General features: G+C 47.5%; 2 protein-coding genes and 1 long non-coding RNA gene across 6 annotated transcripts; 1 reads left to right on the top strand and 2 right to left on the bottom strand.

Moving 5' to 3' along the window:
- Positions 1-16,974: 16,974 nt before the first annotated feature.
- Positions 16,975-135,489, bottom strand: RFX2 (regulatory factor X2). 3 transcript variants are annotated; one of them, XM_039466012.2, is made up of 18 exons: positions 135,318-135,489; positions 68,949-69,046; positions 65,783-65,872; positions 63,120-63,199; positions 60,217-60,478; positions 47,199-47,273; positions 38,211-38,392; positions 35,211-35,330; positions 32,835-32,950; positions 30,829-30,947; positions 30,402-30,514; positions 29,771-29,925; positions 26,803-26,900; positions 25,174-25,323; positions 24,370-24,578; positions 19,839-19,992; positions 18,686-18,728; positions 16,975-18,176 (listed from the first exon to the last, which is right to left on the bottom strand). In XM_039466012.2, the coding sequence occupies exons 2-18, from the start codon at positions 69,036-69,038 to the stop codon at positions 18,061-18,063; spliced, it is 2,172 nt and encodes a 723-aa protein (XP_039321946.1). In that variant the 5' UTR covers positions 69,039-69,046; positions 135,318-135,489; the 3' UTR covers positions 16,975-18,060. The 3 variants fall into 3 exon arrangements, with proteins under 3 accessions (XP_039321946.1, XP_010347819.1, XP_039321948.1); XM_010349517.3 differs by lacking the exon at positions 135,318-135,489 and adding an exon at positions 119,474-119,556; XM_039466014.2 differs by lacking the exon at positions 47,199-47,273.
- Positions 135,490-166,142: 30,653 nt separating this feature from the next.
- On the top strand, positions 166,143-204,049 carry ACSBG2 (acyl-CoA synthetase bubblegum family member 2). 2 transcript variants are annotated; one of them, XM_039466011.2, is made up of 12 exons: positions 166,143-166,304; positions 171,267-171,355; positions 177,553-177,673; positions 178,648-178,728; positions 181,948-182,097; positions 188,658-188,825; positions 194,052-194,233; positions 194,343-194,576; positions 197,697-197,914; positions 200,961-201,099; positions 201,358-201,521; positions 203,976-204,049. In XM_039466011.2, the coding sequence occupies exons 1-12, from the start codon at positions 166,158-166,160 to the stop codon at positions 204,047-204,049; spliced, it is 1,767 nt and encodes a 588-aa protein (XP_039321945.2). In that variant the 5' UTR covers positions 166,143-166,157. The 2 variants fall into 2 exon arrangements, with proteins under 2 accessions (XP_039321945.2, XP_003938900.2); XM_003938851.4 differs by having other exon boundaries at positions 200,961-201,100; positions 201,275-201,521.
- A 263-nt stretch (positions 204,050-204,312) lies between these two features.
- Positions 204,313-210,622, bottom strand: LOC141581042 (uncharacterized). Its single transcript, XR_012513483.1, has 3 exons — positions 210,514-210,622; positions 205,213-205,406; positions 204,313-205,053 (listed from the first exon to the last, which is right to left on the bottom strand). It is a non-coding gene; the product is annotated as an uncharacterized LOC141581042 (long non-coding RNA).
- Between the last annotated feature and the right edge of the window lie 7,211 nt (positions 210,623-217,833).

Below are 217,833 nucleotides of genomic sequence, written 5' to 3'. Positions count from 1 at the left end.
TTCAGGGTGCCGCAGCCCAGGCCTTCCTCCAGATAAATCCCCGGGGCTGCGGGGGCTTCCCACACGCGCGGGCGGCAGGGCGAGTTACCTCCTGCCTCAGCTTCCTCCCCTCAGGAGCCCGTACCTTCAGCAAACGCTTTCCTGAGGCCACCGGTGAAGGGGCGGGAGGTCGCGGGGTGCTTGGGATGGGGGGGGAATCAGAGCTCATGGGTGGGAACGGGGGTTGTGGTCAGGTGCGAGGAGGGGGCGCAGCCCCGAGACCCAGGTGCTGGCGGGGGGACCCGACCCGAGGGACTCGACCCTCGAAGCCACGAGAATCAACTCCACAAGCTCATAGGAGGGTACTGGACCCCAGGGGCCTCCTGTTCCCCGTCCGTGAAATGGGACCGTCAGCCTCACTCACAAGGCTCACAGGAGGGTACTGGACCCCACGGGCCTCCTGTTCCCCATCTGTGAAATGGGACCGTCAGCCTCACTCACAAGGCTTATGTGAGGGTGCTGGACACCCTGGAGTTCTCTGCTCACCTGCTATGAATCTCTCAGCAAATCCTTCGGACTTGGCCTTGCCTCCAAAATACAGCCCATGTCCACCCATTCTCAGCAGTCACATCGTCCATATCTGTCTCCGGGAAGACAGGACAGCCGCCTCTCTGCCATCCTTTGCTGCATTCTTTTGAAGCTCCAGGCTCTGTTCTGCACATGGCCGCAGGCTGAGGAGCCTTTTAAAAATAAAATCAGCCAGACACTATGGCTCATGCCTGTAATCCCAACACCGTGGCAGGCCAAGGTGGGAGGATCACTTGAGCTCAGTTCAAAACCAGCCTGGGCGACATAGCAACACCATCTCTACAAAAGCATAAGAATTGGCTGGGAGTTGTGGTGCAAGCCTGCGGTCCCAGCTACTTGGGAGGCTGAGGCAGGAGGATCACTTGAGCCCAGGAGATTGAGGCTGCAGTGAGCTGTGACAGTGCCACTGCCACCAGCCTAGGGACACAGCAGGAACCCCCAGCCCCATATATATATACACACATGTGCAAATGTTTGAAGCATTTACTGTTTGGGTCTTTACAGAAAATGTATGTATGTGGGTATAAATAGATAGACTAAAAATACAAATATCATGGCCACTCAATGCATCCAGAGGGCTCTCAGCTGAATGTGGACTATTGGAAACCTTGTATTCAGGCTTATGAAGCCCCCCTGAACTTGGCTCCCACGCCTCACTTTGTTCCCCCTTGCTCATTGCTGTTCAGCCACATGGGTCTTTTCATCCTTGGAGCGCAAGCTCATTCCAACCTAACCGCCTGTGTACTTCCCGCTCTCTCTGCTTGGGATCTTGTATTTCAGGTCTTACCTAGGTTTGAGTCCCAGCTCTGCACCTTTTCGGGTATGATCTAAAAGAGAGTGAGGAATACTACAGCCTGTGGGCCAGATCTGGTCTACGAACTAAAAATGGTTTCTTCTGCCCGGCGCGATGGCTCACGCCTGTAATCCCGGGACTTTGGGAGGCTGAGGTGGGCGGATCACAGTCAGGAGATGCAGACCATCCTGGCCAACATGGTGAAACCACCCCCCACCCCCATCTCTACTAAGAAAAATACAAAAAATTAGCCAGGCATGGTGGCACGCGCCGGTAGTCCCAGCTGCTCCAGAGGCTGAGACAGGGGAGTTGCTTGAACCCAAGAGGCAGAGGTTGCAGTGAGCTGAGAGCATGTCACTGTACTGCACTCCAGCCTGCCTACAGAGCAAGACTCTGTCTCAAAAAAAAAAGTTCCTTTCCCCGCTTCCTCTCCCTCCCTCCCCTTGTCCCCTCCCTTCCCTTTCTTTTATTTATTTATTTCAGAGTCTTGTTCTGTTGCCCACACTGGAGTGCAGTGGCACAATATCAACTCACTGCAACCTCCGCCTCCCAGGTTCAAGTGAGTGTCCTGCCTCCAGAATAGCTGGGATTACAGCTGTGTGCCACTACAGCTAATTTCTGAGTTTTTCATAGAGACAGGGTTTCACCATGTTGGCCAGGCTGCTCTCTAACTCTTGACCTCAGGAACTCTGCCCACCTTGGCCTCTCAAAGTGCTGGGATTACAGGCATGAGCCACTGCGCCCACTGATTATTTTTTATTTTTTTACTTTTTTAGCTGGTTGGGGAGAAAACAGCAAAAGAATATCTCCTGATGTGAAAATGGTGTGTTTAAATTTCAGTGTCTGTAAATAAAGTTTTGTTTGAAAACAGCCATGCTTACTCATTTTATATATTGTCTCCAGCTACTTTTGAGCTATGCCATTAGAGCTGATTTATTTTATTTTATTTTATTTATTTATTTATTTTTTTTTTTGAGACAGAGTTTCACTCTTGTTACCCAGGCTGGAGTGTAATGATGCGATCTCGGCTCACCGCAACCTCTGCCTCCTGGGTTCAGGCAATTCTCCTGCCTCAGCCTCCTGAGTAGCTGGGATTACAGGCACGCACCACCATGCCCAGCTAATTTTTTGTATTTTTAGTAGAGAAGGGTTTTCACCATGTTAATCAGGATGGTCTCGATCTTTTGACCTCGTGATCCACCCGCCTCGGCCTCCCAAAGTGCTGGGATTACAGGGTTGAGCCACTGCCCTGGCCGGTTTTTTTTTTTTTTTTTTTTAACAGAAACTTTTTGGCCCACAAAACTTAAAGCATTTACTGTTTGTATCTTTACAGAAAAAGTTTGCCAGTCCCCAATTCAGGACACATGTGTTTACATGGTTGTTCTATACTTACCTGAACAGCCAGTGGGACGCAGTAAATATTTAACAGCTGCTTCTCTGGAGGAAAATAGAAGTCAGTATGTGTATATATGTGTGTATATAGTTTACTGTAAATTGTACTGATTTTTCTATCACTTCCTTAAGGCTGCAAGACCAACTGAACTCTGATTTGTAGTGTCTGTTGATTTTCTTGGTGTAAATACTTCAGCCATGGCCTATATGAAACTAGGAATGTGGTGTCAGTAACCCCAGAGGTGGGAGGAGATTCACAGTAGCAGCATACGAGATTTTTTTTTTTTTTTTTTTTTTTTTTTTTTTTGAGACAGGGTTGCACTCTGTTGCCCAGGCTGGAGTGCAGTGGAGCAATCTCACCTTACTGCAACCTCTACCTCCCAGGTTCAAGTGATTCTCCTGCCTCTGCCACCCCAGTAGCTGGGATTACGGGTGCATGCCACTGCACCAGCTAATATTTGTATTTTTAGTAGAGACGGGGTTTGGCCATGTTGGCCAGGCTGGTTTCGAACTCCTGACCTCAAGTGATCCACCCACCTCAGCTTCCCAAAGTGCTGGAATTATAGGCATGAGCTATTGTACCCAGGTATATACCAGATTTTTTTCAAGAACCTGCTACTTTCTCAGTGTGGTCCCCACACCAGCAGCATCAACATCACCTGGGGACTTATTAGAAATACACAGTCTGGGCCCGATGCGGTGGCTCATGCTTGTAATCCCAGCACTTTGGGCAGCCAAGGCAGATCACTTGAGGTTAGGAGTTCGAGATCAGTCTGACCAACATGGTGAAACCCTGTCTCTACTGAAAAAATACGAAATTAGCTAGGTGTGGTGGTGCACACTTGTAATCCCAGGTACTTGGGAAGCTGAGACAGAAGAATTGCCTGAACCTGGGAGGGCGAGGTTGCAGTAAGCCGAGATTGTGCCATCGTATTCCAGCCTGGGCAACAAGAGCGAAACTCTGTCTCGGAAAAAAAGAAAAAGGAAGTACACAATCTGGCCAGGAGTGGTGGCTCACACCTGTAATCCATCACTTTGGGAGCTGAGGTGGGCAGATCGCTTGAGCCCAGGAGCTGGAGGCTACAGTGGGGTAGGATTGGCACTACCACACTTCAGGCTGGGCTACTGAGTGAGACCTTGTCTCTAAAGAAAATAGTTAATTAAAAACCTCACACTTGTAATCCCAGCATTTTGGGAGGTCTAGGCAGGCAATCACTTGAGCCCAGGAGTTCAAGACCAGCCTGGGTGGGCAACATGGGAAAACTCTTACTCTGCCAAAAATGCAAAATATTAGCCAGGCATGGTGGCTCGCACTTGTAGTCCCAGCTACTCAGGAGGCAGAGGTGGGAGGACTGCTTGAGCCTGGGAGGTAGAGGTTGCAGTGAGCCATGACCGAGCCACTCACTGTACTGCAGCCTTGGTGACAGAGTGAGACCCTGTCTCAAAAAAAAAGACAAAATCTCCTAGGCCCCAGCCCACACTTGAATCAGATTCTGCATTTTAACAAGATACGCAGGGGCTTCCTGTGCTTCCTATGCACACTAAAATCTTGAGAAGCATGGTTTTTTTGTTTTTTGTTTTGTTTTATTTTGAGACATGGTCTCACTCTATTGCCCAGGCTGGAATGCAGTGGCAAGATCTAGGTTCACTGCCACCTCCGCCTCCTGGGTTCAAGCAGTTCTCATGCCTCAGCCTCCCAAGTAACTGGGACTACAGGTATGAGTTGGCACGCCCAGCTAATTTTTGTATTTTTTGGTAGTTTGAGACCAAAATGTTTTGCCATGTTGGCCAGGATGGTCTCAAACTCTTGACCTCAAGTGATCTGCCCACCTTGCCCTTCCAAAGTACTGAGATTACAGGCATGAGCCACTGCTCTCAGCCAGATGCATGTTTTTTATATGGGAGATATATATGTCTGTGTGTGTGTGTGTGTGTGTGTGTGTGTGTGTGTGTATTTTTTTGAGATGGAGTCGTACTCTGCTGTCTAGGCTACTGTCCAGTGGCATGATCTTGGCTCACTGCAACCTCTGCCTCCGGGTTCAAGTGATTCTCCCACCTCAGCCTTCCTAGTAGCTGGGATTACAGGCACCCGCCGTCATACCTGGGCTAATTTTTTTATTTTTAGTAGAGACAGGGGTTTCACCATGTTAGCCAGGCTGGTCTCGAACTCCTGACCTCGTGATCCACCTGCCTTGGCCTCCCAACGTGCTGGGATTACAGGGGTGAGCCACTGTGCCTGGCCAGAAATTTATTATTATTAATTTTTTTTTCTTTTTTCTTTTTCTTTTTTTTTTTTTTGAGACGGAGTTTCGCTCTTGTTACCCAGGCTGGAGTGCAATGGCGCGATCTCGGCTCACCGCAACCTCCGCCTCCTGGGTTCAGGCAATTCTCCTGCCTCAGCCTCCCGAGTAGCTGGGATTATAGGCACGCGCCACCATGCCCAGCTAATTTTTTGTATTTTTTAGTAGAGACGGGGTTTCACCATGTTGACCAGGTTGGTCTCGATCTCTCGACCTTGTGATCCACCCGCCTCGGCCTCCCAAAGTACTGGGATTACAGGCTTGAGCCACCGCGCCCGGCCTTATTATTAATTTTTATTTATTTTTTTTAGGGACAGAGTTTTACCATATTGCCCAGGCTGGTCTTGAACACCTGCTCTCAAGCGATCCACCTGCCTCAGCCTCCCAAAGTGCTGGGATTACAGGCATGAGCCACCATGCCTGGCCATTATTATTATCTTTTAAGAGACAGAGTCTCACTGTGTCACCCAGGCTGGAGTACAGTGGTGTGATCATAGCTATGGCAGCCTTGAATTCCTGTGCTCAAGGAACTCTCCTGCCTCAGTATCCCAAAGTAGTGGGGTTACAGGCGTGAGTCACTGTGCCCAGCCGAGGTTTATTTTTTCGGATTCCTTGATTCTGCTACCCTGTGTTTGGCCAGCAGCTTGCAGGGACAAGACCTTGAGTTAGAAATTCTCAGCTGGGCACAGTGGCTCAGTGCATATAAGCCTGGGCAACAGAGTCAGACTGTCTCCAAAAAAAAAAAAAAAAAAAAAAAAAAGGCCAGCCGCAGTGACTCACACCTGTACTCCCAGCACTCTGGGAGGCTGAGGCAGGTGGATCATGAGGTCAGGAGTTCTTGACCAGCCTGGCCAACATAGCGAAACCCTGTCTCTACTAAAAATGCAAAAAATTAGTTGGGTGTGGTGGTGTGTCCCTGTAATCCCAGCTACTCGGGAGGCTGAGGCATGAGAACTGCTTGAACCCAGGAGGCGGAGGTTGCAGTGAGCTGAGTTTGTACCACTGCACTCCAGCCTGGGTGACAGAGGGAGACAGTGTCTCAAAAAAAAAAAAAAAAAAAAAAAAAGGAATAGCTGGAACCCACAGTGTGTAGAACTCAGGTCATCTCATTCCTAGGGTGTTGGTTTCATTATTTTCAGGATTCCCCAAAGTTCTCCTGGGAGGTCTTCTCCAGCTTTGCCATATCTGAATGGTCTGACCTTTAATGAACTTAATACTTTTCTGTCGGTTTAAAACTTACATTAAATAGATACTTTGTATCACCGTTTAAAATTGAAAACCACTAAGACAGGAGTAGACCATTGTAAAAGGAAACATGAAAAGGAAACAATGTTTTCAAATTCAAAGTAGACACTGTTGCCTGCCTGGGTGTTGGCTGCTTTTTCTTTGATATAAAGGGAGATTAGCAAAGTATCGGAACTTTATTGACCGCTTAGCGCTTGGTGGAAATTTTCTTCTTGAGGTGATGAGGGAGTGAAAGGGAATTGAAAACGGGCTAAAGTAATCTGTGATTCATTGTTGTTTAGCACCTTGTCTACATGTCACCTGAAGTCATGTCACACACCACATTCGTCCCACACTTTGGGAAACTCCCAGCATCATGTCATCACTTGCTAAATATAATCCAGTCGTGGCTTTTCAAGGGACACTGAGACATGCAAAACCTGTCAGGGTGATGAGCCAAGGACGTTTCCAGTGGTTTCTGGAGCCTCATCCAAGTGTTGATGGGTGCCAGCTTTCTTTATCTGGTCTCTTGTAGCAAATTAGCTTAGTCAACATTCACTTACACAGATAGTTGTCCATTACCTCCTGTTGTGGCTTTAAAATATGGCCCCAAATTCTGTGAGCCTTTTCCCAGCAAGAGAGGAGGGTGCAGCTCCCTTCCCTTGAATGTAGGTGGGCTTGCTGATCAACAGAGCACAGAGGAAATGACACTGTGTAACTTACAAGGCCAGGACATAACAGGGACAGAGATGCAACTTCTGCAGCTTTGCTGGAACAGTGTCTCTGAAAGCTTTTGGTCACCACGTGAACAGTCCAACTGCCCTGTTTCTCCATACTGTAAGGGAGCTGAGACCCAGATCTCATGGCAAGGCCTGAGGCAAGAGATGCCCAGCCAGCCCTCACCTGCTCCTGCTGCAGCTGCTGACTGTGATTGTATGAGACCCTGAATCCTGACAGAACCACCCAGCCTAGCCCTTCCCATTCCTCACCCACAGAAACTTTGAAAGATAAGTAATTGCCGTTATCAGCCCTTAAACCCTGGGGATGTTTGTTACACAGCAATATGTATCCACCATACCTTCAATGCATCAGGCACATGTTGAGTTCCCAGGATGAACTAAACAGACCCTGCCTTCATGGAGCTTTGTATCCTTTTGTGGGGAGACTAACAGTAGACAGGTAAGCAAAATCACTTGAGATAGTGACAGGTGCCACAAAAAATAAATAAAAGCATGCTATGATGGTGACAGAAAGAGGGAATCCTTTTTTTTTTTTTTTTGAGTTGGAGTCTCACTCTCTCCCAGGCTGGAGTGCAGTGGCAGGATCTCAGCTCACTGCAACCTCTGCCTCTCACATTCAAGCGATTCTCCCACCTCAGCCTCCTGAGTAGCTGGAAATACAGGCACCTGCCACCATGCCCAGCTAATTTATGTATTTTAGTAGAGATGGGGTTTCACCATGTTGGCCAGGCTGGTCTCGAACTCCTGACCTCAAGTGATCCACCTGCCTCGGCTTCCCAAAGTGCTGGGATTACAGGTGTGAGCCACTGTGCCCAGCCAAGGGAAGACGGTGAGGAGCTTGGTGTGGCTAGAGCTGAGTGACCAGGGAGAAGCAGTGCAGATGGGGTCGGGGAGGGAGCGTGCAGGGCCTTGGAGGCTGCAGTGGGGCATTGGGGGTTTCACCTAACTCCAGGTGTTGGAGGCAGGAAACGGGAGGGCTTCAAATGACTTGCCCATAACTGCTGATTGGCCACCTGCTGTCTGCTTCCTCCTTGGCTCACCAGGATACAGGTCTCCGAGGATCCCTTGAGCCCAGACTGAGCTCTGAAGACTATGGCCCTCTGCAGCCAAGCAGGACGATGGCTTCTGCGGCTGGGCTTCAGGAAAAGGGGCCTTCACGGCTGTAATTCAGTTTTCATCTTCCTATCATGGGCAGGGAGCCAGCATGTTGGGTTTTGTTTCTGCCTGATGTGCTAGGAGCCAGTGCTAGGACACAGGGGTTTTAGAGAAAAACTTTTTTTTTTTTTTTTTTGAGACGGAGTTTCACTCTTGTTACCCAGGCTGTAGTGCAATGGCGCGATCTCGGCTCACCGCAACCTCTGCCTCCTGGGTTCAGGCAATTCTCCTGCCTCAGCCTCCTGAGTAGCTGGGATTACAGGCACGCACCACCATGCCCAGCTAATTTTTTTGGATTTTTAGATTTTTAGTAGAGATGGGGTTTCACCATGTTGACCAGGATGGTCTCGATCTCTTGACCTCATGATCCACCCGTCTTGGCCTCCCAAAGTGCTGGGATTACAGGCTTGAGCCACCGCACCTGGCCTAGAGAAAACCTTTTTATTGGAAGTTGACTTGAAAGCTGATGGGAGTCCAACTCAAAGCTCTCTCCCCATGCCAACTTTAACGCCGTACCTTTTCTGTGTGATGGCGTCTTGCTGTGTTGCCCAGGCTGGTCTCAAACTCTTGGCATTGAGCGATCCTCCTCCCTCTGCCTCCCAAAGGGCTGGAATTATAGGTGGGACACCACACCCACCCTAATGCGGTCAATACCTTTATTAGAAGAGGTTTAGGGAGTAGGTTGTAGGATTAGTAGGTAGGTGATTGGTAGAAGGAAAGAGGAGGTCTGGAAAGTTCTCTGGCATGTGCAGTTATCTCTTCATGCCTCCTCATGGATCGCATGTGCAAATTCAGGGAGTCTAAAACGTGCTGGATATTGAGGTGACATCAGCAAGCTCGTTCTGTGCAAACACCAGTCCACCATATTGGTTCCAACTGGTTTCAGCCAGTTATCTTACAAGCAGAGGGAGTTTCAGCAAGTTCTTTCTTATCCAGGAATTTCTGTTAGTCATAGGTTTCTTTAACTCCTGGGTCAGTGCTTCAGTGCCGGCTCTGTGCCCAGCCCACACTGAGATTGAGGACCCAGAGATCAACCAAGTAGACTTCCTGCCCTCAAGGAGCTGGGAGTCAGGTGGAGTTGGAGGGGCTTCATCATGGATGCCTTGTTAGTTTCCCCACAGCTCATGGCCTCAAGTTCCTGACAACAGAATGTTAGAGATGACCAATGGTGGCCCCTTGCCTATGATGGCAGGAAGCCCGACCCAAACTAGGCACATCAGCCAGGGATTTCGGACTGGAATTGCCTCTCTCTGGAAGAAAGCTGGGCTGGATCCTGTTAACTTGTGATTGGGCCACATTCTCCTTCATATGACCTGGTCTGCAACCAGGGGTCAGCAGTGCTGGGAGGTGGATAGCCCAGGGCGCCACAGCCAAATTCCCAAGCCTTTACTTTGTTCATTGACACGTTCTTGTTTCCTTCTGATCAGCTACTTCTCTCTCTCTCTCTCTCTCTCTCTCTCTCTCTCTCTCTCCTCTCTCTCTCTCTCTCGAGATGGAGTCTCCATCTGTCACCCCAGGCTGGAGTGCAGTGGTGCAATCTCAGCTCACTGCAACCTCCACCTCCTGGGTTCAAGCAGTTCTCCTGCTCAGCCTCCTGAGTAGCTGGGATTACAGGTGTGTGCCACCATGCCTGGCTCTTTTTTGTATTTTTAGAAAAGACAGGGTTTCAGTATGTTGGCTGGGCTGGTGTTGAACTCCTGACCTCAGGTGATCTGTCCACCTTGACCTCCCAAAGTGCTGGGATTATAGGTGTGAGCCACGGTGCCCAGCCTCTTTATTTTTATTTTAAATTAACTTTTAAAATAAATTAAAAATAAATTCAGACTTTAAAAAAGTTTTAAAAATAGTACAGAGAATTCCACATAGCCTCCATCAACTTCCCCAGACATTTACATCCTGATCAAAACCAGGAAATTTGCATTGATACAGAACTATTATTCACTAATGTGCAAACCTTATTCACATTTCATCTGTTCAGCTCCAGTGTCCTTTTTCTGTTCCAGGATTTAGTCCTAGTTTCTGTCTTGCATTTAGGTATCATTTCTCCTTAATTTCCTTTAGTCTGGATTATTTCCTCTGTTTTTTATATACTTTTTGTTGACAACGCTGTTTCCAATGAGTACTGCCCAATTATTTTGTAGAATGTCCCTTAATTTTGGGTTTGCTTAATGTTTCCTCACAGTGAAACTCAGGTTTTGCATTTTCGGCAGAGATTATTCTGACACAGAATTGATTCGTGTCTGTGTCAGTGCATCCTAGCAAGGGCACATGATGACGATTTATACTTTTTTTTTTTTTTGAGACACAGTCTCTCTCTGTCACCCAGGCTGGAATGCAGTGGTGCAATTTTGCCTCACAGCAACCTCTGCCTCCCAGGTTCAAGCAGTTCTCATGCATCAGCCTCCTGAGTAGCTGGGACTAAGGATGTGCACCACCAGGCCTGGCTAATTTTTGTATTATTAGAGGTGATGGGGTTTCACCATGTTAGCCAGGCTGGTCTCAAACTTGTGACCTCAAGTGATCCACCCGCTTCAGCCTCCCAAAGTGCTGGGATTACAGCAGTGAGCCACCGTGCCTGGTCAAGTTGCCCAGCTAAGTTCGCTTATTTTAAATGGTGTCTGCCTGGTGACTGTTTCCCGCTGTATGTTGAGTATCTCCTGGGGAGATATTTTGAGCCTTTGTAAACAGGAAATATTCGAGGAAGAGAAGGGGAGGAGGAGAAGAGAAGGAAGGAAATTAGCTCACTCACTCCCTTGTCTTTTTTTTTTATCTTACTTATTGTGCATCATTGCAAATAAGTAAATCAGCCAGGCTTCTGGGCAAAATCCCCCTTTCTGTGTCCCCTGCAAAAAGGAAGAGGCTGTGCCACAGAGTGACCACTGGGGGGCAACAGAGGATTGGGATGAATCAAAACTCAAGTCCAGGAAAAAGGGCAGTTGGCTGCCTTCTGGGTAACAACCTACCGGGACTCTAAGCTGTGCATCTGCTGGAGTTCTGGCATCTTCCATGAGCCAGGCCATGTAAGCGTAGGCAGGGAGCCATATTTGCATCTTGCTCCCAGCCTGCTGCTGTGGTGGCCAAGCGGTATGGACGCGCCACCTTGAAAACAGGCTGTCATCTCGGGAGGGCTTCACAAGGTCTGAGAATCCCCTTCTGAGACCAGCTAGAACATTCCTGGGTGCTGAGGTTGTATCTGTTTGGAGACTGACTGCAACGCCGTGAAACCAGTTCTGGAAAATGTAAGCCCAGGAGGAATTTGCTGGAAGGTTATGAGGATGTGCATGAGATCAAAAAGAAAGGAGAAGCAACCAACAGCTCCAGCGAAACTCAATGGGGAGAATACGCAGGTGTGCCCCGCTAGGATGCCTGAATTTTGACTGCTTCCAGGCTCACCCTTCAGCTCAGGGTTCAGAGTCTAAGGAGAACGTGTTGGTGGGGTCAGCAGGGTAGTGCACATTAATCCGGGCTCACCCCCAATCCAATTCATTCCTCCATCATTTTTTTTTTTTTTTTTTTTGAGATGGGGTCTCACTCTGTCGCCAGGCTGAAGTGTGAGTGCAGTGGTGCAATCTTGGCTCACTGCAATCTCCACCTCCTGGGTTTGAGCGATTCTCCTTCCTTAGCCTCCCAAGGAGCTGGGATTTACAGGTGCCCGCCACCACATCCTACTAATTTTTGTATTTGTAGTAGAGGCGGGGTTTCACCACGTTGGCCACTCTGGACTTGAACTCCCGACCTCAGGTGATCCGCATGCCTTGGCCTCCCAAAGTGCTGGGATGACAGGTGTGAACCACCATGCCTGGCCATTCCATCAAATATTTATTGAGCAATAAATACATATTGGGCTCTGTGTGCCCAGCCAGTGGTATGAGATGCCATTTGACACATTTCAAGTGGAGGCAGCCAGTGGAATCCCAACTCCTGCCTGGGATCTAGGAAGCCCCCGTCCTATTATTCAGCAGCCTTCCTCAACCTCCTGCCCCACCATTCACTCTGTGCAATGACACCAGCCCCCTCACTGCTCCCCCCACCCACAACACACTGAGCTCATTCCCTCCCTTCCCTCCTGGAACAGCCTCCCTCAGTATGAGAGCCACCCACACAGAGACAGCATTTAAAGCCACAAGAGGAAGGTCACTCCTTCAACAGAAGCAGGGTGTTATTCCAAAAGGAGGCAGGGTGATGCTAGACAGCAAAACCCCACAAAATGTTCATGACAGGGTTCCAGGAGGGGCCATAATTTCATAATAGGCTGAGAACAACTCTCAGCCCCCGTGAGAGCCCCTGTATGAGTGCACCTATACTCATGCATATATGGTACTGTGGTTTTTGAGACCTAGGTGTACTCAATGCATTTTACGTTGCAGCCCAATACCATAAATGCATGTGTATATGTGCACTCACACATACGCTGAAACAAATTTAAAAAAAAAAAATTTTTTTTTGAGACACAGTCTCTCTCTGTCACCCAGGCTGGAATGCAGTGGTGCAATTTTGCCTCACAGCAACCTCTGCCTCCCAGGTTCAAGCAGTTCTCATGCCAGGGACACTGTGCTTGGCTTTTTGAAATGAAAATTTTGCAAAGCTGTATCTATTGCATTATCACTCCTGATGTTTTAATTAGAGTTTTATCCTGGTTCATTAGAAAGAAAAAATGGCCAAGTGCGGTGACTCACGCCTATAATCACAGCACTTTGGGAGGCTGAGGTGAGTGGATCACCTGAGACCAGGAGTTTGAGACCAACCTGGCCAACATAGCAAAACCTCGTCTCTCTTAAAACTACAAAAATTAACCAGGCATGGTGACGCACGCCTGTAATCCCAGCTACTCAGGAGGCTGAGGGGGAGAATTGCTTAAACCCAGGATTGCAATTAGTTGAGATTAATTTAAGAGATTGCAGTGAGCCGAGATCATGCTACTGTACTCCAGCCTGGGCAACAGAGCAAGACTCTGTCTCAAACAAGCAAAGCAAACTAGACACACACACACACACACACACACAAAACAAACCAACCGAGTATAAGCCAGCAACTTGATCTCCACGTGGCTCCTGTGTGCCTCTTCTCCATCCCACAGCTGCAACTCTCCACTCCTCACTTGCGCGATTTTAACAAGCACCTAATTGACCTCCCTGCTCCTGTTTCTTCCTGTGTAATCCACCCTACCCGAACACATCTTCCTAAAGCCCAGCTTTGATTACATCAAAACCCCAGTTTCTTTGGAATTCCTCATCCCTCCTCTGGATATTTTTTCTCCTCCATGGCACAGCACCTACCTTCCCACGGTTACCGTGAAGAACGCCTTCTCCCGGAAGCCCTCTTCACTCCCTCACGCCCTCAGTGTTTGCTGAGCATGCGCTGTGATGGATTTGGGAAATCCATTTGAACAAGGCAAATGATAGCTACTCACTCGCAGAGCTTATGGGAAAGATAGATTTGCAAACAATTACTATAAAGTATGGTAGGAGAATCTCGGTCGAAGTGACGCTAATCTATCCAGGGAGCATCCATGAAGGCTTCCCGGAAGAAGCGCTAATTAAGTTGAATGCCAGAGAGGAAGGCGTCTCCCAGGCAATACTGGGAGATGTCTCTGGCGGAGTCCAGAGACATTTTTGCTTATTAGGATTGGGCTGGAGTGCTCTTGGCATAGGGTGGATGGAGGCCAGGGACACTGCTCAGCACCCTGCAGTGCCCAGGATGGACCCACCTCAGAGAATTATCTGACACCCCACCGTCTGCAGTAACTGCAGTGCCGAGGAGTAGAAACAGCTCTTGAAGGCTTAGTCCATTGCTTTCTGTATACTGACCTTCTTTCTCACAACACTGTGAGGTATTTTTATTATCTCTTCCAGATGGAGAGGAAGATAATTGACTTGAGGGCACAGTGAATGACTGTGGAGTTGACTCACACCTGTGCAGTCTAATCCCCACCACTCTGCCTCTCCTGGGCTAGGAGGAGCTGGGGAGTAGCAAAGAGGAAGCGGAGAAGCGGTCAGATTACAGGCACTTTGAGGAGCAGGGCCAAGGGGCAGGGCAATGTGGGTGGACAGACGGTGCTCCCCATGCTGTGATGGAGACACGGGGAGGAGGTCTGGATGGCCAGATGCTGGGCTGCTGCCTTGCTCTGCCAAGGGCCAGGCACCCATGAGCACGTGGAGGGTATTGCCATCACAGGAGTGGCTGAGGTGACTGCCGCGTAGTAGGCAGAGAGGAGTGGGCAGGACCCAGGTGCAGAGGGGCAGCGGTCAGAGGCGGGAGGAAAATAGGGTTGGCTGGGGGGCACTCCAGCTGGAGCATCTCCCCCTTCTTAGCACGCTGGGGCAGCTATGGTGTCTGCGGACACCTCCAATCTGAAACTGGAGTTCCTGACACCAGTTTGTGACGGCAGGGTCATCTCTGGGGCCCCCGAACCCCTCCTTGCTGACGTCTCTCTGGAGTTCGGGGCTGTAATGGCAGCTCCATCATCTCCAGGGACCCAGGCTCCTTCTGACTCATTGCTTTCCCTTCCTTATCATGAGGCGTCCACCTTGAGGTCTACCGTGGCTGCTGCGCTCCAGCCATCACATCTGCATTCCAGCCAGCAGCCTTGCTCTTCACATGTGTACAATGGGGATTACACCTACCTTAGGTCATCAAAAAGAGGAGACGAGACACAACTGTCTGTCGTGGAGCCTACTGTGATTACGGCCAGTACCTCCTAGGGGTGCTCGGTAAGACCAAGGTTCCACTTTTTTTCTGGGGTGCCTGCATCCTGGGCATCTACCCAGCAGGCCTCAGAGGCACGTGATGGCCTGAGGACCTCAAGCTGGCTCTTCTTTCCTGGGGCACCATCCTGTACGCTCTGAGCTCACACTCTCTCCCGCCTCTCAGGCCCCATGGGCAGGGCTTGGTTCTCCTACTCTGGGCCCTGAAGTCTGCACTGGGCCTGGCTCTTCAGGGGCTGGGGAGGTGGGGAGTTGGCACTTGCCTAATTTGGCTCAGGGGTCTCAGTTGGGGGAAGGTCTGAAATTGTGGCCCAGCAGGAGGTGAGGCGAGTGGGTTCCCTGGCTGAAGTTGGCACCATCAGGACACAATGCGGTCCTGGAGTCCCAGCCCAGGGAACTGAGGGGCAATTCTAGTGTCGTCTGGGACAGAGAGGCCTGGGCTGGGGCAAAGGCTGAGTGTCCCTGGGGGCATACGGGGCACTGGCCTGGCACTCGAGACAGATTTAGGGGCAGCCGACAGGGAGCGGTATTAGCCTCTGTGGGACAGCCAGGGCCCTGCCTGGTTCCCGAGCCCATTCCTCTGCAGGGTTTCCTCAAAGTCCTACAGCCCCCACCAGAGTTCTCCGAGAGGTAAGAGCAGCAACAACTCACTTCCTGGCCTCCACCCGAATCGCACCAAGTTGGGTTCCTGCGGACGGGGTCCAGGAATCGGCCATTTTTGAGCAAGCGCCTGTGCGGATTCTCAGTGATGCTGAAGTTTGGCCCCAACTGTACCAAGTTAACCCTGAGGACAACCAGCGGGTCACATCCGAGACTGGCGCACCTGCTTCCTCGGCTACATGCAAGCAGGTCCAGCCGGCGACAAATGTAAACAAGAGGCTGGGGCAGTGGCTCCCACCTGTCATGCCAGCACTTTGGGAGGCCAAGTGGGAGGATCACTTAGGCTGAAGAGTTCAAGTCTAGCCTGGGCAACATAGCAAGACCCCATCTTTTTTTTTTTTTTTTTAAAGAATCAGCTGGATGTGGTGGTGCATACCTATAGCCCCAGCTACTTGGGGTGGTAGAAGTGGGAAGATAACCTGAGCCCAAGAGGTTGAGCTATGACAGTGCCACTGCATTCCAGCCTGGGTGATCGAATGAGACCTTGTGTCTTAAAAAAAAAAAATGTCAACAGGAAACACTGAGCATCCTGGACAGAACAGTTTCTGTGCCATCACTGGCTCATGGTGGGTCTTGCTAGAAAGCATGGGGCCCAAGCTCCTTCTGGAAGGCACAAGGACGGTCCCAGGGAGCCCACAGGCAGGTGCAGGGGCACCTCTGGGGCTTCCCCTCTGGGTCTTGAGTGGCCCAAGCCTGGCCGGCTGGTGTCCCAGGGCAGGGGGTACGGGGGCTGGGGTGTGGACGGGGACTCTGAAAATGGGCATGCTAAGTGCGTTTACTGCTATGAAAAACCAAACCAGGGCCGGGAGGCACGTGGCTTCGCTGCCACCTCTGCTCCTCCTTGTGGATTGGAAAGACGGGACAGAGCCTAAGGCAGAAACCAGCTTGTATTGGTTACCAGGAGTGAGGAGAAGCCGGGCATTACAATCCATTAACCGTCGCTTCAGTGTCTCCCAGGAGGGGAGACGTCTATTTTAAAAACATTCTTTCTGTCCAACTTCACCTAAGGTTTGGACTATATGACACACAGTGTGATGATTCCGGACTTTTCATGTCTAAAGTGAGTGCGCATCTTTCTCTTCCTGCCCTCGGCTCTGGCGCAGGCCGGGCGATGCTCCGAGCTCCTGCCAGTGGGGAGGTAAGGTTTTGAAAGGCCACTTGAGCTGACATTAGTACCTTCTGGTGAATGAGAACAAAATATTTGGGACTGAATATACTGCAACGTACACATTCATGAGAAACATTCTAATAACAATTAGAGCACAAAACTATTGGTATAAACATTTTTCCAAAAAGAGAAAACGATTGCATTTTGTTAGACGGGGCGTCCTGGGCTGAGGCTCGTCTTCCTTCTCTGCAGCTGGTTTGGGGACAGAACTCCAGCACGCAGCTGTCCAGGTGCAGTGCTTACGTGTTTCCATGGAGACAAATTCGGTGTCTCAAGTTTGGGGCTTCGAAAACCCCGAATATTTATTTGTCCCCAGAGAAGAGTTTTGATTTTGAAGAGGTCAAGGTGGGACTCCCTGGGGGTTAGGGGACTCGGGTTGATTCAGAGGGAGGTGTTCTGGAAGACTCTGTGGGCCGGACGCAGGCACTGCTGTTGGGACAAGGACACGTGGGATGGCTGCTCTCTGAGGTCACAGCTGTGACACTGACCCTGTTGGACAAACTCCTTCCAGAGCCAGCAGCTTGATGGTGATGGTGAATTTGGACAGAACCCCAGATCCTTCCCGTTGCTGGTAAAACTGGTTTTGATTTTTTGAAAGACACTGCTGTGTCCTGGCACGAGGTGTCCCATTTCTGGGGCTTGTTCTTTTTTGAGCTGCGGGTCTGTCTGGGCACAGCAATTGTCAGCTGCCCCTCAAGTCCTCTGGCATCTGGAGATGGGTCCCTGTAGCCCACTGGCCTCCCGCCTCAGTGCATCAGGCAGGGTGGTCTGGCTCTGACAGGCCACAGAGCGCCGGGCCCAGGGGGTCTCTCCACACGGTGGTACCAGACAAGGGCACTCCACTTTCCATTCCTGAGGGACTCCAGGGACGCTCTGTGCCCGCCCAACAGTGGCAGGTAGGAGGAAGGGAGATGCCATCCCTTACTATTTGGGCTCTGCCAGATTTAAAAAAAATTTTAAATTATGGTGAAAATTGGTTCCAGTTGAGCACAAGGGCCGGTGCTCTCTGCACAGCCCCTTTAGCTCTTAAAGGGACTGGGGCCAAAGTCCAGAGTTCCAGCAGAGGACGGTTTGTCCAGAACAAGGAACCCACGGTCTGGTGTGGCCTTGGTGGCTGCACAGGGGCCTGGGGACCCAGAGCACAGCCACAGCCAGTGGGAGCCCCGGCCCGAGCTTCCGCAGCTTCAACAACTGCTTTTCTTCGTCAACTATCTCGGCCTTTAAGGGCACGCTGACCCCGGAGCCCCCACTTGAGTCAAGGTAAACATCGCATGGTCTAAGAGGCACTAATTCGGTGCAGCCGGTGAAGTCCAGGTTCCCAGAGCGACGGGGTGGCACCTTCCGGAGCCCCGCGGGGCTAGATGCCCTGTAGGGAGTGGCTGGGGTCGCTGCGCTCACGCTTCACCAGGGGCTCGCCCAGGCTGCGGGAGTCCGGGCCTGCCTCGCTGCCACGCTGCTCATCACCCATGTCATCTGCGGAGGGAGGGGCAGGGTCAGCGTCCATCATCAGGAGGGCACGGGAGGGAGAGGCAGAGTGCTCAGGACACACGGCAGCCCGTGGACCACGCCTTGGCCTCTGCTCCAGGCTGACCTGTCCTCCTCAACCTGCCTGGTCACCCAGAGGTGCCCCCAGGTTGGGCCAGGCGAAAGAGCCTCTGCCCTGTGCCTCTCTTCCCCAGTGCTGACCGGCCTGGGGCACAGGATCTCTCTGGCCTGCCTGTCCCACTCTTCTGCTGGGGGTGGGCGAAGGAGACCAGGGGCTGCCTGGTCCGGGCCTGGTGCAGAGGTCCCTGGGCAGCAGGTACCCAGAGGCAGGGCCGCCTGCTGCCCAGGCATCACTCACCATCCAGACGCCAGCTCCCAGCACCCTCACCATCACCCAGGGCTGCCCGGATTTCCACCCGCTCATCATGCAATGGGGCAGACAGGCCGCCCCCAACAACCCACCGAGGCCATGGCGGGAAAGCCACAGATGCACCCACCTTTGTCAAGCAGCGCCAGCGACAGAGAGGCAAGATCATTGAACTGAAAGAGAAACCTGGAGTCAGGGCGCCTGCGGAGGGGTGGCAGTTGCTCTTTGGGGGCTCTGGGGATGCCGGCCCAACCTTGCCTGAAGCCACATCCTCCATTCACAGTAAAGCAACTGGGGTCTGCCCTGAGAAGGGGCTCTGATGCTGCCAGGTGTCTAGGTGGGTCCCCTGTCCCCTGTCCAGGCTGCCGCTGGGAGCTGCTGGGGGTGGAGGGTGCTGATTGCTCAGGACAGCAAGGGGACAAGAGCTGGCGCCCAAGGTAGGTCCCCTGGGTGTGGCTGCTCCAGGTTTTAAGGTGGCATGGAAGGGCTGTGGGCTGAGCTATCTCGGCTCCCTAAGGTCTGTACACAGCATGAAAACCACTCCCTGGCTGCCCCAGAGCCTGGTGTCCGTGCCAACACGCAGAGAACAGACAGCTTCCAGTTCCTGCGCACGCTGTGGGGTCCTGACCGACTCTGAGTGTTGTGGTGAGTGCTGGCACCCTGCCATTCATCAAGCGTCACCGCATTTCTTCCTCAAGGCAACCCCATGCAGCCCAGCAGGGCCACTCCGAGGTGCGGACCCCACAGAACTGAACATAGGTGTGCACACAAAACCACTCCTGCAAACGGCAGCACCGTTCACGACAGCCAGAAAGAGGGAGCAGCCCAAGCAGGCACGGAGGGAGGGCGGTTGGCACAGCGCGGCCGGCCACGCACCGTAACAGCTCAGCCAGGAGGGGAACCAGGCTCTGACCCGGCCACCCCAGCGTGGGGACATACACTGTCACCCTTTGTGTATGTGACCACGATAAAAAGGAAACCTTGGGTGGTGTGTCCAGGGCCTCCCCTGCACAGCAGGCTGCCCGAGGACAAACTCCTTCCAGAGCCAGCAGCTTGATGGTGACGGTGAACTTGGACAGAGCCCCAGATCCTTCCCGTTGCTGATGAAACTTCTGGTTTTGATTTTTTGAAAGACACTGCTGTGTCCTGGCATGAGCGGGCCCGTTTCTACATTCTTTTTCGAGCTGCTAATTGGTCTGGGTGGCAGAGCAGTGGGACCTGCGAGTGTCCTCTCCCCACAGGCCCGGCCAAACCCCCGTCGTCCCGCAGATCAGGGTCCCCACCTCTCCCATCACGGCGATCGGCGTCTCCCCGGTGGCCTCGGCGACACGGTGCTCCACCAGGTAGAACATGTATTCGTCGTAGAGCAGGCGGATGAGGTGGAAGGAGCCAAAGCTGGCAGCACTGCGCAGGGTCAGGTCCCGGATCACCATGGAGCTGGGGACAGCGGACAGAGGCTGGGGACACTCAGGGGAGCATGGAACCCGGGCCCTGGGCCAGGCTTCATGGCAGCGACACGCACCCTGCTCTGTGTTCCCTGGGGAACCCAGACCCTGAGTGATCCTAAGACCTGCTGGCCTCTGGGGGGCTGACGGGCTGCTGAGACCCTGGGTCCAGTGTGATGGACAGGCAGGGCAGGGCTGCCCTCTCAGTTCCAGAGACCGCCGGGGGACCAGAGAGGGAGACGGGCAGTCAGCCCTAAAGTGACAGGCTGCTGGAAACACAGTTGTGGCTGGTGCTGGCACAGGTACTGGAGACGGGATCTTAGCTGGTGAGTCTTTCTAGTGACATTTCCAACTCCCAGTCTGAGCACAGGCTGGCGCTGGTGCCTGTTTCCCCAGCAGGAGCACCTTTCCCCACCTTCCCCGTATCCTTGCCACCTCCCGCCATTCCTCCGCCTGTGGTTTTAGGCACCTAAAAACAAGATGAAAGGCCAGAGTGTTTTAGTGTCTATCACCGAGAGCCCTCAGCCTGTGAGCTGAGAATGCTTTACATTTTGAAATGGTTGGAAAAAGTCAAAAGAATAATTATATCTGGTGGCATGTGGAAACCATAGGAAAGTCACATTTTGATGTCCACAGTTTCACTGGCACGTGCCATGCCCGTTTCTATACTGTCTTTCCTATGATGGCTGCAAATACTGTCTGATTCTTTCCAGGAGAGGCGGCCCCTACCTAAAGGATTAGCGTAAGACCTAAAGGGCTGGGCACAGTGGCTCACGCCTTTAATCCCAGCACTTTGGGAGGCCGAGACGGGCGGATCATTTGAAGTCAGGAGTTCTAGACCAGCCTGGCTGACGTGGTGAAAACCCATCTCTACTAAAAATACAAAAATTAGCTGGGCATGGTGGCGGGTGCCTGTAATTCCAGTTACTCGGGAGGCTGAGGCAGGAGAATCACTTGAACCTCAGAGGCAGAGGCTGCAGTGAGCTGAGATCACCTCACTGCACTCCAGCCTGGACGACAGAGCAAGACTCTGTCAAAAAAAAAAAAAAAAAAAAAAAAAAAAAAGGGATGAGGTGGGAAGTGGAACACTGTCTCAGTCCCCCATAAGACCTAAAGGACTTAGATAAAATGGCACCTGATCAAAAACTTTGACCTACAAGCCGGGCAGCCCCCAATGCCCAAATGCCCCAGCTCGAAGTAAACTTTTATAAACTCTCAGTTACATCCAGTTGGTATTGGAGCAATGAAAAGAACACACAGGCTTGAGAAAAGGCAAGACAGCCGCGCCACGAGGACCGCCAAAGCTGGCTGTACTTAGGTGTTGGGCACAGCTGTGAAGCCCCCAGCCCCTCCTGCTGCCCTGGACCCACCCAGCTTGGCTCCCAAGGCCCCTTTCCCCAAAGGCTTCGCCATGCAGATGAGAGGCTGGTACTCTGCACCTACCCTCCCACAGCCCCAGTGTCTGGAGCGATGCTTCAGTCCAAAGTATTTCCAGAACATCGCCTGCGGTCACCTCGGTATTTCTGGATTTCCCAACGGGCTTGCAGCTCCCAGAGGGCAGAAGCATGGGATGACCACCACTAAGGGAGGACCAGCCAGAGCTTGGGGGTCAACCAGCCAAGGCCCCAGCCTACCTGCTACCATTTTCTAGCAGGCGCTACAGAAATAAATCCCGTGAACCTCGTTTTTATTTGTTATGACGGCGCTGCACGTACAAGAGAATGCAGTCAGGCTGGGTGTGGTAGCTCCCGCCCGGAATCCTGGCACTTGGTAAGGCTAACGCAGGTGGATCACCCGAGGTTGAGAGTTGCAACACGGCAAAACCCCATCTCTACTAAAAATATACACACTAGCCGGGCCTGGTGGCATGCAGCTAATTTTTGTGGTCCCAGCTACTCAGGAGGCTAAGGCATGAGAATTGCTTGAACCCAGGAGGTGGACGTTGCAGTGAGCTGAGATTGCACCACTGCACTCCAGCCTGGGCGACAGGGTCAGATTCTGTCTAAAAAAACCAGTGAGGTGGAACAGTGTCTAAGTCTCCCTCGTGAAGAGCACCCCCACCTTGCAGAGGCGACCCTGGTCCCCTCCAGCTCTGAGGTGTGCTCTTCTTTGGCGGGCAGCCGCCTCTGTCCTGCACTTACTCGGCTCTTCCCGATTCTGCCACTTGCAGCCTTACCTCTGTCTGTGAAGATGCGCTTGAACATCCCTACGCTGTCTCTTCCCTTGCTCTTCCTCCCCCGGTACCCCAGTGTGGCTTTACTGTAATTTCTGGCTATGCTGGCGTTTCTGTTCCATGGCAAGGGTGTGTGCTAGGTCCACAGCAGAGCCCCAGTCTATCAGGCATGCGGTTCCTCTCATTCATTCACTCAGCCAGCATTTAAACAGAAGCGAGGTCCTGGCACTCGGGTAGCATGTTTGATTGTGCAGGAGACAGCCAACAGACAATTGAAAGGATGACGAGGGACAGGTGACGGTCGCTGCCAGGAGAAAGGCAGGGCCTGGGGCAGGTGCAAAGGCCCTGAGGCAGTGTGGCCAGGGGCGCGTGCGAGGAGAGAGCTGAGAACAGGGAGATGCTGGCCGGCCAGCTGAGGGGTCAGCAAAATTGTTTTTCTTTTTTTTTTTCAGATGGAGTTTGTCTCTTGTCACCCAGGCTTGAGTGCAGTGGCACAATCTTGGCTCACTACAACCTCCTCCTCCCAGATTCAAGTGATTCCCCTGACTTGAACTCCTGATCTCAAGTGATCCGCCAGCCTCAGCCTCCCAAAGTGTGGGGATTACAGGCGTAAGCCACTGTGCCCAGCCAGGCAAACTCATTTTCATGCTGGACAGTAAATATTTTCAGCTTTGTGCCCAACAGTCACACTGTTCTGTTTGCAATGACAGCTGTAGCTGATCTGTGAACGAATGCATGTGGCTGAGGTTCCAATAAAACTTTATTTGCACAATGAGCTGGGCAATGATATGGTTTGGCTTTGTGCCCCCACCCAAATCTCACCCTGATGTAAGGATCCCCACGTGTTGTGGGAGGGACCCAGTGGTATGTAATCGAATCATGGGGGCAGGTATTTCCTGTGCTGTACCCCTGATACGTGAGTAAGTGAATAAGTCTATGACATCAGATGGTCTTATAAAGGGGAGTTCCCTGCACACGCTCCCTCGCCTGCTGCCATATAAGATGTGCCTTTGCTCTTCCTTGGCCTTCCGCCATGATTTCAAGGCCTCCCCAGCTGTGTGAAACTGAGTCTATTCAACCTGCTTTTCTTTATAAATTACCCAGTCTTGAGTATGTCTGGATTAGCAGTGTGAGGTGGACTGCTACAGGAGGGGTAACAATCTGGCCTGTGGCCATAGCTCACCATGCACTGGGTCACGCGGGGCCCCCAGCCACAGAACAGCTTTGTATTTCCTGGTAATAACCGTTTTTGGTTGTTTTAATCCACACGTTTCCATGTACTCAGTGAGACTAAAGCTCCCTGACAGAGCTGCAGGAGGCATCGTGGTGCCTTTCCTGGGGATGACCCCTCCAGAAGCCCTTGTTCCCTGGCCCTGGTCACACAGGGTGGGTCTGTAGCCTGGAAAGAATTTCCCTTCAGAACGCCCAGGACATGGCTTTACTGCCGTCCAGGTTTCTGCCTCACTGTTCAGAAGTCTAACGCTGCTTCCATCCCCAGCCTGTCATTTTCTCTCTAGAAGCTTTTATGGTTGCTGCTCAAGCTTAGTGTTTTGAAATTTCACCAGGAGCCTCTTTGGGGAAGGTCGGCAGCTTTTTCAATTTGGAGACTTGTGCCCTTCAGATCTGAAATAGTTTTTTTTTTTTTTTTTTTTTTTTTTTCCTTAGAGATGTGATCTTGCTCCGTCACTCAGGCTGGAGTGCAGTGGTGCAATCTCGACTCACTGCAGCCTGGACCGCCTGGGCTCAAGGACCCTCCCACCTCAGCCTCCCAAGTAGCTGGGACCACCGGCACACACCACCAAGCCCAACTAAGTTTTTTCACTTTTTGTAGAGGTCCTGCTGTCTTCCTCAGGCTGGTCTCGAACTCTGGTCTCAAGCCATCCTCCTGCCTTGGCCTCCCAAAGCGGTGGGATTATAGGTTTGAGCCACCATGCCCAGACTCCAGTGATGATTTCTGTCTACAGAACTTGCAAGTTAGTTTTTGGGCCATGGTGGCCTTCTGGGCCAGACCCTGGAAGCTGCTGGTCGGGAGTGAGGCCCCAGCCAGGTACTTGTTTTTTGGGGGTTTAGGCACTGCTACAACTCTGCTGAGCCCTGTTTTTCTCTGAGCTCACCAGCTGAGCCCCTTACCCCCTAGAAGTTTCTCTCAGAGCCCCCCACCCGTCAAAATCCTCTCGGAGCTCTGGCCGGACTAACCTGTAAAAGGACCATTTCAGCAGGAACTGCCGGGCGGCCTTGGGGAAGCTGGGGCTGCCGGCATGCTGCTTCAGGACCTGGGTGACCACGCCATCCAGCCAGCTGGCCCACTGGTCCAGGGAGCTCTGCTGCTGCAGGGTCAGCTTGAAATCCTGCTCCAGCCGCTGTACCACGCTCTCCTCGCACTGGCACACCCACGAGGCCTGCTCCTGTACAGGGCGGAGGCCGGTGTCAGCACCACAGGCCCCCAGCCACGGCAGCCCTCCCCAGAGCCAGCAGTGCTCGGCTGGGACGTTGTGCTGTGTGCGAGCCGGAGGGGGGACCCACCCAGCTTCTGGGGACTCATACCTGGGTCTTTCTAGATCAAACTCATGCTATACAAGGTCTTTATTTAGTTTTGTTTTGAAGGGGTCACTTCTAAATATGCGTGTGCATTTATTCATTTAATAGACAAATCCAGGGCCTGACATAAGCATAGCTCGGGATCGGCTGTGGGCCGGCACTTTGGCAAGCTCAGGGGATAGAGCCAGGAAAACGGCCAGAGGGAGGTAGGGAGGTGAGTGTGCTGCCAGGATCCTCTGTGAGAAAAATGAGCAGAGGTGTTGGCTACAGTGCTGGGACGCCAGAGGGCCCTGAGAGGTGCTGGCGTGGAGGAGCTGGGGGCTGCGGGTGGCTTTGGCCTGGGACCCGTGTCATGCAACAGAGCCGTGGCCAGGGTTTTGCTGTGGGCTCCACTTTGTGGGTTTGCTGGTTCTGCGGCAGGGTGGGAAGCCCAGCCCCTGGGGAGGGCGTGGAGGGGGTCACCTGCACATTGGCAAAGTCCACGCGGTTGAGGTCGCTGAGCATCTGGTTGATCTGGGACGTGTTCTGCAGCACTGCCCGGGCCGCCTGCGCCAGGTGGTTGAGGGACGTGTAGCGCCGCAGCGTCTGGGCGAAGGCACTGACGACGCCCACCTGTACGTCAGGGCGCGTGGTGAGCAGGGGTTCGCAGGGAGAGCCTGTTCCGCTGCGCTCCTTGCAGGGGTGCATGGGCTCAGGGACAACACGGGATGGGGGAGCAGGAAACAGAAACCGGGAAGGGAAGAGGGAACCCCCTGCTATCCTTAAGGGCCCAGTGAGTGAGAATTGGAGAGTGGGGTGAAGAGACCTCGCCAGCACGTCACAGACATCACTAACTGAAACCCGTGGCGCTGCTGAGTTAGAATTCACAATCACGTCGCCATGCCCACTTCTAGAGTCCCTGTGGTTCTCTGGAGTGGCTGCTGAGACCACAGACTCCTGGGTGCTATGGGGTCAGACTTTAGTGGGTGTGGCGTGGGGATCTTATTTTTTGTTTAGGAGTTGGGGTCTCGCTTGTCGCCCAGGCTGGTCTCAAACTCTTGGCCCCACAAACGATCCTCCTGCCTCAGGCTCCCAAAGTGCTGGGATTACAGGTGGGAGCCACTCCATCAGCCCTGAATCTGACTTTTTAACAGTGACCTGATCAATGCTTGCACCACTGCCTAACACAGTCGTCCCCAAACTTTTTCCACAGGGGGCCAGTTCACTGTCCCTCAGACCGTTGGAGGGCCGCCACATACTGTGCTCCTCTCACTGACCACCAGTGAAAGAGGTGCCCCTTCCTGAAGTGCGGCGGGGGGCCGGATAAATGGCCTCAGGGGGCCGCATGTGGCCCGCGGGCCGTAGTTTGGGGACGCCTGGCCTAACAGATCAATTTTGAAGTGTGGATGGGTGGAGCAGATGCCCTGCTGCTGCCTCCTCTGCTCCCAAGAGCCCCTTAAGAAATGGTCATGGTGGCCGGGTGCAGTGGCTCATGACCGTCATTCCAGCACTCTGGGAGGCTGAGGCAGGTGGATCACCTGAGGTCTGGAGTTCAAGACCAGCCTGGCCAACATGGTAAAATGCTGTCTCTACTAAAAATACAAAAATTAGCCAGGTGTGGTGGTGGGAGCCTATAATCCCAGCTACTTGGGAGGCTGAGGAAGGAGAATCGCTTGAACCCAGGAGGCAGAGGTTGCAATGAGCTGAGATCGTGCCATTGCACTCCAGGCTAGGTGACGGAGTGAGACTGTCTCACCATTGTGAGAATGGTGGGTAATCACTCTCTTTCCCACAAGTCGGCCAAGGTTCTACATTTCACGTTCTGATTTGTGGCCAAGATTATAGTAACAAGGGTCACAGCAAGGAGATTAAATTTCCCGAATAAGGTGAGCACAGAAACACGCAGTCTGTTCTGAATTGATCCAAAGATATGGCATCTTCTGTTGTTCTCCTTCCTGCCAGCACTGATGCATCACCGACAGCGTGCGTGGGCTTCCTGAAGGGACCGGTTATTCTCATGACACAGGGAAGAAGCCAGCGCGCCCTGGGGCACGGTGGAGTGGAGCCCCTCCCAGCCACAGCTGGGGAGCCCGGGCCCCACCACGGATGTACCTTGGTCTGGATGACCTGTTGTGGGAAGTCGCTCATGGCGTTTGTCAACCAGCCTTCCAAGCTCTTGGCGAAGTTACGGATGGCCTGTGTCAAGGTACCTGGGGGATACAGACATGATATTAACAGGGAGAAAGGCAGTGTCTGGACCCTGGAAATCAGCATTCAGTGTAAGAGCTGGCCCAAGTGCAATGAAAATGAGCACTACGAAGAAGCCACACAGGAAAAGAGGACTAAACAGGCACAGGGCAATGGAGAACTGAGGACTCCGAGAAAGGGAAGAGCTGGCCATGGCCCCCAGCCGCCGGACACCACCCACTGCCTGTCGCCGTGGGTCTCACAGGGCCATTCTGCCCCAGGGGACACTGGGTGATGTCTGGGGATGTTAATGGTGGGCAGGACTGTGGGATGCCCCTGGCATGGAGTGGGTAGAGGCTAGGGATGCTGCTCAGCACCCCACAGTGCCCAGGACAGCCCCACCCCAGAGAACAGTCCAACCCCAGATATCAACAGTGACAAGGGAGAGAAGCCTTGACATACACACACACAGACACACACAGACACATACACAGACACACACACAGACACACAGGCACACACAGAGACACACACAGACACACACACACATGCACACACATACGCACACACAGAGATACACACGGATATGCACACAGACACACACACAGACACAGACACATACAGACACAGACAGACACACAGATACACACACAGAGATGTACACACAGACACATGCACACATAAATACATTCTACCAACTTCCTAATTTATTTTAAGATGGCTTACAATAAGAAACAAATAGTAAGACTGCTAGAAAAAGAAAAACAGAAAAAAACCAGTTATGGTGGCTCATACCTGTAATCCCAGCACTTTGGGAGGCCGAGGTGGGTGGATCACCTGAGGTCAGGAGTTTGAGAACAGCCTGGTCAACATGGTGAAACCCTGTCTCTACTACAAATACAAAAATTAGCTGGGCGTGGGGGTGGGTGCCTGTAATTCCAGCTACTTGGGAGGCTGAGGCAGGAGATTCACTTGAACCCAGGAGGTGAAAGTTGCAGTGAGCCAAGATTGTGCCACTGCACTCCAGGCTGGGTGACAAGAGCAAAACCCCATCTCACAAACAAAACACAGAAAAGTATTTAAAAATGCAAAAGGAAAGGTACCCCATGCCCCAAACTCCCACCATAATGTCAAAACTGGAACTGGGCGCTGCCCTGGACACAGGCAGACAGGCAGGGCCTCGCCAAGGAGGAATGCAATACTTCTGCTGTTTCCCATTTTCCAGCGAAGGGAGCACAGAATTTACTCAGCAGGATGGAGAGCTGCCTGGTACTAATGGACCTGGATGTTGGTGGATGGCTTGCGAGGCATGGCCCATGATCCCGATGCTGTAATTTATGAAAAAAGGCCTCTGTGCCCAGCTTCCTTGAATACCCCCAGGGTTTTGGGGAGCTTGGCACGGACGTGGCCCGAGGGCCCCCTCATGCTGGCTGCTGTCATTGCCTTGGGAGGGCAGAGGCCCTGGGAGGTCTCCAAGGGCACAGGTGAGACTAGCTTCTTTCCTCACTGTGCCCATCACTGTCTCCCCACCCTCCCAAGTCCTGTGGGAAATCACAGGGCGGAGCGCTGGGGTGTAAATGTATCCTGGAATCCCACAGTGCTGGGAAGTGGGATCTGGCTGGGGTTAAAGGTCAGCCTCTACCCTAGCAGGAGCCTTGGGCGACGTCCCAGCTTATTCGTCTAAATTTATGTCCCCGCCCCTCCTACAGGGCGTGGCACTCAGGAAGTGTCACGGTGGGGATTAAGGGAGGCGGGAGGAAGGCAGCTGGTGGTCATCTCTAAGACAAGAGTGGACCAAGACCCCACATGGCCTGGGCCGAGGCCTGCTGCACAGCCACGGCTCCAGAGCTGCGAACAGGCTACTCCCAGAGGCCGGCCTGCACTTCCCCAACGAACCTTCCAGAAAGCACCAAGCCCAGCCTGGCTGCTCTCGGCAGTATCCTGACAGCAGGTAGAGCTCACCAAAGCCACTAACTGTGACCTTTCCCTCGAGTCAGAGACAAGGACAAACACGCATGCCAGAGAACACACATTCCACGGCTCACAGCGCCTCTCGTGGCGGGATTCATTTTTGTTTTGAGACAGGGTCTCACTCTGTTATCCAGGCTGGAGTGCCGTGATCATAGCTCACTGCAGCCTCAGCCTCCTGGGCTCAGGTGATCCTGCTACCTCAGCCTCCTGGGCTGCTGGGACTACAGGCATGCAACACCACATCCAGCTAATTTTTGTATTTCTTTTAGAAATGGGGTCTCACTATGTTGCCCAGGCTGGTCCCAAACTTCTGGGCTCAAGTTATCCTTCTGCTCTGGCCTCCCCAATAGCTAGGGCTATGGGCACACACCACCATGCTCAGCTAATTTTTTTTTTTTTGAGACGTGGTCAGGCTGAAGTGCAGTTGTGTGATCTTGACTCACTGCAACCTCTGCCTCCTGGGTTAAAGTGATTCTCCTGCCTCAGCCTCCTGAGTAGCTGGGACTACAGGCGTGTGCTACCACGCCTGGCTAATTTTTTTGTGTTTTTAGTAGAGATGGGCTCATGTTGGTCAAGCTGGTCTCAAACTCCTGACCTCAAATGATCTGCTCACCTCGGACTCCCAAAGTGCTGGGATTACAGGCATCAGCAATCCTGCCTGGCCCCAGCTAATTTTTTTTTTTTTTTTTAGAGATGGGGTCTCACTACGTTGCCTAGGCTGGTCTCAAATTCCTGGGCTCAAGCGATCTGCCTTAGCCTCCCAAAGTGCAGGGAGCACTGGAATGAGCCATTGTGACCAGCCACTTTTGGGTTTTCTGTGAAAGCGATGGTGCGAGGTGACTGAAGATGTACAGGTGAGAAAGGACAGAGAAGGCAGGAAGAGAGCATGGAACAGCGCCAGGCGGGGCTGCGGTTCACTTACTGGGGACCGGCCTCAGCACGTCGGGGATGAGAATCTCCACGAGTGCCTGGTAGAGGATGTGGTCGCAGCTCCTCATCCACCGGAGGATGGGGTCGCACTGACACAGGGAGATGAGCTTGTCCTTGGGCAGGACAGCACCCTCGGGGTCTTCGTCACTGTGGAGGGTGCAGGGGCAGGTGAGCTGTGGCCTGGCCCGGGTGGGCTCACTCAACCACAGGGGTGACCAGAGAGCCAGGCTGTGGGCCTTGCGCCCCGTCCCCGAGCCCCTACAGGTCCCCGATCCGTGTTGCTCCCGGCGCCTCTGGGTCTCCCCGGGGCCACGCTGTCCCTCCCCTGCTAGTGGCCATGTTGCCCCTCACTACAGCTACGGGTTGGGGTAACTTCTACTTGGGAAGGCATCATGGTCACCTCTAAAATCCTTCCTGTTCAAACAGTCTGATCTTGAAAAGGGGCAAATGGCCACATGAATTTCAAGTCAACTCTGCCAAGTCTAAAAATTACAGGGACAGAAGCAGATGGGTCTGAGCCCTGATTCTCGGAGAGTTGACGCTATAGTTTGTGGGTTACCTGTGGACATCAGCAGGGGGTTAAGTCTGGGGGGCTGTGAACCCAGCCAGGGCGTGGCAGTCACCTGGCAGGCAGAGAGGTGGGGCCATCACTGGAGGAGGCCTTTGAGTTCCAGAAGGAGAGCCACAGCTTCTCGATGTAGTGGAACTGGAGATTCATCACCACATCTAGAGTTGCCTAGGAATAAAGGGACTGATGAGACAGACGGGGCGTGCACCCATCATCTGCACTCAGCACATGCCAAGTGCGCAGCTGTGATGCGGGCTGCAGTGGGGTGCCCTGCAATCCCAAGGGAGGCCACAGAGAGGAGAGGAGCAGGCGATGGACATGAATGCGAGGGGCTGCTGCTCCAGGACGCTCGTGGGTGGGCTCAGGGCTTGGGGCTCCGTCTCCTCAGCATCACCTGGGGACACAGGGGACGCCTGGCCTGAGCACTGGCGGTGCCTGGGAGGGACCCGTAGGAGCTGCCTGCCTGGGCCTGGGGCGGTCACCTCGCAGTGCCGTCTGTACACCAGCTGTAGGGCCTTGACATCGTGCAGGGTGACGCCCTCCTGCAGCAGGACGCTGCCCAGGTCGGGCGCTGGGAACTCGGGGAAGACATGGGAGACATCTGGGGGAGGAACATGGGAACATCAGAAACAGGGCTCTTAGGAAATGCGGACAACTAGAAGGCCACGTGGTAGATCGGGGAGGGGCCCAGAAATGGATGCTCTGCCCCCACCCCATGCAGTCACGGAATTTGTTTGTTTGTTTGTTTTTTTGAGATAGTCTCACTCTGTTGCCCAGACTGGAGTGCAGTGGCACAATCCTGGCTCAGCGCAACCTCCGCCTCCTGGGTTCAAGCAATTCTCCTGCCTCAGCCTCCTGAGTAGTTGGGATTACAGGCACGCGTCACCACGCCCAGCTAATTTTTGTGTGTGTGTGTATGAGACAGGGTTTCACCATGTTGGCCAAGTTGGTCCCAAACTTCTGACCTCAAGTGATCTGCCCACCGAGGCTTCCCAGAGTGCCGGGATTACAGGTTTGAGCCACTGGGCCTGGTACAGTCAGGGAATTTGTAAGCATCAGTTTTCTCAGGTAGAAAATGGAGAGGATATTGTCACCTCCCAGGAGCATTAAATATGCAGACACAGAGATGCCCTGAGCCCAGGCCCTGGTACACAGCAGGTACCCACAGAGCCAGCTCAGGGCAGCACATCTGGGAAAGAAGGCCAGCCACGGAGTCTCCGCAGTGACCTCCCGGAGACAGGCCTGACCCCACCTCAATCTCCACAGGAGATTCAACCCAGGAGGGTTCTGTTTGGGCTCAAAAAAGACCATAAACTACATGGCGGCCTCTGAGTGTGCACAGGGCCCACTTGAATCATGATACTGACACCAGCAAGCCTTCCTGTGTTCCGCCCCCGGCCGCCCCCTGGTGGCAGGCTCTGAGTTAGGGCCTTCCCGGGATAGAGATGGTGCCACCACTAGGCCAGCTGGGGAGGAACGCTGTCCCCTGAGCAGCCCCCAGGGAGAGGCTCAGGTTGGTGAACCAGGAGCACCCCAAAAGCTCCAGGCAAAAAGGAAGAAAGCCCAGATGGCAGGCAAATCCTCATGCACCCTGAGTGGATAATATCTAGTGTTCTTTTTTTTTTTTTCTTTGTCTCACTCTGTCGCCCAGGTTGAAGAGTAGTGGTGTGATCACGGCTCACTGCAGCCTTGAACTTCTGAGCTCAAGCAATCCTCTCGCCTCAGCCTCCTGAATAGGTGGGACCACTGGGGCTTGCCACTATGCCTGGCTCATTTTTAAATTTTTTTTTTTTTTTTTAAGTATGTTGCCAGGCTCGTCTTGAACTCCCCAGCTCAAGCCATCCTCCACCTTGGCCTCCCAAAGCACTGGGATCACGGTCACGAGCCACCGTGCCTGTCCTCTACTATTTCTTTCTGATGGCCATTTTACTTTATTTTTTCATTTTTCTTTTTTTTTTTTGGAGACAGAGTTTCGCTCTTGTTACCCAGGCTGGAGTGCAATGGCGCGATCTCGGCTCACCACAACCTCCGCCTCCTGGGTTCAGGCAATTCTCCTGCCTCAGCCTCCTGAGTAGCTGGGATTACAGGCACGCGCCGCCATGCCCAGCTAATTTTTTTGTATTTTTAGTAGAGACGGGGTTTCACCATGTTGACCAGGATGGTCTCGATCTCTTGACCTCGTGATCCACCCGCCTCGGCCTCCCAAAGTGCTGGGATTACAGGCTTGAGCCACCGCGCCCGGCCTATTTTTTCATTTTTCTGATGGTCACTTTATGTATTAATTTTTTTGGCATGTGCTGGTTATTCTAAAGTTTCAGGGATTTCAGAAAGAAGGTTTATCTAGAACTTTCTATTTGACCAGAACGGTGTCTCAAAAGGAAACTGTCAGAAGCATCTGTTTAGATGCCACCGGCTCTGCTGGTGCTGAATGCCAGGAGTATGGCGAGCAGATGGGAGCCCCGCCCCTGGGGCCTGTGCAGCCTCTCACCTATGTACTGTTGGTGATGCTGGCTCTGTGCGGCCATGGTCTGTTCTGGAGTGCTGTGCAGGCTGCTGTGGGAGCCGCTGTCCCCAAGGCTGTCCGTCTTCTGAGCTGGCCGGTACCTGGGACAGAGGACACACATGCCACCATGAGGGCCAGCAGCCCAGAGCGGGTGGCTGGGCAGGATTCAGTCGGGTGTGTGTGTGTATGATGTTTACAAGTTGCGGTCAAATACACACAACACAAAAGTAACCATCGGAGCTGTTTCTAGCGCACAGCTCGGCAGCGTTAAGCACATTCATGTGGCTGTGCCACCGTCACCATCATCACCTCCAGAACCTGCTCATCTTCCCACACTCACACTCTGTCTCCATGACACACTCACTCCCCATCCCTGTCCCCAGCCCCTGGCACCCCCATCCGACTTCCTGTCTCTGTGAATTGGAGGACTCTAGGGACCTCCCAGGAGTGGGATCACGCAGGAATTGTCCTGGTGTGCTTGGCTTCTCTCACTGAGCTTAATGTCCTCAAGGTCCACCAACATGTAGGCTGTGTTGCATAATATTCCATCACATGGATGAAGCACACTTTGTTAATGGACACTTGAGAAAACATAGATGTATTCACCCTGTAACATTTCTCTCTTAGAAAAAATGTGAAATTCTTTGCATGAATCACAAACATCTTATTGTTGGTTCAATCTCAGAAGTTCGGAGACTTTCACAGAGGAAAGCTTTGCAGATGACTGGCTCCTCAGAGCCCAGCGTGTGGTGTGGTGGAGGCAGGAGGGAGCTGGCCTGACCTGAAGCACCTCTGGAGATCATCCCTTATCAAACACAAAGAGGGGGCCAAGCCTGTGGGGAGGTGGGAGACCACGCCGGCAAGCTGTGTGTAAACCAGCCGGCTCAGGGCAGGCTGTGCACATCGCACAGACACAGGCTCAGGCTGCGGCTTCCAAATGCAAATGGCCTCAGTCTGTCCCCCTGAACCCTGCCTGCAGCACAGTTCACAGACGTTTGCAGGGGTCCAAAGTGAAGAACAGCGGCAATGTCTGCAGACGAGGTACAGAAGGAACGTTCCGAAAACTCTCTCCTGGGACCTCCAACTCCTGGGAGTGGCTGTGTGGTCAGGAGGCACTGGAATGGGTTTTTGAGCCACACACTTTCATGGGTGACTCTGTGCAGAGGGCCGGGTGCCAGGCGTGAAGGTGCCACATGAGGCTATTGGGATGCGGCCCCTGCTCTCAGGGTGGGCACTCGTGGGGGTGGGTGGCTGGAGGTGCTCTAGGAGGCAGTGATATTTGAATGGGTTCTAAACCAGGCGCCAGCAAACTATGGTCTGAGGGCCAATTCTGTTGCTTGTTTTTAGAAACAAAGTTTTATTGGCACACAGCCACACCCATCATTTTTGTGCTGTTTGTGGCTGCTTTCAGGATGCAGCTGAATTGAACAGTCACGACGGGGACTGTCTGGCCTGCAAGGCTAAGATATTTGCTCTCTGGCTCTTTACAGGAAAGGTTGGCTGATCCCTGCCTTAGAAGATGAGAAAGTTTGTGATGGAGAAGAGGATATTCCAGAAAATGACCAGGGCTTTCCAGCCGCTGGATCCAAAGGTCAAGAAGTTGTGGCTTGGGTACACCTGCCACTTTCTCCCGGCTTCGTGGGTTATTCCCAGGGTTCTTTCTCTTTGCTTCCTAAGCTTTAAAAATTAAAGGTCTGTGATTCCAACTGTACGGCCCTGGGTAAGGAGGAATGGTATGGGGATGGAACAGGGTTAGTGGTTGGGACAGAGTAACCAAAAAAAAAAAAAAAAAAAAAAAAAAAAGGGAAAGCTGCATAGGCAGAACATGGAGGATTTTTAAGGCTGTGAAAGGGCTCTGTGTGACACTGTGATGGGGGACACATGTCATTATACATTTGTCCAAACTGTACAATGTACAACACCAAGAGTGAGTCCTGGTGTTGACTGTGGACTCTGGGAGATGGTGATGGCTCCGTGGAGGGTCATCAGTCGTAACCCACGCACCGCTCTGTGGGGGAGGCTGATGGCAGGAGAGGCTGTGGGGAGTGGAGCCGGGGAAGAAGAGGAACTCTCTGTACTTTCTACTCAGTTTTGCTGTGAACCTGGAATGGCTCTAAAAAATAACATCTGTTACAAAGCACGAAAGCTCTGAAAACGGTGAGCTGGAGGAGGTTGCATCCCAGCCTCCCGTGTCTCCTGCTGGACTCATCTCATTCTCAGCAGAGGGGGATACCTTGGCTTTTCCAGGATGCTGGAGACTGGAGAGTTAGTATGAGTTCATTTCATGTTGGAGGAACACCTCTCCCGCCACGCTCCCTGGGAAAACCAGCCCCGCCCGCCGCCCCCCGCCCGGGCACCCACCTGGGCTTCTGGTGCATGGGCTGCTGCCGCATGGCCATGTACTGCGTGTCCTCCTGCAGCCGGTTCAGCGGGGAGTCTGGCTTCAGACGAATCCCGTAGTAATGGTACTTGGAGTTGCCCCTGGAAACCAAACGTCCCAGGGTCAGCTCCCTTTGCAGATGTCCTGAACAATGAAATGGGTGGGAACTCTTTTTCTTTCTTTCCTTTTTTTTTTTAGACAGAATCTGATTCTGTCACCCAGGCTGGAGTGCAGCAGTGCGATCTCAGCTCACGGCAATCTCTGTCTCCCGGCTTTAAGAGATTGTCCTGCCTCAGCCTCCCGAGCAGCTGGGATTACAGGCATGGACCATAACGCCTAGCTAATTTTTTTATTTTTAGTGGAGACGGGGTTTCGTCATGTTGGGCAGGCTGGTCTTATTTGAACTCCTGGGCTCAAGTAATCCTCCCGCCTTGGCCTCCCAAAGTGCTGGGATTACAGGTGTGAGCCACCGCACCCGGCCTCTTTTTTTTTTTTTTAGAAGCAGGGTCTCGCTCTGTCACCCAGGCATGGAGTGCAGTGGCGCAATCACCGCTCACTGTAGCCTGGACCTCCCGGGCTCAAATGATCCTCCCGCCTCAGCCTCCGAGTAGCTGGGACTGCTGGCGTGTGCCAACACACTCGGCTGGGAAGCACTCTTTCTTGGCCTGTCACGTCGGCCTCTCCGGTTCAGCATTTCCTGAACTGCGTGAGAAATGTGATGAAGGAATTCTGTACATGATGCCCAGTCATGCAGAGCCCCTGTCACAGGTTAGGACAATAAAGGCTTGGACAAGTCCTGTGCTGAGAACACCAGGTCAGCTTTGTGGAGCTCCAGTGGCTCAGTCTCTATTATTATTATTATTACCAACTCCTCCCCATCCCTTTCAATCATCTAGTAACACATTTTGGAGAAAGGCACAGTGTGGGAACATTACATTGGTTTACTGCGGGAGAATGATGGTCAGAGGACTTTAAAGAATTTAGTTCAGCAAACAGCTTGCAGAGACCTTTCATGAGAGAAGTAATACTCCACAGACATGGCTGTGCAGACAGCCAACTCACAGGACACCATTTCTCCAGAGCTGGCAACAGGAATGTGCAGGAGGCACCTGGCTCCTTTCTTTTTAGTTCTTCTTTTATTAAAAAAAAATTTTTTTGAGACGGAGTCTCACTCTGTGGCCCAGGCTGGAGTATGGTGGTGCGATCTTGGCTCACTGCAACCTCCTACTCCTGGGTTCAAGAGATTCCCCTGCCTCAGCCTCCCCAAGTAGCTGGAATGACAGGCCTGAGCCACTGCACCTGGCCTCTTTTTCCTTTTAAATTTCATTGCAATAGCCGACAGCCTGGGCCCTTTCTAGATGAGGTCCATGTTTAGCCAGGTGCTTAGAGGAGGGAAAACGGGGCGGGGTGGTGGGGGGGGGTTGGGGGAAGAATCAGCCTCAATCCTCAAGCCAGCATCTGGGATACTCTACAGGACCGGCCCCTCCGAGGGCTGGGGCTGTGTCCCTAGAGACCAGGCTTCCCTGTCGCTTCCACTTCTTTCCCTCCTCTATGTGTCTATGACCCCTAAGGACATTCTCTGTAAAGCAGGCATCCCCAAACTGCGGCCCCCTGAGGCCATTTATCCCGCCCCCCGCCGCACTTCAGGAAGGGGCACCTCTTTCATTGGTGGTCAGTGAGAGAGAGGAGCACAGTCTGTGGCGGCCCTCCAACGGTCTGAGGGACAGTGAACTGGCCTCCTGTGTAAAAGTTTGGGGACGCCTGCTGTAAAGGATCACAAAGTGTCAGAGAACAAGGGACTGTGGTCCTTGTGGACCCGCCACCGTGCTGTTTACAGACAGCCGGGACACTGGCTGTGAGAGGGCGTGAGTCAGCCCTAACCCTACAAAGGCAGATTTGGGTTGGAGATGCTGCTGTGTTTTTCTGTTACAGGAGAGTTTTTGTTTGTTTGTGTGACACAAGGTCTTGCTCTGTTGCCCAGGCTGGACTACAGTGGCACAATCATGGCTAACTGCAGCCTTAACCTCCTGGGCTCAAGTGATCCTCCCCTCTCAGCCTCCCAAATAGGTGAAATTACAGGTGTGCAAATAGGTGTGCACCACTGTCCCTGGCTAATTTTTAATTTTTAAAATTTCCTTGCTATGTTGCCTGTCTCAAGCGGTCCTCTTGCCTCAGCCTCCCAAACTGTTGGGATTTCAGTTGTGCATCACCACAGAGGCTGCTAAAAAAAAAAAAAAAAAAAAAAAAAAAAAAAAAAAAAAAAGTATGGCCAGGCCCGGAGGCTGAGGCAGGAGAATCACTTGAACCTGGGAGGCCGAGGTTGCAGTGAGCTGACATCGCACTACCGCACTCCAGCCTGGGCAACAAAGAGCAAAACTCCGTCTCAAAAACCTGTATTGTAGCCGGGCGCGGTGGCTCAAGCCTGTAATCCCAGCACTTTGGGAGGCTGAGGCGGGTGGATCACGAGGTCAAGAGATCGAGACCGTTCTGGTCAACATGGTGAAAACCCGTCTCTACTAAAAATACAAAAATTAGCTGGGCATGGTGGCGCGTGCCTGTAATCCCAGCTACTCAGGAGGCTGAGACAGGAGAATTGCCTGAACCCAGGAGGCAGAGGCTGCGGTGAGCCGAGATCGCGCCATTGCACTCCAGCCTGGGTAACAAGAGCGAAACTCTGTCTCAAAAACAACAACAACAACAACAACAACAACAACAACACCACCTGTATTGTTTGGGAAATTTCAAAAAGAGAGAGAAGACCAGAGGGGCCTCCATGTCCCTTTGCCAGCTTCTAACGCCAACACCTCGGGCTGCACCTGGCCACAGCCAAGGCTGCCACCGATTGACAGGGACGGCAGCACTCCGGAGGTGGCTGTGAGTCAGGCCACTGGACAAGAGGAGGAAGCCTCGCATTTTCCAGAAAGCTCCGTTTCTCGGGAAAGGAAAAGCACGGACAGGTGGGCTGGGGGTGGTCTACCCACCTGGTGCCCAGCCGCCGCGTTCTCAGCCCCATAAACACGGAACGGATCAGTTTCCCGAAGGAGGCAGCGTTCACTGGGTCTAGCTTGTGCTCCTGGCAGTGCCGAAGGTAGTGGTTGTAAAGGGAACTTCTCGGGAGACTCACACCTTCCGCAGTTTCATAGTTATCCAACAGCCACTGGAGCTGCGCAAAGAAAGACACGTCTGTGTTTGTCAGAATCCCGAGGAAGGCAAACATGCCAACATAGACTCGTTAAGAGAATTACTTGCTTTCCCTGTATTACCAAATGGAATGAGGAGCTCCATCTGAGGAAGTCACCTTTTCTTTTTCTTTTTGAGAAGGAGTCTTGCTTTGCCACCCAGGCTGGAGTGCAGTGGTGCCATCTCGGCTCACTGCAGCTTCTGCCTCCTGGGTTCAAGTGATTCTCCTGCCTCAGCCTCCCAAAGTACTGGGATTACAGGCGTGTGCCACCACGCCTGGCTAATTTTTGTATTTTTAGTAAAGACGGGGTTTCACCATGTTTCCCAGGCTGGTCTCAAACTCCTGACGTCAGGTGAACCGCCTGCCTCAGCCTCCCAGAGTGCTGGGATTACAGGCGTGTGCCAGTGCGCCCAGCAGGGAATCCATCTTTATGGTCACTGATGTGTTATCTAAGCACATTAAGGAATCGCTCATCTTCACTCATTTACTGATTCTTCCATGTTCAGCCTAGTTTTCAGGTTCCTGGACTCAGTTCATAAAAATCTGGGTGTTTATAAAATCTCAGTTTTTAAAAAACTATTAGGTGCCATCCTCAGCCACTTAAACGCCACACACCACCACACAGGGTTTCAATACCAAATAGCTCCTCAACATATGGGAATGCAGAGAAATTCTGATGCTAAACAGGAAGATTGAAGCCCCGTGTTCTGTAGTAAGCAGTGAGCTAACATGTACTGAGATCCCTTATTGAGCGAGGTACAAATGGGAATTTAATAAAATACACAAATGCTCATATGCAAGGTTTTGTGTCTAAGTCAAAAGGCAGGACATAGCTACTTGGGAGGCTGAGGTGGGAGGATTGCTTAAGCCCAAGAAGTTGAGGCTGCCGTGAGCTAGTACAGTGAGCCACTGTACTCCAGCCTGGGTGCCCGAGCAAGACTCTGTCTCTTTCAAAAAACAAAACAAAACAAAACAAAACAAAACAAAACAAAACAAAACAACAAAAAGACAGGTTAAATAAGTCTACAGCCAAGGACTATGCCTTGAGAGGTCAACGGCCAGTGAGAAGGGCAAGAACTGTCCACACGAAGAGCTCAGCCCCCACACGGGGTATGACACAAAGGTGGCCTGCCCACGGCGTGATGTCCTGAGCCAAGGGCCTTAAAGGCTGCAACTTCATTCTGGTTTCCACATCTCCCTCTCTGATCGTCTGTCCCTCTTATCCAGAGAGGTCTGCTATGTGAATACAAAAGTCTTTAACGGATGCCTGGAATTTGGAGAAAGACAGGAATTACACTCACAGAAGCAAGGCCCAAGTCCAGATCCCAAGACGAGAGCGTCGAGGGAAACCAGCTGTCCCTGCCTGGTCCACTCTGTATGAGGCTGTCGGCTGCTGTGTCTAGGCTGAGCTTCCAGAGTTCTGAAGGGCTCCTACTGCCGGGGTGCTCCAGAGCGTGCAGTGCGGGTCCTCAGCCCTCCCCCACCAACCATGCTGTGCCTCACACCACCCTCCGCCTGAGAAGCCCTTGTCCCTGTGCCCTGCGCATCCCACAAGACACAAAGGAGGCGTGTCCCCTGGGAAATATCTGTTCACCTTCCGCAGTGTACCCACGGCACCCCACACCATCACGTTTGCCTGTGTCTGCCCCACCCACACTCAGCATTGCAAGCTGGGGAGAAAGTAAGCCATCATCTCCTCTTTATGATCTATTTATTTATTTTTTGAGACAGAGTCTCACTCTGCCACCTAGGCTGGAGTGAAGTGGTGTGATCTCGGCTCACTGCAACCTCTGCACCCAGGTTCAAACAATTCTGTCTCAGCCTCCCGTGTAGCTGAGACTACCTACAGGTGTGCGCCACCACGCCCAGCTTATATTTTTCGTATTTTTAGTAGAGATGGGATTTCACCATGTTGGCCTCAAACTCCTGACCTCAGGTGATCTACCTGCCTTGGGCTCCCAAAGTGCTGGGATTATACGCGTGAGCCACCAAGCCCGGCCTTCATCCCCTCTTAATGAAATAGTGCTATGGGGTGGTTCTGACGGGCCCTGCACCAGCAACCAGTGCCTCAGAATCCCTCTTATCTCATCTAAGCCCCACCCACTCCAGCCTGTCCCGGCCCCTCCAGCCCTAACAGGGGCTGACCCAGGGCCACAGGGGAGTGAGGACCTGCCCTGGTTTCTGGAATGTTTCACAGGATGACAAACTGGTCAAAAGTTCAGGTGCAGAGTACACGGGGCCTGAGCGCAGAGGTTTCTTAAACTGAATTGCAGGGGAGCTGCAGTGCTGAGTTCCAATTTAGAACGGGGGAGGTTAAGTCTTGGGCTGGAGTTCAGGGTAGAGAGCGGGACCAGATGTGTCACTCTGGCACCAAAGAGCTGAGGACAAGACCTCCAGCGGGGTGGGAAGAGTCACCCAGCAGGGGCACTGCCCGCACAGGCGCTGGGATGAAGAAGAGCGCTGGGATTACAGGCACATCACCAAGGCCTAGGTCTTGGAGTTCGGGTCCAGCCTCGTGTGCTGCCTCTGGGGCAAACCAGGAGGGCTTCAGGCCTCCTGACACAAGCTCTCCTCCAGCTCGGCTCCTGCAGACAAGTCCTGTGGCCAAACATCCCCCCTACCAAGGGAACAGGAGTGGTTCCCGCTGTGATCCCTGCGCTTGGATTCCGGTTCCCTGGCAGCCCTGGAATTACTCGACCAGCCTATCACCTGCTCCGCAGCACCAGAGGCCCCTCACCCTCTTGCTACCACGAGGTCTGCCCCCTGCCGCCCGCAGGGGCCTGTGCGAAGTGCAGCGTCTGCCCCTGGCCATGAGTGCAGGTGATCGATGAGCAGTTGCCAATTTCATCCATCCAGCGTCAGGTGCCGTGCGCACGGCTGTGCCCATAACCACAGGGAGGGACCCTCTTGTCCTCTGAATAAGAGTTAAAACAAAGGACCATGAGAAGGGCCCCGGAGTGGAGACTTCACCTCTTCCTCATTTGCCTCTTTGGGAAAAGGACATCAGATTTTTTACTTTCCATCAAGCCATTTATACCTTTCATCTTCCAGCCTTCCGGACTGGACTTTTCTGATCCGATGGAGGCCGAGTTGCTCTTTTCTCCTCCAAGGTCTGGCTCTGGCAGAGTGGACCCTTAAGAGCTCCAGAGTGTTCCCTGTATTTAATGCTATGAACCACAACCTTGATGTTGAAGTTAGTATGTGTGTGTGTATATACACACATATGTATGTGCTTTGGAACAGATCATCCTTCTGCTGTTTACCCCTGATCCCCCTCACCCCACCGTGCTATTTAAACTAAGAGTAGAATCCTTTGGTTGGGTGATTAAGTTGACACTGACACTAAAAGGATGCTTGGTTTTCTTGACAAGTCCTTCCTGCTCAACATAAAGAAACGACAGAGAAGACAGACTTGGCTGGAACAGTCGGGTCCACTTCCTCCCCCTTCTGCATGGATGAACTTCTGGGAGGAGAGACGGGTTAGAGCTGAGGTGTGATGAGCTTGCAGACTCTGTTAAGGGTCCATGCCTCACCAGCAGGCCAGGGGCTTCCCAGCATTCAGCGCCGGAGCCCACACCCGGCGGTGCGTCAGACCGGGAGAGCATCACAGGTCAGTTCTGTGAAACTGACCACAAGGGTCCAGCCGCTCCAAGCACACCTCACCCACCTCCCCTGCTCGCGAGGGCTCAGGTAGCTTCATGCAAAGAAAGGCGGTGGGCTGGATGTAGTCACCTTTCCGGTTTGTGCATAGTCTGCAGTGTCTTTTGTCTGCTGATATTTGTGCTATTTCTGCGTCAATATCAAACATGAATAAGCAGAACGCTTTCCAAGGAAATGTACATGTGCATCCACATTTGTCGCCATCTGTCAGGACAGCACACTTCTTGATGAAATGGATCAAATCCTTCCTTTTAAGGAAAAAAAATCCCAAAAGGCCAACACCTCCCTCTCTCCCCACCCCCACCACCAATGGCTGGTGGTTCTGGGCTTTTTGCAGGCAGAGCCCCCATGGACAGATGTCCTCACCTGCAGGTGGGAAGGCCAGGATCATGCCCACCTATCCAGCCCCCTTCATCTTCTAAGATACTTGTTTCCAGGAATGGGGGCAAATTTGCCTGACACTGACTCCTCCTGGTGGTGAGTTGGAGTCTTGCCAAGCCATACACTAGCAGCTTGGGCAGCTATTCCAAGTGCCCTTGTGTGCTCTGTGTTGACATATTCTGGCTTGGAACACCTACCTTTTCATTCATCCCCCAAACATTTATGAGAGCTGGCACTGTGCCAGGCCCTGTTCCAGGAGCTTGGGATTCAACAGCGAATAAAAGACAAAAAACCCTGCCCCCTGTAAGCGTCCATTCTTGTCTGGCAGAGACCCACAACAAAGAGCTGGTTCTGAGTCCTATGAGAGAAATTAACCTGGGAAAGGGGACAGGGCTCCGCCACAGAGGGACTAGAGGGAGGACTGCAATCGTAATCGAGGTGGGGTGGGGGTGTCAGGCAGGGCTCACTGAGAAAGCGCCCAGTGTGTGAAGACTGGAAGGAGGTGAGGGGGAACCTGGGGGAAGAGAGCTTCAGACTGAGGGCTCCACAGTGCAAAGGCCCTGGGGCAGGTCTGAGCCTGGTGCACTGGAGGAACAGCAAGGAGGCCTGTGTGGCTGGAGCAGAGTAAGGAGTGAGAGAGAGCGGGTCGTGCAGAGCCTTGTGGGCCATTTTGACAACACTGGCTTCTACTTGGAGGGCCAAGGGGAGCCCTGGAGGCTTCTGAGCCGAGCAGTGTGGCCATCTGACCTGAGTTTTAGAAGGATCACTCTGGGCTGCTGTGAGAAGGAGGCTGGGTAAGGGTGCATGCCGAGGGCTGGCTAGGAGGTGGCCGAGAGAATCCACGGGGACAGTGGTGGCTGGGGAAGCAGTCGAGGCAGAGGAGGTGGGGGCGCCATCTGGTTCTGGATCTTTCTTAAAGTGAGGTTGAAGAGTGAGGGTGGGCCTGGGAGGGGTGAAGGTGGCGGGGAGGGGCATGGGAGGCGCAGGGGTTGTTGGGGGCGGAGGCCGAGCACTGAGCTAAGACACTAATCCAAGCGGGGCAGGAACGCAGAGGGAAAACGGCGCGCCAGGACTGCGGCTGCAGGAGCCGCTTCTGGACAGTCCCCTTCTGAGCAGCTGCCAGCTCCAGCAACCCCTCCGCGGCCTGCAGGACAGCATGGCCATAGCGCCAGGCTACACGGGTCACCAGCTGAAGGCTAGATGGCCTTTGACAATTTGTGCTTCTTGATTTCAAAACAAAAAGTCACGGAACCCACACACAACTCTTCTAAACGCGGCTCTCTCCCACAGGTGTGCAAGCGAGGAGTTTATGTTAGTAGACAGCGCCACCTCATGGTGACGGAGACGCGATGAACCTGCTGCGGGGTCTGGGTTGGCTGGTAGCCTGAGGGCAGCCTGATGCCCCCCAGGGGCTGAGGACACCTCTTCTGCTCAAGGCAGCGGCCTGCCACATCCTACCAGGCGAAGACATGTTTCACCCCTAGCCCCAGCTCCGTCCCCTTCCCTCTGGAAGGGCTAATTCCCATTTTCACGCGGCCATATCCTGCCCTTCCCCAGTCTGGACACTGCTAGGGGGCCTCCTCCTCCCTGGGGGTTTCCACGCCAAGCTGACCATCAGCTGGCTGGAATGTTCTTCCAACGTGCAGACCCCCGGGCCCTGCAGACCCTCTGGAGGAGAAGCCTGGGAAGCTTCTGTTGACCGGCTGGGTCTGGACAACGCTGTCTCGTTTCACCAGGCTCCCAGCACCTGAATACCCCTTCCCTCCTGAGACAGCGCGCAGAGGGAACCCGCCCTGTGGAACACGTGGCCAGCTCCACTCAGAGACCTCTGTGACCTCTGTGGGTGGGCTCCCAACATTTTTCACCTTCTGCCCTCAAATGCTAAGCGCCCTGGAGTGACCTTTTTCTCCTTTTGTACTCCCTATGTTTGGCACTGACCTGGCTAGAACCCTGCACACGGTAGGCGGTTGGCTGACGTCACCAGCTGGCAGCAGGAAAGAGGCACACAGGCCCTGCTGCTGGGGGACCCTGCCTGGGCCTCCCTGAGAAAAGAGGTCCGGGAGGACACCGGGAAAATGGGTCCCCAGGGTCCAGCTGCCCCCACACGCCTGGCTTATCTGCCACAGGATCGGGCTGGCAAGGGAGGTGGGACTGTGGCTGTGCCCCCGCCTGACCCGCAGAAGGCCGCTGCCCGCCACTAGCTCAACCTCAGCCACAGGCAGCACCGGGGAAAATGCCGTGAGTGTGCACCGCCAGGCAGAGGGCACGCTGCCCTGTCCGTCAGCAGATCTCTCCTTCTCTGGCTCTCGCATTTGCCAAAACACGATCTAGGTTTATTCTGCCTGTGTGTGGTGAACTTTTTAGAAAGATCTTATTTCCACTTCCTTTGCTTTGAGTCACCAAACCCCAAATCTTACTGATCACAGCTCATGACGGAAGGAAACAACTCAACAGCCTATCAACAGTGAGAACAAGAAACAGGAGACTTTACCTGCTGGAAAAGTCAGCTTGGGAATGGGACTCTGCGGGGAAGCAACCCAACGAAGTCTGCCTTTCGGGTGAAGTATTAGAAAGCAGGGAGGATCCCGGCAGCCAGAGACAAGCGGATCATGCATTTTCCCATAGACATTTTTTTTTTTTTTTTTTGAGATGAAGTCTCTCTCTGTCGCCCAGTCTGGAGTGCAGTGGCACAATCTCGGCTCACTGCAGCTTCCGCCTCCTGGGTTCAAGCAATTCTCCTGCCTCAGCCTCCCAAGTAGCTGGGACTACAGGTACCCACCACCACGCCTAGCTAATTTTTGTACTTTTGGTAGAGACTGGGTTTTGCCATGTTGGTCAGGTTGGTCTTGAACTCCTGACCTCAAGTGGTCTAGCCACCTTGGCCTCCCAAAGTGCTGGGATTACAGGCGTAAGCCACCACGCCTGGCCCATTTTCCTATAGACATTTTAACTCTCCTGTGGATACGCTGCCTACCCCAGCTCTGTGGCCCCATCCTGCCTGCGTCACATGGCCCTCTCGCCCGGGGCAGATACCCTGGGCCCACATGGGTTTGGTTTCAGGCTGAAGACAGCCCGATCCTTGCTGAATGGGGATTATCATTCAGCACACTTCCCTGTGTATGTGCTCTGAGTTTAAAACTCGGGGCTGGGGAGATCCTCTCTCCAGGCATGTGTGGAAGATTCCTTCTCCCTGAGATTGTCTACAGGGAGGACGTCATCCAGCAGTGACAGACGGCAGGATGACCACGTCCTGCCCAGCCTGGAGATGGGTGGGGCACCAAGCAGGGGCCTGGAGGGGCGTTTCATTTTGTTTTGCCTTTTTTGCTTCAAGACAATCAGCAGAAGCAGATATTTCTGCTGTTTCTTGTAGTGACCAGCTCCCGAGGAAGAGGGCAGAGGCCTCGTCAGGGGCTGCCTTGAGCAGGTGACGCTTGTGCCTAACCCATAAACCCAGTTTTCTGGACCTGTCCCACATCACCTTCCGCCCCCAGAATCACTCACTGCCTTTTGAGTAACGCCTCACGTTAAACCTCAGTCAGCACGGAGTCATGATGGAATCACTCAGGATTGGGTTTCACTCAAGGGGACTTCTTCCTCTTTGATGTCTGAATTCTCAAGGGAATGTCACATCCCAATTTAAGTGCCAGAGAGCAACTCCTAGGAGCACATTCTGACTTCAACGGCCTGTCTTAGTTTTAAAACGGCAAACAATTTCCATCTATGTATGTGCAAAGCCAAATCAAGAACATTTGGGGAGAAGTGAAAGTGACGAGTCTGAGGAGGCCAGAGTTTTCCTTCTCTACTGTCCCTGGAAATAAAGACAGAGCTGGCCACCTCCTCCAGTCCCCCTGCTATGGAGCTGTGCAGAGCTGAGATGCCCACAATCTCCTGTCGTGGGGCCTGTGATCACGGTCTTCTCCCAGGAGACAAGGGGAGGAGAAAAATCTTACACGTTAAAATCTGTACGAATTACCTGCTTGATGCTTTTCTCAAATTACCGTTTCTTTCCAAGAGAGGACTCCAGAAAACTGAGCTAAGAATCTATGGCATTCCTGACCCTGTGTCATTTTCTCTCTTTTTGTTGCCGTTGCTGATTTTTGTACTGTTTTATTTTTCATATATCACTGTACTGCTTATCACCTGCCAGGTATTGTTGAAAGTATTTTGCATTTTGCAGATATTAAATAATTTGCTCCCTATGAGCTCCCCAAGGAGGTAGGTGTTAGTAACTACCTTTTACAGATAAAGAATCTGTTGATTTCTCCTTCATCGTAGAAGGGTGTTTTTGCTGGATGTAGAATTCTAGATTGCCTTCCCCCCCAACCACCTTTCACAAATGACACTTTAAAGGTGTCATTTTATTGCCTTTGGTTTATTTTATTTTATTGAGATGGAGTCTCAACCTGTCACCCAGGTGGGAATGCAGTGGCATGATGTCAGCTCACTGCAACCTCTGTCTCCCGGGTTCAAGTGATTCTCCTGCCTCAGCCTCCCGAGTAGCTGGGATTATAGGCACCTGCCACCACGCCCAGCTAATTTTTGTATTTTTAGTAGAGACGGGGTTTCATCATGTTGACCAGGCTGGTCTCGAACTCCTGACCTCAGGTGATCCGCCCATCTCAGCCTCCCAAAGTGCTGGGATTACAGGCGTGAGCCACCGTGCCCGGCTGCCTTCGTTTGCTTTCAAAATGTCTATGGAGGTTACAAGCAGAGCAGGGACAGGTCACCAGGTCAGACACACACTTACATGGCTGTTGAGTAAACCGCTTTTGTGTGATGTGATTCCTTCGCTTTTTTGGAGGTTTTCAATCGCCATTTCAAGCTAAAGAAAATGTGTGCAGAAACAAAACAAAACAAAATGGAAAAAAAAAAAAAAGGAAATCAGATGGTTAGCATCAGCCAAGATTTGTTTTTATTAATATCCAAATAATGATTTGAGCTCCTACAAAATAAAAATGAGGCTCCACACAGGCAGGGCGGTGGGGGTGAGTTAAATTGTGCATTAAAGCTGCGGCAGGGAGTGTTGCTTTGCACACGCAGATAAGCCCAAGAGCCCGTCAGACACAAGCAGCAGAAGTCGTGTTGTAAAAACCTGCAACTGAATTTTCACCTGGCAAATGCGTGTGCACATCATAACATTAATATGCAGCTGCTGCATAAATTCCAGTGTCAACTAAGCCAGCATCATAAACACCTGCTCCTCTCCCCACGCCACACCGATGGGGAACCAGGAGAACGAAAGCAAGGACAGATGGCAGCCTTCACTGCCCAGCAAGCCTGTCCCGTCGCAAAGCCCAGGGTCTCCCTGCTGCCGGATGTTTTGGGAAAATACCAATGAGGCCAAAGACTCAGACCCTGCCAGCAGGAGGCTGTAGGATCCAGGGCCACCGGACGCTGTCTGGCGAGTGTTTATCTAGTGAGGGCTGTGTGAAGACAGCGTTTGGAAAAGAGAAAAGAGTTTTGGAAGAAAGAGTTGGGGAGCTAATGGCAGAACTTCCTGGAGAATGGGGGCTTTTAAGTTGGATCCTGTAGGGAGGTGGGTGGCAGCTCCATGCGAAAAAGGAGACACCCAGGTGTGTGTGGCCGCCAAGGCATTCACACGCACTTAGTTCGTCCTAGACTTGCACACGGAGAGCGGCGATGTAAAATCTGCTGCAGCCCACCCTGACGACCGGAGAACTGAGACGGAAGCAAAGGAACCTGAAAGGAACCTGAAGTATGCGCTTTGTTTCCTAAAACACCCAGGGAGGACAAAGACTTGAGGACCCTTCCTCAAAGAGCAGGTTGAGTGTGTATTTCAGAGAGCAGCGCGCGGAGCTGAGTTCAAGAATGAAAGGGTAACTGCTTCTCTCAGGGCCTCCAACCACGGTGCGTCTGCCTTCTCTCGTTAGCTACCCTTGCTTCAAGTCAAAGACGATGTCAGGGTCACCTTTAAGAAGTACAGAAGGGGCCGGGCGCGGTGGCTCAAGCCTGTAATCCCAGCACTTTGGGAGGCCAAGGCGGGTGGATCATGAGGTCAAGAGATCGAGACCATCCTGGTCAACATGGTGAAACCCCGTCTCTACTAAAAATACAAAAAACTAGCTGGGCATGGTGGCGCGTGCCTGTAATCCCAGCTACTCAGGAGGCTGAGGCAGGAGAATTGCCTGAGCCCAGGAGGCGGAGGTTGCGGTGAGCCGAGATCGCGCCATTGCACTCCAGCCTGGGTAACAAGAGCGAAACTCTGTCTCAAAAAAAAAAAAAAAAAAAAAAAAAAAAGAAGTACAGAAGGTTGGCCAGGTGCAGTGGCTCACACTTGTAATCCCATCACTTTGGGAGCCTGAGGCGGGTGGAACATGAGGTCAGGAGTTCAAGACCAGCCTGGCCAATATGGTGAAACCCCGTCTCTACTAAAAATACGAAAATTAGCTGGGTGCAGTGGCACATGCCTGTCGTCCCAGCTGCTCAGGAAGCAGGAGAATCGCTTGAACCTGGGAGGCGGAGGCTGCAGTGAGCCGACATTGTGCCACTGCACTCCAGCCTGGGTGACAGAGCAAGATTCCATCTTAAGAAAAAAAAAAAAAAAAAAAAAAAAAAAAGAAGTGCAGAGAGTGGAGGAGCAGGGGAAAGGGGGAAAGGAAGACGGTGAGACCTGCTCCACCCATCAGCCTCAGGGCACCGGCTGAGAAGGCCACCACCACCTCTATGATAGAAAAAGCAAACTTACCACCCCCAAGTCTTGGGGCCATTCTGATCTGCAGCTTGGGCAGGCAGGTGAGTACTGCCCTGTGGCACCTTCCCTGGGGGGCACCGTTTACCTCTGGGTGCCCAGAGAGCAGAGTGCACGACCTCTGGAAGTCTGCCCTGATCTCAGGGGCCTTGTCTACTGCCCCGCAGACTGGGAAGGAGAAGAAAACACTGTCTCTCCAGCAGAGTGGGTCTCAAACATTTGGTCTGTTAAAAAAGACACTATTAAAAAATTTTGAGATTTCACCGCCCCCACCCCTGAAAAAGAGCTTTTTTTTTTTTCTTTTCTTGAGACAGAGTTTTGTTGTCGACCAGGCTGAAGTGCACTGACGTGACCCTGGCTCACTGCCACCTCTGCCTCCCAGGCTCAAGTGATTCTTGTGCCTCAGCTTCCCGAGTAGCTGGGATTACAGGCGTTTGCCACCACGCCCAGCTAATTTTTGTATTTTTTAGCAGAGACAGGGTTTCTCTATGTTGGCCAAGCTGGTCTTGGACTTCTGGCCTCAAGTGATCCACCCGCCTCGGCCTCCCAAAGTTCTGGGATTACAGGCATGAGCTACCACAGCATGCTTGCTTTTGTTTTTAAAAGTTAAATCTATTATTTCCCTTATTAACATAAAAATGAATAATTTTAAAAACAACGCATTAATTCATAAAAAAACATAAACCCCTTATAGGTTAACACTTAAAGAACAGGTACACTTTCCCAATTTAAAATGAAACAACCGAAAATGAGAAGAGTGGAATGGTTCCACATCTTTAAAACAGACAGAAGATAGCTCTGTACACCTGCTTCTGTATCTCCATGTATTATTGTATACTGTTTTAGTTGTACATAGAAAAAGCATGGCCGCATACAGCTATACAGCTGGAAAATGAGCACTGTTTTAATAGCCTTTTCAGATAACTGTGGACATTTTTACTTGATACTATAGCAACATTTGACAACTGGGAATTTCTTAAAGGTTAGCTGCAATGTGGAATCTGAGACCATATCAATGAGCTTTTCATACTCATTTACATTAAAATCCATTACTCTTGAGCTGACGTCCATGAAAATCGCAGAGTGAGGAACTCCAAAATCCATCCCTTCACAAAAGCAGTAAAAAAATGGGCAAAAACTGTCAGAACTGACTTTCTCAGAAATCTGGAAATGAAGTAAAAGATTATGGCAAACAGGTGAACCCGTAATAAAAAAAAAAAAAAAAGATGAAATTTGGCATTTAAGGAAATCTCCATCGAATCACTAGTTGACCACTAAGCTAACCAAATAGAGATTTTGGCCTGGCATGGTGGCTCACACCTGTAATCCCAGCACTTCAGGAGGCTGAGGAGGGTGGATTACTTGAGGCCAGGAGTTCAAGACCTGCTTGGCTAATATGGTGAAACCCTGTCTCTACTAAAAATACACACACACACACACACACACACACACACACACACACACAAAAGAAAAATAAAAGAAAAAAAATTAGGTGGGTGTGGTGGCACATGCTTGTAATCCCAGCTGTTGGGGAGGCTCAGGCAGGAGGATTGCTTGAATCCAGGAAGTGGAGGTTGCAGTGAGCCAAGATCACACCACTGCACTTGAGCCTGGGCAACAGAGTGAGACTGTCGCCAAAAAAAAAAAAAAAAAAAAATAATGTAGATTTTACAAAATTAGTCCAGAAAGTTCCTGAAAAACAATCAACAACACCTGTAAGCAGCAACAGCAAACCCTGGGAGAACAGAAGAATCCAGTCTTCAGAGTCACCATGTTATACTATTCAAAATATCCGGTTCTCCACAAAAATTATGAGGCGTGCTAGAAAACAAGAAAGTATGGTCCATACATAAAAATAAACAAACAGGACCATCCCTGAGAAAATCCCGCCATTGGACTCAGGAAACCAGGCGTTTAAATCAACTATATAAAGTATACTTAAACAGCTAAAGGAAATCATGCACAAAGCACTATAAAAAAATGACAGGCTGGGCACGATGGCCAAGACGGGCAGATCACTTGAGATCAGGAGCTCAAGACCAGCCTGGCCAACATGGTGAAACCCTGACTCCACTAAAAATATGAAAATTAGCTGGGCATGGTGGTGGGCACCTGTAATTCCAGCTACTTGAAAGGCTAAGGCCTGACACTTGAGACTGGGAGGCAGAGTTTGCAGTGGGCTGAGATCATGCCACTGCACTCCTGCCTGGGCGACAGAGTGAGATTTCGTCAAAACAAAAACAAAAACAAAAGCAAAACAAAACAAAAAAACACGAGAGTGATGTTTCACCGGTGGAGGACATCAACAAGGAGACAGAAACTGCAAAAAGGAACCAAATAAAAATTCTGGAGTTGAAAGTATAATAGCTGGAATGAAAAATTTACTAGGGAAGGTTCAACTGCAGGTTTGAGCAGCCAGAAGAAAGATTCAGGGAATTTGAAGATAGGTCAACTGAGATTACCCAGTCTGAGGAGTAGAAAGAAAAAAGAATGGAGAAAAATGAGCTGAGCCTGGGAAACTTGTGGGACACCACCAAGCTTACAAACAAACACATAACAGGAATCCCAGAAGGAGAGAGAGGAAGAAGGTGGTAAAGTATATTTAAATAAGTAATGGCTGAAAAATTCCCAAATTTGATGAAAGACATAAATCTACACCTTTGAAAACCTCAACAAACTTTATGTGGTATAAACTCAAAGAAATACACACCAAAGGCATATTATAATCAAACTGTTGAAAGGCAAAGACAAAGAGAGAATCCTAGAAGCAGTAAGAGAGAAGTGGCATTACAAACAAAGAATCTTGAATATGAGTAATGGCTGATTCCTCATCAGAAACCATGGAGGCCAGAGGGTAGGGGAATGACAAAGTTAAAGTGCCAAAAAGTGAACAAACCCACATGTCAATCAGCAGATAAATGGATACACAAAATGTGGTCCAAGCACACGGTGGAATAGTATTTAGCCACAGCAAGGAATAAAGTTCTGACACATGATACAACATGGATGTGCCTCATACAAAAGACCGTATACTGTAGAAATCCTTTTACACGAACTATGTAGAATTGGCAAATTCCTAGAGACAGAAAGCAGAGTAGCGACTGTCAGGACACGGAGGAAGGGGACGATGGAGATTGGCCGCTAATGGGGTTTCCTTTCAGGGTGATGAGAATATTCTGGAACTAGATAATGGTGGTGATCAGATGACACTGTGAATTGTCCACTTTAAATACCACTGAATTGTCCACTTTAAATGGTTAATTTTATGTTACATGTATTTTACCTCAATAAAAACATACATGTAACTAATTTCAAGAAGTAATTTTAGTCTTTCTTGCAACTTGAGTGAGTATTTTACTAATGGGCATGGTTTTGTAACATCATATATCGGTCACTTGAAAAGCACGAGTTTGCTGTGTGCAGATCTTCCGAACATCGCCACATTTCATTAGTGTCAAGAAATCACGTTTGTTAATATCGCCACCAACCTCATCAGAAAAGTCGTTCACTGTTGGAAAGCTGTCAGGTTCCTGGTTGGCAGACATAGCTTCTCCATAATTTTCATTTCTTTGTGTGAATACTTGAGTTTTATCATTGGCAACAAAATCTGCCAGCTGTTTCTCTTAATATGTCAGGCTTTGTCCATTTGTGAAAACATGTCTGCCAAATACCTGAGTCTGAATAATCAGATTTTGTCATGCTTTCAAGCAGAAATGGAATTTTATGAAAACAATGGCTAGTTCTGCCCACAAGTCAATCGTGAACATACAGGCTTTCCTTGGAGGCTGACATTCTCTGGTGGACTTTCCATCGCATCTCACACACAGAACACTAAACAGATGTGTGCTCAACAGTGAAAATTTAATAAAATCAATAATTTTTACTGCTTCATCAAAGACATTCTTTCTTTTTCTGTTTTATGTTTTTAATTGTTAGAAATCAGTATTTGCTAAGTACCAAAATTCATAAAACTCAGATAACCACTGAGAATATTCATCAAAGACATTCTTTTTTTTTTTTTTTGAGATGGAGTTTCGCTCTTGTTACCCAGGCTGGAGTGCAATGGCGCGATCTCGGCTCACCGCAACCTCCACCTCCTGGGTTCAGGCAATTCTCCTGCCTCAGCCTCCTGAGTAGCTGGGATTACAGGCATGCGCCACCATGCCCAGCTAATTTTTAGTATTTTTAGTAGAGACGGGGTTTCACCATGTTGACCAGGATGGTCTCGATCTCTTGACCTTGTGATCCACCCGCCTCGGCCTCCCAAAGTGCTGGGATTACAGGCTTGAGCCACCGCGCCCGGCCATCAAAGACATTCTTAAATGAAACTAGCATTTTCTTTCTTTCTTCCCCCTCCCCCCACCCCACTTTTTTTTTTTTTGAGATGGAGTCTCACTCTGTCACCCAGGCTGGAGTGCAGTGGCATGATCTTGGCTCATTGCAACCTCCACCACCCAGGCTCAAGGAATTCTTCTGCCTCAGCCTCCCGAGTAGCTGGGATTCCAGGTGCCCGGCACCGTGTTTGGCTAATGTTTGTATTTTTAGTGGAGGTAGGGTTTCACCATGTTGGTCAGGCTGTCTTGAGCTCCCAACCCCAAGTGATGCACCCACCTTGGCTTCCCAAAGTGCTGGGGTTACAGATGTGAGCCACTGCACCTGGCCTCTTTTTCCCCTCTCTTAAAAACATTTTTTAGAATGTGAGCACATGGTAGTGAAGAATATGGTGACTTCTAGGAAAATTTCATGTGCTTTTTTTTTTTTTTTTTTTTTCCGAGATGGAGTTTCACTCTTGTTACCCAGGCTGGAGTGCAATGGCGCGATCTCGGCTCACCGCAACCTCCGCCTCCTGGGTTCAGGCAATTCTCCTGCCTCAGCCTCCTGAGTAGCTGGGATTACAGACACGCGCTGCCATGCCCAGCTAATTTTTTGTATTTTTAGTAGAGACGGGGTTTCGCCATGTTGACCAGGATGGTCTCGATCTCTTGATCTTGTGATCCACCCACCTCGGCCTCCCAAAGCGCTGAGATTACAGGCTTGAGCCACCGCGCCCAGCCTGATGTGCTCTTTTTTTAAAAAGAGGTGGCATCTCTCTCTGCTGCTCAGGCTGGAGGGCAGTGGCATGATCATGTCTCATTTCCTGGAGCTAGAAGTGGCCACGATATGGGGAGGGAGGGGAGGTGGTTTTCCAAAAACCCAAGTGTGGGGACATGAGGCAGAGAGGGCCGCTCCTAAACCTGCTGCAGTTAATTCACCCTCTGTTCTAAAATATAACTTAGATATGTTACCACAGAAGGAGCCAATGGAAGTTAAAGCACTAACAACCCTTTGGGCGCTTTCTAAAGAATGCAGATGGTTTTTAAAAGCGAAAAGGAGAATGGCTGGGATTGTGAAGGCAGAGTGGTAAGTCATGGAATTAGGCCTGGAGAAGGGAAAAGCCCGAAGTTGTGGTCCGGGCAGAGGTGACCAGGGCTGAGAGGCTCAGGGAGGGAGATGGGGCGCTTTAACCTGTTTGTCTGTTCCTCACAACTCCCACTCAGCAGAGGGAGCCCCACCAATATCTCTGTGAATGTCCCTTAGGGGCCATAAGATCACATTCACACTTGCTTTATTTTCCCTCTGTCTCTAGTTCTGCTACTTGTGTTTGTCACCTCATATTTTGTGGCTATCGCTCTGAACCAATTTTTTTGTGTGTTGCTTTCTTTGTTTTGAGACAGGGTCTCCTTCTATCACCTAGGCTGGAGAGCAGTGGCATGATCACAGCTCACTGCAGCCTCGACCTCCTGGGCTCAAGCCATCCTCCCACCTCAGTCTCTCAAGTAGCTGAACATACATGCAGGAGCCACCAGGCCTGCCTAATTTTTGTATTTTTTTGCAGACATGGGGTCTCGCCATGTTGCCCACGCTGGTCTTGAACTTCTGGGCTCAAGTAGTCCACTGGCCTCCACCTCCCAAACTGCTAGGATGACTGGCGTTAGCCACCGTAGCCAGCAAGACCGATTCTTATGGAGCCACTCAACACTCTTAAATTCAACACTCTTAACTAATCCGCAGACTTTACAGAATATGATGCATCTCCTCACTAATGTCCTTCCCCTGGACCAGGATCCAAGCTGGGATTACATACTGTGATTATTTTGCATACGGTGCCATAAAAGAAAACAGGAAAACAAGAAGCGGGCCAACACCGGAGAGAGCCGTCAGTAGCGAATCGATTACTAGATCAATAATCCATTTGTCCATGGTTGCTTAACATCTTGTCAAGTGAGGCTATGTCATTCAGACAAAGGAGGATGACTTATCTGGTAAATCAACTGAAATGCTTCAGAATAAGTGAAAAATCGTGCTTTTAGTATGACAGTTTTTCATTTTGTCACTACAGGTAAATCAGAGACTAAAACTTCAGATGTATCTCTCGAAGAGGTACTTGTAAGTGTATATCTGAGTACTTTTCCCACCGTTGCAAAAAAAGTTATAAAACCAGCTTGAAAAGTGATGCTCCATGTAGCGGAAAAAAGCACAACAGAAAATGTGTATCAAAAACTTGCCATTTGGGCAATTAACTTTGAAGATTTATAATACGGATGACATTCTAACCAGAAATAAGTACTCGAGAGAATTGGTCACCAAGAGTCTGGAATCACTTGTCAAGGCTAAAGGTGGGGACGTGCTTCAGTCTTTGTGCTCTGTCTTTAGGACTAAGCTAAGGTCCCAAGAAAGTAAGCTCTGACATGAACGAACTGGTAGACGTCAGTCGGGCCCAGCGGCTGTGTTTCGTTGCAGTCTCAGGGCCGCCGTTGTTCTTGGCTCTTGGACGGTCTCTCGAATTTCTGTGGAATCCTTGTTGAATGTTCTTATGCCAACAACAAGCCAGGAAACAACAACTGAACAGTTGGAAGCCAGGAATCAGATTCCTGTCCAAGATGTGTGCGTGTGTGCGTGTGTGTGTGTGTGTGTATGTGTGTGTGTGTGTGAGAGACAGAGAGAAAGAGAGTGAGAAAACAGCCTGTTCATGGATTTCTAATTGATTTAATAATTCAGTTCTTCCAAAGCAACCCAGATAACAAACCACAGTTACAGGGTGGTGGCCCAGGGTCTGAGCAGCATGTTTGCTGCAACGAGATAATTCTAAAACCATAGAGAACATCACTGTTTCTCAGTAAATTTGTGACTTGCAATCCTAGTCGATCTTACTAAGTTGATGCAGTTTGCTAAGTCAAACGTGCCACACTTGTGACAATTACTGCAGTCTGTGAGGAAAGCTTTCTGACCCATAACAATGAAACCTAGTTCCACCCAGCCAATCCTATGGGGGAGGAGTATGTCTGGTCTGCTGGGGCTGCCTGGCCTGGGGTGCTAAAACTAAGTAGCTAGGGGTAGAAGCAGCAGACACCACTCTATAATTTCACAGCCTCTAGAAAGCAAGTGACTCCTCCTAAGAAGGGAGGGAGGAGGCATGGGGCACTATGCCTGTTGTCAGGGCCAGGGCCTGGGGGTCACTCTGGACATAGGAAGAGAGAGAACAGCAAGATTCAGGGGACCTCTCTGATGCCAGGGTGACCTCAAAATACACCAGAACCAAAACCAAACAAACAAAAAACAAAGATAAGGCTAGACCATCACCTTCTATCTCAGGAGATTAACCTTATACCAAAATAAGAAGTTATGTTGTAATTGAAAGTCAATCAATGCAATCCATTATGTTAACACCCTAATGAAGAAAAAAATATGCTTACATAAATGTAAAAAAGCATTTGACAGAATTCAATGTCTATTTATGATAGAGACTTCCAGAAAACTAGAAAAAGAAGGGAACTACCTCAACCTGAAAAAGGGCATCTCTGGAAAACAGCTAACATCACATAGTTAGCAGTGAAAGACGGAAGGCTTTTCCCTAAGGACTGGGAAAAAGGCAAGTATGGCCATTCTCGCCGCTCCTGTTCAACATTTCACTGCAAGTCCTGGCCAGTGCAAAAAGGCAAGAAAAAGAAATGAAATTCCTTTTTGTCCATATTGGAAAGAACGCATGAAAGCAGTTATATTTGCAGGCAATAAGAAGTTCTTAGAACTAAAAAGTGAGTTCAGCAAGGTTATAGGATACAAGATCAAGAATCAAAAAAATCAACCATTTTCAAACCCTAGAAATGAACAGTTGGAAACGAAATGTAAAGATCAATGCCAAAAAAACCCCACAGTGCCATTTACAATACCTCTCCAATCATGAAATACTTCGGTATAAATCGAACAAAACATGTACAAAATTTTGGATAAGTTACAAAATGCTGACAAAAAAAATCAAAGAAGATCTAAACAAATGGGGAAATGTACCATGTTCATGGACTGGAAGACTCAATATAGTAAAGATGTCAATTCTCCCCAAACTGATTTGGTGCAAATTAGTCAAAATCTCAGTAGGATTTTTTTGTAGATATCAATAAACTGATCTAAACTTATATAGAAACTTTAAGTTTATATAAATAGCCAACATAATACTGAAGAATAAAGTGGAAAGAACCATTCTATTCAATTTTAAGACTTACTATAAGGCCAGGCGTGGTGGCTCATGCCTGTAATCCCAGCACTTTGGGAGGCCGAGGCAGGTGGATCATGAGGTCAAGATATATCGAGACCATCCTGGTCAACATGGTGAAACCCCATCTCTACTAAAAATACAAAAAAATTAGCTGGGCATGGTGGTATGCGCCTGTAGTCCCAGTTACTCAGGAGGCTGAGGCAGAATTGCCTGAACCCAGGAGGCAGAGGTTGCGGTGAGCCGAGATTGCGCCATTGCACTCCAGCCTGGGTAACAAGAGCAAAACTCCATCTCAAAAAAAAAAAAAAAAAAAAAAAAGACTTACTATAAAGCTATATTGTAATTAAAACTATGCTATTTGTAAAGGGATAGGCAGACAGACCAATGGAATGGAATAGACCCACACACATATGGCCAATTGATTTTTGACAAAGGTGTTAAAGCAACCCAATGGAGAAAGTGCAGTCTCTTTAACAAATGAGGCTAGAACAACATTTTGTTTCATATGCCAAAAAAACAAACCTCACCTTAAAACTTACATCTTATACAAACTTAAATTGACAGGAAACAGATCTAAATGTAAAATGTAAAACTACGGTCAGGCATGGTGGCTCACGCCTGTAATTCCAGTACTTTGGGAGGCCGAGGCAGTGGATCACTTGAGGTCAGGGGTTCGAGACCAGCCTGGCCAAGATGGTGAAACCCCGTCTCTACTGAAAATACAAAACTTAGCTGGGTGTGGTGGCCAGTGCCTGCAGTCCCAGCTACTTGGGAGGCTGAGGCAGGAGAATCACTTGAACCCGGGAGGTGGAGGTTGCAGTGAGCCAAGATGGCATCACTGCACTCCAGCCTGGGTGACAGAGCAAGACTTTGTTTCAAAAAAAACAAAAACAAAAACCCCAAAACAAAAGTAAAACTATAAAACTTTTTAAAGAAAACAGGAGAAAGTCCTCACGACGTGCAAATAGGCAAAGAGTTCTTAGACATGACATCGAAAGCATGAGCCAAAAAAGAAAAATTGATAAACTGAATTTGACCAAAATTAAAAGAAAAATTTTTTTCTCTGCAAAGGACACTCTTTAGAGAATGAAAAGACACACTAAAGACTGAAGAAATATTTGCAAGTCACATATCTGACAACAGACTTGTATCTAGAATATATAAAGAATTCTCAAAACTCAACTATAAGAAAACATCCAACCTAGTTAAAAAAGTAGCAAATGGCTTGAACTGACACCTCACCAGAGCATCTACCAAAGGGACATACTCACATGAAAAGCTGCTTCCCATTATTAACTATAAAGAAAATGCGAGTTGTGACCACAGTGAGGTACCAACACACATTGATCACAATGGCCAAAACCAAGAACACCGGCAGCATCAAATACTGATGGAGTGGAGCCACCGGAACTCCTGTATGCTGCTGGGGGGAATGCCAAACGGTACAAACACTTGGGAACACTGGTGGTTTCTGCTAAAGTTAAACATACACTTTCTGTATGAGCCAGCAGCAATTCCACTTGTAGGTATATATCCAAAAGAAAGGGAAACATAATGTCCTTACAAAAGCCTGCACATGAATACTTAGAGCTTCTTTATTTATAAATGCCCCAAATTGGAAACCATCCAAATGGCCCTTAACTAGTGAATGAATAAGCACATTGCAGTATAATAGTATATTACTCAGTAACAACAAAAAAAAGCAACTCAGATTCATGCAACAACTTGACAGAATTTCAAAGGCACCAGAATGAGTAAAAGAAACCAGTCTCAAAAGGTCACAATCTGCATGATCCCATTTATACAACATGCTGGTAAAGATGAAACTACAGCAGTAGGGAACAGATCCGTGGGTGGGGATGCGGGGAGGATGTGACCATCAAGAAACACCACGAAGGGGTTTTCAGGGCATTGCACAGTTCTGCATCCTGATTGTATACAAATCTACCCATGTCAAAAACTCATAAGGCTGGACACCAAAAAGTTGATTTCACTTTGAGTTAATTTAAGAAGGAAAATAAAAGTAAACATGGAAAATGGAGTTTTAAACGTGGAGACTTCGGAGGAGCGGGTAAGTAGTTATTTTGCACAGGAGCGTGGCAGTGAGAACGAAGCAGGGGCTGCGGGGAAACGTCCCCGTGTCATCAGTCCAGGTGTCTTGTGGATGGACTGATCCACGCCTCTAAGAGGTTGATATTAACAATGATAACAATAATGACAACAGCAAAGGCAGCTGCAGCATCGACCAGTGGAGAGATGCCTGATGCATTCCCTTTTCACAACAGCCCATGACGCATGACTTGTCCTCTTTACCAATGGCGAACCGAAGTTCAAACAGCTCTGCAGGCTAGCCTAGGGTTGGTGGTCCATCTGAGGCTGGCCTGACTCCATTAAGGGGCCGCCTGGGTCCACAGCAGACAACAGCCCTCTCTGGGCTTCCGGCTGCCTCTTACTCACCGTCCCTGCCGCCACCGCTGTGAGAATAGTCATGGCCTACCCTGCTGGCCCCGAGAGCCTCCTACATACCGTGGCTGGAGATGACCGGGAGGTGTGGGCCAGGGAGTGTCTGGTGCTGTCCATCCCCCCGTGGATGAGATAGGCTCCCGTGCTGGAGACGATGGGGCTCCCTCCAACATCCATGGTGATGCCCACCATGCTGTGGGAGGGGACCGCTGGCGGGGACGAGGCTGCCACGGTCACCTGGGCACCGCCTGGGGTCTCGAAGTAAGAAGCCGCACTGCTGGGGGCGTACATCTGAGGCTCGGGGTTGTAGGTGTAAGCCGTTCGTCTGTGAGAAAGAGAGAAGTCACGCATGGGATGCTGTCCCATTTAAACGTCTTGTCTGAGTTCATGGATACCCAAACATCATGTAAAAGCGGCAGCCCCGAGAGAGCAACATATGGAGCAATTTCGGACGTGGCATATGACATTCAAACGCAGTGCAAGTTCAGAACCATCGTGTCAGGAAATCTTCAGGACCACAGGCTGACTCATCAGAACTCACCACTTGAAAATTCTAGGCTAGGTGTGGTAGCTCATGCCTCTAATCCCAGCACTTTGGGAGGCTAAGATGGGAAAACTGTTTGAGGCCGGAAGCCTGAGACCAGCCTGGGCAACACAGAGAGATCCTGTCTCTATAAAAAAAATAAAACATTTAGCCAGGAGTAGTGGTGCGCACCTGTGGTCCCAGCTACTCAGGAGGCTGAGGTGGAGGACTGCTTGAGCCCAGGACTTTGAGGCTGCAGTGGGCTGTGACTACACCATTTAGCCGAGCAACAAAGCAAGACCCTGTCTCTTAGAAAAAACAAAAGATAAAACTGAAAATTCTAAGTAGATATATGGGTCCCATGAGTGAGTTCCTGCATGGAGATGGATCAGTTCTGTATCTTGATGGTGGTATTGTTACACAAATCTATACATGGGCTGAAAATGCACAGAAATAGATACACACACACATGCAAGCCCTCACAAATGAACCTGCAAAGCCACATGTACTCCATGTGCAAGCACACACACAAATGCATGTGCACAAAGACTGGTAGAACTGAGTAAGGGCTGGGTAAGGTTAGGTAACAGTTTTACGCCACATCAATTTCCAGGGTTTTTGTTTGTCTATCTGAGACAGGCTCTCCTTCTACAGCCCAGCCTGGAGTGCAGTGGCAAAACCATAGCTCACTGCAGCCTCAGCCTCCTGAGCGCAAGTGATCCTCCTGCTTCAGCCTGGGATTACGGGTGTGCACCACTACAGCACCGGCCGGGATTATGAGCGTGCACCACCACACCTGGCTGGTGGATTTCCAGGTTTTGATATCGTCCTGCGTGGTGTCACCACTGGAGCAAGCTGGGGGAATTTGTTTACAAATCATGTACTAATTTCACAACTTCTTGCTATTCTCTGGTTATTTCAAAATGAAAAGTTTAAATAAATGAGATTGTATAAGAATGTCTAAGTGATACCAATAATCCGTCTAGTTTTCCTTTAACATCTGGATTAAAGTAGTGACTTCTTGTTGAGAATGAAAATTTTAAGTTTTTTTTTTTTTTTTTTTTGAGACAGAGTTTCACTCTTGTTACCCAGGCTGGAGTGCAATGGCGCGATCTCAGCTCACCGCAACCTCCGCCTCCTGGGTTCAGGTAATTCTCCTGCCTCAGCCTCCTGAGTAGCTGGGATTACAGGCACGCACCACCATGCCCAGCTAATTTTTGTATTTTTAGTAGAGACGAGGTTTCATTATGTTGACCGGGATGGTCTTGATCTCTTGACCTTGTGATCCACCCACCTCGGCCTCCCAAAGTGCTGGTATTACAGGCTTGAGCCACCGCGCCCGGCCTGAAAATTTTAAGTTTTACTTGAGTAATGCGGCCATGGTAAAGGTGGTTAGGAGTGGCCTTTCCTTACTGGTGAGTAAGGTTTGTATGCGTCCTAAGGAGAGGCCCTCTGGGTGGCAGGAAGGTCCCCTTCGACCTCTCGGAGGTGTGCACTCCTGTGCCCTAACCCTAACCCAGGGGGATGACAATATCACCACAGTACAATAACAAACCAAGACTGTGACCTTGGTAGGACCTACAGACCTTGCTCCAGTGTCACCAGTTTTATATGCACTTACTGTGTCTCTGTGTGTTTCATACCCTTCAACATTGTGCTTTAGGGAATCAGACAATTCCACCCATCACAACCCTGAGGTCACTGCCAGGTTCCCGTGCCCAGCCCCTGCACTTGTGAGGGGAGCCATCAGGCCAAATGGAAACAGGCAAGCAGGTGAAAGAACTCACATCTAAAGTGAAGTGGGTGGCGGGGGAGATGCACTTTCCTGCCCCAAGCATCACTCAGTTAGACAGCAGAAAACTCTAGAAGGCCTTGAAACATGGAAAATCAAGTTCTATGACCATTATACAAAGCTAGAGTTTAACAGAGGCAAGGAAAAAAATGCACAGAGGTGGATGGTTTCTGGATTTCAAAGACTGAGACTTCAAAATAAAGAGTTAGGATTAGTTTTTTGTTTTGTTGTGTTTTTCTTCCAAGACTATCTTTCCTAAAAGTAAAAAGTATTAAAGTCTGTGATTTCTGAAATCTCCACAGGGTTGTGATGTCCTAATCCCTCACCCACTACTCTGTTTTTTTTGGACAGGGTCTTGCTCTATCAGTCAGGCATGATCATAGCTCACTGCAACCTCCAACTCCTGGGCTCATGTGATCCTCCCACCTGGGTCTCCTGATTACCTGGGACTATAGGTACTCGTCACCATGTCTGGCTAACTTTAAAATTTTCTGTAGAGATGTTGCCCAGCTTCCTAGCTGCATTTTAATAGTATTTAGCGAACACATCACCAAAAGCATAAGGGAGGGGAATCTGTTCAATGCCTCCGCAGATGGCAAAGGCTGGAAAAGGGAGAGGGTTCTGGGTGTGACCTGTGGGAGAAACACGCACATGGCTCCATTCGTGTAGACGGCATCTCCCCCTTCCACGTACTGCACCTGGGTGGGATACACGTGCTGCACCGACTGCACCTGAAACATTGGATACGCTGTGTTACCACCTGTCATGCCCTCATTAGTTATCTGCAGATTATTCAAGCTAGACGTGTCTTCTATCGCCTTTATGAATATTTAGTACCAAATGACAGTGTTCCTGCCCACAGTCGGCACACCTAGAAAGACACTGAAGAGTCAGTAACGTACGGAAGACATATTACAAACGGCCCACACAGTTCAGGGAGCTGCTACCGATCCCCAGAGCTCAGCTAGCCTGTCTGTGCACCCTGGCTCCTTTCTGCCGTGGCACACGAGGGAAGCCAGGGCTGTGGCCCCTCCTCTGTGTATGTGGGAGTGCGACCAGGAGCACGACAGCACCCCTCCAGCGCAGTGGAAACCAGTTGTGGACAGAGAGCCCTGACCTGGCTCACAGGAGTGTCCCTGGTTTCTGGTTTTGTTTTTGTTTTTGCAACAGGGTTTCCCTCTGTAGCTCAGGCTGGCAAACAGGCTGGCAAGCACATGGGGTCAATTGGATTAGACCCTACATGGCCACAACACGCCCTGCGGGTGGCTGTGGTGCCCCTCCCTGGCAGAGAGGAGGGGAGGGACTGTGACGGTCTGAGCAGAGTGGGGAGGAGTGGGGACTGCAGCACACCCTGCTGACCTGTCCCCCTGCACGGAAACGTTAGTTCAGAGGCTCAGCTGACAGGCCCCGAGGGACTCTAGCGTGAGCGCCGGAAGCCGAACGCTCTGCACATGGAACTCTGAACTCCCACCGCAGAGGGCATCCTAGTGGCTGCCCATGTCCACCTAATTTTGGGGTGAGAAGATGGAGGGCAGCAGCGGTGGGCTTGCTTGGGTGTCAGGGTGACCTTCCCCCTGTGCTTGAAGCTGCAGGATGGGGCTGACCTGCCCCTCCTGGGACCACTGAGCATGGTATGCACTTGTCCAATGCACAACTCCCAGAACCACAAGTTCCAGGGGTTAACATCTGTTGGGTGGTGTCCCGGGGTAGAAGTCAAATGTCGAACTCTGGGGGATTGAAATGCAGAAGTTACAGAAAGAGCTGGGCAGGCCCAGCCCCCAAAGAGTGGTGGAAGCTTCTGGAATCACACACTGGTCTTTGTCTCCTCTCCCTTCATGGTGTTTCCGGGGAGTGCTTTGACAGACAGGAGCTCAGACAGAGCCACTGGCCTAAGGCCCTGGGTCCTTGCTGGGCCTGTCTGAAGCCTTTTCCTTCCTAAGATCTGCAAATGTTCCTAGGGAACACACTACCAGTCCAGGCAGGATCATCTTGAAGAGAGGTGTACCCTCTAGGGCAGGCGTCCCCAAACTTTTTACACAAGGGGCCAGTTCACTGTCCCTCAGACCGTTGGAGGGCCACCACATACTGTGCTCCTCTCACTGACCAACCATGAAAGAGGTGCCCCTTCCTAAAGTGCGGCGGGGGGCCGGATAAATGGCCTCAGGGGGCCGCATGTGGCCCGTGGGCCGTAGTTTGGGGACGTCTACTCTAGGGTCTCAGGGCTCTTTTTATGGAGAAGCCTGAGTTAACTTTAATTCAGGATTCTGCAGGGCAAAGTTGGCAAACTCTGGCCCTGAGGGCCAAATCTGGCCCACTGTCTGTTTTTTTTTTTTTTTTTTTTTTTGAGACGGAGTTCCGCTCGTTACCCAGGCTGGAGTGCAATGGCGCAACCTCGGCTCACCGCAACCTCCGCCTCCTGGGTTCAGGCAATTCTCCTGCCTCAGCCTCCTGAGTAGCTGGGATTACAGGCACGCGCCACCATGCCCAGCTAATTTTTTTTTTTTTGTATTTTTAGTAGAGATGGGGTTTCACCATGTTGACCAGGATGGTCTCGATCTCTTGACCTTGTGATCCACCCGCCTCGGCCTCCCAAAGTGCTGGGATTACAAGCTTGAGCCACCGCACCCGGCCCACTGTCTGTTTTTGTAAATAAAGTTTTATTGGCACACAGCCATGCCATTTGGGTACATATCATCTATAACTACTTTTGTGATACAATGGCAGAGTTAAGTGGTTGTTCCAGAGGCCGCCTGGACCACAAACTCTCAAAAATGTATAATTTGGCTTCTGGAAACAATTAGCCAACCATGCGTCTAGACTGTCCCCAAGCTAGTGATGTGTGTTGCTACTTGACTGGTCAGCCAGGCGTTCAAACTCTGTTCTTAGAAAATTGAAATTATAAGAAGCATTTCCTCTGCTGTGCCCTCATCGGACGGTACGGCACTCACTAGCAGATGGGTCTACCTCCTGGGAAGGGTCTGTGTTCCTTCAGTCCAGAGCCCTTTGTTTCTGTCTGCATGTCGATCTGAGCTCCACTCAGCAGGTGTGGGGTGCTCACTGGCTCCCCCAAAAGCTTGCTAAATTTCTGAATGAACGGAAGATCACCAGCTTTCTTGGCTTGTTGCAGAACGATCTGCAGTAAATGATTTTTTTTAAAATTGCACAGCTTCTGGAAGAACCTTTTGGTTAAGAAACCGAAGCTGCCTAACAAGGAACAGCAGCCACAGAAAAGGACGCATCCTGCAGAGATTGTTCTGGATTGCCGAGTGCTAACTACGCCCCGGTGTGCATGGTGCTGTGGTGTTTGTCATTACCTGCTGGGGCAACTGCTGAACTCTGGGGAGGGAGATCGGCTGCATCTGGGCCCCTTTGGGAGCAGAGCTGGCTGCCTGGACCAACACCCTCTAAAAGGGAAGGGAGAGAAGGGCCGTTAGACTTCTCAGAGGTCAGTGCTGAGGACACACACAGAATGTAAGACGCTGTTTGCTCCTATGCTGCTTTATTAAAACGTAGGCAGGACTAATCAGAGGGGGCGGCAGGATGATGGTCAGACACGCACATCCTTGCACAGTCACACCGACCTGGGCAGACACACGGCAGGTACATGCAGGCACACAAACAATGCACATACATACACAGTGTGCACACTCACCCCACGTACTCCTGCTTCAGCCTCCCGAGTAGCTGGGATTACAGGCATGCGCCACCGTATTTTTAGTAGAGACGGGGTTTCTCCATGTTGGTCAGGCTGGCACTGAATTCCCAACCTCAGGTGATCTGCCCACCTCAGCCTCCCAAAGTTCTGAGATTACAGGTGTGAGCCACTGCACCTGGCCCCTTGTTTTCATTTTCTAATGAGGTTAATGAACCCGAGGGCTCCAGGACGGCCTCTGGCTACAGAACACTTGAGTCCAGGTCCTCTGTGTCTGGGTCGCTCGCTCCCTGACCCCCACTGCTTGCCAGCCTCCTAAGCCAAGTCTGCACAGTGTGGCTTTGCTAGTTTTCTGAGAGTACCAGTTGTCCACACAAAGCTGTGAGAAAGGGAAGTGAACTCCTTAGAATGAACCAGAGTTGAGGGAGGAACGGGAGTGTTTTGTGTGTTTATTGAGAGCTGGGGCTTTAGAAGTCATTGGCTGCAGTACTGTGACTGTCCGGCATGAACCCTGAATGTCACGGGTAGCAGTGACTGCCATGTATACATCATGAGGGGTGATGGGTGAGGACACACCATCCCCTGTGTGGCAGGAGTGGAGCTAAGGATGAAGATGCTGCTAACAAGGACGCCAGCGCAAGGGCATTCTGATTCCAGGCGCGCTGGGCACTGTGTGCTTGGAGAATTCACAGGGGCCCTGGCAGGGCCTCAGAGAGGGATCACAGTGATGAAACCTGGGATGGACACAGTGGCTGTGAGTGGCACTGAGACCTGCCCACAGTGGCTGCTGCGGAGGAAGGCAGAGTCCACCCGGCCTGGGAGAGCCAGAGAGAGGGGCTTGGCAGGAAGGACCTGAGGGCTGACTCCTCTTGGACAGTTTCAAGTAGGCAAGGACACACATCAATTAGGCTAACAGGACAATGGCATCTGATCCCCACCTCAGATGGGCTTCCAAGACGCCCTCCCCACTGCCATATGTGCAAGAAATAAAAGCTAGAGATGTCTGACTACACTAAGTCAAACAAGCCGCCTCAATGTCTGCCTTTTTATTTTTGCTGAATTGTGGTTTCTTTGTTTTATGTTTGCTTTTTTTTGAGATTGAATTTCGCTCTTGTTGCCCAGATTGGAGTGCAGTGGCATGATCTTGGCTCACCGCAACCACCACCTCTGGATTCAAGTGATTCTCCTTCCTCAGCCTCCTAAGTAGGTGGGATTATAGGAATGCACCACCATGCTTGGCGAATTTTTTTTTCTTTTTTTAGTAAAGACACAGTTTCACCTAGTCAGGCTGGTCTCGAACTCCTGACCTCAGGTGATCCACCTGCCTCGGCCTCCCAAAGCACTGGGATTACAGGCATGTGCCACCGCACCTGGCCCTGAATTGTGCTTTTTTAAACCGTAATCATTTCTTTTTGCTGTGCTCCTAACTTTGAGATTCCAGATCGAGGTGGTCGCCTGGCCACAGTGGACCTCTGCCCACTGTGATGAGCCTCCAGCCTGGTTAACATGGCCAGTGCCACTCACTCGGTATTTCTGTCTTCTTCATGCCTTATTTCATTCCACAGTAGAAATCCAGGAGCAGAGAGAGCCTTAATATGAAAATTCTCTCTCTGCAAATTTAAAGAAAATGTTCATTCTTTATTCTAGGTGCTTATTCTAGGTGCTAGATTCCATTTTGAACCAAATCTTAAGAATTCTAACTCATCTTTTTCCTTTTGTCACTCAGGCTGAAGTGTGGTATGATTACAGCTCACTACAGCCTCAAACCACTGGGCTTAAGCAATCCTTCCCCCCCCCTCAGCCTCCTGAGTAGCTGGGACCACAGATGTGCACCACTAGGCCTGGCTAATTTTATTTATTTATTTAATTTTATTTTGTTATTATTATTTTTGAGATGGAGTCTCATCTGTCACCCAGGCTGGAGTGCAGTGGTGCGATCTTGGCTCACTGTAACCTCTGCCTCCCAGGTTCAAGTGATTCTCCTGCCTCAGCCTCCCAAGTAGCCGGGATTACAGGCACCCACCACCACACCCAGCTAATTTTTGTATGGTTAGTAGAGATGGGGTTTCACCATGTTGGCCCAGGATGGGCTCAATCTCTTGACCTCGTGATCTGCCCACCTCAGCCTCCCAAAGTGCTGGGATTGCAGGCGTGAGCTACCATGCCAAGCCCATTTTTTTTTTTTTTTAAGACAGGGTCTTGCCCTGTTATCCAGGCTAGAGTGCAGTGTCACAGTCATGGCTTACTGCAGCCTCAACCTCCTCGGCTCAGGTGATCCTCCCATCTCAGCCTCCTGAGGAGTTGGGACTACAGGTGCAGGCCATTATGCCTGGTTAATTTTTTTTTTTTTTTTTTTTTTTTTTTCCAGAGAAAGAGTCTGGCTATATTGCCCAGGTTGGTCTCAAACTCCTGGCCTCAAGTGATCTGCCAATCTCAGCCACCCAAAGTGCTGGGATTACAGGTGTGAGCCACTGTACCCAGCCAGCCTTCTTAATAAAGCATTTCTGTGGAAAAGGGTCATTTCCAAGTACAAGAAAACCTCCACTGAACGCTAAACAGAGACCAAGTCGGATTTGGGGGAGGGGCTTCTTTTCCATTTGTGTCATCGTCTCCTTGATGGGATCTTTTTAACAAATAGTGAAAAGCCAAATACAGTCAAGGAAGTTGTGCTCTTTCAACAGCAGCATTAGGGCTGAGAAGTCCATTCAGAAAAATACAGATTCCATTTTCTGCAGATCCAAGCAGTCTTCAAACCCACAGGGATCGAGTCCACACTGTGGCCACCCTGTTGTTGCTGAGAGGCTGAGCGGCAGGTGGGCATGCGTTACCTGTGGGGACGCTGGCACAGGCGGGGCTGCCGCTGAGGGACGCAGAGCCACGGATGCTGGCGAATCCGCTCCACCCTCGGAATTCTGCATGCTCAGGTCTAAAGAAAGGTGGAGAGAGATTGGGTGGGCAAGGGTTGCAAGCACTGAAACCCGAAGAGGAAACTAACAAGTTCAGGACCGGGAAGGAGTTACCAGCTACATTCTTCAAAGTGGAGAGGCAGAGACCCTGGTGTACCTCATGAGGACGTGTGGGAACAGGCTAAAGAACTGTCCACAGGAGAGAGGGGCCAGAGAACGTTTTCCAAATATAAAACCTTAAAAGAGCTCTGTCACCACCCAACAGCAGAAATTCCTCAGCGGAAGGCAGGAACAATGGCTCTGTGTCCCAGTCTGAGCAGGTTCAACTATTCTGAAGGGCTCAGTTGTTTACTCATTTACTCAGAGAATCCAAAGCCCTGGGTGAGTGCCTGCCATTTGGGGAATGACTACACCCCAAACGACAATGGGAGCAGCTCTAAGCCTGGGTTTCCCCACTGTGGCACCACTTATGTTTGAGCTGGACAGTTCTTTGCTGTTAGAGGCCCATCCCGGGCACTGCAGGGTGCTGAGCAGCACCCATTCCATGCCAGGAGCACCCCCTCCCCGAGTTGTGGCAATCACAGCTGTGTTCAGATATTGCCAAGCGACCCGTGGCGGGGCAGTGTGAGAACCACTGGTGAGGGAGAGAAAAGGTGATCTGCAGAGGGAGTAAATGGTACATTTTGTCCAGGGCTGGATAAAAGCCCTCACGAATTTTGGCAGTAAGTAAAAACCGCCTTCTGTTCAAAGCCATCTTTGCCTACAGGAAAGTATAAACATATATATTTCTTTGCTGCCAGAGGTATACATCTTTCAAATAGATAGTTTGAAAATTCTATATAAAATGATTCATTTCATATTGTGGCAGATGAAACAAATTTGTCCCATGAAAATGCTAAAATTTAAACAGTCTTCACTTTTAAATAAACAATCGGCTCTGTTGAGCACTGGAGACAGAGTTAAGACCTAAACACACTTAGGTGGGGAGGTAGCTTTGTGATCAGGCACACCAGTCCCCCATCCTGGCGCCAGCTCTGAGCCTGTCACCCGCCCAGTTGGGGGGGGTCTCCATGGCTCCTGCCTGATGGGAGGTGGTGAGGACTGAACCGCAGGCAAACATCGCAGTACCCATGACACAGTCAGAACACAATAGACATTTGCTACAACTTTTATGTTTCTCTATCACCCCAGCATTTTTATCTCTAAGAATGAGTAAAACAAAATTTAAGCCGTTTAAAAATGAAAAGCAAAACTTATAATAGATTAAACTAATTTACCTAAGGAAAGCAGACAGGGGTATGTGTCTTTGAATTCGAGTGTGCTGGTTTAATCCCATCTGTACTGCGGGGGACTATTCCCTGACTACCATCACCGCACCCCCCAATTCCCCTCCCAAATCCCTTTGGTGCAACCCAGAGTCTGGATTTTTTGGTTCTGTGTGAGCCTGACTCACTTCTCACCACTAGATGTCCCCAGAGCCACGTGGTGACTGGCTGGGCGTTAACTAAACTTTACACAGCCTGACTTCTCCTACCTTCTATTCTTACAAAAGATTGTTAAATTTCCCATAGTGTATTTCCTGAGTCCTCAACTCCCTCTCTCTCTTTGACAGAACTGACCTTTGGAATTTTTCTGTTGGAAGTGGCTTTTATTCACAGTTTCCTTTAAATGCTTACATCAGTCATTTGCACACCATACACCATGCTGTTCTCATCTGAAGCCAAGTGGGTAGCACCAGGGATACTAGGAGGAGATAATGTGACTAGAACTCTTTGTGAAGAGAGTCCACCAGTGATAAAGTGAGAACGCTGACTTGACTAAGACCAGTTCCTTGTACTGCAGGTGGAAATCATTTTGCTTCAAACTCCAGATCTTATTTAAGTAAGGAGAGCCCATGAGAGTGTTGGGATATATGGTAAGACCGTGTTCTGACCACCATGGCCAGAACACATCTTCCAGAATGCAAGTTATTCTGTGTCACAGGCATTTACACATGAACATGTTTCCCTAATTTTTTTTTTTTTGAGACGGAGTTTCGCTCTTGTTACCCAGGCTGGAGTGCAATGGCGCGATCTCGGCTCACTGCAACCTCCGCTTCCTGGGTTCAGGCAATTCTCCTGCCTCAGCCTCCTGAGTAGCTGGATTACAGGCACGCACCACCATGCCCAGCTAATTTTTTTTTTTTTGTATTTTTAGCAGAGACGGGGTTTCACCATGTTGACCACGTTGGTCTCGATCTCTTGACCTCGTGATCCACCCGCCTCGGCTTCCCAAAGTGCTGGGATTACAGGCTTGAGCCACCGCGCCCGGCCATGTTTCCCTAATTTATTAGTATTGTTACTGTTACTATTTTGAGACAGAGTCTTACTTTGTTGCCCAGGCTGGAGTACAATGGTGTGATCCTGGCTCACTGCAACCTCTGCCTCCTGGGTTCAAGTGATTCCCCCACCTCTGCCCCCTGAGTAGCTGGGATTACAGGCACCCGCCATCATGCCTGGCTAATTTTTGCACTTTTGTAGAGATGGGGTTTCACCATGTTGGCCAGGCTGGTCTCAAACTCTTGACCTCAGGACATCCACTTGCCTCAGCCTCCCAAAACCTGTGACCGGCCTGTTCCCCTAATTTAACATACTGTTTACCACGTGCTGGTGTATAGGTCAGACCAATGAGTCTGTGGCTTTCTGCTGGGGGCATGCCTCAATTCACAAATGCTTGAATGGCAGAAAGCATCAGCCTCCAACCTCCAGCATCAGAGGACAGAGTTCTCTGAAAGACAGAGAGCCACAGAAGGGGTGAATACCCAAATCCTCCTACAAAATACACCTGAATCTTTGGCTAAGCAACTACACCACAAAGGTGTGGGGGAGATACCAGGGGTCTTGGGGAAAATGGAGCAGTGCAAAGATAAAAAAAATCAAAGAAGATTTTAACTGCTGCCTGCAGCAGAAGGGAGAGTTTGAATCTAGCCAAGTCACTTGCCTTCAGGGGAACTCAGCTGAATCCGCAGATTCTACAACACATCATTCATGATTTCCAGAACCCAGTAAAAATCCTGAACTATGAAAAGAAACAGGAACATGTAACCTACACTCAAAAGAAAGAGTAACAAATGAAAAGAAAAAAGAAAAACAGTTAATTATAACCAAACCCAAGATAACTCAGATGATACAGAAAGCAGACAAGGACTAAAGGAGCTGCTAAAAATAAGTTCAAGAACTTAAAGGAAGTTATATACATAATGAATGAACATATGGGAATCTCAACCAAGAAACACAAAGTATAAAAAGAGAACCAAATAGAAATTCTGGGGCTAAAAAGTACAATACCTGAAATAAAAACTGAACTAGATGCACTCAACTGCTGATTAGAGACAATGGAAAGAGCTAGTGAACTTAAAGATAGAGAAAAAGCATTCACCCAATTGAAGAACAAAGAGAAAAAATATGAAGAAAGTGAATAGAACAAGCAGTCCAATAAAGATGTAACCAGAGTCCCAGAAGAGAAAAAGGGAATGTAAGAGAAAAATATATTAAAAAATGGCCAAACACCTCTACATTTGGTGAAGGATATCAACTTAGAGGTCCAAAAATCTCAACAAACCATAAGAAGAATAAATACAAAGAAAGCCAAGATAGATATGCCATGGTTAAACCGTTAAAAGAAGCAAACATCTTTAGCAGTCAGAGAAAAACTACATTATTATATTCAGAAAACAATGGCAACCAGAAGACAATGGGACAATGGAATGACTTTTTTTTCCCCCCCCCGAGATTGAGTCTCGCTCTGTCGCCCAGGCTGGAGTGCAATGGCGTGATCTCAGCTCACTGCAACCTCCACCTCCTGGGTTCAAGAGATTCTCCTGCTTCAGCCTCCTAAGTAGTTGGGATTACAGGCACCCACCACCATACCCAGCTAAATTTTGTATTTTCACCATGTTGGTCAGGCTGGTCTCAAACTCCTGACCTCAGGTGATCCAGCTGCCTCAACCTCCCAGAGTACTCAGATAACATGCCTGGCCTGGAATGACATTTTCAATATGCTGGGGGGAAAACCCTACCAGCCCAGAATTCAGTCTCCAGGAAAACTATTCTTAAAAACTGAAGGTAAGCCGGGCGCGGTGGCTCAAGCCTGTAATCCCAGCACTTTGGGAGGCCGAGGCGGGTGGATCACGAGGTCAAGAGATCGAGACCATCCTGGTCAACATGGTGAAACCCCGTCTCTACTAAAGATACAAAAAATTAGCTGGGCATGGTGGCGCGTGCCTGTAATCCCAGCTATTCAGGAGGCTGAGGCAGGAGAATTGCCTGAACCCAGGAGGCGGAGGTTGCGGTGAGCCAAGATTGCGCCATTGCACTCCAGCCTGGGTAACAAGAGCGAAACTCTGTCTCAAAAAAAAAAAAAACCAAAAAACAAAAAACAAAAAAAAAAACTGAAGGTAGAATAAAGAGGTTTTTTGCATAAACAAAACCTGATCAATTTTTCTGTCTACCCTATGAGAAGTGCTAAAGGAAGTTCTTCGGAATGAAAGGAATTAATACCAGATGGTAAATTTGGATCTATTAGAAGGAGTAAATATCACTTAAAATGATAAATCAATATGCAGGTAATTATTTTAAAACTATAGTTTTTCTTTTCTTCTCTTTCTTTTCTTTTCTTTTTCTTTTTTTTTTCCTTCTCTTTATTTTAAATACATAAAACTATTTGACCAAAACTTCATAACACTCCATTGTGGGGTTTATGTCACATGTAGATGTTCTCTATGACAATTACAACCGAGTTTGGGGACAAATTAAGTTATACATTCAAGGTTCTTGTATTTTATCTAAGGCAGTAACATGCTAACTCTGTAAATTGTGATAAATTAACAATGCACATTGTAACCTCTGAAGCAGCCACTAACAAAAAAATATACAAAAAGGTATAGCTAAAAAGCTAATAGAGAAATCAAATGAAATCCTACTTAACATATTTGATTATCCAAATAAGGCAAGAAATAAAGAACAGAGAAACAAAAAACAGATGATACAAATAGAAAGCAAATGGCAGAATTATTTTGCTAAATCCAGGTATATTAATATTACATTCAATGTAAATAGACTAAACACTTGACTGAAAAGGCAGAAATGATCAGCCTGGATAACAATCAAGATCCTGTTATATGCTCCCTAAAAGAAATCCTCTTTAAAAATAAAGGCACACATAGGTTGAAAGTAATAGAATAAAAAGAGACCCATTGTGTAAACTCTGATCTTAAGAAAGCTGGAGTGGCTAAAGTAATCAGACAAAAAAGACTCTGAGACGAGAACTATTGCTAGAGATTCTAGAGACAACGACAAGACAAGGAATATTACTGGAGATAAAATTTCATCATGATAAGATTACCAATTTTTCAGGATGACATAATGATTACAGATGTGTATGGACCTAGTAATAAATACACCTGAAAAATACATAAAGTAAAAATTAACAAAACTAGAGGAGGAAATAAACAATCATAGTTGGAGATTTTAAAGATCCTTCAGTAATTTTGACAGAAGAACTAAGCAAAATTATTAGTAAGGCTATGGAATATCTGAATTATACTATCGACCACATAGATATAATTGACATTTATAGAACACTACAATCAAAACCTGCACATTTTTTTCAAATGCACATGGAATATTCACTACGATGGGTCACGTTCTGGGCCATGAAACAAGCCTCGATACATTTCAAAAGACTGTAATTACACAGACCATGTAGGCACTTTGACCACAATGGAGTAAATTAGAGATCAATAAGAAGGTTAGAAAAATGCCAAACATTTAGAAAACTTAAAATATACCTTCAAAATAATCCATGGGTCAAATAATAAACCCCAAAGAAAAATAGAAGATATTTTGAACTGAGTGATAATGTAAACACTTTGTATCAAAATTTGTGGGCACTGGTGCAAATATTATAAATGAAAAACAAGTAAAATTATTAAGAAAAAAATGCTGTGGGCACATCTAAAGCAGTACTTATAAAGAGATGTTTAGCTTTATGTACTTATATTAGAAAAAAAGATTTAAGAACATTTTTAACCTTAAAAAGCTACAGAAAAAGGCGGGGTGTGGTGGCTTGTACCTGTAATCCCAGCACTTTGGGAGGCCAAGGTGGGTGGATCATGAGGTCAGGAGATGGAGACCATCCTGGCCAACATGGTGAAATCCTGTCTCTAGAAAAATACAAAAATTAGCCGGGAGTGATGGTGCGTGCCTGTTGTCCCAGCTACTCAGGAGACTGAGGCAGGAGAATTGCCTGAACCCAGGAGGTGGAGGCTGCAGTGAGCTGAGATTGTGCCACTGCACTCCAGCCTGGGCGAGAGAGTGGCTCTGTCTCAAAAAACGAAGAAAAAACAATAAAGAACAAAATTAGTAAAATTAGAAACTCCATAAACAGTGGAGAAAGTAAACAAAATCAATATTTCTTCAAAACTGAAATTTTTTCAAAAAAAGAAAGGAGCTATCAAGCCATGCAAAGACATAGAGGAAACTTGAACACATACTATGAAGGGAAAGAAGTCAGTATGAAAAGGCTACATACCGTAGGATTCTAATTAAACAACATTTTGGAAAAGACAAAACTATGGAAACAATAAACAGATCAGTGGTTGTCAGGGATCAGAGAGATGGATGAGAAAGCAGAACGCAGAGGATTTTTAGGACAGTGGAACTATTCTATATGGTACTATAATGGTGGACACATGTCATTATACACTTGTCCAAACCATAGAATGTGCAACACCAAGAGTGAACTCTCAGGTAAACTATGAACTTTGGGTGAGAATGCTGTGTTAACGCTGATTTTATCAATTGTAACAAATGCACAACTCTGGTAGGGGATGGTGATAATTAGGAGGTTGTACATGTGTGGAGGTATGGGTATACGGGAAATCTCTGTATTTTTCTGTCAATTTTGCTGAGAATCTAAAACTGCTCTTTAAAAAAGCAAGTCTTGGCCAGGCGTGGTGGCTAACACCTGTAATCCCAGCACTATGGGAGGCCGAGGCTGGTGGATCACCTGAGGTCAGGAGTTCAAGACCAGCCTGGCTAACATGGCAAAACCCCATCTCTACTAAAAATACACAAATGAGCCAGGTGTGGTGGTGGGCGCCTGTAATTCAAGCTGCTCAGGAGGCTGACGTGGGAGAATCGCTTGAACCCAGGAGGCAGAGGTTGCAGTGAGCTGAGATCCTGCTACTACACTCCAGCTCAGGCAACAGAGCAGAATTCCACCTCAAAAAAAAAAAAAAAAAGCAAGTCTTTAAAAGAATTAATTAACAACTTCCTCCTGGAAAGACTGATAAGAAAGGAAAAAAAAAAAAACAACAAATTGCCAATATCAGGACTGAAATGAGATATACTACAGATTCTACAGAAATCAAAATGATAATAGGGAACTATTGCAAACAACTTTATCCCATAAATTCAATGACATATAAAATGAACACTTATTTGAAAAACACAACATAACAAAACTGACACATGATGAAATGAAAAATGTGAATGTAGTACATACAACAAAAAAATTGAATACGTTATTGAAAACTTCCCTAACAAAGACAATGTCAGGCACATATAGTTTTACTGGTGAATGCTATCAAATATTAAAAACGGAATTATTACACAAATGCCATCAGAAAATTTTAAAAAAGAATACTTTACAACTCATTTTATGAGGTCAGTAAACCCTGACACCAAAACTTGACAAATATACTACAAGAGAAGTATTTAGACTAATCTCTCTTATGAACATATATGCAAAAATAATTTAAAATATTAATAAATCAAATCCAGCAACAAATAATATAACTCACACATATTATCAGTTATTTTTTTTTCTAATGGAGCCTCAGGTCTTTTTTACCTCAGTTGGATTTTGACAAAGGTGCCAAGGCAATTCAACAGAGAAAGAAAAGTCTTTTAAACAAACAGTGATGGATCAACAGGATATCCATACTGGGGAAAAGAAATGAACCCTGACCCCTATCTCACACCATACATAAAAATGATTTGACGTTAGAATATAAACTTACACGTAAAAGCTAAAACTATAAGACTTTTCAGAGAAAACATAGGGGGTAAGACGAATGTTTCTTAGACAGAATGTAGAAAGTAAATCAGCATTAAAAAAAGTGACAAATTAGATTTCACCAAAATTTAAAAGATTTTACTAAGAATATGAATAGGTGAGCCACAGTCTGGGAGAAACATTTGCAAAACATGTATCCGATAAAGGGCTTTTATCCTTATATATGTGTGTGTGTGTGTGTGTATGCATGTGTGTATATATATTGTATGTGTATAAATATATATATTCCTACAATTCAATATAAGAAGACAAATAAGCTAAAAGGAAAAATGGGAACTTCACAAAGCAAGATATACAGATGCCCAAAAGTATACGAGTGGTGTTCAACCTCGTTAGTCACTAGGGAAATGCAAATTCAAACTACATCAAGATATCGCTAAATACTCACTAGAATGGCTAAAGCTGACAAGTCTAACAACATACAATGTCGTAAGTACATGGAGCAACTAAAACTCACATATCCCTATGTGTAGACACAAAATGACATGACCACGCTGGAAAGAGGTTTGGCAGTTTTCTAGAAAGTTAAACCTGCCCTTTAACTCAGAATTCCTCTTGTAGTTATTTTTATCCAAGAGACATGAAAACATATCTTCAAAAAATAATAATAACTTGCATAAGCATGTTCATAGCAGCTTTTTGTTTTTGAGACGGGGTCTCACTCTGTCACCCAGGATAAGTTACAGTGGCACAATCACGGCTCACCGCATCCTTGACCCCCCGCCCCCGGCTCAAGCAATTCTCCCACCTCAGCCTCCTAAGCAGCTAGAACTGCAGGTGGGCAGCACCATGCCCGGCTAATTTTTGCATTTTTGTAAAGATGGGGCTTTACCATGTTGCCCAGGTTGGTCTCAAACTCCTGGGCTCAAACAATCTGCCCACCTCAGCCTAGTTCATAGCAGTTTGATTCAGTCGCCAAAAAGCAGAAATAACCCAAATGTTTCTCATCAGGGGAGTGGATGAGAAATTGTAGACTATGATGATTTCAAGATGCATATTGAAAACCCTAAAACTATCATAGAAATGGGAAAGAAGGGCAGAGTTAAAAAGCTAATAGAGAAATTCCACCGGAATACTCTTCATGAATAGAAAGGAATTAATTACTGAATTCACAATGCATGAATGAATCTCAAAATCATTATGCTGAGTGAAAGAAGCTGAGTCCAAAAGAGTAGATGAGTGGATTAAAACTAAAGTTAAAAGAAGATCATAACAGAGGGGAGCGGGGCGAGAGTGACTGGAAAGGGACAGGAGGGGACATTTCAGTGAGATGGACGCATTCCGTATGATGTACCGTGAGGGGTTACACGGAATGTCAATTTGTTGAAATTAGCCAGCTAAGTTTGCTCACTTACTGTATGTAATTTTTTTTTTTTTTTTTTTGAGACGGAGTTTCACTCTTGTGACCCAGGCTGGAGTGCAATGGCACCATCTCGGCTCACCGCAACCTCCGCCTCCTGGGTTCAGGCAATTCTCCTGCCTCAGCCTCCTGAGTAGCTGGGATTACAGGCATGCACCACCATGCCCAGCTAATTTTTTGTATTTTTAGTAGAGACGGGGTTTCACCATGTTGACCAGGATGGTCTCGATCTCTTGACCTCGTGATCCCCCGCCTCGGCCTCCCAAAGTGCTGGGATTACAGGCTTGAGCCACGGCACCTGGCCTGTATGTAAATTTTAACAACAAAGCCTGTAGAAATGTCAGGGTGGAGAGGAGGATGGAGAGAGGGCGGGAATATCCAGGTGCTATAAGAATGGCAGGACGCTGACACCCTGTAGAGGGTGGTGGCTTCTTCAGTTTCATTGCATTGTGTGTTTTACTTCGAGGATGTCTGAAATTTCCATGATAAACAGTCACACACACACACACACACACACACACACACACACACACACACGACACCAGCGATGAGCTGCTGGCCCAGCAGAAGGAACGCCTCGCGGTCCTGGGGTACTTCCGGGTGAGTGCGGTAGCTCACGTGGTCCTCCCAGAATGGGTGATGCTGGATCCTGAGTAACTCTTCCACCTGGCAGAGGAGGGGGCAGCAGAGAGGGGAAGAGGGCAGGGCCCCTAGGGCGTGGGTGTGGGTGTATGCAACGTAAAGTCCACAGAGCACAGGGAACATACTGTGGAGCACCTTTGCGGCACCCAGTTTGGGAATCCCTCAATCCAGTGCAGGACAGTAGGTGCAAGTGAGCGGAGGCCATGCTTTGTCTCTGAACCTGAATCTGCCGTGGGAACTTGGACTCATTTGGTGATTGCCCCGCGGTCCTTGCTTTCTCGAGTTCCTTTGTCCTCCCTCCTGTTTTTCTTCCCGTGGTGAGGACCTGGGCAGTCTTTCTCTGACTACCTTCCCCTGTGTCCCCTTAGACTGGGTTACAGGAGCCTCAGAACAGCCAATAGAAAGAGGAGGCGCTGCAGACACCTGTCACCCAGCCTGGCCCTGCCTGGCCAACGGGCTTGGCTGGCCCAAAGCTCCCTCCCTTGTGGCTCAGAAACACGCCCGGAGTGCTGTTTATAGGCCGAGCACGTTTCATTTACCATCTGGTCCAAGATCAGGCCCGGCATGAAATAAAGGGGAAAGCACAGAACCAGCGCTGCAATTTCCCCTCCTCGGCCGGCAGCAGCCTTCGGAATCCACCAAACACGCATTTGACCTTGAACAAACGTTCAAATGAACCAGATGTGCACTTGACCTTCTGGAGCCGCTGAGTCAAACACGCCAGTGGGAACATCTCCCGTGGCTTCCTGACTTCATGTGAGGGGGCACAGGAGAGACGCAGCTAGAAGAGGCCCTGGACTGTGGCCGTGATGAATGAATCTGCCTGGGCACAAAGGGAAGAGGCTTCTGTTTACAGAAAAATACTTCCATCACCTAGTAACCAGCAATGTCAGGAAAGGAAATGCAGAAAAGGCTGAGAGCAGTTTCTGGGCCTGTTCCTGGCTGGGCCGCTGACTCACTGCGACCTTAAGCAATCTCTTTTCTATTCCTGTTCCTCCATATGCCAAATGGAGCTGTCACCTGCTTCGCATAGTTCAGATCAGTATTTAGACAACGTTTTGTCATCTTTGGTGATAATTGGGGCAGAGTTAGCCGAGTGGTTTTAGTTACTTTCATTCTGATTGGCTAACGAGCCTTGGCTTTTGGAAGGCACATGGCCTCCTCCGGCCATTGGCTCCTCCTCTCCTGGTACTCGCTGGCATCCAGATGGTACCAGAGTTCATCTGCCCTAAGAAAGCAATTAATTTCTTCCCTCCAAACGAGAAGGAACAAGCCCGGAGTGCTCTCAGGAGTACCGGTTGTTTCAAAGCCCAGATTCTGTCCTGGTGCTTGTCTTAACACTTGTGCTGCCCAGAAAAATCCCGTCCATTTCCTTCTCCTGGCTCGCCTCTGAAGTCCAGGTCTACGGAACAAGTGATACGTGTTCTAGATTCTGTCCCCACCGTTCATGCTTGTGTGGCCTGGCCCCACACACAGGGAAGCCACAGCCATCTCCTTGCCGAAAAGTGGATTCTTTAACCCTCCTTGATGGTGGAACCACGTACTTTCTGGCGCCAGGATCATTCCCCATGCACCCAGTTAGTTCTCAGAGCCCAGAGTTATTACTCTTCCCTGATCATCACCAAAGATGACAGTGTGTGTCCCCACTCAGCACTGCGGACATTGGGATGCAGCCATCTCTGGGCTGGGGCTGTCCCTGGCACTACAGGGTGCTGAGCAGCATCCCTGGCCTCCACCCGCTCCATGCCAAGAGCACCCCCAGTTGTGACAACCACAGATGTCCCCAGACATTGCCCAGTGTCCCCTAGGGGGCAGAAGGACCTCTGTTCAAAATGGATGGTCTGAGAAGGGGTCTGGACAGCAGTGCTGAGTAAAACGAGCCTATAGCCAGGTTGGGAACAGGAAGATGATAAAGGAGTAGGCAGGACACAAAATCATGACAATTCAGCCAGACAAGGAGTGTGAAATCAGAGAAAACAGCAGGACCCTCTGAAGGTACCCGTGCTTTCCAGAGCAGCAGACTTCAACGTACACCAAGGGCAACCATCATTCCTTCTGTGCCTAAGCCGGGCAGGGGGTGCCCGGCATTCCTTACTTTTTTTTTTCTTTTTCTCTTGTAGCAATGGACTTTCAAGGACTGGCGCTGGCTCCGAGTTTCTCTGAAATCAAGTATCTTCAGAATTCAAATTCCTTTGTCTTTTCGTAAGAATTGGGCTTCTTTTCCTGTTTTCTTCTCACGAGCCAAACTTTCCCTCCTTTCTCTAGAAAAGGATCAGAACCAAGCCCTTGACAACTGGCCTGAGGAAGGGCTGCTCGCAGGATGGAAGGGGGATGGGGGAGTGCGGACACCCGTCGGCCCCGACGTCTCAGGTTCTAATCTTCAGAGGCTTAGAGCAGGCTGCACTGACCGTGCCTCTCCCAGATTGGGGGACTCCTGTCACAAGAGAGGAAACACTCTTCCTTCCCATTTAGAAACCTGATTTGACACTTTTCCTTTTCAGATGCAGAGTTTTTCTCTGTCACCCAGGCTACAGTGCACTGGTGCAATCACAGTTCACTACAGCCTCCCTGTCCCGGGCTCAGGCAACCCTCCCACCTCAGCCAACCCAGCAGCTGGAACTATAGATGTGCACCAACATGCCTAGCTATTTTTTAATTTTTTGTAGAGACAGGGGTCTCGCTATGTTGCCCAGAATAATCTCGAACTCCTGGACTCAAGCAATCCTCCCACCTTGGCCTCCCAAAGTGCTGGGATTACAGGTGTGAGCCATCACGTGGGGCCTTGATTTGACTAACATAAAAATCGTCCAAACTAAGGCATGGCTACCTCATCTCTGACGTGGTCTGATTTTAACTGCCATCAGCAATATAACAAATTCAGGGTGAATTTTGAATTAAAAACCCACCAAGCCTTCACTGACATTTTCACCCAACAAATATTCTTTTGGCAGGCAACCTGATTCCACTGCTTTTAGCAATAACTTCAACGCCACAAAAGTTGGTTTCTAGGAAATGGAACTTCTCCTTAGGTTAGGGGCTGTCCTGAAGTCTACAACATTGGAGTGACTGGAAGCTGGACACCAGGCTAGAGGCTGACCACCAGCCGGTGATCTGCCCCCCAGGAGTGGACACGAGAGCGTCTCTCTCATACACACAGGCATACACACACGTATACACTCCTCACATATGCGTATATACAAATATACACGTACGTACACATAAACACAAACACATACATACACATGAACACATGTATGCCCACAAATACACATGCAGACACATACACATGTAGACATATATCACCTGATGCAGGATAGTATGAGAAAAATGGCCAAAACCACTCATAAGACACGTCGTTTCCTTACTCCAGGCGTTTTTCTATCACACTGAATGCTGACTACTCCCACTAGACAGAAAACAGTGATAGTTGTAGTGAAAAGGGGAGGGGACCTATGCTTACATCCATACACACACCTATGGGAGAAAACCTCGAAGGACGTTTTTCTCTCTACTTCTCTCGTTACAAGATTCCATTCTGAAATCACAACTCCTTTGTCTCCTTTTTCTTTCTTTCTTTCTTTTTTTTTTTTTTTTTTGAGATGGAGTCTCATTCTGTCTGTCGCCCAGGCTGCAGTACAGTGGTGTGATCTTGGCTCAGTGCAACCTCTGCCTCCCAGGTTCAAGTGATTCTCCTGCCTCAGCCTCCCAAGCAGCTGGGAATACAGGCATGCACCACCACGCCCAGCTAATTTTTGTATTTTTAGTAGAGAGAGGATTTCACCACGTTGGCCAGGCTGGTCTTGAACTCCTGACCTCACGATCCACCTGACTTGAGCTCCCACAGTGCTAGGATTACAGGCGTAAGCCACTGTGCCCGGCCTGTCTCCCTTTTCTGACACCACCCCTGCACCTTCTAGCTCTGAGCCGCGCCCCTGCTGAGCGTCTCTTCTACCTCCTACCCCGTAACCCCTTCCCTGTGCAGACCTCCCCACTCACTGTCTCACATCCCCCCCGCCATGTCTACACCCACTTCCTCACATCTTCAACTCCCATTTTCCTATTGTCTATAATGGCTTTTGTGCTCCAACAGCAGAGGTGAGGAGCTGAGACAGCCACCAGCAGAAGCCTAAAATATGTACTCTCTGGTCCTTGACAGAAAAAGGCTGCAGGCCCCCTTCCAGAAGGTTCTAGAGCCTCCGTCTCCCTCGAAGACGCATCCCTCAAGCCTGTACTCTGGCTTCTGCACAGGCTCCAGCTTACAGAAGAGCTCACATCACACCCATTTTATGAGAACATCCGCGGCCACTGAGACCCTGCTCTTCATCCTTTATCTTCTCTCGATATGGATTCTTTTTTCTTTGGAAGTCCAGGCTCTTGGAAAGGAGTCTCTGTTGTCTTCTCTCTGCAGGTCTCATGTCTGCCCACTGTTCTTCTTGAGGTCTACATGGGGCAGTCTCAGGCTCCTCTGAACCTGGCCTCTCTGCAGTGTTTTCTGTGGCTCCTCAAAGCTCTGTCCTCCCTCGAGTCTGGGCATTGTCATCCGGTTTCATCCTTCCCCTAACGGTAACTTCTCGGTCCCCTGCACTAGTCCCTCCTTGTCTCCCAGCCTCGGTCTCCACCCTTGTGCCCCTCCCCTGTCACACTCAATGTGGACGGCATCAGGACACCAGAACTCCCAGCACTGCCTGTCACTCTTCTCCAGCTGCCTCCCAGGCCTTTCTGCCTGGACGCCCTTCAGGGTCCTCAACAAGTCCGAGAGAAACTTCCTCCCCCTAAACTTGCTCCTCTTGGGTTTCCTAAGCCACCGGGCGGGGCAGTTCAAGGCGCTGGGTATCTCCCTGGGCCCCGGGGCATGAGTCGCTGGTGACTCAGCCTGCTGTCTCCATCTGACAGCGTCTCTGCCTCCCGCTTCCTTCCGCTCCTGCTGCTACTATTCCAGTGAGCCCCTGCCTCCCATCTCCTACCTGGAACCACCATATCCGCCTCCTAATCGGTCTCCCTGCTTCCAGCCTAGGCCCTCTCCCAGCCAATTTTCTTTCACATTGGGGTGATTTAAAAGATAACAATGTTTTCCCATTCCCTGGCTCAAAAAGCCCTCCCATGAATAGTGTGTGTGCTAAATCAAGGGATTAACTACCAAGGTGGGGGTTCCAGACATTTCAATGTCAAAAGGGTCTGTTGTCTGTAGAGTTCCTTCTTTAGAGGGTTGGAACCCGCCCTTCACACTCACAAGCCTGGCTGATTGAGACCTTGTCACCTGAAGACTGTCTGTCGGCAGCAGAGAGCCCTGCCCCACAGAGCGCATCCTTCCTACTCCCGCCCCGCCATTGGATCTTACTCTCACTGGGGAGCCGGCTCCAGCAGGGGAGAAAGGCTTTGCAACCTCCATGACTGACACGGTAAGAACAAATGCCAAGGGGAGTCCCAGCTGCGGCTGCGGGAGCAGAGGGAGGAGGCCAGGCCTCGGGCTCAAATCCCAGGCCCGTCACTCGCTCGCTGACTGTGGCCGCGGCCTTGGTTTCTTCATCTGAGAAAGGGGCTGGGAGGGGGAAGGGAATGACATAGTTGACGTGCGCACTCTGAGCGTGGATCCCAGCAGGTGGCTGCTCAGTGAAATATGACAAAGGCAGGGGTGGGAGCATCCACTGGGCCCAGAGTTGGAGATCAACCTGGGCAACATAGCGAGGCCCCATCTCTTAATAACAAAAAGAAAAATAAACTAGGGGTCGGGCAAAGTGGCTCATGTCCATAATCCCAGCACTTTGGGAGGCTGAGGCCAGAGGACTGCTTGAGGTCAGGAATTTGAGGCTGCAGTGAGCTGACAGCACTACTGTACTCCAGCCTGGAGACAGAGCAAGACCGTGTCTCCAAAAAGAATAAACCAATAACAAAACAAAACAGCAAAAAACCCAACTAGCTGAAAGAAAGAGGGACACAACCCCAGGACAACTGCAGCGGCAGCAGCCAGCGGCCAAACCAAGCCCCGCTGAAGGCCAGACTGCGGGCAAAGCCAGCGCACGTAGGGGCCGACTGACGCCGAGGAAGCCGTGACCACATCACCTCTGCTCTAGACACAACACACGGGCAACTGAGGCTCAGACAGGATGAGCCATGAGCTGAAGGTCACAAAGCAGGAAGAGGCAGTGCTGGATTGGAGTGGGGGCTTCGGCTTGGGTTTGGCTAAGTCACTCCTTTAGGAGGAGGAAGCACATGTTTTTACAACTCTGGGGCCTCCGGAGCCACTGCTTTCTGACTCACGTGGAGCTTCCGTTTCTTTTCCATATATAAATCACTTCCCCCACCCCATGCCAAAGAGAACTGCAAATAACAATACGAGCTTAACTTCTGCTTTAGAAGTTTCTAGACTTTAGCTGATGCTATTGGAGCTATCATGAGCTAATGTGGTTCCTGTGGGGAGTGACTGTATGAGTTTGAGCTGGACTTCTACATTTCACAGCCCTCTGTGGCTGCAGTTGAGAAGTAAGTGGCTCTTTATTCATTCTCAGTAACGGGGAGGAATTTGTAAATAAGCACGACTGAAAATGATCGTTCTGTCTATCTATTCCCACAAGCAGTTTCCTGTGGTTTAAAACAGTGGGTGCTTCAGAACGTAAAGATCTGGGGGTCGCTCCCTGGCCAGTCGTGCATATTCGATACCTGCTTGTACTTTCCCTCCCGCTCCAGAGACCAAGGTCACCTGTCAGTCCCGCTCCGATGCCTGGCCCCTGCTGGGTTCACCCACAATCCTGAAGGGCCTCTGATTCAAATGGAATTAGAGCCCACACCTGCCGGACTGTCAGGCCTGAGTACCCGCCCCTGCCCTGAGCAGCTAGCTTCTGTCTGCAAGTCTCAGATCTGCAGAATTGAGGCAGGCTAGCATGGCGCACAGTGGTCCAGACCCGCAGTGACAAGGTGGCAGCAGTGCATGGAGTGCCACCGGAGGCTGGCACTGGTGCCCCCTGCAAGCAGTGCAGGGAGGGTGAGGATGGGGCCGACGCACCTGCCAGGGCGGGAATGGACAGAATCCCTCCAGCAGGGCCAGGCAGACTGGGCAGCATTCTGTCCCTCAAAGTCAACCTGCCCATGACAGCTAAGATCAAAGTGACTGCTGCGTTAAAAAGGGAGGAAGGCAGAGAGACAGAGCCAGCAGCTCCAAAGGGGACCACAGGCAGGTGATGAGCAGTGGAGAAACCCTCCCTCCAGTCAGCTTGTCATCTCATGCAGGCTTTTCTGACTTCAGCAATGGGGGCATGAGGTGCAGGGGTGTCCTTTGGGGTGGGGCCGTGCTGAGCAGCATGCCTGGTCTCCGCTCACTCCATACCAAGAAACCATCCCCCCCAACCTTTGTCGTGACAGTCACAAATGTCTCCAGACATCAGCCATGTCCCCTGGGGGCAGGATCTCCCCATGGAGAACCACATGTCTAAGGCCGCACCTTTACACACACAGCATTTCCAGATTCACCAAACCACACTCTGTGCTTGCCCCCTCGGATTACTTCCTGTCATGCAGGAGCTCCTCAGCAGTAGCATCTCCTGCGTTCACATCTGGCTCCTTGGCCAGCCAGCCCTCCTTGAGAAAACAAAGACTGGGTCTGTGTCATCCCAACAGCCCCTTCAAAGCTTCCTCACCCGGGCCCCAGCCCCAGCCCCTACCTAGCACGCTGCCTGCAAAGATGCTCAAGTGTATTTTGCAATGAACAAGCGAATTAGCGGCCTCTCTGCTCCGGGCTGCCCACCTGTTCTAGCCACCTTCACACGTCAGCCTTCAGCTTCCATCTTTAGCTGAGCACAGGGGCCTGTCCCAGGGTTCTTGGGAGCGGCTTCCTAAGGCATCACGATTTTGTGTTCCGCTCCTTCTCTTACCAGCCTTTCTTTCCCTCTCACTTTTCTCTCCCTTTCAGGGGCTACAGTGCAGCTGCTGATGGTCAAGGTGAAGACGGGGAATGTGCCAGTGAAAACCGGGCATGCGGAGGCCTCACCTCACTTGCTCTCTCCCGTCCCACCTTCTAAGTCTTTCAGAACGACCCATGCTGCCAGAGGGTGGAGAAGAGAACCCTGAAGTGACAAGTGAGAGTTCCTCAGCAGTAGCATCTCCTGCGTTCTCAGTCTGGTGACCTGACCCAGCAGCCGGCCCACTGGGCACCTGTGCCCACCTGGGGACGGGGTCTCATCCTGCCTGTGTGGCCCTTCCTGTCCCTGAAAGCCATTTCTAGAGATGGCCAATGACCAAGGGCATCAGGCAGCCCATGTTCTTCGCACGTCTCTGTTGACTGATTCTGGCCAAGAGGAAGCTGGCTTTCCGGATCCCACCAACGTCACATATGGGACCTTTCCAATCTACCCCCTGCCTCCCCTCCAGTCATGACTTGGCTCTGGAACTTAAGAAGCAAAGAAACAGCCTAGTTCAAATTCAAGAATTTCCACTTAAAACCACAGCATTGGAGAGGCCCCTTTAAAAACCACCTAACCCAGCTCTTTCATCAGACAGAGGAAGAAACTTACCTAAAGATGTTAAGTGGTTTGCCCAGATTGCAAAGCCTGATGTATGGGAAAATACTTCCATGGGAAATTAAAAAAAAAAAGATCAATAAAATTTTTTAAAAATGAGGCTGTAATTCCTGAAAAATGACTTGCTTAAACTTGAGACTGGGCAGGAAATAATATTATAGAAGGCAGAACAGCATTTCTTTGGAAGGATCTACCTTTTTAAGTATATAATGGTCTTCCACAACTATCCTGCAAAAGTGAGCAGGGCAAATCATGTATTTTAATCTTTGGGGGAGTCTTTGTGTAAGTCAGATCTTATTCATTTTGATTCTAGCAACACTCGCAGCCATTGGATCCTAATTATTGCATCTAATAAGGCTGATGGCTAATCAGCTTGCCTTTTTAAGAAAAAAACAAGCTTGCTTTTATTGTTATATAACACAAATGAGATTCTATTATAAGTTTCTGCTGCAAAAGAAAGTTGGGAAATTTGTTTAGATATTTTAAATGGTCTTAAGACATTAGCTGAAATGCTGGTAACAAACGTGCAATGAACATTTTCCTGGGGCATTCAGCCACAAAGTGAATCGCTCTTAAAAAAAAAAAAAAAAAATCCATACAGCTAAAGCGAGTCTCACCACGGGAACCACAGGAGCCGTGTTAGTGGCGGCTGGAGTGTCTGTTACAGGCGGTACTTTTGCTTTGCGGCTGTTGCTGCATTAATCAGACTGCACTCGAGATGAATAAGGAAGAATAAAGTCTTCACCAAAAACCTGTCCTGGCTAACAGTTCTTAATTTATAGCCCTGGTGGTAGGGGTGGGGGCTGGGGGCAGTGCTGGGAGGAGGGAAAGAAATGTGTCACCCGCTCTGAATGAAGTTCAGGGGTGGTGTTTACCTAAGCAACAAACCCGTGTAAACAATCGCTATCTCTGGCTTGCCAGCAAGGAGGTGGGGGAGTGAGACAGTTTTGATCAGAATCCAACCTATGACTGCAAAGTGCCCGTAACAGGGCACTCTGTTAGTGGGAACGTGCGACCTCCCCTAATAAACACAACAAACATATCCCACCGAGGACCACGGGAGGACCCAGCTTCTTAACAGGAACGCTGAACACATACAACAGAGGTGCTGCTTGCAATTTCCATCCCCAGCCAACCCTATCTGTGAATGTCTCTAGGAGTGAGCCAGCCTGGGCTCAACTCTTTGCTCTTCTGAAATTCTTAGGCAGTAGAAATGAAAACATCGTACTGAAAAGCGCTCCAGAAATTGCGGGTTTATCAGTGATGTGCAGTAGTAGGTTGGACAAGTAATGATTTTCTAAACACCAAGAATTAGATCAAAAAGGAAATTCCACTTAAGACTAAAGTAAGTCTCCAGTTGAGAGCAGTCTAGGACATATTCGAATGGCCAGAAGTTTGTTTCAATGGGGCCTCTGCGTTTATGCAGCATGGCAGTCAACACTACAATATTCACTCTTCCAAGCAGAACCCGAGTGGACCCATGTCTACCTGCTGTGGCAAATCAAACTCAAGTGTAATCAGAGAAAAATATATGCAGATGTTCAATTAAAACCTGGAGTCAGCAGTCTTGGCACTGTTTGCCCGGCCCTCATTGTTTGCTAAGTAACAACAGTTGCCAGGGGCAACGCAGTCCACTCCCGTTTCCAAGAGCCTGTTGCTGGGCAACCAGGAGAATACGTCCCAAACCAAACAATGTCATCCCGGAGCAACCCCCTCTATCTCACATTAACCAGATCTAAAAAAAACCCTCCCAAATATGTAATCTATTATTTTCAGAAGCCCTAAGAGAAAGGCAAATAATCTCTTCTCTATAGTAACGGAGGGGAAAACAGTTTACCATATTTGTTCTGAAATAACAAAACCCAAGGAGGAGCAACTCTCTCTGCGGTAACAGGGCATCACAGGAGGGATTTCAATCCTTCCTAGTACTGGGAGGAGAAAGTGCCCTTTTCTCCAAGAGGAAAGAATCTATTTATCATCAAACAAACAATGTGGGGGAGTTCATAGCTGCACAAGTGTTTTCTGGGTGAAGTAAAATGAATCACGGATTAAGCTATTTGGGAAAAAGTGTGAAAACAGAGGAGTTGATACTGAATTGAAAACACTTTTGGAAATATCATGTATGTATGGAACAAGTGCAAAGGGAACCATTGACTCAGCGTCAGAAATGCCTTGTGGGGCTTTGCCGGGAGGGACTTACAGTATCTCTGACGTCACTGCACCGGCTCTTCCCCCCTCTACCCGGGGAGAGGGAGACTCTTCTAGAGGAAGTCAGGCCACATCAGATGCCCTCAGATGGCAGGACACACAAAGGACACACGGCTCCGGAAAGAGGAGGCACATGGTCAGGCAATCTTGACCCATGGAGGGGAAAAAAAACCAAACAGGCTACAGTGAAGCCAGTGCAGCTTTCGTTCTACCTGGAGCAGTTCAGGCTGAGCATGGCTTCCCCGGAGCTTTGGACCTCGAGAGGGTGAGGTGGCATCACCACCTCTGAGGGGAACACAGAGCTCTAAACAGTGCTCTTGTTTTTGGTGGGCCTAGCCAAGGACATTTTGATAGAATGAGCAGCGTGTAGCTGCAGCCCCAGTGGGTCAACATTTTGGTTGGTAAAAGCAAGCAACGCTGATAGATTTGTGCGTGACCAAGCACACCCTGTAAGGCGCTCTCAGCAGAGGGTTGCCCTTTGAGACAGACACAGTCGGTGCAGAGAATTTGTTTTTTTAAAGATATCATCCGGGAGTCATTCTTAGAATAAACAGGATGGAACTGACATGTCTCCCTGAGAAGAAAGATAGATTCTATACTGTTAGAGTTTTAAACTGTGCTCCAGGAAGACGAGGAATTTGAAGCCAGACTCTTAGGTTGTTAACCCATGGCTAAGTGGTGATGTGGTGACATCCTTGAATGCTAGTCCTGGAGATCAAACCACCAGCAACTGGAGCCATGGAGGCTTTGCTCAGGGGACACAACCAGGTTCTGCCTGGATGCTGCATCCCAAGGGAGGCATTGAGGTGTGGCTTCGAGGACTCTCAACCCATGTCGAGAAGGATGACTAACAGAGATCCTAATTGTGTCATTTGCTGATTTCAATTAAAAAATATGTATTGGATATGTAGCACGGGCCAGGCATTGACTAATCATCAAAACAAAATTCCCTGCCCTCATGGAGTTTATATTCTAGTCCATGTAGGAGGATAGGGGCATATGAACAGTAAACGAGGTAAGTGAGAAAAGTAAGTCGTATGGCAGATGACACCCTTTATCATCTGGTGACAAGTACCAAGAGGAAAAATGAAGCAGACAGAGGGAGTGCTGGGATAGGAAGGGGTTGCAATTTTTAAAGGGTTATCAAATGCCTTCCTGGGCAGGTTCATTAAAGAGATGAAGAGGCCGGGCACAGTGGCTCATGCATGTAATCCCAGCTCAGGAGGCTGAGACAGGAGAATCACTTGAACCCAGGAGGCAGAGGTTGCAGTGAGCCGAAATTGCGACACTGTACTCCAGCCTGGGCAACAAAAACGAAACTCTGTCTCAAAAAAAGAAAAAAAAGAGAGAGAGAGAGAGAGCGAGCAAGCTGAGGAAAGTGTGGGACAGAGTCGTTCAGATATCTCTTGGGGAAGAGCCTTCCTAATGGAAGGAAGAGCCAGTACAAAGGCCCCGAGGCGGCACAGTGCCTGGCTTGGGACTAGAGCCGAGCGAACCCAAAGGCAAGAAGGAGAAAAGACCCACGCAGGCCGTTGTAGGGGCTCTGGCTTTTGCTTGGGGTGAATGGAAGACATCACAAGGTTTGAGCCCAGGAACGGCCTGGCTTGACTTGCATTTTAACCAGGCCCCTCTGGCTGCTGGGTTGAGAACAGGGGAAGAAGGAAAAGGGTAGAATACCTGGAGGCTAATGCTATAATCCAGGCAAGGGAAAGGGGGCCTGGCTGTGAGCCGAGGAGGGGCAAAGCCTTCAGACTCTGGATAAACATAGGAGGTAGAGTCAGCCAGATTTGCTGATGGGTCAAGGGTGCCTCCAAGGCTTTTGGCAACTAAAAGGATGAGGTGAGGAAAACTGCCCAAGAAGCAGGCCCGGGGAGCACTTGGGAGTTCAGTTCTAAAAGCGTAAAGTCTAAGAGGATCTCAGACACTCAGGCTGAGATGCTGAGAAGGCAGGCAAATTATTTAAGTCGTAGGCTGAGGGGTGAGCTAGAGCCATCAGCGTAAAGAGAATGCAGGCTGGAGCCATCAGTGTATAGAAGATATGAGCTGAAGCCCTCAGTGTATAGATAACATGGCTGGAGCTGTCAGTGTATAGGGGACATAAGCTACAACCACCAGTGTATAAAGGATGTGGGCTAAAGCCATCAATGTATAAAGAACATGGGATGGAGCCATCAGTGTATAGATGACAAGGCTGGAGACATCAGTTTACAGAGGACATGAGCTAGAGCCACCAGTGTATAAAGGATGTGGGCTGGAGTCGTCAGTGTATAGATGACTTAGTTAAAACCGTAAGACTATCTGGGTTCACCAAAGGAGAGCAGAGAGAAGAGGCCTGGGTACACCAAGGGAGAGCAGAGAGAGAGAAGGGCTGAGTTCTGGGGCTCTCTACCATTTAGAGATCCCAAAGAAGCAGGAGTCTGAAAAGAGGAGGCCAAAGAAGTATGAGCAAGTCATGTCCTGAGAACCAAGTGAACCTGGGGCTGCGTGGTGACCACTGGATTCAGCAAAGTGGAGGTCACCAGTGATTGTGATGGAGGAGCTCCAGGGGAAAAGCCACAGAGGTTGGAGTGGGTTCAAGAGAGCCCCAAGTGTAGCGGAACTGAAGACAGGAGGACCAGATAGTTCTTACAAGGAATCTTTACTAGAAAGATAAGAAGAGGAATGGGGTGGCAGCTGGAAGGGGAAGATTGAGAGAGCATTTCTGAAAATGAAAGAAATAATAGCAGGAAGGACCCACCAGGAGGGAACTGGCATGGGAGCAAGAAGGGAGACTTGCTTGTGGGTGGTCTTGCATGGATGGGATGGAACAAGATGTCCTGCAGAACAGCGGAGGGCTTGGCCAGGGCTAGGGGCATGGACGTGCATCCTCCAGTACATGAGAGAAGACGGAGTGTCCACCCTGGAAGGTGGACACCAAGTCATAATCCTTTTTGTGGGGCCCTGGTCCCCAATCCCATTCTTCACCCTTGGAATCCCTGTATTTACTCCATGCCAGCCTCGATAGCTGGCTGCTGGGGGGCCTCCAGTCTCAGCAAGGTGGAAGGGCTTGAAGCCACAGGAAGGGCCTGGGCATCAAGTATGATGGCTTAGGTCCACAGACCTCACATCAGAGCCCCCAGCAGACCATGGGCTCACAGGCACATCTGGGCTCCATGGAGCCAATATCTGCCGCGACCCCCTGGTCCCACCTCAACGCCTGACACAAGCCCCATTCCTCAGGTCTATGTACATGATTTGCCTTTTTCACTGCTTTCTTTTTCTTTTCTAGAGACAGGGTCTTGCTCTGTCACCCAGGCTGGAGTACAGTGGTTGGATCATAGCTCACTGCAGCCTCAAACTCCTGGACCCTCAGCCCAGTGATCCTCCTGCCTTAGCCTCCCAAGTAGCTAGAACTACAGGTGCACATCACAATGCCTGGCTACTTAAAAAGAAAATGTAGAGGCAAGGTCCCACTATGTTGCCCAGGTTGGTCCTGAACTCTTGGCCTCAAGCAATCTTCCCACCTCAGCCTCCCAAAGTGCTGGACTACAGGCATGAGTCACCGTGCCCAGCCCCCATTGCTTTCCTTATGGTTATTCCATACCTCTTTTTAAATTCGCCAAATGGCTAATCTTTCCACATTCAAGTATTTTTAGACATGAGTTTTAACATACCTATTTTTCTTGCTATGTAACGTACAAACATGTGTCCTTAAATAAGAAAGTGTTAGAGTCACATATCAAAAATGCACTTCTTGCTAAGTCATGCTCGAATTATGCAAGATTGCAAGGAAATTTAATGCAAGACAAATGAGCGAGGCCAGGAATCTTGCTGTGAGAGTTTGGGAAGCAGAGCTCCCTGGCTCCAGAAGAGGAATGGACTCAGCTGGACAGGAGGAGGCCTTGCCTGTCTTTGCGAGGGAAAGAATCTGTGGGTACTTTTAAGTGATCGGCCGTCTTTGAGGCACGGACATACCTCAATTGGTCCAGGACAGAAAATCAAGCCAAGTCAGAGATCCCTTCAGCAAGACCCAGGGATCTCTGAAGAAATGAAAATGAAGCAAGGAATGACAAAATAAGAAATATTTATTCCATCTGTCATCTCTTTGCTTGTCTCAAATGCCACCATCCAACCCAATGAGAATGACAAAAGGACATTCTATTTCTGTCCCCGTGAGAGTTTCAACCCCAAAGCAAAACCTCAGGAAGTCAAAGGGTCTTTTTGTTAAACTTGTTATTTGAATTTAACCCAGAGGGAAATGTTGCAGGTATTTTAGGGTTTTAAATTAATTAGTCCCAATTAATTCTAAGAAGATACACTAAAATCAATTCTGTTTTAGAAAGTCAATTTAATTCAAAAGCTTGAGGGGAGATGTTATTTTTAAAATGTAAAAAGGCACCTTAACACCTGTAAAATATTTTCAATGGCTTTCCTATTCCACTGAGATTTGAGAGGGGTTTTCATTCTACTCAGGAAACGCTTTTCTCCGGGGCTGCGTGGGATTGGGGATGACTTCAGACAGGGCCTGAAAGCAACAAGCAACTCACACTGTCCAGGAGGGGAAAGAGCAAACCCTCTGCTTTGTCTAGTTCTGTTTTTGGTGTCTCCATTCCCAGCTCCGTATTAAGTCAGTTCCCAAAGCAGAGCAAAACATAATTTTGGAAAAAAAAAGGAATAAAATGTTCTAACTCCGCCCGAGAGACAGAAAGAGAAACGGAGAGGAGTCTGACAAAACAGAACTCACGGCACCCCCTCCCTGACCCACTGCTTCTTTTCTGATTGAAATGTAGACTCGGACAAATTGCCACCTTTTAGACCTTCCCACGTTCCAATATTCTTTCCATTTGTCCTGGCTCCTAGAAGCCTTGGTGGCCCACGCATCTACCTGGGAGCTGGGTGATCCTGCCCATCTCTGCTCTTGGAAAGCATATACTTCTTCTGCATAGGTTTTAAAATATAAATATTTGGGCCAGGCATAGGGCCAGGCATAGTGGCTCATCCCAGTGCTCTGAGAGGCTGAGGTGGGAGGATTGCTTGAGGCCAGGAGTTTGAGACCAGAGTGGATAACAAAGCAAGACCTCATTTCTAGAAAGAAAAAAAAAAAATTTAAATTATCTGGGCAAGGTGGGTGTGCCTGTGGTCCCAGTTGCTCAGGAGTCTGAGGCAGGAGGACTGCTTGAACCCAGGAGGTGCAGGATGCAGTGAGCAATGACTGTACCAACTGCACTCCAGCCTGGGTGACAGAGAGAGATCCTGTCTCTTAGAAAAAAAACATGAAGTCTCCTTCTGAGGACATTAAAAAAAAACAAAAAAAGGCCCCTCTCTCTTCTTCGATGCTGCCTGTGGAGGTGGCAGCCATCTCCTCCTCGACACCATGGCTGCCCTCAGACCCCTTATGAAGCTCAAGATCATCAAAGAGAGGACCAAGAAGCTCCTCCGGCTTCAGATCAATACATCAAAATTCAGTGTGACTGGAGGAAAGCCAGAGCTACCGACAACAGGGTTCTTAGAAGGTTCGAGGGCCAGATTTTTAAATTTAATTTAATTAAAAAAAATTTTTTTTGAGATGGAGTCTCACTCTGCTGCCCAGGCTGGAGTGCAGTGGTGCAATCTCAGCTCACTGCAACCTCTGCCTCCCGGGCTGAAGCAATTCTCATGCTTCAGTCTCTCGAGTAGCTGGGACTACAGGCATCCACCACCCTGCTTGGCTAATTTTTGTATTTTTAGTAGAGACGGGGTTTCACTATGTTGGCCAGGCTGGTCTCAAACTCCTGACCTCAGGTGATCCACCCTCCTCGGCCTCCCAAAGTGCTGGGACTACAGGCGTGAGCCACTGCGCCTGCAAGGGCCAGATCTTGACGTCCAACATTGGTTATGGGAGCAACAAAAAAACAGAGTACGTGCTGCCTAGTGGTTTCTGGGAGTTCCTGGTTCACAACATCAAGGAGCTGGAAGTGCTGCTGATGTGCAAGACATCTTCCCGTGCTGAGATTGCTCACGCCATTTCCTCTCGAACCACAAAGCTACTGTGGAAAGAGCCGCCCAGCTGGCCACCAGAGTCACCAACCCCAATGCCAGGCTGCAGAGCACAGAAAATGAGTAGTCAGCTCACATGCACGTTTTGTGTTTAAATAAAACCGTACAAACTGCAAAAAATTACAAAAACAAAAAGATAAATATTTGAAATGTTTCCATCCAAATGGAATTTCAAAGCAATTCAAATACGGAAGGAGGGAAGGGTGCGTGGATGAAGGCCTTCTAGAGCTCACTGCCGCGCGGAACGATGAAGACGCGGCTGCATTTCTGTGTAAGTCAAACTCTTTCACCATGCACATTTCGTGGTTAAGATGAGGCTGAATTCGGATGGCTAATACCAATAATTTGGGCTAAACGCTCCTGTTCCGGGACTCGGGGTCATCTGAACGGGAGTTTGCCCAGCGCCTGCTGATCCGGAAGTATCTGAGCCAAGGGTGAATGCAGAAATCAAACGCTGCCCAGACCCTCTTCTCCAGCAAGTGTAAAGTGTGTCTCGCCCTCCACAGGAATGACTGGGTGACCACAGGGTGGTTTCTCAGCAGCCCCCAGACAGGCCTTTCCTGGGCAGCAGGAACGCGTTCTGCCCCGGCTGAGGTTCTGGGCTCCATCCGCTAACGACCCACACCGGGAAGACAGAAAGTGAATGAAGGACAGCTCTGCCCAAAGCAGCGGGCCAGGTGGGCAAACAGAGCCGGCGTTTTGTAGCGGGGTGGAGGTGTGGCTCAGGAACAGGTCTGGAGCTTGTGGCCAGAGCTCAGGTGGAACGTCGCGGGCAGGGGACAGACGCCACTGGGTGGAGGAAGCTCTTCCTCTCAGCCCAAACTAGCCCCTTTCTAACGTCAAGTCAACGAGAGGAGGGGTGGGCTAGAACCTTCCTACCTTCCTCTAAGCACCCGGCCTGTGCCCATGCATCTGCTCACCCTGCACGGTTCCCTGGGGGCAGGGACTGGGACTTGAAGGGTGCCCGTACCATGCTCCCTCAGAGCCTGGGCACTCGGCTATCGTTCATTCATTCAACAAACACAGTCTGAGCACCTGCCATGTGCCAGCCTCAAGTGCTGAGACCATGGGAGAGAATAAAACAGACAGAGTCCCTGACCACATGGGGCTGACCCCTCAGGGCGAGACAGACAATACCATGGACACAGTACAGCAGGAGGTGACAAATGCTCTCAAGAAAAATACACCTAAACGCACACACAAGTGGGAATGTGGTGTGGGCCAGGGGCGACCAGGTGACCCGGGACGGTGACAGGATGGAGGCAGAGCGAGGTGCCGAACGCGCCGCTGCTGAGAAGGCTCTGCCAGGGAGGGTGCTCGGTAAGGCCAAGGCGCACGGAACACAAGAGGAGGCCCCCCAGAGTGAGCTGGGGGAATGCTGTGGACTGAATGCTGTGTCCCCTTAAATTCCTGTGCCGAATTCCTCACTCCAAGGCAGTGGCTTTAGGAGGTGGGGGCTTTGGGAGGTGATTAGGTCATGAAGGTGGGATCATGCCCTCCCTTACGGAAGGGGCCCCAGAGAGCTCTCTGGCTTCCCACCAAGTGAGGACACAGCAAAAGACGGCCATCTGCATCCCAGCGGGGAGCCCTCCCCAGAACCGGCCCTGCGGCCCTGCGGGCACCCTCTTCTCAGACTTCCCACCTCCAGGGTTGAGAGATGATGTCATTTGTTTACAGGTACCCAATCTATGGCCCTCTGCTGAAACAGCTCGAACAGACCAGGACAGGAGGAGGAGGAGGAGATGGCCTTAGAGACAAGAGGGGCCACAGCGGGGTCTTTGGCTTTTGCTCCGAGTGTGCTGGGAAGCTACTGGAAGGTTTAGGGCACAGAGACACAGTCTGACAGATATTTTGGAAGCATCAATGGTCAATGGAGTCAAAGGTCAGAGGTGACAAAGAGACTTAGGTGACAGGAGTGGTCTCATTTGGGAGACACCTGAAGACAGAGCCAGCCAGATTTGCTGACGGGTTTGACATAGAGGGTGAAAGAAAGAGGAATCAAGGCTGACCTAAGGCTTGGGGTTGGCCTGAGCACCTAGAGAACCGAGTGCCGGGTGCTGCGCTGGGGAAGCCCTTGGGCTGGGGAGAGATAAGCGTGAGGTCGAATCAGGCACACAGTTCTGGGTGAGAGAAGCCTCAGATGCCCATCAGATGACACCCACATCCAGCTGCCACCTGGGCAGCTAGTCTGGGATTCAGGGGAGTGAGCCAGGCTGTAGACACTAGGATGCTGGAGGTACCAAGATCCACTTCAACTCTTGTACCTTTGGAAGATCACCAGGAAAGCAGGTATAGATAAAGCAGAAAAGAGGCCCCTTCCCAAGTTCAAAGGTCATGAACAGTTGGAGGATCTGGCATAGGGGACTGAGGAGAGGAAGAAGGCCGAGGGAACGCCGAATTCTGAAATGAACCGCGTCACCCTTTGCTTGGCTTTCGGAGCTCGGTGTTCATAAAGAATTAGAAACAAGGTCAGGCACACTGGCTCAAACCTGTAATCCCAGCACATTTTGGGAGGCTAAGGTAGGTGGGTGGGTCGCTTGAGGTTAGGAGTTCAAGGGCAGTCTGGCCAACATGGCGAAACTCTGTCTCTATTTTCAAAAAATACAAAAATCAACTGGGCGTAGTGGTGCATGCCTGTAATCCCAGACACTCAGCAGGCTGAGGCAGGAGAATTCCTTGAATCTGGGAGGTAGAGGTTGCAGTGAGCCAAGATTGTGCCATTGCACTCCAGCGTAATAGAGCGAGACACTGTCTCAAAAAAAAAAAAAGAAAAAAGCAACAAATGTTCATCAATAGAAAAACCATTAACTATCTTACAGTGCATCCTAGCTCTAAAACAGCTGGCTAAGAGCGGGGGCCTGGGTCCAGTGACCTCAGCCAGGGACTTCAGTCTTTCTGCACTTCCATTTCTTTATCTCATAAATGGAGAAAAGAATTCTATCTGTGTTGGGCAGTTGTGTTAAATGAAATGAGTCCTACAAAGCATGGAGCAACTTAGTTGCCAGCCCAGCACACAGAAAATGCCCACAAATGTTGATTAGCGTCATTGTTGTAATTCACGCCATTCTAATGTAACCAACGTCATCTGCTGATTTTGTGCAGATTTAAATATCCGAAACTCTAAAAGCAGTTATGCTCTTTGCTATTTGTGATTTCAAAAACAAGCGATCTTGATAAACCCTGTAGGGAGTGCCTCCTGCTATGAGCTATATTCATTCCAGGGCATATTTGTGGGGCTCGTCATTTCCACCAAGTACTTAATACCGGTTTCTCTCCCAGCATCTTGCCAAATGTGGCAGCTCTCCTTCTAGATGAACATTGCTGCATTACTGTTATAGAAACGATATTTTCACATCAACCCCCGTCTTTTCCCTTTTTCTCCCTAGAAATCCGGCCCTTCCATGAGACCTCGGTGCACACACAGAACTCCTACCACGTGCAACCTTATTCTCGGCTGAGCAACTCATAAATCGCTTAACAAGAATGGTGATTGACACAGACTGTATTTAGTGCCATCCTCCCAGTGAGAGGGAGCAAGCCAGCGAGCTTCTTCAAATCCTTTTAGTTTCCAAAAGGAAAGGCTGTTTGCCTTTGCATCTATGCCTCAAGTTTCTCGGGTTTGCATCATTAACCTGGTGGCTTTGCCAATTCCGTCACCAGTGCTGGGTCAAAGACAGGCAAGGGCACCTGTAGGGTTAGCCATGAGTGTGTGCCAGGGGCTGAATGCAAACCCTGGAGCACTGGTGGCTGAGGCAGGTGGGCTGGGCTCTGCCACTGCCTCCCCCAGCCTGCCCAAGAGCAGGCTGTGCCTCTGCAGGAAATGGTCTCCAAGCATCTCTCAAGACTTAGGAGATGTCCAAACCTACACAGTCAGAGACGAAAAGCTAGCTCTAAGTCAGGCGTCCCCAAACTACGGCCTGCGGGCCGCATGCAGCCCCCTGAGGCCATTTATCCAGGCCCCGCCCCACCGCCGTACTTCAGGAAGGGGCACCTCTTTCACTGGTGGTCAGTGAGAGGAGCACAGTATGCGGCGGCCCTCCAATGGTCTGAGGGACAGTGAACTGGCCCCCTGTGTAAAAAGTTTGGGACGCCTGCTCTAAGTGGTGTCTTCCGCCCCTCCTCAAAAGTCATCCTGCAGAAATACACATGCGCTAAATGGTGTGTGGCCACACAGATGCTTGGATACCAGTATTCATGGTGGCACAGTTCCTAATCACCCCAAAGTAGAAACAGCCCAAATATTTGTCCACTGACGGATGGATACACGCAGTGTGGTAGAGCCATGTGACGAAACATTATTCAGCCATATAAAGGAACGACATACTGCCACATGCTACAAACGGATGGACGACGGACCCTGAAAACATTACGTTACGTGGAAGAAGCCAGTCACAAAAGGCCACTTAGTGTGTGATTCCATTTATATGAAATGTTCAAACCAGGCAAATTCACAGAGACAGAAAGTGGATTCACGGTTGCCAGGGGCTGAGAGGAGGAATGGGAAGTGACTGTTAATTGCAGGCTTGGGGTTTCTTTTTGGAGTGATGAAAATGTTCTGTGAATATAGAATACTAAAACCAACTGAACCATACACTTCAAATGGGTGAACTTCATGGTACATAAAATATATCTCAGCATAGCTGTAAAAGAAAAAAAGGTATATTGACAACTTGTCCTCAGTAGCATTAGTTGAAGTCATAAAAAATTAGAAACAAGTGTTCATCAATAGGAAAATCATTAACTACCTAAAATGGTGCATTCTAGCTCTAAAACAATGCTGCCATTAAAAAGAAGAGACATCTTCTCCAAGAAAGAAAGCCAGCATCTGCAGTGCCTGGCACACAGCAGGATCTCAAATACTGCAGAATGAATTTACGTTAAACAGTACAAGCCGGGTGTGGGGGCTCCACCTGTAATCCCAGCACTTTGGAAGGCCAAGGTGGGTGGATCACGAGGCCAAGAGATTGAGGCCAATCTGGCCAACATGGTGAAACCCCGTCTCTACTAAAAATACAAAAATTGGCCGGGCGCGGTGGCTCACGCCTGTAATCCCAGCACTTTGGGAGGCCGAGGCGGGTGGATCACGAGGTCAAGAGATCGAGACCATCTTGGTCAACATGGTGAAACCCTGTCTCTACTAAAAATACAAAAAGTTAGCTGGGCATGGTGGCGCGTGCCTGTAATCCCAGCTACTCAGGAGGCTGAGGCAGGAGAATTGCCTGGACCCAGGAGGCGGAGGTTGCGGTGAGCCGATATTGCGCCATTGCACTCCAGCCTGGGTAACAAGAGCGAAACTCCGTCTCAAAAAAAAAAAAAAAAAAAAAATACAAAAATTAGCCAGGTGTGGTGACAAGAGCCTATAGTCCCAGCTACTCAGGAAGCTCAGGCAGGAGAAACACTTGAACCCAGGAGGTGAAGAAGGTTGCAGTTAGCTGAGATCATGCCACTGCACTCCAGCCTGGTGACAGAGCAAGACTTCATCCCCTCCCCCCAAAAATAAAATAAAATACAGCTATACATACTATAAAATAGGTAAAGGGACTTTAAAAAGATCTAGAAGGACACAAATGATATGATTAACAGTGCTTACTAAATGAGAAGTGAGACAGAAAGATGAAAAGAGAAACTTTCATTTCTGAATCTCCTGCTGTAGATGTGGTCCTTCCCAGGAGAATATTACTTGTATTACTCGAATATCATCTTATTTTTATTTTTTGAGATAGAATCTTGCTCTGTCACACAGGCGGGGGTGCAGTGGCACAACCTCAGCTCATTGCAACCTCCACCTCCTGGGTTGAAGCTATTCTAGTGCCTCAGCCTCCTGAGTAGCTGGGACAACAGGCATGTGCCACCATGCCCGGATAATTTTTGTATTTTTAGTAGAAACAGAGTTTCACCATGTTGGCCAGGCTGGTCTCAAACTCCTGACCTCAAGTGAGCCTTCTGCCTCGGCCTCCCAAAGTGCTGGGATGACAGGTGTGAGCCACTGCGCCCGGCCATTACTTGTATATCATTTAAGAAGTTGTAATTCACTGGTAAACGTTCTAAGACATGCCAGTTCCTGTAATTACCAACTGTACCCAGAGAGTGCTGCTGTGCAGGGAATATCACTACGATTCAGCGTTCTTGGTCTAGAGGATGCTGTTGGTCTTACAACCAGAGGCTTTCATGTTAATTCAACATCCATCAGGAAGAGAACATGGACCAGACAGACAAACTGGCAGGATCACATATGGACTGAGCTCCAGCAAGAAAAGGAACAAATGGCTGACACGTGATGACAGGGACGAATCCCAAAGGTATTTATGCCAAGTGAAGGCAGCCAGTCTCAAAGGCTGCACAATTTAAGTTTCCATTTATATGACATTCTGGAAGAGGCAGAGCTATAGAAAGGGACAGCAGATGGTGGCCAGAGGCTAAGGGTGGGACCAGGGTCTGACTGCAGAGAGAGGCTGGATTTGCTCTCCATCCTGTTTGAGGTGGAGGTTTCAAGAATCTATGCAAGTGTAAAAAGCCATAGAACAGCAAACCTAAAAAAGCATGTAGATTTAAAATATAAATAAAAAGGGAAAAAACAGGTGCATCTACTAAGTGCCAGGCGCCATTCTAGGCCCTGAGGATTCTGTGATTTTAGAGATGGGTCTTGCTCTGTTGCCCAGGCTGGAGAGTGCAATGGCATGATCACAATTCACTGTAGCCTCTAATCCCTGGGCTCAAGTGATCCTCCTGCCTCAGCCTCCTAAGTAGCTGGGACCACAGGTGCATGCCACCATGCCTGGCTAATGTGTGTGTGTGTGTGTGTGTGTGTGTGTGTGTGTGTGTGTGTGTGAGAGAGAGAGAGAGAGAGAGAGAGAGAGAGAGAGAGAGAAGGTGAGGTAGTCTTGTTTTGTTGCCCAGGCTGGTATCAAACTCTCAGCTTCAAGCAATCCCCCTACTTCAGCCTCCCAAAATACTGGCACAAAGCGTGAGCCACCACACCCAGCCTGAGGATTCTAAGGTGAACAGATCAGGTGAAAGTGCTGCTCTCAGGGTGCCAGTGTCCTTGTCAGGCAAGAGTACACAAGGTTCCAGCTACACAGATTGTTCAGTAGAGATCCAGGCTGTGGTGCAAGGTGATTGCAGAGGGCCAGGGCCAGGGGTGGTGATGGAGAGGGCTCCCCTCTTGACAGCCAATTAGGGGTGGCACTAAGAATGGCACTGAGCTGGGACCTGACAGTTGCGGAGAAGGGGCCACCCTTGGGAGGATGTGAGAGAGAGCCGCCTGGGCAAGAGGAATAGTTGTGCAAAGGTCCTGCAGCAGCAGAGGCCCAGGGCAAGGTCAGACGTCTGGAGTTTCAAAATTCCAATTGCTGGCCGGGTGCAGTGGCTCATGCTTGTAATTCCAGAACTTTGGGAGGCTGAGGCAGGTGGATCACTTGAGTTCAGGAGTTAAGAGACTAGCCTGGCCAACATCATGAAACCCCGCCTCTACTAAAAATATAAAAATTAGCTGGGTGTGGTGGCACACACCTGTAGTCCCAGCTACTTAAGAGGCTGAGGCAGAAGAATCCCTTGAACCTGGAAAGTGGAGGTTTTAGTGAGCCGAGATTGTGCCATTGCACTCCAGCCTGGCGACAGAGCAAGACTCTGTCTGAAAAAAAAAAAAAAAAAAAAAAAAAAAAAAAAAAAAAAAAAAAATCCAATTGCTGAGGGAAGCCCCAGGAGGCTCAACTCACAGGCACAATATAATCTGACTTACATCTTTTAAAAGAGCACTCTTCTTAGATTACGGGGAGAAAGAGGAAGCAGGAAAACCAGGACAAAGGCTACTACGGCATTTACTATATTTGAAACGTTCATAATGATTCTGCTTCCTGGCCAGGTGTGGTGGCTCATGCCTGTAATTCTAGCACTTTGGGAGGCCATGGTGGGAGGACTGATTTGAGGCCAGCCAGCTCAAAAAGTGAGACTCTGCCTCCATTTTAAACAAAATAATAATAATAATTAATTATGCTTCCAAGACCTGTCTGTGGAACCTGAGAAGGAATCTTATCATTTTATAAAGAAACCAAGTAACACTAAGCCCATTGCATGGAAGGTTAAGTAATTAAGCATTTAGTTAACACGAAAGTAAATGATGGCGTCCATATGTTTTTAATGCGGACAATTATACTCTCAGTAAATCATCACAGCACACAAACATTAGCATGCTTTTTAATTCAGTGTTAATTGCTATTGGCTTACATGTACCATTATCCAAAAATTAAATAATTTGTGAGTGTATACTCACTGTTTTAAACAGGTACATATAAAGGTAGATGGAGGGCCGGGTGCGGTGGCTCCTGCCTGTAATTCCAGCACTTTGGGAGGCCAAGGAAGGTGGATCACCTGAGGTCAGGAGATTGAGACCAGCCTGGCCAACATGGTGAAACCCCGTTTCTGCCAAAAATACAAAAATTATCCCAGCATGGTGGTACATGCCTGTAATCCCAGCTACTCGGGAGGCAGAGGTAGGAGAACCATTTGAACCCAGGAGGTGGCGGTTGCAGTGAGCTGAGATCATTCCATTGCACTCCAGTCTGGGCAACAGAGTAAGACTCTGTCTCAAAAAAAAAAAACAAAAACAGGTAGATGGAGGAAATGGACCAGATGTTGAAACTAGTTATAGTCATTGCTGGGAATTAATATAGTAAGAGGAGAATCCTTCTCTCCTAAATTGATGTCTATCAAGGGCTGGAAACTTTGCATTTTTCTTTGAGAGTCTTACTCTGTCACCCAGGATGGAAAGCAGTGGCATGGTCACAGCCCACTGCATCCTCTAACCCCTGGGCTCAAGCCGTCCTCCCACCACAGCCTCCCGTGGAGCTGGGTCACAGGCATGCACCACCACTCTCAGCTAGTTTTTCTATTTCTTATAGAGACAAGGTTTGCCATGTTGCCCAGACTGGTCTTGAACTCCTGGGCTCAAGGAGTCTGCCTGCTTTGGCCTCCCAAAGTGTTGGGATTACAGGAGTTAGCCACTGGAAAACTTCCTATAAGGGCCAGAAAATAAATCTTTTCAGCTTTGCAGGTCTCTGTTGAGACTACTCAAGTGAGCGTGGCTGTTGCACTCAGAGCCCTTCAGAGCCACGCCAGAGCCTGGGGCAAAGGGAGAGAACACCAGCAGTGCCGATCCTGTCTTTACGTATATAAAATGTCAATATTTTGCTCATCAGGGAATTTATTTTCTTTCTTTTTTCTTTTTTTTCTTTTAGAGATAGGGTCTCATTCTATCGCCCAGGCTGCAGTGGCACAAACATGGCTCACTGCAGCCTCAACCTTCCCAGACTCAGGTGACCTCTCACTACCTCCAGAGTAGCTGGGAGTATGCGCACGTGCCACTACACCTGGCTAATTTTTGTATTCTTTGTAGAAACTGGTTTCACCCTGTTGTCCAGGCTGGTCTTGAACTCCTGTCCTCAAGTGATCCACCCACCTTGGCTTCCTAGAGTGCTAGGATTACAGGCATGAGCCACACTGTCCCTGGCCTTCATCATAATTGTTTGGCATTTATTTTGATTTTTAAAAATACCACATTAAGACATTGTGTATCTTGATGACTGTAGTCTTTTTTTGGTCCTGCCTTAAATTTTGTGCCCCAGGCGAGGGCCTCACTTGCCTCATGCTAGTCCTGACCCTGGTGCTGGTGCTGTTCCAATACAACTTTATTTATGGACACCGAAATTTAATTTCATATCATCTTCATGTGTCACAAAATATTTTTCTTTTTTCCAATCTTTTAAAAATGCAAAAAATATTCTCAGCTCGTGGAAGCAAAAATAAAAACCCACAGTAGTGTGCCAGATGTAGTCTGCTCACCCGTTTTATTTTTATTTTTATTCATTTATTTATTCAGAGGCAGGGTCTCGCCCTGTCACTCAGGCTGGAGTGCAATGGAGCAACCTGGCTCACTGTAGCCTCAACCTCCAGGGCTCAGGAGATCCTCCTGCCTCAGCTTCCCGAGAAGCACGTGGTATACCACAGGCATGTACCACCATGCCAAGCTAATTTTTTCATTTCTTGTCCAGATGGGGTCTCACCATCTTGCCCAGGCTGTGACCCCTATTTTAGATGGCCTTTTGGGAAACATATCTTATTCATAATTATAGTCAGTAGAAAATGCCTTCTAGCAAGCGGGCACTCAAATGTGTCTGAATAATTTGGTCCCATTTTATCCACTGTTAAATTCCTCGTTAGGCTGCTTTTCATTCTCTTCCCACCAATCTCCAAATACCAGAGATAAGGACACATGTCCAGAGCACCCCCAATCTCTCGGGCAGGGGGGACTCTCCAGCAGAGAAGACCCAATATGGGAGTGTGGTGTGGGAATCATCTGCGAGTGCTGAAGAACTGGTCCTCTACCTGCCCCACTCTTTCCTTTCCATTAGGCTTAAAAGCGGAATTCTCCCAGTTGAGGGCATGGAAACTAAATGAGTTCCCTGTGCATTGTTCAGCTAATACAAGACCACAGGCAAGATCATTATTTGGGGTCTTTATTAAAACTGTGATCTCTGCTTTAGCAGGACAATGCAGGGACTTACTAGATGCAAACTGTAACAGCATATGCCTCCTAGTAAAGTAACGCTGGGAAGTTTGATTGGAGTCAATTATGTTTTATCATTAATTGCAGGAAAATGTGCATAATGTTCAATTTACCATTGTAAGCATGTTTAGGTGTACAGTTCAGTGGCATTAAGTGCACTCACACTGTTGTGCGACCGTCACCTCCATCCATCTCTACAATATTCTCATCTTCCCAAATTGAAAAACTCCCCTAATATTCTCATCTTCCCAAATTGAAAAACTCCCCATGAAACACTCACTTCCTATCCCCATCCACAGCACTTGGCACCCACCATTCTACTTTCTGTCTCTATGGATCTGATCTCTATGGACCTCCTAGGAGTGGAATCACACAGGATTTGTTCTTTTTTTTTTTTTTTTTTTTTTTGAAACAGAGTCTCACTCTGTCTCCCAGGCCCGGGCTAGAGTGCAGTGGTGCGATCTTGGCTCACTGCAACCTCTGCCTCCCGGGTTCAAGTGGTTCTCCTGCCTCAGCCTCCCAAATAGCTGGGATTAGTGGTGCCTGCCACCATGCCTGGCTAATTTTTATATTTTTAGTAGAGACAGGGTTTCACCTTGCTGGCCAGGCTGATCTTGAACTCCTGACCTCACGTGATCCACCTGACTTGGCCTCCCGGAGTGCTGGGACTAGAGCACATAAGCCACCGCGCCCAGCTGGAGTTGTCCTTTTGTGTCTGACTTCTTTCACTGAGCATGATGTCCTCAAGCATAACGCATAATGTCTAAGTTGCAGCCTGTGTCAGGATTTCCTTTCTTGGCGAGGCTGAGTAGTATTCCACTGTATAGATGGATCACATTTTATTTATCTATTCATTTGTTGGTGGGCACTTGAGTTGCTGCCACCTTTTTGCTACTGTAAATCATGCTGCTGTGAACATGAGTGTACAAATCCTTGTTTGAGTGTACAAATGTTTTCCATAGCAGCTACACTATTTTGCATACCTGCTAACACAGCTCACGTGGGTTCCAATTTCTCCATATTTTCACCAACATTTTTCTCTTTTTTTTTTGGATAACAGTCATCTTAATGGGTGTAAAGTGCTGTCTCATTAGGGTTTTGATTGGCATGTCCACAATGATTACTGTTGTGAAGTACCATTTCAACTACTTATTGACCATTTGTATATCTTCTTTGAAGAAACAAATAACTGCTCAAATCATTTGCCCTTTAAAAAAAATTTGCTGAGTTATAGAAGTTTTTTTTATGTATTTTGCATATTACCCTCTTATTAGAAATAATTCGGAAACGTTTTCTTCCATTCCTTGGGTTGTCTTCTTACTCTGCTGCTGCTGTTCTTGGATGCAGAAAAGTTTTTAACTCTCATGATCTAATTTTTCTATGTTTTCTTTTGTTGCATGTGCTTTTGATGTCCTATCCAAGAAATCACTGCCAGATCCAATGTCATAAAGATGCTTCCCTATGTTTTCTGCTAAGAATTTTACAGTTTTAGCTCTTATGATTAGGTCTTTGATCCACTTTGAGTTAATTTTTGTATATGTTATAAAATAAGGGTCCTGGCTGGGTACCACGGCCCATGCCTGTAATCTCAGGATGAGGTGGGAGGACTGCTTGAGGCCAGGAGTTCAACACCAGCCTGGGCAACATGGTGGACCCCCACATCTATAAAAGATTTAAAACAGCCCAGCATGGTGGCACATGCCTGTGGTCCCAGCTAGTTGGGAGGCGGAAGAAGGAGGATCTCTTGAGCCCAGGAGGCAGAGGCTGCAGTGTGCCACGATAACACCACTCATCCAGCCTGGATGATAGAACAAGATCCCGTTTAAAAAAAAAAAAAAAAAAAAAGCCAGGCGCGGTGGCTCAAGCCTGTAATCCCAGCACTTTGGGAGGCCGAGGCAGGTGGATCACAAGGTCAAGAGATCAAGACCATCTTGGTCAACATGGTGAAACCCCGTCTCTACTAAAAATACAAAAAATTAGCTGGGCATGGTGGTGCGTGCCTGTAATCCCAGCTACTCATGAGGCTGAGACAGGAGAATTGCCTGAACCTAGGAGGTGGAGGTTGCGGTGAGCCAAGATCGTGCCATTGCACTCCAGCCTGGGTAACAAGAGCAAAACTCTGTCTCAAAAAAAAAAAAAAAAAAAAAAAAAAAGGCAGGGGAGGTCCAATTTCATTCTTTTGAATATGGAAACCCAGTTTTTTCTCAACATCGTTTATTTAAAAGACTGTCTTTACCCCATTGAATAATCTTGGCATCCTTGCAGGGGTATAATACAGTCACGAGTCGCTTCATGACAGGGATATGTTCTCAGCAATGCATCCTTAGGCAATTTTGTCATTGTGTGAATATCACAGTGTGCCCTTAAACAAATCTGGATGCTACAACCTACTTAGCACACCTGGGCTGTAAGGTATATTGCTCCCAGGCTACAAGCTACCTAGCATGTGACTGCAGTGAATACCACAGGTAATTGTAACACAGTGGTAAGTATTTGTGTCTCTAAACATAGCTAAGCACAGAAAAGGTACAGGAAAAAAACAGCATTATAATCTTATGGGATCACTCTTGTATACGTGGTCTGTTATTGACGGAAATGTTGTTATGCATGACATGACTGTATTATAAACAAGTAATTAAAGTTAAGTAATAACACACAAGAATCTAATCTTGCTGGAAAGGGTACTCTAAAAGTGAACCACAAAAAGAAGCTGACAGGAATTAGATAACTTCTGTGTTTCCACTTTGACAGTAGTGGATGCATCCATGCACGCTGCTCATTCCTGTTTTCAATGATGCATTTCCTTACTGTTTTGTTTTTGGGGTTTTTTTGTTTTTGTTTTTTTTTTAAATTTGAGACAAGGTTTCGCTCTGTCACCCAGTGTGGAGTACAGCGGCACAATCTTGGCTCACTACAACCTCCACCTCCTGGGTTCAAGCGATTCTTCTGCCTCAGACTCCGAAGTCAGTGAAATTACAGGCGTACGCCACCACGCCCAGCTAATGTTTGTATTTTGAGTAGAGACAGGGTTTCACCATGTTGGCTAGGCTGGTCTCGAACTTTTGACCTCAGGTGATCCACCCATCTCAACCTCCCAAATTGCTGGGATTACAAGCATGAGCCACCTTGCCTGGTCACACTTCTTACTATTATATGTAAAAGGAATTTGTCTGTTCTGACCACACCACTCTACAGAGATACAAATATCACACGGGCACCTCTGCCTTTTCTCTTTACTACTAATGTAGATTGTCATATAATTTTTGCCGTTCCACGTCTGTTCTTCTCAGGAGAAATTCCCAGTGTTGAGCAGATTGTGAAAGAGATCCAGACTGATGAAATATCAAAAACCACTGGGCTATAGCAGTGTGTCTTTTTTTTTTTTTTAATCTTTAAAACTTAGGTTCACAAATTTGAGGACTCCAATTCAGACGAGACTTGTTGTAGAAACCAGGCAGATCTTCGGTCTTTAGAAGAAAGTGGCAAAATCAGTTCACTTCCTGGGCGGGGACTGAGTGGGGCAGATGGTGGCAGCGGGTCACAAGCCACAAGCTGCCGAGACAGACTCATGACAGACAGGGCATCAGGCACGACCTTCACAGGGTGAACTGAGACGCACAACCGTCTCCAGCAGGGAGCCACAGTCCAGGTGGCTCTTCCTCCGTCCCACTACCCTGTATTTAGGAAGTCAGCAGATCAGGAAGGGACTGTGCTGATAACTGGCTCTGCCTTCAAAGAACACTTGGGAGATAATTAACCCACAGGCCACCAAGCCCAGATATTTGAGGAACGAGGAGGATCAGAGGAAGCCCAGGAGAGACATATCTGCCGGAGGCGGGTAAAGGGGCTTAAAGAGAAGTGCGGCTTTTTCTAGTGTCCACACCTCCAACCCAAGGAAGCTCCCATGATTGACCACATCTAGTCACTGACCTTGATCAATTCCATGGCCAGGCATTAAGGCAAGTCTCCACTAACTTTCTCACCCCAGAGAAGCCCCATTCCAATTCTAGCCCCTCCATGGACTCTGTCAGTCACTCCCAGCAATGTCTTAACTCTAAAAAATCCAGCTACAACAAAAGATTTGGATGCACAAAATTTATTTTCATGAGGTTTCAGCTCCACGTGAAAGGGCTGATACCATGCAAATAGCTTTTCTGACAGCTCAGCAGAGATGATTTTCCTTGTTGATTATCCACAACACATTCTCAGGTCTTAGGTGAACAGTGTGTTCTGATAGGAAGACGATGGGTTACAGGTGCTGGGTTTTTCTACATGGGCAGTTTCTCCCCAAGAGCCTCACTCCTTACATCATCATCTAGAGCAGTAATTAATTTCAGAAGCCACTCCTGGCTGCCACAAGCTGCATACCTACTTCCAGAACTGGCCCAACCCGTCAGGAAGCAACCAGAGTCCTCAAGGGACAGACACCAAGGGCTATGTGTTGGTGAGTCAGAGACCAGAGCACAGAGGAAGCAATGCCCCTTGAGTACAGAGCCCTTCCCAGCCCAGAGTGCTGCTCCAACTCTAACCCAAGCTGGCCAGGGCCTGAAAGACAAAGAAGAATGCCACAGAGAAAGGCCAGGGCACTACAGCATTTTAAAAAACATGCTCCTAGGTATAAGAAGGCAACAAAATTCATCCTGCAAGATGGATGTGGCCAGACTCTTCTTTAATTTCAACAAGCAGGAGAAGATAGCAAAGTAAATATTATTCCTTTCTCCCTTAAAGGAAGCAAAAATATGATGTTAAACACCACTGAAGAGTCTAAGGGGTTTTATAAACCTCAAAATCAGCATCACATTCATAGACACGAGTGCTAGTCACATACAGCCACGTAACATGCGTTAGACCAGGGCTTGGCAAGCTTTTCGTGTCAAGTGCGTAATAGCAAATATTTTAGGTTTTGCAGGTCAGGCGCTCTCTGTCAAGATGACTCAACTCCATCCACTGTGGGGTGAAATGATTGTGGCTGTGTGCCAATAAAACTTTATTATGGTCCCAATTTTAGTATATTTGCTGCCGAAGTGAGCACATTTACGGACACTGAAATGTGAATTTCAGATAATTTGGTATGTCCTAAAATATTCTTCTTTTGATTTTTTCCAACTACTTAAAAACGTAGGGGGGAAAAGCATTCTTAGCTCATGGGCTGTACAAAAACAGGCAGTGACTTGGATTTAGCCCCCGGGCTGGTTTGCCCACTCTGTATTAGACTCAGATGTTTGGATTCATGTCTTTAAAAGACAGCCTAAAATAACTCCAAATAAATAAATGGGCAGGTATCAAATGGCCCATGTAATGACAAATACCATTCTAGAAATCTGTGTCCAGCAGGTCAAGGACACTCCGGGGGTGAAGACCAACATTCCTGTCATGTCTCCATCTCAGAGGCGGAGGATGTGGGGTTTGGGGCAGTCTCTGAAAAGGGCGTGTACATGGGCAGGACCTAGAGCAATGTCACAGGGAAGCGGGTGGGGACAGCCCTCGTGTCTTATGGATCCTGACCCTCTGCTGTGGGTGGAATGTTTATGTACTCCCAAAACTCACATGTTGAAACCTAACCTCCAGTATGATGGCATCTGGAGGTGGGGCCTTTGAGAGGTGATTAGGTCATGCATGGGGCCCTGAGGAGTAGCATTAGGGTCCTTGCAAAAGAGGCCCCAGAGACCACCCCTGCCCCCTCCACCACGTAAGGACACAGCTGGAAGGCAGAAACAACCGGAAAGCAGGCCCTCCCCAGATCTGCCGGTGCCTTGAACTTCCCACCCTCCAGAACTGACAGCAATACATTCCTGTTATTTATAAGCCAGCCAGTCTATACTATTTTTGTTGCAGCAGCCTGAATGAACCCACGCCCTCCTTCCCTCCGCCCCTCATCCTGTGTAGCTCTTACATGCACTCAGGACCTTCACCGTTCAGGGTCTTTGGGAATTTCACAGAGGTGGAGAAACTTGCAGATTAGAGAAAATTATTATACAAGATAACATCTTTGGATCGTTTGTTTGTTTTGAGACAGGGTATTGCTTTTGTAACCCAGGTTGCAGTGCAGTGCTCACCGCAGCCTCAACAGCCCAGGCTCAAGAGATCCTCCCACCTTACCCTCTGGAGTAGTTGGGACCAGAGGCACATGCCACCACACCTGGCTATTTTTGTATTTTGTATTTTTTTTTTTTTTTTGAGACGGAGTTTCGCTCTTGTTACCCAGGCTGGAGTGCAATGGCGCGATCTCGGCTCACCGCAACCTCCGCCTCCTGGCTTCAGGCAATTCTCCTGCCTCAGCCTCCTGAGTAGCTGGGATTACAGGCACGCACCACCATGCCCAGCTAATTTTTTTTGTATTTTTAGTAGAGACGGGGTTTCACCATGTTGACCAGGATGGTCTCGATCTCTTGACCTTGTGATCCACCCGCCTCGGCCTCCCAAAGTGCTGGGATTACAGGCTTGAGCCACCGCGCCCGGCCTGTATTTTGTATTTTTTATAGAGACAGGATTTTACCATGTTGCCCAGGCTGGTCTCGAACTCCTGAGCTCAAGTGATCTTCCTGCCTCAGCCTCCCAAAGTGTTGAGATTACAGGCATGAGCCACCGTGCCAGCCCAGATAACACCTTTGAATATACATTTGTCAGCCAGGTGAGGTTGTAGTGAGCCGAGATCATGCCATTGCACTCTAGCCTGGGCAACAGAGCAAGACTTCATCTCAAAACAAACAAACAAACAAACAAAAAACAACGCATTTCTCCAAAGAAGATCTACAGACAGCCAATAAGCACATGAGAAGAGGCTCAGCATCATTAGTCATTAGAGAAATGCAGATGAGAACCACAATGAAATGCCACTTCACACCTGCTAGGTTAGTTACAGTAAAAACAAGGAAAAATACAAGTGCTGGTGAGGATGTGGAGAACTGGAGCCCTCACTCACTGCCAATGGGAATGCAAGAGGACAGTTTGGCAGTTACCTGCAGTTACCATATGACTCGGCAACTCCACTCCTAGGTATATTCCCCGAAGAAATAAAGCTATATGTCCAGGCAAAAGCTTGTCCACAAATATTCACAGCAGCACTATTTGTAATAGTCAAAAGGTATAAACAACCCAAATCTCCATGAAAGGATTAATGCATAAACAGATGTGGCCCATCCGTGCAACAGAATATTATTCAGCCATGAAAAATAATGAAGCTCTGACCCAGGCTATGATGTGGATGAATTTCAAAACAATATTATCTAATCTTCCAGTGAGATATATATATATATAAATATATATATATATACATATATATATGTATATATTACACACACACACACACACACACACACACACACACACACACACAAAGTGAAAGAAGCCAGTCACGAAAGGTCACATATTGTATGATTCTATTTATAGGAAATATTCAGAATAGAAAAACTCACATAGACGGAAAGTAGACTGGTGTTTGCCAGGGGCTGAGGAGTGGGGGATTGTGATTGACTTCTAACAGGTATAGAATTTCTTTTCATGGTGACAGAATGTTCTGGAATTAAAGAGTGACGATGGCTTCATCATACTGTGAAAATCCTAAAATCCACCAAATGAAAACCACTTAAAAGTGGTTAAAATGGTGAATTTTGGGCTGGGCGCGATGGTTCACGCCTGTAATCCCAGCACTTTGGGAGGCCGAGACGGGGGGATCACGAGGTCAAGAGATCGAGACCATCCTGGTCAACATGGTGAAACGCTGTCTCCACTATAAATACAAAAAGTTAGCTGGGCATGGTGGCGCATGCCTGTAGTCCCAGCTACTTGGGAGACTGAGGCAGGAGAATTGCTTGAACCCAGGAGATGACGGAGGTTGCAGTGAGCCGAGATGGCACCACTGCACTCCAGCCTGGGTAACAAGAGCAAAACTCTGTCTCAAAAAAAAGAAAAAAAAAAAAAAAAAAAAAAAAGGTTAATTTTGGGCTGGGTATGGTAGAGCATGCCTGTAAACCCAGCACTTTGGGAGGCTGAGGCTGGGGATTGTTTGAAGCCAGGAGTTCGAGACCAGAGTGGGCAACACAGTGAGACCCTGTCTCTACAAAAATCAGCCAGGCATGGTGGTGTGCACCTGTAGTCCCAGCCCAGGAGGTGGAGGCTGCAGTGAGCCATAATTGCACCACTGTACTACAGTCTGGGTGACAAAGCAAGACCCTACCTCAAAAAAAAAAAAAAAAGGTGAATTCTATCTCAATTGAAGAAAGATGATGACACTGAGTGCTGGCAAATGCCAGCCATGAAGAGAAACAATGATATAAAGATTAAAAGCATTCCTGGATTCTTCCCCTCAGGAGAAGTAAAATCTGATTTTCCCATAATTACAAGAAAATTAGGCATAGCAACTTAACAAAGTACAATTTGAACATTTCCAGAAGTGAATCTCAGTAACAAATATCCATTGAACACGATCCCTAAGAAACTTTGTGAAAATCTCGAGTGACGGGGAGGGAAATAGGTGTGGGGAAGTGTGTTTCCGAAATGCTGAGTCTAAGCTGGCAAAACATGTTTAGATGAGGCCCGTCAACCTAAGAAGCCGAGGAACCGAATGAGGAACGAACTGCGGGAGGTAAGCATTTTACACTCAGGGTCTGAAATGAGACTATGTCACAGTTTGGGAGTCAGAGAACTGGAGACTTTCTGGGCCAAGCCCTCCGTGAACATTAACCCTGGAGAATAAAGGAGTAGGGAGTTTCTAGAAGATTCTACATTCAGGGGGAGAAAAAAAAGAAAGGAAACCTGTGGATGTTGGGGTCTCAGAAATCTTAAAGGATGTTAAAAAAGAAAAACAGGATTTACCGAATTTAAAATGAGAGGAAAGCTCAGATTAAGAATGAATAACTTGATCTAGGATTAGGTCACAGGAATTCTGGTTTTAAATTGTTTGCGTGGAGTTCAAGAGAAAGAATTTGTACCATAATAAGAAGCCAACTACAACAGCAAGAAAGAGGTTCAAGAACAGGATCTAGTGACTGCACAACTGAGCTCCCTCCGGGGCTGGAGAGAGCAGGGGCTCAAGTCCCTAAACCGGGGCCATGTCATCAGGGCGTCAATGACCCAAGGAAGCAGCTCAGGCGCGGAGGGTGGCCCGGCAAGCTGCACCCTGGGCTGCTGGAGGGTCTTCCATTGGGAAGGCAGCAGAATAAATGCTCTGGTGAAGAATAAAGGTAGCAGAGTTTACAGCCACGCATCTGGAGGGAATTCAGAGGGGCGGGGCATGCCGTTGCTAGGCTCTGAGTCCGCGCAGGAGTCAAGGGTGACAAGCGTGAACTTGTGGCTGTGCAAACCAGCCCAGCAGCCAGGCGTCCCCGAGAGGCACTCGCAAGCATGGGCACAGCTCACGGTGACAGAATGAGGCTGAGTCAGTTACACGTGGGCTGTGGGACAAGCAGAGCCAAGCTGACAGGGAACACGTTCCAGAGGAGGGGCCAGGGCAGGGAGAGGCTGCCAGGGGGTCTGAGCATGCCCTAAGTGGCCCACAGAACACTGTGGATGAGTTCAGTGTGCATTTTCCTGGGGGGTGGGGACACAAGTTTTCGCCAGGCTGTCAAAGAGTCTGGGACCTACCACTCTGGAATGTTAAGAAAGTAAAGAGTCTGTGTTGGCTTTGGAGACAATGAGTGGGATGGGGACTTAGGACAAAGGACACGCATGTGGTAAAAAAGGCCCTGTGGTGTGGGGGAGGGGAGGAGGTGGCTCCCATCCTGCTGGAGGAGGTGCAGTTTCAGAAGAGGACAAAAGTGGAAAGTCACCTTTGCGGTAGGAATGGAGCGTGGATTAAGCAGCGGCGAGCTAACGCCCAGGGGAGGAAGCCCTCAGCAATTTCCCTCCTGAGAGTATGCGGACATCTCACACGTGTACACAAATATATTTGGACATGGGTGCTTACTGCAGCATTGGTGGTAAAGTAGAAGGTGTAACCAAAATGCCTCTGAATAAAGGCTACGACCAGGCATGGGGGGCTCACGCCTGCAGTCCTAGCACTTTGAGAGGTTGAGGCTGGCAGATTACCTGAGCTCAGGAGTTCGAGACCAGCCTAGTGAACGTGGTAAAACCTCGTCTCCACTAAAATACAAAAAAGTAGCCAGGCGTGGTGGTGGGTACCTGCAATCCCAGCTACTTGGAAGGCTGAGGCAGGAGAATCGCTTGAACCCAGGGGGCGGAGACTGCAGTGAGCGAAGATTGCACCACTGCACTCCAGCCTGGGTGACAGACTGAGACTCTGTCTCCAAAAAAAAAGGCCATGTGCAGTGCTGCCTGTGATCCCAGCACTTTGGATGGCTCAGGCGGGCAGATCACAAGGTCACGAGTTTGAGACCAGCCCAGCCAATATGGTGAAACCCTGTTTCTACTAAAAATACAAAAATCAGTAGGGCGTGGTGGTGTGTGCTTGTAATCCCAGCTACTCAGGAGGCTGAGGCAGGAGAGTTCCACGAACCTGGGAGGCGGAGGTTGCAGTGAGCCGAGATGGTGCCCCACTGCACTCCAGCCTGAGAGACAGAGTGAGACTCTGTCGCCAAAAAAAAAAAAAAAAAAAAAAGGCTAAGTTAAGTAAGTACCTAGGACAGGTCTGTACAGTGGAGTATCCGACTGTTACGTAGAAAGAATGAAGCACAAACACAAATAGTGAGTTACAAGGAAAGATACAGGTACAAGGTCAATGAACCTCTAGAACATCATGCTAAAATAGCCACTCGCAAAAGGCTACTTACTATATGATTCCACTTTCATGAAGTTTCCAGAACCGGCAAATCCACAAAGATAGAGTGACTTAGTGGCTACCATGAGCTGGGGAAGGAGGTGGGGAGTCTCTGCTTAATGGGGACGAGGTGTCTTTTTGGGCTGATGACTCTGTAATTAGATGCTGGTGATGGCTGCATAACCTTGACAATATACTAAAAGCCACTAAATTGTACACATTAAAAGCGTGAATTCTATGGCATATGAATTACATCTCAATGCAAGAAATAATAAAGAATTGGTGTGTACATTTTATAGGCCTGTGAAATATCTGAAAGCATCCACACCAAACTTTTCCCAGTGGTGGCAGGGGCAGATGAGAGAGGAAGAAGAAGCCAGAGGCTCTGTTTTTCTTTTATACTATTTGGATTTTCTTTTTTTTTTTTTACAATGAAAAGTAAGATTTATATAATGTAAAAGAGAAGCAGTCAGAATTATGGGGACTACACATAGGAACCCAAAGTCCTGAAATGGTCACTAGGGATTTCAGGGGACAGAGCACTGAAATGGCTTGTAGGACACCACCTGTGATACCAAGTCCAGCGATAGTCACTTTAGGAAATGGCCAACACGGAGGTCAGGTGGACCCATGCCACTCAGACTTTGTGAGTGACCTTATGTTCTCAGGCTACGAAGTATCTGCACGGCAGAGTAAGTAGCAAATATAGTAGTCGCCTTTTAAAAAGAAGAGTTCACTGAAAACTTGTGCCTGCCTTGACTTCAGCACCTTTCCTGTGCAGTTGGTGTAGAAGCGAGGGCCACATGTGGCTGCTGAGCGCCTGACATGGGGCTGGTCCCAAGATTTCTAAGACTCAGCACACAAAAAAGAATGTGAAATATCTCAACAATAATTTTTCATATTGATTATATATTGAAATGAATATTTTCGATACAGTGCATTGGATAAAATGTATTATTAAATTACTTTCACTTGTCTCTTTTTACTTTTTAAAATGCGGCTACTAGAAAATTGCAAATTTAGCCGGGCGCGGTGGCTCAAGCCTGTAATCCCAGCACTTTGGGAGGCCGAGGCGGGTGGATCACGAGGTCGAGAGATCGAGACCATCCCGGTCAACATAGTGAAACCCCGTCTCTACTAAAAATACAAAAAAAAAAATTAGCTGGGCATAGTGGCACGTGCCTGTAATCCCAGCTACTCGGGAGGCTGAGGCAGGAGAATTGCCTGAACCCAGGAGGCGGAGGTTGCGATGAGCCGAGATCGCGCCATTGCACTCCAGCCTGGGTAACAAGAGCGAAACTCTGTCTCAAAAAAAAAAAAAAAAAGAAAATTGCAAATTTCACATATGGCTTGTGTTATGTTTCTGTATTGGCCAGTAATGATCCAGAAGACCCTTAGAGCAAATCATCTTAGGATAAGTTTAAGAATTCACAAATACCTTAAGAGAGCCTATTTTACTAGAAAGTAAGCAAAATGCCTCAAGACTGCATGACAGACATGACCATTATTTCTGAGACCCAAACGCAAGACTGATTGCTGAGATCAAGTAAAAAATTGGAATACTTATTTTTCACATAAAAAATCTAAATATGTTAATACACCATTTCATACAAAAGTACATTATTAAATAACCACATTATTAAGATCACTGCAAGAAAATGGACCATATTTACAATGTTTTGTAAACTTACTAGTGTGTGGATATGTACCCTGGTTATGAAATACACTTGAAGATATAAAGAAGAGCCAAAATGATTTTAAAAAAGGTAGACTAATATTTTCTATTATTATTGGAGACCACATCGTATTTTGGATTCATGCAATTTTGCACACAGTGAAACTATTAATTTTCCAAGGTAATTCATTTAAAGTATTGTATTAGCATGAAGTTTCTTACTTCTCTAGAATATTTGGCTTATCTGAAAGAGATCAGTTTAAGATCTCTGGATGTACTGGAACTTTTGATCCTTCACAGTATCAATATTTAATGAATCACTTAGCTTTATTTATTAGACATGTTGAATGAGGGCTGAGTTCCTTCCTGCCACTTTGGTTACCATTGCCACACACAATTTGTAAACCAGTCCTACCATGTATTACTAATTAATAAAATTTCAACTGATAAAAAGAGAAAGAAAGAAAGCAAAATGATTTTTTAGATGTAGATGTGATCTCTATCTTGTAAGAAGTCATGTAATTTTGACAAATAATTACTGGATTTGGTGGCCCACAAATACAGTTAGACATGGTCTCTTTCCTTAAGGGTTTTGCATGGATGGGGAGAAAAAGAAAAGGAGACAAATACAGATAATTTCTTACGTGGCAAAAGGTGACAGGTGCAGACTCCAGATGGAACAGGGTACCATAAACAGCGGGGCAGGGGAATCTGGGCAGCATTCAGTCCTGGACCCTGCTGGAGGTGGGGTAGGGAAAATCAGGCAGAGGTATAGACAAGGGGAGAATGTGTGGCAGGGAAGGGGTCAAAAGACCAAGCTGGTTAGAGCTCGGGAAATAAAGGGGAAAACAGGCTGGGGCACTTGGGGAAAGTCTATGAATGTGGGTCACCCTGGACTCCACCATAGGGGCAAGAGTCAGGAAACTACCACCCACCGCCCAAATCTGGCCCAGCCATTAGCCTGTTTGTGTATGGCCCATGAGTTAAGAATGGCTTTTACATTTTGAAGTGGTTAGAAAAAAACTAAAATCAAAATATTTTGTGACGCATGAAAATTATAGGAAATTCACATTTCAGTGTCCATAAAGTTTGACTGGCACACAGCCATGCCCAAGTGCTCACATGTCATCTACATCTGCTTTCAAGCTCCATCGGGAGAGCTGAGTAGGTGAGATAGCGACCATCTGGGCCGCAGAAGCTAAAACATTTACTATCCAGCCCTTTATAGAGAATGTTTGCTGATCCCTGCTTCCTTGGAACACTAAAGCATCCTGTGAGCCTTCTTTGCTCAAATAAAATAAAGACACTGCTTAAATAAAATAATGGCACTTGTGCCAATCTGCAGGAATACTTATTGGCTAGGATCCTCGAAGTTAAAGCGTTTCTCCTGTAAATATTTCTTCAAGCCTTGGTAGAGGTTCCCTCTTATCTGCTAATGAAGAGTAGCAAAAAACCAAAAATTAGTGGGATACCTGCAGGTTCCACACTATTGGAAGCCCTGCGCTGGCTTGTCTCACCCAACCAACAGCACTTTCAGAGAATGGGTGCTCATAGTTGATACTGTACACTCTCATTTCTTATAATTTAATCACTTCACATTAATAAAATGTTCTGGCCGGGCGCGGTGGCTCAAGCCTGTAATCCCAGCACTTTGGGAGGCCGAGGTGGGTGGATCACAAGGTCGAGAGATCGAGACCATCCTGGTCAACATGGTGAAACCCCGTCTCTACTAAAAATACAAAAAGTTAGCTGGGCGTGGTGGTGCATGCCTGTAATCCCAGCTACTCAGGAGGCTGAGGCAGGAGAATTGCCTGAGCCCAGGAGGCGGAGGTTGCGGTGAGCCGAGATCGCGCCATTGCACTCCAGGCTGGGTAACAAGAGCGAAACTCCGTCTCAAAAAAAAATAAATAAATAAAATGTTCTGAGTTCACATGATTTAATTCAATGCACTCATGGTATTCCATGATGTTTCACAGTATCATGTGCTCTCCCCTCCCAGGGTCCCCCACTGTCTTAAGGCCATTGCTGAGGGCAGCTAGAAGCAGCAGATTTGGAAGAACACGGAACAAGAGGACCCACACCATACCCTTCATCTAAAGGAAGAAATCAGAAGTTTACTTTAACAGTCAACAGTGAATTAGAGAGTCTGAATTAGAACAGTATAATCAGAAATAGAAAGGAAAGAATCAATACAAGACCAATTTGGGTGGTGGGACCTATGAGAAGTAGTGAGTAGAAAAGAGGGCAGTGCGTTAGTGGAGGTGAAGGAGAGTGGGGAGAAGACCCCCAGCGTTTAACACTGGGCAACAGAGGAGACAGCTCCATCTGTAGTCTTGGACTAGACCCTGGGGAGGAAGAATGAAGGGTCCACACTACTCGGGTTTCTGGCAAGAGCAGGGTGCCCGGGGGGGGATCCAATGGCCACACATCTCTCTTTCTCTTGGGGCCTTGCCTTTCTTCCTAGACCCTGGGCCCAGCACTTTCTGAAGCAAAAAACTCTTGAGTGGAGTTTAGCTGCAGGAAAGATTCCTCAGCTACCTGCCCAAGAGACTGAGATGTGCATTAGAACATCTTTACCCTTCTGAGGGCGTGATCATTGTTCCAATTCTGCTATGATTTTGCAAGGATTAGAACTCATGTAACGCACCAGGCACATAGTAGGTGCTCATGGATAATATCATGGCAACTCTTATTTATTTATTTATATTTTTGAGACAGAATCTCGCTCTGTCGCCCAGGCAGGAGTGCAGTGGTGTGATCTCAGCTCACTGCAACCTCCGCCTCCTGGGTTCAAGCAGTTCTCTGCCTCAGCCTCCGGAGCAGCTGGGATTACAAGTGCTCACCACCATGCCAGGCTAATTTTTGTATTTTTAGTAGAGAAGGGGTTTTAACCACGTTAGCCAGGCTGGTCTTGAACTCCTAATCTCATGATCCACCCGCCTCGGCCTCCCAAAGTGCTGGAATTGCAGGTGTGAGCCACTGTGCCCGTCCTATTATTAATTTTTTATTATTATTTTAGAGACAGGTCTTGCGCCAGCACCCAGGCTGGAGTGCGGTGGTGTGAACATGGCTCACTACAGCCTCCAACTCCTGGGCTCAAGTGATCCTTCTACCTCAGCCTCCCGAGTAGCTGGGACTTCAAGTGTGTACCAGCAGGCCCAGCTAATTTTGTGTGTGTGTGTGTGTGTGTGTGTGTGTGTGTGTGTGTGTGTAGGCAGAGTCTTGTTATGTTGCTGAGGCTAGTCTTGAATTCCTGGCCTCAAGCTATCCTCCTGTCTCAGCCTCCCAAAGTGTTGGGATTACAGGCATGAGTCTCCATGCCAGGTTCCCTTTATTTTTAAAACATAACCTTGTGATCTAACAGGTGCTGCTTTAAAGGTCTGGCTACTCCAGACTGACTTTCTGCCCATTTGCTTGATTCTGTGGCCAACATACCACTCTCGGCTGTTCTTGAAAAACCCTCCTTCTTTGTTTTTATACAAGAATCAAAAATGTTATTACATAGCACTGAGCATTCTTAAGTAGATCAGAGAAGGCAAATGACTCGATAAATGATGTCATACATTATTTTATCTATGACCTTTGTAACCAGACAACTAAATGTATAATTATTTCAGAGTATCTATTTGCAAACAATATAAAAACTGTGCTACCCATGAAGCTTATCCCTGCCTCTGTAAGTGGTTTTTATTTTGACCTGCATTAAGAACGACGTCTCTTCCTGATGCGAACTGTTACTGGTCTAATAGAAATTCGGGGCTACATTGTGAGAACTTGAAAATGGGGGCTCTCCCTGCACCATGGCAATGCAGCGGGTGCCTGGCTGATAATAACACCTGTGAAGAGGCTGCAAGATAAAGAGAGACTTTAGCGAGATGCAGTTTAGTCCAAGTTCATCAGAGCCACCTGGGCTATGACCTTGAGTCAGTGTCTCTTTTTTGGTTTTAGCACATTCCAGGACCACCAATACTACCATTTGCTGTTTTTCTTTAACACTCAGCTCTTCGGTTTTGAAGTCTGTTCTTTGTTAAACAGGAGAGGTCAAGAGTCTTAGAGAGGGGTTAAAGATACCTTAACACCCACGAGAGACTTTCTCCTCAGCCTACGAGAAGGCCTAAAAAAGAACTGGGAAAAAAGAGGACTCTGCTTTGGCAGTCCTCTGCCCAGCAGTAGCAGATCCAGGTGTTGGGAAATGCTTTTGAGCTGGAGAGCAAAGCTGGGGAAACAGATCTTTAAGAAAGGCAGCCAGGGTTAGAAATATTTGCTTACAAAGTGAGTAAATTTTATGTAACTCTGTTAATTCTCTGTAATTGCTTCCTCTGCCACTGCTTGTGGCCCAGGGCTGACTTCTTGGGGTGACCCCAAGTGTCTGGAGCTTTCAAATCTTTCACAAATTGTTGAACCACAAAAAAAGCTAAGGGTTAAAATACAACTTGCCCTATAACCTTGCTTTCCTCAGAGCAAAAAGGAGAATTCACTGGTTCAACAAATGCTGACTGCCACGTTTCGTTGCTAAAACAATTTTAATAGACATAAACAGCTCTATATTTGTTCCAAATTGACTTTTTAACAAAGTGAAATCTCTGCAAAGTTCCAAAGCAAAACAAGAGACGAATCAAGCCACTGCAATGGCTGGGACAGAGAAATCGTCATTTCACATTCTCCACTGTGTACTGAGCTCCTAGCAATGAGACCCAGCAGCAGCTCTGTTAGAAAACTGCCCCCACTGCCCGAACTTTCTGGAAAAGAACTTCATTTGCAATTTTGGCTGGGTAAAAAGGGAAATTAATTAACAGTAGGGGTCTTTGATTAAAATTTCTTTTGAGATTTAGTTAAGGAAAAGTACATATTGAAAGAGCTGGAATGTTAATTGAGACCGAATTGAAAACATGGAGTTTGAAGGCTATTGGATCTCAGGCACAGGGTGCGTGATTTTTTGTTGTTGTTGTTAGAACTAAAGGTTACCATTTTGATGTAGGCCTTGCAGTCCTGAAGAGCACTTGGGCTCATGTGTTTCATTCACTCACATGTTAAATATGAAGCCCTCACTCATGTGTTAAATACGTAAAATGGCCCGTGGGAATTCTGGCAGGGGTAGCTGTCTCTATCCTCTAGAACCTTGTCACAATCAAGAATAGGAAATGAGACACACAAATCACTACCACCTGTCGAAGCGGCCTTGAAATGCTAAATCTAAGTGCTGGGGCAATTTGCCTGCAGTCCGTGCCACTTCTGGTTGATTGGTCCAGCAGCCCCCAACTGGAGGTGGGGGCAATTCTGTTCACCCTCGCTCCCACCTCAGGACATCTGGCAATCTCTGGAAGTAGTTGGCTGTCACCGCTTGTGGAAGGGGGAGTGGGCAGACAGAGGCCTGGGAGGCTGCTCCACACCCTAGAGTGCACAGAAGAGTCTCCCCAACCAAGAATAAACTGGCCCCAAATGTCAACAGTGCATGGTAGAGACCCAGCTTTAGTTTATATTCTCCAACTTAGCTCCCCAATGAAAATCTCAAGGTTCCATGGCAAGGGGTCATTAGAGAAGGGTCTTGAGGGAGCAGTAGGACTTTCTTCAGTAGAAATGACATTCCAGAGAGAGGGGATAAGGAAGTACAAGAACGGTTTAAAGTATGGCAAGCTCATCTGGAGTAGTGAAAGGGAGGCAACAGCCGGGCGCGGTGGCTCAAGCCTGTAATCCCAGCACTTTGGGAGGCCGAGGCGGGTGGATCACGTGGTCAACAGATCGAGACCATCCTGGTCAACATGGTGAAACCCCGTCTCTACTAAAAATACAAAAAATTAGCTGGGCATGGTGGCGCGTGCCTGTAATCCCAGCTACTCAGGAGGCTGAGGCAGGAGAATTGCCTGAACCCAGGAGGCGGAGGTTACGGTGAGCCGAGATCGCGCCACTGCACTCCAGCCTGGGTAACAAGAGCGAAACTCCGTCTAAAAAAAAAAAAGAAAGGGAGGCAATGACAAAGGAGATGGCGCTGGCCTCAAGGAAGCCTTGAATTCGTGGTTACAACAAAGGGGAGGGGGCAGTTTGTCCGTTTGGCTAACAAAAGTAGTGAGAAAGTGCCTTGTCGTTCAAAGAGCCGTGACAAGGTGACTGGGAGAAGACGAAGAGATCAGTAAGAATTCAGAGACAAAGGAACCCAAGGTCTGTGCAAGGAGCCACAAGGACACAATTCGGAAGTGATTAGGGAGCAGGCTTTGGCAGTGACTGGAAGGCTGGATAATCACTGCCTCTGTTACAGGAGAGGAGGGCTACTTCCAGTAAGAAGGACAAAGACTCTAGCAGCTACTAGAACTAGAATAAGAAGAGAAGTGGGCTCGTGCAGGCCCATGTAGATGGGAGGAAGGCGGAAGTTTCCGGACCGGAAGTCTGGGCGGGAGGCGCCATGTTGCGGCCCATGCTGCCTCTACCATCTCACAGTTCATTAAATTAAGTAACTGCACATTGATAAGTCTTTTCTTTTGCATGCTGAGTCTCTCCGATGAGCACAATCATCAGTGTGAACCAAGGCTGGCAATTAATTGAATCATATACGCTTCCGGAAATAATCTCTACTCACCTGAGTCTGTCATTTTAAGGGTCTGAGGTAAAAATACCAGGATTTACACAAAAGACTTCCTCCTGAAATATAGCCCGTTTTTAACTTAGGGTCTGAATATCACTTGCCAGTGGTTTCTAACAATTTTAAATGTGTCTAGTGCCTTCTCCCCTCTCAACCTTCCACATGATGATATATTAATACACGTAAATGCTTAACTAATTATAAGCTCCTCAGATGTTTGATATTTCGGGCCCACAAATATTTGCTGAATAAATGGATGGAGACCCCAGAGAGCTCCTCTCTGAAGTCCCTAGTAGGGTGAATTCTTCTAGAAAATGAATAATTCCTTTTAAAACCAGAAGCACATCCTTTAATCTGGTTTCAGTGAGGCTGGAATTCCAAATATATTTTTTCTCAAGGCAGGCTACATCTGTCTGCACATATTCTGAAAAGGACAGGAGAGGTGGGAAAAAAGACCTTCGTCTTATTTTCTTTGGGTTTCCACTGGCCTGGGTGGAGCCCGCATACATTTTTGTGGGCTGGTAATTTTTTTGGAAGCTGCTTCTAAGGCCTTTCCCCACAGATCACCTTTTGGACAGAAATCTATCCTTGGAAACATGGCAAAGTTTCTAAAAGATAAACAATTTGCATTTTTTAAAAAAGCATAATTAAGTGCTATTGTAGCTTTAGGAATGGACTTCTATATCGTTGGTATAATTTCAACAGTTTTCCAGGAGACAGGCGCTCATGAGTCAAGCCTTCTGCCTTTCTGTGGGGACCCAATCCTTTTTCCCATGGGGTTTGTGCAAATCTAATCTTTCTGGTCACCACTGGATCTCACTCTTCATGGTGCTCAGTTCATGAGGTTATTTCCTCCTTTGCCTTTTGAACCTCTGTCCAGGTTCTCCCTCCATGTAAGAGTCCCTTCAAGATCTCTGCTTAGCATGGTCTGAAAGGTGGAAACCACCCAAGTGTTCATCCATGGATGAATGGGTAAACACAACGTGGCATATCCATGCAATGGAATATTCTTTACCCTTAAAAAGTAAGGAAATCCCGATGCATGCTACAGCATGGATAAGCCTTGAAGACACTGTGCTAAATGAAATATACCAGTCACAGAAACACAAGTACTATATGATTCCACTTGTATGGGGAATAGTCAGCAGATTCATGGAGACACACAGAATGGTGCGTGCCAGGGCCTGGGCAGGGGAAATGGGAGTTAGTGTTTAATGGGGACGGAGTTTTTGTTTGCAAAGACAAGAACGTTTTGGAGATGATGGTGGGGATGGTTGCACAACAGTGTGGATGTACTTAATGCCACTGAATTGTACACTTCAGCACGGTTAAAATTGTAAATTTTATGTTATTTCTATTTTACCACAATTAAAACCAAAATCAAAATGAACTTCCCCTGTTGTTCCTTCTTGGTTTCCTGCTCCTTGAATTTCTACGGCTCTGTCCTTGCTCTTCTCTTCTTACTCTCCATCCTCTTTTTGGGGTGACCTCATCCATTTCCACAACCAAAATGAACAATTATATGCTGATACTCCTAAATCTTGACCTCTAGCCTGAAACAATCTTCAGTTCCGGACCCCAAAACCTAGCTGCCTCCTGGAAAACTGTCCCACTCAAACTCTCCAAGCACATAACTGGACTCATTAATCCCCCTCCTCTTCAAACCAATTTCTTCCATGTTTCCTAACTCATTGACATGTCATGTTCTGCCCAGTCCCTAAAGTCAGACACCTGGGAATACTTGGCTTTTCCCTCCCTTCACCCTACAGTGAGTGCCCAGGCTTTCATGAAGCTCCAGAAACCCTCAAAGCTCTATCTTTCTCACCACTCCTTGGTTGTTGATTTAGGGCAGGCCCTTCTCACCTTCCCCTGGACTATGGCCATAGTCGCCTATGCATTGGCTACCTCCAGACTCCAAGCCTTCCAATGCATCTACTAGAATCCTGTCTGATCACAGAGCTGCATCACCACAAGCGTCTCAGCACCAGGGTGACAAGTCCCGTTTGTCTAGCCAGGGGTTGACAAACTTTTCCTATAAAGGACAGACAGGAAATATTTTAGGCTTTGTGGGTCACATTCTGTTTCTTTCTAAAATACTCAACCATGCAAATACTCCTTGCTGTGCAAAAGCAGCCAGAGATAGACAACATGTAAGTGAAATGGGCATGGCTGTGTGCCAATAAAACTTTACTTACAAAAACAGGCCACAGGCTGGATTTGGCCCACGGGCATAGTTTGCTGATATCTGCTTAGACAAAGGCCCTCCAAACTGCCTTCCATCCTTCTCTCTAGCCTAATCTCTCCTGGATGCTGCACTCAACCCCTAGAAACTGCTTGCAGGTTCTTGAAAACATGGCCACACCCCTCTCCCCTAGCTGCTGCCTGCAGAACCCCATTCTCAAGATGCAGTTCAGGTCCACACTCTCTTTTCAGACCTTTCCTCAGCTCCAGGGAGAGCTGGCCTCCCCACTCTGTCTGCCCTCTGTGCCCTGTAGAAACATCTAGCAAAGCCTATTTGATACTGACTCCTCTTCCTTGTTGGTCTTTGATCTTTGCAAACTAATAGGATAGCACTTTACTCAAAGAAGGCAACGAATAAATCAGTGAAGGATGAATGAATGAAGAATGTATGAATGAATGATGAACAAACGTCAGGAGTCTGAAAAGCAGGTCTTCCAGTAAATGACTGGACAGTTTGATACAACAGCTACAGGCTGACGTGAACTCTACCAATGATCCAGTTTATTATACTTAGAATAGCATCCAAACCTTGCCCATGGCCTCCAACACCCTGCAGGTTGCCCCTGCCTTTTCTGCCTCTCCTTGCTTTGCTTGCCAGGCATCGGCCACACAACTGCAAGACCTTTGCACCTGCTGTCCACTGCCAGGAAGGCTCTTCCTTCTGAACCCCACAGTGCTGGTTCCCGCTTCTCATTTCAGTCTCAGCTCAACTCTCACCTCCTTAAAAACTCCTGGACACCAGGAGCCCCGTCAGCATCACACGGCCATGCTTTGTCGTCTCTACAGTTCAATTTTTCAGCCAAGTTCAAATGTAAGAAGCCTCTGATGGCCAGGCACAGTGGCTCACACCTATAATCTCAGCTACTCGGGACGCTGAGGCAGGAGGATTGTTTGAGGCTGCACTGCAGCCTGGACAGCGGAGCAAGACCATATCTCTTAAAAAAAAAAAAAAGAAGTTTCTTATTATTAATTACCCACCCCCCAGTCTCAAACATATACACAAACACAGGAGACAGGTGTGCACATGTCCAAAATAACTGCAGAGACCTCAGTAAAACAGGCTCACCATATATAGCACATCTGGGCTTCATCATATAATAAATGACAAATAATCACTATTTCGAACCATTACATATAAGTTTTATATATTTGTAATGGCTTTTCAGCTTTTACTCCACTTTAAAACACAGACTCTAGCAGGTGTAGACTGACTGACAGCATTTAAAATCTATCTGCTTTATGTATCACCTACCGGCAGTGGCAAGTCAACTGCATTTTTATTTAGAAAGTCTTGGAATTCATAAACATCAAAAATAAGAAGGAATTGCCAGGGCATACAACAGGGATTTGAAACACGTAGGACCTATGTATCATAAAACAGGAATGCACTTTCAGGAAAAAACAACGGAGGTGTAGCAAGGTCGGGCTGTCTGCTCCTAAGGGCCCAACTCAAGTCCTGGCCCGAAGACCGGGCCAGTTCTCGGCTCCAAGTGGCTCAATTCCAGACTCCAACCGTGTTGGCATCCAAGAGCCAGTGATAACAGAGAAGGGAAACCAGTTTTTTAAAATGTTCTCATCTGTAGAGCTGGCCACTCCCCAAAGCCCATTACAAGTGTGATGTTTGGGGAGTCATCTCAGAGGGGCCCATGCCACAACCAAGATGTAGGACTCCAAGCCACTTCTCATGTTGTCTGTTCTTATGAAGCACCTACGCTTACAGAGTGACAGATTAGTACCATGAGTTTCTAGGTTAATTCAAGGGCATTTCCTATCCTAAAACAGACAGCATAAGGCCTGACCACTCAATCAAGCCAGATGTATTTACTAAAAGCCTCCTTAGCATTTGGTACTGGCCAGGAAACCACAATAAAAAACTCATCATCCCAGGTCACGTACTTATTTGCTTCGGTCTAATAACAATAATAACAACAACAACAACAGTTACCTGTTTTCTGAGCACCTACTAGATGCCAGCTCCTGTGCTTACAGAAATCATTTCTAACATAACGACCACACGAACTATTATTATCAATTCACAGATTTCAAACCTTGCCCCAGAGCCACTAAGCTAATAAACGGTGGTGCCACAATTTAACCCCTTCTCTGCTGCGCCCCAAAGCCCTGGTCTACGACATCCAGCACTGCTGTGCCCTGCAAGTTTCCTTTCCGCTTTCCCGTCCCCATTCATCCAAGTTCATCCAATTTGAGCTCTACTGACTCTCAAGAGATGGCAATAAGAGCTTAAGGTGTCTATGAGCAATTCTTAATTTTTAAAAAACTTTTTTTTTAGGGGCAGGGTCTCATTATGCTGCCCAGGCTAATCTCAAACTCCTAGGCTCAAGTGATCCTCCTGCCCTAGCCTCCCAGGTAGCTGGGATCGCAGGTGTGAGCCATCACATCTGGTGCAGCTCCCAACTCTTCATTTCTACATATGCTTTCCCCATAAGTGTCAAGGAAACCATTTATTCATTCATTTCACAAATATTTTTCAATTGCCTACTCAGCACTAAAATTATTCTCAGCCTGGAGGATAGAGAAATTAATAAAACAGATAGAAGTTCTTCCCCTTATGGAGCAGACATTTTAACAAGAGGACGGTAATATAAAATAAATATGTATAACTTATGGTGTGTTAGATAGGAATAAACGCTAAGGAGAGAGAGAAAGCAGGGAAGGAGCTGAGAGCACCCATTCGCAAGTGGGTGGCCTAGTGACATTTGAGAAAGGCCTGAAAAAAGTCGGGGAGGCAGCCCTCCAAATACCTGGGCAAAGGGCTTTCCAGGCAGAGGTGGAAGGAGCTTCCGGGGGCCAGCAGGGTGGAATTACAGTGAAGGGAAGGGATCTAGGTTCGGGATGAGGTCGAAGGAGTATTAGGCTTGGTGGGAAGCAGAATCAGGGGTGACTGGCTTTTGCTCCAGGTGAGATGAGAACCATCAGAGGGTTTCAACCTGAGGAATATAAAATAAGACTTAACATGACACACACACACACACCCCACCGCAGGGTTAACAGGCCCCATCTGGCTGCTGGGCTGAGGACAGACTGCTGAGCACCCATGGTGGAATCATCTGGGCTTCTAGCTTGGACCAGAGGGGCTTGGATCAGAGGCGCTGGCAGTGGAGGTGGCAAGGTATGGTCAGGTTGTGGGTAACTACTGAAGGTGGAGTCAACAGGATTTCCTGATGACTTGGGAGGGAGTAGTCAAGGACAATGTCAAGGTTTGGCCTGAAAAATGGGGAGAATTGAGTTGATATTTACTAAGGAGTTGGGGGGGGGTGCTTTGGGAGGAGATTTGGAGGGACTATGACAGGCTCAGCTTGGCCACCTTGAGTTTAAGGTGCTTATCAGAATCCACGTGGATGTGCCCAGCAGGCAGCTGGATAGATGTTTTCTGCAGAGAAGATCTTAGAATCCTAAGCCAGTCTGGAGCTTCCCAGGCTCCAGTTCCCTTTAGACCTGTCAGGGTCTCTCTCTGGACCTTTTCCTACTCTTCCTTCACCTACCTTTATCCCTTTCACCCCTTTCATTCTGCGTCTTCCACTATATTTCTTTCCTATGATAATTCCTTTGCTGATTAACTTAGAGTTTCCAAGAAGCAAGTAGGTGGTTTTCAGTTTTCTCTCTAATTCCCAGCATATATTCCATCGGCCTGCCAATCCATCCATCCATCCATCCATCCATCCAAAAAAATAAGACCTTTCACTATGCCAGGCATATGTCTACATGAGAGAACATGAGAACGTGACCAGCAGAGGAGTGAATTGCCATTTAAATTCTAGAGAGGGAGTCAAAACATCTTTTAAAAAAATACAGAAGCCCACAAATACTGAAATCCGGTAAACTCTGAACAAACTGGAAGTTTCTTTGTAAATTTGGCATGGACTCACTTGGTGACAAAAGCTGGCCTGGATTGACATGAGGTTACTTATGGTCCTTCTCATCCCCACCTTGTGTGAATATTCATATAGTTCAGTGCAGAAATACGGCTGTGTTTAGCGGGAGTGCCCTGAACCCACAGTTTCAGATACAGGACCACAGACTTGCATTCTCTTCCCTCTAGTTTAATGAGTGTCCTGACAAGCAAGATGAGAACGTCCCTTTGCTTTTCAAAAGTTTCATATTTTACAAGTAAGTGGGTATGTATATGGGAGCATACTGTTTCAATGTTTGTAAATATTTAAATGTTTTATATTTAAAATGTATTTATAATTAAATTTTATATTTAAATATATAATTATTTTAAGATAAAATAAATATATTTTATATCCATGTTTTAATATTTTAATATATATTTTAAAAATATTTAAATATTTTTATTTATTTATTTATTTATTTATTTTTTGGAGTAGAATTTTGCTCTTTTTGCCAGGCTGGAGTAGAATGGCAAGGTCTCTGCTCACTGCACACTCTGCCTCCTAGGTTCAGGCAATTCTTCTGCCTCAGCCTCCCAAGTAGCTGGGATTACAGGCATGTGCCACCACACCCAGCTAATTTTATATTTTTAGTAGACACGAGGTTTCTCCACGTTGGTCAGGTTGGCCTTGAACTCCCAACCTCAGGTGATCTATCCACCTTGGCCTCCCAAAGCGCTGGGATTACAGGCATGAGCCACAGTGCCCAACCAAAATGTTTAAATATTTAATAAATAGCTATCAACTTTAGAAATAAATATACACTATAAGATATGGTTTCTTCTGGCCCCAGAAGTTTATGAGCAAAATAATCACTAGCTACCATAAAAATCCACAGGCTCAGAGGCCGGGTATGGTGGCTTACGCCTGTAATCCCAGCACTTTGGGAGGCCAACGCAGGCGGATCACTTGAGGCCAGGAATTAGAGACCAGCCTGGCCAACATGGCAAAACCCTGTCTCCACTAAAAATACAAAAATTAGCCGGATGTGGTGGCACACGCCTGTAATTCCAGCTACTCAGGAGGCTGACACAGGAGAATCGCTTAAGGCTGGGAGGCAGATCTTACAGTGAGCCGAGATCGCACCACTGCACTCCAGCCCAGCCTGAGTGACAGAGTGAGACCCTGTCTCAAAAATAAATAAATAAATAAAAATCCACAGGTTCATTTAAAATTGTGACTCCATTATAATATTAAAGTTAAGCTAATTTAATATTTTAATTAATTATAAGTCTAACGTAAAACTAAACAATTAGATCTAAGGAATAAAACCCAGATAAACGATTCTTCAGCACCTACATTTCTGGGGAGCAGAACCATCCTTAACAGTATGTCAGTAATAAACAGTGTTGAAAGATGAGTAATATCATCACACATACATTAAGGTAATGTGTGCCCTTTATGCAGAAAGCAAGTATCAAGTAATTCCAAATAACTTGTCCTGTTATTGAGGTAATTAATAACTCTGTCTCTCTCTTCTCAGATTCAGTGGTTTATAAGAATGAACCTAAAGAACTAAAATAATTCAGTATTGCTTTTCCTGCAGGGGCAAACTATTTCAGAGCTCGTTCCGGGCCCAAGTCCGTTGAACTCTCACAGAATCACAGAACCAGTGATCTTTCCCATCATGCATTGTAAGTTCCCTTCCATACCACACCTGTTGATGAAAAAGCACTAGTGATTCAAGAACTTAAATTCTTTCCGTAGGGGAGGTTACTGTGAACTCTTCTCTGGTCACAGTAGGCGAGTTGTCATTTCTAAGGTTACTTAATCAGTTCAGGTCTTTAAACTGGAGCAGGAGAAAGCACAGATGCCCCTTTCCTCCTTATCCAGAAGGACAGGAGGTAAGGATCTTTCCATAAACAAACAATGTTTGAGGGCATGACATAAAAAGATAAAATACATGTCAACAATATGTACAGGAAAAAATATTTTTAAAAAGTCTTGTTGTTGCTTTGTGTCGTTATTACTACTGTTACTTTGTTGGGGGACTCAGTTTAAACAGAATGAAGCGCGTACAAGGTTTGATGCTTTGGATTCGCAGAGATGAAGCTGACTGAGAGGGAAAAGAACTCGTCAAAGCCTGCACTGGTCATTTACAGCACAAAGCAGGAAAACGATTGCTGGGAGGCGCAAGACTAACAACACCCCAATCCTCATCCTGCGAATGAGGCCTGGGGGGCGGGGGTGAGGCAGGCCGCCCTGGGTCCCGCTCTCCATCCGGCCCTCTCCCTTCCCCATTCCTGCGGCACAACCAGGAGTTTAAAATAGAAAGATGAACCGCGCCGGCAGCCGCCACAATGGCCAGGGCGCTTGGGGCTCCCGGGGGCCCTTGAAATAGCCACTAGGATCGGGAAACCCAACTTTCCCAGCCGAACAGCGAGGAAAACCAACAGGAACTGAGCCTGAGGCTGGCGGCGGGGGAACGCGGCGGCTTCTCGGAAGGAGGGGAAAAGAAAGAAATGAGCATTTGGGGAGTGAGGGTGTGCGTGTGTGTGTGTGTGTGTGTGTGTGTGTGTGCGCGCGCGCGCGCGCGCGCTGGGGGGGACAGGGGGTGGAGTTTAAATCCACAAACACACGCACGCATTCGCACAACCTCGGGAGAAAATGCCACCGAGGAGTTTAGGTTCTTTAACAAAATAATAAATCGAAAAGAAAAAAAAGTTTCACTTGCGTTGGGGAAACTTTTCTTCCTTCCAGATCAGTCCTAAGAGGGGAGCTGCGGCCGTGCGGAGGGGATTCCTGGGGGACGGCATGGAAGGAATGGCGGACGCACAAACCCCCAAACTCAGGAATGTGGGGTCACAGGGAGAAGGGGAAGGGGTGTCCGAGGAGCCCAGAACTCGAGGATTTGGGGTGAAAAGGTGAGAAGTGGTTCCTGGGGAAGCTCACTCGGGGAGTTTGGGATCAAAGGGTGAGAAGGAGTTTGGGATGAAAGAGTGAGAAGGGCAGGAGGGGTTCGCCCCAGGACAAACGCACCAGCTTTTAGTTAAGGAATGAGAAAAGGGTTCCAGGGGTGCTCCCAAATTCAGTATGTCTGGGAGTCTACTAAAAAGGGGGTTCCCCAGACAAGTCAAATGTAGGAATTTGGGGTAGAGATGAGAAGGGAGTCTTCGAGGTCCCCCCAGTGCAAGGAGTTTGCGGCTTAAGAGTGACAGAAGGGCTCTGGGGTCATCCCAATTTCGGAGGTTTAGGGAGTAAAGTAAGAAGAGAGCCCAGGTGCCCCCAATTCAGGGAGTTGAAGGGTATGAGTAAAAGAAGGGTAGTAAAACTCTCGGGAGTAAAAGTGAGAAGAGGGTCCCCAGGTGCCTCTAATTCAGAGATTTTAAGGGTATGAGTAAAAGAGGGGTCCCCGGGTGCCCCTAACTCAGAGATCTGGGGAGTAAAAGTGAGAAGAGGACCCCCCAGCGCCCCCAATTCAGGGAGTTTGAGAGACGTTCCCGGGGCGCCCCCAACTCAGCGAGTTTGAGGGTAAGCATGAGAAAGGGGTCCCAGGACGCCCCAACCTGAGGAAGTTTTGCAAAAAGTGAGGCGACGGCACAGCACTTCCCCCGCGTTCGGTCAATAAGGAAAGTGGGAGCGTCGCAAGGGTCCCCCCAAACTCTACCGCGCGGGCGGAACCGGGTTGCGGAGGCGGGGCCCGCGGGCGCACCCCCGGACGTTTGGGGTGAGCTGCGGGGACATGCTGCCCGCCCCCCGGCCCCCCGAGTCGGGTTCCCGCCGCCCCCCGCACTCGCCGGCCGGGCCGGTCGCATTGGTCACCTGGAGTTCGGGCCGGGAGTTCGGGCAGCAGCTCCCGCGGCGGCGGCAGCGGCTGCTGCGTGTTGGTCCCCGTTGGTAAGTAACAGTCTCCACGGCTACAGTCTCTATGGCGGCGGCGGTGGCGGCGGCGGCCGCTCCTCCTCCGGCTCCCGCCGCCCGCCAGCCTCGCGCCGCCTGCCCGCCCGACTGGGCGGGGCGTTGTTACCGGCAACGGTTACCAGGCTCCGCGCCCCGCCTCCCTAACGGCCCGCCCATGCCCGCCTCCAACGGGCCCGAAGAAGGCGTGGCGCGAGACCCTACGTCGTCCCATTGGCTTTCTGCAGAGTCTGTCAGAAGGAGGGGGCGTTCCCCGGCGTAAAAGAGGGCGAGGCCCGGCCAATCGCCGCCAAGCGGGGCGGGTCTTGGCGGGAGGCGCGCGCGGCTCGTAGGGTTGGCGAACGGCAGGAGCGCGCGGGGCCGGGGGTTGGTGGCGGGTTTTCGGAAAGTTTAGTTTTAGGGGACCCAAAGGACTTCGTTTACTCCACAGGAGGAATATGAAACATGTGGGGACAGTCTGATCAGGGGTCAGCAAACTCTGGCCCGCGGCCTTTTTTTCACCGCCCACCAGCTGAAAATTTAAATATATAAATTTTTTACATGGTTAAAAGAAACAATCAAAAGGAGGTTTTGTGAAATGTGAACTTGATAGGAGACAACTTTATCGTATTGGGTCCAGTATTTTGAACTAGTTTAAAAGTTGGCAAACTGGCGTGTGGGTCAGATTCCGCCTGCTTCGGTTTGTAAATAAAGTTTTATTGGAACACAGCCACGCCCACTTTTTGAAACAGTTTGGAAGCCTGCTTTGACACTACAGGGGTGGAGTGGAGTAGTTGCACAAGGACGGCCTGTCCCACGCAAAGCCTAAGATATTTACTATACGGTTCTTTACAAAAAATGTTTGCCAAACTCACCACCTCCCTCTCATAGCTGGTAGATTTCAGCTATGAGTAGGACTGAAACAGACCCTCATAGAGCTTTTATTCTAGTGAGGAACACAGACAGCAAACAGAATAAATAAGTAAACTTATATAGTTATTGGAGACAAGGAGCTGGAACAATAGGAGAAAAAAGTTGGTACTTTTTTCAAACTTTTTGAAATCAAGGCAGGAGATTAGGCTTCAGCCCTCATTAAAAAAATCATATTAGTGAGTGCTGATTAAATTGTTATGTGCCAGAAAGTGATCTAAGCATTTTTTAAAATATGCAAACTCCTTAAATATTACAATCACTTCTTTAGAAAGATGCTAGGCATTATCCCGGTTTTTTTTTTGTTCTGTTTTTCTTTTTTTGAAACAGAATCTCGTTGTGTCACCCAGGCTGGAGAGCAGTGGCACAGTCTCGGCTCACTGCAACCCCTGCCTCCCGGGTTCAAGCGATTCTCCTGCCTCAGCCTTCTGAGGAGCTGGGATTACAGGCACGTGCCACCATGCTAGCTAATTTTTGTATTTTTAGTAGACAGGAGGTTTTACCATGTTGGGCAGGCTGGTCTTGAACTCCTGACCTCAAGTGATTTGCCAGCCTTGGCCTCCCAAAGTGCTGGGAATACAGGTGTGAGCCACCATGCCCCACCTATCCCCATTTTTCAGATCAGGAAATTGAGGCCCAGAAAGAATGAATTTGCCCAGTGTCAAACAGCTTGTGAGGGATCGGAACCCTAGTAGTCTAGTGCCAAAGTCCATGTTCTTGATGGAGGATTTTCAAACATTTTGACCACAGCATACAACAGGAAATACATTTTACCTAGGGGCTCAGTCCACACAAACACATCTGTAACTAAAACAAATAATACTGTAACTGAAGTACCATGAAATGATACTGTAACTAAAGTATCATAAAATGATACTTTAAATGATAAAGTATCATTTAAAGTAACAAAATTATACTTTAATGCACTCTGCTACTTCCTGTTCTGTTTCATGTTAATTAAAATGTTGACCGTAATTTGCTAAATTGATTTCATCATCTTCTAATGGTTTTTTTTTTTTTTTTTGGAGGCAGAGTCTCTGTCACCTAGGCTGGAATGCACTGGCATGATCTCGGCTCACTGCAACCTCCGCTTCCTGGGTTCAAGCAATTCTCCTGTCTCAGCCTCCAGAGTAGCTGGGATTGCAGGCGCCTGCCACCACCCCTGGCTAATTTTTGTATTTTTAGTAGAGATGGGGTTTCACCATGTTGGCTGGGCTGGTCTCAAACTCCTGACCTCAGATGATCCACCCACCTTGGCCTCCGAAAGTGCTGGGATTACAGGCAAGAGCCACCGTGCCTGGTCATGTGATAGAATTTTAAGCTTAAGTGGTCTACAGTAATCAGTCCCTTTCATTCAATTATTAATCTAGTCAAAAATATTTATTGAGGTCCAAGTGCAGAGGCTCACACAGAAGCATAGTTTGAGGCCAGGAGTTCAAGACCAGCCTGGGCAACATAGTGAGACCTTATCTCTATAAAAATAAAATAAAATAAAATAATAAATTAATAGCCAGACACAGTGGTGCACACCTATAGTCCCAGCTGCTCAGGAGGCTGAAGTGGGAGGATGGCTTGAGCCCAGGAGTTTGAGGCTGTAGTGAGCTATGATTGTGCCACTGAACTCCCGCCTGGTAGAGCAAGATCCTGTCTCTAAAAAATAATAATATATATATTACATGTATGTAATAGATAGTGCTAGGGACACACGTGTAAATAAAATAGATAAAATTCCCATGCCTGTAGGAAAAGTGATACAGTATTGAGTTGGAGGGAAAAGTGGGTGGGTGGGGCTTATCTTAGATAGAGCAGCCAGAGATGCTCTCCCTGGGATGTCCAACAATCCTGCTTGGCCCAAGACTGAGGGGTTTCCCAGGACATGGGAATTTCAGTGCTAAAACCGGGAAATCCTCAAAGCGGGAGGAGTTGGTCACCCTGGGTCTCTTTCTGAGGAGCTGACATTTGAGCCAAGGTTGGAAAAACGAGGAACAAAGGAAGACAGTTTGAAATTTGAAATCCCTGGGGTGAAAGCTGATGTGGAAGACACCAAAAGCAGGTCCTTGGGCATGGCTGCAGCCAATTGAAGGAGGTAGGGCAGTGAGTGGGTGGGGAGAGTGAGTCAGGGGATGATGGCGATCATTTTCTTGGAGGCCACAAGAAAGGAGTCCCGATCAGAGGAGGGGCTTTTTTCTTTCTTTCTTTCTTTTTTTTTGAGATGGAGTCTAGCTCTGTAACCCAGGCTGGACTGCAGTGGCTGATCTCAGCTCAATGCACCCTCTGCCTGCCAGGTTCAAGCAATCCTTCTGTCTCAGCCTCCCGAGTAGCTGGGACTACAGGTGCCCGCCACCACAGACAGCTAGTTTTTTGTAATTTTAGTACAGACAGGGTTTCAACAAGCTGACCACGCTGATCTCGAACTCCTGACATTGTGATCCACCCGCCTCAGCCTCCCAAAGTGCTAGGATTACAGGTGTGAGCCACCACACCCAGCAATTTTTTTTTTTTTTTTTTTTTTTTTGAGACGAGTCTCACTCTGTCACCCAGGCCCAGGCTGGAGTGCAGTGGTGCAATCTCGGCTCACTGCAACCTCTGCCTCCCAGGTTCGAGGGAGTCTGTTGCCTCAGTTTCCCCTACTCCACCCTGAGTAGCTGGGATTACAAGTGCACACCATTACACCTGGCTAGCTTTTGTATTTTTAGTAGAGATGGGGTTTCTCCATGTTGGCCAGGCTGGTCTCAGGCTCCTGACCTCAAGCTGTCCACCCGCCTCAGCCTCCCAAAGTGCTGAGATTACAGGCATGAGCCACCGGGCCCTGCCCCATGTCAGGTTTTAAGCAGGGGAGTGTGTAGGGGGCAAGACACGGCAGCAGTGGGGGGGGGGGGGTGGATGTAATCCGATCTGTGATTTATTTTATTTTGTTCATTAATTTTTTTTTTTTTTTTTTTGAGTCAGAGTTTCGCTCTTGTTACCCAGGCTGGAGTGCAATGGCACTATCTCGGCTCACCACAACCTCCGCCTCCTGGGTTCAGGCAATTCTCCTGTCTCAGCCTCCTGAGTAGCTGGGATTACAGGCACGTGCCACCATGCCCAGCTAATGTTTTGTATTTTTAGTAGAGACGGGGTTTCACCATGTTGACCAGGATGGTCTCAATCTCTCGACCTCGTGATCCACCCGCCTCGGTCTCTCAAAGTGCCGGGATTACAGGCTTGAGCCACCGCGCCCAGCCGTGTTCATTAATTTTTAAGAGGCTCTTACTCTATCACCCAGGGTGGAGTGAAGTGACACAATCATAGCTCACTGCACCTTCAGACCCTTGGATTCAAGGGATTCTCCCATCTCAGTTGCCCAAGTAGCTAGGACTACAGGCATATGCCACCAAGGCTGGTTAATTTAAAATTTTTTTGTTTTGTAGAGACAGAGTCTTGAACTCCTGGCCTCAAGTCATCGTCTTTCCTTGGCTTCCCAGAGTCCTGGGGCTACAGAGATGAGTCACCATGCCTAGTCTTAACTATGATTCCAAAAGTTCAGTTGAGGGGCCAGGCTCAGACTGTAATCCTGTTTTGGGGGGAAATCCCACAAGTGGATTTCTTGTGGAATCTGAAGCCTCAGCCTGTTCCCATATGAATATTGAATCAGAAAAGAATTAGAAATAGGCCGGGCGCGGTGGCTCAAGCCTGTAATCCCAGCACTTCGGGAGGCCGAGGCGGGTGGATCACAAGGTCAAGAGATCGAGACCATCCTGGTCAACACAGTGAAAACCCCGTCTCTACTAAAAATACAAAAAATTAGCTGGGCATGGTTGTGCGTGCCTGTAATCCCAGCTACTCAGGAGGCTGAGACAGGAGAATTGCCTGAACCCAGGAGGCGGAGGTTGCGGTGAGCCGAGATCGTGCCATTGCACTCCAGCCTGGGTAACAAGAGCAAAACTCTGGCTCAAAAAAAAAAAAAAAAAAAGAATTAGAAATATCAGCACATAGTTATTCCTATGTATAATCATTTAGTTATTCACATATAATCATAATGATATATACACTCAATATAACCTTTTAATTTTGCTAATGATTATTGGGTTACGAAGCATGGAACTGAGGTGACATCGTGAACAAAGTGATCCTAAGGCCAGATGCTCTGAGCCCTCTGTCACGCCGCATAAGGGCTGCTGGAAGGCGCCTCGGCTGTGCGGCAGCGCCAGCGCTGGGAAAGCCCCGCTGTTTAGCCAGCTAGGAGAGATGTCCAAAATGGCAGAGACGTCTCCTTCCTGGGGGAGTTAGGAGAAAACTCGGCTCCACCAAGCTCTTGCGGTGGGCCTGAGGGCTGTCAGGGAGGCCCACAGACATCCGGGGGCTTAAATGTCCCTATGTGGTGCTGTGCTTCAGCAGTCACGTTCCATGTCCAGTCACATGTTCCGCTTCTGCACCTGCTTCCTCTTTTTCTTAGAAGATAAGAATTAGTAATAGTAACATAAATCTTTGTGTCCTTGATATTTTTGACAAGTATGTAAAAAGCGCTGACGCATTTAGTTTTCTTCTTGCCTCGCTACTTCAAAGTCCTGGGCCCCTGTCTCCAAGGCACGTGATGTACTTGGCCCTATCAAAGACCACCAGTGCTCTGCCTACCTACCCTGCTCCCTACTTTGTACTCAGTAAAAGTCAGAATGTCCATGCCCTCGGAGCCGCTGCTGGAGTCCATGCTTGGCTTTTTCTCAGTGTCTTACATCTTTTATTTTCATAGTTTCTCGTCTCCACACCTGAAGAGAGGGGCTCACAGGACCCCATAGGGCTGGACCCTACATAATCCCAGAGCTTTGGGAAGCCAAGGAGAGTGGATTACCTGAAGTCAGCCTGGCCAACATGGTGAAACCTGGTCTCTACAAAAAATGCAAAAATAATCTGGGCATGGTAGCAGGCACCTGTAGTCCCAGCTACTCGGGAGACTGAGGCAGGAGAATAGCTTGAACCTGGAAGGCAGAGGTAGCAGTGAGCCGAGATCGTGCCACTGCACTCCAGCCTGGGCAACAGAGAGAGACTCCATCTCAAAAAATAGAAATAAATATAAAAATAGGCCTGGTGCAGTGGCTCATGCCTCTAATCCCAGCACTTTGGGAGGCTGACACAGGTGGATCACCTGAGGTTGGGAATTCAATACCACCCTGACCAAAATGGAGAAACCCCTTCTCTACTAAAAATACAAAATTAGCCAGGTGTGGTGGTGGGTGCCTGTCATCCCAGCTACTCAGGAGGCTGAGGCAGGAGAATCGCTTCAACCCGGGAGGTGGAGGTTACAGTGGGCCAAGATGGAGCCATTGCACTCCAGCATGGTCAATAGAGCTAGATTCCATCTGGAAGGAAGGAAGGAAGGGAGGGAGGGAGGGAGGGAGGGATGAAGGGAGGGAGAGAAGGAGGGAAGGAGAGAGAGAAAGAGAAAGAAGGAAGGAAAGAAAGAGAAAAAGAAAAAAAATCTGGAGAATCAACAAAACCACAAGTCAGTTTTTTGAAAAGATCAACAAAATTGGCAAAATTCTAATTAACTAGGCTAGCTAAGAAAAAGGAGAGACGACTCAGATTGCTAAAATCAGGAATGAAAGAGGAGGCATCACTAACCATCTTACAGAAATTAAAAAAAAAAAAAAAGAAGCAATACTATGAACAATTGTATGCCAACAAATTAGATAAACTAAATGAAATCTAGTAACCAAAAAATAACCTAAATGAAATGGACAAATTCCTAGAAAGTCACAAACTACCAAAATTAACTCAATAAAAAATAGAAAATCTGAATAGACTTACAAGAAATTGAGTAGTAATCCAAAAGGAGCCTTCCACAAAAAGCCCAGGACCATATGGCTATACTAGGGAATTCTTCCAAATATTTAAAGAAGGATTAGCACCAGCTGGCATGGTGGCTCACACCTTGGGAAGCCGAGGCAGGCAGATTATGAGGTCAAGAGATCAAGACCATCCTGGTCAACATTGTGAAATCCCATCTTAAAAATACAAAAATTAGCTGGGCATGGTGGCATGTGCCTGTAGTCCCAGCTACTCAAGAGGCTGAGGCAGGAGAATCACCTGAACCTAGGAGGTGGAGGTTGCATTGAGCCAAGGCACTCTAGCCTGGCAACATAGCAAGACTCCGTCTAAAAAAAAAAAAAAAAAGAATTAGCACTAATCCCTTACAAACTAGACGGTCTCCAGCTTATGATGGTTTCACTTACAATATTTTTTTTTTGAGATGGAGTTTCGCTCTTGCTACCCAAGCTGGAGTGAAATGGTGTGATCTCGGCTCACTGCAATCTCCACCTCCTGGGTTCAGGCAATTCTCCTGCCTCAGCCTCCTGAGTAGCTGGGATTACAGGCACGTTCCACCATGCCCAGCTAATTTTTTGTATCTTTAGTAGAGACGGGGTTTCACCATGTTGACCAGGATGGTCTCGATCTCTTGACCTTGTGATCCACCCGCCTCGGCCTCCCAAAGTGCTGGGATTACAGGCTTGGGCCACCGTACCTGGCCCACTTACAATATTTTTAACTTACGATGGGTTTACCAGGCTATAAACCCCATCATAATTTGAGGAGCATCTGCTGTCTTAAAATAGAAAAGGAGAGAACACTTCCCTACTATTTTATGAAGCTGGTATTATCTGCATAAGAAAACCGCACAAAGACATTATAATAAAAAATAAAACTACACACCAGTCTCTTTTATGGTCATAAATGCAAAAACCCTCAATCCCAAATCCAGAAACAGATAAAAAGAATTGTACACTATGATCAAGTCAAATTTATCCCAAGAATGCAAAGGTGATTGGGTCAACATTTTAAAAGTCCTAATAGTAGAATAAAGGACAAAAAAACCATATGATCATCACAATAGATGCAGAAAAAGCATTTGCCAAATCCAACGCTCATGATAAAAGCACAAAAAATTAGAGACAGAACTTTTTCAACCTGATAGAAGGCATCCATGAAAATCCCACAGTTAATATTATAGTACTTACGGGCAAATAGCTGAATGCTTTCCCCTTAGGTCAGGAACAATACAAGGATGTCCACTCTATTACTTCTATTCAACATTTTACTGATGGAGCTAGCCGGGGCAATTATGCAAGAAAAGGAAATAAAAGGCTACTACTTCTATTTGTAGGTGATATAATCTTATATACAGAAAATCCTAAGGAATCTACTAAATCGCTATTATAATTAAGAAACGAGTTTCAGCAAGGTTGTAGTGTACAATATCAATATACAATAGACAACTGGAACCTGGTACCTGGTGCCTGGCCCTGCAGGCTGGGATGAGGTGGGCTGGGTTGGGCTCCTCTGGACCATGAAAGCGGAGGTACACATTTTGTACTGGTACTGGGGGAGTGAGGAGGGCTGGCTTCTTGTGGAGTTGCGTGCTGTTTTGTAAGAAAGAAAGAGAAAGAGAGAGAGAAAGAAAGAGAAGGAAGGAAGGAAAAGAAGGAAGGAAGGAAGGAAAGAAAGAGAGAGAGAAAGAGAAAGAAAGAATTTTTGTGGGTTTTCTTTGTGTTTTTTTGGAAGACAGAGTCTCACTTTGTCGCCCAGGCTGGAGTGCAGTTGTGCAATCTCAGTTTACTGCAACCTCCACCTCCCAGGTTCAAGCGATGCTTCTGCCTCAGCCTCCTCAATAGCTGAGATTACAGGTACACACCACCATGCCCAATTAATTTTGTATTTTTTTTTTTTTTTAGACGGAGTTTCGCTCTTGTTACCCAGGCTGGAGTGCAATGGCACGATCTCGGCTCACCGCAACCTCCGCCTCCTGGGCTCAGGCAATTCTCCTGCCTCAGCCTCCTGAGTAGCTGGGATTACAGGCATGCGCCACCATGCCCAGCTAATTTTTTGTATTTTTAGTAGAGACGGCGTTTCACCATGTTGACCAGGATGGTCTCGATCTCTCGACCTCGTGATCCACCTGCCTCGGCCTCCCAAAGTGCTGGGATTAAAGGCTTGAGCCACCGTGCCCGGCTAATTTTGTATTTTTAGTTAGAGACAGGGTTTCATCATGTTGGTCAGACTGGTCTCGAACTCCTGATCTCAGCTGATTCACCTGCCTCGGCCTCCTAAAGTGCTGGGATTACAGGCATGAGCCACTGCATCCAGCCCAAAAGAAAGAAAGTTAGCCGGCCAGGCACGGTGGCTCACACTTGTAATCCCAGCATTTTAGGAGTCCAAGACGGGTGGATCACGAGGTCAGGCGTTCGAGTCCAGCCTGGCCAGCATAGTGAAACCCTGTCTCTACTAAAAATACAAAAATTAGTCGGGCATGGTGGCGGGCACCTGTAATCCCAGCTACTTGGGAAGCTGAGAAAGGATAATCGCTTGAATCCGGGAGGGGAGGTTTGCAGTGAGCTGAGACCATACCACTGCACTCCAGCCTGGGCAAAAGATCAAGAAAGGAAGGAAGGAAGGAAAGAAGGGAGGGAGGGAGAGAGGAAAGAAAAGGGAAGGAAGGAAGGGAGGAAGGAAGGGAGGGAGGAAGAGAGAGAAAGAAAGAAAAAAGAAGGAAGGAAGAAAAGGAAGGAAGAAAAGAAAGAAAAGAAAGAAAAAGAAAGGAAATTAGCTGGGCGTGGTGGCACATGCCTATGGTCTTGGCCATTTGGGAGGCTGAGGCAGGAGGATGGCTTGAGCTCAGGGGCTAGAGGCTGCAGTAAGCTGTGATTATGCCACTGTACTTCTGCCTGAGTGATGGAGTGAGACCTCATTTCAAAGGAAAAAAAAAAAAAAAAAAGATTGCCAGGGGCTAGGGGAAGAGGGTGATGGGCAGTGACTGCTAAAGTATATGGGGTTTTATTTGGGGAATGATACAAATGTGCTAAAACTGGTAGTAGTCATGCGTGTACTGGGGGAGTGAGGAGGGCTGAGGGTATGTTCACAGTTCTATGAACATACTAAAAACCACTGAATTGGCCGGGCACGGTGGCTCAAGCCTGTAATCCCAGCACTTTGGGAGGCCGAGGCGGGTGGATCACAAGGTCGAGAGATCGAGACCATCCTGGTCAACATGGTGAAACCCCGTCTCTACTAAAAATACAAAAAATTAGCTGGGCATGGTGGCGCATGCCTGCAATCCCAGCTACTCAGGAGGCTGAGGCAGGAGAATTGCTTGAACCCAGGAGGCGGAGGTTGCGGTGAGCCAAGATCGTGCCATTGTACTCCAGCCTGGGTAACAAGAGCGAAACTCTGTCTCAAAAAAAAAAAAAAAAAAAAAACCACTGAATTATACACTTTAAAAGGATGAATTCATAGCATATGAATTATTATCTTAACAATGGTATTTTAAAAACCTGCTACCATATTTATTAGGTCCTTTTTCTGTTTCATTTTTTTATTTTTAATTTTTTTCCCCAAGATGGAGCCTTGCTCTGTCACCCAGACTAGCAGTGGCATGATCTCAGCTCACTGCAACCTTTGCTTCCCAGGTTCAAGCAATTCTCTAGCCTCAGCCTCCCAAGTAGCTGGGATTACAGGTGTGCACCACCACGCAAGGCTAATTTTTGTATTTTTAGGAGAGATAGGGTTTCACCTTGTTAGCCAAGCTGGTCTCAAACTCCTGACCTCATGATCCAAAGCCTCCCAGAATGCTGGGATTCCAGATGTGAGCCACTGTGCCCAGTCCTTTTTTCTTGTTTTCTAATGTGTTACTCACTGACAAAGTTTTTGAGTATTTATCATCCTAACCTCATTTTTACCACAATTGCACAATTTTGCCCAGGCCAGTGATTTTTAGTAACAAATATATCATATTACAGCAGAACTAACTGTACATAGTAGTAAGTTTAGGCTGGTTAAATGACAGCTGTCTCCGATAGAGGGGCAGGACAAGGTGGGGACCCTGTCCTATGACTTTTTAAGAAAATCCAATTATCATTAAAAGGAAGCTTTTAGGACAGGCATGTTGGGAGGCCAAGGTGGACAGATCACTTGAGGTCACTGGTTCAAGACTGGCCAATATGGTGAAACCCCCAACTCTAAGAAAAATACAAAAATTAACTAGACATGGAGTTGCATACCTGTACTCCCAGCTACTTGGGAGGCGGAGACAGGAGAACTGCTTGAACCTGGGAGGTGGAGGTTGCAGTGAGCCAAGATGTCATCTCTGTACTCCAGCCTGGGGGACAAAGCAAGACCCTGACTCAAAAAAAAAGGAATGGGGGCAGGCATGGTGACTCAAGCCTGTAATCCCAGCACTTTGGGAGGCCGAGGCGAGTGAATCACGAGGTCAAGAGATCGAGACCATCCTGGCCAACATGGTGAAACCCTATCTCTATCAAAAATATAAAAATTAGGCCGGGCGTGGTGGCTCAAGCCTGTAATCCCAGCACTTTGGGAGGCCGAGGCGGGTGGATCACAAGGTCGAGAGATCGAGACCATCCTGGTCAACATGGTGAAACCCCGTCTCTACTAAAAATACAAAAAAATTAGCTGGGCATGGTGGCACGTGCCTGTAATCCCAGCTACTCAGGAGGCTGAGGCAGGAGAATTGCCTGAGCCCAGGAGGCGGAGGTTGCGGTGAGCCGAGATCGCGCCATTGCACTCCAACCTGGGTAACAAGAGCGAAACTCCGTCTCAAAAAAAATAAATAAATAAAATAAAAATAAATAAAAAAATAAAAATTAGCTGGTCGTGGTGGCACGTACCTGTAATCCCAGCTACTCCGGAGACTGAGGCAGGAGAATCCCTTGAACCCAGGAGGCAAACGTTGCAGTGAGCCGAGATCGCGCCACTGCACTCCAGCCTGGGTGACAGAGCTAGACTCTGTCTAAAAGAAAGAGAGGAAGAGAGAGAGAGAAAGAAAGGAGATGTAAGAGTTGCTCTGAGATTCACCCTTAGATTTTCATTGAAATTTTACAATTTCAGGGTCAAACAGTGATTATCGTCATTATATGTCGTAATACAGCAGAAGAAAACAGGTGTGAATTTCCTGCAGAAAATTTCAGCTTGGACTTACACTCTGTTCGGTCACTGTTTGCTCCCCAGTATCCCTACTGTGGCCCAAGTAATGTCTTATCAAAGAAATGCCACACTGGCTGGGGCGGGGGTGGTGGCTCATGCCTGTAATCCCAGCGTTTTGGGAGGCCCAGGTAGGAGGATTGCTTGAGCTCAGGAATTGGAGACCAACTTGGACAGTGCAGTGAGATCTCACCTCTACAAAAAGTAATTTAAAAAACTTAGCAGGATGTGGTGGCATGTGCCTGTGGTCCCAGCTACTCAGGAGGCTGAAGTAGGAGGATTCCTGGAGGCCAGGAGATGGAGCTATGATTATGCCACTGTACTCCAGCCTGTGCGACAGAGAGAGACCAGTGTCTAAGAAAAGAGAAGAGAAGAGAAGAGAAGAGAAGAGAAGAGAAGAGAAGAGAAGAGAAGAGAAGAGAAGAGAAGAGAAAAGAGAAAAGAAAAGCTGCAGAAGTGCCACATTCCTTTTGACACAGGACAGCCAGGGCAGACAGGGAGGAGAGAGATGAACCTTAACTCCTGAATGAATGGAGGTAAGGCTGATATTTTCTCCTAGTGGACTCCGGTTCAATTCATTCCAGAGAGAAAGCTTTGCCTGCTTCAAGTAGCCACTCGAACCATGTTGGGGAACCTTGCTGGGCGCAGCTTGGAGGAAAAATAGCAGAGTCGAAGTCTGCAGTAAAGGAAACCACAGGAGTGGGTGACCAGGCAGTGGCAGAGGGACAGGGCTGTGCACCAGGCAACACCTGGCCCCTTGCTTCTCTTACCTAAGGCTCAAGGGCAAGTGACACCGAGGAGGAATCATCTGCAGGGCGGCCAACTCATCCTGGTTTCCTTGGGACAGTCCCACCTCTAAAACTGGAAGTTCCAGTTCCCCAAAATGTAAAATGTGGAATTGCCATGGGACCCAGCAATGCCACTCCTAGGTGTCTACCCCTAGGAATTGAAAACTAACATCTTCATAAAAAGCTTTAGCAGCATTAACTCATAACGCCCAGAAAGTGCACACGACCCCAGTGTTCATCCATGGAGGAGAGAATACACACAATGTGATCTAAGCCAGGCGTGGCGGCTCATGCCTATAATCCCAGCACTTTGGGAGGCTCAGGTGGGCGGATCACAAGGTCAGGAGTTCGAGACCAAACCGGCCAATATGGTCTCTACAAAAAATACAAAAATTAACTGGGTGTGGTGGTATGTACCTGTAGTCCCAGCTACTTGGGAGGCTGAGGCAGAAGAATCACTTGAACCAAGGAGGTGGAGGTTGCAGTGAGCTGAGATCGTGCCACTGCATTCCAGCCTGGGCAACAGAGTGAGACTCTGTCTCAAAAATAAAATAAAATAAAATAAAACAAATACAAAGTTGCACCTTTTAAAGTATATATCTACTGGGCAGGCATGGAGGCTCATGCCTGCTGTAATGCCAGCACTTTGGGAGGCCGAGGCAGGTGAATCACTTGAGGCCAGGAGTTTGAGACTAGCCTGGCCAGTCTCTTCTAAAAATTCAGAAATTAGCCAGGTGTGGTGGCACATGCCTGTAATCCCAGCTACTTGGGAGGCTGAGGCAGGAGAATGGCTTGAACCTGAGAGGCAGAGGTTGCAGTGACCTGAGATAGTTACACTACTGAACTCCAGCCTGGGCAACAGAGCGAGACTCAGTCCCACGTTCAAGGGGAAGGATTAGATAAGGGTGTGAACATGAGAAAATGGGACTCCTGGGGTCCCTCACAGGGGCTGCCCACCACACCAGGCTACAGAAGGGCTGAGTCACTTGTCCGTACTTACAGAGCTAGCGAGCAAATTGCAAAGCTGGGGTTTGAACCCAAGCAGTACGTCTCTGAAACCCAGGTGCTTCCCCTCCACGCGGAACCATGTCTCCTCCGTGCTCTTTTGCAGCATGCTTGAACATGCAGAGAATATTTCTGAAAAGATAAAAAATACAAACTAAGAATATACGTAACAGTAGGCCAGGCACAGTGGCTCACGCCTGTAATCCTAGCACTTTGGGAGGCAACTGTTTTCCAACACCAAGGCAGGTGGATCACCTGGGGTTGGGAGTTCAAGATCAGCCTGACCAACATGGAGAAACCCCGTCTCTACTAAAAATATTTTTTAAAAAACCAGCTGGGTGTGGTGGGGTATGCCTGTAATTCCAGTTACTCAGGAGACTGAGGCAGGAGAGTCGTTTGAACCCAGGAGGTGGAGGTTGAGGTGAGCCGAGATCACACCATTGCACTCCAGCCTGGGCAACAATAGCAAAACTCCATCTCAAAATAATAATGTACATAACAGTAGAAGGAGGCTTAACTTTCATTGAACTTCCCTTCCTGTTGCTGAGTCTGTCTGCATGTTTTTGTGTGTGTTTACCGAGCACAAATATTATTTTTCATCAATTTCTTTTTGCCACAGAAGTCAAAAGGCATGATAAAATAGAAAAAGATATTTTGTCTGCTAAAATACAAAATAAAATCAAACAAAAATTATTTGTTTGTTTGTTCATTTATTTTAAAGATGAGGTCTTGCTCTGTTGCCCAGGCTGGAGTGCAGTGGTATGGTCACAGCTCACTGAAGCCTCAAACTCCTGGGTTCAAGGGATCCTCCCGTCTCAGCCTCCAGAGTAGCTGGGACTACAGACACCTGCTACCACCATGCCTGGCTAATTTTTTTTTTTTTTTTTTTTTTTTTTTTTTTTTTTTAAGAGACAGTGACTTGCCTTCCTGCCCAGACTGGTCTCAAACTCCTGGTCTCAAGCAGTCCTCCCGCCTCAGCTTCAATCATAAGCCACGCTTCCTTGCCTCAAACAAAAACATTTACACAGCATGTTTACAAGGAAAGAATTAGTAAAACCACAGGGCCACTGAAAACAAATTTGAGTATGAGAATGGTGCAAAACCTTTCTTCTTCCTGGGAGATTTCCAGACCTCCTTGAGAGAATTTACCCTTGGTGACTGTTAAAACTATTTTTTTTTTCTCCCAGACAAGCTTCTCCCTAATTGATTGTTTTTATCTAACTGACAACTGTTAATTAACCAGCGCTATTAGAACTTTACAGGCCATTTATGCGCTGATGCATGGTTTTAAGAGCCTCTTACTTGGTACAAACCTGAGTTTGAGCATCTGATCCTTTCAAGAGTAGCATAAAAGGACAATTTCTGTAATGACAGGGCTTCTGAATAGCCGATTTTGTGTAAAAAGCACCTGAGTGCCACAGAGATCTTTTATTTCTCTTGTGCATTTCTTGCCATCCATTGCCACATTTCCCTGCAACACTGAATCATTTCCATAGCAAATACTTGTGACCCCGAACAGCCTTCACAGGGGCAAGCTGAATACACATCAAACACATTAACAAAAAATCTTTTCAGCCAAAGGTATTAACCACTTCTAGGCAACCAGGAGCGGGAGGATAGAATGGCTCTGTCTGTGTTCCATATTAACTTCAAAGGTAAGGAAGAAGGAAAGGAAAGAGGAAAAAGAGAAATAGAAGGAGGAAAAAAGGGGAATTTGGAGATAAATTAAAAGGGTAACCGGGCATGGTGGCGCCTGTAATCCCAGCACTTTGAGAGGCTAAGGTGGGTGGATCACTTGAGGTCAGGAGTTCGAGACCAGCATAGCCAACATGCAAAACCCCGTCTCTACTAAAAATACAAAAAATTAGCCAGCGTGGTGGCAGGAACCTGCAATCTCAGCTACAGGGGAGGCTGAGGCACAGAAATTGCTTGAATCCAGGAGGTGGAGGTTTGCAGTGAGCTGAGATAGCATCAAGCCTGGGTGACAGATCAAGACCCTGTCTCAAAAAAAAAGGTGAGGAATGAGACAAAAAGAGGTTTAAAAAAAACAAAAACAAAAACAGAAAAACAGTGCCGGGAGCGGTGGCTCACGCCTGTAATCCCAGCACTTTGGGAGGCCGAGGTGGGCGGATCACGAGGTCAAGAGATCGAGACCATGGTGAAACCCCATCTCTACTAAAAAATACAAAAATTAGCTGGGTGTGGTGGCACGCGCCTGTGGTCCCAGCTACTCGGGAGGCTGAGGCAGGAGAACTGCTTGAACCCGGGAAGTGGAGGTTGCAGTGAGCTGAGATTGCACCACTGCACTCCAGTCTGGCACCTGGCAACAGAGTGAGACTCTTGTCACAAAACAAAACAAACAAACAAACAAAAAAAACCCCAAAAAAACAGAGAAGCAAAAAATTTCAGTAACAGAAGCTGTCAAGCATACTGACTGCCTTCTTCACAAAATTGAGTTTAAAATGTTCAATTCTGGATGAGCACAGTGGCTAATGCCTGTAATCCCAGGACTTGGGGAGGCCAAGGCAAGACGATCATTTGAGGCCAGGAGTTTGAGACCAGCTTGGCCAACAAAGTGAGACTTCATCTCTACAAAAAAATTGAAATCAGGCTGGGTGTGGTGGCTCACGCCTGTAATCCCAGAACTTTTGGGAGTCCGAGGTGGGCGAATCATTTGAGGCCAAGAGTTTGAGACCAGCCTGGCCAACATATGAAATCCTGTCTCTACTAAAAACACAAAAATTAGCCGGGCGCCGCAGCAAGTGCCTGTAATCCCAGCTACTCGGGAAGCTGAGACAGGAGAATTGATTGACTCCAGGAGGCAGAGCTTGCAGTGAGCCGATATCGAACCACTGCACTCCAGAGCAAGACTCCATCTCAATCAATCAATCAATCAATCATTCAATCAATAAGCTGGGCATGGTGATGTGCACCTATAGTCCCAGCTACCTGGGAGGCAGGGGTGGATGAATTGCTTGAGCCTGGGGAGGTTGAGATTGCAGTAAGTGGAGATTGTGCCATTGTAGGATGGGCGACAGAGCAAGACTCTTTCTCAAAGTAATAATAATAAGAACTCAAAAAAGAGAATGATCAGTTCTTAGCTTAATTACCACCACGCTGTAACAGTAACACTATGTGTTGAGTAGTCTAGGCTCTGTGCCCAAATGTTAGCAACTTTTCGGAATTAATGCAAAGATTTACCTTACGACTTGGCATGGCAATCTAACGAAGGGGACAGAGGGGGCTTTGCAGCTAGTTCACACCTTTATAAAGGACACTGGCTTCATCCGCATGATTTAAGGGTATCACCATGTGAACTTCATCACTTTTATTATTATTATTATTGTTTTAACAGAGACAGGAGGCTGGGCACTGTGGCTCATGCCTGTAATCCCAGACTGTGGAAGGCTGACGTGGGAGGAGCATCTGAGCTGAGGGAGGTTGAGGCTGTAGTGAGCCACGAATGCACCACTGCTCTCCAGTCTGGACAATGGAGTGAGATCCTGTCTCAAAAAAAAAAAAAAACACCCAAATTGAGATGTAACTTACATACACCAAAGTGCACAATTCTTAATAGTTTACATATGTGCAACTTTTACATGCGTGTAAAAACAACTGATCCAGGTGCTTGTCAGCACCTGGATCAAGGTATAGAATGTTTCCTTCTCCCGGAAAGGTTTTCTCTTGTCCTTTTCCAGTTAACACCCCATTTTTCTGACTTCTACCACCACCTGTACGTTGCTTACTCTTTTATTTTTTTTGAGATGGAATTTTGCTCATTGTCCAGGCCAGAGTGCAATGGTGCGATCTCAGCTCACCACAACCTCCCCTTCCCAGGTTCAAGTGATTCTCCTGCCTCAGCCTCCTGAGTAGCTGGAATTATAGGCATGCACCAGCACGCTGAGGCAGGAGAATCGTTTGAACTCAGGAGATGGGGATTGCAGTGAGCCGAGATCACACCACTGCACCACAGGCTGGTCGACAGTGCCAGACTCCATCTCAAAAAAAAAAAAAAAAAAAAAATTATAAAAGTTGAAATTATGTCTAAAGAGCCCAACTTCTCTTCTTCTTTATTCATGAACAAATACATGCTTCAAAAATTCTTGCAATGATGTAAATGGCTTTTTGAATCCAGTTAAGTGTTTTCCCACAGGGCACTTCAAATGTTCATGGTGCTCTAATCTGTATGCATTGTTGTAGTAGTTATCCAGTTGCTGGCTTGATCCTTGCTGAACGAGCATACCGCCTGCGAATCGACAGAAGAATCTGATACATGTGCAGATGGGGACTTGGAGGCTTTGTATGGAGCTGCATCTACCAGGAGCCCCCTTCTGGTCTCTTCCAAGAGCTGCACCCTGGCTTCATGGTCTTTGCTTGACACCTGGAACATTCCAGTAGCTGCATCCACAGTGACACAGGTTGCTCGTGGTAAGCAGCGAGTGTCAGATGTAGGGATCAAAGACATACCTTCAGACCTCACTCCGTACTGGAAACCCTGACAGGAGCCTTGGATGAGGCTGCTCATGGCTGCAGATGACACCTCAAGGAACTGTAGGCCTTCAGATCCACCTGGCCACACCTGTTCTCTGCTCTAGCAGTGTTACTTGGCACTGCCAACAACCACTGTGTGTTGTTAACATTCTTTCAAATGTGTGTCATTTATTTTTTAATTTTTATTCATTTATTTATTTATTTTGAGGCGGAGTCTTGCTCTGTCGACAGGCTGGAGTGCAGTGGTGCGATCTTGGCTCACTGCAACCTTTGCCTCCTGGATTCAAGCAATTCTCCTGTCTCAGCCTCCCAAGTAGCTGGGACTACAGGCACCTGGTGCCACGCCCAGCCAATTTTTCTATTTTTAGTAAAGACAGGGTTTCACCATGTTGGCCGGGATGGTCTCAATCTCTTGACCTTGTGATCTGCCTGCCTCAGCCTCCCAAAGTGCTGGGATTACAGGCGTGAGCAACCACGCCCGGCCAAATGTGTGTCATTTAAAGACCATAAAACATAACAAAAATTAATTCATTAAAACTTACTGCAGGCCGGGCGCGGTGGCTCAAGCCTGTAATCCCAGCACTTTGGGAGGCCGAGGCGGGTGGATCACGAGGTCGAGAGATCGAGACCATCCTGGTCAACATGGTGAAACCCCGTCTCTACTAAAAGTGCAAAAAATTAGCTGGGCATGGTGGCACGTGCCTGTAATCCCAGCTACTCAGGAGGCTGAGGCAGGAGAATTGCCTGAGCCCAGGAGGCGGAGGTTGCGGTGAGCCGAGATTGCGCCATTGCACTCCAGCCTGGGTAACAAGAGAGAAACTCTGTCTCAAAAAAAAAAAAAAAAAAACTTACTACCTTTTAGGGCCGGGCGCGGTGGCTCAAGCCTGTAATCCCAGCACTTTGGGAGGCTGAGGCGGGTGGATCACAAGGTCAAGAGATCGAGACCATCCTGGTCAACATGGTGAAACCCCGTTTCTACTAAAAATACAAAAAAATTAGCTGGGCATGGTGGTGTGTGCCTGTAATCTCAGCTACTCAGGAGGCTGAGGCAGGAGAATTGCCTGAACCCAGGAGGCGGAGGTTGCGGTGGGCCGAGATCGTGCCATTGCACTCCAGCCTGGGTAAAAAGAGCGAAACTCCGTCTCAAAAAAAAAAAAAAAAAAAAAAAACCTTACTGTCTTTTATTTTTTTAACTGAGATAGGGTTTCTCTCTGTTTCCCAGGGTGGAGTGCAGTGGTGCAATCACAGCTTACTGCAACCTCGAACTCCTGGGTTCTAACAATCTTCCCACCTCAGCCACCCAAGTATAGCTGGGACTACAGGTGCATGTCACTACACCTCGCTAATTTTCAAATTTTTAGGAGAGACAAGGTCTCTGTATTTTGCTCAGGTTGGCCTTAAACTCTCGACCTCCAGCAATCCCCTTCTCTTGGCCTCCCAAAGTGCTGGAACTACATGTATCCACTGCATGAGTAGGAGCCAAATGCATGCATCTCTTCTCAGTTTCACATTCAGTTGTATCACATCAGTACCTTGAAATCAGCCACAGTGGGAGGTTTACACCATAGGAATTGGCAAACACTGCAAATCAGTGCCCCATGCCACTTGAGAGCCAGTTATTAAATATTTACCAGAAGATAACTACTTTAAAGAATCATTTAAAATTCTCAACAATATAAAGGGGCATTTGCCAGGCGCGGTGGCTCATGCCTGTAATCCCAGCACTGTGGGAGGCCGAGGCTCGTGGATCATGAGGTCAGGAATTCGAGACCACCCTGGCCGACATGGTGAAACCTCCATCTCTACTAAAAATATAAAAAATCGGCTGAGCACGGTGGCTCATGCCTGTAATCCCAGCACTTTGGGAGGCCGAGGCGGGTGGATCACGAGGTTGAGAGATCGAGACCATCCTGGTCAACATGGTGAAACCCCATCTCTACTAAAAATACAAAAAATTAGCTGGGCATGGTGGCGCGTGCCTGTAATCCCAGCTACTCAGGAGGTTAAGGTAGGAGAATTGCCTGAACCCAGGAGGCGGAGGTTGCGGTGAGCCGAGACGCACCATTGCACTCCAGCCTGGGTAACAAGAGCGAAACTCTGTCTCAAAAATAAATAAATAAATAAATAAATGAGCATTTTATTACTAAACCCTTTGGGATGGTCCCACGAAAATCCCACAGACAGTAATTTTAGAAGACTCTAAATGTACTTAGATTTGCTAAAATTCTCAAATGCATTTTTTTTTTTTTAAGAGACAGACTCATTCTATTGCCTAGGCTAGAGTGCAGTGGTGTGATCACAGCTCACTGCAGCCTTGAATTCCTGGGCTCAAGCAATTCTCCTACTTCGGCCTCCTGAGTAGCTGGGACTACAGGTGTGAACCATCACGCTACTAGGAAGGCTGAGGTGGGAGGCTGGCTTGAGCCCGGGTGGTGGATGCTGGAGTGAGCTGAGATTGTGCCACTGCACTCCAGTCTGGGTGACAGAGCCAAACTCTGTCTCAAAAATAAATAAATAAATAAATAAATTCAAAAACCCTACAAATAGAACTATTACAATGTTATGAATTTAATTGTGCTCCATGCCACCGAAGTTATATTGGAGTCCTAACCCCTAATATCTCAGAATGTAACCTTATTCAGACAGAGAGTTGTTGCAGATAGAACTGGGTCAGATGAGGTCATACTGGAGTAGGCTGTGCCACTAATCCAATAGAACTGGCATCCTTACAAGAAGAGGAAAATTTGGACTGGGCATGGTGGCTCACACCTGTAATCCCAGCACTTTGGGAGGCTGTGGTGGGCGGATCACTTGAGGTGAGGAGTTTGAGACCACCCTAGCTAACATGGTAAAACCCCGTCTCCACTAAAAATACTGAGCATGGTGGTGGCACCTGCAGTTCCCAGCTACTTGGGAGGCTGAGGCAGGAGAATGGCTTGAACCCGGGAGGTGGAGGTTGCAGTGAGCTAAAATCACGCCACTGTACTCCAGCCTGGGTGACAGAGTGAGACTCCATCTCAAAAAAAAAAAAAAAAAAGGAAAATTTGAACACAAAACATAGAGAAGATGGCCACGTGAACATGGAGACAGAGATTACCGTGATCCTGTCACCCACCACAGAACACCTGGGGCTACCAGAAGCTGGGAGAGTCAGGGAGGACCCTCCCCCCTAGAGGCTTCACAGGGAATATGGCTCTGCCCACACCTTGATCTTCCACTCCAGAACTGTGAGATAATTTCTGGGGGTTTAAGCTCTCCAGACGGTTACTTTGTAACAGCACTTGGGAACCGACACACTTACCCTGGCAACATTATTTCTTTTTGACTTAATGTGCCTTGGCTCTCTGTGAAAGTAGACACAAATCTCTTACATTATTTGTTTACAAGGCACTGGGCTATCTTCTATTCATCCTGCCCCCTGTGGATGAAGAGATGGCTTCTGATTCGTTTCCTATTCACAAAGTTGCAATCAGCATATTTCTCTGTAAATCTCTGCCCTCTCTGCCTGTAATCTCAGTGCTTTGGGAGGACTGCTTGAGGCCAGGAGTTCTAGACCAGAAAGACCCCATCTCGACAAAAGAATTACAAATTAGCCAGGCATGGTGGCACACGCCTGTAGTCCCAGATACTTGGGAGGCTGAGGTGCGAGCATTGCTTGAGTCCAAGAGTCTGCAGTTACAGGCCAGGCGCGGTGGCTCACGCCTGTAATTCCAGCACTTTGAGAGGCTAAGGTGGGTAGATCACCTGTGGTCAGGAGTTTGAGACCAGCCTGGCCAACATGGTGAAACCCTGTCTCTATAAAAACACAAAGACTAGGCGGGTGTGGTAGTTCACGCCTATAATCCCAGCATTCTGGGGGGCCAAGAAGGGTGGATCACTTGAGGTCAGGAGTTTGAGACCAGCCTGGCCAACATGGGGAAACCCTGTCTCTACTAAAAACACAAAAAATTAGCTGGGCTTGGTGGCAGGTGCCTGTAATTCCAGCTACTAGGGAGGCTGAGGCAGGAGAATCGCTTGAACTCGGGAGGTGGAGGCTGCAGTGAGCCAAGATTGTGCCACTGCACTCCAGCCTGGGCAAAAAGAGCAAAACTCCATCTCAAAAGAAAAAAAAAAAAAAAGAAAATCCCTAGAATTTTAAAATATCCTTTGGTGCTTCTAGAAATGTATTATAGAAATAAGCTCTGAGGCCGGGCGCGGTGGCTCAAGCCTGTAATCCCAGCACTTTGGGAGGCCGAGGCGGGTGGATCACGAGGTCGAGAGATCGAGACCATCCTGGTCAACATGGTGAAACCTCGTCTCTACTAAAAATACAAAAAATTAGCTGGGCATGGTGGCGCGTGCCTGTAATCCGAGCTACTCAGGAAGCTGAGGGAGGAGAATTGCCTGAACCCAGGAGGCGGAGGTTGCGGTGAGCCGAGATAGCGCCATTGCACTCCAGCCTGGGTAACAAGAGCGAAACTCCGTCTCAAAAAAAAAAAAAAAAAAAAAAAAGAAATAAGAAATAAGCTCTGAGAAGCAGGCATACACAGTGAACATTATTATAGCACTATGTACAGTCACCCACACTAACAAATGAAAGTATCACAAACCATACATTCTACTAGAGAACTGATTAAGAATAAACTTGGCTAGGCGCGGTGGCTCAAGCCTGTAATCCCAGCACTTTGGGAGGCTGAGGCGGGTGGATCACGAGGTCAAGGGATCGAGACCATCCTGGTCAACATGGAGAAACCCCGTCTCTACTAAAAATACTAAAAATTAGCTGGACATGGTGGCGTGTACCTGTAATCCCAGCTACTCAGGAGGCTGAGGCAGGAGAATTGCCTGAACCCAGGAGGCGGAGGTTGCGGTGAGCCGAGATAGCGCCATTGCACTCCAGCCTGGGTAACAAGAGTGAAACTCCGTCTCAAAAAAAAAAAAAAAAAAAAAAGAAATAAGAAATAAGCTCTGAGAAGCAGGCATACACAGTGAACATTATTATAGCACTATGTACAGTCACCCACACTAACAAATGAAAGTATCACAAACCATACATTCTACTAGAGAACTGATTAAGAATAAACTTGGCTAGGCGCGGTGGCTCAAGCCTGTAATCCCAGCACTTTGGGAGGCCGAGGCGGGTGGATCACGAGGTCAAGGGATCGAGACCATCCTGGTCAACATGGAGAAACCCCGTCTCTACTAAAAATACTAAAAATTAGCTGGACATGGTGGCGTGTACCTGTAATCCCAGCTACTCAGGAGGCTGAGGCAGGAGAATTGCCTGAACCCAGGAGGCGGAGGTTGCGGTGAACCGAGATCGCGCCATTGCACTCCAGCCTGAGCAACAAAAGCGAAACTCCGTCTCAAAAAAAAAAAAAAAAAAAAAAAAAGAATAAACTATGATCTGCCCATTAAATAGCATATTAAAATAGCTATTTAAAAAGACAGTGCAGTTTGTACATGCTGATACTGAAAGAGCTCCTAAATATAGTATCACTAAATGAACAAACTGTAATAAGTTGCAGACACTTACGGAAGGTATGTTCACATTTTTAAAAAGGCAGTATGTATGTGAATGCCTGAAGGTGGGTACCATCACTCACACCTATAATCCTGGCAACTTGGGAGGCCAAGGCAGGAGGATAACTTGAGTCCAAGAGCTTGAGACCAGCTTGGGCAACACAGTGAGACCCCCATCTCTAAAACGCGCGCGCGCGCACACACACACACACACACACACACACACACACACACGTACACAAATCAATACATCAATTCCTGATAATATGTAACAAGAAAAGAACATCCAAGAAGTGGAAACTATGGTTGTGTCTGAGGCGTTAGAATTAGGATTGGGGGAGAGAGGATTTTCTTATTTCTCCCATTTTCTTCTAGCCTCCTTTGGATTTAAATACATACATATATATACACACATACATATGGACACCTACACATATACACACACACATATATATGGCTAGGTACAGTGGCTCACGTCTGTAATCCCAGCACTTTGGAAGGTTGAGGTGGGTGGATCAAGCGGTGAGGAGATTGTAACCATCCTGGCCAACACGGTGAAACCTCATCTCAACTAAAAATACAAAATATTAGCTGGGCGTGGTGGCACATGCCTGTAGTCCCAGCTACGCGGGAGGCCAAGGCAGGAGAATCACTTGAACCCAGGAGGTGGAGATTGCAGTGAGCCAAGATCACACCACTGCACTCCAGCTTGGGTGACAGAGCAAGAAAAAAGAAAAAAAAGAAAAAAGAGAAGAGAAGAGAAGGAAGAAAGGAAGGGAAGAAAGGAAGGAAGGGAGACAGAAGAGGGGTGTTGAAATTCCTCCCTGACTAATCCACTGAATATGTGAATATATTTAATAATAATAATAATAACTATTATTATTATTATTATCTTTGAGACACAGTCTCACTCCCAGGCTGGAATGCAGTGGCTCGATCTCTGCTCACTACAGCCTCCGTCTCCTGGATTCAAGTGATTCTCTGGCCTCACCTCCCCCGAGTAGCTGATATTACAGGCACCCGCCACCACACTTAGCTAAGTTTTTGTATTTTTAGTAGAGACGGGGTTTCACCATGTTGACCAGGCTGGTCTTGAATTCCTGACCTTAAGTGATCCACCTGCTTTGGCCTCTCAAAGTGCTGAGATTACAGGCGTGAGCCACCACAACTGGCTCTCTTTTATTTTCAATATGGCAAAATACATGTAACACTAAACTTACTACCTTAACCATTTTTAATTGTACAATTGTAAATTTTATGCAATTTTTAAGTCATTAAAACCTTAATTTAAATACTCACATAGGTTTGTGGCTACCATATTGGACAGGGTCAATTTCCAATTTCTTTTCCTAAGTTAGTGAGTCACCATCACCTTTTTTTTTTTTTTTTTTTTTTTTTTTTACAGAGTCGTGCTCTGTCACCCAGGCTGGAGTGCAGTGGTGCGATTTGAGCTCACTGCAACCTCCACCTGCTGGGTTCAAGCGATTCTTCTGCCTCAGCTTCCCAAGTACCTGGGACTACAGGCACATGCCACCATGCCCGGCTAATTTTTGTATTTTTAGTAGAGACAGGGTTTCACCATGTTGGTCAGGCTGGTCTGGAACTCTTGACCTCATGACCCACCTGCCTCAGCCTCCCAAAGTGCTGGGATTACAGGCGTGAGCCACCATGCCTGACCCAATTCCTCACTCTTTTATCAACTGGACTTTGAGACTTAGAAATAATGATTTTGGTTTTGCTGCTGTATTTCATCAAGGGGTATAAGATTTGATTAAATTATGTTTTGGGGGCTGGGGGCGGTGGTTCACACCTGTAATCCCAGCACTCTGGGAGGCCAAGGTGGGTGGATCACTGAGAACAGGAGTTTGAGGCCAGTCTGATCAACATGGTAAAACCCTGTCTCTGCTAAAAATAAAAAAAAAAATTAGCCAGGCATAGTGGTGGGCGCCTGTACTCCCAGCTACTCGGGAGGCTGAGGCAGGAGAATGGCTTGAATCCAGGAGGCAGAGATTGCAGGGAGCCGAGGGCAACAAGAGTGAAACTCCATCTCCCCCCCACCAAAAAAAAAGAAGGCCCTAGAAACAATGGAACACTCCTTGTCCTTTTCTCTTGGCACAGCAGAAGATTCTGTCACTACATCTTTATTTACTGAGCACCTATTGTGTGCTGCCCCTGGCACTGTTTTGTCTTGTTTTGTTCTGAGACGGGGTCTTGCTCTGCAGCCTGGCTGAAGTGCCATGGCACCATCACAGCTCACTGCACTGGGCTCAAACAATTCCCTCACCTCAGCCCCAACCCTAGCTGGAGTTACAGTTGTGCACCACCATGTCTGACGCATTTTTAAATTTTTTTTTGTAGAGATGGGGTCTTGCTACATTGCCCAGCCTGGCCTTGAACTCCCGGTCTCAAGTGATGCTCCTGCCTTGGCTTCCCAAAGTGCTCGGATTGTAGGCACGAGCCACTGTGCCTAGTACGAGGCATTGTTAGCACTGACAAAACACAACAAGAAGAGGGAGGCCGCTGTAAACACATGAAGACAGGCAGCGTAAGAGAATGTCACCAGGGCGGGAATAACATCCATGCATCCTCCAGAGCCCAGCTCAAGAACCCACTCCCAGATTCCCTGCCTGGATCGGATCCTGTGATCAAGACCTCAACACACCTTGGGTCTCTCTTCAGAATTATACGCTTGCATTTGTTTGTGTGATTCTAGGCCTCCCTTATTTTCTTGAACAGACATTGTCTGGTTTTGGTCATCTTTATGTCTTCAGCATCCAGCACAATGCCTGGCATTAGGGTCATAGCTCCACAAAAATGTCATAAATGCCCACTGGGGGTGGTGGCTCATGCCTTAATCTCAGCACTTTGGGAGGCTGAGGCAGGCGGATCACCTGAGGTCAGGAGTTCAAGACCAGCCTGACCAACGTGGAGAAACCCCCAATTCTACTAAAAATACAAAATTAGCCTGGCGTGATGGTGCATGCCTGTAATCCCAGCTACTCCGGAGGCTGAGGCAGGAGAAACACTAGAACCTGGAAGGCAGAGGTTGTGGTGAGCTGAGATCACGTCACTGCACTCCAGCCTGGGCAACAAGAGCAAAACTCTGTCTCAGGAAAAAAAAAAAAAAAAAGTCATGAGCACACGCAGAAGTGCATGCATGCATGAATAAATGATGATGTGTGCAAAGAGAAGCGCCATCTCCCCGTCCTGGAAGCAGCTTCCTATCAGGGTGGGGGTGGGGTACGGAGGCAGGGACAGCCAGTGATGTCACAAGAGGTGGCTGGAATGGAAGGTTCTAGAAGGCTGAATGGGGTAGAAGGTCTGTTGTGGAGGGAAACCACCCATCCTTCTGCCTCCCACCACTACCATCACCCTAGCTGGACCAAAAGGGTGACGGGGGCTGGGAAGGAGCAGCTCATGTTCGGGTTTCCAGGAGGGGCTACCAGTTTATTGCCTTTGCAGGAAGAAGAAAACATCTGAGTGACCAGATGTCTCAGCTCCCGGTGCCTTGCCAGATGGCCAGAGCCACACCTCTCAAAGAGTGACAGGTGCCAGTGGTATGGGAGAAGGACACGCATTTTCTTTTCTTTTCCTTTTTTTTTGAGATGGAGTTTTGCTCTTGTTACCCAGGCTGGAGTGCAATGGCACGATCTCGGCTCACCACAACCTCCGCCTCCTGGGTTCAGGCAATTCTCCTGCCTCAGCCTCCTGAGTAGCTGGGATTACAGGCACGTGCCACCATGCCCAGCTAATTTTTTGTATTTTTAGTAGAGACGGGGTTTCACCATGTTGACCAGGATGGTCTCGATCTCTTGACCTCATGATCCACCCGCCTCAGCCTCCCAAAGTGCTGGGATTACAGGCTTGAGCCACCGCACCCGGCTCCTTTTTTTTTTTTTTTGAGACAGGGTCTCACTCTGTTGCCCAGGCTGTAGTGCAGTGGCACGATCTGAGCTCACTGCAACCTCCGCCTCCCGGGTTCAAACAGCTCCTTTGCCGGTCCTGTTAAACTCCCTGCTTTTTTGCCTTGCAGTCCTGTGAAACATGGTTTCTGCAGACCTGAAATAACTGGAACCCCAAAGACTCAAGAAGCAGCTAACAATCTTGAAGTAGACATGAACAAAACACAAGGTATATGGCACTAAGCAGTGAGTGGGAAAGCGGGAGGGGCACACTGATTCCACTAAGACTCTTTGCAGAGCAGTCTGGATCTAAAAACATGTAGCCATTCCTTGCCTGACCCTGCTGACCCCCACCCCATTTTTTTTTCTTTTTTTGAGACAGGGTCTTGTTCCGTCGCCCAGGCTGGAGTGCAGTGGTGCAATCATAGCTCACTTTAGCCTCGACCTCCCAGGCTCAGGTGATCCTCTTGCCTCAGCCCTCCAAGTAGCTAGGACTACAGGTGCACACCACCATGCCCAGCTCTGTATTTTTTCGTAGAGACAGAGTTTCGCTATGTTCCCCAGGCTGGTCTTGAACTCCTGGGCTCAAGCAATCCTCTCACCTTGGCCTCCCAAAGTGCTGGAATTACAGGTGTGGGCCACCGTGACCAGCCTGGGCACTATTTTCTATTCTTGATAGGGTGTTGAGGAAGCAGGGCAAGTGGTTCACTTAATTCAGAGCTTTGCCTACTGGTCATGTGACACTGAGCAGGTTACCTGCTCTTTGGAGACCTCATTTGCATATCTGAATGATAGGGGTGTTGACAATAGCACATCCCTGTCAGGATGGTGAGCCGGAGTAGATAGAGTACCCAGGAACCAACCCTGTAGATACGGTGCGGATATGATCATAGTGACCTGTTAACATTAGGTTGCAATCATTTTACTGTCAGAGCTAAATTCAAGGGACATCATGACATCATAGACAGCTTTGATACTGGTGGGCTGGGGGAGGTCCCCAAATGCCGGTGGGACCTCCAACCCAGCTGAAGTCCAGGCTCTTGACACCACTGAGAGTGAGTTCAAGAAATGAGTCAGAAAATAGTGAAAGTACTGAGGTTTATGGCAAATAAAATACTTCCTTTTTTTTTTTTGAAATGAAGTTTTACTCTTGTTGCCCAGGCTGGAGTGCAATGGCTCAATCTTGGCTCACTGCAACCTCAGCCTCCCGGGTTCAAATGATTCTCCTGCCTCAGCCTCTCAAGTAGCTGGGATTTCAGGCAGGTGCCACCATGCCCAGCTAATTTTGTATTTTTAGTAGAGACTGGGTTTCTCCATGTTGGTCAGGCTGGTCTCGAACTCCTGACCTCAGGTGATATGCCCACCTTAGCCTCCCAAAGTGCTCAGATTAAGGTATGAGACACCGCCCCCAGTGGGCATTTATGACATTTCTGTGGAGCCATGACCCTAATGCCAGGCATTGTGCTGGATGCTGAAGACATAAAGATGACCAAAACCAGACGATGTCTGTTCAAGAAAAAAACGGAGGCCTAGAATCACACAAACAAATGCAAGCGTATAATTCTGAAGAGAGACCCAAGGTGTGTTGAGGTCTTGATCACAGGATCCAATCCAGGCAGGGAGTCTGGGAGTGGGTTCTTGAGCTGGGCTCTGGAGGATGCATGGATGTTATTCCCGCCCTGGTGACATTCTCTTCCGCTTAAGAACCTCAATGGCTTAACACAACACAAGCTTGCTCCTTACTCATGTTGTGCGGCTACCATGGGGACAGAGGGGGCTACTTCTTGACATCTGCTCCACCATTTTTATGACAGGACCATGGAGGATGGTGAATATACACTGGCTGTCACATCTTCTCCCATGAATGACACACATTCACTTCTTACGTTTCATTGGCCAAAGCATATCTAGTCCACTTCCTATACATTTTACCTTTAAAACAATCTCTGTAAATAATATTAAATATGTGACTCTAGTTAATGATTTACCTGCAAGGGTGTTTAAGGGTAAAATGAGTGAATAGCTTTGGCTCACTTGGAAATGCATCAAAAAATCAGATGGGGCCGGGCGTGATGGCTTACGCCTGTAATCCCAACACTTTGGGAGGCTGAGGCAAGTGGATCACTTGAGGTCAGGAGTTTGAGACCAGCCTGGGCTACATGGTGAAACCCTGTCTCTACTAAAACTACAAAAATCAGCTGGATGTGGTGGTGGGTGCCTGTAGTCCCAGCTACTCGGGAGGTTGAGGCAGAAGAATGGCTTGAACCTGGGAGGTGTAGGTTGCAGGAAGCCAAGATCACACCACTGCACTCCAGCCTGGGCAACAGAGTGAGACTTCATCTCAAATAATAATAATAATAATTATTATTATTATTATTATTATAAGATGGGGCTGGGTGTGGTGGCTCATGCCTGTAATCCCAGTACTTTGAGAAACTGAGGCAGGAGGATTGTTTGAGCCAAGGAGTTTGAGATCAGCCTCGGAAACACAGTAAAACCCCATCTCAACAAAACATTAAAAATAAATTAGCCAGGCATGGTGCTCTCGACTATTTGGGAGGCTGAGGTGGGAGGATGGCTTGAGCCTAGGAGGTCAAAGTTGCAACGAGCTATGATTGTGCCACTGCACTCCAGCCTGCTGACAGACCAACACTGTATTGAAAGGAAAAAGGAAGGAAGGAGGGAGGGAAGGAGGGAAGGAAGGAAGGAAGGAAAGAAGGAAAGAAGGAAGGAAGGAAGGAAGGAAGGAAGGAAGGAAGGAAGGAAGGAAGGAAGGAAGATGAACATAAAGATAGCAGGATAGATGTGTGATAAAAGAAACATAGTAAAATGCTTGCAGTTGTAGAATTTAGGTGTTGGGTAAGAGAGTGTTTGGTATACAATCCATTTTGACTTATTAAATATTTGCAGAGGGAATGAAAAAATAAAGAGAAAGGAAGTTTGACTTGCCACTGTTCACTACGTAACTTCACCCTAAAAGGGGATTCATTCAACTCTCAGCACCTTAGGTCCAAAAAGACACCAGTAACTCCCACCTCTCCAAAGTTATTAAAGAAATAAAAACATTTGCCACCCAACTCTGGTGATTGTTTGCAGTAGCTCCCAAGCTGTGGACTACCTGCCAGGATGGAGAAGTCCTTCTGAGGCTGTCCAAACACGGACCAGGCCATGAGACCCCGATGACCATCCCTGAATTTTTTCAAGAGTCAGTCAACCGATTTGGAACTTATCCAGCCCTCGCATTCAAGAACAGTGAAAAATGGGAAATTCTGAATTTCAACCAGTACTACAAGGCTTGTTGGAAGGCTGCGAAATCTTTGATCAAAGTAAGATTCATTCATTCATTCTCCTTTGTTCAACCATTCATCCTGAATAGGTAATACACACACATACATGTGGTACAAAATTCACAGGGCACCAAAAGATCTAAAGGTTAACCAGTGAAACATTTCCCTCTGATCCATGAGCCTCAGCCACCCAGTTCCTCTCCATGGAAACAGCCACCATTGACAATGTTTTGTGTGTTTTTTGGGAAATAAATTATGTATATATAAAAAATATGATTTTTATATATGCAAATTTTTACACACCCATGGTTCTCCATCTTTCATTTGTCCCTTAACATACTATCTCTATGTATTAGTTAGTTACTGCTGCATAACAAATGATCCCAAAACACAGTGACTTGAAATGACAAACATTTATCAACTCACAGTTTCTGTGGGTTGAGAATTTAGGAGCTACTTTGAAATTGGGTGGTTCCGGCTCTGGAGCCAGAATCTCTTATGAGGTTGCAGCCAAGCTATCAGATCTCTCATGAGGTTGCAGCCAAGCTATCAGCTGGGGCTATCTCATCTGAAGGCTCAACTGGGGCTGGAGGCTTTACTTCCAAGCTTACTTACCTAGATGGTTGGTTATTGGCAGGAAGTCTCAGTTCCTCATTCCATGGCCTTCACAGAATTGCTTCAGTGTCCTCACAGCACAGTTACCAGTCCCCCCTAGAATAAATGGTGCAAAAGAAAGAGGGAACAAGGCTGGGGACAGTGGCTCATTTCTATAATCCTAGTGCTTTGGGAGACTGAGGCAGGAGGATCACTGAGCCCAGGAGTTCAAGACCAGCCTGGGCAACATAGTGAGACCCCAGTCTCTACAAAAAGTGCAAAAATTAACCAGGCATGGTGGCACATGCCTGTAGTCTCAGCTATCAGGAGGGTGAGGTGGGAGGATCACTTGAGCCTGGGGAGGTCAAGGCTGTAGTGACAGGTGATTGCACCACTGCACTCCAGCCTGGACAACAGAGTGAGACCATGTCTTAAAGTAAAAAAAGAGAACCATGTGCTTGGGCTGGGTTTCTTTTTGGTGGCCCCACCCTCATGCCACGTCGCTGTATAGCTAGTTCATCTCTCCTGAGAGATTGTCTCCATTAGCCATGTTCTTAGTTCCATGCAGTTAAAGGTCCCCCTCCTCCCCTAAACCTTGGAGACCTGGCTGAGGACGGTGGCTCATGCCTATAATCTCAGCACTTTGAGAGGCCAAGGTGGGTGGATCACCTGAGGTCAGGAGTTCCAGGCCAGCCTGGACTACATGGTGAAACCCCATCGATACTAAAAATACAAAAATTTGGCCGGGTGTGGTGGCTCATACCTGTAATCCCAGCACTTTGAGAGGCTGAGGTGGGTGGATCACCCGAGGTCAGGAGTTCCCCACCAGCCTGGCCAACATGGCAAAATCCTGTCTCTACTAAAAAATACAAAAATATAGCTAGGTGTAGGGGTGGGTACCTGTAACCCCAGCTACTTGGGAAGCTGAGGCAGGGAGAATCGCTTGAACCCGGGAGGTAGAGGTTGCAGTGAGCTCAGATTGAGCACTCCAGCCTGGGTGACAGAGCTAGACTCTCTCAAAACAAAGAAACAAACAAAAAATTAGCTAGGTGTGGCGGCACACGCCTGTAATCCCAGCTACTCCGAAGGCTGAGGCAGGAGAGTCACTTGAACCGGGGAGGCGGAGGTTACAGTGAGCTGAGATTACACTCCAGCCTGGGTGAGACTCCATCTCAAAACAAACAAGCAAAAATACCTTGGAGACCCAAGCAGAAATTAATCAGTCTAACTATGCATTAATAAAAATGCACTCTGTCCATGGTGAAGACAGTCTTTTGGTCACTGAAATACTTTGCATCTCATTCTGAAGCACCAGCAGGCAGACCTTCCAAATGGTCCCTTTCCCCCAAGAACAGCAGATCATTGCCAGTCTTGATTCTGTAGGACTAAAACAGCCAACAACGTTGGCTGGCGGCACCCAGAACGAAAGCGAGTTTTCCCCTAAAGATGGTCACTTTTGTTTCTGAGTTTCCTGGTTCATTCTCAACCACATTCAGGACAAGCCTGCACCTTTACATGGGCAACTTTTCTTCTTTTTGAGACAGCATCTCGCTCTGCCGCCCAGGCTGGAATGCACTGGTGCCATCTCGTCTCACTGCAACCTCTGCCTCTCGGGTTCAAGAGATTCTCCTGCCTCAGCCTCCTGAGTAGCTGGGATTACAGGTGCCTGCCACGACGCCTGGCTAATAGATGGGGTTTTACCATGTTGCCCAAGCTGGTCTAGAACTCCTGACCTCAGGTGATCTGCCCGCCTTGGCCTCCCAAAGTGCTGGGATTACGGGCATGAGTCACTGCCCCCAACCTACCTGTGCAACTTATCATGACTATCTCATATCACTCCTTGAGTACTTTCATTAAAAATAAAAATAAATTCACACCCTTCAAGATAGTTATGATTTAAAAAATAGCAAAACACAGCACGCGTTGGGGAGGATATGGAAAAGCTGGAATCCTTAAGCAATGCTGGTGAGAATGTAAAACGGTGCTGCCACCATGGAAAACAGTCTAGCAGTTTCTTTTCTTTTCTTTTTTATTTTTTTGAGACGGACTTTTGCTCTTGTTACCCAGGCTGGAGTGCAATGGCGCGATCTCGGCTCACCACAACCTCCGCCTCCTGGGTTCAGGCAATTCTCCTGCCTCAGCCTCCTGAGTAGCTGGGATTACAGGCACGTGCCACCATGCCCAGCTATTTTTTTTTATTTTTAGTAGAGACAGGGTTTCACCATGTTGACCAGGATGGTCTCGATCTCTTGACCTTGTGATCCACCCGCCTCAGCCTCCCAAAGTGCTGGGATTACAGGCGTAGCCACTGCGCCCGACCGAGCAGTTTCTTAAAACAAAATGTAAACAGAGAATTACTGTATGATTCAGCAATCCTGCTTCTGGGTTTTAACAACAACAACAAAATATGAAAGCCAGGGACATGAAGAGTTATTTGTAGACTCAGGTTCATAGCAGCGTTATTCACGAGAGCCAGAGGGTGGGAGCAACACGTGTATCCGTCAGTGGAAGAATGGATGAACACCATGTAGTCCACCCATAGGAGGGAAACTGATTGAGCCACAAAAAGGAAGGAAATTCTGACACACGCTACAACATGGATGAACCCGAGGACATCACACTCACTGAAGTAAGCCAGACACAAAAGGACAAATCCTGTGTGATTTCACTCCTGGGGGGTCCTTAGAGTCATTAGATTCACAGAGACAGAAAGTCGAATGGGAGGTGCCAGGGGCTGGTGAAGAGGATAGGAAGTGTTGTTTTTTTTTTTTTTCCGAGACAGAGCCTTGCTCTGTCACCCAGGCTGGCGTGCAGTGGTGCAGTCTTGGCTCACTGCAACCTCTGCCTCCCCAGTTCAAGCGATTCTTCTGCTTCAGCTTCCTGAGTAGCTGAGGCTACAGGCACGTGCCACCATGCCCAGCTAATTTTTTGTATTTTTAGTAGAGACGGGGGTTGCCATGTTAGCCAAGATGGTCTCGATCTCGTGACCTTGTGATCCACCCACCTCGGCCTCCCAAAGTGCTGGAATGACAGGCGTGACCCACTTCACCTGGCTGGGAGTGAGTGTTTTTTACAAACAGAGTTTCAGTTCAGGAAGAGGAGGAAGCTCTGGAGATGAATGGTGGAGATGCTTGCACAACCATGTGAATGTGCTTAGTGTCACTGAACTGCACTCTTAAACATGGTGAAAACGGGCTTGGTGTGGTGGATTATAGGCGTAAGCACTTTGGGAGGTCAAGGTGGGAGGATTGCTTGAGGTCAAGAGTTCGAGACCAGCCTGGTGAAATGCCGTCTCTACTAAAAATACAAAAATTAGCCGGGCATGGTGGTGGGTGCCCGTAATCCTAACTACTCAGGAGGCTGAGGCAGAAGAATCACTTCAACCTGGGAGGTGGAGGTTGCAGTGAGCCGAGTTCAAGCCATTGCACTCCAGCCTGGGCGACAGAGCAAGTCTCTGTCTCAAAAGAAAAAAAAAAAAAAAAGGCGAAAATGGTAAATTCCATGTTATATGTATTTTACCACAATAAATAAAAATAATGCAAAACATAAAAATAAAAATAATACGGGCCGGGCACAGTGGCTCATGCCTATAATCCTAGCACTTTGGGAGGCCGAGGCGGGTGAATCATGAGGTCAAGAGATCGAGACTATCCTGGTCAACAAGGTGAAACCCCGTCTCTACTAAAAATACAAAAAATTAGCTGGGTGTGGTGGCGCATGCCTGTGGTCCCAGCCACTCAGGAGGCCGAGGCAGGAGAATTGCTTGAACCCAGGAGGCGGAGGTTGCGGTGAGCCGAGATCGCGCCATTGCACTCCAGTCTGGGTAACAACAGTGAAACTCCGTCTCAAAATAATAATAATAAAAAAAAAAATTAAAAAAAATAAAAATAAAAATAATACATGTTGTGTTATGTAGAGGAAGGTAAACAAACCTCCCATAGTCACAAAAATTAAAAATATTACACCCCAGAGTTTAGGCTCAACACTGTCTCCCACCCTGTGTGGCTATTTTTTAGTTGAGTTTTGAAACAGGGTCTCTCTCTGTTGCCCAGAATGGAATGCAGTGGTGCAATCATAGCTCACTGCAGCCTCGAACTCTAGGGCTCAAGAGCTCCTCCCGCCCCTGACTCCCAAGTATCCAGGACGACAGGTGGGCACCACCATGCCCTGCAAACTTTTCTACTTCTTTGTACAGACAGGGGGGTCTCTCTTTGCTGTCCAGACTGGTGTTGAACTTCTGGCCTCAAGCAATTCTCCCACCTCAACCTCCCCAAGTACTGGGATTACAGGCATGAGCCACTGCGCCCGGCCTCCATGTGACTACATTTGACTCTATCGTTACATGTCCTCATGATCTGAGTTCTCCGTGTTTATGTTTTGTTTTTCTATTTGTTTTTTCCTTCTCAGCTGGGCTTGGAGCGTTTCCATGGAGTTGGCATCCTGGGGTTTAACTCTGTGGAGTGGTTTATCACTGCTCTCGGCACCATCCTAGCTGGGTAAGATCATTGGCTTGGTTCATGGGTGAGGGTTAAGGAGCTGCTACTCTGGGCCTGGGACCCCTGGGCTTGTTCGGTGTGAGATGCCAACAGGAATTTTGGATGGGTGCCTTGGTTAGCAGGCAGGATAGACACACAAACAAATCATTCTGATCACGGGTCATACGCAATAAAACCCATCAGACCAGCAGTCTCAGACTTCTCTTCTCGATTTTCTTTCTTTCTTTTTATTTTATTATACTTTAAGTTCTGGGGCACATGTGCAGATCATGCAGGTTTGTTACGTAGGTATACAGGTGCCGTGGTGGTGGTTTGCTGCATCCATTACCCTGTCATCTACATTAGGTACTTCTCCTAATGCTATCCCTCCACCCCCTGCTATTCCTCCACTAGCCCCCACTCCCTAGTCCCCGGTGTGTGATTTTCCCCTCCCTGTGTCTGTGTTCTCATTGTTCAACACCCACTTACAAGTGAGAACATGCAGTGCTTGGTTTTCTGTTCTTGTGTCAGTTTGCTAAGAATGACGGTTTCCAGTTTCATCCATGTCCCTGCACATGAACTCATCCTTTTTATTTGGCTGCAAGACCTCTTGATTTTCTGCAGGTGAATAACTTCTCGCAGACAAAATAATAATCACAGATAGCATTTAGAGGTTTTTGATTATGTGCCGAAGCGCTGTGCTCCATGCATACGATCCCGTAAAACCTCAGGACAGCAGTGTGAAGTGGGTCCTATCATCCCCGATTTACAGATGAGGAAACTGAAACTCACAGAGCCAGTAGGCAGCAGGGCCAGCACCCTGCTCTAAAAATAAAAATTTTTTTTAAATTGGTTTTTTTTTTTTGAGACGGAGTTTCGCTCTTGTTACCCAGGCTGGAGTGCAATGGCGCGATCTCGGCTCACCGCAACCTCCGCCTCCTGGGTTCAGGCAATTCTCCTGTCTCAGCCTCCTGAGTAGCTGGGATTATAGGCATGCACCAACATGCCCAGCTAATTTTTTGTATTTTTTTTAGTAGAGACGGGGTTTCACCATGTTGACCAGGATGGTCTCGATCTCTTGACTTCATGATCCACCCACCTCAGCCTCCCAAAGTGCTTCGGATTACAGGCTTGAGCCACCGCGCCCGGCCTAAAAATTGTTTTTTAAACCCATTAAACAGCTGGGTATGGTGGCTCACCCCTGTAATCCCAGCACTTTGGGAGGCTGAGGTGGGGCAAATCACCTGAGGTCAGGAGTTGGAGCCAGCCTGGCCAACAGGGCAAAAACCCCGATCTCTACTAAAAAAAATACAAAAATTAGCTGGGTGTGGTAGCAGGTGCCTGTAATCCTTGCTACTTGGGGGGCTGAGGTAGGAGAATTGCTTGAACCCAGGAGGTGGAGATGGCAGTGAGCCGAGATCATGCCACTGCACTCCAGCCTGGGCAACAGAGAAAGACTCTGTCTCAGAAACAACAACAACCCCAAAACCTAGCTCTTAAACATACACATGCACACTCATGCACACGCACACACACATGCACAAACGCGCGCGCGCACACACACACACACACACACGCATACACAAATAAAAGAGGGAATTCCTCTAGTTATATTACCTGGGAGTGAGGGAGGGGTTGGGATAACCCGACATTAACCTCCCACGGCATTCACTATGTTTTGTTCACCTCTGGGGTCTGGTTTACCAGATTACTCAGTCTTTACATAAATGATGATAATCCAGTCCAGATGCTGTCTTACCAGTGGGGTTATTCTGTTTGTTTGCTTTGGAGTTTCTGTGAGACAGGGTCTCGCTCTGTCAACCAGGCTGTAGTGCAGTGGTGCAATCATTGCTCACTGCAGCCTTAAAGTTCTGTGCCCAAGCCATCCTCCCACCTCAGCCTCCAAAGTAACTGTGACTACAAGCACATGCCACCACACCCAACTAATTTTTCTTTTTGTACAGATGGGTCTTGCTATGTTGCCCAGGCTGTAATCATGAAAAAAAAAAAGGTAAAAATAAAATAATCATTTTTTTTCTTTCTTTTTTTAATTTTTTATTTTTTTTATTTTTATTTATTTATTTTTTTTTTGAGACGGAGTTTCGCTCTTGTTACCCAGGCTGGAGTGCAATGGCGTGATCTGGGCTCACCGCAACCTCCGCCTCCTGGGTTCAGGCAATTCTCCTGCCTCAGCCTCCTGAGTAGCTGGGACTATGGCACGCGCCACCATGCCCAGCTAATTTTTTGTATTTTTAGTAGAGACGGGGTTTCACCATGTTGACCAGGTTGGTCTCGATCTCTCGACCTTGTGATCCACCCACCTCGGCCTCCCAAAGTGCTGGGATTACAGGCTTGAGCCACCGCGCCCGGCCTAATTTTTTATTTTTTGATACGGAGTCTCACTCTGTCTCCAGGTGGAAGTGCAGTGGCACGATCTCGGCTCACTACAACCTACACCTCCCGGGTTCAAGTGATTTTCCTGCCGCAGATGTGCACCTCCACGCCTGGCTAACTTTTTGTATTTTAGTAGAGAGGAGGTTTCACTGTGTTGGCCAGGCTGATCTCGAGTTCCTGACCTCGTTATCCACCCGCCTCAGCCTCCCAAAGTGCTGGGATTATAGGCTTGAGCCACCGCGCCCAGCCTAAAATACTGATTTCTTTTTGAGCTGGTAATTCTACCTTTGGGAATTTTACTTAAAGAAACAAAAGCAATACATGAATATATTTTGGCTTATGCACAAAGATGCTTCTTAGAAGTGTTGTTGGTGATGGCAAAAAGTCGAGAATAACCTAAGTATCCCACAGCTGGGGATTAAACCATGAAATGCCTTCTGGATGGAATTCTGGGTAATATTTTGAAATGATGGCTCTGAAGAGCACATTTTAAACATTCTTTTTATGTCAGAGGTGACAAAGCAGGTATCAACATCTTTATACACTGTATGGTTACAACTGTATTTAAAATTTAAAATACCAACTATTAATATACCAATTATTGCTCGTCACTCTTACCATATGATATTGACTGCTCATCGTAGCCTTTTGAAGTGGGCACCATCATGATCCCCAATAATAATGATGGTGATGATAATCTGGGACCAATAGGGGTTAAGCAGCTTCCCCAGAATCATGCTGTGATTGGATAAAGACCCTGAGATCTGAGCTCAAGTTTGTTCAACTCAAGATTAATAATAATAATAACAACAACAGCAGCAGCAGCCACAGCCATGACAAAATTGAGGGGCCGGGTGTAGTGATTCACGCCTGTAATCCCAGCACTTTGAGAGGTTGAGGTGGGAGGATCACCTTAACCCAGAAGTTCAAGACCAGCCTGGGCAACACAGCAAGATTCTGTCTCCAAAATAAAAAAAGTTTTTGAAATTAGCCAGGTGTGGTGGTGTGTGCCTGTAGTTCCAACTACTTGGGAGGCAGAGGTGGGAGGATGACTTGAGCCCAACAAGTCGAGACTGCAGTGAACTATGATCACACTACTGCACTCCAGCCTGGGCAACAGAGTGAGACCCTATCTCTAAAAAAGAGAGAGAGAGAGAAAGAGAAAAAAGAAAAAAAAAAAAAAAGAAATTGAGGGTGGTGACTAGAAAGAAATATTATCATTAGTTAAATCTCATCATCGAGACCAAGAATACCCTAATATGTTATATTGTATTTTCCAAATTTTTATGAGCATATACTACCCCTGTCTTACAGTGAGTTGAAATATACATACATATATATATACACACATATATATATGTTTTTTTGAGACAGAGTCTCACTCTGTTGCCCAGGCTGCAGTGCAGTGGTGTGATCTCAGCTCACCACAACTTCCGCCTCCTGGGTTCAAGTGATTCTCCTGCCTTGAACTCCCAAGTAGCTGGGACTAGTGGCACGCACCACCATGGCCGGCTAAATTTAGTATTTTTGGTAGAGACGGGATTTCTTCATGTTGCCCAGGCTGGTCTCAAACTCCTCACCTCAGGTGATCCGCCTGCCTCGGCCTCCCAAAGTGCTGGGATTACAGGCGTGAGCCACTGCGCCTGGCCCATAATAAATTTTAATAAAGAGATATGTCCCCATTTTAGGACTGAATGGCAAGACAGTGTCATGCAGTGATTGGGTTCTGGTGTCACATTAGACCCAAGTTCAAATCTTGGGTCGTCTGCTATTTTGTGTTCTGTATGAATGAGCAGGAAAGCAACACAACTCCATGCCTCACAGAGCTGTTACGAAGATTCAGTAAGATGATGCTTCATAAACACTTAGCGCAGTGCTTAGCAAATAGTATGTGCTTAAAAAGGGTGATGAGAGTAACCATCTCAAATAATTTTAATGTGTCTCATTCTCTGCCATATGAAAAGCACAACTAGATCAACGGAGCAGGAAGCCCAGAAACAGTTCCATGCATACATGGTCACTGGCTTCCAACAAAGGCAACAGAGTAATCCAGTGGTGCTGGACCAAGTGGATATTTGTATGGAAAAATAGATCAGCCCTGATCCCTACCTCACATCATATCCAAAAATTAAATTGAGATGGATTACAGACCAAATCATACAAATTAAATTCTAAAGCTTCTAGAAAAAGGAAATCATGGAATGGTTTCACAGTACGTGGGTAGCCAAAGATTTCTTAGACAGGATACAGAGAGCAAAAGGCTTAAGAGAAAAGGTTGCCAAATAGGAATTTATTAGCATTAAACACTCTTGCTTATTAAAAGACACCAACAAGAGGAACAGTTGCTGAGTGTGGGTGGCTCAGGCCTGGAATCCCAGCACTTTGCCAAGTAGGGATGGGTGAATCACTGGAGGCCAGGAGTTCGAGACCAACCTGGGCAACATGGTGAAACCCCTTCTCTACAAAAAATACAAAAATCAGCCAGGTGTGGTGGTGCATGACTTTAATCCCAGCTACTCAGGAGGCTGAGGCAGGAGAACCGGTTGAGTCTAAGAGATGGAGGAGGCCGGCCGGGCGTAGTTGCTCAAGCCTGTAATCCCAGCACTTTGGGAGGCCGAGGCGGGTGGATCACGAGCTCAAGAGATCGAGACCATCCTGGTCAACATGGTGAAACCCCGTCTCTACTAAAAATACAAAAAATTAGCTGGGCATGGTGGCGTGTGCCTGTAATCCCAGCTACTCAGGAGGCTGAGGCAGGAGAATTGCCTGAACCCAGGAGGCGGAGGTTGCAGTGAGCCAAGATCGCGCCATTGCACTCCAGCCTGGGTAACAAGAGCGAAACTCCGTCTCAAAAAAAAAAAAAAGAGATGGAGGTTGCAGAGAGCTGAGATTGCGCCACTGCACTCTAGCCTGGGTGACAGAGCTAGATCCTGTAGAAAGAAAGAAGGAAAGAAAGAAAGAAAAAAAAAAGAAAGGAAGGAATGGAGAGAGAGAAACAAAGAAAGGGAGGGAGAGAGAGGGAGGGAGGGAGGAAGGGAAGGAGAGAGAAAGAAAAGAAAGAGAAAAGAGACAGGGAGAGAGAAAGGAAAGGCAAACTGCATACTTGGAGAAAATATTTGTAAAACTCGAATCTGATCAAGAACCGGTATCTAAGATATATAAAGAAATTCCAGCCAGGCCCGGTGGCTCATGCCTGTAATCCCAGCACTTTGGGAGGCTGAGGTGGGCAGATCACCTGAGGTCAGGAGTTCAAGACCAGCCTGACCAATATGGTGAAACCCCATCTTTAAAAATAATAATAATAAAAAGAAAAAGAAATTCTGTAACTCAGTAACATAAGACCAAAAAATAATAATAACAATTGAAAGGGGAAAAAGAAATGCCACAAAGGGAAGTAGCCAAAAGGCTCAATGTCATTAGCCACTGGGAAATGCAAATTAAAAGCACAAGACAATGCCACCTGCCGTGAATGATGGGAACTGGGGCTGAGTGAGGAGTTCAGATCCCAGGTCTAACACCTTCTTACTGTGTAATCTTGAATGAGTGACTTCACTGCGGGACCCTTGCTTTTCTCATCTGTAAAATGGGGTGTTGTAAGTGTTCTACGATCTGTTGTTAAAATGACATCATAGTAGCTGTCACTCTTATCATCATTGTCATTTTTGTTGTCTTCACGGTTGTTAAGTTAGGGAGAAAGGGAAGCTGGCACTGTGGCTGCAAACTTAAGAACTTGCCTACAGACCTTTCCTCTCTCTTGAACTTCCAGACCATTCTGCCTTTAAGGTATGTGTGGATGCACACACAAATGTGTTTTCTTTTCCCAGGGGCCTTTGTGTTGGTATTTATGCCACCAACTCTGCCGAGGCTTGTCAACATGCCATCACTGATGCCAAAGTGAACATCTTGCTGGTTGAGAATGATCAACAGTTACAGAAAATCCTTTCGGTAAACCCTTACCCAGCATTGTCTGCAAAAGCCAACCAGGGGGACCTCAGGGCTCTGGGCAGGTGTCTTTTTTTCCCAGGTAGATTCTAATGATAAGATAGGGCCATGCAACAGGTCAGCAAGAGTCCTCCATGACTTCATTAGTATATGTGATGAAGGTGATCTTTGGAGGAGCAGAGTGAAGTGGAGGAGTTTGATTTCCAATTCTTATTAACTTAGTTTAATACTCAGTCTCCTATAATTTTGAGACAGGGTCTCCCTCTGTTTCCCAGCCTGGAGTGCAATGTCATGATCATAGCTCACTGTAGCCTTCAACTCCTGGTCTCAACTGATCCTTCCACCTCAGCCCTCTCAGTAGCTGGGACTACGTAAGCATGTACCACCACATTGGGCTAACTTTTAAAACATGTTTTGCGCTGGGTGTGGTGGCTCATGCCTGTAATCCCAACACTTTTGGGAGGCCACAGCAGGCAGATCACCTGAGGTCAGGAGTTTGAGACTAGCCTGGCCAACTGAAACTCCATCTCTACCAAACCCACAAAATGGCTAGGTGTAGTGGCTCACACCTGTAATCTCAGCACTTTGGGAGGCCGATGTGGGTGGATCACAAGGTCAAGAGATCGAGACCATCCTGGCTAACACGGTGAAAACTCGACTCTACTAAAAATACAAAATTAGCTGTCATAGTGGCACACGCCTGTAATCCCAATTACTCAGGAGGCTGAGGCAGGAGAATGGCTTGAACCTGGGAGGCGGACGTTGCAGTGAGCCCACATTGTGCTGCTGCACTCCAGCCTGGGTGAAAGAGAAAGACAGTGTCTCAGGAAAAAAAAAAAAAAAGGTGGTGGGTGTGGGGGGTAGCGGGGAAGGCAGGGGCGGGCTGGAGTTACTGGAGAGAGCTTAGGATACCCAAACCAGCTTTAGTCTTTCCCAGCGCTGGGTTGACATGAGGCCCACAGGGAACTTTCTTTCAGATTCCACAGAGCAGTCTGGAGCCCCTAAAAGCGATCATCCAGTACAGACTGCCAGTGAAGAACAGCAACAATTTGTACTCTGTAAGTGTGGAGGTGCGCACTGGGTAAAGGGGTGGGCAGGGCCTTGCAAGAAAGTGGGCGTGGCCTAAGGCAGTGGAAGGTGAGCAGAGGGAGGGGGTGGGACCTAGCAAGGGTGGGAATTCTCAAAGGAAGTAGGCGGGGACTCTGAAGAGAAGTAAAAGGTGAGGAAAGGAAGTGGGTGGGGCCTTGTGAGGGAAGCGAGTGTGACCTTTCAAAGGATGTGAAAGGTGAGCTGAGGGAGGGGGTGAGGCCTTACAAGGGAAGTGGGTGTGGCCTTTCAAAGAAAGTGGGAGGTGAGCAAAGAGGGGGCGGGGCCTGGCAACGGAAGTGGGTGGGGCTTTGGAAAGGGATGTGAGTGGGCCTTCCCAAATGCAGTAAGCTGGGCTTTGCAAAGGGAGTACAGCGGTGTGATGTCGGCTCACTGCAACCTCCGACTCCCTGGTTCAAGCGATTCTCCAGCCTCCTGAGTAGCTGGGACTACAGGTGCCCACCACCATGCCCAGCTAATTTTTTTTCTTTTTAGTAGAGACGGGGTTTCACCATGCTGGCCAGGTTGATCTCGAACTCCTAACCTCGTGATCTGCCCACCTCGGCCTCCTAAAGTGCTGGGATTACAGGCATGAGCCACTGCGTCCAGTTGGGTGCCTCCATCTTTAAGTCAGGGCATTGCCCTCATCCAGAGCCTTGTTGGGGGTTCAGTGGTAGAATTTCTTCAGATTCCATGTGATACTCAGTCGATACAGCCCAAAAGTTTACTTTGAGGCACCGAATTCTGTCATAGTCAAGAGTACAGGCTCTGGAGTCAGACCTTGGGTTTGAATGCAAGTTCCTCTCCTCACTTGCCTTAAGCAACCTGCCTTGGGCAAGTAATCTCCCACCCCTGAGCCTCAACTTCCTCATCTGCCAGAGTAAGGCAATGTATTGATTATCAATAAGGGTGCCTTTGGTCGCAAGTGACAAAAGTCTGACCCCAAATGGCTTAAGCAAAAAAAAAAAGATAATTTGTTAGACCACGAAACTACAGTTCAGGGTGTGGATTTCAGGCATGGCTGGAACCTGGAGCTCAAAGAATATGCCCAGGGTCTATTTTACTTTCTCAATTTCTTGGCTCTCTAGCCTTGCTTTCTTGCATAGTCCTGAGATGGTTCAGCAGCTCCTAGAGCAACATCTTGACTGATTCACATCCTTAGTCTGTGTCTCAGAATTCCCAGGTAAAGTCTTCATCTTCATTGTGATTGGACCACTGGAGGTCACATGTCCAGACTTGATCCAATCACCATAACCCAGGCGGATAGAATACTCTAAGCATGATACTGGTACCAAAACAGAGATACAGACCAATGGAACAGAAGAGAGGCCTCGGAGGCAACACCACACATCTACAACCATCTGATCTTTGACAAACCTCACAAAAACAAGCAATGGGGAAAGGATTCCCTGTGTAATCAATGATGTTGGGAAAACTGGCTAGCCATGTGCAGAAAGCAGAAACTGGACTCCTTCCTGACACCTTACACTAAAATTAGCTGCAGATGGATTAAAGACTTAAACATAAGACCTAACACCATAAAAACCCTAGAAGAAAACCTAGGCAAAACCATTCAGGACATAGGCATAGGCAAGGACTTCATGACCAAAACACCAAAAGCACTGGCAACAAAAGCCAAAATAGACAAATTGGAGCAAACTAAACTCCAGAGCTTCTGCACAGCTAAAGAAAAAGTCATTAGAGTGAATTGGCAATGAACAGAATGGGAAAAAAATTTTACAATCTACTCATTTGACAAAGGGCTAATATCTAGAATCTACAAAGAACTAAAACAGATTTACAAGAAAAAAACAAACAAGCCCATTCAAAAGTGGGCAAAGGATATGAACAGACATTTTACAAAAGAAGACATATATGAGGCCAACAAACATATGAAAAAAATGCTCATCATCACTGGTCATTAGAGAAATGCAAATCAAAACTACATTGAGATACCATCTCACACCAGTTAGAATGGCGACCATTAAAAAACCTGGAGACAACAGATGCTGGAGAGGATGTGGAGAAATAGGAACACTTTTACACTGTTGGTGGGAGTATAAATTAGTTCAACCATGTGGAAGACAGTGTGGCGATTCCTCAGGGACCTAGAAATAGAAATTCCATTTGACCCAGCAATCCCATTACTGGGTATATATCCAAAGGATTATAAATTGTTCTATTATAGGGACACATGTACACGAATGTTCATTGTGACACTGTTTGCAATAGCAAAGACTTGGAACCAACCCAAATGCCCATCTATGATAGACTGGACAGGGAAAATGTGGCACAAATACACCATGGAATACTATGCAGCCATAAAAAATGATGAGTTCGTGTCCTTTGTAGGGACATGGATGAACCTGGAAACCATCATTCTCAGCAAACTGACACAAGAACAGAAAATCAAACACCGCATGTTCTCACTCATAGGCAGGTGTTGAACAATGAGAACACATGGACACAGGGAAGGGAGCATCACACACTGGGGTCTGTGGCGGGGGGAACTAGGGAGGGACAGCAGGGGGTGGGGAGTTGGGGAGGGATAAAATGGGGAGAAATGTCAAATATAGGTGATGGGGAGGAAGGCAGCAAACCATAATGTCATGTATGTACCTATGCAACAATCTTGCATGTTCTTCACATGTACCCCCAAACCTAAAACACAATAAAATATACATATTTTTAAAAAGAAAGAAAAAATAAATAAAATTAATTAATAAAAAAATGGAATACTCTAGTTTAAACCAATTAGGGTCGACTTCTGGATCTGTGGGTGGGGTTAGCTCCATCAAATTGGTAACTAAGAAGCTGGGGTGGGGAGTGGAATTTGGGAAGGCTGCAGGCAAATAATACCTAACTCTGTAGAGAACTTACACTTGTCAACTACTGTTCTCAGCACTTTGCTTAGAACAGCCCAAGGAGTTGCATCCTGACATCATTCCCATTTTACAAATGAGGAAACTGAGGCGCAGGGAGCTTAAGTGGGTTAGTGACACTTCGAGGAAGTGGCAGAACTGGAAGCAAATATCTTGGGACTTTCATTAAGAGATGCCAGGACTGGTACATCCTAAACTCTTCCACCTGCTGAGAATCATTCTTTAGGAAAAGCTGATAGGATGAGGTCTGGCTGGGGAAGAGGACTCCTGGCTGCCTTCTCATCTTCCGCTTGTCTCTTCTGTCCACAGTGGGATGATTTCATGGAACTTGGCGGGAGCATCCCTGACACCCAACTGGAACAGGTCATCCAGAGCCAGAAAGCGAATCAGTGCGCCGTGCTCATCTACACTTCGGGGACCACAGGCATGCCCAAGGGAGTGATGCTCAGTCATGACAACGTATGCCAAAGTCCCTTTGCTCTGGAGTGGTGGCCTTTGGACTGTTTCTCTTCTTGGCTTCCAGGGGCAGCATGGATGGCATTCCAGGGTGTAGCACCCAGTGGCTCCTTCACCACTGGGGGACAGAGAGTAGTGTAGTTGCTTCACTAGGGGGCAGCAGAGTGCAGCCATTGAGAGCAAGGAATGCTGGTCAGGTCAAAAGCAGAAAAATATCTGGCACAGTATGCACCCGACCGACAATGGTTCCTTTGTGTGAGTAAGGAAGGGTGTGTGTGTGTGTGTGTGTGTGTGTGTGTGTGTGTGTGTGTATGTGTGTGTGTGTGTGATGGAGTCTGTCTGCCTCCTGAGTTCAAGCAATTCTTGTGCCTCAGCCTCCTGAGTAACTGCGACAAGCCAGTGCCACCACACCTGACTAACTTTTTGTATTTTGGGTAGAGATGGGGTTTCACCATGTTGACCAGGCTGGCTCAAACTCCTGACCCCAGGTGATCCACCTGCCTTGGCCTCCCAAAGTGCTGGAATCACAGGCATGAGCCACTGTACCTGGCCTATTTTTTAAATTGTTTTTAGAGATGGGATTTTGGCTTCCTGTAAAATTTGATGCATACATTTTACTATAACAACAAGGAAAGCAGGCTTCAAGTTTAGCAATAAATCACTGGAGTAAAAATTAAAAGTTCAGACATTACAGAAGCCCTTATAACGAGATGATCTGGGACTCAACTGTACGATACATGATCTAGAAAAATATTATTTCTGGTCCAGTCCCCATCACCACTCCCTGCACCTGTGCCGTTGCTTCCACCCCATCCTGTTACCCACCTCCCATTCAATTCCCACCCTCACCTTCCCAGTCTGTCCTTTCTACAGCTACCAGAGGGCACTTGTGAACACCTGAGTCAGGTCCCATTCCTTTTTTGTTCTCAGCCCTCCTTGGCTCCCACCTCCCTCCAGGTAAAAGCCCAAGTCCTCCTGAGGCCAACAAGGCCCTGCAAACGTAGCCCCGTCTCCTTCCTCCTCTCCTCTCCTCCCTGTCTCCCCTTTGATCACTCTGTTCTAGCCACATGGTCCTCCTCGATATTCCTCCAACACGCCATACACAGTCCTGCCTCGAGGTCTTTGCACGAGCTCTGTGGGAAGGTATTTTCCCCTAGTTAGCCACACAGCTTGCTCCCTCACCTCCTTCCGGTGGGTCTCTGCTCAATGTCACTTCCTCAGTGAAGCCCTCCCTAACTTCCATGTTTGAAACAGCAAACAATAAACCAACCTATTACTACCTAATTTCCATTTGGCTACATTTTTTTCTTCCTTAGGATTTTTTTGATACTAACATATTATATGCTTATTTGTTTATCAGAAACATCAGCTCCTTGAGGGCAGGGGTTGTCTGTCTTATTTACTACTGTAACTGCAGTGCCTGGTGGGCAGGAGGACTCAATCCACTTTTGGGAAATGAATGAATGAAAGAAATCTGATTAAACAGGATATTCCTCTCTATGCTGGTTAGTATTTTTATGCTCCTGATGGCTGCATGTATGGTTATGGTAAGACAGTCTCCTAGCACAAAGGTTATAAGCATAAACCCTGGAGCAAGACTGCCTGCTTTTTAGGATTTTTTTTTCTCTTGTTAAGATGCTTATGGATTTTGGATGCTAGAACTTTTTTTTTTTTTTAGACAGAGTCTCACTCTGTCATCCAGGCTGGAGTGCAGTGGCGCTGTCTCGGCTCATTGCAATGTCCACCTCCTGGGTTTAAGGGATTCTCCCAAGCAGTTAAAATTACAGGCACCCACTATCACACATGGCTAACTTTTGTATTTTTAGTAGAGATGGGGCTTCACTATATTGGCCAGGCTGGTCTCAAAATCCTGACCTCAAGTGATCCACCCACCTCAGCCTCCGAAAGTGCCTGGATTACAGGCATGAGTCCCAATGCCCAGCTGATATTAGTCCTTTACTGGACGCATAGATGCAAATATTTTCTCCTGTTTTGTATGTTGTCTTTACTCTGTTGTTTCTTTTGCTGTGCAGAGGCTCTTAAGTCCCAATTGTCCATGTTTGCTTTTGTTGCATTTGCTTTTGTGGTCTTAGTCATAAATCCTTTGCCTAGGCCAATGTCCAGAATTGTTCCTAGATTTTCTTCTAGTTTCTTCATTCTTCTGCACATGGCTGGCCAGTTTTTCCAGCACCATTTATTGAATAGGACGTCCTTCCCCATTGTTTATTTTTGTTGACTTTGTCAAAGATCAGTTGGCTATGGGTGGCTTAATTTTTGAGTTCTCTATTCTGTTCCATTTATTTCTGTGCCTATTTTTGTATTAGTACCATGCTGTTTTAGTTACTTTAGCCTTGTAGTATAATTTGAAGTCAGGCAATGTGATGCCTCTAGCTGTGTTCTTTTCGCTTAGGATTGCTCTGGCTATTTGGGCTCTTTTTTTGGTTCCATACGAATTTTGGAATTGTTTTATATAACTACGTGGAAAATCATATTGGTAATTTGATAGGAATTGTGTTGAATCTGTAGATGGCTTTGAGTAGTATGGTCATGTTAACAATGTTGATTCTTCTTATCCATGAGCGTGGAATGTTTTTACATTTCTGTCATCTGTGATTTCTTCATCAGTGTCTTGAAAAGCTATTCTTGTAGAAATCTTTCATCTCCTTGGTTAAATGTGTCTATAGGTATTTTATTTTTTGTGTGGCTATTGCAAATGGGATAGAATTCTTGATTTGGTTCTCAACTTGAACATTATTGGTGTAGAAAACTGCTGATTTTTGTATATATTGATTTTGTATCCTGAAACTTTATTGAAGTCATTTATCTAGGAGTATTTTGGAGGAATCTTTAGGGTTTTCTAGATGTAGAATCGTATCATTGGTGAACAGAGATGATTTGACTTCCTCTCTTCCTATTTTCCTATTCGTACATCTTTTATCTCTTGCTTGTGCCTGAATGCTCTAAGACTTCTAATATTATGTTGAACAGGAGTGGTGAGAGTGGACATCCTTGTCCCATTTGAGTTTTTACAGGGAAAGCTTACGGCTTTTGCCCATTCGTTATGAAGTTTGCTGCAGGTTCAGCATAGACAGGTCTTATTATTTTAAGGTATACTCCTTTGATGCCTAGTTTGTTGAGGGCTTTTATCATAAAGGATGTTAGCTTTTGTCAAATGCTTTTTCTGCAGCCATTGAGATGATCATGTGGCTTTTGGTTTTAATTCTGTTTGTGTGATAAATCACATTTATTGATTTGTATATGTTGAACCGTCCTTGCATCCCAGGAATAAAGCCCACTTAAAAAGTGTCTTTATTTTCATTTGTTTCAAATAATTTTTTTATTGCTTCCTTAATTTGTTTACCCAAAAGTCATTAAGGAGCAAGCTGTTTAGTTTCCATGTACTTGTGTGGTTTTAAGGATTCCTCTTGGTATTGATTTCTAATTTTATTCCACTGTGGTCTGAGAAGATGCTTGATATGTTTTTTTTTTTAATTTATTAAGACTTTCATTGTGGCCAAGCATGTGATTAACCTTAGAGAATGTTCCATGTGAAGATGAGAAAAATGTATATTCAGTGGTCACTGGGTGGAGTAGTCTGAAGATGTCTATTAGGTCCATTTGGTCAACTGTCCAATTTAGTCCAGAATTTATTTTCTGCCTCAACGATCTGCCTACTTCTGTCAATGGGGTGTTGAAGTCCCTCACAATTATTGTATGGCTATCTTTTTTCTTTTTCTTTTCTTTTTTTTTTTTTTTTTTTTTTGAGATGGAGTTTCGCTCTTGTTACCCAGGCTGGAGTGCAATGGCGCGATCTTGGCTCACTGCAACCTCCGCCTCCTGGGTTCAGGCAATTCTCCTGCCTCAGCCTCTTGAGTAGCTGGGATTACAGGCACGCGCCACCATGCCCAGCTAATTTTTTGTATTTTTAGTAGAGACGGGATTTCACCGTGTTGACCAGGATGGTCTCGATCTCTTGACCTCGTGATCCACCCGCCTCAGCCTCCCAAAGTGCTGGGATTACAGGCTTGAGCCACCGCACCCGGCGGCTATCTTTTTTTCTTAAGTCTAGTAGTATTTGTCTTATAAATCTGGGTGCTCTGATGTTGGGAGGATGGTTAGATCATCTGGTTGAACTGAACATTCTCTCTCTCTTTTTTAACTGTCATTAGTTTAAGATCTGTTTTATTGGATTAAAAAAAAGAGCACCATCTCATCTAATTTGTTTTCTGTTTGCATGATAGATCTTTCTCCATCCCTTTACTTTGAGCCTGTAGGTGTCACTACATGTGAGATGGGTCTCTTGAGGGCAACAGAGGGTTGGGTCTTTTTTTTTTTTTTTTTAATCAAATTTGTCACTCTGTGTCTTTTAAGTGCTATATTTAGGATGTTTATGTTCAACGTTAATGTTGATATGTGAGGCTTTGTTCCTGTCATAGTGTTTTTAGCTAGTAGCTTTGTAGTCTTGATTGTGTAGTTGCTTTATAGGGTCTGTGGGCTTTGTACTTACATATACTTTTATGGTAGCAAGTATTGTTCTTTTGTTTTCATGTTTAGAACTCCTTTGACCATTTCTTTTCAGGCTGATCTAATGATGACAAATTCCCTTACATTTCCTTGTCTGAGAAATATTTTATTTCCCTTCATCTATGAAACTTAGCTTGGTGGGATATAAAATTATTGGCTGGCATTTATTTTTCTTTAAGAAGGCTAAAAATGGGCCCCCAATCTTTTGTGGCTTGTAAGGTTTCTGCTAAGAAATTCACTGTAACTCTGATGGAATTTCCTTTATATGTAATTTGGCCCTTTTCTCTAGCTGCCTTTAAGGTTTTTTGTTTTTGTTTTTCACACTGACCTTAGTCTGAGGACTATATGCCTTGGAGGTGGCCATACTCTATAGCATCTCACAGGAGTTCTCTGGATTTCTTGTATGTAGATGTCAACCTCTCTAGCAAGATTAAGGAAATTTTCCTGTATTACTCCCTCAAACAGGTTTTCCAAGTTGCTTACTTTTTCTTCTTTTGCCTCAGCAATGCCAATAAGTCATAGGTTTGGTTGCATAATCCCATATTTCTCAAAGATTTTTTTTTAATTCTTTTTTCTTTAGTTTTGTCTGACTTTTGTCTTTTTTTAAACTGTCATTCGTTACAAACTGTTTGAAAGATCAGTCTTCAAGCTCTGAATTTCTTTCTTCTGCTCAGTCTAATCTATTGTTAAAACTTCCAACTATATGTTTAAATTTCTATAGTAAATTTTTCAATTCCAGAAGTTCAACTTGGTTTTTTCTTAATATATCTATATTGTCTTTCATATCTTGAAGTGTTTTTCTAGTTTCCTTATATTGGATTCCAACTTTCTCTTGGACCTAAGTTTCCTTGCAATCCATATTTTGAATTCTTTATCTGTCATTTCAGACATTTCAATCAGGTGAGGACCCATTGCTAGAGAACAGGTGAGATTCTTTGGAGGTGTTCAAACACTCTGGGTTTTTCCACTGCCAGAATTCTTGTTCTGATTCCTTCTTATCCGAGGGAGCTGTCACTTCTTATATTTGGATCTTCTATTGTTTGGATGAGACTTTTGTATTTTTAAATTCTATTTCCCCTTGAGGGTATGGCTATGGTGTATGTTGTGTATGATTGCATGGCCTTGCTTCTGAGTGCTTTTGGGGGCCAAAGGTCTGTATGGGTTCCATGGTTGTGGATAGCTTCTATGCAGTGGCTTTCTCAGATGCTGCTTGTTGTAAAGATAAATTGTACCTAAGAGCCAACACTGTCTCCTGCAGGACTGAGGGTGCTGAGGTCTCAGGAGGCTTATCTCATGCACTGTCAATAAACCCTTCCAGTAGCAAGTTTTGTTTGGTGGTGCCGCGCAGGCTGCAGTCCAGTAGGTGGCACTTAAAAGTCAGAGCCAGTAGGTAGGCTGGTTCCAGGTAGGCATGCATACCCTGATGGAGGTATCAGAAAGAGATCACAATGGGGTGCACTGAGGTCTCAGGGGTAGGGGCAGGGGATGCACTAGCTCCTTGTTCTGAGCTAGCAGGAATGTTGTGTTTCTGATTCCACAACTGTAAAACAGGAAGAACTACAGTTACTGACCCCCAAGTGTTATGATGATTAAATGACTTTGTGTTTGTAAAGTATGAACACAGTGTCTGGCTCATAGTAGGTGCTTTATAAGTGTTTACTAAATTTATTTACTTATTTATTTCACTAAGTACATTTAAAATGGGCCTCCAGGCTAGGCATGGTCCCTCAGACCTATAATCCTAGCACTTTTGAGGCCACGCTGGAAAATATAGTGAGACCTCCCTCTCTACAAAATAGTTTTTAAAAAATTAACTGGGTGTGGTGTGTGCCTGTAGTCCCAGCTACTCAGGAGGCTAAGATGGGAGGATCCCCTGAACTCAAGAGTTTGAGGCTACAGTGAGCTGTGATCACACCACTGTACTCCAGTCTGGGAAACAAGAGTGAGACCCTGTCTGAAAATTAAATAAATAAATAATTTAAAAATGAAATGACCCTTCTGTGAGGGTGAGGCACCCTGGATTATTCCTTATGTTACAGATCACGTGGACAGCAGGAGCAGTGGCAAAGGACTTGAAACTGACAGAAAAGCATGAGATGGTGGTCAGCTACCTCCCACTCAGCCACATTGCAGCACAGATGATGGACATCTGGGTACCCATAAAGATTGGAGCACTCACATACTTTGCTCAACCAGATGCTCTCAAGGTAAGACTGAGTAAGGACCTGGTGCCCCTACTTCATCCTCTTAGGCAGCCCAGGTGAGTAGATGGTTGTTAATCATTGGACAGATTCTTTGGATGAAGTTCCAGGTCTAACGCTTTTTTTCTCTGTCCTCATCTTAATGCTCTATTTAGAAGCATTGAAAACAAGACCAGGCACAGTGGCTCATGCCTGTAATCCCAGCACTTTGGGAGGTCAAGGCACACATATTGCATGAGCCCAGGAGTTGAGACCAGCTTGAGCAACATAGCAAAACTCCCTCTCTACAAAAACAATTAATAATAATAATAATAGTAAATTTTTCTAAAAAAAAAATCTGACCAAATAAAAGAAAAACTTTTTTTTTTTTTTTTAGCCAGCTGGCTACATTCTCTTAGTTTTTATCTTTATCCAACTCAAGGCATCCATGGTTATGTGGACTGAACTGATCAACCCAAGACAAAGATGTACTTGATATTGAAAGTAAAGTACATGTGTGCATGTGTGTGTGTGTTTTGTAAGTCAGTATTATTCTCAAATCTAAAAAGCTCAAAAAAACAGGAATTTTTGGCAGCAAAGTCTGATCTGAATTGATAAAATGCTGTTTGTGGTCTTCATTTTATTCTACTTACTGGGATTTTGCATATATTTGACTGTACCCTTTAGACATTATCTAATGCTTTTCTATTGTGGTGAGGACTTAGCTCCCTTCCTCTTCTGTCTCCTCATTTCTCCTTCTCCATTCTCTCCATATAAATTATTCTTAGTTAGCTGAGCCAAGTAGTTTACTGTATGATTACATTTCTTGTTTAGTACAACTTTTTGTTTTTCTCAGAATTAATAGTTGCCTTTCTTTTCCAATTTGGTGAAGTTTTTGCATTCATGTCCAGTTGCTCCATTTGATCTGTCACATGCTTATCAATATTCTCCACATGTTCAAATATTCATTGCAGTTTTTTAAGACGGAGTCTTGCTCTGCTGCCCAGGCTAGAGTGCGGTGGTGCAATCTCAGCTCGCTACAACCTCTGCTTCCTGGGTTCAAATAGTTCTCATGCCTCAGTCTCCCAAGTAGCTGGGACTGCAGGCCTGTGCCACCACACCTGCTAATTTTTGTATTTTTAGTAGAGAGAGTTTCGCCATTTTGGCTACGCTGGTCTTGAACTCCTGACCTCAGGTGAGCCTTGGCCTCCCAAAGTGCTGGTATTAACAGGCATGAGCTACTATGCCCTGCTTCATTGCATTATTTGTTCCTCCATCCTCCTGCTCTTAGCTGGACTGTTGTTTTAGACTATCTTAGGTTGGGTCCCCTAGAAGCAAAATCTGAGTTGGAGATCCTTGTGATTTATCAATGGGAGCTCTCAGCTGAAAACCAAAAGGAAGAGAGGAGAGGATAGGCTGGGGAAAAAAACAAGAAAGGATGCATATTCAGCTGGATTGTAACCTCAGACTGATCCACAGGAAGCTCTGAGGCATGAATGACACCACAGAGTTGTTCCACTTTGAGGCAAGGAGGCTGTGCTTTTGTAACTCCAACTCAGTCACTGGCTGTGGGCTCAGGCACCCATGGAGGGTAGGGTGCACAACTTTCCAGTTATTTCTAAGTAAGGGCAGTAAAATAAGGAACTGTGGGCCATTAGAGATATGGATAGGATATCAACAGCATCTTCTACAAGCTGCCATAGAGGGATACCCCTTCTCTCCACTCCTGGGTTGGATCCCCTGTTTTCTGGGGTTATTGCCTTCTTTATTTGGATTATTCCTTGAGTTAGCTGGAGATCATTCATTGGTACGTTTTTCAAAGCATTTATGTGAGAGAACACATTGATTTGCTTTTTAAAATATTGTGTGTGTGTGTGTGTGTGTGTGTGTGTGGTGGTGGTGTTGTTGTTTTTAGAGACAAGGTCTTGCTATGTCACTCAGCCTGGAATGCGGTGGCATGATCATAGCTTACTGCAGCCTTAAATTTCAGGGCTCAAGGGATCTTCCCACCTCAGTCTCCTCTGTAACCAGGACTACAGGCATGTACCACCAGGCTTGACTAATTTGTTTAACAGTGATTTCCTACATGTCTGGACTTTGCAAACTTAACAGAGCCAGGAAAGAACCCTGACATTTCTTCCAAGCTACATTCTCTGAATTAGTTTCCTGCTAATGCTACAACAAATGAACACAAACTTAGTGACTTAAAACAACATTTATCTATTTATTTAGAGATAGAGCCTCATTCTGTCGCCCAGGCAGGAGTGCAGTGACATGATCTCAGCTCACTGCAACTTCCACCACCTCCTGGGTTCTAATGATTCTCGTGCCTCAGCCTCCCAAGCTGGGATTACAGGTGTGCGCCATCATGCCCAGCTAATTTTTGTATTTTTAGTAGAGACGAGATTTCACCATGTTGGCCAGGCTGGTCTCAAACTCCTGGCCTCAAGTGATCCACCTGCCTCAGCCTCCCAAAGTGCTGGGATTACAGATGAGTGAGCACACCTAGCCCACTTATTATCTTATAGTTCTGGTGGTCACAGGTCTGAAAATGGGTCTCACTGGGCTAAAATCAAGATGTCATCAGGGCTGCATTCCTTCTAGAGGCTCTTGAGGAGAATCTATTTCCTTTTGCCTTTTCCAGCTTCTAGAGGCTACCTATGTTCCTCATCTCACGGCCCCTTCCTCCATCTTCACAGCCAGCAGTGCAGCCTCTTCCCACCTCTCTCTGACTCTGACCCTTCTGCCTCCCTTTTACAAGGAACCTGTGAAGACAGTGGGCCACCCAGATCATCCAGGATGATCTACCATCTCAAGATTCTTAACATAATCCCATCTACAAAGTCCCTTTTGCCATGAAAGATTATATATTCACAGGTTCCAGGGATTAGAACGTGGACATTTTTAGGGAGCCGTTATTTTGCCTCCCACACTCTCCATCAAGCAGGCTAAATCTCAGGGCCTTTGTACTTCCTCCTAGAAGGTTCTTTCTCCTGTTCTTTTCAGGGCTGACTCTTCTTTGTTATTTAGCTCTCTGCTAAATATTTCCTTGGCCCCTTTCAGTTCCTCTTTTATGTTCCATGCTCAGTGCCTGAGATGTGTTAGGTAATCAATAAATATTTTTCTTGGCTGAACACGTAACACATACACATTTACCTGCAAGACCTGAGAAGCTTCCATTTTCCTACATCCTTACCAACTCCTAATGTAGTGAAAATGTTTACAAATTGTCTAGTGACAAAAGTGTCTTAATATTTTCAGAAATTTCCAGACTGTTTTCCAAAGTAAGTGCACCATTTTACATTTCCATCAGAAACGTGAAGGTTACAGTTTCTCTACATCTTCACTAACACATTATTATCTGTTTTATTATTATTATTGCCATTTGACTTTGTATTTCCTTGATGATTAATGATAGTGAGCATCTCTTCATGTGTTTATTGACCATTTGCATATCTTCTTTGAAAAAATAAATCTGTTCAAATAGTTTGGCCATTTAAAAATTTGGTTGCTCTTTCTGTGCTAGCATCACTAGTAAAAAGGAAAGTAAAAGCTGGGTATGGTGGCTCACACCTATAATCCTAGCACTTTGGGAGGCCATGCCAGGCAAATCACTTAAGGTCAAGAGTTCAAGACCAGCCTGGACAACATGGTGAAACTCCATCTCTACTGAAAAAAAAAAAAAAAAAAAAAAAACTACAACAATTAGCTGGGCATGGTGGCATGCCAGCTACTCAGGAGGCTGAGGCAGGAGAACAGCTTGAACCCAGGAGGCAGAGGCTGCAGTGAGCTGAGATGGTGCCGCTGGACTCCAGCCTGGGCAACAGAGGGAGGCTCTATCAGAAAGAAAGAGAGAGAGAAAGGGGGAGGGAGGAAGAAAGGAAGGAAAGAACGGAAGGAAAATTAAAAACTAAAAAAATTTTGGTTGCATATCTAATCTTATTGTGGAGTGTTCAGGGTTCTTTACATATTCTGGTTACAAATCCTTTACCAAATTTGTGGTTTGCTGATACTTTCTCCCAGTTCTACGGCTTGTTGTTTTCTCAATAATCTTTTGAAGTGGAAAAAGCGTTTAATTTTGATGAAGTTTGATTTATCTAGGTTATTTTATGCTTTTAGTATCATATCTAGGAAATCTTTGCCTAACCTAAAGTCACAGAGATTTTCATCTACGTTTTCTTCCAGAAGGCTTTTAGTTTGATCGCTTATATTTAGGGCTATGATGCATTTTCAGGTGATTTTCGTGTTTGGTGAGAAATAAGGCTTTAAGCCCAAGTTTTGTGTAGGTGTTTTTTTGTTTGTTTTATTTTGTTCTGCATTTCAATAGTCCCCCCACTCAACTTCCACTAAATTGCCTTGGCATTTTGTTGAAAATCAATTGATGATAAATGTAAGGTTTTGTTTCTGGATCTTCTATTTTGTTCCACTGATCTGCATGTCTGTCTTTACACCAAAGCCACACTGATTTGATTACACTAGCTTTATAGCAGGATGACTAATTTTTCCTGGTTTGCATGGGACTTTCCCAGTTTTAAAACAGAAAGTTTCACATTTCAGATACTCCTGCAGTTCTGGGTAAACCAGGATGGTTGTTCACCCTACTTCAGAGAGGATAGTAAGTCCTCCAATCTTGTCTTTCTTTTCCAAAATTGCTTTGGCTATTCTAGGTCCTCTGCATTTCTATATAAATTTTAAAAATGGCTTGTCAATTTGTATTTTTTAAAAAACTGCCTAGATTTTCATAGGGATTGCATTGAAACTACAAGTCACTTTAGGGGAGAATCTTGCATCTTTTTAACAGTTGTATAATAGTCCACTGCATGCTTGGACCACAGTTTCTTTAGCCAACCCCTTGTCATTGAACCTGTAAGGTGTTTCCATTGTGTTACAAAACAGTGCTGCAAAGAATATCTTGAATGTGTTTGTTTGTGTGCCTGAGTCTTTCCTTCAGCTGAATTACTTCACCCATAGAAATGAAATTGACAGGTTGCATTTAAAATGTTAATAGGACTGTCATGTTACCTTCCAAAAATATCTTACCAGGTTTTATGCTCCTCATCAAATCCCTAGAGAGGGTACAAAAATCTGATTGGCCAACCCAGCCAATGGGTTGTCTCCTTTGAGTTGGAAGCCATGCCTGATCTGATCAGTGAAGGAATGTTCTCTTGGACAGAGTTGGGTCGATCAGGAGAGATGGACCTCCCTGATGCACGAAAGGCACTGCTGTGGCAAACCTAGCTTTGTTCCATACAGGGCACCTTGATAAATACTCTAAAGGAGGTAAAGCCTACTGTCTTCTTGGGAGTGCCCCGAATTTGGGAGAAGATGCAAGTGGAAGTGAAGAAAAATAGTGCCAAGTTCACAGGCTTGAGTAAGAAGGTATTTGTGTGGGCAAGAAACATTGGCTTCAAGATCAACTCAAAAAAGATGTTGGGGTAGGTGGAGCATCCAGAGGGCTGGGAGGGTAGTTGGCGAAGGAGGAGGCTCAGCCTTCTCCAGTGGGTCCCATCAGCCCCCTTCCACTTGATGCATTCTTATTCACAGGAAACATAATACTCCCATGAACTACCGCATGGCTAAGACTCTTGTGTTCAGCAAAGTGAAGATGTCCCTTGGCTTGGATCACTGTCACTCTTTTATCTGCGGGGCTGCGCCCCTCAACCAAGAGACTGCCGAGTTCTTTCTAAGCTTGGACATACCTATAGGCGAGTTGTATGGGTTGAGTGAGAGCTCAGGACCCCACACAATATCCAACCAGAATAACTATCGGCTTCTAAGGTATCAGCCTCCTGGGCAGACCCCTGCTCCTCCCATAACATGGGGTCAAGAGGGGGAAGATGGGTGGATAGGTGGGCCTCTGGGTTAAGAGGAATCCTGACATGGTGTCTCCAGAATGCTCCTGTTCTCCAGCCTCCAAGTCCTAACTATGCAGGACCATGGGAAGCCCTAGATGGTCAAAGAGCCACAGACAAGGGGGATGGCTCTCTGAACATTCCATGGTTTCCCTGTTTGTCACTTGTGAGTTCTGCCTCCAAGTTCACCGCCTGTGACCTCAGCACCTTTCATTCCCATGATCCTCCATTTCAAAACACCTCCATGGGCCATTCCTGGTTTTCTCCCAAGCTCAGCTCGCCCTAGGCTGTAAGGTTGGACCCACTGATAAAAAAAACTTTAAGAATACCAAATTCAGGTTCAAATTCCCATCATAGCTGTCATAGAATCTTCTGGTTGTGTTTCTCCCTGACTCCTTCTTTTTTAGCACAGATGAGCTTTGAAAAAAATCTCTTCGTATATGTGTTTATTTATTGTTAAAAATTTAATTATGAAGTATTTTTAGAGATAGGGTCTCACTTTGTTGCCCAGGCTGGAATGTAATGGCACAACCATAGTTCACTGTAACTTTGAACTCCTGGACTCAGCTTCCCAACTAGCTGAGACTATATGTATGAGCCTCTATGCTCAGCAGTTTAAATACATATATATATATTTTCGTAGAGATGGGGTCTTGCTATGTTGCCCAGGCTGGCCTCAAACTCCTGGACTCAAGCAATCCTCAGCCTCCCAAAGCGCTGGGATTACAGGCATGAAACATCATGCCCAGCCTTTTCATATACTAAAAGTCATTTGTACTTCCTTTCCTATGTACTGTCCATATTATCTGCCTGTTTTTAAAATTAGATTATTGGTCCCTTTATTATTGGTTTGTTGGCACTCTTTACAAATTAAGAAAATCAGCCCTTTGTCTTTCATATGAGCTACAAATATTTTATCCCCTGGCTTGTCATTGGTATTTTTATTTTAGTTAAGATTTTTTTTTTTTTACTGTGCAGAAATCTGTGGTCACAAATTTACATGGTGAACTTATCAATCTTTTCTTTTACGGCTTTTGGATTTTTCCACATACCTAGAAAGCCTTCAGTGGGAAAATCATAAGGCAGCTTTTGATTTCTCAGGCCTGTCTCTATTATATTATTATTATTATTATTTATTTATTTTTTTTTTTTTTGCTCACCAGGAGAATTCCTACAGTTAAACCTGGGTCCACTGGCCTTCTAACTTAATCAAAGAGATCTCAGCAACACAAGGAGAAAATACTTCCTTTCCTGCATCCTAGAACTGCCCTGGACAATGCTATCTCTATTTTAAAAAATTAGATGCCGGGCGCGGTGGCTCAAGCCTGTAATCCCAGCACTTTGGGAGGCCGAGGCTGGTGGATCATGAGGTCAAGAGATCGAGACCATCCTGGTCAACATGGTGAAACCCCGTCTCTACTAAAAATACAAAAAATTAGCTGGGCATGGTGGCGTGTGCCTGTGATCCCAGCTACTCAGGAGGCTGAGGCAGGAAAATTGCCTGAACCCAGGAAGCGGAGGTTGCGGTGAGCCGAGATCTCGCCATTGCACACCAGCCTGGGTAACAAGAGCAAAACTCTGCCTCAAAAAAAAAAAAAAAAAAGATTTCGCCGGGCGCGGTGGCTCAAGCCTGTAATCCCAGCACTTTGGGAGGCCGAGGCGGGTGGATCACAAGGTCGAGAGATCGAGACCATCCTGGTCAACATGGTGAAACCCCGTCTCTACTAAAAATACAAAAATTAGCTGGGCATGGTGGCGCGTGCCTGTAATCCCAGCTACTCAGGAGGCTGAGGCAGGAGAATTGCCTGAGCCCAGGAGGTGGAGGTTGTGGTGAGCCGAGATCATGCCATTGCACTCCAGCCTGGGTAACAAGAACGAAACTCTGTCTCAAAAAACAAACAAACAAACAAAAAAAACCCAAAAAATTAGAAGGCCGGGCACGGTGGCTCAAGCCTGTAATCCCAGCACTTTGGGAGGCCGATGCGGGTGGATCACGAGGTCAAGAGATCGAGACCATCCTGGTCAACATGGTGAAACCCTGTCTCTACTAAAAATACAAAAAAAAATTTAGCTGGGCATGGTGGTGCGTGCCTGTAATCTCAGCTACTCAGGAGGCTGAGGCAGGAAAATTGCCTGAACCCAGGAGGCAGAGGTTGCGGTGAGCCGAGATCGCGCCATTGCACTCCAGCCTGGATAACAAGAGCGAAATTCTGTCTCAAAAAAAAAAAAAAAAAAAAAAAAAAAAAAAAAAAATTAGAAGAAGAACCCAGAACCCAGATTGTAAACAGTGCTACTGTTTTATGAAAGTAACTTTTACCTCTAAAGAGATTCTAAGTGGTTGTCATTCTTAAAATTAGCTGTCCTAATCACTGCAGAGAGGTCTACCAGTTTTCTTAAAGATAAAGGGTTTTTGTTCCTATCCTTAAGCCAAAAGCACTTTTTTCTTTGCCGGTATATGTGGAGATAAAAAAACAAAGAACAGAAACAGCCTACAATGCCGCTGGATTTTCTTTTTCGTTCTTTCATTTTTGTTTTTGTTGTTTGTTTTTTGAGACAGGGTCTCACTCTGTCACCTAGGCTGGAGTACAGTGGCGTGATCACTACTCACTGCAGCTTTGACCTCCTGGGCTCAGGCGATTCTCCCACCTCAGCCTCTCAAGTAGCTGGGACCACAGATACGTACCACTGTACCCAACTTTTATTTTTTATTATTTTTGTAGAGAGACGGGTTTTCCGTATGTTGCCCAGGTTGGTCTTGAACTCCCGGGCTCAAGCAATACTCCTGCCTCAGCTTTCCAAAGTGTTAGGATTATAGGCGTGAGCCACCACACTCAGCTACTGCTGGGTTTTCCAGTTCACAAAGCCTTTGGGAATCTGACACACTGGATTAAACACTGCAGCAAACACCTCCTTATGTGCACTGGAGTGCATATCCAGCCTACTCTAGCTGAGCAGAGTATTAGGATCCTAGGTGGCAGACCCAGGCAGAGCTGGGTGTCTGACTTTGTCTCTATGAGCCTCAGTTTCTCTGCTTCTGTCCCTTCAGCTGCGGCAAGATCTTGACTGGGTGTAAGAACATGCTGTTCCAGCAGAACAAGGATGGCATTGGGGAGATCTGCCTCTGGGGCAGGCACATCTTCATGGGCTATCTGGAAAGTGAGACTGAAACTACAGAGGCAATTGATGAGGAAGGCTGGCTACACTCTGGGGATCTGGGCCAGCTGGACAGTCTGGGTTTCCTCTACATCACTGGCCGCATCAAAGGTACCAGGGGCTGAGCTCTTTGGGGATCTCCCGCAAGCAGGCCCACCTGAACATTTAAGGGCCCAGGGTACCAGCACAAAGGCCACCCCAGTTCCTCACCTTCCCAGAGGAGCTGTGCAGAAACACCTCAGTCTATACAACTCAGCTCTGTTCCCCTGTCCTGCAAACAGTCACTTCTTGGTCACTTGGCATCCCATGGTCCACCCTCAGGAGGATGGATCTGCAAAAGACAAGCCCTGGAATCTCCTGAAGCCCCTTTCAGAATAGCACGAACCCAGAGGGAAACTCAGTAAGAGAAGGATAAAGAAATTCCTTGTGACATTTTGGCACCTGGATCCAGCCATACTCTTTTGAACTTTTTAGTTATATTGAGCCAACAGTTTAACTTTTTTTTACTCAAACTCATTCAAGCTGCCTCAAATGGGCTTGAATTAAAAAGCACCATTTTCTTCTGCAATTTCAGAGGATACTAATCTACAGAGTTGTAAGGATTAAAGAAAGTATAGAACAAGGATAAGCCAACTTTTCCTGAAGAGGGCCCTTTAGTAAATATTTTTGGGTTCACAAAACATGCGTCTCTGTTGCAGCTTCTCAACTCTGTGATTTGTAGCACAAAAACAGCTGTTGACAACACATAAAGAATGGGTGTGGCCAGCTGCCAATGAGTGTCATATTTTTTATATGTCAAAAATATTCTTCTTTTGACTTCCAGCAACTTAAAAAGTGTAAAACTCATTTTTAGCTTTTGGTCATACAAAATGGGATAGTGGCCTGGATGTGGCCACTATGGGCCACAGTTTGCCAAAACCTGATGGAGAACACTTAGTATGTTCTTACTAAAACCTGCTTAACATGGGGTTTTAATAGGTTTGAGGGAAAAAAATGGCAAAACTGTTGACTCAACATAACTGAAAAGGTCAGCTGGCCAAAAGGTCAGCTGGCTGAATTTGGGTGCCAAAATGAGGTCATAAGAAATTTTAAAATTCGTTTCTTGAGTTTTTCTCTGTGCTGGTACTATTTTGAGAGAGGGTCTCACTCTTTTTGTCCAGGCTGGAAGGCAGTAGTGCAATTATGACTCACTGTGGCCTTGACTTCCAGGCTCAGGTGATTCTCCCACCTGAGCCTCCTAAGTAGGACTACAGGCATGTGCTACAACATCCGGCTAATTTTTTGCAGAGACCTGGTTTTACCATATTGCCCAGGGTGGTCCTGCACTTGTGCACTCAGTGATCTGCCCACCTTGGGCTTCCAAAGTGGTGGGATTACAGATATCAGCTGCTGTGCCTGGCCGCTGGTGCTTTTTTTTTGTTTTTTGTTTTTTGTTTTTTTTGAGACAGGAGTCTTGCTCTTATTGTCCAGGCTGGAGTGCAGCAGTGCAATCTCAGCTCACTGCAACCTCTGCCTCCTGGGTTGAAGCAAGTCTTCTGCCTCGGCCTTCCGAGTAGCTGGGATTACAGGCATGGGTCACCACGTCTGGCTAATTTTGTATTTTTAGTGGAGACAGGGTTTCTCCATGTCGGTCAGGCTGGTCTCGAACTCCTGACTTCAGGTGATCTGCCTGCCTCAGCCTCCCAAAGTGCTGGGATTACATGCGTCAGCCACCGCACCCGGACTTTTGTTTTGTTTTGTTTTGTTGGAGATGGAGTTTCACTCTTGTTGCCCAGGATGGAGTACAGTGGTATGATCTCAGCTTACTGCAACTTTTGCCTTCCAGGTTCAAGTGATTCTCCTGCCTCAGCCTCCTGAGTAGCAGGGATTACAGGCACGTACCACCACACCTGGCTAATTTTTGTATATTTAGTAGAGACAGGTTTCACCATGTTGTCCAGGCTGGTCTCAAACTCCTGACCACAGACGATGCACCTGCCTCCGCCTCCTAAAGTGCTAGGATTATAAGTGTGAGCCACGGTGCCCGGCCGCTGCTATTCTTAAAGAAACTTTGCCATCTGATAGCAAGAAAGCTACCAACAGTCTAGGCTCACCTCTAACCCCCCAAGGGACTAGAGTGTATTATTCTCAATGTTTTCAGCAAATGAGGCCTCTCATTGGATCCTTGGGCCAAGATCTCTCTCAGAATGAATCACTGTTGGGGGTGAAATATGCTGATTGGTCAGAGCTGGTCACATGCTCACCCCTGCAGTCCAACTCACCCAAATCATATACATTAAAATGTGGAGAGGCCGGGGGTGGTGGCTCACGCCTGTAATCCAAACACTTTGGAGGCCAAGGCGGGCGGATCACCTGATCCACCTGGGAGTTCAAGACCAGCCTGGGAGTTCAAGACCAGCCTGACCAACATGGTGAAACCCCATCTTTAAAAATTAAAAAAAAAAAAAAAAAAAAAAAAAAAAAAAAAAAAAAAACGTGGAGAGTAGTTCCCACTCAGAGTACTCTTACTCCAAGGAGGAGTTACACCACTGATATCCATTTCATGGTCATATTGATTATTATTACTGCTATTAACGACCACAGTAAAGGTGATTTTGTGTGTCCCTTCGGGACAAGGGGGAATTTGGGTGGGTGGGACAGAAAGAGGGAAGTATCTCAGGATAAAAGAACAAGTGACCAGTGGGTCTGGAGCAGGAAAAGGCACTGTTGAAGAATTTCAGAGACTGAGAAAGATTCTTTCAGAGTTTGCCAAAATTAGGGTTGCTACACATGTCCCTGGGGGTAAGACTGGAATTACATTACATTCTGTTGGGGTTACTAAGTGATTAAGAAGCAAGAGACAGACACACCAGGTGTAGCCAAAAAGGCTTCACTATCTTTCAAGGAAGACATACAGAAGAACCTAAAACCAGGGCATGGTGGACCAGGAAATAGGAAACAGCCAATTAATTATTAAGAGGCTGTCCAAGAGGAAGACACAACTTGGATACTTGATGGGAATTAAAAGTGGGTGGGGGAAGAGGGCCAGCTCCTCCTGTACTTCTGGGGCTTTCTGGGTGAGTGTTGGCCATGCCAGCAACTGCGCTTCTGATCTTCAAGGGGATGGGGGTTCCACGCTGTCATGGCGGGACACGTACCAAGCCAAGCTCTGTTCTAGAAATCCTTATCACTGCCGGTGCTGAAAACGTGGCCCCCATTCCCATTGAGACCTTGGTTAAGAAGAAGATCCCCATCATCAGTAACGCCATGTTAGTAGGAGATAAACTGAAGTTTCTGGGCATGTTGCTGACGCTGAAGGTAACATGGGTTTGCTGTCATTGGGGGGCGGTCTCTGCTGGCCTTGCACTCCCTGGCCCCACCCCAAGGTCAGGAGGGTACACCTGTGGGTTCAAGACCCACTTCTTGGTCTTTGGGCCTGGGGAGGGGTGCTGGCCAAGGAGAGTATGTGGTGACAGGGGTGTCCTGGGGCAGTGTGAGATCAATCAGATGAGCGGAGAACCTCTGGACAAGCTGACCTTGGAGGCCATCGACTTCTGCCGGGGTCTGGGTAGCTTGGCATCTACCGTGACTGACATTGTGAAGCAGAAAGACTCCCTGGTCTACAAGGCCATCCAGGAAGGCATCAATGATGTGAACCAGGAAGCCACAAGCAATGCGCAGAAGATTCAAAAGTGGGTCATCTTGGAGAAGGACTTTTCCATCTATGGTGGAGAGCTAGGTGAGGGGCCATGACATTTTGAGGCTGGTCCCTTGTTAGCACCTGGGACTGTGTGGGCTCTGAAGAGATAGGTCCTTTCCTGAAGGTCAGAGGGTCTATGAGATCAGCCAGGAACCAGGAGAGGGATGCTGCCACCTCTAGCTAACTGGTCCCCAGCTCCCCATCCTGGAAATAAAATCCAAACTCCTTATTATAGAGCTATACAATCTCTCTCTTTCTGACCTTTCACTAACTGCTCCAAATCCATGGGCTTTCTTGATGTTCCTGCATCTCTCTGGGCTTTGTCCAACTATAGGGCCTTTGCATCTGCCAGTCTGCCTTCCTGGGAGTGCCCTTTCCCAATTCCTTGCAAGAATAGCTCCTTCTCATTGTCCAGGTCTCACCCTACAGGCCGTTTACTCCTCAGAGCAGCCTTGTACAGGACCACTAGGTCTGTATGCCCACTGCACAGTAATATACCAATATACTGAAACAACAGGGGTTGCAGCAAAGACAGGCACAGTGTCTTAATTATGGCCAGGCACAGTGTCTCATGCCTGTAATCCCAACACTTTTGGGAGGCTGAGGTGGGCAGATTGCTTGAGCCCAGGACTTTGAGACCAACCTGGGCAACATGGTGAAATTCCATCTCTACAAAAAATACAAAAATTACCTGAGTATGGTGGCACATGCCCAGTTTCTCGAGAGACTAAGGTGGGAGGATTGGTTGAGCTAGGGGAAGTCAAAGCTGCAGTGAGCCATCATCATGCCACTGCACTCCAACCTGGGAAATGGAGTGAGCTCTGTCTCAAAAATAAAAAACAAACCTGCAAAAACAAAAAACAAACAAACAAAAAGAAATTAAATTCCCTTGCAGGGAAGCCAACCAAGATGGAAGGAACCCCCAAATCTCTCTTTGAGGAATTCTCGGCTGGGTTTTTAAGGGGATCTTTGGGGGCAAAGGGCTGGAAAATTAGAGTCATTGATTGGTTGGGGTAAGAGGGATGAAATCATCAGGATGTGGAAGCTACAGTCTTTGGTAAGTCAGCTCCTGTGGAGTCCTTCAGATCAGTGGGCATCAGTAGTTTCACTGGTATGCAGGACTTGAAAGGATATCTCAAGGATATCTTTTCACAATGGTTAAGTAAGGAAAACTTTCCAAGGCAGATTTAAAAAAAAAGGAAAACTTAACCTTTCACAATGCTTAATATGTTATCTGTAGAGCAGTTAAGGGGAACTGTATCTTGCAACTGGGTTTTTTGTGATTCTGGAGCAACAGGCAAACAGCTAGCTATGAGGAAGGGATCAGAGAGTAAACTGACCTAACGATGAATGCTGAGTGTGCTGTAAGTGTGGCTGACTTTAGTTTCTCCCCGTCCCTTCTTCTCTGATTAATTTTATAAAGTTTATAGGCATGGTTTCTGCCTTCCCTGACCATGATGGCTAAAGTAGCTTGCCATTGTCCTTAACAATTCACCCTGTAGCTTGCCATCACTTCCATTATACCACCCTGTCTTCTTGCCTCCATGAAGCATCAGAACATGACATTATTCTCTGTATGAGTTGTATTTTTGCCTCTCTTCCCCCATGAGGGTACGGCTCACTTGAGTGGGGATTGGATTCTACCAGCACTCGGCTATAATTTGATGGTGTGGATGGAAGAGTCAGAGTAAGCAAGTGGCATTGAACAACCTGGGTTCAAATCCTGTTCCCTCTACACAGGGAAGGGATTTGTCCCACTGAGTCTTGTGTGTTTTGTTGTTGTTCGTTTTGAGACAGGGTCTCGCTGTCACCCAGGTTGGAGTATGACGTCAGGATCACGGCTGGCTGCTGCAGCCTTGAACTACCAGGCTCAAGTGATCCTCCTACCTCAGCCTCCTGAGTGGCTGGGACAAGTGTGCGCCACCATGCGTGGCTAATTTTTCATTTTGCTTTGTGGAGATGTTTTGCCATGTTGTCCAGGCTGGTGGTCTTTTCATCTATCAGTTGAAAACAGAGTCCTTCTGGGGTTGCTTGAGACACCCAGAGTCCCTGGTGACTCAGAGGCTTTCAATGAATGTCCTGGGCTATGGGAGCAGACAACTCCCAGTTTGAGTCTTGATTCTGCCATGCACTTGCTGGCTGACCTCATAGGAACTGGTCCTCTCTAATCCCGTTTCCTCACCTGTAAAATGGGGATACGGGCCTGGTTTAAGATGACGATATCCCTCCTCCATTGGGTGCACAGTCCACATCAGGCACAGAGTGCAGCATGCTCTCCACCTTCCAGCTCACAGAATCCTCACTACAGCTGAAGGGCCACATGAAAGTTTCATCATCCCCATACAGACAGCAAAAGTGACACACCCTGAAAGTCAATGGCACAGCAGCCACCCAGCCCAGCCCCAAGCATGGAACCCTGTTGCCTGGTCATGCATGGGTATGTGGAATTTTCTTTTATTTCCACAACTCCATTGATTTCTCCTTTCTCAATAGGTCCAACGATGAAACTTAAGAGACATTTTATAGCCCAGAAATACAAAAAACAAATTGATGGAATGTACTACTGACTGCTTTGACAGAGCTGCTCTCAGCTGTCCTGATGGTGAGATTCAGTTGCTTGGCTTTGTTGGGCAATGCATTTTAAGCTTTGCTGGGCGGTGCATTCAGACCCCAAGAGAGGGTAGGCTCCTCTGAGCCCTCTGAGTCCAAGAGAGGGCAGATCTGTGATTGGAATTGCAAGACACACACAACATACACACACACACACACACACACACACACACTCTCATACACACACACGAGTTGCAGTGGGTTCTGAGTAGCAGGGTTCAACTCATGCTGTCTCTACTCTACCAGGGTCATGGCAGGATACGTAAACTCCTTCAGTTGGCCACCAATGTTGTCAGCTGTGCTTCCTGCCTTTTCTAGAAAGTAGGGGGCAATAAATCACAAATGTCTCATTAGGTCTTATTTGGAGAAAGCCTTTTGTCAGAAACTTTAGTGGAAAAAGTTCTACTTGCCAGGAATCCAGGGAATGAGGCGTGCTGGCCCATTACACAGATAATAAGGGATGGAGACTCGAACTTCCACTACCCACCATTTCTCCTCTCCTTTCCCCAAGACATGTACAGAGGGAGCCTCCACGACAACACGAATCACTTATTGAGTTGTTGTTTTTCTCTTTAATATAGCTAGATGCACAGTGCAGACAGAAAGTAGAATGCAACTTCAATTGTCCTTACAGACTGCCTGTAACCTTTACATGGGCAAAGTGTTTTAATGCCACAAGCCAACCCACGTCTTAGTTTGCAGGGGCTACATAACGAAGTACCACAGACTGGAGGGTTGTGGTTTTATGTTGTTTAAATTTATGTTTAAACAACATAAATTTCTTGTCTCACAGATCTGGAGGTGAAAAGTGTGAGATCAAGAGGCTGGCTGGCTTAGTTCCCTCTAAGCGCTGTGAGGGGAGGATCCATTCCAGACACCGCTCCTTGGCTTGCTGATGGCTGTCTTCTCTCTGTGTCTTCACACCATCTTCCCTCTGGGTGTCTCTGTGTTCAAATTTCCCCTTTTGATGAGGACAGATTAGTAAGATTAGGGCCCACCTAATGGCCTCATGTTAACTTCTATAATGATCCTGTTTCCAAATAAGTTACATCCAGAGGTACTAAAGGGTAAGACTTCAACATACGAAATGTGGAGGGATACAACTCAGCCTGTAACTCACCATCTCCATTGTCCTTTGTTTACTGTTGACTGGTTTAAACCCTTCCACACCTTCATCTGTTGATGTCTTGTGGGTGGACCCAGCAGTTCAACGTACCACATTCATAATTCCTTGTCTTCTACAAAGATTTCCAATTTCACTTTACAGTTGAATGAAAAACTACTGGACATTGATGTGGGGGTGAGAGATAGACCCTTTTACACACACACACACAAAAATAGAATGTAAAATATCTCATCAGTATTTTAAAATCTTGATTACATGTTGAGATGATATTTTGGAATATTGGGTTATAGAAAATATATTATTCAAAGTGATTTTACCAGTTTTAATTTTTTATTTACTTTTTAGAGATAGAGTCTTGCTCTGTTGCTCAGGCTGGAGTGCAGTGGTACATTCATACATAACGTTTTAAATATTTTTGTAGAATGAGGTCTTTCTGTGTTGCCCAGGTTGGTCTCAAACTCCTAGCCTCAAGCAATCCTCCTGCTTCAGCTTCACAAAGTGCTATGATTACAGGTGTGAGCCACTGTGCCTGCCCAAGTTCCTTTTTTCAAATGTGGCTGCTATAAACTGTTAAATTGCGTAGGTAGCTCTGGTAATACTTCTTTTGGATAGTGCCACTCTAAAAAGTTCATTGTGGAGAGATTTTGGGTGAGGGCCAATTTATAAATGGATCAATTCACTCTGGAATATTTTCATCATATGGTAACTGTGGGATCTTGGAGACTGAGACATAGTACAAGAATCCCCACGTGATAACTTGTGTTTCTCCTCTTGCAGCCTTTGGCAGGAAGACCTCGTTGCAATAAGTGAAGTGCTACTCTGGATAGAAGCTCTCCCTCTTGTATTTAAGAAGCCACATTCCTTATTGGTCAGTTTCTTGATCGTTCATCTGTTGAAGAGGTGCTCCCTAGAAGAACCTGCCATACCTTTCAAAGCAATAAAATCATTGCTGATCTTTCTATGAACTTTCAAGTCATGATCCCAGGGAAGCCTGTTGGGAAGTCTACAAAAAACTGCCTGTTTTGGAAGAAAAATCTGAACTGCAGGCTCCCATTTGATTTTTTTCTCCTAAGGGGACTTGACGAGACGTTAGAAAGAAAAAGCCTTCACAAATTTTAAGAACTGGGCCCCAAAATCAACTCACCTGCCTGGAAACAACTGGGAAACTTTTCCAATAAGTCCTGATAAAAAAAAGTACTTCAGGGTCCCATGTCTTGATTTTTGATGTGACACAAAAACACTTTTGTCCTTTGTTTAGTGTGATGGGGAGGGGCCTGGACTCTGAAATCAGTTCTGGGTTCAAATTCTAAGCAGCTGTGATTTCCATTGTCAGAGGCTCAAAGATTTTAAATCTGGAAAGCAGATCCCCATCTCAGAGGGTGACCATGAAAGGACATGGAGATGAGGTACAAGGAATGCAGTGTCTGACTCTAGAATGTCCTCAGTATGAGCTAATGGTTATCGTCAATACAGTCAGTCTTGGTTAACTAAAGAGTCAAGGTATGACTCTTGACTAATTCCATCATTAGGGATGAGTTTTGCTGTTACAGTAAAATTCAGTAACACCTTAAAGAAGATAGTTTATTCCTCTCCCATCCAACAGTCCATTATAAGCAGACCAGAGCTGATATGGCATATTCATAGTATGTCCCTGAAATATTAGTAGGCAGACTGGGAGAGGGAACATCTCCCAGCCTGGAGAGAAATAGCATATCAGGAGCAACAAAACTCTCAGTGTTCCTTAAGGTTCTAGATACTCAGAGGCAGGCCAGAGCCCATTTTGAGTTTCATTTTCCTTAATATACCAGAAATTTAAAATGGCATTCTCCTTGCGAAAAAAAATTAATGCAGTGCGTAAGGCTAATGTCATATTTGATTGCTGTATTAGGCCATTCTTGCATTGCTATAAAGGAATATCTGAGATGGGACCATATATACAGAAAAGAGGTTTAATTAGCTCATGGTTCTACAGGCTTTACAGAAAGCATGGTGCTGGGGCCTGTTCAGCTTCTGGTGAAGCTTCAGGGAGCTCACAATCACAGCAGAAGGCAAAACAGGAGCAGGCACATCACATGGCGAAAGCCAGAGCAACCCAGAGAGTGCCGCTCATTCCTAAATGACCAGACCTTTCGAGAACTCAACATCGTGAAGACAGCAAATACCAAGCCACGAGGGAGACAGCACCAAGCCACGCCATGACCCAAACACCTCCACCAGGCCCCCACCTCCAGCACTGGGGATTACAATACATCATGAGATTTGGGCAGGGGCAAATATGCAAACCACATCAATGGCCCTCCTCAACTATTTGGTGGGCTTCTACTTTTTAACAAGTTAGTACAGTTGGTCCTCATTATTTGCCAATTCCGTATTTACAAATCTGGCTCCTCACTAAAATTTACTGGTAACCCCCAAATCAATATATATGGCACTTTAGAGGTCAGTCCAGGACATACACAGAGGAGTGAAAAATTTGAAAGGCCCACTGTACCTTTCCAGCTGAGGCTGAACAAGGCAATGCTCTGGCTTCTTGTTTCAGCTCTCACAGCGTCAACAGTAACCTTTCTGAGGTATATCTCATGCCACTTTTTCTGCATGTTTGTGTTTCTGTTAGTAAGCCTTTTTGACTTTTTTTTTTAAGATGGACTCTCACTCTGGACTTCAGTGGTGCAAGCTCCGCCTCCCAGGTTCAAGCGATTTTCCTACCTCAGTATCCTGAGTAGCCGGAACTACAGGTACGCACCAGCTAATTTTTGTACTTTTTGCAGAGACGGGGTTTTACCATGTTAGCCAGGATGGTCTTGATCTCTTGACCTCGTGCCCACCCAGCTCAACCTCTCAAAATGCTGGGATTATAGGTGTGAGCCACCATGCCCGGCCCCTTTTTGATTTTTTAAAAAATAAATACAGGGCCTCACTCTGTCACCCAGGCTGGAGTACACTGATGTGATCCCAGTTCACTGTAACTTCAAATTTCTGGGCTCAAGGGATCTTCCTGTCTTGCCCTCCCAAAGCACTGAAGTTACAGGTATGAGCCACTGAATTTAGCCAAACCTTTATAGTTTTATCCATAACTATACTGTAAAATTTTTGGTCAACATAATTCTATTTTATAGTTTGTTTCTGCTGTCCATGTTATCTCCCCACTTTTAGGTTTTCTAGGTAGTTAATGTTGGTATATGGAAATGCTGTTGATTTTTGTATGTTAATAGTCTATCTAGACACCTCACTGCTAACCTAGTTCTCAAAATGTGTAACCTTTTTACAGAGATGCACATATATTTTGCAAGTATTTTTTCACTTCCTTTTCAATATTGATTCCTCATCAAGGAAATACAAGTGGTTGATCATATTGTCAAGTGGGGGATTCTCAAATACAGGAGAGGAATGTATGTATTTTCTACAGTGATTCTCACCTTGGTCTCACTGTTCTCTTAAAGTTCTCTCAATGTTCTTTGAGAAATGCTAAGAATCTACTGATGTCAGGAAGGATTTTAAAATTTAACTGTGGTAAAATATACATAACATAAAATGTGTCATTTTAACCCTTTTTAAGTACACAGTTCAGTGGCATTAAACACATTCACAATATAGTACAATCATAAACACCATGTATCTCTAGAAGTTTCATCTTTTCAAACTGAAACTTTCCATCTATCAAACAATTCCCTATTCCCCCTTTCCCTGAAAGCTATCATTCTACTTTCTGTCTCTTGAATTTTACTACTTTAAGTACCTTAAAAGTGGAATTGTGGCCGGGCGCGGTGGCTCAAGCCTGTAATCCCAGCACTTTGGGAGGCCGAGGCGGGTGGATCACGAGGTCGAGAGATCGAGACCAACCTGGTCAACATGGTGAAACCCCGTCTCTACTAAAAAAAATACAAAAAATTAGCTGGGCATGGTGGCACGTGCCTGTAATCCCAGCTACTCAGGAGGCTGAGGCAGGAGAATTGCCTGAACCCAGGAGGCGGAGGTTGCGGTGAGCCGAGATCGCGCCATTGCACTCCAGCCTGGGTAACAAGAGCGAAACTCCGTCTCAAAAAAAAAAAAAAAAAAAAAAAAGTGGAATTGTAAGAATATTTGTCATTTAGTGGCTTATTTAACTGAGGATAATGTCTTCATGGTTCATCCTCTTTAAAAATGTTTTCAGGTTTTTAATAATTTTTTTTTTTAATAGAGATAGGGTCTCCCCCATGTTGCCCAGGCTGGCCTTGAACTCCTGGCCTCAACAGATCCTCTCATCTCAGCCCCTTAAAGTGTTGGGATTACAGGTGTGAGCCGCCACGCCTGGCCTCATCCATGTTTAGCATGTATTAGCATTTCTTTTTTCAGGCTGAGTAATATTTCATGATGTATGTACACATGTGTGTGTATACACATATGTATGTGGATAAATTTATCCGCTTATCCATCAGTAGACACTTGGGTTGCTACCACCTTCTGGCTATTATCATATTGCTGTGTATACGGGCCCAGGACATGGTTCAGAGTCCATGGCAGAAAGGCACTCAACATCCAGAAAAGAAAACCAGAGGTTGGGACTCCTTGGCTCCTGGGTGAGCTTAGTGGGGTTCCCAGAGAAGCCAGTTTTGAGAGTGGGGGAGCTAGCGATTCAGGGCTCGCCGAGGGCAGCTCAGCCAGTGTTGGGACCTTTAGGGTTCGATCTGTCCCTTCAGAGGTGGCCTTGATGGGATGGGAGCATGGAGGTCACCGTCATAAGGTGCCCGGCTGGGTGTAGAGAGGGCGGTGGAGGGGGTGCAGGTGGTCAGCAGTTGTCAGAAGTGTCTGGTCGCTGGGGAGAAGAAGGCGCCCGGCAAGGACGGTGGGCCTGCAGCTGACCTGCCTGCTTGCTGGTGCGCGTACTGCTGAACTCCTCTCTCTGGGTCAGCGCGTCTGACTGTCCACCTGTCCCCGCATCCCCTTCTGTGCCTCGCTGGTCATCTCTTTCTCCTTTGGCAATCCACTTCATACCTCACGCCTCCTATGTCTGCCATCTCTCAGTGCCACGCCCCTGCCTGTGCCCCCATCTCTCCCTGGTTTTGCCGCTGACACTCCACCTGCCCGCTTCTCTCTGGGTCCACCTGGGGGTCTCGGCCGCCGCTGACCCGCCTGTCTGCGGGCGGAGCTACTTGGACCACGGAGCGCGACGGGGAGGCGCGACTGCGGCTCAGCAAGGACTAACAGCAACGAGACACCCCCTCGCCGTGCACGACACGGTCTCACGAACACAGCCATTACGTACGCCAAATACATCGCGCCCGGCTCCAACTACAGAGACAGTTGCCGCCTGCTCACCTGCATCGAGTACTGCAAGGAGTATCCGGGCGCCGCCGAAGCTTTCCTCGAAAGTGCCGCCAGAAGGCCCGCGCCTGCGCGCCTCTCCCGCTCCTACTGCGCCTGCGCGCCTCCTCTGCACCCGCCCTCCTGCGCTTGCGCGTCACTTATTTCGCCGCCCGCGCCAGCGCATAGCTCCAGGGCCTTGTTTTCCCCATCACCTCCTGCGCCTGTGCGCCTTTTCTGCCCTCGGCTACGGCCCACCCGCTTCTGCGCCTGCGCCCCGTTCCAGGGCCTCCCCCCCACCCTCGCCTCGCCTCTTGCGCCTGCGCGCCACTCTGCCTCCCGACCACACGCGCCTGCGTAGTGTTACTCTGTCGTTCACTACCACTGTCTGACCCGCCTGTTTGTTTGAATGGATTCCCTGAGGCTGCCTGAGAGCCATAGATCAAAAGCTGCAACCTTAGGGAGCCTTGTTCGAATCCCAGCGCAGCCATCAGCCATGTTTTCTTGCAAGACATACTTTGTCTCTTTGTGTCTCTGTCTTCCTACATAAAGAGGCTGGTCGCGGTGGCTCAAGCCTGTAATCCCAGCACTTTGGGAGGCCGAGGTGGGCGGATCACTTGATGCCAGGAGTTCGAGACCAGCCTGGCCAACGTGGTGAAACCCTGTCTCTACTAAAAATACAAAAAATTAGCTGGGCACGGTGGCACGTGTCTGTAATCCCAGCTACTCAGGAGGCTGAGGCAGGAGAACTGCCTGAACCCAGGAGGCGGAGGTTGGGGTGAGCCGAGATCGCGCCATTGCACTCCAGCCTGGGTAACAAGAGCGAAACTCCGCCTCAAAAAAAAATTATTAAATAAATAAAATAAAATAAATACAAAACTTAGCCAGGTATGGTGGCACACCTGTAATCCCAGCTACTCGGGAGGTGGAGGTTGCAGTGAGTGGAGATCAGGCCACTGCACTCCAGCCTGGGCAACAAAGCAAGACTCTGTCTCAAAAACAAAAAAAATTCTGCCCAGTTTTCATCATCATAAATGACCCATTACCATGGTCATTTAGTTGTTTACTTGGTCAATTCCCTGAGGGCGAGAGGACAGATTGCCTTGTTGCTGTACCAGCGGCAGCCCTCTGGTGTTTGTTGAATGAATGAGTGCTCATTTTTCAGATTGGGAAAGGGGATAAGAGACCTCCTGTGACTTCCTCAATGTAATAAACAAGTAAATGATGCAATAGGTAGACAGTGGTCAGTAATTCAGAGGAATCCAAGCAGGTAAAAGAGTAACCTGTTGTGTGGGGGCAGAATTTAAAAATATGGTGGCTGATCGGGCATAGTGTCTCACACCTGTAATCCCAGCACTTCAGGAGACGGAGGAGGGTGGATCACTTGAGGTCAGGAGTTTGAGACCAGCCTGGCAAATACGGTGAAACTCCGTTTCTACTAAAAATACAAAAATTAGCTGGGTGTGGTCGTGCCCACCTGTAATCCCAGCTACTCGTGAGGCTGAGGCAAGAGAATGAATCACTTGAACCCGGGAGGCAGAGGTTGCAGTGAGCTGAGATCGAGCCACTGCACTCCAGCCTGGGAAACAGAGTGAGACTCTATCTAAAAAATAAAAAAATAAAAAAATAAAAAAGTGGCTAAGGAGAGCCTGAGAGAGGGCACTATTTCGACAAAGACTTCCATGAAGAGGAAAGAACTAGGGGATGGTGTTCCAGGTCAAGGGTACAGTTTGTGCAAAGGCCCTGAGGCAGAGCAGCGCCTGCTGTGTTGAAGAAACAGCAAGGAGGCCTGTGTGGCTGGATCAGAGTGAGGGAGGGAGAAGATGGGGAAGGTCGTGCAGTGCCTGGTGGGCTTTGGGGAGGCCTTGGCTTTCCCACCACCAGGAGTGGGAGCCGTGGAGGCAAGGGCGAGACGTGCCCTGACTCAGGTGCTCACAGGCGCCCTCTGGTGGCTGTGGGGAGGACAGGCTGAGTGGAAAGAGACCAGCTGAGATTGAGATGAAGATAGTTTGGACCAACATGTAGCAGGGGAGAGGGTGAGAAGTGTTCAGATTCTGAAAGCAGAGCCCACAGAATTTCTTAGGTGTCTCAGAAAAAGCCACTGAGAATAACCAAAGATTGTGGTTGGTGTCACTTGAAGGATGAAGCTGCTGTTGTCTGATATCATGGAAGGTTGAGTAGAGGGAGGAGGTGTAGGGATAAGGGTTGTGGGTAACATCCCTCCCCTAGCTGGGCTGTTTGGGCTTGAGGTGCATGTTAGAAGAGGAAAGGAGGGGTAGGCAGTTGTATCCAAGAGTCTGGAGTGTCAGGGAGGGGGCCCCACCTGGATCCGATCGACAGACTCACCTGAGTGAATGGAACCAAGAGAGTTACGCCATCTTAAACTGCCAAGTCAAACTAGATGTCAGCACAGATAATCAGTGCATAGGCAGAGCTTGAGGTACCAGGGTGCTCACCCCAACATTTTATCCAATGAAAGTGAAACCAGGCTAGGCATAGTGGCTCATACTAGCCTGGACAACATAGTGAGACCCCCATCTCTAAAAAATATGAAAAGTAGCCAGGTGTGATGATGCATTCGTACTCAGAAGGCTGAGGTGGGAGGATCGCTTGAGCCAAGGAGATCAAGGCTGCCGTGAGCCATGAATGCACCACTGCACTCCAGCCCTGGGTGACAGAGTAAGACCCTGTCTCATTAAAAAAAAAAAAAAAGTGAAACCAACAAAAAAACCCAGCAGCCAGAGCATATCGTAAGTATCAACCAATAAGGGGGATTATTAAATCCTGACATCTGTATACTACATAATATTGTAGAAGTGTTAGATTTGATATTGCAGGGAAATATTTAAAGACTGGGGGAAACAGTCAAGATGAATGGTTTTGTGAACAAAGGCGGGGCGTGATAACACACCAACTCCGAGAAGTATGCATGCTTAAAAAATGTCAGGAAGGTATTTTGTTTGTAGTTTTTTCCTGGAATTTCTCAATCTCAGGGCTGTTGTCCTTAGGGGCCGAATCATTCTTTGTGGTGGGGAATGTCCTGTATCTAATCTCCATTTACTCAATGCCAGTGGCATTTCATTCCCTGAGATATGACAACTCCAAATGTTTCCAAGTATTGCCAAATGTCCCCTGAGGAACAGAATCACCCCCTGGCTGAGAGCCTCAGTTCCAGATGAATATGTGGTTGTGTGTCATGAGGAGGATGAGTTATTTTATCAGAGAAAAAAAACAGACCAACAGAAGAAACAGGACGGGCGAGGTGGTTGTAATCCCAGCACTTTGAAAGGCCGAGGCAAGTGGGTCGCCTGAACCCAGGAGTACAAGACCAGCCTGGGCGACACAGTGAGATCCCGTCTCTACAAAAAATTAAAAAATTAGCCAGGTGTGGTGGTGCACACCTGTAGCCTTGGCTACCTGGGGGACTGAAGTGGGAAGATCGCTGGGGCTGGGGAGGTCAAGGCTGCAGTGAGCCATGATGGCACCAATGCATTCCAGCCTGGGCAACAGAGCAAGACCTTGTTTCGGGAAAAAAAAAAAAAAAAAAAAGGAAACGGAAAAGAAAAAGAATAAAGAAGAAACAGGTGACAGAGAAAAGGCAGCCAAAGCTTCTCAGCCTGAGGCTCCCAGGCAGGTGGGGCGGTGATGACTCAGCCTGCTAGTGCCTCAGCCTCATGAGGGCCTCCCTCCCGTAGCTGGGCCTGGAGCAGTGTGGGGATCACGAGTCTCAACTCCAAAGAGTGGGTCATCGCCAGCATTGGTGCCATCACGGCAGGGTAAGGGGCACTTGGCCTCTCCCTGGAGTGTTTTGGAGCAGGAGGCCACAGCCCACCTTCTCTGGGGTCCTGAGGAAGAGTCCTCAAGTCAGGGAGTGACAAAAGCTCCCACTGAAATCTGTGTTCAGTGGGATTTTTCAACAGCCCAGTCCTGAGCATGCCCAGCTCACCCTTCCAGACATTCTCGACTGACTGAACTCATATACACCCTGTGACGCCCCATTCTTATGTCCCCTCTTCAAGAAAGTCCTCCCCACTTCTCAAGGCTCTCCAGCACTGAGCCGTCTCTCCACTCATCCAGAACACTGGGGAACCCCTTGAGAGCAAGGTCCAAGCCTGGACTGTGCCTGAATCCCACCTCCAAACAGGGTATGATGTGAGTGTCAGGTACTGGGGACTCCCAGTATTGAGTAGCTGAGATGACAGGTGTGCACCACCACACCGGCTTTTTTTTTTTTTTTTTTTTTTTTTTGCACATTATTAGTAGAGACAGAGGCTTGTCTCGAACTCCTGGCCTCAAACGATTTGCCCACCTCGGTCTCCCAAAGTGCTGGGATTACAGGCATGAGCCATCAGGCCCGGCTATCAATTTTAAATAATAATATGCTAAGAGCTCTAATGGAAAAAGCAGACAAGAGCCTACAACAGGTGGGCCCTTGTAGGTAGAGAGATGGAAATTCTAAGAAATCAAAAGGAAATGGTCATGAAAAACACTGACATATAAAGAAAGCATGCTGGGCCGGGCGCGGTGGCTCAAGCCTGTAATCCCAGCACTTTGGGAGGCCGAGGCGGGTGGATCACGAGGTCAAGAGATCGAGACCATCCTGGTCAACATGGTGAAACCCCGTCTCTCCTAAAAATACAAAACATTAGCTGGGCGTGGTGGCGCGTGCCTGTAATCCCAGCTACTCAGAGGCTGAGGCAGGAGAATTGCCTGAACCCAGGAGGCGGAGGTTGCGGTGAGCCGAGATCGCGCCATTGCACACTCCAGCCTGGGTAACAAGAGCGAAACTCCACCTCAAAAAAAAAAAAAAAAAAAAAAGAAAGCATGCTTCCAATGGGCTTGGCAGTGGACTGAACATGGCTGAGGAAATAGTCAGTGAGCCTGAAGATAGGTCCCTAGAAATGTCCCACACTGAAAATCTTAGAGAATAAACGAGGCCAGGCATGGTGGCTCATGCGTATAATCCCAGCACTTCAGGAGGCAGAGCACTTTGGGAGGACTGAGTACTTTAGGAGGACTATCTGAGCCCAGGAGTTCAAGGCCAGCCTGACAAACTTAGTGATACCCTGTCTCTATTAAAAAATAATAATAATAATTAAGAAGAAAAAGGAAAAGACAAAAGCACAACGAAATGAACCAATGGAAAAGAACCATGGGGCAATTAAAAAAGTGTAACATCCGCATAAGGAAAGCTGGTTACAGATCTGAGAGGTGAATCCTGGAGGTTCCAACCTACATCATAGGATGTCCAGAAGAGGACAACAGAGGAGAGAGGCAACATCTAAAGAAAACATCGCTGAGAGGGCCAAGTGCGGTGGCTCATGCCTGTAATCCCAGAACTTTGGGAGGCCAAGGCGAGTGGATCACCTGAGGTCAGGAGTTCGAGACCAGCCTGACCAACATGGTGAAACCCCGGCTCTACCAAAAATACAAACATAGCTCGGTGTGGTGGCGCATGCCTATAATCCCAGCTACTTGGGAGGCTGAAGCAGGAGAATCACTTGAACCCAGGAGGCGGAAGTTGCAGTAAGCTGAGATCCCGCCATAGCACTCCAGCCTGGCCAATAAGAATGAAGCTCCATGTCAAAATAAAAAATAAAAAAGAAAGAAAAAGAAAAAATTGCTGAGAATTCTCCAGGAATTCACCAAGTGCCAACCAAGACATATTTTTGTCTTTTTTTTTTTTTTTTTTTGAGACGGAGTTTTGCTCTTGTTACCCAGGCTGGAGTGCAATGGCGCGATCTTGGCTCACCGCAACCTCTGCCTCCTGGGTTCAGGCAATTCTCCTGCCTCAGCCTCCTGAGTAGCTGGGATTACAGGCACGCACCACCATGCCCAGCTGATTTTTTTGTATTTTTAGTAGAGACGGGGTTTCACCATGTTGACCAGGATGGCCTCGATCTCTTGACCTCGTGATCCACCCGCCTCGGCCTCCCAAAGTGCTGGGATTACAGGCTTGAGCCACCGCACCCGGCCCCCAGGACATATTTTTAAAAAATTAAGGCCAGGTGCAGTGGCTCACTCCTGTAATCCCAGAACTTTGGGAGGCCAAGGTGGGAGGATCCCTTGAGCCCAAGAGGTCAAGGCTGTAGTGAGCAGTGATCGTGCCACTGCACACCAGCCTGGGTGACAGAGTGAGACCCCTGCCTCAAAAAAACACAAAACTTGGGGTGCAGTGGCTTATGCCTGTAATCCCAGCACTTTGGGAGGCCAAGGTGGGCAGACCACCTGAGGTCAGGAGTTCAAGACCAGTCTGACCAACATGGAGAAACCCTGTTTCTACTAAAAGTACAAAATTACCTGAGTGTGGTCGCACAGGCCTATAATTCCAGCTCCTCAGGAGGCTGAAGCAGGAGAATTGTTTGAACCCAGGAGGCGGAGGTTGCAGTGAGTCAAGATTGCACCACTATGGCAGCCTGGGCAACAAGGGCAAAACTCTGTCTCAAAAAAAAAAAAAATCTGAAACATAAGGTGATTCATTTATATTGAGAAAAAAAGCATGCAAGAATATCTGGGAAAATTCTGAGGCAGAATAATAAAGGGAAGCTACTACTACCAGATATTAACTAGGTCACACAGTGGCGGAAATGCAAAGGTCAGTAGGGAGCATATGAAGGAAGCCAAGGAGAACCACAAACGTATGCAGGAATTGAAAAATACAACCAACGACACCATTTCAACTAAGTGAAGGAAAGACAGACAGGTCATTCAATAAATCGGGTGGGCCGGGTGCAGGGGCTCATACCTGTAATCCCAGCACTTGTGGAGGCCGAGGTGGGCGGATCACGAGGTCAGGAGTTTGAGACTATCCTGGCCAATATGGCAAAACCCCATCTCTACTAAAAATACAAAAATTAGCCGTTAGGCATGGTGATGGGTGCCTGTAATCCCAGCTACTCAGGAGGCTGAGGCAGGAGAATTGCTTGAACCCAGGAGGCAGAGGTTGCACTGAGCTGAGATAACACCATTGCACTCCGGCCTGGGTGACAGAATGAGACGTCTCAAAAAGTAATAATAATTAATAAAAATAGATATATAAGGCCGGGCGCCGTGGCTCAAGCGTGTAATCCCAGCACTTTGGGAGGCCGAGGCGGGTGGATCACGAGGTCATCCTGGTCAACATGATGAAACCCCGTCTCTACTAAAAATACAAAGAAAAATTAGCTGGGCATGGTTGTGCGAGGCTGAGGCAGGAGAATTGCCTGAACCCAGGAGGCGGAGGTTGTAGTGAGCTGAGATAGCGCCATTGCACTCCAGCCTGGGTAACAAGAGCGAAACTCTGTCTCAAAAAAAAAAAAAAATTATATATATATATATATATATATATATATATAT

The sequence above is a fragment of the Saimiri boliviensis genome, chromosome 14, assembly GCF_048565385.1.
Source record: "Saimiri boliviensis isolate mSaiBol1 chromosome 14, mSaiBol1.pri, whole genome shotgun sequence".
NCBI lineage: Eukaryota > Metazoa > Chordata > Mammalia > Primates > Cebidae > Saimiri > Saimiri boliviensis.
The sequence above is the reverse complement of the archived record's forward strand: the minus strand, read 5'-3'. Positions and strand labels throughout refer to the sequence as shown.

Bases quoted from the DNA above. Each gene is read 5' to 3' on its own strand.
- RFX2 (XM_039466012.2), bottom strand. From the start codon at position 69,038: ATGCAGAATTCCGAGGGTGGAGCGGATTCGCCAGCATCCGTGGCTCTG. The intron at 19,993-24,369 runs GTTAGTCCGGCC...CGCTGTCCCCAG, and splicing joins CTGAAATGGTCCTTTTACAG to CTCCATGGTGATCCGGGACC. The intron at 18,729-19,838 runs GTGGGGACCCTG...TTTCTCTTTCAG, and splicing joins CGATCGCCGTGATGGGAGAG to TTCAATGATCTTGCCTCTCT.
- ACSBG2 (XM_003938851.4), top strand. From the start codon at position 166,158: ATGACCATCCCTGAATTTTTTCAAGAGTCAGTCAACCGATTTGGAACT. The intron at 166,305-171,266 runs GTAAGATTCATT...TTTCCTTCTCAG, and splicing joins CTGCGAAATCTTTGATCAAA to CTGGGCTTGGAGCGTTTCCA. The intron at 197,915-200,960 runs GTACCAGGGGCT...GCTCTGTTCTAG, and splicing joins CATCACTGGCCGCATCAAAG to AAATCCTTATCACTGCCGGT.